Source organism: Mauremys mutica, chromosome 3 (genome assembly GCF_020497125.1).
Source record: "Mauremys mutica isolate MM-2020 ecotype Southern chromosome 3, ASM2049712v1, whole genome shotgun sequence".
In the NCBI taxonomy this organism is placed as follows: Eukaryota; Metazoa; Chordata; order Testudines; family Geoemydidae; genus Mauremys; species Mauremys mutica.
Genome location: NC_059074.1, coordinates 30,809,803 through 31,098,160, shown reverse-complemented (window position 1 = coordinate 31,098,160; position 288,358 = coordinate 30,809,803). Strand labels below are relative to the sequence as shown.

Genomic DNA, 288,358 nt, shown 5'->3' with positions numbered 1-288,358 from the left:
CTACTGAAACAATAATACCTAGTATGGGTTCCATTAATATGAATGTTGGACCATATGTTCCAAAGGCACCTGGGATGCTGTTCACTAATTAAGAGATTAAACAAAGGTGACCAAAAGCAGAAAGAAGAAACCCTGGAATAAGAGAATGAACAAATAAGGCCATGAAACCAAAAGGAAAAGATAAAGGGACTGAGGTATTCAGAACAATGATGGGTGAAAACTGATCACGTTTTCAATTTAACTTACATAGTTCAAGGCCAAAAGGAAAACTAAATTAAAAATATATGGTAAAATTGTAGAGCTGGATGGAAAATTCAATAACAAACATGAATACTTTTTCCTTTGAATATTTCTACAAATAGCAAATGCTACAAGCAGTGGAACCTGAACAAAAGGACCACAGTATTAAAAAACCCACAAAGGGGTGATCCTGCAGAAAAATACCTAACACAAAGGTAGCTCTGATAGGTTAAAGGCACAACCCAGTGTGCCCTTTGAAGCAGCAAACACTGTGCTGTTAGCTGGCTGTCCATAGGCATCCTTTCCTGTGATGGCAGACTTTGTACAAGATGCATATTCAGCTACATTCTACTACCCATCCTGAGAGTTTGGAGTGTATGGCTAGGATTTAGTCTCTATGAGCCCAATTCAAAGCACACAGAAGTCAATGAAGGACTCCTATTAGCCACATTATGACTGAGAAAGACTTACATTTTGGATATACAGAAGAAGCTGCCAACCTTGTACCTTCCCTTTGACTTCACTTATGTACTAGTGGGTCTCAGGTGAAAGGATTGAATACCTCACTGGCGAGCCAATGGTACCTTGAGGATCACAGATGCTTTTCTCTGGCATCTCTTCCCCTGAACCTAGTGCCCAGCTTCCTTCCAGCTTCTGCAGGGGTTAGCCTCTTTAAAAGAAAGATGCAAGACATTGAGTATGATGAAATAGTTGGAGGATCTATCATAAAAAGTACAGATCAGTTGGTTTATTTGGGTCAAATAGCTTTTGAGTTCTCCTGCTTCACTCCAATTGCTTCAGATGCTCCAGTTCAATGTCAGATGGAAGATTTGGAAGAGCGCTTTCACCCCTTGACAGCACAGCACAGTCATTAGGGACCAGATTTAAGACACAAACATTATTCATCACATTCTACTTAAGCCTTTATGATAGATATCTTTCCCCATCTTCTGAAGCTGTAAAGGTCACGGAGCCATTTCCAACACACCATCAGCCCAGAGATGCATTTCACTGGTGACACTTGTCACAAGAAGCCTAAGGAATCGGCTGAATATCCAGAATGATTTACGACTGACCTGTGTCGAAAGTCAAAGCACGTTTGCAAGAAGAGGCATCATACTCAGAGGACAAAAGAGGGGATGATCCATTCTTATCCTGGAGCTAGAAAACAAATGTGGTTGAACTTTTCAATTGCATTTAGTGATGGCCTCATCTATATTCAGTATTTGAAAGGGGGAGATTGGATTAGGAACACAAGAACTTTGCCAATAGATGCAGAAAGTCTGTTAAGTGTGACTGAAACTGGATGAAAATATTTCCGTCTCCATCATTCACTCTCTCAAGCATACTAGGATATCAGGTAGAATGTGACACAACACAAGAGGAACTGATACTGCCTGCTCTATTCCATCTCACCATCATGCCATTTCTCCTCTACCCAAGTTGCTGCATTACCAATATATTTCATGCCATCAGCACTTTCACCTTTGTGTATACCCAGGGTCAGTATATTAGCTTGGCTGAATTTGTATATTAAACTGGACAGGAAAGTGTTTAGAAAACTTTATTTCTGAATAACAAATTTAAGTTAAACTGAACTGAAGACGTATGGTTCAGGGAATGAAAAGAACGTAATGTGGTGTATTGAAAACTGTGCTAAAATTACAAGATAGCACTTTACGTGTAAGAGGTTTCCTGGTCCTATTTGCAGACAAGGGGGCTCTTTAGGAAAGCATGCAATCTGGTTGACTCTTCAGCAGTCAGTCTGCAAAGAGCCAGCCTAGAGCAACATAGGTTGAGCCTCTGTCTCTTAGGCCTGGTCTACACTAGGACTTTAAATCGAATTTAGCAGCGTTAATTCGAACTAACCGCTCAACCGTCCACACCAGGAAGCCATTTAATTCAAACTAGAGGGCTCTTTAGTTCGAATTTGGTACTCCACCCCGACAGGTGGAGTAACGCCAAATTCGACATGGCTAGCTCGAATTAGGCTAGGTGTGGATGCAAATCGAACTTACTAGCTCCGGGAGCTATCCCACAGTGCACCACTCTGTTGACGCTCTGGACAGCAGTCCGAGCTTCGATGCTCTGAGCAGCCACACAGGAAACGACCCGGGAAAATTTGAATTCCTTTTCCTTTCTGGACAGTTAGAATCTCATTTCGTGGTTGGACATCGGGGCGAGCTCAGCAGCACCGGCAGCAATGCAGAGCTCTCCAGCAGAGGAGTTCATGTAATCTCTGAATAGAAAGAGGGACCCGGCATAGACTGACCGGGAACTCTTGGATCTGATCGGTGTGTGGGGCGAGGAGTCTGTGCTTTCGGAGCTGCGCTCCAACAAACGGAATGCAAAGACCTACGAGAAGGTCTCCAAAGCCATGATCCAGACAGAGGATACAGCCGTCATGCAACGCATCGCCGCGTGAAAACCAAGGACCCCAGACAAGGCTACCAAAAAATCAAAGCGGCAAACGGACGCTACGGAGCCTGCCACCACTGCCCCACCAGTGACCATGGACTCTGATGATGGGACAGTGTCGACGGACAGTTCCTCGACGATGTTCACGGACGGGGAAGATGAGGAAGTGTTTGTGGAGGACGAGGCAGGCGAGAGCGCTTACAACGCTGGTTTCCCCGACAGCCAGGATCTCTTCATCACCGTCACAGAGATCCCCTACCAACCCTCCCCGGCCATGAACCCGGATCCTGAATCAGGGGAAGGAGCAGTCGGTAAGTGCTTTAACCATGTTAACTTTTATTCTTAATATAACAGGAATCGGAAGTGTGTGAGAAGGAGGTCTCTCTATATATGGTGATAGAACAGAAATCCTCCTGGGAGATCTCCACGAAGCTCTCCTTCCGTTAATCGATAAGCATTATCAGGAGGTTCCTGGGGAGAGCTGCCTTATTGGGTGCTCCGTGATAGCACCCTTTTCCGCGCGAGGCTTTCATGCGGTATTCAGGGAGCATTGCCTACCCGAGCACGGCTGCATCAGTCCGTGGTTCGTGATAGATTTCACGCAGCATGCGCTCTCTATCTCCTTCAGTGCCCGTCCTCACGGTGATCTCGCTAGGAGACTCATGCATCTAAGTAGTGGAATTACTGTTATGGTGCGCCTGGTCCAAAGTATTTTTAATAAATCCACGGACAGACGGCATAGCACAGACTCAGCACGCAGCTGCGTGACGAGCGTAACGGAAAGCCAAAGAATATAATGGACGCTCATGGAGGGAGGGGGGAATGAGGACGCAAGGTATCCCACAGTTCCTGCTGTCTCCGAAAAGTATTTGCATTCTTGGATGAGCTCCAAATGCTTCTAGGGTCAAACACAGTGTCTGCGGTGGGTCAGGGCATAGTTCGGCAATTTGTGCACACACCCCACCCACCACCAGAAGTGAAAACAATCCTCTGTTGACTCTTTTACATGTCACCCTATCTTTACTGAATGCTGCAGATAGACGCGATGGTGCAGCACTCAACACCAACATCCTTGCTCCCCCCACGCTATGGATGGCTGATGGTACAAAACGACTGGTATCCGTCCTCATCATCAGCCTATTGGCACATGGGGCAGTGCAAAAGGACTGGTAACCATGCGTACTAGCATCTGTGAGGTCGATCAAGGGCGCCTGGCCCTAATTTTTCATGGTAGATGGTGCAGTATGGCTGGTAACCGTCCTCATCATTGCAACAGGGGGCTGAGCTCCATCAGCCCCCACCCTTCCTGTGTAAAGAAAAGATTGAATTGCCCCTGGACTAGCAGAGGGATGATGGGCTCCTTCATCCACAGTAATTAATGTCCTGCCTGGACTATCATTGCAGCTGGAGGCTTCCTTCCACTCATTTCTCACAAACAAGTCACTGTGTCTTATTCCTGCATTCTTTATTACTTCATCACACAAGTGGTGGGACAATGGTATGGTAGCCCAGGAAGGCTGTGGGAAGGCCGGAATGAACAGGTGGAGTTGTTGCAGGAGCACCCCCTGTGAATAGCATACAGCTCCAAATTTATGCAGGATCGCACACAGAGCAGCTGTGCTATCTGGTTCTATGATACAGTGGTTCTCTAGTACACTTGCCCATAATCTAGGCAGGACTGATTCTATTTTTAGATACCAAAAAGGAGGGATTGACTCAGGGAGTCATTCCCAATTTTTGCTTTTGCGCCCCTGGCTGCTCGGCCAGGGGCACTTATGACAGCACCAAATGGTGCAGTGCAAAAGGACAGGTAACCATGCCCATCTTATTACCATCTTATTACCAATTTATGGTATGGTAGATGGTACAATATGGCTGGTAACCATCTCTGCTGTCATGCAAAAGCAAAAGCATGCTGCTGTGTAGCGCTGCTGGACCGCCTCTGTCAGCGGCATCTAGTACACATACGGTGACATACACAAAAGGCAAAACAGTGTCCATGGTTGCCACGCTATGGCGTATGCCAGGGCAATTCTGGGAAAACGGGCTTGAAATGATTGTCTGCCGTTGCTTTCCCGGAGGAAGGAATGACTGGCGACATTTACCCAGAATCCACCGCGAAAATTATTTCTGCCCCAGCAGGCACAGGGGTCTCAACCCAGAATTCACAGAGACAGCCTAGACTCAGTTAATTGTTCGCAAAAATGTATCTTTGCAAGGAATTCACTCCCTGTTTCCCATCTCACAGCTTCCACTGTCTCCAGACCTGCCACAGCATCCCCCTCGCAGAGGCTGGCAAAGATTAGGCGGAGAAAGAAAAAGACAAGGGACAAGATGTTCGATGAACGTATGGGCTGCTACCTAGCTGAGGCGGACCAGCAGAGCCAGTGGAGGGAGACCGTCTCTCTGTACCAGCGCTCACACAGCGAACGGGAGGAGAGGTGGTGTGAGGAAGACAAGCAGGCGACTCAAACAATGTTTGGACTAGTGAGGGAGCAAACGGACACGCTCAGGCGCCTTGTGGATGTTCTGCAGGACCGCAGGAGGACAGAGCCCCCTGCAGTGTATCTGCAACCGCCCTCCCCCGCCACAAAGTCCCATACCCCCCTCACCCAAAATAACCAGAAGGAGGGGTGCCAGAGGCCGTGTAAACTGTCACTGCACCCCAGCAGAGTGCTCAAGTACCCAAAAGCTCTCATACCCTACATTTGCAGAAGTCATTCCCTTCCGGACTCACACAAGTCCCAATCCCAGTTCCATCCCCTAAGTGTCTACTTAAGTAATAAAAATACTTTCCTGTTAATTACTGTTTCCGTCATGTTTTTTCAAAGAAGACTGTGTTTGAATGGGGGGCGTGGGGAAGGGGGTTGTTAATTGCATAGGACAGTCACCTTTCCCAGGGTACAGACACGGGGGCAGGATCAGCAGCGGGTCACACACACAGTGCAGTCAGTAGGCACCATGGTCGGTATGGGAGGTGGTTTCCAGGTTCTGTGTGGGCGGGGGGGATGTGACTTTGTAGCGGGGGAGGGCGGTTACAGATCTTATACAGCGGTCCTTGTCCTGGACCGCTGAGTCACGCAGCAGAGGAATCTGTATCCGTACTCCTCCGCCACAAGGTCACATATCCCCCCCGCACACAGAATTCGAAAAAGAGGGATGGCAGGCTCCGTTGAAAGAAGCATTCCGGCACTGCGGACCGCTCTAGGAGCAGGAGCCTGTCATTCGTTGAGTTTAGAGGCGGTCTTTACATCACCGCACACCCTACCCAGCACAGTCTGCCTCCCAGTTTCAACCCTTTAACGCAAAGTCATGAATAAAGAAACCTTTCTTCAGTAACAATGGGACATGTATTTTATTTTTACACGTGTGTTGGAAGTGGGGGAAACGGGGTGAACGGGGTATGTAACCGAAGAGGAGAGTCAACAGTCAGTGGGTAAAGAAACAGGGGCAGGTTCAGCTTCTCTGTAAAGAAACTGAACAGTCACAGGTCACGCTGCTCGCTGGTATTTGAAGAGTTCCTTGTCGCTGTCCCAGGCGCCTGTATAGGGCTTCATGAGCAAGTGCATTAGCGGGCAGGCTGGGTCCCCGAGGATGACTTTAGGAATCTGCTCATCCACAACAGTTATTTCGTGGTCCGGGAAGAAACTACCTTCCTGCAGGCGTCTGAGCAGCCCACAGTTCCTGAAAACACACGCATCATGAACCTTGCCCGGCCACCCGACGTTGATGTTTGCAAAACGTCCCCTATGGTCCCCCAGTGCTTGCAGCACCATTGAAAAGTAGCCCAATTTCTCATCAGCGGACTGTGGAAGAGGTGGACGATAAAGTGCGAGGAGGAGAAAACGGTGATGATCGCAGCGGGCTCCATGCTTGCAGTGCTGTGGTGTCTGCGCTGTCACTGACCAGAAAAGTGCACGAACAGATTGCCCGCAGGCGTTTTCAAGGAGGGAGGGAGGTTGTGATTGACGGTTCAATGACGACACTTACCCAAAACCACCCTCGACACATTTCTCCCCCCAGCAGGCATTGGGGGCTCTACCCAGCATTCCAATGGGCAGCGGGGACTGCGGGAACTGTGGGATAGCTTCCCACAGTGCACCGCTTCCAAAGTCGACGCTGGCCCCGTGAATGTGGACTCAGAAATTCGAATTAGTGTATTTAGTATGGATACACAAATTCGACTTCATAAGGTCGAATCCACAAATTCAAATTAAGTTGATTCGAAATAGTCTTGTAGTGTAGACAAGGCCTTAGAGGAGCAGCCTGCTTACTCTCTTTGATTCTTGTATACTAGGGTTCTGGATTCTAAGGAAAATGTTCATGCATAAAAACATAAAATACTCCTCTGTGTGTATCTTTCTGGAAGGTTGCAACATAACACTTAGGAATGAATATAGAAAAGAAAAATAGTCTTTTATAATAAGCCCGTTAGAGCGGCACCACCATTAGTAATACACACACAGACATTTGGTAGCTTTTGCTTACTGCATTTCTTGGACGGATGCAGAACAGAGGCAAGCCAGGTTAATTGTGTGATCCACTACTCAGAGCAATCCCACTCTTTGCATAAAGTTTCACCAAAGAAAAAACAGAGATCTCAGAGCCAAGTTGGCACTTGTAACTTTGCAAAAATCAGAGACCATAGGACTGACAAACACTCCCTATTCAGCAGCCAGTCAGATTCAGTGCCTGACTTCTACCTCCAGCACTCAGTACTCCAGTTCACTACTAGAAGTTGCTGGGTGCTCAGCAGTTTTGAAAATAAGGCCACTTATTTAGACAGCTAATATTCAGCTCTTAAATCCATATTTAGGCATCTGACTAAATAAGCGGCCTCATTTTTAAGAAATCAGAGTACACCAAAGCTCTTAGCAGCCTCAGGGGGAGCTGTTGTGTGCTCAGAACTTTTGAAAATCAGGTTGCTTTTGGCCTGATCCTGAACCATCAAAGTCAATTGTAAACCTCAGACTGTGTTCAGTGGTGCAGGATCAGTCCCTGAATAGAGCTTTAGGAACTGAACTGTAGGAGCTCATTTCTGAAAATTGGTTTAGGGAATCTTAAGGGTGGCTGACAAAGGAGGGAAGAGGGAATATCAGGCCAAGAACAAGTCTATTGAGGGAGGGAGGCAGAAGGAAAAGTAATTCAGGCAGTGGGAATGTCCTTTGGGGTAGGGAGCTATGGGAGGGAGAAGTAAGTGCCTTTAAAATCTTTAGGCATTTCTCCCCGTGTGATAGGCTGCCTGGGGCTTCCCTCACCATCTTCTGAGAAACAGTTTTCACCCATGCAGGGAACATCAGCCATAAACAATACAGTCATGTGAAGGTACCAATTAAAAGAAAAAGCATGTCCCTTACCTTGCTTTAGTTGCTTGTGGAAGAGTGAACTCCCCATTGGAGTGCCCCCTTGCTGCTGGGTGGGCAAAGCAGCTGTCCCCTGAGTGCTGGATATGGTGTAACAGGCTCTCCTCATCTAGTGTCCCCCCTTGACAGCTGCTCTGGACCGGCAGTGATCTCCGTCCGTGACCCGGTGTGCCTGAGGCAGCCCTCACTGAAAAAGGCAGGGTAGGCTGCAAAAGGAGAGCAGATTCTCCCAAAACTGGTGGTTTACCTGAAGTTAGATTCTCCAACCAGTCACAAACTGTACTTTTGATCTCCTCACACTGATTATCAAGGAGTTAAACAAAGAAATCACAAAGCCCCCTTATTGCATCCCAGTCTCTGGCTCCCAGTTAGCACCTAGGTCCAGTCTAGCGAGCGGTTATTTAAAAAACTCTGCTCACTATACAAAATGTTCTTCTGACCCCCAAGGGCCAGCCACATGGCCAGGTCAATATTAGGTTGGATCTTGCCCAAATACCACGCTGCCAGCCAATCCTTTAGTGTCTAAAACTAAAGGTTTATTATAAAGAAAAAAGAAAGAACACGAAGAGAGTTGTTAAATGATAAAGCACCCAGATACATACAGATATTTCAAAGTTCATATATAAGGTTCTTAGCAGTATTGGTGAGTTTTCTGGCTTGAAAGTCCCTTTGGAACACATCCATAGCTTGGATGGGTCATTCAGTCCTTGGAGTAACTTTTCTACAAACTGAAACTCTGAACAGAGGTAAGAAGCAGGAATGAAGAGAAAATGGAGATGATGCAGCTTCCTTTTATATTCTTTTGCCATGTTGCTTGTACTTCCTGCGTTCCCAAACACAAGCTTTAGAGCACATGGCATGGAAAAGCCTTAGAGTTCTGTCCATAAGCATACCACGTGCCTTGATGACTCATAAGGTGTATCCCCTCATTCCTTTCAATTAGTTCATTGTACAGTTGGTGACCCTTGATGAGCCATTGAACAGGTTAGGCAGTGCCGATGCCAATCTGTCTGGGGGTGTCACCAGAAACACAGTACAAGTCTGGAATACAGCTATACCATACATATCTATAACTGTATAAGGTGATACAAACATATAACCAAGATCACACTTGGGAAATCATAACATTTTCACAGATACCTCACATGGCATATCTGGTCAGATTCCTTGCGATTTTATAATATTGGTATCAACAATATCACAAAGTGTCCCACATATTCCATATAATGTCACACCCTCTTCTCTTGACTCAACCCTCCAGCCAGGTCATGTTTAAGTCCACCCCTTTGGGGGTAACAGGAGGTCTTACAAATAAAAGTCCCAATTCTTACAAAAGGTCTGCGGCCCTGACTCTGGGCCCCATGGTCCTCCCACCCAGCTGAGGACTCCCAGTCATTCTTATCCCCTTGTCAGGGGTTTACCACACAATGGTGGGTTAGGAATCCCAGGCCCACCCACTACACTAAGTTCCAGTTCAGGGACCCTATAACCAGCAGCCCAGACAGAGGTGAAAGTAAGCTGGTACGGGCCGGTACGGAGGACCGGTAAGAAAAGGAGACTGACTGAGGGAGGAAGAGAGAAGCCTGCTCCCTGCATAAGAATAGTTTAAACTCAGCTGTTCCCTGATGGTTCAGCCCCCAGAGCTAGGTTTCTGGCATGCTTGTTAATTTCACTCACAGTAGCTGGGGGGAGGAGGTTATGGGGAGGGTGTGTTTGACCATAGCAGGGGCAGTCCTTTTCTGCCCCCGGGATGAGGGGATCTCTCCAATACTAATATACACAGCAAATACAAGCATTTGGCTGCACAGCTTAAATCCAGAGCTAATAAAAGCAGGTGAAAGGGGAAAACTCACTGTCACATTGGTTTCTCGGCTCCTCCCTCCCCCTCCTCCAGCCAGGCTGCAGACAAGGCTCTGCATTCCTCCCCCCTCCCACCCCCAGCAGGGGTTCTCCTCTAGGATCTAGCTTGCAGTAGGGACACTGGCTGAGATGCCTGCTGCTGCTGCCTGCAAAAGAACAGTTTAAACTCAGCTGTTCCCTGTGCAGTTCAGTGCCCAGAGTTAGGAGCCGTTTCTGGCATCCTTGTTAATTTCACTCCCAGTTGTTGTTGGGTGTGTGTGACCATGGCAGGAGCAGTTCTTTTCTGCCCCCGGGATGAGGGGATCTCCTAAACACAATCAAAATCAGGAACCATTTCCAAGTTCAAATTTATCCCATTCCCTCCCCAGCAGACGATCATGGTTGTGATGTCCAAACTGCTTGCAGATCCTCTTTGAAATGTTACTGTTTAAAAAGAAAAACACAAAAAACATGGAGAACATGATGGAAAGATGTGTCATGATGATTAAGGTTTATTTTGGGCAAAGCAATTTTGCTAAAGCAACTAAAGATTCACAGGGAAAGCAAATAGCCCCCAGAGACAAAACCACAAAGGGATTGGAGGGGAAAACTGAATATTCAGGGAAATTATTGTGCCTCCTTTGAAAGAAATAGTAGTTTTCATTCCAATCCACCCTCTTTCTGTATTGATTTAAACACCTGAAATGTCCTTAGGACATCGGGTGCAATCTCAGATCTCTTTTTGTTTTGTCCTGCCTGCAGAGTGCAGAGGCTGAAATTGACAAAACTTTCTCTAAATATCTTGTATATTTCATGAAGGCTATTCCAGTAGTCCTTCATTCACCCCTGACTTCCCCTCCCCCCCGCCCTCCGCTCCCTCCCTGGCTGGCTGGCTGTGGTTTTTGCCTTGGTTACTTACTCCTTGGTAGACCCAGCCCAGCGGCACCTGCCGGCTCTCTGCAGGCAGCAGCCCACAGGGGCCAGTTGCTGGGGTCGCTGCTGGTCGGTGGCAGGCTGCAGCTGCATTGTTTGTGACACATTCATACACATACACATACATACAGTCAGAGGTGAAAGCAAGCCGGTCCGATCCGGTACGGCGTACTGGCAAGAGCCAGTACGCCGTGCTGGACCGCATCGACTTCCACGGCGGGGATTGAAAGGGCTCTGGGCTGCCCGCAACTGCCAGAGCCCTTTAAATCCCGGCTGCGGCTCCGGCGGCTGGGCTGAGGCGGAGACTAAAGGGCTCAAAGCTCCCCGCGGCTGCGGGCAGCCCAGAGCCCTTTGAATCCCGGCCACGGCTCTGGCGGCCGGGCTGGGACCAGGGTTTAAAGGGCTCCGGGCTCCCCTCAGCGGCAGGAGCTCTGGGCCCTTTAAATCCCTGCCCCAGCCCCACAAAGCTCGGGGTTCCCCCTGGCGGCCAGAGCCCCGGGCCCTTTAATTTGCCTCTGAGCCCCGGGGGGCTCCCAGCCACCTCTGCAGCTGGGAGCCCCTGACTGATTTAAAGGCTCTGGGTCTCCCAGCCACAGCTGGTTCCCCAGGGCCTTTAAATCTTGAGAGGCCACGCCTCTTCCGGATGAGGCCACGCCCCCTCAGGACTCCGGCAGTACCGGTAAGTCCTGTAAATTACTTTCACCCCTGAGCCCAGATTGGTTCAGTCAAACTCCTTGTTGCTGCCTCCTTGGACTTTTTCCTACCACAGCCTGTCAGCTGGCCTCTCCCACAACCTCTTTAAATTCACCCTTCTCTCAGGGCCAGGACTGACAGGGCTCTCCCCTGGAACCACCCCAACAAAATCCCAAACCAAAAGTACAAATATAAATTCACTTCTGTCCTCCTGGGGCTCTCAGTTCCTCAGCGGAATGCGTCACAGGGCTCTGTCCCTGGAAGTCCAGATTCTGCCTTGTTATCAGGCAGAGCCTGTTCCATGCTGGTGGCTGCTTTGTTCATCTCCTGGCCTCCTGCCAGACTTTGCTATTTAGGAGAGGATCCCAGGGCCAACTCTCTACCCGAGTTCCTCCTTGACCACCCAGACTTGCCACTCGCCCTCACCAGAGAGTGACTACAGAGTTTTTTTCCTACAGCCCCCTTCTGCTCCAGACTTCCTCTCTCTAACCACCCAGCTCCTCTCCCTAAGTAAGTATCCACCCTTTATAGTAACAGAGCAACACTTGCAGGTACTGTAGTTGGTGTTGTATAATCATGAGCTTGCTTTGTTTTCTGTCTGTCACATAGTTTTCAATCCACATGACAGTATTCATATTCAAGTCAATTTGAATTAAATGTTTTAGCGAGACTGTCAAATGTTTTATTAACATCTAAATTCTGAACATTGTATCTACCACTTCTTTCAGCCACTAATTTTGATAGTGTAAAAAAAAATAGAACAATCACAATTGTCAAGCATAATATCTTTTGATCAGTCCAAACTGCTTACTGTTATCTTCGGAGGTGCAATTACTTGCACCTTTGTTCCATTGCATTCCTAGCACTAGAACTTCGAAGTTACACTTCTAAGGCAGTAACTGGCAGGACAGCACTCCTTTCCCATTTTGAAGACCACTACTATATTTGCTTTTCTTTAGTCATATCTTACTGCTTCATTTTCCTACGACTTTTCCAAAAATATATTTCAGTGTTACAGTAGGTTTATTTGCTATATTCCTCAATACTAGCTGGACCCACTGATTAGTAGATGAACTGTTTTCCATTTATCTCCCTTTTTATCCATACAACTTTTTTTTTTAATTTCAGTTCTTTTGAGAACGTTACAACCAGACCTCTCAACCTAGCAAATTCTAAATGTGAGCTGCAATGTGTGACTGGATGAGTGAGCTACCCCCCTGCACCCTCTTGTGGCCAGGATGCCTCTGCTCTGCCCTTTATTCTCCATCTTCCAGGCTGTTTTATAAGGACTCCAGACACTTGCTTGTCCAATTGCCATCCTTACAGGGATCTGGGTTTATTCAGCCAATAACTCAAAAGTAAAGCTCAGAGTCTCAAAAATCTGTTCCAAGGTATGACTCTAACCTCGGAGCCTGGGAGAGCGAAAGGGTTCCTTTGTCTAGTCCTTTTCCTTTTTTATGAGCTCTTAGGGGGTGATACACCTGGGGTTTGGCATGTGGTTGTCCTGCTGAGGGCTGACTCCCCTGTAGACTTCCCAGAATCAGCTCCCTCAAAACCTCTTTTAGCTCTTTTATCAGGAACCAGCTGCTTGCAGTTCCCTCACTGTGCCAGGTGTCTCTAGCTAGCTCATTAGCTCCCTCACTCCCTCTGCTCTCTCACAAAGATCCAAAATGAGAAACACGTTAATAAATATTCATGCAGGAAACTTAACATGCTGTGGAATTCCTTCCTTCAGTATAAACAACTCTTTCTAGAGCCTCAGTTTCATGATTCTTTATCTCTGATGTAAACAATTGTGAACAACAAAAGTGAGGAGACCCAAAATATGTGAGGAACAGAGTTCACTTTGGGACTAAAATGAGGGATGTCCATCCCTCAAGACGAGGGACAACTGAGAGGTATGGTTACAACTTTTACTGTCAGGTTGCTACTGGCTCTGCCTCCAGAACAGGATGTGCTGTTGCTAAGAATTTGGTTTCTGTAGCAGCCATAATCACATAAACACTTTGTGATTCTCTTTTCCTCACCTAGGTGATCTTTACAGGAGCTGAAGAAGTCTGGATAGAAGGAGCCCAAAATCTGATTTAGTTGTTTTTGTCGCAGATGGAATGTGAGCAAACCCCACGCTAAAGGATCTGTGAGCTCAGGCATTCTTGAACTTCAAGACACTATGGGGTACATAACAACCAGAAAAACAACTCATTATTTTGCAGCCACGAGCCCTTCTAATCATTCATACTAAGCTACAGTAATACTAGAACAAGGTAAATTTTCATCACATTGAATGTGCAAAATTCCCATTAGCAAGAGGAGCGTGAATTCCAGACTATTAATGACCTAGTAGTTTTAATTGATTTTAAAAAACAAACCATTTATGGGTTGCAAGTGGAAAGCAACTAATATAATAAATTGCTAAAGAAAAGCTACAGATACCTTGGCAAAAACAGCAGGCCAAGCAGGACTCAAAATCAGTTATGCCAAAACAGATATCCTTGAAGCTCAGACATCAAGCAGTAACATCATATTAGAAGGCAAAAACATCAAGAACGTAGAAAAGTTCATTTATCTGGGCAGCACCATATTAGCCAACAAAGACCTGGAGAAAGAAGTGTCCTCAAGGAAATATCATTAAACAATGTGTAAAAATCAAAGATACACAGCACCATAACAAAACTAAGAATTTTCAACTCAAAGATAAATCTCAGTGCTAACATGCATCTGTGAGAGCTGGCGATCGAAAACTAGACATGTTGGAATACAAGTACCTATGAAATATTTTAGGCATTGGATAGAGAGACTGTCACCAGTGAAGAGATCCAAGACATTACCAACCAGTGGCTCATCTCCACTAGAATCAGAAGTAAGCACTGGACATATCTGGGGCATGTACTCTGATGCCAACACACAGACTCCCACATGAAGCTGTCAAGTGGAAACCAACTGGTGTGAGGAAAGAGGGCACCCAAGAGAAACCTTAAAAAGGACCCTTCGCAGGTAGGTAGGGCAGAACAGTTGATCTCAACACCATGGAGCAGTTTGAAACAGCAGCTATCCCATTCAATTACATAACATGATGGCAAACAACTAAATATTGACAAATGTTATAAGTGCTTGTATACAAATGCCAGAAGTCTAAATACTAAGATGAGGAACTTGAGTGGCTGGTCTTAAATGAGGATACTGAAATACTAGGTATCACAGAAACTTGGTAGAACAATGCTAACCAATGGAACACGGTAATACCAGAATACAAAATATATAGGGATGACAGAGTAGATTGTGCTGGTGAGGGAGTGGCGCTATATGTAAAAGAAACCATAGAGTCAAATATAGCAGAAATCTTAAAGGGAGCAAACTGTACCATAGAATCTCTATGGACAGAAACTCCATGCTTGAATAATAAGAGGATAGCAGTGGTGGCGGTGATTGTGAAATGCTCAGGGAGATTAGAAAGGCTACAAAAATAGAAAACTCAATAATGATGGGGGATTTCAACTAACCCCATATTGACTGGGTACATGTCCCCTCAGGACGGGATGCAGAGATCAAATTTCTTCACATCGTTAATGACTGCTTCTTGGAGCAGCTAGTCCCACAAGGGGAGAGGCAATTCTTGTTTTAGTCCTAAGTGGAGCACAAAATCTGATCCGAGAGGTGAATATAGCTGAACCATTCAGCAATAGCAACCATAATGTAATTAAATTTAACATCCTTGGGGTGCGGGGGAAAGATACCAAAGAAACCCCCCACAATAGCATTTAACTTCAAAAGTGGGGAACTAAATAAAAATGAGGAAGTTAGCTAAAAGGAAATTAAAGAGAACTGTCACAAGAATGAAATGCCTGCAACCCACATGGAAGCTGTTTAATAACATCATAACAGAGGCTCAAACTAAATGTATACAGTAAATTAAATAAAAAACAGTAAGAGACCCAAAAAATGCCATCATGGCTAAACAATAGAATAAAAGAGGCAGTTAGAGGCCAAAGGCATCCTTTAAAAATTGGAAGTCAAATCCTACTGAGGGAAATAGAAGTATAAACTCTGGCAAGTCAAGTGTAAATGCATAATTATGCAGGCCAAAAAAGAATTTGAAGGGCAACTAGCAAAAGACACAAAAATGATCAGCAAAAAAAATGTTTAAGTACTGTACCTCACAAGCAGAAAGCCTGCCAAAGAATCAGTAGGGCCGCTGGACAATCAAGGTGCCAAAGAATCACTCAAGAAAGTCAAGGCCATTGTGGAGAAGCTAAGTAAATTCTTTGTACTGATCTTCACTGCAGAGGATGTGAGGGAGATTCCCACACCTGAACCATTCTTTTTAGATCTGACAAATCTGAGGAACAGTTCCAGAGTGAGGGATCAGTAGAGGAGATTTCGGAACAAACTGATAAATTAGACAGTAATAAGTCACCAGGACCATATGGTATTCGCCCAAGAGTTCTGAAGGAATATGAAATTACAGAAGTACTAACTGTGGTATGTAGTCACTGTACCAGATAATGTAATGCCGAAAAAAGGCTCCAGAGGTGATCCTGGCAATTATAGGCCAGTAAGCCTTCAGTACCAGGCAAATTGGTTGAAACTATAATAAAGAACAAAGCCTTTGATAATGTCCCACACCAAAAGTTCTTAAGCAAAACAAGCAGTCATGGGGTCAGAGGAAAGGATTTCCCATGGATCAGTACATGATTAAAAGATAGGAAACAAAGGGTAGGAATAAATTATTGGCTTTCACAAAGGAGAGGATCTGTACTGGGATCTCTGCTGTTCATCATATTCATAAATGATCTGGAAAAGGCTGTGGACAGTGAGGTGTCAAAATTTGAAGACAATACAAAATTATTCAAGAAAGTGAATTCCAAAGCTGACTGGGAAGAGTTACAAAGCAATCTTACAAAATTGGGTGACCAGGCAAGAAAATTAAAGACAAGTGGGTGAGGTAATATCTTTTATTGGACCAACTTCTGTTGGTGAGAGAGAGAAGCTTTCAAGCTTATGCAGAGCTCTTCTTCAGATCAGTTCTGTGTAAGCTCAAAAACTGTCTCTCTCACAAACTGAAGTTGGTCCAATAAAAGATATTACCTCACCCACCTTGTCTCTCTAATATCGTTAGACCAACAACAACACTGCATGGGCAAGAAAATGGCTGATTAAATTCAGTGTTGATAAGTGCAAAGTAATGCACATTGGAAAACATAATCCCAACTATATATACAAAATGATGGGGTCTAAATTAACTATTACCCCTCAAGAAAGAAATTGCGGAGTCATCATGGACAGTCTTCTGGAAACAGCCACTCAATGTGCAGCAGCAGTCAAACACCTAACAGAATGTTAGGAACCATTAAGAAAGGGATCGATAACAAGACTGAAAATGTCATATATAAATCTATGGTGAACCCATGCCTGGAATACTGTGTGCAGTTCTGGTCACCCTATCTCAAAAAAAAGATATATTAAAATTGAATAAGATATAGAGAAGGGCAACAAAAATTATTAGAGGTATGGAACAGCTTCCGTATGAGGAGAGATTAAAAAGACTGGGACTGTTCAGTCTGGAAAAGAGACGACTAAGGCAGGATATGATAGAGTGTTTCTTCACACTGTGCATTGTGTGAAGAAACATAAGGAAGTATTTCTTCACACAATGCATAGTCAACCTGTGGAACTCATTGCCAGGGGATGTTGTGAAGGCCAAAAGTATAACTGGGTTCAAAAAAGAATTAGGCCTGGTCTACACTAGGACTTTAATTCGAATTTAGCAGCGTTAATTCGAAATAACCGTGCACCCGTCCACACCAGGAAGCCATTTAGTTCGACCTAGAGGGCTCTTTAGTTCGAATTCGGTACTCCACCCCGACGAGGGGAGTAGCGCTAAATTCGACATGGCTATGTTGAATTAGGCTAGGTGTGGATGCAAATCGAACTTACTAGCTCCGGGAGCTATCCCACACTGCACCACTCTGTTGACGCTCTGGACAGCAGTCCGAGCTCGGATGCTCTGACCAGCCACACCGGAAAAGTCCCGGGAAAATTTGAATTCCTTTTCCTGTCTGGACAGTTAGAATCTCATTTCGTGGTTGGACATCGGGGCGAGCTCAGCAGCACCGGCAGCGATGCAGAGCTCTCCAGCAGAGGAGTTCATGTAATCTCTGAATAGAAAGAGGGACCCAGCATAGACTGACCGGGAACTCTTGGATCTGATCGGAGTGAGGGGCGAGGAGTCTCTGCTTTCGGAGCTGCGCTCCAAAACACGGAATGCAAAGACCTATGAGAAGGTCTCCAAAGCCATGAGAGACAGAGGATACAGCCGGGATGCCACGCAGCGCCGCGTGAAAATCAAGGACCCCAGACAAGGCTACCAAAAAAACAAAGCGGCAAACGGACGCTACGGAGCCTGCCACCACTGCCCCACCAGTGACCATGGACTCTGACGATGGGACAGTGTCGACGGACAGTTCCTCGGCGATGTTCACGGACGGGGAAGATGAAGAAGAGTTTCTGGAGGACGAGGCAGGCGACAGCGCTTACAACGCTGGTTTCCCCGACAGCCAGGATCTCTTCATTACCGTCACGGAGAACCCTTCCAACCCTCCCCGGCCATGAACCCGGATCCTGAATCAGGGGAAGGAGCAGTCGGTAAGTGCTTTAACCATGTAAACTTTTATTCTTAATATAACAGGAATCTGAAGTATGTGAAAAGGAGGTCTCTCTATATATGGTGATAGAACAGAAATCCTCCTGGGAGATCTCCACGAACCTCTCCTGGAGGTAATCGAAAAGCCTCCGCAGGAGGTTCCTGGGGAGAGCTGCCTTATTGGGTGCTCCGTGGTAGCACACTTTTCCGCGCGAGGCTTTCATGAGGTACTCAGGGAGCATTGCCTCCCCGAGCATGGCTGCGTAGGGCCCTGGTTTGTGCTGGCTTTCACGCAGCATGCGCTCTCTATCTCCTTCAGTGACCGTCCTCAGGGTGATCTCGCTCGGAGACTCCTGCATGTAATTAGGGGAATTACTGTAATGTTACGCCTGGTCCAAAGTATTTTTAAAAAATCTCCGGACAGTCGGCATAGCAGAGACTCAGCACGCTGCTGCGTGACGAGCGTAACAGAAAGCCAAAGAATCAAATGGACGCTCATGGAGGGAGGGGGGACTGAGGACGCAAGGTATCCCACAGTTCCTGCAGTCTCCGAAAAGGATTTGCATTCTTGGCTGAGCTCCAAATGCTTCTAGGGTCAAAAACAGTGTCCGCGGTGGGTCAGGGCATAGCTCGGCAATTTACGCAGCCCCACAACCACCCCCAGAAGTGAAAGGGAAAACAATCCTCTCTTGACTCTTTTACATGTCACCCTATCTTTACTGAATGCTGCAGATAAACGCGATGGTGCAGCACTCAACACCAACATCCTTGCTCCCCCCACGCTATGGATGGCTGATGGTACAAAATGACTGGTATCCGTCCTCATCATCAGCCTGTTGGCACATGGGGCAGTGCAAAAGGACTGGTAACCATGCCGACTAGCATCGGTAAGGTCAATCAAGGGCGCCTGGTCCTAATTTTTCGTGGTAGATGGTACAGTATGGCTGATAACCATCGTCATCATAGCAACAGGGGCTGAGCTTCATCAGCCCCCAACCCTTCATGTGTAAAGAAAAGATTCAATTGCCCCTGGACTAGCAGCAGGATGCTGGGTTCCTCTCCTCCACACTCCTTAATGTCCTATCTGGACTATCATAGCAGCTGGAGGCTGCCTTCCACTCATTTTTCACTAACAAGTCACTGTGTCTTATTCCTGCATTCTTTATTACTTCAACATACAAGTGGGGGGACAATGCTATGGTAGCCCAGGAAGGCTGGGGAAGAATGGAATGAACAGGTGGGGTTGTTGCAGGAGCACCCCCTGTGAATAGCATACAGCTCATAATCTATGCAGGATCTGACACAGAGCAGCTGTGCTCTCTGGTTCTCTGATACAGTGGTTCTCTAGTAAACTTGCCCATATGCTAGGCAGGACTGATTCTATTTTTAGATACCAAAAAGGAGGGATTGACTCAGGGAGTCATTCCCAATTTTTGCTTTTGCGCCCCTGGCTAAGAGCAGCCAGGGGCACTTATGACAGCAGCAAATGGTGCAGTGCAAAAGGACTGCTAACCATGCCCATCTTATTACCAAGTTATGGTGTGGTAGATGGTACAATATGGCTGGTAACCATCTCTGCTGTCATGCAAAAGCAAAAGCATGCTGCTGTGTAGCGCTGCTGAACCGCCTCTGTCAGCGGCATCTAGTACAAAACGGTGACAGGCACAAAAGGCAAAACAGTGTCCATGGTTGCCATGCTGTGGCGTCTGCCAGGGCAATCCAGGGAAAACGGGCTTGAAATGATTGTCTGCTGTAGCTTTCCCGGAGGAAGGGATGACTGACGACATTTACCCAGAACCACCGCGAAAATGGTTTTTGCCCCATCAGGCACTGGGATCTCAACCCAGAATTCACAGAGACAGATTAGACTGTGTTCATTCTTCGCAAAAATTTATCTTGGCAAGGAATTCACTCCCTTTTTCCCATCACACAGCTTGGACTGTCTCCAGACCCGCCACAGCATCGCCCTCACAGAGGCTGGCAAAGATTAGGCGGCGAAATAAAAAGACACGGGACGAGATGTTCGCTGAACTTATGGGGTGCTCCCGAGACGACGCGGACCAGCAGAGCCAGTGGAGGGAGACCCTCTCTCTGTACCAGCGCTCAATCAGCGAACGGGAGGAGAGGTGGCGTGAGGAAGACAAGCAGGCGACTCAAACGCTGCTTGGACTAATGAGAGAGCAAACGGATATGCTCCTGAGCCTTGTGCATGTTCTGCAGGACCTCCGGCAGGAGGACAGAGCCCCCCTGCAGTGTATCTGCAACCGCCCTCCCCCGCCACAAAGTCCCATACCCCCCTCACCCAAAATAACCAAAGGAGGGGCGCCAGAGGCCGTGTAAACTGTCACTGCACCCCAGCAGAGTGCTCAAGTACCCAAAAGCTCTCATAGCCTACATTTTGAAAAGTCCTTTCCTTCCCGCCTCACCCAAGCCCCCATTCCAGTTTCATCCCCTAACTGTCTAGTTGATAATAAAAAATACTTTTCTGTTAATTACTGTTTCCGTCATGTTCTTTTAGAGGAGACTGTGTTTGAAGGGGGGAAGGGGGTTGGTAATTTGACAGGACAATCACCTTTACCAGGGTACAGACATGGGGGCAGGATCAGCAGCAGGTCACACACACACTGCAGTCAGTACGCACCCTGGTCGGTATGGGAGGTGGTTTGCAGGTTCTGTGTGGGTGGGGGGGTACATGACTTTGTAGCGGGGGAGGGGGGTTACAGATCTCATGCAACGGTCCCTGTCCTGGACCACAGAGCCACGCAGCAGAGGAATCTGTATCCGTCCTCCCCCGCCAAAAGGCCACATAGCCCCCGCACACAGAGTCCCAAAAAGGAGGGATGGCAGGCTCCGTTGAAACATCCAGTCCGGCACTGCAGACCGCTCTGGGAGCAGGAGCCTGTCATTCCTCGAGTTTACAGGCGGTCTTTACATCACTGCACACCCTACCCAGCACAGTCCCTGTCCCAGTTTCAACCCTGTAACGCAAAGTCATCAATAAAGAAACCTTTGTAAAGTTACAGTGGAACATGTATTTTATTTTTAAACGTGTGTTGGAAGTTGGGGAAGCGGGGTGGGCGGGGTATGTAACTGCAGATGCTAGTCAACAGTAGCTTGGTAAAGAAACAGGGGCAGGTTCAGCTTCTCTGTAAAGAAACTGAACAGTCACAGGTCACGCTGCTCACTGCTCGCTGGTACTTGAAGAGTTCCTTGTCGCTGTGCAAGGCGCCTGCACAGAGCTTCACGAGCCAGGGCATTAGCGGGTAGGCTGGGTCCCCAACGATCATTATAGGCATCTGCACATCCCCAAGACTTATTTTGTGGTCCGGGAAGAAACTACCTTCCTGCAGGCGTCTAAACAGACCAGAGTTCCTGAAAACAAGCACGTCATGAACTTTGCCTGGCCACCCGACGTTGATGTTGGTAAAACGTCCCCCATGGTCCACCAGTGCTCGCAGCACCATTGAAAAGTAGCCCTATTTCTCAGCAGCTGACTGTGGAAGAGGTGGTGGATAAGGTGCGAGGAGTTGACAACGGCCATAACTGCAGCGGGATCCGTGCTCAAAGTGCTGTGGCGCCCGCGCTGTCACTGAGCAGAAAAGTGCACGAACAGATTGCCCGCAGGCGCTTTCAGGGAGGGAGGGAGGGCGTGATTGACGGTTCAATGATGACAGTTACCCAAAACCACCCTCGACACATTTTTTCCCCCAGCAGGCATTGGGGGCTCTACCCAGCATTCCAATGGGCAGCAGGGAGTGCGGGAACTGTGGGATAGCTTCCCACAGTGCACCGCTTCCAAAGTCGACGCTGGCCCCGTTACTGTGGACTCAGACAGTCGAATTAGTGTATTTAGTGTGGATACACAAATTTGACTTCATAAGGTCGATTCCACAAATTCGAATTAAGTAGATTCGAAATAGTCTTGTAGTGTAGACGTACCCTTAGATAAGTTCATGGAGGATAGGTCCATCAATGGCTATTAGCCAAGATGGATAGGAATGCAACCCCATGCTCCAGATGTCTTTTAGCCTTTAAATGCCTGAAGCTGGGACTGGATAACAGGGGGTGGATCACTCATTAATTGCCCTGTTCTGTTCATTCCCACCGAAGCATCCAGCTCTGGCTACTGGGGGAGAACAAGACACTGAGCTAGATGGAACACTGGTCTGACCCAATATGGCCATTCTTATGTTCTTCAACACTGTCGGGGATGGTCTAGGTTTACTCTGTCCTGCCTCAGTGCAGGGGGCTGGATTAAATGACCTCTCAAGTCAAGGTCTGCTTTGGCCTAATTCTAAAGCCTGACCCAAACCCAACTTGACCACAGCCAGTCTAAACCCAACCTGAGCAGACTGAGTTCTTTTCCTACCTGGCCTGAATCCAACACTTGTAGTTGCGTCCCATTGGGTTCAGGTCCTGTTGCAAGGATCTGCTCTCCAGGTCCCTCCCAGCCCTACATTTCTATGATTCTATGAGGGAGTTACACTGGCTTATAACTCTTTACAGAAATTAATATTAATGGGAGTTCCAAACCTAATCCAACCTGCACAAAAATTAAAAAGCCCTAATGTTTCACACTTCAGCCCTGAGTATATCACATTTCTAGTAGGCTGTTGTAGTTCATCAAAGTTCCCAAACTAGAATTCCAGGCTCGAGAGGGTGGGCAAGCTGCAGATTTCAGTTCTAGATTTCAAATTGCACTAAGTTCTGAGGCATTTGGATCTAGGGGTTAAGTTCATGCCCATCTCCACTATTAATAACTAAAAGTTGCACAGTGTTCTTGCCAGACAGGGTGGATGTGGTGTTTCATTTACAGACAACTCATAAAAAAAGGCGTTACCATTTAAACACTGACATTGAGTTTATTTTCAACATATCTTTGTGAAAATCCTATTCTTTTTACTAAAACTATTAGTTTAATTTATTTGTCTAGAAAACCCCTCATAACATAAATAAATATGTTTTCTATCAATAGAAACTTATTTGAACCGTAAACAGAAGCTGAGGGTTGCTATGGTGTGTTCTTTTGCTCAAAGACTATTTAGTTCATTGAGTGAACAACAATACCTACAGTGGAGGTCATAAAACACAGAGCACAGGAGTAAAACAACTGTCCTCAGCATGGCTCTGCAAAGTCCGTATTTCAAGAAAACCAATGTGATATCACAAGATCAACAGCAAAGGTATGTACAAGCAGGAAGTTGGATTGATCAGTTTCATTGTAGGTGGGGTTACTTTAACCGATATTTTGTGATATCAAGATATAAGGCAGCTCTCAAAGTTTGTTTGTTTTTGTGGTTTTTACAAGCTCAAATACCAAAAGTTATAGGCTGCCTTTAGTTAAAATACACATTCTAAATGAATATTTACCATATATTAGGCTAAAGGGACATTTAAGAGACTCCAAAAGGCGTGTGGGCTGCTGCAGAATGGGAGTACAGAGTGCCCAAGGACATGATGCAGCTTTATTTATTTATACCACTCCCCGTACTCTCAAACATGCCTCTCAGCATTTGATGCAAACAGTATATGGCAGTTGAGATTGAGTTCAGTTCAGTCTGAAAACTTCACACACACACACACACACACACACACACACACACACACACACACACACACACACACAGTGGTCTCACAAGCTGAACGTTTAGCTGAGTCACTCAAGGTTTCAAGGTTCAAAATGAAATTTTTTCACAAGACTATTGAATCCCATTAAGTGTGGAGTTGCTGAGGCATCTCTAAAATGAATCCTTCTGTTAGGCCCGGTGTACACCTAAAAATTAGATCAACCTAGCTATGTTGCTCAGGGCTATGATAAATTTCACGCCATGAGCACCTTAGTTAAGTTGACCTAAGATCTAGTATAGACACAGCTAAGTCAATGGAAGAATCTCTTCTCATGGAAATGGATCAACTACGTTGACAGAAAAAACCCTTCCATCACTGTAAGAAGCGTCTCTACCCTACAGCGGCAGAGCTGCTGTGCCACTGCAGCAGCTATGGTGTAGACATGGCCTTAATTAGAAGATAACATCATAACTTAGAGTTTTTAAACTGTGTCTATGCTGTAGCTAGAAGTATAAGAAAGCTGCTGCTATTTACTTATGCTAACTAACTGATCAGAGAGTACACGTTTGACTAAAATCAGAAATACAGTAATATAGGTAAAAGCTTCCATATGAATTCTGCATAAAATTTTACTTTTAGTCTCAAATGTCCAGCTTTTCTGAATAGTCCTATAAGGTTGTTAGAAGGAAAGGTTGATGCTTTTAAAAAATTAATAAGGAAGCCAATTTTAATGGGAAATAATGGTTTGGCTCACGTGGGAGTAATTAACTACAATAGGAGCTACACTTGTAATAAGTCAGGCAAAGAATTGAATATTTCACCCCTCATTAGTCAAAGGCGGCAATATGTGAAGCAGGAGCTCTGTTCATTTATTATTGTAACCCCTTTGGGGTTTAGAGAGCATGGCCCCTTTTTCCTAAGAGCCCAGGGGGAGCAGGGAGAGAAAGGAGGGAAACTCCGGGGTGTGGCTTTGGAGCTCCAGGGAGAGAACAGCTGCAGCCTGCAAGTCCTTACAAAGTAAAGCAGCAGAGAACCTGCCTGAAGCCTGGGAACAGGGCTGTCCCTAGCTATTCTGGGGCCCTACGCAGCCCCCTCCGCCCCCGCCCCCCCCCCCCGCAGGGGATGTGTGGGGCCCCAAGCCTCCACGGGGGGTGGGGGAGGGGGCTGGCATGGGGGGCAGGGAGGAACCACCCCCAAGCACTCACTGGTGGCGTGGCTGAGGCCGGGTCCCTGCACTTCCCGCCACCAATGAGTGCAGGCCCGGCCCTGCTCCAGTCCTCAGGGGTGGGGAGAGATGGGGCTGGGGCGGAGCAGGGGCGGGGTGGAGGCGGAGCAGGGTGGGGGCTGGGACAGGAGGCCATGGGGAAGAGGTGAGGAAGGGGCTGGAGCAGCACGCAGATGCGAAGGGCACCAGGAAATTTTGTGCCCTAAGTTTCCTGGTGCCCTTTGCAGCTGCGTACTTTGCATATGGGTAAGGACGGCCCTGCCTGGGAAGGACAGGGTGGCCAACCAGGGACACCCCAGGACAGGAGCCAGGAGGAGCACTGTGCCAGGGAGGAATCGCCCGAGAAGGACAGGCCGGAGCTGGACCCAGTATCACGGCTGCCCAGAGCTGCGTGGGGCTGTGAGTACTGGGGCTTGTGACTGCATTGGGAACAAGGAGGGAGGCTGTAGCTAGTTAAGTGGGGAGGTGGTCGCTCTGTGGGGCTTTGCAAAGAGCGGCAGAAGAGGGCACCAAAGGGGTTTGTTGGGAAAAGTTCACTGGCACCAAAGATGACCAGGAGCACTCAAGACTCACCACTGGACTGGAACTTTGCCCAGGATTCCTGAACTCTGTGTGCAGACACATTGCTCAGTGTCTGCCAATTCAAACTGTGCTACTACTGGGCCTGTGGGGCCTTGGTTTGGATGCAGCCCTGCTTTACCACTCCCCCTATATTTCCCCTTGTTGTTTTTCTCCTCTCATCCCTCTATAAATAAACATTTCCCTTTCTTATATCCATTGTACTTTTCCTGTGGGTGTGTGTGTTCACTCTGGGGGGTTTAGAACAGGTGCCCCTGGGGTGGAAGGGATTTTTCCTGCTGCCTTCCTGCCTGCGCTCTCTCTTGGCCAGAGCTGCCTGCAGAGCAGACTCCATCATGGCTACGAGGGTGCTACAATTACATTATTAGTAATAGAACATAATGACATATCAGTTTGTTGAGTAGCCATTCCTCCAAGACAGAGATGGGATTAATTGCAGTTAACTCACGTGATTAACTCAAAAAAATTAATCGTGATTAATCGCACTGTTAAGCAATAGACTACCAATTGAAATTTATTAAATATTTTTGGATGTTTTTCTACATTTTCAAATATATTGATTCAAATTACCACACAGAATACAAAGTGTACACTTTTTATTATTATTTTTATTACAAATATTTGCACTGTAAAAATGATAAAAAATAGTATTTTTCAATTCATCTCATACAAGTACTGTAGTGCAATCTCTTTATTGTGAAAGTGCAACTTGCAAATGTAGATTTTTTTACATAACTCCACTCAAAACCAAAACAATGTAAAACTTTAGCACCTACAAGTCCACTCAGTCCTACTTCTTATTCAGCCAATCTCTAAGACAAACAAGTTTGTTTACATTTATGGGAGATAAGAAGCTCACCGCTTCTTATTTACAATGTCATCTGAATGTGAGAACAGGCGTTCGCATGGCACTTTTGTAGCCGGCATTGCAAGGTATTTACGTGCAAGATATGTTAAACATTTGTATGCCTCTTCATGCTTCAGCCACCGTTCCAGAGGACATACTTCCATGCTGATGATGCTCGTTAAAAAAAAATGCATTAATTAAATTTTGACTGAACTCCTTGGGGGAGAATTCTATGTCTCCTGCTCTGTTTTACCCACATTCTCCCATATATTTCATATTATAGCAGTCTCAGATGATGACCCAGCACATGTTGTTCGTTTTAAGAACACTTTCACTGCAGATTTGACAAAATGCAAAGAAGATACCAATGTGAGATTTCCAAAGATAGCTACAGCACTCGATCCAAGGTTTAAGAATCTGAAGGGCCTTCCAAACTCTGAGAGGGACGAGGTGTGGAGCATGCTTTCAGAAGTCTTAAAAGAGCAACACTCCAATGCAGAAATTACAGAACCTGAACCACCAAAAAAGAAAATCAACCTTCTGATGGTTGCCTCTGACTCAGATGATGAAAGTGAACATGCGTCGGTCCACACTGCTTTGGATTGTTATCGAGCAGAACCTGTCATTATCATGGATACATGTCCTCTGGAATGGTGGCCGAAGCACAAAGGGACATATGAATCTTTAGCGCATCTGGCACGTAAATATATTGCGATGCCGGCTGCAACATTGCCATGAGAACGTCTGTTCTAACTTTCAGATGACATTGTAAACAAGAAGCAGGCAGCATTATCTCCTGCAAATGTAAACAAACTTGTTTGCTTGAGTGACTGGCTGAACAAGAAATACAACTGAATGGACTTGTAGGCTCTAAAGTTTTACATTGTTTTATTTTTGAACGCAGTTATTTTTATACATAATTCCACATTTGTAAGTTCAACTTTCATGATAAAGAGACTGCACTACAGTACTTGTATGAGGTGAATTGAAAAATACCATTTTTTTTTTATAGCACAAATATTTGTAATAAAAAATAAATATAAGCTGAGCACTGTACACTTTGTATTCTGTATGTAATAGAAATCAATATATTTAAAAAGGTAGAAAACATCCAAAAATATTTTAAAAAGTGGTATTCTGTTATTGTTTAACAGTGCGATTAATCACAATTAATTTTTTTAATCACTAGACAGCCCGAATAAAAATGCTTAAAACCCATAATTTCAAGCAACTGTGAAAATGTATACCAATAATTATACCAATGAGAAAAGGTTTTAAAATAAACATTGATATTCTGTCAAAATTGTTTTAAAAAATTGAATTCTACTATGCCTATTTTTAAATATGAAGGCCTTTTTAAGTAGCTGCAAAACTAGGAGTAGGATATTAAAAAGAGCCAGAGACATTTAGACACCCGAATCCCCGTTGGGCCCCTTTGAACATCCCAACCTATGTGAACAAAATAACACACATAATTGCATCCTGGTTTTTTGCTTGTGGCCCATAAGACCCACTTCTCTAAAAATCTGGCCCCAGATGAGGTGAAGATGTGGGGAAAGTGGTGTTCTAGGCCATTAGTATTTAGATGATTTAAACAGTCTATACAACAGTTGTATTGCAGTTGTTCAAATTATGGCATACACACAGCGTATGTCTGCACTTTGAGCTGGGGTTGTTGTTCCCAACTCCAGGAGACATACCTGCACTAGCTTTGAGAGATCTAGGATGCTAAAAATAGAGTATACCCACAGCAGCGTGAGTAGCGGGATGAGCTGGCCACTCCCAAGTACCGTATTGTCCCGAGTATAGGCCGTACTTTTTTCCCCTAATTTAAGTCTTTAAACTAGGGGTGCGGCCTATAAGCGGGATCTTGCCAAAAAAAAACCAATAAAAATACTTTCAATCCCAGCCGCGGCGGGGAATCTGTGCGCTCGGGGCTGCCCGCGGTGGCGGGCAGCCCGGAGCCCTCTGATTACCCGCCGCGGCTTGGATTTAAAGAGCTCTGGGCTCCCCGCCGCAGCGGGCAGCCTAGAGCCCTCTGAGTCCCGGCCGCGGCTGGGATTGAAAGCGCTCTGGGCTCCCCGCCGCGGCGGGCAGCCCAGAGCGCTCTGATTAACCCCCGCGGCGGGGATTTAAAGAGCTCAGGGCGCCCTGCCGCAGCGGGCAGCCCAGAGCGCTCTGATTCCCCGCCGCGGCTGGGATTTAAAGGGCTCTGGGCTCCCCGCCGCGGTGGGCAGCCCGGAGCCCTCTGATTCCCCGCCGCGGCTGGGATTGAAAGCGCTCTGGGCATCCCCCCGCGGCGGGCAGCCCCGAGCCCTCTGATTCCCCGCCGCGGCGCGGATTGAAAGCGCTCTGGGCTTCCCGCCGCGGCAGACAGCCCAGAGCGCTCTGATTCCCCGCCGCGGCTGGGATTTAAAGGGCTCTGGGCTCCCCGCCGCGGCAGACAGCCCAGAGCGCTCTGAGTCCCGGCCGCGGCTGAGATTTAAAGGGCTCTGGGCTCCCCGCCGCGGCAGACAGCCCAGAGCCCTCTGAGTCCCAGCCGCGGCTGAGATTTTCTTTAAGTTAAAAAAAGTTAAAAATTTAATTTTTTTAAAATAGCACCAAACTTTAAGGGTGCGGCTTATAATCAGGAGCGGCCTATACTCGGAACAATACGGTAAGTACTCGGGGCAGCTAGCCCCTCCTGTTACTTGAGCTGGTTTAATCAGAGCTACCATGGGTACGTTTCCTTGATCCGGGAATCACACGCCCAGCTCCAAGTGTAGATAGACTATTGCGGCTTACAGCCTCTCCCTTCTGACATATGGAGGCATAGGAACTGTCCTACCAGAAAAGACTAGTGGGCCATCTAGTCCAGTACCCTGTATCTGACAGTGGCCAATGTCAGATATTCAGAAGAAGGTGTAAAATCCCTCTAATGCACCTACCTAATAGTGCAATATTGCCCCATCTAGTGATCAGCTGTAGGAGCTTGTGTAATTTTATCTTAGTAATGCAACTCCGTTATTATTCCTATAACAACTGTCTACTGCTTATTAAACTGGCCTCAGCATTCCAGAGAGTCCATTCACATCTGACCTGAGCATTCTAAGGCAGAGCCTCCTGAACCCAGAGCCCCCTTGCCTGGGAGCTGGAGTACTGCCCATCATTGCAGACAAGCTTTGAATCAGTGTCTTCAGTAAAACTATAAAAAGATATTTACAAAGATATTTACAAAGCCATCTGTCACAAGCAGAGTCCAGTCTGATACATTTTAAATGCTAACAAATGCTGCTGATCCAATTTTGTTTGACAGCGGCTGCCACATGTCTTGGGATTCATGAGGATCTCATCTTTTTTTCTTTCATTTTTGTATTGCTACCTGAAGCATGGGGATTTAGTAATAGAGTTTCTATTTTTAAAAGGTAAATGATGTCTAAGCCAGGTAAGCAGACAACTACAATTAAAGCATTAAAAATGTTTTACTACAACAAGTAAAACTTGTGATCAAAATTTTCAAACCTGGGTGCCTAATTTTAGGCCCTTAGATCCATATTTGGGAGCCTCGAGAGAAGTAGCTTGATTTTCAGTCAGTGGAAACTGCAAGTGCTGAACACCTTTGAAAATCAGGCCACTTTTATTTAGGTGCCTAAATATGCACTTAGGTGATGAACTTTGGGCACTCAAGTTTGTAAACTCTGACCTTATTTTATTTAAGATGAGCTACAGTAGAGTGCCCAGATAGCAAGTATGAAAAATAGGGACAGAGGATGGGAGGTAATAGGCATCTATATAAGAAAAAGCCCCAAATATTGGGACATCTGGTCACCCTAAGCTACAGTGACTCTATTAGGCAACCAACCACTCAAACAGATGCAGAAAAGCAATAATGAGAAGAAAGCAAAGCTGCTCTCCCTCTCTGAATATGGCGAGGAGATGGCAAATGGAAACCTTAGGTGCTGTTCAAGGAAAATGCTCTTGGATACTTTAGATTACAAATAACTAATGGATAACAGTTATAATAATAATAATAATAATAATTAATAATAATTAATGGAGATATACCTATCTCCTAGAACTGGAAGGGACCCCGAAGGGTCGTCGAGTCCAGCCCCCTGCCTTCACTAGGCAGGACCAAGTACTGATTTTGCCCCCAATCCCTAAGTGGCCCCCTCCAGGATTGAACTCACAACCCTGGGTTTAGCAGGCCAATGCTCAAACCAGTTGGAAAGAGAGTGAAGCGGCATCTTGAAAATTAAAATAGGCTCTGAAAAATCATAATCCACAATGCAACATACTCCTACGAAAACTATCCTATACCTGAGTTGAATACTATCCAACTGAGACAGAATGAGAGCATTGGTGTGAATGGTGACAAGACAATTTAGATGCTCTTTGGTACACCTGAAGAAGATCTCCTCAGCAGGGGCGGCTGTAGACATTTCGCCGCCCCAAGCACGGCGTCATGCCGCGGGGGGCGCTCTACCGCTCGCCGGTCCCGCGGCTCTGGTGGACCTCCCGCAGGCTTCGGTGGAGCCGCGGGACCAGCGGACTCTCCACAGGCATGCCACCGAAGGCACCCTGCCTGCCGCCCTCCCAGCGACCGGCAGAGCGCCCCCCGCGGCATGCCGCCCCAAGCACGCGCTTGGCATGCTGGGGCCTGGAGCTGCCCCTGCTCCTCAGCTGGTGTAATTAAAAGACCTGCCTGCTAATAATGACTCCTTGTGTTTGTGGGTATAGATGAGATTGCTGCCTTACTCTAGATTCCTATTACACTGATATCAAGCATAGTCCTTTCATAAATAATTGGTCATGTTATCCCAGTAACTAATGAAGTTCTCTTGGAATTATTTAGACCAATTGCGCAGGGGGAAATGGAAAGATAAAAAAAGATAAAGCAATGTTGTTCTCTTATCTAAGTGCTAAAGCTCCCTCTAGTGATGAGAATGTTCCTTAATCATAGAACCATAGAATATCAGGGTTGGAAGGGACCTCAGGAGGTCATCTAGTCCAACCCCCTGCTCAAAGCAGGACCAAACCCAACTAAATCATCCCAGCCAGGGCTTTGTCAAGCCTGACCTTAAAAACCTCTAAGGAAGGAGATTCCACTACCTCCCTAGGTAACCCATTCCAGTGCTTCACCACTCTCTGAGTGAAAAAGTTTTTCCTAATATCCAACCTAAACCTCCCCCACTGCAACTTGAGACCATTACTCCTTGTTCTGTCTTAAGCAATTATAAACATCAAATACAAAATAATAAAGGCCTAGTATGGCTGTTTATTCACACTCTATACCTTCCTGGCTCTTGGCTGGATTATTGCAATGTGCTTTATCTGGGACTCTAACTGAAAACTATTCATAAATTTCAGCCACGGAAGAACACAGCAGCACAACTGCTCTAGGGCCTTTGTCTACAAGAACAACGAGGAGTCCGGTGGCACCTTAAAGACTAACAGATTTATTTGGGCATAAGCTTTCGTGGGTAAAAACTCACTTCTTCAGATGATAAAGAAATGGGTTTTTTACCCATGAAAGCTTATGCCCAAATAAATCAGTTAGTCTTTAAAGTGCCACTGGACTCCCCGTTGTTTTTGTGGATACAGACTAACACGGCTACCCCTCTGATACTTTGTCTACAAGGGTTTATGAGGTCAGTATGTTGCAAACTGCACCTGCTGCCTGTTATCTCACAAGTATACTTCAAGATTTTATATATAATCTCTTTTAGTAACATGGGACCTAATCAACTGCATCTTAATTTATACTCCAATATGGTAATTAAGAGCAGTGATGACCGAAGGCCTAGTGTCCCCAGATATAATCTCAAAATAGTGGTAGGATGGATGGTTTTCTCCTTCAAGTGCCACAACTCTACTCTGTAATGCTCTCTCCTCAAACTCTCTGGCCTGTGTTATACAGGAGGCCAGAGGAGATGATCATAATGATCCCTTCTGGCCTTAAATTCTTTGAAGCTCAACCTAAACCATGGAATATCTATGGCAATCTTCCTGGCAAGTTGACAAACACTTTAAATGGCCTTTTTGTAGTTTTCTCACCTATAATTTTAATGATAGTTTGGGCAGAGTGCTATATACAATATAAAAGGCAAAGAAAGGTTACATGACATGCTTGACCATGGCTACATTGCAATTCAGCAACAGGCCCAAGAATGGAAGAACCCAGACTGCTTCCCCCATTCTAGGGTGGCCAATGCTGACTGATCCTATTAAAATCTCCCGGATTGCTTTCAATAGTCACCGGGAGATAGGTGCTGATTCCGGGAGATTGCAGGCCAATCCTGGAGGGTTGGCAACCCTACCCAACTCCTCTGCTCTCACCTTCACAAAACACCACAGCAAACATGTGACAATCCTGAGAGTTTAGAAGAACGCATATTTAATGCAATATAAAAAAAGTCTCTATTTATACAGGGGAAAAAATCCCAACACATTAGTGAGTTGGGGGAGAGGAAAATAACACTGCATGTTACTGTAACATTCTGCAATGTATGGAAACATAAATATAAAAGAGACTTCTGAAAAATAAACACATTGGAAAGAATTCCAGACCCTTAATTCTGAAACCAAATCCCATGGGCAGAACCAGAGTACCTTAGACTGGAAGGAAACTCAGATATTTTCTGCCATGTGCCAATACACACTGACTTTTCTACCATGTTGACTTCATCACAGTCTTCCCTCCTTCCCCACCTCCAAAGACAAAATTCTCTGCTGATAGATGAAAATGCATTCTCTGAATTTTCCAAATCATTTCCATGAAACAATAAAACCACAATATAGTGTTTAAGGATAAGACTCGTAATCCCGATCCTTCAATGAGAACAACACAGGGTCACCCCTGCGCCTCATGGAGCTCATTATGGGATTGGGATGGGAGTTCTAGCAACAAATTTACCAACTAAAATAATTTCCACCAAAGGCAAAGCAGAAGTTGGTTCCAGATAAGAAAAAATACAGTTGATATTGATTTACACAGTCTGATTTTTCTAACTATTGTATAGTTTAAATAGTTTAGATCTTGGAGAAATTACGTAGCTTAAAATAATGTTTTTTTAAAAAGCAGTGCATGTTATCCTCAGCCATCCAGTCAAGCTTTGCATAGCTTAAACTACAACCTCTTCCTGTGGTCAAGTGACATTAATATCTAAACATCTGAGATTTTTTTCCCCACAGAAAAACATCTTAAAACATTATTTTCTTAGGGAGGAAAAAAAAAGCAAATTATACATGTGTAGAAAAGAATGAAATGATATGATTTTTTTCAAATAAAAGTTTACAGTTCGTATCACCATTTACTGTTCAGCCCCCGCTGGATGTGTTTAGTGAGTCTGTCACAGTGCACCCAGGAGCTTGTAGCAGATGGTCAGCTCCTTGTCTAGAGAGCAGTAAGCAATTCAAGGTCTCTCCTTTTGAACCAATTTTTGATTTTTCAGGCCTGCAGGAGTTTTCAATGGGAGTTTTCTTAGTCAGGCCTGAAATTAAGAGGCTTTCAAAGTGTGAAACTAACATTGATCCCTGGAAAGACCTTATTCTAAACAAACAGAAATTCCCTCCTGATAAGAGTTCAAAGCCAAGTCCCCAGCAGCTGTCTGCATTGGTTTCCACTCCCTCTGGGATCAATATTCATGAGCCAGCCTGGTTTCCAATGGAGACAGTAAACACACTGGGGAAGCCAGCAACTATCAGGGGGTTCTGTTTCAGTTGTACACACAGACTAAAACTAACCCTGGCAAACTCGGCAACACACTTCACACCAGGCTTTGCTACAAACACAGCCGCTGTCCTAGGGACTTTGAGATCAACGTCAAGTGGTCTTGCCTGCACAGAGCAGCAGCTGGTGTCTCAGAAGCTGAGAATTAGGACTTGCTGGCTGCAGCTGGTATCTTTAGCCTTTGGTAAGGATTGTTCTTTTTAAGATTATTATTATAGTGAAGCGTCTCTTAGCAATCACCCAATGGGGCAACACAAACCAGCTGCCTAGTAAAAGTGGGTTATTAAGTAAAGGGGAAACAAAATAGCACATAGGTCGCCTGTTGGAGGTTGGGTTCTTAGTGCAGATTCCTTGCTAAATCCTGAAAGAAAGTGCTGGGAGAGAAAGGGATGCAGGAGAGAGAGCTGTGGAATTGGAGGGTCTTGGAGAGCATCTCCTCTTAGCCTTCCTAGTGGTGACAACATATCGCGTCACAGGGGAGACACAGATGGGAAGCAGATCAACTGGATTCAGGAGAACCACTTCCGCTGGATACCAGTTACCAGCAGCCAGACCTTTGGTGGAACTCGCCTCATCCTCGTCTCCTTCTCTCAGCACCACCCAGCATGGGAAAGCTCTGCCTGCCAATCGGGTCTTAGCACAACAGGCAGCCCGGGCCCGGGAGGAGGAGCAGGCAGCACTGCAGAGGGACCCAGTTCGACAGGACAAGATCTGGAGGGAGTTTATGGATGCTGAGTGGAGGGGAAGAAAATATTGGTAAGTACCCCAATTCCAATTTCACGTCCACATCGTAACACTGCCACTGCTCAGAGATTTAGGATATATCTACACTCTAGCTGGAAGGGGTAATTTCCAGCTCAAGTAGATATGCCTGCACTAGCTCTGATCAAACTAGCATGATAAAGACAGAAGTGTTGCTGTGGTGGTATGAGTGGCAGGATGGGCTAGCCATGCCAGTATGTACCTAGGGTCTCAGATGGGATCACACTCAGGGTAGCTAGCCCAGCCTGACGTTTGCACTGCTGTGGCTACACTCTGTATTTAGTGCACTTACTCTGATTGAGCTACTGTGGGTATGTCGACTTGAGCTGGAAATCACACCTACGCTCAGTGCGGACATACCCTGAGGGCCTGATCCAAAACCCATTAAGTCAATGGAAAGACTTCCACTAAATGGACTTTGGATCAGGCCCTAATCCTGCAACTGCTGAGAGTAAACACTATCTCTGTTCTCCTCTTTTTTGCAATACTCTATTGGAGCGGATCTCCTGGCAAGTCATGCTTGAGCAGAAACAGAGACACTAAAGAACCCCAGGCTTAATACTGCTCAGCTGTATATGTCCACACTGTGAGGATACAAATGTGACAGCATCTATAATTGATTGCACAGATGCTGATATTATTGCCTGTTCTCAAATTCTTGGAAGTGGCTGAAGTAGAGATTGGACAGAGTGTTCTGCCAAAAAATTATTTGTACTTCAACCCTGCAAATCTCTTGAGTGCCCCTAACCCTGCACATATAGACACACACACACACACACACAGGGAAAATCCCATTGTTACTAATATATCAGCAGAGTGTACAGCAGGGGTCGGCAACCTTTCAGAAGTGGTGTGCCGAGTCTTCATTCATTCACTCTAATTTAAGGTTTTGCATGCCGGTAATACATTTTAACGTTCTTAGAAGGTCTCTTTCTATAAGTCTATAATATATAACTAAATTATTGTTGTAAGTAAAGTAAATAAGGTTTTTTAAATGTTTAAGAAGCTTCATTTAAAATTAAATAAAATGCAGAGCCCCCCCGACCAATGGCCAGGACCCAGGCAGTGTGAGTGCCACTGAAAATTAGCTCACGTGCCGCCTTCGGCACCCGTGCCATAGGTTGCCTACCCCTGGTGTACAGCATGCCCAAGGCATAAATTATGCTTTGACTGGGTATATACAGAGCTGATCTGATGGAACCAGGCATTAAGATCTCTCAATCTCTCTCTCACACACACACACTCTCTCTCTCTCTCTATTTGTGGTCATTCTCCAATTTACAACATAAACATGCCCACTAGAAGAATATCTTTGGTAAAAGCAAGGTTAGCTTGAGTTCTGATTGTATGCCAGCCTCATCCAGCCAGACACCAGGGAAGCAAGGTAATAAGTAGGCGATCAGCTACCATGACCTCTCCTTGGATTCAGTGGGAAGGAGGGAAGAGAAGATCTTTTGGTAGCTCCTCTTCTCCCTCCTGCAGGTGGCACCAACCCTAGCAGTGATTGCTTCTTTCCTCCGGGACACATTTTTAACTTCTGTCTTTGCCTCTTTAACTCAGCCTCCAGGTGAGAGGAACAAAGCTCCGCAGCAGCCCCACATCCCCTCACAGAGCTTGGGATGGGAGAAGTCCTCTCCAGTCTGGTAGCCTAGGAATGAAAGAGGGTGTGAGGAAATGGGACCAGTGGGCGGATTTTCATATGATGAAGCCAGGCATTCCCTGATTATTTGTATTCTGAAGTACTAGTATAGTATTATCCAGATAGGATATGTTTGTACAGCGCCTAGCACAATGGGACCCTGATCTTGGCTGGGGCCTCTAGACACTACTGAGATATGAAAATATATAATAATAAATACAATGCCAATTTATCATTATTATATGCTAAGCTGCACTGCAGGACTTTCACACCACAGTAGCAGTGTCCACATGGTGAGTTACAGCACAGCAAGCTAGTGAGCTGTAGATTTACACCGTGGTTTGCCATGTAGTAACTCACCAGGAAGGCAAGCCCTTAGATAGCACCTTCTCTCCACAGATACCAAAGCACTTTACAAAGATGGCTATACTGTCATTAGCCCCATTTTACAGATGGGGAAAGTGAAGGGATTTGCCCAGACTCAGCAAATTAGTGGCAGAGCCAGGAATAGGACTCAGGTTTCCTGACTCATAATCCTGCGATCATGCCACAGCTTCCAGTTTGTCCATTTGCACAAAACACTGTAGCAGGTGGCTGCTCCCATACCTGCAAATAAAGCTTAGCATGACAACAAAGAAAGCCATTGCAGGAAGGAGGTGTTAAGCACAGAGAGCTTTATGACTGTAAGAAACTGTTCTCCTATTAAACTGGTCTGAGCAGCACGAAATGGATGGATTGTAAATGTTGGATTTGGAACTTAAATAAACTCTCAAATGGCAGACACAATAGTGGCAAGTCAGCAAACAAACTTCTCTTTATTGAGTTACTTTTCTAAGGAAAGCGCATACTTCAGGTGCTTCTGCTTGCCTGTTATTTTTAAAGTAGATAATAGCCTGTAAGGCTGTGAAAATCAAAGAGAATATCGCTATGTTTGTTCTTGTTAGGAGGAATTTCTTTCCATTAACATGGCTATTAACTAGAAAAATGAAGGTAGAATACCTAGAATTCTGGCTAAGCCTGGGGATTACTCTGTCAAAGTTTGGGTATTGTTAGTAATAACTTTTAATTGACACTAGCGGATCTCTGGGTTGTGGGTTGCTGGAAACGGAATTTTCATTGCGAGAAAAAGCATGCAAAGACAGACATCAGAGCAGCATCTATTATTGGCATGATAGGAGAGATTGCTGGCAAGCCAGCAACCATAACGCAGACGTCTTTGAAACACAAGAGCTCATCCACATGTTTTGGAGCTGACACTCTTGAACTTTTAGACAATTCGGTAAATGGAGATGTTTGCAACTCCTGCTAAGAGCAGATCAACATGTCTGCACCACGTGAAACCGTTCTGTTTATCCACTGTGTGTGTGTGATTCTAATTGTTCAGATGCCACAGCGATGAGCATGATATAAGAACATGAATTAACAACTTGTGGCCCAGTTGTGTTCAAATTCAGAGCTGGATTCATTCTGAGAAGAATGTACAGCTTGGTTCTAAAATAAAGTCTGACTGTACCAAGATATTCTAGTCACACAAGTGAGGTAAAAATTATCTGGAGAGAGAGAGAGAGAGAGAGATCGGTACAGTAGCGACCCACAAAACCCTGATCTATATTAAAAGGCAAAATCACTATTGTAATTATCTGACTACTTCTGTTGAGAGGAAAGAGTTTGTCCTGAGAAAATGTGAGTGAAAACCTTTAATTTATTATTTGTTACTGGGACTATCTTACTATGTGTTTGTATACTGCCTAGCATAGTGTGATCCCAATTGTGATGGGGGTCTTCCATTAATACCCACTTCTGCTCAAAGGGACATCTATAGTCATTGCAAATATTTATGCATTTAAAATAGGTCAAAATAATCTCTTAATCAGGGGCTGAGCCTGCTCATTTTCTCTTTTAAAAAGAAAAGAAACCTAAAATTAACTGATCACTTGGAATCACTATTCTTGACTTTTGAAGCTTTATTCTGTGATAGCAAATCAGGTTTATTTTAAATCATAGAAAACTTATTAAACTAAAGTACAGAATAGGAATGAGTCATTTAAGTTAAAAACTTTTTCTTTTCTTTTCCAAGGTACCAGAATTGGGGCTTCATGAAGGACTATGATCCAATGGTGGGTTACACATAAATTTACTAACTGTAATCCAGGCTCTTTTTGGTTTACAACAGGATTTCTAGTAGGCTAATATTCTAAATTGAGCCATCCTTGAAAGTAATTTGTCAAATTGTTTAAGATTAAAAACTGCAGGAAAATATGCCCAAGGAATCTGAAGTGCCACTCATCTGCTATTCTCATTCTAAGCAGATGGAATGCACTGTGTGAGTATTTCACCTCAGTTTTTATTAAAGTACAAATGCCATAAAAGGACTGACATTTTTAAAGGTTGCTTGAAGAATCAGCCTAGGAAGGAATTTAAGAAATATTGTCAGCACAATAGAATCTGAGTCATTTATTTAAAAAAAAAAACCATCATCATCTTGCTCAACAAGTTTATAAATGGGATTATATGATGTGGTTGCCTATAATAGCAGGATACTGGACTTGATGACTTGGGGAGCGGGGGGGGGATATCTTCCATTTTATGTTCTTGCCATCACCAACCACCACAGTTGGTCCTGACTGACAGCCCATGTAATGCTGTTGAAGTCAACGGGTTTGCATGGGAAGTCATGCTCCCAATGATAAATTTCACATTCACTGCAAATGGGAGCAGTATCAGGTCATTGCTTGAAGCAGAATTTCCCCTCCAGATACCTATATTCTAAGAAGGGGAGTGTTATCTTATCACAAGAATGTACACCGATGACTTTGAATCCAATCCTGCAGCTCGTACTCAGGTAAAACTCCTCCTTGGAGTAACTGGACATTTGCCTGTGTAAGGACACAGGACCAAACCATTTATATTTTAAAATACCAAATGACTGCAAAAAATTTTTAAAATGTATGATTCAACCAGCCAATCTGAAACCACTTTATCCTGATGAAAGTTGGTGCATTAAATTACCATGTGCTCAGACTGTTCTTTGATTGGCTCAGAGAGCTAAGTTCTTGGATGCCATTTCTTTAAAGACTGCTGACCCTTGGTGAATAAGATGGTATACCACTTTTCAACAGCAAATTAAGCTGTGTCTTCTTGGAAGCTGATGGGGTGTCACCAATTTCAGTTAGCTTAATAAATGATTAAGTTTACTGTCTCTACAGAGCATTTTCACATAAATTCAATATATAAAACGTCAGGTAAAATTTTTCAAAACATCTGAGTGACTTCGGATCTTAGGTCTCATTGACTTTCATTTTCTTTTTTGAAAATGGGAATTAGAGGCTGTTGAAAATTTACCCATAATCTTAAGCAAGGGTCTTTCCATTTATTTTTTCCAGGGTAAGAAAAAGGAGCAGGAGCAACTGCCCGAGTATATGCCTGTGTTCTCAGACAAAATTCCCAACACCACCAACCAGACTATCGGCAGTAGAATGAACACTGAAATTGGCAAAACTCTAGTAAACATGGATTACTTCCTCAGCTGTGGAAGACAAAAGAAGAAACTTGAGCATGAGTTCCAGCCCTCCTAGTGTTAGAAAGAAAATATCCCTAACAAGATATGTGGCAGGATTCAAGCTAACAATCTTTTTAGAGTCTCACAGTAATGAAGTTACAAAGCATCAAATCCTTTCTTGATATCACTGTCTTGCATGGCATTTTTTCATGAGCAAAGGTGGACCTTGTGCTTAAAAATCTTCTGGGGAGATCCTCTTAATATTTGGAGTGATCAGATTAGAGTGGATATAAACATGTGTTGTTTAGATCACAGGGTCCAATCATGCTCCAATCAAAGAAAATGGCATTAACTTCAGAGGGAACAGGGTCACCACCAGAAAAGAAACCCTAACTTATCTAAGATTGGTCACAAGATCTTGCCAGATGCAAGATATTATAATATTTTAATTTCAAAGTAATCAGTGCACTAGATAGCAGCAGTCCCTTGTGTTCCGTTTATCTAACTAGGGTTTTTAAATCACACTCCCCATCACCTCAATGTCTAACCTCATCACTAAAAGTAAAAACCAAGATGATGAAAACCTCTGTTCTAATTTTTCTCCCTACTTCTGTGGAAATGGATGCAGTTTTCCATGTTTTTAATTTGCTTTTTCCCTTTTCCTTCCTTTTACTACTACTACTTCCTTCCTCTTTCTCTTCTCCTCTCTGTCTGATTTAGTTGTGTCTGGGGGAACACTAACACAAAGAAGAGGGTTTTACACTCTGCTCTGGAGGCACTGGTAGTCATTCTGATCTCCTTCAGTGATAAGTTCCAAGGTTCTGTTGCCCAGAAAACCTGGTCTCCCATTCTTATAAGCTTCACCCTTGAGTTTAACAGATGCATAGCTCCTGAAGAATGTAGTTGCCCAGGAAGATCATCATCATGGTGAGAGAGGGAGCGTTCTTTAAGATATCTAGAATCAATTCTATGGAGGGGCTTGAAGGCAAGGATGAAGACTTTGGTTTGACCAGGGAATGAGAGTACAACGCAGAGCACTGAGACAATGCGAAAAGGATGGCTGTTTTCTGAACTAATTTTAGCTGTTTAAGGTTGGAGTGCTCAGACCAAGGTAAAGAGGGCTTTAGCAATCCAGCCTGCAGATCCTGAAAGTATGGATCACTGTAGCAAAGTTACCACCCAAATACAACAGGGCACAATGCTCTAGTCAGACATCAGTGGAAAGGCATTTTTCTGTAGTTGCAGCTATTTCAGACTCCAGCAGCAGAGGGCAGCCCAAACGCACTCAAAAGGTGGGGACCAATTTGACAACTGAGAGCTAGCCACCCTCAATAGGAGGTGAGGTGATGGGATTTCAGCAAGGCAAAGGGACAGTTTGAAGCTGGTGCTCTCTGTGCTGAGGAGTAAAGGAGATGTAGAGGTAGGTGCCACCTGCTACCATTTAAGACCATGGCAACACACAGTTCCCCTAATGGTTTCACCTATGTTTTAAAGGCTGGGGAGAGAATTGATCCTTGTAGGCTGCAACAGCTGAGCTCTCTGGAGATGGAGGAACACCACAATCTGCGAGCAGCCTGAAAGGAGGACTGGCTCCATTTCAGTGCTTTCCTGTTGACCCTAGAGGAGATGCAGGAGTCTTCTATAGTAAATGGTCTCAAAACAACTGTATAGAGTTGCACAAAGCAGGGGTGACATAGCCATCATCCTGACAGTCCATTCTCTCTCCTGGGGCCGAGGACTGCTTCCCCTTCCTCCCCCACCACAGCATCTAAAAGAGGTAGAGAAGAGACCAGGTGTTCCCCCATCTCTACACTGATCAGCGGAGCTTGCTGGCTACAAAGGGGAGTGAATGCTACCCCACCTAAGCACACAGAGATGTGCTCACTCTGTGTGCTAGAAAGTCCAGCACCGCATCCAAGACTAGCCTGTGCAGCTTGCAATTTACATTATCTCCTGGGAAATTAACATTCCGTTCTGGGCTGTAATTAGATTCCTGATCCTGAGAGATACCGTGCAGCCCCAACTCCCATTGTGGTAGGAGTTACATGCTGAGTTGCAGGTGGTCAGTACCTCTCAGGACAAGCTCTTATCCAGCATCATGTAAGAGCAGCTCATTTATAACTGGGGCCCTACCAAATTCACGGCCACGAAAAATGCGTCACAGACCGTGAAATCTGGTCTCCCCCACCATGAAATCTGGTCTCTCGTGTGCTTTTACTCTACACTATACAGCTTTCACAAAGACCAGCATTTCTCCAGTTGGGGGTCCTGACCCAAAAGGAGGTTGCGGGGGAGGGGGTCGCAAGGTTATTTTAGGGGCATTGCAGTATTGCCACCCTTACTTCTGCGCTGCCTTCAGAGCTGGGAGGCCGGAGAGTGGCTGCTGTTGGCCAGATGCCCAGTTGTGAAGGCAGCACCCGGCCAGCAGCAGTGCAGAAGTAAGGCTGGCAATACCATACCATGCCACCCTTGCTTCTGCGCTGCTGCCTTTGGAGCTGGGAGGCTGGAGAGTGGCGGCTGCTGACTGAGGGCCCAGCTCTGCAGGCAGCAGTGCAGAACTAAGGGTGGCAATATCATACCAGGTCAACCTTACTTCTGCGCTGCTGCTGGCAGCGGCTCTGCCTTCAGAGATGGGCTCCCACCCAGCAGCTGCCACTCTCCAGCTGCCCAGCTCTGAAGGCAGCGCCACTGCCAGCAGCAGCACAGAAGTAAGAGCTGCAGTACTGCAACTGCCCCCCAATAACCTTGTGACGCCCCCCCCCACAACTCCTTTTCAGGTCAGGACCCCTACAATTACAACACCATGAAATTTCAGATTTAAATAACTGAAATCATGAAATTTACTATTTTTAAAATCCTATGATCATGAAATTGACCAAAAATGGACTGTGAATTTGGTAGGGCCCTATTTATAACTCATTCAGCAAAGAACATTGAAAGCACATGAGGTTACATGCCTAGCAACCGGCAGGTGGCACTCCAGGCCAAACAATCCCTTGGAAAGAGAACTAAGGGAAAGCAATGTTACGCAATTATTTTAAAAATTAACATTCCTATTGGCAGCATGCCAGATTCCCAGCGTGGTTACCCCTGTGTAAATCCAGAGTAACTCCACTGAAGAATTACTCCAGATTTACACTGGGGTAGCTGAGTACATTCTCTCTCTTTTTTAAAGTGGATTAAAAGCATCAAGCAAAATAATGCTACAGTAATTTCAGGGGGGGGGGGATGTGAGGAGGTTCCAGTGAAATGTCATACTGGTTTGTCTTTTTAATTAAAATGTCTTGGCTTTAACTGATGAAAAAATCATTTATTTTGCGCAACTATTTTGATTTATTGCTGGAATGAGTTGCTGTGCATCATCAGTGTTAAATCAGGCTATTCTGTGCAGAGGTTTTGCCATGATGGAAATGAGAGAAGGAACATTTCACATCTTTGCTACTTGGCAATGGAAGTTCTTTGGGTCAAGTAACGGAAATGGCTTCGTTTCAGAACTGTGTAGTGTCCATGAGGATGTGGAATTTGGGTAGAAATTAGATTTTAACTCTAAGGGCCTGATTCTGCCTTAGGGTATATGTCTACACTGCAGTTGGGGGTGTGATTGTAGCTCAGGTAGGCATACCTGCTCTAACTTTAATCTAGCTAGCATGGCTAAAAAAATACGCTGGCACAGGCTGTACAAACCCATCTGAAATCAGCCTGTCAAGCTCGCTAGTTTAAAGGTAGCAAGAATATACCTACCTGAGCACCAATATTGCCTCTGCTTGCAAAGCAGATGTCCTCTTAGGGCAGGTCTACACTAAGGGCGGGGGTCGAACTAGGGTACGCAAGTTCAGCTACGTGAATAGCGTAGCTGAATTCGAAGTACCCTAGTTCGAACTACTCACCCGTCCAGACGCCGCGGAATCGAAGTCCGCGGCTCCAAGGTCGACTTCGCCACCGCCTTTTGCAGTGGTGGAGTACCGGAGTCGACCGCGGCGCTTCTGGAGTTCGAACTATCGTGTCCAGATTAGACGCGATAGTTCGAACTCCGAGAAGTTGAACTCACCGCGTCGACCCGGCTGGTAAGTGTAGACTAGCCCTTAGATACACTGTTGCAACTCTCATTGAAATTCTGTGCACAAGCACACAGAAATTAGATCTATGTGTCTAAGGGAAGACTGGTGCATAGGAGATTTATACTTGAGGGGGTTGAAATTAGAGCTGGTCAAAAAAATGCTGTAAACTTGTATTGCTGGGTTTAGATTAGTTGACATTTTTTGAATATTTGAAATGTTGATAATTTCAAGTTAAATAATTGATAATTTAAATAAAATATCCACATTTTTTCTGCATGGATTTTATCCCTAAAATATCTTTTCTACATATTATCATCTCCATATTTTTTTGAAATTATATTTTTAAGCCTATCTAGTTGTAAATGTAACAAAAGTTTTTCTAAGAGCTTGATTATGTTACACTTATTCATACAGTCCCCTTGAGGTCAATAACTACATCCTTATTCAGAGAAGTTTGTGCCAATGTCCTCTCAGCAGCTGAGACTAACAAGAAATAAAAATACTTTGAAATTTCACACTTATGCCTTCATGTCATAGGTATGCTCACAAATCACTGAAATCCTCTTTCAGCATATTTTACAATGGTTTTGCTAACAAATAGTGATCCTAATTCTGCAGTCTTTACACAGGCAAGGCTCCCATTGAACTGCCAGATGGGGTCTTCTACTAAGTACTTGTACTGATTGAAGCATGTTTATGCAGTACAAAGCAAGGTCCTAATCCTGCAAACATTTATGTACAGAATTCTATTGTGCATAGGCCTATTGATTTCAATGGGGCTACTTAACCTTACGCGCATGAAGTACATCAGTAAGCGTTAGCAGGACCAGGGCCGTCACTATGTTACCATTGCAAAAAACCCTGGGTAAAAGCAACAGCAGTTTTACAGAAAATCTTTGTAACCATATCTGGGATTGTGCCAAAGCATACAGGGATTTTCAACTTAATCATGAAAGTGCACAGCTTTAGAATTAACAGTGCCATGCACTGTTGCCAGATTACAATATTCCAGAACTTTGTTGCCCAGATTCGATGTGTGATTATGTTAATACCTTGACTTTCTGATTAATTGAAAAGGGGATTGAAAATGGCTTTAAAATGCTGGTAAGTGGCAATTAAATATTAATAGCTTATTTCTTCCCCAAAGGTACTGAGCACTCACAATTCCTGTTGAAATCAATGCAGGCTACAAGCACTCAGCATCTTTGAAAAATCAGGTCATAAACCCATTTCACTAACAAATGTCTGCAAGGGGAAATTGATTGCTTAGAAAATAAAACAAATAAAGGACAGTACGGCCTTGATAATCTGAGTGATGCATGGACATTTTGAATAGATCTGGATAATCAAAACTCTAGAAAATTACCAACCAGTAAATAAAAATCAGAGTCAAACAATATCCTACCTCACCCACATATTATCAGCCCTCATCACATCCTTCCTTTTGCAAAAGCCTGGTAAGATAAGATGGGTTTTGCAGCTGTTTTCTGTTGGATCACAGAAATCCTCTTGGGAGCTACCACCCGATGTGCCAAGACTACTTCTGCCCCCTGCTTTCCCTGCCAGCTTGGGACCTCAGCACCCTGTCTTGCTGAGCCAGACACTCCCGTCTGCTCCAACAAAGACCCAGGGTCTGAATTACTTGCCCCAAAACTGCAGGTTTACCTGAAAGCAGCTAACAGAAGTGTGCTTGTCTTTAACACTCAGATGCCCAACTCTCAATGGGGTCTAAACCCAAATAAATCCGTTTTACCCTGTATAAAGCTTATACAGGGTAACTCATAAATTGTTCGCCATCTATAACACTGATAGAGAGATCTGCACAGTTGTTTGCTCCCCCAAGTATTAATACATACTCTGAGTTAATTAATAAGTAAGAAGTGATTAAAAACAGAAAGTAGGATTTAAGTGGTTCCAAGTAGTAACAGACAGAACAAAGTAAGTCACCAAGCAAAATGAAATAAAATGTGCAAATCTATGTCTAATCAAACTGAATACAGATAATCTCACCCTCAGAGATGCTTCAGTAAGTTTTTTCCTCAGACTGGACACCGTCCAGGCCTGGGCACAATTCTTTCCCCCGGTACAGCTCTTGTTCCAGCTCAGGTGGCAGTTAGGGGATTCTTCATGATGGCTCCTCTCCTCCCTTTGTTCTGTTCCACCCCGTTATACATCTTTTGCATAAGGCGGGAATCCTTTTGTCCCTCTCTGGCTTCCACCCCCGCCCCCTTCTCAATGGAAAGACACCCGGTTAAAGATGGATTCCAGTTCAGGTGACATGATCACACGGCACTGCAAGACTTCAAACCTTCATTCCTCCCAGCCTGACTCACAGGAAGGCTGCCTGCAAACAGAGCCATGAGGTCAATTGCCCTGGTTAATGGGAGTCATCAAGATTCCAAACCACCATTAATGACCCACACTTTGCATAATTACAATTGGCCCTCAGAGTTATATTTCATATTTCTAGTTTCAGATACAAGAGTGTTACAGTTATATAAATAGGATGATCACACTCAGTAGATTATAAGCTTTGTAATGATACCTTACAAGAGACCTTTCGCATGAAGCATATTCCCATTACATTATATTCACTCATTAGCATATTTTTATAAAATCATATAGGCTGTAATGTCACAGCAGCTTAGCCCACGTCTGCTGACGTTTCAGAGTATTTCAGGCCATCTGGGACTCCAGATTCTAAAGCTGAGAGCCCCTTGCAGAGAATCCCCTGCCAGCAGCCCCCTCTTCTTCAATGTGAGGATGCTCCTGAGTTGAGCCCCTATGCTGAGCTCAATGGCAACAATATCACAAAGGAAGAGTGGTGCTCTCTAAGGTAGGCAGGTGCTAAGTCATAAATCCTAAAATCAAAGCTAGCACCTAAGGCTAGCCAAAAGGCAGCCAGAGCTAATCAAGGAGCTCTTGTGCAACATGTCCGCAGTGAGATGTCTTTATCAAGAAGGCTTAATCAAGAAGGCTGTCGCATTCTATACCAGTTTCAGTGTTCAAATGTATCTGAGGCATAGTTCCACATATTCTGCAGTGGTTCAGTCTAAAGGTGACAAAAGCATGGATGATGGATCCACACACTAGAGAAATGATTGCAACCGCCAAGCTAGATGAAGAAAAGCAGTCTTGGCTCCTGCTGCTATCTGGTCATCTTAGGGTATGTCTACACCAGAAATTAAGGTATATTTGGAATGTGGTAGACATACCAATGCTAGCTTTAATCTAGCTAGTGGGGTAACTATAGCAGTGAAGACATGGTGCCTAGGACCCCGGCATCAACCAGCAATCTGAGTATATACCCAGAGTCCCTGGTGGGCTTGTAGTGGGGCAGCTAATCCATGAGGTCACATCATTATTACCACTGTTACCTGAGCCAGCTAGATTAAAACTAATGCAGGTATGCACTTGCAGTGTAGATGTATGCTAAGAGTAGCTGGGGATCTAACCAAAACTGCAGACTGAGTTAACGACTAAGAAAAGACAGACACAAACTCTCATCACAAGGGCAGATATAACCCTCACCCTATCCACCATTTGCTTCCCTGAATCCAAAAGCATCATTTCTGTCACATCTCAAGTAAACATTATACTCCTAGGAAAATTCTGTGCCAAAATTTTTTTTTTAATTCTGCACGCAATATTTTAAATTTTGCATATTTTATTTGTCAAAATAAGTCAATATAATCATGCCAGTTTCAATTATTTTGGTAATTTATTTCAAAATACCCGTCAGCAAGTATGTCTGTAACAATATAGACAAAAAAAAAGATTCCGGGGATTATATTTTTTTTGGACAAATAGATTCCTTACTAGGCATATTAATACAAAACTCTGAGTAATAACTCATTGAAACTACAATACAGAAACATATTTTCCACACACCTCTAAAGCAGTACAAAGGCTTGGGGGAGTCAGGAGAAATGGAGGAGCCGAGGGAGAGGGAAGGAGCCTAGGAGTGAACCTGGAAGGTTGTTGGGAGTGGGTGGGAGAAGTATAGAACAGATTTTTTTATGGGGGAGGGAAAAGATTGTTAGGGAGTTGGGGAGTCTCCCCCATGCAGACCCTGGCACATCTACCCCTGTTCCTGTGTGTCTCTGCACCCCCCATCTGCTGTCCCCAGGTGTCCGTGAACCCCGCTTCCTCCATCCCCGTGTTGCCCGGCAACACTCCTCCCAGTCAGCCCCTAGCTCAGTGCTGTCAGCCCACTAGCTCCTGAGACTGTGCTCCAGTTTGTACCCCCAATAGCCCTTCTGAACCCCAGTTTGTGACCACCCCCACCACCCCGGCCCCAGAAGCCCTGTGGTGTGTCCCACTCTGTCTGTCCTAACCTGGCTTGGTGGGCAGGGCAGGGTGTTGTGATGAAGGCAGCCTGCTGCTGGCTGTTCTGGCGCCACAGTGGCCTCTGGTGGATGAAAGGTAGAACTGCAGCACTTCTCAGGCAGAATGTATTTTCTGTGGGGAAAAAATTCTGCCCCAGACATGAATTCTGCGCATGCACAAGGGCCACACAATTCCCCCAAGAGTAACTTTAGCTGGCTAGCCCTCATTCATAGTAATGGAGACTGCTATATATTGAAGATCAGACTAGATCATCATAACGCCCCTTCTGGCCTTAAAACGTATACATAATCAATAGAAATTCAATGTGATTAATAGATCTTGAAGAAATGACACTGATGGAGATAAATGAGATTTGAATATTAGATGCCAAATTGTATTGTAAATTTTTGTAAGTGTTCTTATGGTATATAGTTATGTTCTTCAGTTTTATAAGCTTTGCTGTATTTGTTGCCAGATCCAAAACAAGAGATTAAACATGTTAAGACAATTCATTTTTCATATTTCCTACAGTTAGAGAACATGTACCAGTAAGAATATTACTCTCATTCTTCAGCTTGATAAAGTGTTTTCCCTGGTGGATTTTGGAGCACTTTAACATTAGTGCTAACTGAATGCACTCGGTAGATTCTAATGCTCCAAAAATTACATATTTTGTGTGTTCTCATTTGAAGCCCTGCTCATAAAATGTAAAGAAAACATCAATGTGAAATCTACAGTATTTATACAGCAAAACACCAAAGGTATTTGGTATTATCACTTTGATAAAGTCAGGAATATAATTCTCAAAGGAGTTTTGTTAATTTTTTTAAAACACTAAAAAGATTTAGTTTGTGGGGTTTATCTTCCATATAGTTCAAAATATAGTGAAACTGATGATGACATAAATCCAATCATGTAGCTTAGAAATGCCTACATTTAAATTCCACATTTTCTGCCTTTTAAACATATTATAAAATAAAACTTCGTTGTGTAGAAGTCATTTCAGTAGGTCAATAAGGGCACCAGTCCTGCATGAACAATAAAAAGGTAATAAGATTCCTGAAATAAAAAACACACACAAAAGTTACATATGAACAATTAGATGCCGATCTATAATAGAACTGGGCTGGGCTTTATATATAGATAGCTATTCTGGTTTGCCTCCCACTTATATACAGTAATGTGTATACAGCATAAAGATCTGAATCAACAATCACCCTCAGTCAGGCACACTAACTCAAATAGTCATGCCAAGACCAATACATGTTTTTAAATTAGTGGTAATTTGCCATAACCTCTTAAGAGGTGGCCGGCCCAAACATCCTGGTTCCACCCAGATCCAAGCAGTACAACTTTCCTAAGGGTTTCTAACATAAAAGCTCTATTGACTCCTTAAAGAGACGTGAACAGTAACTCTTGCTCTTATGAAATGTACGTGGATCAGCTGGCTGAATTCCTTGAATCCTGACTTTCTTTCAAGGATCTCACAAGCTCTGCATCTGCAACTGTGGAATTGTATAGTTCTGTAAATCACAGCTCTCTCTTTCCCAGAGAAAACAAATGGCAGACACGCTTCATCTGACTTTTATCTTAACTCTCAAAATCTCTCAGGAAAGTTATAAGCATCCACAAAACCACCCACAGAAGTTGTGTATGAAAGTTACGTAAAAATTGGGGTGAGATCCTTGCTTCAATACAGCCCCTTTGCGCTACTTTAGTGATGCAAAATGGTTGCAGAGTTCACTTCCTCAGCTTCCAGGAGAATGCTCTCGAGTAGGGGAATCCCCCAGGTGGCATAAATGGATTGATACATAACATTAAAATGTAGTGTGTGAACCCAAAGAAAAAAATATTAAACCAATTATCCTAGGAGACAGCTTAATTCAGCAGAGGAGGTACAGAATCAGGACACCTGGGTTCTCTTCCTGGGTTTGCTACTGAACTCCTATGTGACCTTGGGCAAGTCACTGAAACTCTCCCTGCCTCTGGTTTCCCATCTATCGACTCCCTGATTATCTGCCTATGTAATACAACTACTTTGTCAGGTCTATGAATTTAAAGGTGCTGCTATATAAGTAATATAGGTAATAATTACTGATGTAATTGAGAAACAAAGACAATCCAACCCAACAATTTATTTTACGAACATCAGCGACTGTTATAATGTTTATTAATAGCTATAAGATGGTTATTTTTCTTAGAATCTACATGAAGTGAAAATGTTGACAAGAATCCCCGTGAAGCAAAATTGCTGTATTACACAATGCCTTGGCACTAGCAGTATTCTACCAGTTAGAGACAAGCCAGCCACAGAACCACAGACCCAAACACCCTTAGTTGGATTCAAACCCAACTTCTGTAGCAGGCTTTTGCTATTCAGTTTTGCGAGAGAGTTCTCCAGGTGAAGGAGAAGCAATTACGTGACCCTTGGGGTAAGTTTGTTGGCTGTAGTGTGTTTGTGGTGTGATTGCTGCTTGACTGAAATACACTGTGTGGTCTGTTTGTTTAGGGGACCGGGTGCTGAGCCTAGCGGCCTGCTAGGCAAGGCTCAGAGCTTCTGTCAAGGCTGATTCCCCACTCTGGCACTTCAAGTGCAGAAGGTGGGGGCCTGCAAGGATTCTACAAATTAATACTGGCCACTCCAGGCTTGTGTTAAACTCCCAAGATTACAGTTTTTCTTTGACCTTGGCTTGGTAGATGCTGCCAACACCCAAGTGCAGAACCCCTTTGAGAGCCCAGGAAGGCACACTTGGGAATTCCTTCCTGTGGGGTACCCTCGAGCCCTTTCAGCCCCCCTCCAGAGAAGAGCTGAGAAAGAAAAAGGAAATCAGCTGTTGGCCCCAGCTAATTAAACAACATGTGCACAAACCTCTTAAGACACAAAAATCCAATTCTGTTCTTAAAAAAGGTAATTTTTATTACTAAAAAAAAAATACATCTGAGAACTCAAGCTGTGCTGTTGAGGAGGATGAAAGTCCCAGGGAAGGGAGAAACATCCAACTAGAACAGGTGCAACTGATCCCATTATTGGGACCCTCCTTCCAGATGTCATCACGGTATCCTATCGCACTGAGGATACCTCTCTGGGGGAGGGAACTCCAGTAATTAGAAAGAGACAGATATTAGTAATGGGCAATTCAATCATTAGAAACATAGATAGCTGGGTTTGTGATGACCAGGAGAACTGAATGGTGACTTGCCTCCCTGGTGAGAAAGTTGCAGATCTCTCAAGACATCTAGATAGACTTATGTGTATTGCTGGGGAGCAGCCGGTGGTCATGGTACATGTAGGTATTAATGATATAGGAAAGAATAATAGAGAGGTCCTGGAGGCCAAATTTAGGCTGCTAAGTAAGAGACTGAAGTCCAGGATCTCCATAGTAGCATTCTATGAAATGCTTCCAGTTCCATATGCAGGGCCACTTAGACAGGCAGAACTACACGGTCTCAATGCGTGGATGAGACAATGGTGTAGGGAGGAGCAGTTTAGATTTATTAGGAACTGGGGAAACTTTTGGGAAAGGGGAGTCTATACAGGAAGGATGGGCTCCACCTAAACCAAAATGGAACCAGATTGCTGGCACTAAACATTAAAAAGCTTGTTGAGCAGTTTTTAAACTAAGAGCTGGGGGAAAGCCGACAGGTGTGGAGAAGCACATGGTTCGGACAGAGACATCCCTTAGGGGAGGATCTATTAATGGAGATTCTCTATGTCCTAGTAAGGAGGAGAGGATGGAAGATGATAAAACAGGGGTAGGATCTGATGAGAAACAATCAAATGAAAAAGAGTCCCATTCAATTACATGATGTAATCGCAGACAGCTAAAAAGTGAAAAGTTTTTAAAGTGCTTATATACAAATGCTAGAAGTCTAAATAATAAGATGGATAAACTCGAGTGCATCATATTAAATGAGGATATTGATACAATAGGCATCACAGAAACTTGGTGGAATGAGGATAATCAATGGGACACAGTAATAGCAGGGTACAAAATATATCGGAGGACAGAACAGATCGTGCTGGTGGGGGAGTGGCACTATATGTGAAAGAAAGCATAGAATCAAATGAAGTAAACATCTTAAATGAATCAAACTGTACCACAGAATCACTATGGTCTAATTCCATGTGCTAATAATAAGAATATAGCAGTAGGGATAGATTACCGACCACCTGACCAGAATGGTGATAGTGACTGTGTAATGTTTAGGGAGATTAGACAGGCTATAAAAATAAAAAAAACTCAATAATAAGGGGGGATTTCAACTATCCCCATATTGACTGGATACATATCACCTCAGGATGGGATGCAGAAATAAAGTTTCTTGACACCTTAAATGACTGCTTCTTGGAGTAGCTAGTCCTGGAACACACAAGAGGAGGGGCAATTCTTGATTTAGTCCTAAGTGGAGAACAGGATCTAGTCGAAGAGGTGAATATAGTTGGACCGCTTGATAATAGTGACCATATAATTACACTTAACATCCCTGTGGCAGGGAAAACACCACAGCAGCCCAACACTGTAATATTTAATTTCAGAAAGGGGAACTACACAAAAACAAGGAAGTTAAACTGAAATTAAAAGCTACAGCCCAAAAAGTGAAATTCCTGCAAGCTGCATGGAAACCTTTTAAAGACACCATAATAGAGGCTCAACTTAAATGTATACTCCAAATTAAAAAACATAGTAAGAGAACCAAAAAAGTGCCACCCTGGCTAAACAACAAAGTAAAGGAAGCAGTAAGAGACAAAAAGGCATCCTTTAAAAAGTGGAAGTTTAATCCTAGTCAGGAAAATGGAAAGGTACATAAACTCTGGCAAATAACGTGTAAAAATATAGTTAGGAAGGCCAAAAAAGAATTTTAAGAACAGCTAGCCAAAGATTCAAAAAGGAATAGCAAAAAAATGTTTTTAAGTGCATCAGAAGCAGGAAGCCTGCTAAACAACCAGTGAGGCCACTGGACAATTGAGACGCTAAAGGAGCACTCCAGCATGATAAGGCCATTGCAGAGAAACTAAATGAATTCTTTGCATTGGTCTTCATGGCTGAGGATGTGAGGGAGATTCCCAAACCTGAGCCATTCTTTTTAGGTGACAAATCTGAGGAACTGTCCCAAATTGAGGTGTCATTAGAGGAGGTTTTGGAACAAATGGATAAACTAAGCAGTAATAAGTCACCAGGACCAGATAGTATTCACCCAAGAGTTCTGAAGGAACTCAAATGTGAAATTGCAGAACTACTAACCTTAGTTTGTAACCTATAATTTAAATCTGCTTCTGTACCAAATGACTGGAGGATAGCTAATGTAATGCCAATTTTGAAAAAGGACTCCAGATGTGATCCCAGCAATTTCAGGCTGGGACACCTAACTTCAGTACCAAACAAATTGGTTGAAACTATAGCAATGAACAGACTTATCAAGATACATAGTTGAACATTATTTGTTGGTGAAGAGTCAACATTTTTTTTGTAAAGGGAAATCATGCCTCACCAATCTACTAGAATTCATTGAGGGAGGTCAACAAGCATGTGCACAAGGGGGATCCAGTGGATATAGTGTACTTAGATTTTCAGAAAGCCTTTGACAAGGTCCCTCACCAAAAGCTCTTAAGAAAAGTAAGCTGTCATAGGGAAGAGGGAAGGTCCTCTCATGGATTGGTAACTAGCTAAAAGATAGAAACAAAGGGTAGGAATAAATGGTCAGTTTTCAGAATGGAGAGAGGTAAATAGTGGTGTCCCCCAGGGGTCTGTACTGGGCCCAGTCCTATACAACATATTCATAAATGATCTCGAAAAAAGGGTAAACAGTGAGGTGGCAAAATTTGCAGATGATACAAAACTACTCAATATAGTAAAGTCCCAATCAGACTGCAAAGAAGGATCTCACAAAACTGGGTGACTGGGCAACAAAATAGCAGATTAAATTCAATGTTGATAAATGCAAAGTAATACACACTGGAAAACATAATCCCAACTATACATATAAAATGATGGGGTCTAAATTAGCTGTTACCCCTCAAGAAAGAGATCTTGAATGATTGTGGATAGTTCTCTGAAAACATCCACTCAATGTGCAGTGGCAGTCAAAAAAGTGAACAGAATGTTGGGAATCATTAAGAAAGGGATAGATGGTAAGACAGAAAAAATATCATATTGCCTCTATATAATCCACATCTTGAATACTGTGTGCAGATGTGGTCGCTCCATTTCAGAGAAAATATATAGGAATTGGAATTGATTCAGAAAATGGCAACAAAAATGATTAGGGGGATGGAATGGCTGCCATATGAGGAAAGATTAATAAAATGGGGACTTTTCAGCTTGGAAAAGAGACAACTAGGGGGGAATATGATGGAGGTCTATAAAATCATGACTGTGCAGAGAAAGTAAATAAGGGAGTGTTATTTACTCCTTCTCATAACACAAGAACTAGGGGTCTCCAAATGAAATTAATAGGCAGTAGGTTTAAAACAAACAAAAGGAAGTATTTTTTCACACAACGCACAGTCAACTTGTGGAACTCCTTACCAGAGGATGTTGCGAAGGCCAAGACTATAACAGGGTTCAAAAAAGAACTAGATAAGTTATTGGAGGATAGCGGAACCAATGGCTATTAGCCAGAATGGGCAGGGATGGTGCCCCTAGCCTCTGTTTGCCAGAAGCTGGGAATGGGAGACAGGGGATGGATCACTTGACGATTACCTGTTCTGGTCATTCCCTCTGGGACACCTGGCATTGGTCACTGTCGGAAGACAGGATACTGGGCTAGATAGAACTTTGGTCTGACCCAAAATGGCTGTTTTTATGAATGGCAAATGAACTTTCTACATAAAAGGGACAATGTCCTAATTTAATATAAAAACCCATTTAAAGGGATTCAGTGCAAACTACTCACCTTATGTGTCTTATCTCTATTTTTTAATCCTGTGATGTTTTTCTATGTTAGGATCTTAATAACCTACTTCTTAGCTAGCTCAGCTAACCATATTATTTTAAATAACATGCCAATCCCCAGAGTGGCTTACAGACGCCAATACAACTGCTCTGCTGAAACTGAATAAGCTAGTTCACAAAGCAAATACTGAGTCAACAAGTTGTATTTTTGCTTACAGTACTTCCATTCAAAATTCTGTGAAGCTTCTATTCAGCCTAACATTCAGCAGGCCTTTTGTAAGCACAGCAATATTCTCGTTCTGCCTCTAAAAACTATACGGCACATAGTACACGTAAAACCACTTAACTGGCATGCAGCCATCGACATTTTTCTTTCACCGTATCATCTACATATGGAACAAATAGGAATCTGCAGGACAAGCCACCAAATGCAAAGGATACCAAGTAAAAAAGCATTTGGCTGAATTGCAAACAAGCTGAGAAGACTATTAAAAAGTGGAGAACTAAAATAAATCATGTGCCCAAGACTCCTGGTTTTCCAGGAATGTCTCGTTTTAGGTGTTCTGACTTTCCAGTAGGGAGAGCAAAAAATGTTCGTTTTGTTTTGTTTTGCAGTTTTTGCTAAACCCTAGCTGACCTGAGATAATGGTTATTTGCCTGCCCGGCCTGCCCACTTCCCCTGCCTCCTCTAGCTCTGCTGTCACACAGCTGCACTCCCAGTGACTGCAGTGCAGCTTCTGCCCTCTGCCAAGGGTTGTCAGCAGGCAGGGAGTGAATAGCAGCTGCCCTGTCAGATCTGCTTCTCCCCACCCCCAACTAAAGGCCAATCCTTCAAAAGGTATGTGTTTAGGGCCCCAGAGCTCATCTGATCCTGTTATGCTGAGAGATGCTTGGCTCACAAACCTCTGTGAGATTGGGTCAGTGTGAACATTCACTTCAATTAACATAAAACTGTCAGACTGAGTTAATCAGAAGCCCCCCACAAATAAGACAAATATGGGGGTTGTGACCTCACCCAGGAGCTTGGACTGAGTGGTTGTGTTGAGTATTGTTCTCTGTTTATGTGCTTGAGGGGAGGCAAAAGATTAGAGAAGACAGAACACACAACAGAGAACAGACAAGAACAGAAAGAGAGAGAGAGGTGCAGAGGCAAAAAGCAAGAAAGCCAAGCAGCAGCCTGTCAGTACTGCATTACCTTGGGAAAAGCCAAAGAAAGAGAAAGAGAAAGAGAGAGAGAGAGAGAGAGAGAGAGATTGGGCCTGGCCTCCGGTACTGGCTAAACAGGCTTGAGGCTGTAAGCCAGGGGTAGGCAACCTATGGCACGTGTGCCTAAGGCGGCACATGAGCTTATTTTCAGTGGCACTTAAACTGCCTAGGTTCTGGCCACTGGTCCGGGGAGCTCTGCATTTTAATTTAATTTTAAATGAAGCTTCTTAAACATTTTAAAAACCTTATTTACTTTACATACAACAATAGTTTAGTTATATATTATAGACTTATAGAAAGAGACCTTCTAAAAATGTTAAAATGTATTACTGGCACGCAAAACCTTAAATCAGAGTGAATAAATGAAGACTCGGCACAGCACTTCTGAAAGGTTGGCAACCCCTGCTGTAAGCTAAGAAACTGCTCCTTTTTTCTTGTTTTTTCCTGCATTTGGAGAAGCAGTACTTTGTACATTCCTTGTAGGTAAACAAGAATGCATCAATTTCCACTTCCAACTGGCACATCACCAAGGTCCTGAAATTTGACTAGCTGCTTGGGTTGAAAAGGGGACAATACCATCAGTAGGAGATCATCATTCACATGCTTGGAGGCAGTATTGCCATACCCAAGCACTTAAAAAGGCAGACTCCCAAAAAGCATGAGATTGGCTTTAAAAATGGTTTTTTTTTTAAATAATAAATTTTATATTTGCTTCTAGCTTTTGAGACATAGCATGCTTGTTTTCAAACTTTTCTCCACAACCATGAGGGGTAGAATGTTACTCTTGTTTTAAAATGAAAGTTGAGAGTCTCACATACTGACACAGCTCTACATGCTTCAAGAACCACCAAATATTGAGAGAGTTACCAGCACTGCAACAGGGAATAGACTGTTACCACAAAGCCATCTGCTCCACAAGACGGGCAGAGACAGCAGCAGCAACTTCACCCACAGCTGCTAGAGTGGAGGAGTGAAGAAACTGCCCTGCCCAGACCAAATACCTCCACATTGCCCTGCCATATAACACTACCAGCCTGTTGCCGGCACAGAGGGCTGAGGACAGCAACAGTGGGGGTTCGTTGCCCGGTGTGCGCCGCACTAATTAACACACCAGGGTGGAGAAGCAAAACCAGGTTTATTTGAGCCCAAATAAGGTGCAAGGGAGACATAGCAATCTCAAATCCTGCACACAGATACAAACAGCTCTCTCTCTTTATACATGATTTCAGCTAAGCATTTCCATTCCCCCCACACTCCTCATCCCCCTTTACCCCCCTTCTTGCCCCTCCCATCTATTCCCATGTACCAAATACACTTTGCAATAGCAATTACACTAAACAGGTTAAATCATACTTGGCAAAAACCACTTTAGCTCATTAGTAACTCTTCTGTGAACAGTTATCTTGTTTTACTCCCTCTTTGAGCAAGCAGGCTCATTATAGCAGGCCTTGTTATTACCTTCTGGTACAGGTTTTGTAACTGATAACCATTCTTTGTTGCCGGCCTGTTAGGTCAATTAAAGTTCAAACATAAACATGGAAGCACTTTGGTCAGACATGGAGTGACTTTAGTTCATTCAGGCCTACTACAAAAGGCTTTATTGACACTTATGGTTTTCCACCCTCCTGAGTTACCTAGAGTCATGCCTAGTGACACCAACAAGCCCTGTCCCAACTAGCTCAATTTACACTGGAAGAGCAAATTGGCCAAACCACCACAACCAGGTGGAGCTGGGATAAGGGGCCTCTTATCTATTGTGCCTTTCCTCTTCAGGTAGCTGGTGTATTTGTGGATGGGACTGATAGGGCCTCCTCTGCTCAGCCTGCTATACAGTGCTTTATTTGTAATGAAAGAGGTGCCAGGGCTGAAGCAATTTTTTTTTTACTTTCATAACAGATGCAGCAAGCCCAGAGGTGCCAGAGGTACTCAGCTACACGTAAGCAGGAGAACGGTCCTGCTACTGGGGGGAAACTTTCCTGGCTTCTCCACTACCCTGGTGAAATGGGCTAGAGAAAGGATCTGAGTCCTCGCTTCCACTTCCTTTACCCAGAGGCCTCCCTGCCCTTGAGGACTCTCCTGTCTGGCAGAGTCCTCGTAACCCCAACAAGGCTGGGCCCAAGATTCCTGGGGGGCTCAACTCCCAACCCTACTGTGGTCACCTAGGACAGGGGCTAGGGTGTCCCCACTCTGGGGTACTCTCTCTGCACTGGCCTCCTCCCTGACCCACTGATCATTTCATACAATTTAAAGCAAATACAAATTGTTTAACAATTAATTTTTAAAAAGAATAAGGAAAAATGGGAAAGGTTAAAAGAAAACATCACCCTGCTCTGTGGCAGGGAATATTACAAACAGTGTCTCTGGACATTAGGCACTTCACACTCTGTTCCTTGTAAGTCCCAGGTCTCCTTCTCAGGGCCTGGCAGTGCTGAAGGGATGCTGCGGGTTGGACACTTGGCCACACACCTCTGGGTTTTGCACCGTCGGGTTAAGATCCCCCTTGGCTGGGGGTATCTTTCTGCGCTGGGCCCTTTGCCCAAGGTCCCCCCTTGGCTGGTCCCAGTTGCTCACCACACCTGGCTCTGTGGCTGTAGCTCTGCTCCCAGCACAGGATCTGCTCTCCCTGGGCTGTCTCTGGGTCTGTGGCTGCAGCCCTGCTCCCAGCACAGGATCTGCTTTCCCTGGGCTGTCTCTGGGTCTGTGGCTGCAGCTCTGCTCCCAGCACAGGATCTGCTCTCCCTGGGCTGTGTCTCTGGCCCCTCTGGATCTGGCACAGCTCTGCTCCCCAGCTCAGCTTGGGCCCCTGCTTTCACCGTAGTTCAGCCCCACTCTGTCTGACCCAGGCAATTCCAGCACATATGGAGGCCAGGACCGCTCCCTCCCCGCCCCCGGCCTCCTGACTCCCTATTAGACTGCCCACCCTGTCAATCAGGCACCAAGGCTGACCTGGAGAATTGGCCTTTCCCCATTCTTTTAGTACTGGGAGCTAGACAACCAAAGCCCCCTTACTAACATTCAGTGGGGGTGTAACAGTCCCCTTACATACAGATTGTCTTGGATTTTTCCTCTTTTGGGTAGCAGATGTATGGGCTGGGGGCCACCTGACCACCACAGCTGCTCCCGATGGACCATGTGTTTGGACAGCAGGAAAGGAGGGAGCTTCCAGCTGCTACTGTTGCTCCTGCTGCAGCAGGCAGGCTGGGATTTCTTCCACTGCTAGTATTGCTCTCTGGCAAGCTGAGGTGGAGGGTTAGACTGGTGCTGTTCCTGCTCTTTGGGACACACCCCAGCCCGTGGTGCAGAGGGCCCGGTGTGTGGGAGAAGGATCTCCTGGCACCCCAGCAGATAGTCCTGCTTACTTGACACCATATCGGCAGAGGGCTCTCTGAGGTGGGCTTGGTGAGGCATCACTCACAGAATCCTGTGAGGAATGGCAGAGTCTGAGGCTTCCCTTCTCCCAGGCTAGAGACCCGCCAACCTGAAGAAAGGAGAGGAGGCTGAGGAGGAAAGAAGCCCCGCCACCCTAAAGACCACCAGTGCATGACCCCTGCCTGCCACCCCAGCAATAGATGGGTCTTGGGTGGGAGTTTCCAACACCATCCCCTCAGGCAGAGGACACTATGTTTGAAGGAGGTGCTTCTTTCTCTGTTATCCCAGCAAACTCCCCTGCTAGGATAACAGGAGCCCCTCTCCCCCAAGTCCTCAGCTCTCACTGAACTCAATGCCTTCCAAGGTGCACTCATCACTGCACAGGATAGGGGTCTGCAGTGGAGATTCATTACACTAGTGATGAATCTGTACCACTTTGCAACAGGAAGTTGTGCAGCTGAAGCTCATTCACCCCTGTCTCTGACAGGCTTCAGGTGGGAATTCTAGGCCAGTACTACTCCCTACTGAAGTCAGTGGCAAAACTTCCATTTGACTTCCATTGAAGTATGATCAGGCCCTTGTACCTTAAAACGTTATGCCTCGGGACAAGTGAAGCTGCTTACATGAAAACGGTGCACTCAAAGGGCCAGCAGAGCCTGGGTCAGAAACTATTGGCACATGACAGCAAACCAGGGAAAAGTCCTGACTCTCTATAGACACAGTCACATGAGAGGCAACTACTGCTCTCTGGTGCATGTGTGGCTTCTATTTAAACACCCGGGGGAACCAGATACAAGCATTCAGTGACAGAATGTGGCTCTGAATTTGTAGTTTGAATAAGGTAATAACTATATATTTTGCACAGATTTCAGGCCAATTTTCTTTATTTTCACCCACTTGCAAAATTAAAGGCTGTTTTTTAAAATTGGAGCCCTCTCTGTTACCATGCTAGGTTAAGAGAACAAATGGAAATAAAAAGCAGGTTTGAGTTCCTGGTGAAAAAAAATTGTGACTCAGATCATCATTCTGGTTTAGGATACACTAAAGATAATTCTAGGCCATTATCAGAAAAATGGTTTGCTATTGAAAGCTTATTTTCTTTTTTCTATTTATTTTTAAGATCGCAATCAGCATTGAAGAATGCTCTTGGCATTCTTATTTCTAGTGCAGTAGTGTTTAACCCTGGGCCATCTGCTACAAAACAGGCAATCTGCCCACTGAAGATTAGAAAAATGTAAAGACTTGAAACATAAATTGTAATTTAAAGGGATACTCTCCTTTTCTGCAAAGAATTGATTGGGAGAATCCTATATTTGGTACAAAGTAGAACAATTTGGCCAGAATGGCAGGCAATCCAGAGTCAACGACATGAACAAAAAGTCATTGTCATATTAGAATTTGAATTAAAAATGTTTTGTCCTACAGTAGAGCAGTCTGGTTTTGTGATGTGTGGTGTTCTTCTAAGCTGTGCTGGGAGCTTAGATAAAGTGACCTGCAAACAGATGCAAAGCAATGTCATTATATAAACAGGACAAGGAAAGGCAGTAAATCATTGTACTTGTTTGATTTCCTGTCCTGGAAGACAAGGTATATTTTTAAAAAATCTGCAGAACTGACACATTAATCTGTTTTAAAGGTAAATGGATACAAGAACTCATATAATAGATTCAAATAAAAATATGCTGGTGAAGGTGTATATATAATTTAATGAGTTCAATTCACATCCTTGATCACTTTATGTTTGGTAGACTTCACAGCAGCATTGGATAGTATCAGTCATGGTATTCTTTGACATGATATTTTTGAGACCAGAAGCTGCATTTTTAGGGTGAGGCAGATGATACCTTAAATGTCTTCCTGCCATCCTCAGAATATCTGAAACGCCACAGACATGGCACTATGGGCCTGGTTTTCAAAACTGCTGAGAGGACTTCAGCTGAAGCTGTGGGTGTTCTGAAAATCAGATCTATAATAAACATTACCACCAGGTTGAGACTTCAACAAGAAATATCTGGAATAATTGATTAATAGTTTTCATTTATTTCAAGGTTTGACTTCTTAAATTCTTTATTTGCTCCTGATTAATTTCTGTCCTCAACAAAGTAGCATGTATTCATACAGACAAGAAGTTCCAACCCATTACCTTTTTCAAGATCTCCAAATTCACTTCTCAGAATGCTCTGTAATTAAAGAGTTTTCTTTCTTATTTTTTATGCATTTATAGTTTACACCCTTACAAAAAGTTATCTGTACAGATTTATATTTTTTCCACGTTTAATGACCATTTTACTTAGGCAGAGCTGTGACATCCTGGCCCAAATAGAGTGTGCTTCTCTTTTTTACCACCGACCTACGAGTGTGGTTGGGTGATTTACATGTTAAGTTCTTGGAATGTTGTTGCTTTACATCATCAACACCATACAAGTGAAGGTAACTGGGATGGATGCAAGAAATCTGTCTGTCCATCCTATTTCAGGGCCAATTGAAAAACCCTTGTGAAACACACAAAATACCCAAGTAAATTGGTAAGCTCTTTGGGACAGGGAGCATCTTGTTGTTCTGTGTTTACACAGCACCTAGCACAATCAGGTCCTGGCACATGACGGGGGTGTGACGAAGTGGGGGGTTTTCTTGGGTTTTCTGTGTTTTCCAGTGGGTTGCATGCAGAGGGAGGGGGACTCAGTGTCCCTGGGTGTTACTGGTTTAACGAGGTGAGGGGAGAGGGAGTTTGTTACAGAGGACCGGAGAGGAAACTTGGGACCCTGGCCGATGGGCTGGAGGATAGCGACCCCAGCGACTGGTGACCCGGAGACCCAGCTCAGGAGTCACATCTGGTTCTGGCCAGTGGGAGGACAATGGGCTGTGGAGAGAGGACCTCGGTGACCTGACCAGCCGGTTCCAGCCAGAGGGGCCAGAGGAGGGCTGAGAGGAGAGGAGACCCAGGCCTTCCTGTTTACAACCCTGTTTACCTGGAGAGAAGACAATAGACAGAGGGGGGGCTTGGGGCCGGGGATATCGGAGGCCCAGCTGGGAAGCAGGGGGGCTCTGGGCTGGAAATGGGGAGCAGGCAGAGCCCACCTGGATGCAGGGAGACTGGGATATGCTGTGCTGAGGGAGGCCAGGCCTGAGGCCCTGAAAGTTTCCTGTGCTGTGTTCAACTCTCAATAAATCCTCCTGTTTTATGCTGGCTGAGAGTCGCTCCAGTCTAGAGAACAGGGTTGCATCAACCCCTTCGGGGGTGAGGAGGCCCGGGGGGTCCAGAGCACGTGGACTCCCTGAGGGGGTCCACGGCAGAGACGGATGTGCTAAGGCTCAGAGAGGTGCGGCTCCAGGAGGTGGAGGGGCCTGACCCCGAGAGTGGACCCCCGAGAAGGGCTGTCTCACTGAAAGGGGAACCCCCCACGGACCGCAGGTGGCCATGAGTGAACACTATCTGTGAGTCTGTGACAGGGGGCTCCTAGTCCTATGCTAATATAAATAATAATAATAATAATAATAATGCTAAACAAATGTGAATAGGTTTTGGCAACAAGATAAAAAGGAAATGTTACTTATGCAGATAGATCCTCACTACCAAGGGAACATTCTCCAACAAAATCTGGTTTAGTGGGACCAATCTGACACTTTGGTAATTTAGGACACGTGCAGTGATCAGAGAAAAAGGACCCTATATCTAACTGGGTAATTACAGTAGGTGCACAACCTCTGGCGGGTCACTCTAGCTGTAACAAGTTGAGAGAGACAGGAGGACTTAAAAAAAGATGCACTTTTTAACACTGGGGTAACTAACACAAGCAAGCGATCCTGAGGCAAAAACCATGAAGAGCAGGCACTGCAATTTTACAAGATAAACTCACTGAGGCTAGCCCTCTATCCCTTCTTGGGGTCGACCATGGCAAGTTTACCTCATGATAAAATTTAAGTGCCCTGAGGTAAAACAAAACAAACCCACAAACCCCACATTTTTAGCAGTGAAGACAATCCTCCAACGGTAACAGCTCAACAACTCTAGGAGTTGAGGTTTAACTTTTTGAACTTCCTTTCTACCTGTTCCAAAGTGATACTAATGTCAAGCTTGACATTAGTGATATCGTCACTGCAAAAGGTTTGTTTTTACATTGAGCTAGCTACTTTAATGTAAAATCCCAGTGAAGCAAGGCTGTGTACTCGTCACCTTTAGGTAGCTAGTTAAGATCAATCTTATAGCTCATCCACACACACTCCTGGTGTTTACCCCATAACTACCACAGTGCCTTGTCTCGGCTGGATTTTACAGCAAGACGGATACCTGGTGTATTACTTAAACCAATTTACACCAATATAACTGCCAATGTTTATTGTTCCCAAAGTCACCTATCCTGGCTTCCCCAGGATCATCCCTTTTTTTAAAGCAGCTGTCTCTGGAAATATGGAAGGGTGCTCAGTACACACTGCCAGCTGTCCAGTTTTCTGGGCTCAAGATCACCCCAGATGGCCCGATTTTATTGTACCTTAGAGGTGGCAACCCTATCTTGTGCGCAGAGACCTCACGACAGGCACATTGCATACAGTGAACCTATAACAGAGTCTCGTAGGCAGGACATGCTATTGGGCTAGGCAGACTGACCTCAGGCAAACAGAACCAACCTGGGCTGTTACCGCCTGCTGCCCTGGGTTTGCCTCCTTCATTCTCCTAAGAACAATCTGAATCTCTCCCAGCATAGCTTCAGGGGCTCCATGGTGCTGAGTTGTAGCCCCAAGGCTGGCCTTGCCCTGTTTGTGTGCTCAGGGCTTGCCGTGCTCACTGCTTACAGCCTCCCCCAGCTTCTAAACAGGAGTTTGGTGCCAGCTGCTTTTTTGCTGTTGGAACAGTCAGAGGCTGGAAGGAGCCACACAGAAGCACAAACTACTCTCCCTCCAGTGCATTACCCACCCCTATCCGTGCTGGAGCTGAGTGTCAGGGCAGCCAGTGCAACATCTCCCTCTCCCGCAATCTGTGGTAGGAGCCAGGGCTCTCTAGTGCAAACTCCCCGCCCCCTCACCTCACCATTTGTGCTGGGGCTTCAAGCCAGGGCTCTCCAGTGCACCATCCTCCCCCTCCCCATCCATGCTGGGGCTGGGACTAGGGTGACCAGGTGTCCAGTTTTCAACCAGAACATCCGGTTGAAAAGGGATCCTGGCAGCTCTGGTCAGCACTGCTGACCAGGCCGTTGACTGCGGCTAGGGTGACCAGATGACAAGAACAAAATATCGGGATGCATGGGAGGGGGGCCGCCGCTGAAGCAACACAAAAAAACCCCAAAAACAGAGTGCAAAATATCAGGACAAATGGCGTCCCAACCATACATCGGTCGGGACATGGGACAAACAACTAAATATTGGGACAGTCTCAATTTTATCAGGACATCTGGTCACCCTAACTGTGGCATTGGCAGGCTCCCTGCTAGCCTCTGCTCCACACAGCTCCCGGGAAGCAGTGGCCAATGGGAGCTGTGGAGGAGGCGCCTACAGACGGGTCAGCATAACATAAGAACATAAGAAAGGCCGTACCGGGTCAGACCAAAGGTCCATCTAGCCCAGTATCTGTCTACCGACAGTGGCCAATGTCAGGTGCCCCAGAGGGAGTGAATCTAACAGGCAATGATCAAGTGATCTCTCTCCTGCCATCCATCTCCATCCTCTGACGAACAGAGGCTAGGGACACCATTCTTACCCATTCTGGCTAATAGCCATTTATGGACTTAGCCACCATGAATTTATCCAGTCCCCTTTTAAACATTGTTATAGTCCTAGCCTTCACAACCTCCTCAGGTAAGGAGTTCCACAAGTTGACTGTGCGCTGCATGAAGAACTTCCTTTTATTTGTTTTAAACCTGCTGCCTATTAATTTCATTTGGTGACCCCTAGTTCTTGTATTATGGGAATAAGTAAATAACTTTTCCTTATCCACTTTCTCAACATCACTCATGATTTTATATACCTCTATCATGTCCCCCCTTAGTCTTCTCTTTTCCAAGCTGAAGAGTCCTAGCCTCTTTAATCTTTCCTCGTATGGGACCCTCTCTAAACCCCTAATCATTTTAGTTGCCCTTTTCTGAACCTTTTCTAGTGCTAGAATATCTTTTTTGAGGTGAGACCACATCTGTACACAGTATTCGAGATGTGGGCGTACCATGGATTTATATAAGGGCAATAATATATTCTCAGTCTTATTCTCTATCCTCTTTTTAATGATTCCCAACATCCTGTTTGCTTTTTTGACCGCCTCTGCACACTGCATGGACATCTTCAGAGAACTATCCACGATGACGCCAAGATCTTTTTCCTGACTCATTGTAGCTAAATTAGCCCCCATCATGTTGTATGTATAGTTGGGGTTATTTTTTCCAATGTGCATTACTTTACATTTATCCACATTAAATTTCATTTGCCATTTTGTTGCCCAATCACTTAGTTTTGTGAGATCTTTTTGAAGTTCTTCACAATCTGCTTTGGTCTTAACTATCTTGAGAAATTTAGTATCATCTGCAAACTTGGCCACCTCACTGTTTACCCCTTTCTCCAGATCATTTATGAATAAATTGAATAGGATTGGTCCTAGGACTGACCCTTGGGGAACACCACTAGTTACCCCTCTCCATTCTGAGAATTTACCATTAATTCCTACCCTTTGTTCCCTGTCCTTTAACCAGTTCTCAATCCATGAAAGGACCTTCCCTTTTATCCCATGGCAGCTTAATTTACGTAAGAGCCTTTGGTGAGGGATCTTGTCAAAGGCTTTCTGGAAATCCAAGTACACTATGTCCACCGGATCCCCCTTGTCCACATGTTTGTTGACCCCTTCAAAGAATTCTAATAGATTAGTAAGACACGATTTCCCTTTACAGAAACCATGTTGACTATTGCTCAAGAGTTTATGTTTTTCTATGTGTCTGACAATTTTATTCTTTACTATTGTTTCAACTAATTTGCCCGGTACCGATGTTAGACTTACAGGTCTGTAATTGCCGGGATCACCCCTAGAGCCCTTTTTAAATATTGGTGTTACATTACCTAACTTCCAGTCATTGGGTACCGAAGCCGATTTAAAGGACAGGTTACAAACCTTAGTTAATAGTTCTGCAACTTCACATTTGAGTTCTTTCAGAACTCTTGGGTGAATGCCATCTGGTCCCGGTGACTTGTTAATTTTGAGTTTATCAATTAATTCCAAAACCTCCTCTAGTGACACTTCAATCTGTGACAGTTCCTCAGATTTGTCACCTACAAAAGCCAGCTCAGGTTTGGGAATCTCCCTAACATCCTCAGCCGTGAAGACTGAAGCAAAGAATCCATTTAGTTTCTCCGCAATGACTTTATCGTCTTTGAGCGCTCCTTTTGTATTTTGATCATCAAGGGGCCCCACTGCTTGTTTAGCAGGCTTCCTGCTTCTGATGTACTTAAAAAACATTTTGTTATTACCTTTGGAGTTTTTGGCTAGCCGTTCTTCAAACTCCTCTTTGGCTTTTCTTATTACACTCTTGCACTTAAGTTGGCAGTGTTTGTGCTCCTTTCTATTTGCCTCACTAGGATTTGACTTCCACTTTTTAAAGGAAGTCTTTTTATCTCTCACTGCTTCTTTTACATGGTTGTTAAGCCACGGTGGCTCTTTTTTAGTTCTTTTACTGTTTTTCTTAATTTGGGGTATACATTGAAGTTGGGCCTCTATTATGGTGTCTTTAAAAAGGGCCCATGCAACTTGCAGGGATTTCACTTTAGTCACTGTACCTTTTAACTTTTGTCTAACTAACCCCCTCATTTTGTATAGTTCCCCCTTTTGAAATTAAATGCCACAGTGTTGGGCAGTTGTGTTCTTCCCACCACAGGGATGTTGAATGCTACTGTATTATGGTCACTATTTCCAAGCGGTCCTGCTATAGTTATCTCTTGGACCAGCTCTTGCGCTCCACTCAGGATTAAATCTAGAGTTGCCTCTCCCCTTGTGGGTTCCCGTACCAGCTGCTCCATGAAGCAGTCATTTAAAGTATCGAGAAATTTTATCTCTGCATTTCATCCTGAAGTGAAATGTTCCCGGTCAATATGGGGATAATTGAAATCCCCCACTATTATTGTGTTCTTAATTTTGATAGCATTTCATCATCACTATTACTGTCCTGGTCAGGTGGTCGATAATAGATCCCTAATGTTATATTTTTACTAGAGATGAAATTTCTATCCATAGAGACTCTATGGAACATGTGGATTCGCTTAAGATTTTTACTTCATTTGAATCTACACTTTCTTTCACATATAGTGCCACTCCTCCCCCTGCACGACCTGGTCTGTCCTTCCGATATATTTTGTACCCCGGAATGATTGTGTCCCATTGGTTGCTCTCAGTCCACCAGGCTTCTGTGATGCCTATTATATCTATATCCTCCTTTATCACAAGGCACTCTAGTTCACCCATCTTATTATTTAGACTTCTGGCATTTGTGTACAAGCACTTTAAAAACTTGTCCCTGTTTATTAGCCTGCCTTTTTCTGATGTGCCAGATTCTTTTTTATGTGACTGTTTATCATCTGATCCGGCCCTTACATTATACTTCTCATTCCTCTGCTCCTGACTATAACCTGGAGATTCTCTATCATCAGACTCTCCCCTAAGAGAAGTCGGTGTCCGATCCACACGCTCCTCTGCAGCAGTCGGCTTTCCCCCATCTCCTAGTTTAAAAACTGCTCTACAACCTTTTTAATGTTTAGTGCCAGCAGTCTGATTCCACTTTGGTTTTAGCATGCAGAGCCACCTGGTCACGCCTCTGCCTAGGAGCCAGAGGAAGGACATGTCACTACTTCTGGGAGCTGTTTGAGATAAGCACCACCCGGAGCCTGCACCCCTAACTCCCCCCGCCCTCCAAACCCCTCATCCCTGGCCCCACATCAGAGCCCCCCCCCACACCCTAATCCCTCCTCCAGCCCAGAGCCACCTCCTACACTCTGAACCCCGCATTTCTGTCCCCACCCTAGAACCCACACTCCAACCCCCTGCCTCAGCCCAGAGCCCCCTCCTATACGCCGAACCCTTCAGCTGCACCCCTCAGCCCGGAGCCTCCTCTTGCACCCCAAACCCTTCATCCCTGGTCTCACCCAGGAGCCCATACCCCCAGCCAGAGCCCTCATCCTCTCTCCTATCCCAACCCCCTGCCCTATCCCGGAGCCCCCTCCCACACTGAACGCCTCATTTCTGACCCCACCCCAGAGCCTGCACCCCTAGCTGGAGCCCTCATCCGCTCCCAGTGAAAGAGAGCGATGGGGGTGGAGAATGAGCAACAAAGGTGGGGGGTGGCGGGAGGGGGGCCTCGGAGAGGGGGCAGGGCTGGGGTGTTCCCTTTGTGCAAGGAAAGTTGGCAACCCTAGGTGGGAGGGGAGCCCTCAGGGCCCTCCAGTGCAACCTCCTCACCCGCATCTGTCCCAGAGAGCTCCCCTGTGCCACAGCCCCTCCCACCCAGTCCGTGCCAGGGCTGGGGTTCCCCAGTCCCACAGCCCCCCCCCAGGCATTGCCGTCCCCCCCCCAGTCCCACAGCCCCTCCCACCCAGTCCGTGCCAGGGCTGGGGCTCCCCCCCCCCAGGCATTGCCGTCCCCCACCCCAGTCCCACAGGCCCCCCCCCAGGCATTGCCGTCCCTCCCCAGTCCCACAGCCCCCCCCCCCCGGGAGTGCCGGGGCCCCTCTCCACTCTGGGCCCTGCTGCTGCTCCCCGCTCCCGTTCCGGATTTGCGGCGTGGCTCCCCGCCCCGGCTGGCCCCGGCCCCGCGGCGCCTGCCAGCGGAAGGGACGGGACGGGGCGGAACGGGAGGCGCCCCGGGGACCGAGCGCGGCGCGGCGCGATGGAGGCGCTGCTGGGCCTGGCCAACTGGAGCACGCTGCTCGTGTGCATGGTGATCAAGCTGCCGCAGCTGGTGGCCGTGCTGGCTGCCCGCTCCGCGCGCGGCGTCAGCCTGGAGAGCCTGGTGCTGGAGCTGAGCGGGTAAGACGGAGCCGGGGGAGGGCAGGCCCTGCCTTTGCTGCCGGCCTGGGCCCGAGGAGCTCGCCCGCCCGCTCCCCTGGGGCCCGGCCGGCTTCACACGCCTGCCCAGGCCTGAGGACGGGTTGCTCCCCAGGCTGAAGTTTACTGAGGGCGGGTCCTGGCTGTGAGCACAAGGAGGGATGCGCGCCCAGCTCATGAACCCTTGTGGAAAAGGCGGCGCCTTCCCGTAGCCCACCGAGAACTAGCATCGCCCGCCCCCAGCTTCAACGTGCAGCAACTTCCCCGCCCTGGCGGAGAAACGCTGCACCTTCACCACCAGGATCACCGCAGCAGCGAGCCCTGGGCTTCAGGCCAACAGAACGGGCTGGTACCTCGTGTACTTTCAGCAAATGTTTTAGAAGTTTCCATTCGCCAGAAAGCATGTTTTAAGTGACATGGGATAGTCCTTGACCTTGGTTTCATTCTTAAAATAGGCCCCAGCACAGGAGGCTGGCTGCACTAAGCTTGCCCGACTTCAATTGGAAATGGAATGCTGCTTTCTCAAATTAAAAATCCTTACTTGTAGGAAGACAAGAATATTCAAACAATTAACCTCTTATGAAATACACTATTTGCTATAACAAAGATCCAATAGACGTTGTATGTGTGTGCTTAAAAGTAAACCCATTTTGGCCCAGGCTCATATGACTTACCTTAAATGTTAGTCAACAGTGCTCAGGGCTAGCAGTTTTGAACTTCTGGTAATGCCAAGATTCCCCCAGGGAATGGTAATCAATCAAGGTTATTGATTCATCCTTGCAGGCTTATTTTAAAAAGCTATGTATTTATGGAGTTACTCTATGTAACTTGACCTTCCTACTGTTGTCCCCTTTATCCACTATCCCCCACTCACTCAATTATCTTTCTCCAGCAGCTGTTGCATCCTGTCTTAATTTAGACTGTAAACTCTTTGGAGCAGAAACTGTCTTTTTTATTTGTGTTTACACAGCACAATGAGGCCCCCAATCCTGACTGGGACCTCTGGGTGCTACTGTCTTACAAATAATAAGCAGAGAATTGTATGCTCCCTTTTTGCAATAAGTTTGCTCAATTTTGTAAAGTGCATGCAGCTGCTCTAGTGCTATTCTCATCACAAGCACTTGCAAGAAGTAATAATGATTTCCAAGCTGACAGACTCAGTCATACAGGTGCTGCTGCTCTTTACTGGCAGTGCTTTATATAGAAGGAGCTCATGCACTGATGTTCAGATCTGCTGAACTAGAGTCACAACTTTTGGATTATGTTTGAGAGTAGTCATTGGTAAACGGCAGCCTACATAAAGATCTCTGAACCAAGCCTCCACCTTCAATCCAATCATTCTTAGAAACTCACTTCTGCTATGAAACCTACAAGAATAAAATATATTAATTATTATTATTATTAAAGTTCAGAGTAGGACTGGAGTGTTAAGCAACTCTTAAAGAGGAATCTTAAAAAAGCTGATCTTATATATGTAACCCTGCCCAACTACACCCTATTCTACCCTCTCAGCTGTTCTCATCCTCATTTGTGTGGTGTCTGAACTCTGGATTGCAAACTCCTTGTGACAGGATCTGTCTCTATCTCTTGTGAGAGGCATCAGCCACTGCTTCAGTTGCACTACAAATAATAAAGGACATTGTTTGCCTCCTTTGCAATTTAGACCTGTCTACACTAGCCTCAGTTGTCTCCCGAATTGGCCACTTCATATGTCTTGGATGGCACCAATTTGCAGCATCTGTCCCTAAGTGGCTAGCTGAGAATTCCATAATAGAATAACTGTTATTTGGATGTAAATCATAAAGACAGCATTCAGTAAAATATTTACCAGCATGTTGTAGGCTTGAATGGAAGAATGGTGCTGTTATTAAGACAGAAGGCTTGGTGTCACAAGACCACAGTTCAGTTCATTGCTCTCTCTCTGGCTTCACCTGTAGCTTTGTGCAACCTGATTTCTCTCCTCAGTTTTCTTATCTAGAATGGGGATAAAATTCCTTACCTATCTCACAGGAGCATTTAAAGAGTATTGTGTAGAAGGAGCTGTGGGAATGCAAAGTATTATGCAGTTGCAGCTATTAAAACAAATTATAGTTAAAAAATAAAAACCTATTTTAAATATGTTGAATAAAAAGGAACCAACTAACATTTCAAATATTCAAAACACGGGTTTGTACAATACACTCTTTTAGAACTGACAGTGGTATAGTATCCTATCTTGTGGTTGGTTATAACTGAATGCACCCAAGTTATTTTTAATCAGATGCACCAAATTAGCATGCTGAATTGTATTTTGTGCATTACAGGATGAGTGTTGTTGCATTGCTTGAATTAATGACTGTTCACTCACCTGCTACCATTTCTTCCTACCCAAAGGAATTAAGAAGAGGCATTGTTTGACTTGAGCTGTATACTGGGTCATTATATAAATAGTATTATCTGCTTGCTGTGTCATAAGTAACTATACTACTTAAACAGGCTTCTCCCCACCCCAGAGGTGTCATATTTAGCCCTCTTAAAGAAAAACACAATGCCTATCAAAGAAACAGTTCAACTGTTAAGCTCTAGTAACAGTGCAGTAAATTAATCCTTACTTGTTAGGAACCCCTCCTATAAATAGGTTTGTTTCTAACCAAAACAAAATTGTGTGTGTTCCTGCATGTCAGTGCATGGTAGAGAGAAAATCTATGAGTGACTTTCATTTGCAAAGTATGACGTGTTCCCCTTGTGTGAAGTTGCTAGGAACAGCTGACTGCATATACATTGCCAACTCTCCCAACTTTGCTAGAAATGTAGTTTTAGTTTGAAGAGTAACTATATAAAAATGGCATCTTTTCTCTTCACACATCTTGGTCTGTTCAGGGTCACAGCTGCTGACTGGTCCAGTTTTGCAAAGCTGTAAGCACGCATGTAACTTTATGCACTTGCACAATCCTTGTTGACTTCATGCTACACACTCACTTCAGTATCCCCAGGATCAGGGTCTTTCTGGAGGAGTAAGCACTGCTTTTTACTCATTAGCTCTGCAGATCTAATATAGCTAAGAACAAGTAAGTTAATTACATACCAATTGCAGGATCAAATTTATGTCCTCTCACCCCTTTCTCCTAGCATATGACTAAGAGATTGTTTGACCTACAGAATTATTACTGGTACTGATGCATGAATTATATGGAAACAGCCTATCTAGCTAGCCCTGGGTGAGTAAGCAGGACTGGCAATTAGAAAATATCATTTATTTGTGAACTGAGCAGATATGATCAGCAAGTCAGAAACACACACAAAGCTACACAATGCCATCTCACAGCATTACTTTTCAGAATAGAACCTTGCATTAGGTGTCAATACCAATGAGACGGTGGTGCCAAAATTTAAAACTTTATGTGTACAAGGAATACATGCTGTTGTGTGGTATTAAGGTTTTATGGGCAACATTTGGGATTGGCCTGGAGAAGCCACACATGCAAGTGAGTTCAAACAAATGCCAATACATTTTATACCACATACCACCACAACATAGATTCTGCTCCTTCCATGTGTTTTACAGGAAAATTATTTTGGGAGTGTTTTAAACAGTTTTTTATTTTGAAAGTTCATTGGCACTGTTTCTTGTGTCCTTCTATCTATAAAGTCACCTGATTTAATTACCTTGACTCTAGTTGTACTGAACTCACCTCAGTACTAGAATACTCTAGCTTAGCAGTTCTCAAACTTTAGCAACCCAAGGACCCCCATTTTAATTTAAAAATTTGTGCAGACCCCCCAAACCTCCCCTGCTCAGCCCCAGGCCCTGCCCCCTCCCAGCACCTCCTGCATGCCCCTGAACAGCTGTTCTGTGGCATGCAGGAGGCACTGAGAGGGAGGAGGAGGAGATGATCAGCAGGGCCACCGGCCCTGGACATAATTCCGTCCCCTCCCGAGCACATCCCATCCCTGCTCCTCCCTCTCCCTCCCAGTGCCTCCTGTACATCAGGGAACAGCTGTTCCCCCAGTGTGCAGGAGGCACTGGGAGGGAGGGGGAGGAGTTGATCAGCAGGGCCCACAGACCCCCTGGAGTACCCTTGCAGACCCCCAGGGGTCCACAGACTCCAGTTTGAGATACGCTGCTCTGGCTGTATGTGGGGCCCCTCCGTATGCCCGACTCTCTGAATGCCGTTATCATGCAAGAGTATATGACACAAATACTCCAGAAAGTTGCCCTAGAGCAGGGGTCGGCAACCTTTCAGAAGTGGTGTGCCGAGTCTTCATTTATTCACTATGATTAAAGGTTTCATGTGCCAGTAATACATTTTAACATTTTTAGGTCTCTTTCTATAAGTCTATAATATATAAGTAAACTATTGTTGTATGTAAAGTAAATAAGGTTTTTAAAATGCTTAAGAAGCTTCATTTAAAATTAAATTAAAATGCAGAGCCCCCCAGAGCGGTGGCCAGGACCTGGGCAGTGTGAGTGCCACTGAAAATCAGCTCACGTGCCACCTTTGGCACGCATGCCATAGGTTGCCTACGCCTGCCCTAGTGTCTAATAAACTTTCAGCTGGAGTTCAGGTGTTAGTGTTAAGTCTTAAATGGTTTAGTATCCAGTTACCCAGGGAACTGCCTCTCTCCCTGCTCCATACTGCTACATTTGAGATCAGTAGGTACTGAAGCTGGAGCTCTGTCCTACAGTACCTCTCCTTGACTATGGCATTTGATTTCTTCTTGGTGGGCCAGAGTTTAGATTTTTACAGGAGGCCGGGGAGTTAATATGATATTTTTTTGTGAAAGTTTAACCTGGAGTCAGGGAAAACTTTCTGACAAAGATCTGTTATGGTATGGTGTAGTCTCATAAGGGACTACAGGGGGGAGGGATAGCTCAGTGGTTTGAGCATTGGCCTGCTAAACCCAGGCTTGTGAGTTCAATCCTTGAGGAGGCCACTTAGGGATCTGGGACAAAAATTGGTCCTGCTAGTGAAGGCAGGGGGCTGGACTCAATGACCTTGGTCCCTTCCAGTTCTAGGAGATTGGTATGTCTCCAATTATTACCTTAAGTACCATTGCTTGGAACTTTTAAAACTAGATTTTTTACCACACTCATAAAGATCCAGTAGGAAATGAAATGCACAATCCTGCACTGACAGTGAGACACTCTGGATGGTTTAGTATATATTTTCCACTTCAAGGTACTAGGATTCTGCAGTTATTCAGCTTTTTTAAACAATTTTTATTACCTCTTTTTTAATTTGGAACATCATAGGTAGGATTATTATAATAAATTGAGAAATCAGAATTATTCCAAAGGCAGGGCAAGGAAGATTTCTCATAGATTGGGGTTTAAAGACCTGAAAACTTCTTTTCCTTCTCTTGTAAATAGCAACTGTTTGAACAAAACTTTTCAGACAAGGTCATTGAGACCTTTGTGCGAAAGCGTTGGCCAATCTGTACATGTTGTCAGTTCACATATATATTGAAATAGACTGCAAGATCTTCAGGCCTAGGACTTTGTCTTCCTGAATGTACAGTTTGCACAATGGGACCTGGATTCTGCTTGTGGCATTTGGGCATTCCCACAACAGACAGGTTTTTAAAATGAAATTGTCAATGAACCTATCTTGTTATAGTCTCTGTGGGCAAACAAACTGTTCAATTTTGTTCTCTTTTAGCTTCCTTGTGTTTCTAAGATACCAGAGTTACTACAGTTACCCCCTAGAGACTTATCTGGAATACCCCATCCTAATTGCACAAGGTAATACTTTTGTCTTGTTTTATATTCTACCTTGTCCCTGACTTCCTAGCTGTAATGACTGAACTTTTCTTTCAGATGTCATTCTCCTGCTCTTTGTTCTGCATTACAGTGGCAACATGAAGCAAGCTTTGCCTTACATAGTCATGTATCCTTTGATGTCTACTTGTTTCTGTTTACACAGCACTTCTGGCAGTTCTTAGACAGAAGACTAAGCATTTTATCTCCTAGTGCCATTGAAAACCATATTCAGCCACCTTTTAACGTGCATTTCTTATTTGCATGCAACTTTCTTAGATCCCAGTAAAACCCTTTATCCAGCAAAAACTACATTGGTAACTGATTTTACTGGCCCCACAACTGAGGAGGAATGAGTCTAATTCATAATTTACATTTGTGTCAGATACGTACAATGGAAAATATGAAGCTTCTTGTAACTCTTTTACACACATTACGTCAACAGTGACTTTTAGAAGCTCCTTTGAAAAGATGTACAGCTTTGGGTTTACATTTGGCACTGGACGCTTTGGAGCAGGGCTTGAGAAAATTATCAGACAGCCACCACAGATAATGTGAAAAATGAGGGTGGGGGAACCACCGGCAGTAGTGACTGCTGAGAAGGTGACTACCCTGCCATTCCTGCTGCTGCAGAAGGGGAGAGGGCTGGGATTTACACCAGCACACTGTCTTTGGGCTCCATCTTTCCTAACAGCTTCAGTCTGCAGGTATGTGTTAAATGTGAAACTCCACCTGCTCTATTTTCTGGAGGGCAGAAAGAGAGGTGGTTTGGTCCTGGGTTTTTATTATCTTATCTTCCCCGCCAAGAGCTCCAAGTCTTCTGGCTGTTGCTGTTAGGGAAGCTCTGTAGTGCTCCTCCCTCAGAGTCTCCTGGCAGGATCCTGCAGGGCAGCGGATGGGTGGGTTTCTTCTACCCTGCACCTCCCATTTTTGTTGTTGTTTGGCTCCTCCTCACACGTGGGTAACCAGTGCTGCCACTTGCTGCTGCTTTAAGGATGGACATTATTCTTGACAATTTCACTACTATTCCTAGGGTTTTGAATAGCAGCAGTAAAACAGTATTGTTAATTTCATCCTGCTGCTACCTGCAGACTTGTGCTATTGCAACATTAGATTAAAATTTGTAATAAATAAATTACAACACAGTGGATTTTTAAGATGCTGCTACTGATAGAGCAACTTATTTGAATTTTACAAAACTGCTATAAAATATTGAAAATTATGGTCCTGAACCTTAACCAGGTACACCTCTACCCCGATATAACGTGACCCAATATAACACGAATTCGGATATAATGCGGTAAAGCAGCGCTCTGGGGGGAGGGGGAGCTGCGCGCTCCAGCAGATCAAAGCAAGTTCGATATAACACGGTAAGATTTTTTGGCTCCCGAGGACAGCGTTATATCGAGGTAGAGGTGTATGTGACTTTATTCACATGAATAGCCTGATTGATTTCAACAGGACTACCAATGTGTTTAAAGTTAAGCATGTGCCTTAATGTTTGCAGGATCAAAGTTCCAGGTTTGTGACTGAAGTAATTATTCCAGAAGAGTGACTTTTATTCCAGAGTAATGTCCACACAGGGAGCTATTCTACAATTGCTATTACAGACTAGTTTATTCTTAAATAGCTATTCCAGTCAATTTCCTAGAGTTGACAAGGCGTTGGTGAAAATCCAGCCCTCAGTTCCAACATCCCCCAGGGAAGGGGAGTGTATGAGGACCGCTCTGTTGTCCCCAGGACCCTGCCACAAGGGCTCCATCTTTCGAATTAGCCTCTGGGATGTACAGTGATTGCTAGTGAAGTGCTGACATGCTTCACACCTCTGCTTACTTCTAGAGCTATCCTGGGACCACTGCTGATCTGATTAACTTTGTTTTACTCAAAACTGTTTTACAACATTATATTTTCTCTATAGAACCTGTTTCAGCAAGAGTATCTTCTATTTTCAGTGAGATTAGGAAAACATAGCTAATATCCTGACCTACAGATTCTTAAGTGTTCAGGTGCCCACATAACTCTAAGCATTATGAAACTTAACCCAAGGTAAGATTTGTGGGAGGATGGTACTTTCTAACTTTGCAGAAATGGATAATAGACCTGGCCATGGTAAGTAGTAGCTCTTAAGTTGCAAGTGTCCCCATATATATGTCATCCCTTTCATAGCTCCATTTATCAGTGAAAAACAATTTTAATTCTTTTTATATACAGTAGAATCCCATTTATCTGAGCTGCCTTTATCCGGCTCTCTGTATAACCACCAGCACACGCAGAGGAATATGGGAAATTGATGCTTCAGCCCGGCTGGCAGGGCTCAGGCTGACAGCTTGTTAAAAACTCATGTTAGTTTTCTTGTTAATAAATGAACGAAACATTGTTTACAAGAAATAAGGGTTTATGTATTTTGTAAGTAGATAAGATGCTTTTCCCAGAGGGCTCAGCTAGTTTAAAAGCAACTCTGCATCTTAAAATAATGGATAGAAAGCTCTTTGCCCATTCTCCTGTTTATCTGAATTTTTGATTATCCGATCTGGCCCTGGTCCTAGTTAGATCAGGTAAACAGGGTTCCACTGTATTTTATAATTTATTCTGGAAGGTGTTTTGAAAATGAACTCTTATGAGCTGTGAATGAGCAGTTTCCAAGTACTGCTTTGTCTCTCATCTCTATTAATAGTTTGAGAACATTCCACTACCCCACGGAGCACACTTAGTTTAAAAGTAACTTTTGTTTTAAGTTGCAGTCACCAAATGCAGTAATTGTTACAGTTCATGTTTTATATTTCTCTTAGAGCCTGTACCACAAAACTAGACCAATTGGTTTCTGGTCAGTTTCACTTTGTTTCATAGTTTCTTAGTAAGATTCTGTAATGTTTGGGATGCAACCAATGAAGGCATTTTTTTTAAATGTCAAAAGTATTTCTACTTTAAAAAAAAAAAAGAAAAAAGTAAAGTATACATTTTAGGCCTAAGCTAAATACTTTCTTATTAGATGGAACTAGAAACAGCTGTACTTTTCTTTTTTTTGGTATCCTTTTCTGCAGAATTTGTGTACGTTAATCAGTGCAGCAAGTAAATTTGCTCAGCTGCGGTGTCTGTGGCAGACAAGAGATTCCGGACAAGTGAGTGCCCTGACCTGGAGTATGTCTGCATACACATGTGCAAGTAAGCAACATGAATTGGGTTTTGTATAATAAAGTGACTGCCGCAAAGCCATTACTGTTCCTAACGTATCTGTATCTGCAGCAAGAGGCCTTGTCAAACCCATAGTAAATCTGAATCTTCCCCAGGGTAGCTTTCTATATTACACCGGACCCTCGCTAGAACATGCGTCTATATAGCGCAAATTCGCATATAATGTGGTTGCGGCCATGGATCCCAAATTTAATTACACCTCTACCTCGATATAACACTGTCCTTGGGAGCCAAAAAATCTTACCGCGTTATAGGTGAAACCATGTTATATTGAACTTGCTTTGATCCACCGGAGTGTGCAGCCCCGCCCCCCAGAGCGCTGCTTTACCGCTTTATATCCAAATTCATGTCATATTGGGTGGCGTTATATCGAGGTAGTGGTGTATTTTAATTGCAATTCATTTTAATGTGGTCCCTGCTTTAATGTGGTACCGTGCATGGATCCCAAATCCTGCGTTCTAGCGAGGGTCCAGTGTATTGTCTAAAAGTAAGGATGAAATCCTGACCCTATTGAAACCAATGGGAGTTTTGCCATTGACTTCAACCTAGTCAGGATATTGCCCTACGTTTAATTGTTTGACCAGATTTGAATGTTATCTTTCTTTAAGAGAACAGGTTCTTTTATGCATGATATTTCATCTCTGTTACTTTTATGCAGAAAGGGTCTCAGTCCTTAAAAATATTGAAAATCCAGGCTCGAAAAATATCAAATTTGTAGCTGATGTGCATTGCAATTGTCTTCTTATTTTGTCCTCACAACTTAACATCCTAGTACTTTCCATTAGTTAATTATTGTAATACCAGATAATTGACAGTATTGGAACATCACTGATCAAACATGACATGGAGCCAAAAATCACACTTTTTTCTTCATTTAAATAAATGATTTACATATAATTCTGTATTTCATTAGAAAAAAAGCTCTCGTCTTAAAGGATCAAATGAAAGGATCTCAAGCCATTTTCCACCAATAATCTTAAACACATAGCACTAATTCAGGAAAACATTTAGAAACATTTGCTAAACATTAAGTCATGTCATGTCATGAACAGGAATGAACTTAAGCATGTTCCTAAATCCAGGCAATAACTTCTATAGAGTTCTGGTGTGTAGGGTAGTTATTCTAGCCAACTCCTGGTAGCAGTTTATACAAAAGGGCCTGCTACAACTGTTAATTAGAATTGTCTTTTGCAATTATGTCTTGTATTTAACTCTTTTAGAAAATTACTGCTATAACTTCTGATCTTTACTCAATTTGTTTTTAACTTATTAAAATATTTTATAATAGAGATAGTGTCAGATCACTCCCATTGTGAGACATGATATTGATCAAAAGATTGAGGCCAGAAGAGACCATTAAGATCATCTAGTCTGACCTCAAGCATTATACAGGCCCATGGAATTTCACTCAAATTCCTGCAGTGGAGGGAATTAATCTTGCGTATAGCGTAAGTGAGACATGGACAGAGACATATGGGCATATATAAATTCTCCAATACTGTAAACTGGTGAAATTTTGCTCTAGTTTTTAACTGGCAATTTGATATAGAAATTCATAGCCAGCTGACAGACTGAGATCAGCCACCAAAAGAGAGAAGAAAATGGTAAATAAGAAGTAAGAGAAGCAATAAGCTTTTGCCACGGCTTACTTGGTGGCAACATTTTTCCATTTGAAAATTTAGAAAAGTTCCAACTATATCATCATTTTGTTTTATTACTTTCAAATGAACTCTTAAAAAGAAAAGAAAAAGCGAGCTCAGGGTTGGGGCTTCATTGTTGAGGCTAAAGTAAGTGGGGGGTACGTTTAAGATGTGGATATTTGTATGGTATTTTTTTGCTTGATTTTTCTCTTAACTGCAAAGCAGAGGTTTCATTGTTTTTAGTAGTTAGATGCATCAGCAGATCTTCCCTGGCATATTAACCACAATTCCTTTAATTTACAGCAAGAATAGTTACAACTGTAATGACCACAAATGATCTTATGGGTGAGTAATATATGAAATTGTCTTCATTTCTTCACTGCCTCGCTATCCAAAGATAACAGCAGCCTGTCCTGTTTTGTGAGCAGTTATCCGGTTCTCAGTAGAATAAACTATGTAGCTGAGTGGTTTATTCCAGCAAGGGAACTGGATTACTGCTGAGAAAACAGCACAGGGCTATTATTACGGCTAGGAATTTAACACCCATGGGGAAGACGATGGGAAGAAAAATCGATATGTGTTCATCATAGAGAATGTTGGCAGTTTAAAAGGCAGCTTCTCAGAGAAAAAAATAGATTAAAAATTTTGCTTAATTATGGAAATGCCTGCGTAAAGGAAAAACAAAAATCCCTTTTCTGTTGGAACACATGGTAATTGAGTAGTGACTTTTCCCAAATGGATAAGATATCAGAAACAGCTGCTTCTCTCTCACTGGTAGACTTGTGTATTTAAAAAAACCCACCCTTATTCAAGAACTGTAAAACTATTTAAATTATTTGTACTAGTTTAAAATTTGAAGGAAGTACATGAATAATGAAACTTACATTTGGCTGAAAGTAATGTAGATTGCTGTCATGCTGTCACCAACAAGTGCAGTCAAGAGATTGGCTGACAACACATGGAATTCAGATACCATGTGATGGGCACGTTAGACAGAATAAATTCATTATAAAAAAGGGATGTTTAAAATCAGCCTTTTACCGTGGAGGGAGGGGGAGACGGACACGACAAAAAACAGTGCATTTGGGAAAGTGACCCTGCCTGTTGTTGGCATTTCAACTGCTCAAAGTAGTACAATCCAAAATGTCAGTGGAAAATGACTAAATTTTCACATGGTAGAAAGCAGTTTTAGACAATGGAAATGAGTAAGTCAGTATTTTCAATGTTTTACCAGAATGAGCTAAGGAAAACTGCTCCATCCTATTAACCAGAGTGAATTTTAAAAGGACATTAGTACCCATAAACTGCACCAAAATGTAGCACAATGAAAAACAGATGGGAGCAGTGACATTTGGACTTAAAACAAAAATGTGGCCTGTCAACTGTTTGAGGGTTGAAAGCTCACACTGTTTTTGTTCTTGGTTACTCCATATTTAGTGGCATGCGGTATAGTGTATTTATAAATAGCACCAGCTCTTAGAAAAGTTTTTTTTTCTATATTTCCGGATATTGTTTAATTTCCTAAAATGGAACAAATGGGATAGATACACATGTGCAGTGTTGGGTGAACAAAGAAACTGCTTCTTTGATTTTTCAAATAGTTTTTGTAGCCTTACTTAAAAAAAAAAATCTTAAGGTAATCAAGACATTGAGAAAATCTCATTGTTTCTTTCAAGTTTGTGTCAGATTTTTGCCTATTAAACTCTGTCAATTACCAATAAATGTTTACTGTTAGAAAAAAAATACCTCACAAGCCTGAACTTAATAGACAGTTATTTAAATAGAATATTACATATGTTTATATGCTCCTGTTAGATGCAGGTAATGAAAAAAAAATAGATATACATTGTGTGAATTTAAACCAGATTTATTAAGCTTGCCATACAGGGCAAGTTCATTTTTAATATCAAAGTGATTCAAAGAAGCAGATTTACATTAAGGAATATAGATGTATTTATTTTTTAAATAATTCTGGGTATTACTTAACAAATCACCATTCAGCAGGTGAGGATACAGCTGCCAAATTCATTTCCCCTCTCTCCTCCCCCCCCCCAACAAAACACAAACCTAGAAATTATTTTCAGAATTTTTGATGTCTGACAAACAGGTTCCTTAACACAGTATTTTGAGGCAGTCCATTAAGGAGTTGTGGAAGGTAAACTGTTCAGATTGTACATTAGTAAAACTTTGTGAACAAGTTATTGTATCCTGTGGAAATGGCAGCAGTTAATGTTAGCATTCATGCTTATGACATTTTATTAATTGAATTTTTTCTCCTTCTTAGTTCTAGTCCGTTTCATAATCATGCTGGTTCTTAATATATGGGTCACAGCCACAATATTGCGTTACCGGAAGACTGAAAAGACTGATTAGATGACAGCTTCTCTCCAGCTGCAACATATGTCAAACACTTTGGACCAAAAAATACAGTAGAACCTGAACAAGAAACCTCCATGTCCAGGCAGCCTTCTGTATGCCACCTGCCTCATATTATCCCTTAAAAGATTAAGTACAACGTTGCTTATGTTTTATTACAATTACTACTACTTAACAAAGCATATTTTATTAGAAGTAAATTTTATTGGTCATTTAAGACAGGTTTCAGTGGTACCTGATATTTTCTCTGGGCTTTTTTCTTCTTCTTCTTCCATATTTTGTACTATGTAGATTCCTCTGGTTTTTATTCCTGGCGGAATTCTGTGCCTAAAAATTCTGTGCACAATATTTTAAAATTCTGCATATTTTATTTGTTAAAACAACATTATATAATCACGCCGGTTTCAATTATTTTGGTAATTTATTTCAAAATACCTGTCAGCAACTATGTCGGTACCAATACAGATGACAAAAAAGATTCCCCCAGGAGTAGAGAGTTAAAAAACCCCTATGACAACCCAGTTTCTGTTTCTCTGCCCCCTCCACCCCTGAGCCCAGCCACAGGGCCAGACACCCCCACACAACTCCCCCCAGCCCAGACATCTGCACTCCTCCCCACCAGAGCCCAGTGGGGGCACCCACCAACCCAGACACCATACCCCCCACCCCCAAGAGCCAGAAACCCACACCGCCTCCCCACCAGGGCGAGGGCACCACCCTGGTCCAGACACCTGCACTCCCTATCCCCCCAGGGCCCAGCTGCAGGGCCAGACACGCACGCCCCAGACACTCACATCTCTCCCCCCAGAGTCCAGTCGCAGGGCCCCCAATCCAGACACCCACACTCCCTACCCTCCAGAGATCCAGAGGGAGAAACTGCTTGATGCTGGGTTCCAGACTCATACAAGAAACTCCATACACCACCTCCTTCCTTCAGGGCATGCTGGGAACTGCAGCTGCTGAGAACCCTCCAGCTCCATTCCCGTCCCCCCAGCAGTGGCTTAATGAAAGTGCAAGATAACTAAGGACCACCCATCCTGGGCTTAAATTCTGAGTCCAACCCTGGGTTCTCCCCCAGCTCAGGATTAGTCCCTTGACCCTTCCTCCCCACCAAACTCAAAGAGTCAGCAAGCAAACTTACTTCCACTGCTCTCCTGGCCCAGAGCTTTCCCAGCTCCTTGACTGGAACACTGGCCTGTCTGGATTTACCTTCTCGCTTGGCTCAAACTCAGTGGGTAATTTTTTTCTGTTGCTCTCTGGCCCTGAGCTTTTTCCAGCTCTCTTCCTTCATCAGCTCTTCACTACTGCTTCCTTGGGGAACTGTAGCAGCTCACTCTCACTGTAGGGACCTTCTACCAGATCCCAGCTGCCCCTTATTGTCTCCTTTTCCAAACTTCTGCCAGACCCATTTTATAGACCAGGTGTCTCCTCTCCAGTCCCATTAGAAGGCAGTTATCCAGGCACAAGTGGATTAGGCCTGCTCCTTTTTAAAGGGCCAGTACTCCAGCTCAAGGAGCCCGCTACAGTCTTAGCGAACATACAGCTCAGGCACTAGAGGCTTCTGCTTTAAGATCCCAATGATGCCAGGTTCGATCTCCACTGCTGATGACTCACCTCGGTGCAGGACATTACACCACCACAGGCAAACTGTCTCTCATATGGGCTCACCTACTTTCTAATAGAATCTGACGTAACTCCTTCTGTTATGTGGTTCTGCAAGTTTTCTGGGTTGTAAGATGCAAATGATGTACTTGAGGTTTTACTTTTACATTCCACTCATAACGTGCTTTGGAGCAAAATATCAGGTTTATTAAAAGAGAGATGTTTGCGTAATTATTAGCATTGACTTGTGACATTTGTCTGTTGGGAATTAATACTACAATGTTTCCAACCAGCAATTGTTATATATTATTCTGACATGTAGCTTGCCTTCTTTTCTCCCAAAATTACGTTCTTCAGGTAAAAAAAGCATCCTCTTTTCAAAAGAGCTTCTACACCGTTATTGATTTAGTCTATTGATCACTAGGGGATGAAGGCCTGGTCCCATGGCAAAACTTCCATTTAATTCAACAAGATCAGGATTTCACCCCAGTGTGTGAAATCATAGGCATTAATCCAGCAATTAGATCCACAGAAGTAGACCCATGTACCTTCAATGTGAGCCTGAGGGTCTGCTTCCATAGATCAGATTGCAGGATCAGGACCCCCAGTTCCATAAATTACAGTAACTTCATAATATTAAAGTATTTTTTGCCAACCCTACAGGTATTTTTAATGCCTTTCATTATATTTCAAAATCAATTACTTGGCATTGACTTAATGGAGCAAATGCAAAGGTAGATTTTTAGCTTTAAACAGTCTGTACAAATTTTCAAAAGTTTCTCTGGTGGCTGTGCAAAGTGTGACTATTTAAAAAAGCATTTAAAAAATCTTTTCCTACTAAGTAAAAACTGCATAAAACCCACTTAAATGTGTAAAGAATTTACACATTTTTTCTGTTCTATAGTAGCACATGAAAAATGTCATTTTCAGCTATTTTTGTTAATATTAGATATCTTACACTGGATTTTTAATATGTCCCATTTTTGCAATAAAAAAAGCAACTTTTATGACATTTGTCTTGATCTTGCCATCATACACACAGGGAAAACTGAACATTTATTATACATACATATTTATCTACATGTTTAACACCTCAGTGTTGGAAGCATCATGCTGTGTCTTTTTTCCTTCAACAGCGGTGCATTAGAGAGCTCCCACAATCAGATGTCTTGGAACTTCCACCACTAGCTCACTATGATATGGGATGATTTGGGGATTAGTAATGGATTATTTGTAGAGGCATGTGTTTTTCTGGGGAACAACTTCCTCCACCTCCATAATGAAGAGAAGTATCTCCTAGTTCAGTGTGGGTCATGGGTCCCCCTTAGGGAGCTACAAAGGGTTCATGGGGGAGCCATGAGTGTTTGGAAGGAAAAATTGAATCAATGTGCCTGTTTTTGTTTTTTTTAAATAATTTTTCTAAGTAAGAGACTACACTAGTCCGTCCCTTCAGACATTTTAATCAGGCCCTCCAGCTCCTCCCGGGAAGAGGGGTCAGGGGCTTGCCCCGCTCCATGCAGCTCCCATTGGTTGGCAACCACGGCCAATGGGAGCTGCAGGGGCAGCGCACCACGCTGCCTGGCCTCACCTCTGCGTAGGAGCTGGAGGGTGGACATGCCGCTGGTTCCGGGAGCTACTTGAGGTAAACGCCACCCAGAGCCTGCACCTCAATCCCTTCCCACACCCCAACACCCTGCCCCAGCTCTGATCCCCGTCCCACCCTCTGAACCCCTCAGTCCCAGCCCGGAGCCACCTCCTGCACCCCAGAGCCCGCACCCCCAGCTGGAGCCCTCACCTCCCCCACATACCTCAACCCCCTGCCGCAGCCCAGAGCCCCCTCCCACACCCTGAACTCCTCATTTCTGGCCCCACCCCAGAGCCCATACCCCCAGCCAGAGCCCTCACCCCCTCCTGCACCCTAACCCCAAATTTTTGTGAGCATTCATTGCACACCATACAATTTCTATACCCAGATGTGGCCCTCGGGCCAAAAGTTTGCCCACCCCTGAAATATAAATATACTAAATATGAAAGAGAAAAACAGGGTGGGGATTCATTAAACTTTGTCTTTGGAGATGCCACATTGATCAACATGTTATTAATGACCAAATATTAACAAATTTGTCTGGATTGTATTCCCTGCAGTTGAACATGAATCTCCAGCTACCAATTAAATTCAAAACCCATTCTTGGGAATAACTGACTCTGTTCCAAATAAATATCTCAGCTCAAGAAAATCTCTTAGAGTTGTGAAGTCATCACATGCTGAAAGCCAAGTTTGCAAATCTACCCAACCAGAAGTTCTGTTTCTGTTAAAGAAGTGTATGAAGAAAACAGGCCCATTCTGCTTACAAAAATCTTAGGCCATGTCCAAACAAGACAAAGAATCCGTATTTTCAAATTATAGTCTTAAAAACCCAATTTAGATTGGATTATATAATCACACAAACTATGTAGATGAATAAGGTCACAAAACCATCCAAACTCTAATGTCCTGAGTCAGTTAAAAAAAAACCCAAACAAACCTGTATTTGACTGTGGAAGCCTCCAAGTTTTAAAATATCTGTAAGGGAGTTACAGACTATTCTCCTTGAGCCACACAATGTCCCAAGATATCTTCTCCTTCCCTGACCACTGTGGCAATAGTGACTGCTGAGTACTGAGACTCTTTTCCAAGCAGGGAGATGAGCTCTAAAGAAGATAGAAAAAAGCATTCCCACAGGACAGAACAGGCTTTCTGCAGGATATCACAGATTCAAATTCGAGGAATTTCGTCTGATAAAACTTACTTAGCAAGGAATTTCACCTGATAAAACTTACTTATCCACTGTTAAGATCAACTCCTAGGTTCTTTGATACATCACAATCAGTCCAAGATTTGAAAAAGTTCCAGAGCTGGATGCGACTGCAAGTTGAGAGGAGCCTCCATTTAACTAGTCCTCTGCACAAGGCATGATTGCTATCCCCTTTTTCAGAAGGAACATTACTATCCAGTCATCCTTCCTGCCAATGCATATGGAGCTAAAGAAAAAAAATGTATTGAAGATTTGGAGCCACTAGACTGAATGTCACTTACTTCTTGTGAAGGACCATGAAGATATGGAAGTCAGTGGAAGCGAGGTAGTCTTCCAGCTCCACCATTATGCTTGCTATGCTGGTAACTACCATTTTAATTATTTTCTTTGTTATATGCTGTTCCATCTCCTCCCAGCTTCTTGAGAGCTACATGTAACAACAGATTCCTGTAAATCTAAGCAGGTAAACTGGAATTTGCTGCTTTAATCTCTAAGAGCTTATCTACATGTTGTGGCAGAGTACGCCTGAGGGGTGTTTTTTGTAGAGTACACAAATGTGTTGCCCCAATTACCCAGTGTAGACCCAATTATGTTAATGTGAACTAGGTATCTGTTAGAGCACACCAGTAGTATTTACATGGGGGACTTAGAGCACTCTACCTATCACACTCCTCTACAGCACTTTGCTGTACTATGTAGATAAACTTTAGCAGGTGACACATGGTGTTAATAATCCCCCCACTTTTGTCCCCAGGGACACTGGACTTTAGAATGCAAAGAGGTAGCTCCAAATATATGAAGCACCTCCATAAATTGGAGGTATTGAGAGTTCGCCAAGATAATCAGTGTGACAGGCTGACATTCCTGCAATATCCTGAATAAACCTTACTGAATTGAGTTGCACTTTATATAACAAGCTTTAATACTTTTGGGGTTCATTGTATTAAAAATGCAATTGCATATGTGTTATTGTGGAATTATATATATTTAAATTCTGTAGGAGACTGACTAATGCAATCTCTGGCAAGTATTAGGAACTTCCAAGGGCTTTTTGAAATAATACATGTGAAGCAGATTTCCTAGGAAATACCTGAGTGTAAGGGAATGCAAATGACCCACTTTGAATCCCCCCTTTTGAAACTGTGCCCTGAGGATGAAAATTAATTACCTGGTCCTGGAAACTCCAGATCAAAAGTCCCCTGAACAGAATAAAGGGTGAACAAAACTTATGAGTGTGCTTGTTCTGAGCTGAAGCTGTGATGAACTTGTGATCACAAAAGAAACCCCTTAGGTGAGGTTTGGAAGGACTGCTCCAGCAAGAGCCCATGTTAGGGTAGAGCTGATCTCTGGTAAGATTAGTAGCATGTCTGTAGGTTCTTTTACTGTTTACTCAGTAGTGGTTTTACCTTAAAGAATCAAATAAAAGTTATTGTGTGGTAATTTATAATTGCTGACACTCTCGCATCAGTCTCTCAAGAGAAAGCAAACAGGTGCACTTGGGCAGCCTGCTGGGATTAATACAGTGAAAGCCAGGAACACTGCAGCCTTGAAATACCCCAGTCAGAAGAGAGACAAGCAGGTCTCCACCCAAGAGGGGCAATGACCGGGGTGTTAGGAGCCTGAAAGTGGGTGCGCTTGCTTGACCATTGAGGGGAGTTACACGTGCTGTTGTCCTGAATTGTGACAATCAAGATTCCCTGTAATCTGTAGACTGCTGGCTGCCAGTATTTACCCAAGGCCAAAAGAAACATTTCCAGAAAACCTGCCAATTACTTGCCTCTACTCAAATCAGGAAGAAGAATAGCCAGCCACTGGAGCTCACACAGGGAATCTGAGGGTACATCTAGACTGCAGTTACTAGGCATGATCGCCGCTTGAGGCAACATACCTGAGCTAGCTGTAATCTAACTAACCCAGGTCCTAGAGCAGCGCAGCCATGGCAGTACAAGCTTCAGTGTGGGCTAGCCCTATGAGAAATTACCAGGGTTATAAATGGGTTTAAGCACCCTGCACGGACTTCGCTCTTCTGGGACCCAAACTAGCTAGATTAACATTAGTGCGGGTATGTTGGCTGGAGCTGCAGTCAGACCTGTGATTACAGTACAGACATACCCTCAGTGGGACTGGTCTTTAATTTCACAGACTACCCAGGTCCTTTTATTCCCAACAATGTTCTTGAGAGCCTGATGTAGGAGTTCACCAGAAAGAATTTAAACAATGGCAAAACAAACTTTCCAAACAAATATTGTGAACAAATATAACCTACCATAGCTCCACTTTACATTATGCCAATGGCAGTAGCCTTTATTAAATAAATAAGCGACTGCTGTATGTTGTGTCTTAATCACTTAATCTTGTTCATAGAGAAATGCTTTTAAAAGAAAATCAAGTTTGCAACGACTGTCAGAATTAGTAGAACAAACAACATGGTCTTGGCAAATACTTCTGAAACTAACTAAAGGATGAGCTTTCCCAATTCTGAATAAAACAGATGCTACATGGGCTATGGAGAAGTGTGATTGTGAACAGAATGTACAAAGCAAGCTTCCAAAGGAAAAGGAAGCTGATATGCAAGTACGTCTACAGTGATTGTAATTAAAATCTTTATAATTTTGCATGTCAGTTTACATTTTTAGCAGGCATCCTAGTTTTCCATGATAAAAAACAAAATTCTCCAATAAAAAAACCCCAAATCTATTTTTTTTGCAATTAAAATGAAATACTGAACTTCAGTTTCCCTAGCCACAATACATATAGGTAGCAGTTGAACACAATGTTTTACTGATATACAGTAGAACCCTGTTTATCCAAACCTCCACTACCCAGCTGTCCGTATTAACCAAACCATCAGCTGCCTGATGTTGTCAGCCCCTGGTGGTTCTGTTAATACAGAGAGCTGGATAATGGAGACTTAGATAAATGGAGTTCACTCTATGTTTTTATTTTTTCACAAAATGTAAAAACTAAAGAGTCTTTGTAAAAATGTAAATACCACATTTTTCCATGGCAAACGGATTTCTAAGATCCCTGATAATTAGTGTTATTCCTTAGTACAGGGAATAATTTGGGAGTTCCACAGTAACATCAGTTACTTGCAAGGGCAAAACTAAGTACAATTTACTGTCTATGTAACAAGCAACTATTGTGTACTGTACATGCAAACACATACACATCTCAAAGATGAGACTGGTAATCACAGTATATTCTCTCTTTGGAGGATGGATATTTCACAAATGATTTTTAAGGTTAAACTATAAAAATACTAGCTCTCAGAGGCCATATTATCCCCTCCTATATGAAAAGCCACATGAAGTAACTTCTTAGGAGGAAATCCCCAGGATGATTTCTTTGTGGAGATTCCCTGTAACAGGATGCTTGGAGTGGGGTATTGTTCCTTCCACAGAAAAGCCACTCCAAACTTGGCAGATCCCTAGGGATTCTTGGGAGGCTGGGGCCATCCACGTGGAGACACTGCAGTGGCTGTGGCCTCAAGCAGCTCCTAGGCCTTGCTTACCATGTTGTCATGGGAGCTGTGCTGCCAGGGACCTCCTTCTGGTCTTAGATAGATTTCTTTACACTTTCCCCTTAAATGACAGATTTCATTTTCACACGATCATGACAATTGCTGCCTTTTATGTATAAATATTACAATTAATTACCAGCTTTGTCAACATCAGGAACTATTTTACCTTACTCAGATAGTTTATTTTTTATATATATATATATTCTCCAATTCAGAACAGGATAGAACTTCCCACAATGTAACAAAATCTTTTATATAAAATATTTATGCTTTCAGTGAATGGAAACAGTTTTATTGTATACATTTTAAATTTTTTGTTTTGTATGCAAATATGCATTACCTAAAATATGCTTTATTTCAGTAAATCACAACAAGCAGGGAAAGGATACACAGCTTTTACTGTGCATTGGGCTAATACTTTAACTAAAATGATATACACATTTTAGTTTTAAGTTTAAGAATGCACAAACATTTTAGGTTGAGAATGCATAAATATAAAACTGAATGCAGACTGGGTCAGTTACATTTTATTATCGCTAATACAATGTAGCTATATTCATTTTCAATACTTCTGTGGTTCTAAGTCCACTCTTCATGATAGTGTTATACAAGTCATGGTCCTATCCTTTGAACATCTCAACACTGTTCCCAAAGAAAAGATCAAGTGAAATGTCTTCCTTCCTTGAAATGTTAGATCATATTTTTAATTATCACACTACCACACAATATATAAATATATATATATATATAAAAAAAAAAAGAGACCAAGTAGGAGGCTAAATATTTTTTTTGTTTGTTTTACTGTCAATATGTTTAACATAGCATCCTGTAGTTGTATAAAACATGCATTTTCTGGGATAATTATGAACACAGCATGAACAAGCCCACATAAATTATAATTTTGTACAAGTCCAAGATAAAAAAAAATCAGATTAAGTGCCTCTGAGGCCCTTTATTCCCAGCTATAAGTTCTCAAAACACACTACTGAAATATTTTTCTATGCCTAGGCTATGTGCTAGAGAACTGGATTCAAAAATTTAAAATACATCTACAGTCTGTTTTAGTTTTCTTTAAAGTTTGTGACAGTCCTTGGATATTGTACTGTGAAAATGTAAAAATAGTCTCAGACTTTTTTTTCCAGAAATAAAAACACATCTAGGAGAGTACGCAAAACAAGGCAAAATGAAGTTTCATAGCACTTAATAAGGGTAATATAAAGTCAATGACTAATATTGAGGTTTGTAAAAAGGACTGGATGAAAAGTTACATGTACACATGAAAGTTATATTAGTTTCAATACTATCAGTTATTGTTTCTGTAACCAATACTCCCTCCCACCCCAAAACCAATCAATATACATTCAAAATAGGCTGACATTGATATAATTGTGTGTAAAAATAGTGCACTATTTTTTCTGCCACAAAGCAAATTTGTATCCTAAGAGCTGGTAAACATTCTTTTTTCCTTAAATACAGAGAATGGGCATAGACCTTGAAAAAATTAAATTAAGGCATTCAGATAGGTAAAATAGGACTGCCCATTATGAAATAATTGAAATGAGTATGTACTTCAAACATCTCATTATACTAGCTGCTCAACAATGACATGCAGCTTTTGATAAACATGTATGAAAGATATTAACTTCAACATTATGGCTTTACACAAGTGCATAGTTGCAACTGCAGTAAGTAATGGTATCTGATTAATATGCATAAAAAAATAAAGTGGAAAGTTTTTTTAAAACCCTTTTGCAGTATTACAGTACAATATATATACACAGTATAATGGTCACTTCTTAAAGATGCAGTCTATACCACTGTGGTGGATCTTTCCCGCCTTCTTTTCCGGCAAACATGCTGGTGGCATCTCTCTATCAAAGTTGAAAGATGGATTTCTTCAGTTTTAATTTTCACTCTTCTTAGTTCTTTTGTGAAATGTAGTGTGTGTGTCTTGCCAAGATAAACTTTTTTGGAACAAGACTCTAAAAGGTTACCTAAAGTATCCTTATACTATTACCAACAGTCCTCATTTGATCAGTTACCCCAAGAGATTATAAAAAACCCCTCAGAGATTAGTAATTTATATTGCAGCAAAAAATTGTAAACCTCTGATATATATAGCACAGTCTCTCAGGAAAATATATATATTTTAATAAATTTTGGGATATCATGTTTCAGTCTTGTTTTAATGAGAAGAAAATTATCACCTTGAATAGTGACTGCATTCACAGAAGGCAGTTAGCTGAAAAAGAAGAAAGGTTTGGTCAGTAAAGGCAATGGACCTTCCTCTTCTGAAAAGAGAAATTTGCTCCAAATTTTTATTTTAAATATGCACTTCTGCACACTTGCAACAAATGCTATTTATTTGCACTAAATAGCATTATGTTATTTAAAACCACTGTATCCTATGCACTACAATTTCAAACTTATTCTGAGATTAAGACAATTACATTTTACTGATACTAATAATTTAGTTAGTTGAGCATTCTCCTGAGGGAATTCTGCACCAAAAAATACAAATTCTGTGCAAAATATTTTAAAATTCTGCTTATGTTATTTGTCAATAAATAATTGTGGATGCTTCAGCATGGCAGCTGAGAGCACAGGCCACAGGCTGCATGGAAGAAGGAGGCCACCCTGCAGCTCCCCTCCCCCGCCAGGACACATACTCAGCGGAGAGGCTGCACCTGACCATGACACAGCGCAAGGGCTGGACCTGCTCCAGAAACACCTTGGAGCCCTGCCCCGCCAGGCCTGGCACACTGGGTGTGGGCAGGCAGGCTCAGACCAGCAGGATCCAAGTGTGGAGGGGCTTAGTGTGGGGGGATCCAAGCCTGGGGTTGAGAGGATTCTGTGTGGGGCAATCTGGGTGAACATGTCTCAATGGTGGGGTCCAGGTCCCTGAATATACAGGGGCTCATTGGGGAGAGGGGTTCCGAGTGCAGGGACAATGGGACTCTGCAGGAGGGGTCCAGATGAAGGTAGCTGGGGCTCGGCAGAGGGAGTCTGGCACTCATGGGGGGGAAGGGGTCTGAGTGTAGGGGGCTCATCGGGGGTCCGGATGTTGAGGGAGTGGAGCTTGGTGGGGTGGGGGTCTGGATGGTTCATTGGGATGGTCCAGGTGCACAGGGAGTGGGGCTCATTGGGGTGGAGTTTCAAGTGTGTAGGGCTCAGCAGGGAGTGGTCTGGATGCGGGGGCCTGGGACTTGGTGTGGAGTCCAGGTGTGTGTGGGGGAGGATGTGAGGTTCAGAAGGGGGTCTGGGTATGGGGGGCGGGAGTCCAGACACATGGGAGTTGGGTGGATGGGAGAGCAGCTCGGCATACAGTGACCCCGCCCCCCATAGTTAAGAAGCAATGGGGGCAGGAAGCAGGGCAGAGGGGTTTGGGGCTGGGGGAGGTTTGCAAACTAATTAGATCATTTTCAGTTAAACTAGTTTTACTTAATTATAAATAGAACTGCTTTATATTTACAATAGCATTCAAGGAATTCAGCTCGGTGCATTAGCAATGCAATTTTACTTAGAATTTTTTCAAGTGCATTGTTAGAAACCCAAAAAGCACAACACTACAGAGCAAAGCCAAGTCATAAATCTGTATTTCATTGCACTAGTAGGAAATACACAATGCAAAGCTCTTGTTTCAAGTCTGCTAGACATAGACAAGTCACTTTACACTTTAAAAAGGCATTTTTACTGCAAACTGACATATCTTCAGTGTGTCAAAGATTAAAATGTGACAATTATTTTTACATCTCAAAAATGGTTTGTTTGTAGAGGTTAGCAGTACTACCACTCCTATAAGTATATTCTCTGACAGTAGCAGTTATCTCTTTTTCCACTCAACTGGGGCAGATAGACATGATTTCTGAACAGAAAACTATAATTAAACTCACGTATGTAAAAGGCAAATACACATTTTTAGTTAAAGTGACTCCTCTGAAAATTGATCTTTTCCAAACTGAATGAAATCTCATTTTTGAATGCATAATATTAAAAATGAGATCTCTCATACTTTTTCTGCTTTGAAAAACAAAACCCAACTAGCATGCTCTATTCAAAAGGCAAACAATGCATTCCTCACTACTTTGATTTACCCTTTTACATCTTCAGAAATCAAAAACATCGTCATCACCATCAACATCATCAACATCATCAAATGACCAATCCCAGTCTTTAAATGCCAAATCAAGCAATCTGCAATAGGAGGTTTTGATGTTTAAAATGGACTACTGTTTATTAAAATATTCTAAAGTCCAATGTTATTAAAATTATCACTATCTATTACAATACTGCCTTGTGTACACAGTCTTCTGATTTAACATTTCATGACGTGGCATAACAAAAAGTGGGTTATAAATGAGGATTAATCTTTAGACAAGAGTTTTCATTTCTCTATACATAGTCCATGGCCATGCTAAATGTGTGTCTGTGTGTGTAATCTGTTTTAATCAACTAGATCAATTTAGTGCTCATGTAGATCATGAAATGGTTTGCTTTCTTTTAAATTGTTAAAAAGAACAGCTGTATATTTTACACACTGGAAATTTAACACATAAATCACTAGATTCCATTTTACTAATTCATATGACTCTTTCAGACTAAAGTCAGGAACCCTTATTTTTGTAACATTTCATAGAGTTGTTTTAAAAAAAAACCTAAAGCTTCATAAGGGCTAACTGCCATCTTGTCTTGATGTTGCAGTTCTTGACTGAGCTGCAATTTTATGCTCATCTGCTAAACCTTCCATGAAACAATATGTGAGCCACTAACAATTGTTTCAGCTCATCTAAAGAGCTGATATTTTATGCAAATCAAGTTTAATTAATACTAAAGCACTAAAGGGATTGGTCTGTCTGGATTTGCAAACAAATTAATGTAGATTTTTACCATCCAGCATTTAGGACTTCATCGAAAGCCCAATAAAGTCAATAGGGGTCTTTCCATTGACTTCAATGGATATTGCATCAGGCCTTTAAACATGACAAAGTGAGGATGGAGGAAAAATACTGACCTAAATAAGTGCGTAAATGAATCCCCTCTGGCATAGTGTTTAAAATAAAGCACGTATTTATTCTAATTCGTTTACGTGTAATAAATATGATGGGTTTTCAGTTTTGTTTTTAATTTCTTTAACTTTCAAAATATGATGACTCACTGAAGTTTTGATATTTATTTATTCTATGAGCTGTAAGTGCTGTCATTCCTGATATAAGAACAGGAGTACTTGTGGCACCTTACTTATAGCAAATATTAGATATCAAGAAGAAAATAAGTTGTCATTTATGTGGGGAAGCTAAGGTTAATCTTCCTTGCCACGATTCAGTGTCTCAATGAAACTGATAATCAGAAACTACACGTAGTGTATGTGGAAATGGTTTGCTTTCTTTTAAATTGTTAAAAAGAACAGCTGTGAGAAACTTAAAGAAACTATCTGGACATTCAAGTCTTATGAGGGAAGAATCCTCATTCTTAATGAAGAATACAAAAGAAAAATATACATTCCATATTGTAAACTCTTGCAGTAAGAACCTTTACAGAAACACACGTCAAACACAAACTGGCCAAAGCATTCACACTAATTCACAAAAAAATGTGTTGACTATCTGATAAAACACACCAAAAATAAATCTGAACTGAATTGATTTGACAAAGAAGCACGCAATAGTAAGATGGATGTGATGACCTCTCAGGCCTTTTCCATCTATAACTCCCATGATTTCACAACATAATTCAATACTAAATACATTAACAAAAAGCCATAATCTGGACAGTGCAGTTGCAGGAATAAAATGTATAAAAGAAAAAAAAAGATACGCAGAATACATTTTTTTGTTGTTACTCTGACATACTTCAGATTTCCCACAGTATATTTAATTATGATATCCTGGCCAAATTCATCCCTGGTGCAGCTCTGCTGAAGTCAGAGTTGCACCAGGGATTAATTTGAGCAATTATGCAGTTACCTTAGGTGAAAATAGCACCAGACTTAATTTTTTTAAAAAACCACATCTGTATTAGGATACAGAAACACTGTATACAGGTTATGAAGGAGAAAGATTTAAAACAGCAATACACAAGCAATATATAAAATCCAAAAATGACAAATATGTTTAACATATGTGCCTGTCATTCAGAAAATACATATACTTATATAAATTCTTTTTTTCAAAAACTAGATTACCAAATGTGATTGATTGATATACATAAATATATAACTTTCAAAATATTGTCATTTACAGATTTTAAGTGAATTCTCATGGTTAGTATGGTCAGCATGCTCACAGGATGAGACACAGGTCCCTATTACTTACTGTTGCTATGGGAAAATACACAGTATAGAAAAAAATCAGTGAAGAATGATTCGAAGGACAGGGCCAGAGCTAAAAAAAATTAGTAATAAAATGTAGAAGTAAATATTATTACATGTACTGTGTTACATGAAGATTTTGTTAAAAAAATCATGACGATGAAAGTAGACTGTTACATACAACGTGAAAATCTTAACTGAAAATTGATGTTGACAAGTCAAAGTCTATGGTTTGCTTCTTTAGAGCTCAGTAATACAGCCTGGAATAAAAAACAGTTACCTACCTTTTGTTATTGTTGTTCTTCGAGATGTGTTGATCATGTCAATTCCAAATAGGTGTGTGTGCGCCGCATGCATGATCACTGGAAGGTTTTCTCCTAGCGGTACCCATCAGGTTGGCTGTGGAGCCCACTGGAGTGGCACCCTTATGCCAGTGAATATAGGTCCCTGCTGACCCGCTGCCTCTTCAGTTCCTTCTTGCCAGATACTCCGACAGAGGAGAGGCGGGTGGACCTTGGAATGGACATGAGCAACACATCTCGAAGAACAGTTATGAAAGGTAGGTAACTATTTTTTCTTCGAGTGATTGCTCATGTCAATTCCAAGTAGGTGACTCCCAAGCAGTACCCCAGAGGAGGGGTCGGAGTTCACCAAGCTGCCGATTGTAGCATGGCTCTACCAAACACAGCTTCATCTCTAGCCTGCTGAGTGATGGTGTAGTGCGATATAAAGGGGTGAACAGACAACCATGTCTCCGCCCTGCAGATGTCCTGAATGGGGACTTGCACCAGGAATGCTGCAGATGAAGCCTGTGCTCTTGTGGAGTGTGCTGTCAATGCTGGGGCTGGAATCTTTGCTAGGTCATAGTACGTTCTGATGTAGGCCATGACAGAAGAAGAGCTTCTCTGAGACAAAACAGGGAGACCTTTAATTCTTTCGGCAATAGCCATGAAGAGTTGCGCCGACTCCCTAAATGGCTTTGTTTGCTCGATGTAAAAGGCTAAGCCTGTCAACATCCAGGGAATGGAGCATGCATTCCCTGTAGTTGGTGTGTGGCTTAGGATAGAACACTGGCAGAAAGATGTCCTGATTCATGTAAAATTGCAAAACTACCTTTGGGAGGAAAGCTGGGTGCGGCTGCAATTGTACCTTGTCCTAATAAATCATGGTATAAGGGGGCTCGGACATCAAAGCCTTGAGCTCAGACACCCCCCTGGCTGATGTTATAGTCACTAGGAATGCCACTTTCCAAGACAGGTAGAGCAACAAGCACGTTGCTAGGGGCTCAAATGGAGGGCACATGAGCCTTGAGAGCACCAGGTTAAGACCCCATGGAGGGATTAGTTGTTTTACTTGGGGGTACAGTCCGTCCAGCCCCTTGAGGAAACGGCCCACCACAGGGTTAGCAAACACTGAGCGTCCCGTTGAGCTCTGATGGAAAGCCGAGATTGCTGCCACATGCATCTTTACTGACGAAACTGCCAGCCCCTGTTGCTTCAGGTAAAGCAAGTAGTCCAAGATAAAGGGAATCGAGGACTGCAACCTTTATGGAGGGACCAAATGGAAAATCTCTTACACTTTGCCAGATAAGTGGCATGAGTGGAAAGCTTCCTGCTGCTGTGGAGACCCTCCCTAACCAAATCTGAGCAGGTAAGTTCTGGCGGAGTCAGCCATGGAGTTTCCATGCTGTGCGATGGAGAGACTCTAGGTTGGGGTGCTGGAGGCGGCGGCCATGGCCCTGTGTGATCAAGTCTGGAACCAAGGGCAAAGTCATGGACGTATCCAATGACAGGTCCAGCAGCGTGGTGAACCAGTGCTGACATGGCCATGCTGGTACGAGGCCTCCAACTGTATCAAGTGCACAGCTTGAGGGCTTCCTGGCACAGGGTAGAGGAGCGAGCACCACCCTGTCTGTTTATATAAAACATCGCTGTGGTATTTTCTGTCAGTACAGATACACATCTGCCCTGTAGATGGGTTTGAAACATCTGGCAAGAGAGGCGAACCGCTCACAGCTCCCTAATGTTGATGTGCAGTGAAAGTTCTGCCTGGGACCAGAGGCCTTGTGTCCTGTATTCACCCAGGTGTGCCCCCCCCATCCCATCGCTGACGCATCTGTGACTGGAGACAGTGACAGCTGAGGCGTGGAGAAGGGCATTCCTGCACATACTGCTTGTGGGTTGAGCCACCATTGGAGAGATTCAAGAACCCTAGGAGTAAAAGGGACCAGTCTGTCTATGTGGTCTTGGTTTGGCCTGTAAACTCGGGCTAGCCATGCCTGAAGAGGATATAGTCACAACCTGGCACACTGTACCACATCCATGCAGGCAGTCAAATCCCCGAGCAACTTCAGACAAGTTTGTGGCGTCATAGTGGGGAAATCTCTCAAGAGCCTCTATGACAGCGCTCACGGTGAGGAAACGAGCTTCCGGGAGGAAAAACCTTGGCCTGAGTCGAGTCCAGGAGGGCTCCGATGAACTCTATTCCTCTGTGTAGGGTTTATAGTAGACTTTTCCAGTAGTAGAAAAGGTAGAATGAGACCGAGCCTGAGGAATGTCATGTGCACCAGGGTTACATGGTACTCCATTCCTACCCCGTCTCCTGTTATAGTCTTGCCTCAGCTGAGAGGGGTAGAAGCAAGGCGGGGGCTGAGGCTTAAAATGCTTTCTTTGTGGGGCTGGCATATGAAGCCCCAAAGACTTTAAGGTCGCTCTAGAGTCCTTGAAACTATGGAGCCTAGAGTTCGTCTGCTCAGCGAAAAGACCCGCACCATTGAATGGCAGGTCCTGGATAGTCTGTTGGACCACCGGGGGGAGGCCCAAGACCTGTAGCTACAAGCTGTACCACATGACAATGGCCGTGGACATTGTACAGGTGGCCGAGTCTGCAGAGTCTAATGCAGCCTGCAAGGAAGTCCTTGCAATAGTCCTGCCTTCCTCCAGAGCCGCCCCAAAGTCAGAGTGGGAGTCAGGTGGAAGTAGCTCCTTAAAGTTGGACAGGGAATTCCAAGAGTTAAAACTGTAGCAGCTAAGAATTGCCTCCGGTGGAATAGACCCTCCGGTGGAATAGACCTTACGTCCAAAGAGGTCCAGCTTCTTTGCCTCTTTAAAGTTTGGACTGGGGCCCTGGTGACCCTGCCTTTCTTTTGCATTGGCTGCATACACGACCAGCAGGCCCAGCTGAGGGTGGGTGAAAAGGTATTCAACCCCCCTTAGAAGGTACAAAGTACTTCCTTTCCACCCCTTTAGCCGCGGGGAAAAATGGAAGCAGGAGTGTGCCAGAGGGTCTTGGTAGTAGTGTGGATGGTCTTGATCAATGGCAAGGCCACGCTGGAAAGACCTTCTCGCGTCAGAATGTCCACCATAGGGTCCATTTCTTCTGACACCTCCTCTGTTTGCAGGCCCAGATTTTGAGCTACTCTTCTGAGCAGCTCCTGGTGGGCTCTATTGTCCAAAGCTGGTAAGGAGGCAGATGAGCTCACTAGTGCCTCGTCCAGGGAGGAGGATGAAGAAGCCCTCATAGGCATGGGGTCCTCCTGACCTTCCAACTCACGGAGGTCCTCCCATGCAGGAGCTTCCTGTGCAGTGGCAGGTGCGGTGCTGGATGCGAATTTGGTGCTAGGTCCAGTGCCGGCCCAGGTGCTGGGCTCGGAACCCCTTGGAGGTTCCCTCACTATGGAAACAGATGGAGGTCCCCATCTGTCCAAGGCGACTGAACGGGACCTGGGGCTTGATGATATGCCCATGGGGTTCAAAACGGTCACTGAGCAGGTGCCTTCCACTATGGTGTCCAGGGCATCATCGGAAGTTGCTGCATCTCATTATGCCTGGAGTGACGAGACTGGTGCCGGCAGCATCTGGAAACATCTGACTCCAGCTCCGACTCTGAGGACGAGTCTGATCTCGGTCTCCACAGCGGTGCCATGAGGGATGGTGCTGGTGATCGGTGCCAAGGTGAGGACGACTGGTGCTGTAGCATGGCCCGTTTGCCCTTGGATAGTCTAGGCCCCCCTGCAACATGCTGGAGCTGCCAGTATTTTGGCTCTGCCAGCTCCGGGGAGTGCTCTCTCTGAGGTCCCTGGCAGTCTCGAACATGTCAGGAGTGGACAGCATGTCCAATTCCCCAATTTGGCTCTCCCGTCATGGAGAGTTCAACGGGACTGGACTCAACAGTTCCCCCTGGGCAGCCGGAATCAATGGTACCGGCTGTCCCTGAGCAGAAGCTGAGTGTCCCGACGTGGGACGCACTTTGCAGGCACCCTCATGTTCCACAGCTCAGACAGTTGGCGAACGTTCCTTTTTGGCTCTTCTCTGCTTCTTATGTGGCACTTGCGAGTGAGATCGGTGCCAAGTAGTCGCCAAACTTGTCTTCAGTGCCAGAGAGTGTTGGTGCTGCGGGTTTCTGGATCCAGAGTTCTTACTGGCACCACAGCCTCCCTTACTGAGGCCAGAGTGCTCTGCACTGAAGTGCTGGGCTTGGATCCCGATGTGGTCTGAGCTGGCTGGGGACAGACAGCCAACTCCATAAGGAGGAGCTTAAGTCTAAAGTCTCTCTCCTTATTAGCCCTTGGGCAGAAGCTCCTGCAGATTTTGCACTTGTTGGTCTGGTGGGCTTCTCTCAAGCACTTTAAACATGAGTCATGAAGATCTCCTCCAGGCACAGGCTTCTGGCAAGACCGGCAGGGTTTGAAGCCTTGAGACCGAGGCATGCCCCGGTCCCCAGAGGGGAGTAAGAAAATGGGGAGTGGGGGGGGGAGAACCCCCAACAGAAACTTATCTGCTAACTAACTAACTAAAACACTAGAAAACCTACACTAAGTAGAACTATATACAATACAAGAACAAGTGTTCGTTGGAGAAGAGCTTGCCAGAGGCAAGAGAACAAAGTAGCTCCGACGACCGTCACTGGTGGTAAGAAGGAACTGAAGAGGCAGCGGGTCAGCAGAGACCTATATTCACCACCATAAGGGCGCCACTCCAGGGGGCTCCACAGCCAACCCGATGGGTACCGCTAGGGGAAAACTTTCTGATGATTGTGCACGTGGCGCGCACACACCTACTTGGAATTGACTTAACATTCTTCTGCAAATGATTGCTCAACTAGACTACAATTAATATGCACATAAGTCATCCTGCTTTGCTCCTGAACAGTCAGAAGACAGTACTGACAGGATTCATGATTCAATCTGATTACAAACTTCTGCTTCCTGATTGGTTCAGGATTATTATTATTTTTTTACTTCTAACTTTGTCTACCATTTAGAATGTAAATCTAAATACCATGGAATTTATTTCATGACTACAATGGAAAGCATTCTAGGTATTCTGAAAGTATGCCAGAATGTAACGAAGTCTTCCTGGGATGAACATCAAGATTTATTGCCACTCAAGTTATATATTGTTTTAAGCTTCACCTGTGTCAATATTTACTTCTCACGTCAATAAAGCTTGATGTTCACTTCAACATAATCAATATCAGTTTAATAAATTGGGCAAATATGGACTAGACATGACCATCAGAAGGCTACTAAAATGTTCAGGTTTAGTGAAGGGTTTTTGGGGCATAGTTTTCTAACTGTTAGCTTTAAGGACTTGGGAGGAAAATTCATTTACAAACATGTTTTACTAGGGATACTCAACTAATTATAAATACATGAAAATCCTACCGACATCAACTATGGAAAAGCTAGTGCTTTAGCAAAGGATATTCTTCCATGGACTTTTCTCTATTAGAATAATTCCTTAGTGGATGGTTCGCAACTGACGTACTCTATGTATTTTGCTGATATACTCATACAGTTTGACTGGCTTTGCAATAATAATACAAATTTAACTCTGAAATAGGACTACTGGAGCTTACCTTTTGTATCATCACTGATGGGTCTAAAAGTAAATTATTTACAAGTTGTTACCATGGTTATGATTTTGTTGTTTTGGGGTGCAAGAATGGTCCTGGCACCACACTCAGCCAAAGCACTGAAAAGCAAGTCAGTGACCATTCATTTGAAAGAAACAAGTTGGTTAAGAGTGGGGGAACTCAGTTACTGCAAAAGCAGGCAAGGTTTAATCCTCTGATAGCTATTACCGTAAAAGTTTTTTGGGGACTATAAGACTTAACAAATGTTGTCCCTTCTCTTTTTACAAGTATCAATGTCTCTGTAACAAATCCACTTGTTGTATATGGGCATAAATCATGATTTTTTTCTCCCCTGTTATACAAGTAAAATTTAATGTGAACTTTTCCTATAAATAATGGACAGCAGAGAGAATCCCATACAATAGGGCTACAAGATGTTACACATAGTTATCTAGGATTGTAAAATAAAATTGTGTTTCAGAAATACAATGTGATCTATATATAAAGATCAGTGAGGTGCATACACAAAAAAGGGTAGAGTTAAGAGTTAACATTCAACTGTAACTTTTATATTTCCTGACTTTACTGTTTTATTTTAAACCGTCAACGTTCTATTCAATCTTAATGTTCTATTAACACAGGGGTTTCTTGTACAGTATTATATACAAGTAAGTTCCAGAAGCTTTTTCTCAGAATATAATTTGCATATCAGTAACGTAAAGCTGAAGAGAATGAATATGGGTGTATAACCCAATCAGATAGGGCAGCTCTCATTCCACTACCTCCTATCAGAGGACAGTCTGTGTTAATGGGAGTTGTGGTTTTCAGAGAAACAAACACCTTTGTTAGTACAGGTTGAAAATACATCAGAATTATTCAACTGTGATGACCCAGAGAGCCACACAGTGACTTGCCTGTCTGGAGAGATCTGCAACCTTCACACGAGACATCTAGATAGGCTTATATGTGGTGCTGGGCAGGAGCCAATGGTCATGGTACATGTAGGTACCAATGACATAGGGAAGGATAGGAGAGAGGTCCTAGAGGCCAAATTTAGGCTGCTAGGTAAGAGACTGAAGTCCATGACCTCCATGGTAACATTTTCTGAAATGCTTCCAGTTCCACGCGCATGGCCAGTTAGACAGGCAGAACTGGAGGGTCTCAATGCATGGATGAGACGATGGTGTAGGGAGGAGGGGTACAGATTTATTAGAAACTGGGGAAACGTTTGGGAAAAGGGGAGCCTATACAGGAAGGATTGGCTCCACCTAAACCAAAATGGAACCAGATTGCTGGCACTTAACATTAAAAAGGTCATAAAGCAGTTTTTAAACTAAGGGCTGGGGGAAAGCCGACAGGTGCAGAGGAGCACGTGGTTCGGACATCCTTTAGGGGAGGATCTATAAATGGAGATCCCCTGTGTCCTAATAAGGAGAGAGAATGGAAAATGATAAAATACAGGTAAGATCTGATGAGAAACATCAAATGAAAAAAAGTCCCATTCAATTACATCATCTAATGGCAGGAAGCTAAACAGTCACAAGTGCTTATATACCAATGCTAGAAGTCTAAATAATAAGATTGGTGCCTCATATTAAATGAGGATATTGACATAATAGGTATCACAGAAACTTGGTTGAATGAGGATAATCAATGGGACACAGTAATACCCTCTGAAAAGTAATACCAGGGTATAAAGTACATTGGAAGGACAGAACAGGTCGTGCTGGTGGGGGAGTGGCACTATATGTGAAAGAAAGAGTAGAATCAAATGAAGTAAAAATCCTAAATGAACCAAACTGTACCACAGAATCTCTATGGATAGTAATTCCATGCTTGAATAATAAGTATATAGCAGTAGAGATATATTACAGACCACCTGACCAGGATGGTGCTAGTGACTATGAAACACTCAGGGAGATTAGAGAGGCTATTAAAATAAAAAACTCAATAATAAGAGGGGGATTTCAACTATCCCCATATTGAGTGGGTACATATCACGTCAGGACGGGATGCAGAGATAAAGTTTCTTGACACCTTAAATGACTGCTTCTTGGAGTAGCTAGTCCTGGAACACACAAGAGGAGAGGAATAAATCAAGAATTGCCTAAGTGCAGAACAGGATCAGGTCCAAGAGGTGAATATAGCTGGACCGCTTGGTAATAGTGACAATAATATAATTAAATTTAACATCCCTGTGGCAGTGACAACATCACAACGGCCCTACATTGTATCATTTAATTTCAGAAAGGGACACTACATAAAAATGAGGAGGTTAGTTACACTGAAATTAAAAGGTACAGCACCAAAAGTGAAATTCCTGCAAGCTGCATGGAAACTTTTTAAAGACACTATAATAGAGGCTCAACTTAAATGTATACCCCACATTAAAAAACATAGTAAGAGAACCAAAAGCAGTGAGAGGCAAAAAGGCATCCTTTAAAAAGTGGAAGTTAAATCCTAATGAGAAAAATAGAAAGGGGCATAAACTCTGGCAAATGAAGGATAAAAATGTAATTAGGAAGGCCAAAAAAGAATCTGAAGAACAGCTAGCCAAAGACTCAAAAAGCAGTAGCAAAAAATTTTTTTAAGTACATCAGAAGCAGTGGGGCAACTGGATGATCGAGATGATAAAGGAGCACTCAAGGACAATAAGGCACTGAGGAGAAACTAAATGAATTATTTGCATCCGTCTTCATGGTTGAGGATGTGAGGGAGATTCCCAAACCCAAGCCATTATTTTTAGGTGACAAATCTGAGGAATTGTCCCAGATTGAGATGTCATTGGAGGATAGCTAATGTGATGCCAATTTTTAAAAAGGGCTCCAGAGGAAACCCTGGCAATTACAGGCCAGGAAGCCTGACTTCAGTACCAGGCAAACTGGTTGAAACTATAGTAAAGAACAAAATTGTTGGACACATAGATGAACATAATTTGTTGGGGGAATAGTCAACATTGTTTTTGTAAAGGGAAATGATGCCTCACCAATCTACTAGAATTCTTTGAAGCGGTCAACAAGCATGTGGACAAAGGGGATCCAGTGGATGTAGTGTATTTAGATTTTCAGAAAGCCTTTGACAAGGTCCCTCACCAAAGGCTCTTAAGCAAAGTAAGCAGTCATGGGATGAGAAGGAAGGTTCTCTCATGGATTGGTAACTGATTAAATGTAGGAAACAAAGGGTAGGAATAAATGGTCAGTTTTCAGAATGGACAGAGATAAATAGTGGTGTCCCCTAGGGGTCTGTACTGGGCCTAGTCCTATTTCACATATTCATAAATGATCTGGAAAAAGGGGTAAACTGTGAGGTGGCAAAATTCGCAGATGATACAAAACTACTCAAGATAGTTAAGTCCCAGGCAGACTGAGAAGAGCGATAAAAGGATCTTTCAAAACCAGGTGAATGGGCAAAAAATTGGCAGATGAAATTCAATGTTGATAAATGCAAAGTAATGCACACGGGAAAACAATCCCAACTATACATATAAAATGATGGGGTCTAAATTAGCTGTTACCCCTCAAGGAAGATCTTGGAATCATTGTGGATAGTTCTCTGAAAACATCCACTCAATGTGCAGCGGCGGTCAAAAAAGCGAACAGAATATTGGGAATCATTAAGAAAGGGATAGCTAATAAGACAGGAAATATCATATTGCCTCTATTTAAATCCATGGTATGCCCACATCTTGAATACTGCGTGCAGATGTGGTCGCCCCATCTCAAAAAAGATATATTGGACTTGGAAAAGGTTCAGAAAAGGGAAACAAAAATTATTAGGGGTATGGAACAGCTGCTGTATGAGGAGAGATTAATAAAATGGGGACTTTTCAGCTTGGAAAAGAGCTGACTAAGGGGGATATGATAGAGGTCTATAAAATCATGACTGGTGTGGAGAAAGTAAATAAGGAAGTGTTATTTATTCCTTCTCATAGCAGAAGAACTAGGGGCCACCAAATGAAATTAATAGGCAGCAGATTTAAAACAAATAAAAGGAAGTATTTTTTCACAGAACGCAGAGTCAGCCTGTGGAACTCCTTGCCAGAGGATGTTGTGAAGGCCAAGACTATAACAGGGTTCAAAAAATAACTAGATAAATTCATGGAGGATAGATCCATCAATGGCTATTAGCCAGGATGGGCAGGGATGGTGTCCCTAGACACTGTTTGCCAGAAGCTGGGAATGGAAAACAGAGAGTTGGATCACTTGATGATTACCTGTACTGTTCATTCTCTCTGAGGCACCTGACATTGGCCACTGTCGGAAGAAAGGATATTGGTCTAGATGGACCTTTGGTCTGACCCAGCATGGCTGTTCTTATGCTAGTGAAAAACTGCATTAAAATTTAATTGTATTAAAATTAACGTATAATCTGATTAGGTCTGAAATCTGAGATAATTTAAAACTGGTATATCACAGAGGGAAAATCAGTCTGTGGCTGATTTAATTAATTAATTTAGATCTACCATTCCAGTCCTAAAATTCAAAGGGTTAAATTAAACAATTATACTGTGTTGTCTCATCACATTCCAAAATACTACGGGGCCAATTTTAGCTATATATTCACGTATCACTACCTATCTTCTTAAGACAGATTCTTGCAGTTCTGTATGCTTGCTCAGCTGCTGATTTTACAAGTTACATAGATGATAACACACATCTGAGATAAGGAAAGGGCCCAATCTGAACAGTTCAGGCCTTCCTTAGTGTGCTGTAGCATTTGCTAACAAGCAAAGAGGATTATGGACATTAGAAGTATAATAAGTGTATTGTTATTGCATGGCATCACTAAAGGGTAGAGAAGTTAAGGTGGTTTGTGCGCCTGAACTATGTATTTCCGTACTTTAAAATACCCGGATTCCTTTTAAGTGTAACCTTGACTCTGAATTTTGCATGTGTAATGCTTGGTTTTGTGATAATTGCAACATCTCTCTAATGTTTTTCACTCTTAAATTACTCTATATCACCTCAAACTTTAACTCAATTTTAAACATTTTTTTTTAACTGGGAATATATGTAGGGCCTGACCCAAATCCCAGTGAAGTAAATGGAAAGATACCAATCATAGAATATCAGGGTTGGAAGGGATCTCAGGAGCTCATCTAGTCCAACCCCTGCTCAAAGCAGGACCAATCCCCAGACAGATTTTTGCCCCAGATTTTTGCCCCTAAATGGCCCCAAGGATTGAACTCACAACCCTGGGTTTAGCAGGCCAACGCTCAAACCACTGAGCTATCCCTTCTCTCCAGGAATAGCTTCTCTTAAACATGTAACATGTAACTTACCTCCATTTTCCTGCAGCCCAGCTGAACACACACAAAATGTTAAGTGTAAGAACTGGGTTTTCAGCAGAAATACCAGACAGGCAGTAAGTTGCCTGCACTTTCCCACTAAGGCCTTCAATATTTTGGTATAGCTGAAGTTCTAAATCACACAATATAAATATATGAAGTTCCATTTCTAGAAGGTTGGGGTGGAGTGGAATCTTCAAAAAAGTAACTGTACTGCTGGAGCATTTTTAGTCCAGGAAAATTGCTAATTAGACTGTGATTCTAATAAGCTATTGGATAGCAAAGTAGTAAGTACCTTTAGAACTAACCTAAAAGGATATTAAAAATGAGATCAGTTTATTGTTTTGCTTTTGGAGTAAATTTATCTTTAGTGCATTCAGCATTAAAAACTAAGAGAGAGAGAAGGAAATATGGCTTTTCCTGCCTCTACACTGGATTTCAGCAGGTAGCTCCCATGATCTGAAACTAACAGACTTCTCCATCTCCCTCAAAGATAGATGGGGTAGAGAGAGAAATCATGTGTACATGATTAATCTGTGTGCCTGTGACAGAAATAAGAAGACCAACAGAAAGAGGCTAGAACCATCAGTGAAAGAAAAATTAGTACAGTGACTCCACACTTAAAGTCGTCCCGGTAAACGTTGTTTCGTTGCTGATCAACTAAAGAACATGCTCGTTTAAAGTTGCGCAATGCTCTCTTATAACATTGTGTGGCAGCCGCCTGCTTTGTCCACTGCTTGGATGTTGAAGTGCTGTCTGCCTTTCAGTTTACACATTGGAACCAATACCAGAACTGACGTATCCGTGCTCCTCTGCACCACTTCCTCCTGCTGAGGTGGTTTACTTGGGTCTAAATCTTCAGAACCCATGCACAAAGACTCTCCCAACTTTGAAGAATGCAGACAGAGAAGGATCTCTTGTCTTCAGGGAAGCTTTCGGAAAAGATTTGTTTCTATGCTTGTGAGAAGCCCCTTGCACTCATGAGAAGCCTTCCCCTTAGGCTTGGAAATCTTAGCTTTGACTCCTGAGCTTGTGCTGAGAGGAGCACTTCTTGTTGACTGGGGCCAATGTACTTCGGGGGGAGAGGGGAGGCATGGTGTGCATTTCCATGGCCCAGATCTGATCGGGGTCTCATGGTCTTCTCCATCAGATATTTTCTAAACCTTAGCTCTCAACTTTCATGAGTTCTGAGAGGGAAGAAGAGGCCAATATTGCACTTAGATGAGATGTGAACCCCACCTAGGCAGTAAAGGCAGCGTTGGTGTTCGTCACCCATTGAAAAGGAGTGGCAGCAGAAAATGCAATTCTTGAACCCTGGGACTCTGGGCATAATCCTAACTTCCCTGGGAGGATTTCCAGGAGGCAGGGAAAAATAACTAACTACACTAGTAGTTAACACTAAAAGAATAAAATACCAAAACTATTTACAATATATTTATAGACCAAAGGAGTCAAGGGAAGAAGCTGTGGACACAGAAGATTCTAACTTAGGCCATGCAGCGGTAAGAAGGAACTAGAGAGGTGCCAGTCTGCCCTGCCCCTTATGCCCTCGGTTCAGAATATGAAAAGAACTGTGCATGTGCAGCCCAATGGACACAGTTTAATAAAAATCTCCAGACTGAGGTGCATGATGCACATCTGTATCCACATCTGAAATATACATAGGGACCATTCATTTGAAGAAACAGTAATGGGTCTTGGAATGTAATTATAAATGGAGAATCATCATCGAGCAGGTGTGTTTCTAGTGCAGTCCCACAAGGATCTCCTTCTTGGCCCTATGCCATTTAACATTTTATCAGTGATCTGGAAAAAAACAAAATCCTCACTGATGAAGTTTGCAGATAACACAAAAATTGGAGAAGTGGTAAATAATAAAGAGGAGAGATCACTGATACACAGCAATCTGGATCACTTGGTAAACTGGGTACACGAAAACATATGAGTTTTAATATGCCTAAATATAAATGTATACATCTAGGAACAAAGAATGTAGGCTACACTTACAGACAAGGGGGACTCTATCCTAGGAAGCAGACTCTGAAAAAGATTTTAGGCTGGAGGATAGTTACCTGAACATGAGCTCCCAGTACATTACCACAGCCAAAAGGGCTAATGCAATTCTTGGACGCATAAACAGGGGAATCTAGAGTAGGCATAGAGAGGTTATTTTACTTCTGTAATTGGCACTGGTGCAACTGCTGCTGGACCACTGTGTCCAGTTCTGGTGTCCTCAATTCAGACGGATGTTGATAAACTGAAGATGGTTCAGAGAAGAGCCACGAGAACATGTAAACAATTAGAAAACGTATCTTATAGTGACAGACTCTAGGAGTTCAATCTATTTAGCTTAACAAAGAGAAGGTTAAGGAGTGACCTGATCAGTCTATAAGTACCTACATGGGGAACAAATATTTAATAATGGGCTCTTCAGTGTAGCAGAGAAAGGTATAACACGATCCAGTGTTTGGAAGTTGAAGCTAGACAAATTGAGATTGGAAATAATGCTTAAGAATTATTTTGGGGAAGTTCTATGGCCCTGTGTTATCCAGGAGGTCAGAGTAGATGATCACAATGGTCCCTTCTGGCCTATCAATCTATGAGCAGTCTTCAAATATATTAAGGCTATTATAAAGAGAATGATGATCAATTGTTTTCTATGTCCACTGAAGATAGGACAAATAGTAATCAGCTTAATCTCCAGCAAAGGAGATTTAGGTTAGATATTAGGAGAAAAATCTCTAATTATAAGGATAGTTAAGCACTTGAATATGCTTCTGTGAGAGGTTGTGGAATTCCTGTCACTGGAGGTTTTTAAGAAGAGGTTAGACCAACACCTGTCAGGGATGGTCTAGGTATACTTGATTCCTGCCTCAGCACGGAGGGTTGTACTAGATGACCACTTAAGGTCCATTTCAGCCTTATAGCTCTATAAGTCTACAAGACATTAGTGACTTCCTGGCATCTGTGTTCTACCATCACTATGCTGCTTAGCAGGGTCTTTTATTCTGAAAAGCTCATTTGTTGAAAACACCTCTTTGTTATCTATGATGGTTATCAATTGATAAAAAAAAGGATGGGGAGTCCTGCTGCTCTTTATCAGAAACTTCTCTTTGTTCCCACAAAGAACTCTGAGAACTTGGCTGAGTTCTGTGCTCTTTGAGTCAGAAGAATCTTTTATATTTATATCAGCCCTTGTGTTCTGGAGAAGGACAATAAAAGAAAGTACAGTCCCTATTGAGGAGTATGTACTCTTGTTCTCTGGAAGGAACACTTCTGAAGTGTCAAGACTCCAAGTTTTTCAGCAATTAGATGCTAGAGATGAAAGACCATCCCTTTAAGTGGGATTCCTTTCTCAGGGCACTGAAGATGCAGGAGACTGGCTCTTGCAGTGCTATATCTGGAGGAGAGGGAACTGTGGTGGGAAACAGCTTGACAACTCCATTTATTCTGCACTAAGAGTGATATAAAGAGTAAGGGATATAGAAATTTTTCCATGCAACTGTCCAATGGACGGGCTGACATAGTTGGTGGGAAATGGACCAACTACCACCCTTGAATCCTAAAGATTCACTGCCCCCAAACTGGCAAAACTTTAGGATGGCTGGGGGTGAGTGGGTAAATAATAGTACTTGTGCCTGGAAACACAGGATGAAAAGTAGCCTAAAGAGAAATATCTTCTGTGTCTTTTAGGAAGTTATGTAAGATTGACACTGAGGGTTCTGAGGACAGGAACAGTCCTGATGCCAATTCTTCCTCACATGTAGATGGACAATAGAGAAGGTAAAAGTAGCCTATTTACTTAAACACTGGGTGAGCTTTAACAGGAATACCCAGCACTTAGCACTTTACATGTTCAAAGGGCTCTTGTAACAGTATATACACATTACTTGCACACACACAGACACAGACACACACACACACACCATTGTTAAGGTTGAAAAGTCAAGCACTCAAAAGTTAGGCAATTCCAGAATTAAGGTTGCCTTAATTCAGCCCTCTTGTGAACTGGCATTATTATAGGGACTTGAATTACACAAATACATGCTCTTTTTTCTCCACAAAACTCCTGCCTCATTCAGTGCACAGACAATGAATCAGTGTTGTGTAATGAATGAGGTTGTTGTCTGTCAGATCCTTACTTCATTTTTTTGCAGAAGTTGGAATGTGTGGGTGAATGAGGCAGACGACTCCAAGAAGAGAAAGGATGGTTTCATGGTGAAGGCAGCTGAACCCTGCCCTGGAGAAAATGGATTCTATCCTTGCCTCTGCCACAAACTTCCTATGTGATGACGGGCAAGTCACTTATACCAAACTTTTCACAGATGATCATTAATTGTGTGTTCCTCATTTTCTGGCTTCCCAACCTGAAACCTTGAGGTATGGTTTGAAGAAGTGCGGACATTGCAACTTTTAAAGTAAGTGTGTCTGTGTGTCTACTGTCCTAGATTTTTCAAAAAAGCAAACTGAAAAAACACAAATTCCATCCGGTGGAATCACACTGACACCCACAATGGTAATTAGCAGGGTTGGAACCTTTAGATCCACTGCACAGATCTCTGTCATTTGACCTAACAGAGCAACTGATAAGAGTCGTATGTTGTCATCCTCTAGAACTAGAGTAGAGGGCGGAGAGAGACTTTTGCCGGTGGGTTTTCACAGATATTTGTAGACAGCACAGGAATGGAGAGATTCTGGAATCTCGGATTCCATTACCCCTTGCCCCAATCTCCTCATTTAGCCAGCCTCAGTCTTTACAGCCCTGGATTGCTCAAGCCAATCCCTGTCTCCTTACCCAGCCAGTCCTAAACTCACCCTCCAGGCTCCATATCCAAGTCCCAGTCTCCCCCTCCCCACCATGACTCCCAGTCTCTCAGCTCAACCAGTCCCATCTCACATCCTGTGGCTCACTGTCACTGTCTCATTGTCCAACTAGTCCCAGTCTCCCCTCCTACTGTGCACTGGCATCCCTGTCCCTAACTCTGTTTCCATCCTGGCTCCCAGTCTCCTTCCCTGGCCAATACCAGTCTTCTCCACCAGTCTGCCAGTTCATTTCCAGCCCCAACTATCCCCCAGCCTCTCCTTCCCACATAGCTCCTTGCCCCAATCTACTCCTTCTACTCCCCCACCTCTCCTCTGAGGTCTGGCTCTTGTCTCCTCTGCATTCAAGTCAGACTGCTCCTCCCCTACACTAACTAGTTTCTGGGTGCCTCCACAGAAGCAATGAGAACACAGAAGAACCACAATGGCCTATAGGAGCACCTGCAGAGAAAATCTTACTCAGCATCTGCAGCCCTGAGATGCAGCATAGTCAGTGCACACAGAATCTTTAGAGAATTTAGATGCCAAACTCTAACAAGTCTCTACTGAGCATGTGTAAACTAAGAATTTTCAAAGGCTTGTAAATTCGCCAAATTTAGGTCTCCCCCAGAACAGCAAAAAGCACGTTCCTGACACAAAGGCAACCAACATTGACAGATTTAAATTCCCTGCTCCAAAGCATGGAGGCACTATTACCTCTTAATGAAATACCTGTAAGAACTTTTTTAACATGAGCAAAACAACATATTTTCCCCCAATCTCACTCTCTGAAACAGATGAACTATTTTTGCTTCAATGTTCCCAAGACACTTGGCATAGGAAATTTCAGCCCAAATGGTTAAAGTTTCACAAAGTTAAAAGCAACTGAAAACAGGATCTTATAATGTGAAGCGTCAAACAACCTTACACGTAGGTGACTGCTACCAGTTCTGCCTATTATATAACACATACAGTAGATTTAATTCAGAGATAGGCTCATTTAAATAAGGAAATGAAACATGCTTTTTCACACAGCTTTCTTAATATTTTGTATACTGGAATTCACAAAAGATGACAAGATGGTCTCACATTTCATTAGTCATAGTATAAATACAAAAGGAAACAAAACAAACAAACAAACAAAAGATATCTTTGTGAATTGCCCATAACACTTATATAATACAATGTATCACAGTGGGAAACTGTTTAAAATCATAATTCTTTAATAGCAATTTTTGTGTTACCTCGGTTTGTTTGGAGGAAGCTGTCGGCTTGGCCGTCTCATAGACTGATTTGGCTGTACCTTCATGGAAGTTCTAGGAGAAGATCGAGCAAAGGGGTCGGGTGCTGGAGGCTTTTTTGGAATTTTTTTCACCAATCGGCTCACCCATTTCTGTTGTTCCTCTGTAGAATTAGCTAACAGTAGTAGATTCTTTGCAGTTGAAATATCATAATATACTGTAAGATAAATTTAAAAACAAAATCTCATTATTAAATTTTTTACATGAGCTCACCTTAAAAACTAATGACCAGATCCTTGGGTTCTCATAAATTGCACAGAGTAGAAGTCAAGTGGTGCTATACAAACCCACTATAAAGCTAACACTTGGGCTGTCATGATCACAATGCTACTTTGGGTATAGATTATGCCACAGCACCTTTAACATTCCCGCCAGAGGAGCCTTTCCAATCTCCCTTCTTATTTCTTCCATTTGGAGGATAAGGGGATGATTATTCTCCATGTTACTAAGGAAGCAGGTATACAGGGAAACAAACATATCCTGTTACAGCCATTTCATATGCCCATAAGAGATATTGAGCATAGAGAACTGTGGAACTCAGCCCAGAGGGAGTAACTTTTCTGAGTGTCATAATCTGTATTGCCACATACACTGACTTCTCTATCCCATACCGAAATGCAACACAATCCACTGAGTAAGTAGCTGTTTTGGATAGCCCTTCCCTATGATGTTGACAGCACTGAAAGTATGTGGCATACATGTCCCTGTGCTGGCTGAATGTCACTGTATTTCAGTGAGCTGGTCTTCCCTAACAGAATCCTGATATGCACCCAAGGATCTGTCATTCCAGCAGTTGCTACCTTTTACCTTGAGCTCATCTGAGATCACATCATTATGAGAAACCTGTATCTGAATTATTCCCTGTAGTTAATTGGCAACCATACATTTATTCAATTTTCACTACTTACCTTTGCAAGGTGCTATAATCTCTTCCTTTTTATCCATGTGATCTTTGTGACATTTGATATGGCAGCGGCGGCACTCTAGAGCAGGAGGAGGTTTAAACATGTGCCACAGTGGCTTCATACAAGCCTCACAGTTGGTTGGAAAATGATACAGAGTGGGTATAAATTCATGTCCCTTGTGGCAAATGTAATTTGATTTCTCCCCCATAGGCTCCACAGGAAATTCTGGTTCCTTCTTGCTTTCTCCTTCATTAGCATACAGAATCTAGAGTTAAAGCAAAATAACCACAACATTCATACACAACGGGTGTAGGTAAAGGGCAATTATTTAGTTAGCAAAAATTCAGAAATACAAATTAGAGTAGGTTAGAATAGATTTTCTGACAATTTATATGATTTTCTCACTTGTACTTGTCTTCTTTAATAAAAAAATTAAAATATTTTGAAGCATCTTGCATTTATTTGCATAAAGAATTTTACCAGTTTGTTTTTCTAAAAATACTAATTTATAACTACATACCTGGAATATCCTAGGAATCTCTTTGGAATCTGCTCTGTACACATCGGTCTGTGTGACTGGCCGGACGTGGAACAATTTGCTGTAGAAGCAGATTTCAAAGAAATAAAATAATAATAATAAAAATTTGATATTAGAGTATTATCTAATTATTAAATGTACTGATTTAATGTATACAATTAATTACGGAATTGTATTGTATTGTACCTTAGTTAATAAGGTACATCAGTGTGATGTAAAGATTGCCAGCAAACAAAATTCGAAATCCACTTTATTCAACTCCTATTCCCAACTCTACATATCAATCCCCAACCCTTATCAATCCCCAACCACATAGCAACAAGAGCCGAATTAAATCTGAATAGCTGCATTCTGCACTTGTTAAGCAGAATGTTAGGAACCACTAAAAAGGATTAGATAATAGGACTGAAAAAGTCATATTGCCTCTGTATACATTGACGGTACACCCACACCTAGAATACTGTGCAGTTCTGGTCACTGATCTCAAAACGATGTATTAGAATGGGAAAAGATAGAGAGAAGGGCAACAAAAATGATTAGGGGTATGGAACAGCTTCCATATGAGGAGAGATTAAAAAGACTGGGATTTTTCAGCTTGGAAAGAGGCGATATGATAGAGGTCTATAAAATCTTGACTGGCATGGAGAAAGTGACTAACGAAGTGTTATTTACTCCTTCACATAACACAAGAACCAGGGGTCACACAATGAAATTAATAGGCAGCAGGTTTAAAACAAACAAAAGGAGTATTTCTTCACATAATGGACAGTCAATCTGTGGAACTCGTTGCCAGGGGAGGCGGTGAAGGCCAAAAATATAATGAGGTTCAAAAAAGAAATAGGTAAGTTCATGGAACATAGGTCCATCAATGGCTATTAGCCAAGATGATCAAGTATGTAACCCTATGCTCTGAGTGTTGCTTGCTTCTGTCTGTCAGAAGCTGGGAATGGACAACAGGGGATGAATCAATCAATGATTGCCTGTTCTCTTCATTCCTTATGAAGGATCTGGCATTGGCCATTGTTGGAAGATAGGATACTGGGCTAGATGGACCATTGGTCTGACCCAGTATGGCCATCCTTATGTTTATGTACTGCACTTGTAACCACAGCTGAGTGTGTGATAGTTTCCCCACTCTGTGCCAAACTGTAGAGGACATGAGTTGTTACAGCCCCCAGCTATAAAGTTTTGGCTCTTTAGTTCAAGCTATAGCTCCTCAAGCTCTTAGTTCTGGAGGTCTCTAGATCAGTGCCCAGTGTGTCAGCCAAGAGGGCAGTGAGGCACACTGAGTGACCTCAAACTGTAGTTTAAATAACATATGACAGCAGAGTCATTATCAGCTCTCAAAAATATTTTCTAAAGTTGTTTTCTTTTCAAGCCATCTGCTAATGTTAACCTGAAAGTTAACCAAGTAATGTATACCATAATCTCCTGTACTAATACTTACTCAATATCTAACACCATGTAGGGGTTAGAATGTTCTTTATCTTGTTCACTATCATAGAACAGAATCTTCTTACTGCTTACAATTACATACTATTAAAAAAGATACACAGGTATTAACATAGTTCTTAAAATACAGGCTTTATCTCAAGTATTTATTTCTGTCAAGTCAAATACTTCCATAACATTATTTCATAATTTTATTATTAATAGTCAATAACAGCATGGTAGTTTGGGTCTACACTTTGAGCACAAAGTAAGTCATACTTTACATCACAATGACATAAAATTGTGATATTTGGTAACAAATAACCTTTATATTTTTAAACACCTATTTTAAAAAGATGAAAGGAATGGAACACAATAGAACTGCTAACAGGATACAAAGCCTTTGGTTTCTATGTTAATAGCTTAATTTTGACTCCGATTGGTTCTGTACACAGTGAACAGGTGTCCTCTTCACAAAAATCACCACAGTTAGCACATTTGTTGGTAGTCTCAATAAAGGAGCCAAAGACTGAGTAGATAAGAGAAAACCTCCCACCCAAAAAGTTGTCCAGAATAGGCACGTAGGTAAAGTAGGCAGAAAGAGCTGACACCACCATCACCTATGCTATAAAAGTTCTGTGTTTTAAAAAAAGACATCATGGAAGCTTGAAATACACCACAGGCTGAAACAGGGAAGACATCCAGTTCTTTATCTCCTACCTATCCTAGTGTGTTTTTGGGATCAGCACCTAGATCAGGGGTCAGCAACCTTTCAGAAGTGGTGTGCCGAGTCTTCATTTATTCACTCTAATTTAAGGTTTCGTGTGCCAGTAATATATTTTAACCTTGTTAGAAGGTCTCTTTCTATAATTCTATAATACATAACTAAAACTATTGTTGTATGTAAAATAAATAAGGTTTCAAAATGTTTAAGAAGCTTAATTTAAAATTAAATTAAAATGCAGAACCCCCTGGACCGGTGGTCAGGACCCGGGCAGTGTGAGTGCCACAACAATCAGCTCGCGTGCTGCTGGTAAGAAGAGGGAAGCACCTGAACTCACCTCTTCCTCCCTTATCAAGGGTATCTGCCCTTGGATTATGTCAGTTCATAGATTTAGGATCCTGTTCAGACTCCTCACTGCTAGATAACCAAACAGTAAGCCGCAGATGTGTAAAAAATATCTACTCCCACCTGTACCCTGACCTAACAGACTCAGACTTATCAGTAGTGATCTGTGCATGTACTATCTACAAGACTGATTAGAGAACATATATGTAGAAAAGAAGTCACACATCTTTAAAAAGATGCAACTAATACAAAATCCGCAAATCTGTTAAGTAGAGGTCAACGATTTATATTTCTCACCTTTTTCACCCATCCAAATTTCTTAGTGTTATTTCGGACAGGTAGTGATAACCAACCCTCTAATCTCGATTCTGCAAATAAATATTAAGTAAGTATTTAAACAACACACATTCATCTGAGACCATCCGGCATATAAAATAGCCCTTTTTTAAAAAGAATAAGGCAGACATACAAATACCATAACCTGATAAGCAAAATGCCTTGCAACAATTATTACAGCAGATTTTTCAGGGACAAAAAGCTGTATTGCACAGCCAATACTAGCAAATAATGCCACTCAAAAACTAGTAATTCAGACTAAAAAAAAGAGCCAATGTCTCACTATAAAAGTATACTATCACACATACATTCTCTTTAGTAAAAATAAGACAAAGACATTTATGATTTTTAATGCCTATAATTATTTAACTATCAGCTTCCAGCCACTAAAATTGCTTGTGTGAAGACATTAGTACACAATACACAACACTCAGTTTTAGGGGAAAAAAAACTTCTAAATATGAATACACATAGGCAAATACATATTTTAAAGCCTGTATATTAAAGTTTGTATTTAATACACACTACATATATACTTTTATTATACAAGTTTAATATTTGAGGAAATGTATTGATTTTCTGTGGGAGTTGTAGTGGGTTATAAATAAAATTAACAATTTTCCTGAGTAACAGCAATAGCTAAATCACAAGAGTTTTGACGTTATAATTAGAACTTCTTGCTCTACATCTTTCCTCAGAACCTGGGTAAATCACTACAGCTTTCTCACCAGTAACAAGAAGTCAGCCTTTGGCTAACCCTTTTGCCTTTACTGCATTCAGTATATTCTCATTTGAGCCGCTTAATAAGAAATAACTTTTGCTGCTAGTTTCACACAATAGGAATATTTTAAACCACCTTTTCTCTGAAGATTTCAAAGTGGCTTTACATACATTAAGCCTCAACATCTCAACTGTAATTTAATATTTGTTTTGTGGTAAAAAGCCAAAGATCAATCAGGATCATGCTCCCACTGTGCTAGGCACTGTATCAACACACAAGATCCCCCTGCCCCTGCTTACAAACTAGTTGAAGATAAGAATTTGTCTTATTTGGGAGGTAAGTAGTATTAAGCAGAACTGCTTACCTGCAATAATTGCTTTCTGATTATCTATATCAGAAGAGATCATCATACTCGTAGATCTCTGCCTCTGCACAGGAACTCTACATTCAGAGTTCTAACGCATTTGATTTTAACAGGGGCATCTTATTCCAGCAGCCTATGCATGGAATGTAAAATCCCCTGGCCCTGTAACCACCAGTTCCTTTTAAGCAGGTGGTGAAATCATTCCTATGTGTACAAATGGGAACTGAATAACAAAGAGATAAACTTTACAGAACCCTCAACATCGTGGAGAGAAAGGTGGGAGAGAGGTTATCTAGTGTGATGTATACATTATCATCAGAGTATATTGGTTTGTTTGCTGGTACTCTTAATGAGGATGCATATTTTAATACACACACCAAGTACATGGGAAGCACTGCACATATATTTTGCCCCATATGTCTGGCTTGTTAGGTAGCAATGAAACAATTTAAATCTTCAGCAATCAGCTTAGTGATGGACAACTCATGCCTCTAGCACAGGGGTCAGCAACCTTTCGGAAGTGGTGTGCCGAGTTTTCATTTATTCATTCTAATTTAAGGTTCCGCGTGCCGGTAATACATTTTAATGTTTTTAGAAGGTCTCTTTCTATAAGTTTATAATATATAAACTGAACTATTGTTGTATGTAAAGTAAATAAGGTTTTTAAAATGTTTAAGAAGCTTCATTTAAAATTAAATTAAAATGCAGAGCCCCCTGGACTGATGGTCAAGACCCGGGCAATGTGAGTGCCACTGAAAATCAGCTCACGTGCCGCCTTCGGCACCCGTGCCATAGGTTGCCTACCCCTGCTCTAGCATCAGATGTGGCTCTTCACGGCCCTATATATGACTTTTAATAGTCTCAGTGGGTTTGCCTGGAGCTACTCTCACTCTGCCTGATATCAGACAGAGCAAGCAGAATGCTACTGAAAAGAATACTCCACCGTATGAAAAGAACGTATTCACTAAGAAGAAACATTCACATACTACTCTCCGACCTCTAAGAATTCAGCTAGAGGCGGGGGGGAGGGGGAGGTGATTCCTCCCATTTTACTGCTTCTGGGGGTTATTCTCTACTAAGAGAACAGAAGAAGTGACATGCAGTTGTCCCTTACCCACTGTCAGTGCAGCTGCATAGTTTAAATACTCTTCATTGGATTTGCTGCTAAAACTGGCTCCACCCCAATAATGGCTAAATGCTCTCCCTCCATAAGTTTTTCCACATACAGGGACAGGAGAAAAGCTGCTGCTGAAAAATATTCAGCCACCTCCAAGGAAAGGAATTGGGAAGAGAAGCTGGGTTTGGCTAGGTCCCAACAAGAACTGCTCAAGGTGTTTAAAAAATCTCTGTCAGTGGAGCTGCATAAGCATTCACCTGCTTCTGTTGTTGTGTATCCCTATAGCATGTTTCCCAGTAGCAGAAATATGAGAATCTAGTCTCTTTCCCCTCAAACTGCATCCTTTGTCTGGGGGCAGGGACAAGAGAGAAGAGAACATATTTCCTAGGAAATCCTCCTGCTGGCAGCTTAGATTTGCCTGTATACTCAATGGACATGAACCATGTTTTATCTCAACAGGGAAATGTCCCAGCTCTGCCTTCTTATCAGAAAGGCAACAGATGTGATTTACTGAAGTCAGTAAGTAATTAAACTTTTCTTAAAACCGCCTAATTTGGCCTGAACTCTGAAAGCCCTACTGATCTGACATGGGTCCCAGGATAAAAGTATAGTGATTATAACAGCAGCTAGAAAGAGACCAAAATCTAGTTTGTGTTTCTTTTATAAGGAGCACCAGAACATAAAGAATCTACTTTCGTCCTTACCTTAGTGTGCTGACAATATTCCAAACTAATATTTATCCTATGTTGAGAGTTAATCAAATAAACAGCTCCATAATCAAATAAATCTTTAGTCAAATATTAGATGTCACTATGGTAAAAAAAACCCTCACTTTAGTACTAGAGCGCTGATCCATAGAGTATGAGTATATTCACGTACAATTAGTTCAAAATACATAATATGTTTATAAAAAGAGCTATCTTTCACCAAAGCTGTAAATAATTATTTTCTTCTTGCTGCTGGAAAAGTAAATTTTGATAACTTGCTACTGCCTTTTATGCTGACAAGGATCCATAATGAACACACAAATCTTATGTATTAGGGACCAATTTTTCAAAAACAGCCTCCAAGTTTTTTGTGTCTTAGTCATGTGACATCCAACTTTACGCAAAGAATTTGGGCAGGCCAAAATTGGATTTGCACAGGCAAGTAGTATCTGTATTCACAAAGTGAATGGCTAGATACTCAATTATTTAACTGAAGTAGTTAACTGCTCAACCGGAACAAATAGATAAGGCTTTGGATACCCAAAAACTTTGAGGTGCATAAAGTTAAGCACAGACACTGGATAGAGACTACTTTGGACATAGGGCAATAAAATCACCTTACAAAATATTTCTACAAAATGATTGTTTTTAAACTATAAGTCTGATTTGGTTGCAAACATTGAACATTTAGAAAAAAACAGGCCAACTCTTTGTTCATGCAACATTCTCTTTAGTATGTTCTGGATTACAACTTGTACTTCCAGTGCTTTTGACAAAATTATATTAATGGCGTTAGTTATAAAAAAAGGCCAAAAGGACAAAGTTAAAACAAAACGTAAGTGCACCAAATGGTTTCAGGGATGTCACCTGTGCTATCAGGTTCTGAAGGGATGTGTACACAAGACAATGGTTCTTCCTCTGAGTCAGAATCAGAGTCGAGAAGCATGTGAGAACTGGAAGGCTTAGTGGCAATACTGACAGAGGTAGAAGAATGCTGGTAGGTAAGAGACATGGACTCCATAGTGTGGGATTGAGTGATATGGACTAAACACCCAGCACAAAGGAGGAAAAAGGACAGAAGAGTTAAAACAGAATCACTAAAAACAGAATATTAGTTTTTACATTTTATCATTTAATACAGTATTTACAAAATGAACATATCAATTAAGAGAAAAAAATAGTTCGAATGAGAAACAAAATGTAATCTTTTAATTCTTAAACAATTGAAATGAACTTTTTAAAAACAATTTAAGAAGAAAGAACTAAGTGTAGTCAAAATAAATATAGTGTATCAGTTAGTGCATGGATATTAAATGCTATCAGATTACTGAAAAGGTACAAGGAATTACAGAAAAAGCAAGGAAGTCACGGAAGCATAAGAATGCCGTTTAATACTTTGATTTCTATGAAAAAAACCCCAACACTATGAAACTGATAAAGACAGGAATATTAATAAAAAAAAAATCATACCAGGGAATCCATCATCTGCCTCAGCATCCCCAGGTCCACTGCCTATGCTGCTGCAGTCTAGGCCAATATGTATTGACTGGAGCTGTGAGCGAAGTTGTTCAATGTCGCTATCCTTGCTGTCAAGTGTCATCTGCAGTTCGATTCGTATCTGGCTCTCCTCTGCTATTTGCTGTGAAAATAATTTGAAAAGGTTTGCCTTTTAGTATTACTGTTGTACTCTATAATTTCTTATTTATAGTATTTTCTTGGTGGAATGAGGACTTTACAACCAATCTTGAAATACACAACTATTTAATTTCTTTAGCTGCGTCATCCCTAAGATATGGAAAATGTATGCATAATAAATATGACATCTGGGAATAATTTGAAACTCTGTTTCAATTGCTTAAACAAACTGAAGAACATTTTTACTGCTATTTATTGCTGCAAATTCACTTCTTACTGCCTGCATTTCATTGATCTCCTTCTGATATTTAATCATCATCTGAGTTAACTTTTCACGTTCAGATTTCAGTTCCATATGCAGTTTCCTATTCTCCTTTTCTTTCCTCCGCACATCAGTGTCAGCTCCACGTTTGACTGGATCTTTCCGATTCATGATCTCAGCCAACTTGTTTACCGCCTTAAAACAAAACAAAACACAGAACACATAATAAAGCCCCCACAGGTAAACAACAGGTACAAATACTGTCCTCTCTCCAACCCATGATTAGCCTCTATTAAAATACTTTACCCATGAATACAAACATATTTGTGCATTTCCATCTAAATAAAATAACAATTTAATTCTGTGGATGAATCAAGTATTGTAAAAATGATAATGACATTTCACTCTGGAACAAAGTACTTTAGTTCTTTTACATACTTTCTTTAGATAGCCCAGTTAGTTAGAAGCCAAATACAACTCTGAATTGGAATGTCTAATATGCCTCTAGGATGCCTAGAGCACAATGCAGGAGCATAAAATCTGACACAAAGTCTAGTATCCAAACTTTGGCAAAGTTTATTACCAGATGCTTCAGGGAAAGATGAAAAACACAGAGGAAGGTAATTCAGAGTTGCTAACAATATAATTTCAATCAAACTAAGTCATAAGCAAAGTACATGTCAAAACTAGCTCCTCTGAATCAAACTAAAGGATTTATCAGGATTAGGGATTTATACTGGGCTAAATCACAGTTGGACAAACCGTTTTATTCAAGCACCATGTATCTACATTACAGGTCTGCACCCAAGATGTGCAAGTTTCCCTAAAGTAATCTGGTTTAGCAAAAAACTCTGAGGATATAAAAATTGCATCCAGGCTTCAATGAGTGCATACAGCTGGTTTATAACTGAAAGCAATCATTCCATTTAAAAATCCACTGCATGAACTGTATATTATTCCAATTATCATGATCATCTGCTCATTCTTTTATACTTACCTGGGTTTTCAGTGTTCTCTCATTCAACAACTGCTTCTCAAACTGAGTTTTAATAATAATTGTATTTGTTTCTTCCTCTTTTAGCCTTGCAATTTCTGCAACAAGGTAATAAGAAATCTGTAATGGCTAATTAGAGAATTAAGTGGTACACTTTTTGAGAACGGAAGCATTTTCAAATTAAATTCAAGTTGTGCAGCGAACACTCACGTTCTTGGACTTCTTTCAGTTTATTATTCAGTTCCTCTTTCTCATTAGCAAGATTAGCCACATCACTAGTTAGTGTCCTATTGGCTTCCTCCAGCTTAAAAAAAAATTAAGTATATGTTACCACACAACAAAAAGTAATGTAACAGATTTATTTGATTACTTAAAAGGAAAATACATCAGAATGAGACCATGGTAAAAGAATAGAGGATTTGGCGTAGGAAGAGAAATGGGAGGCACAGAGGAGAGAGTGACCAAGCAAAGGTATGTGAGCGATCGGGGGCGTGGAGGAGAGAGAGAGGAGCTAAATGAAAAATGTTGTAAAGATTGGGAGATATGTAAAAAAAGAACAGGAAGAGTCTGCCATCAAAATCAAGACACTAACAAGCTCAGGACTTGGCAGAATACATGAAAAATTACAGCCATCTGGAGGCGGGAGACTTCTAAAGAGAGAATGTGCAGGTTTAAGCGCTATATGGAGTTGAGAAACTTGGGACTGAAGAGGGAGAAAGGAGCTCACTGCAGCAAATATTTAGAATGAAAAGGAACTAAAGAAGAGTCTGCTGAAAGGGAGAGCAGGAATATAAGCCGAGTCAGAGAAGCACGAGCACAGAGCTGAAGATAATCATATACCGACGTGTATTTCTTGCAAGACAGAGCAGGCATTCCATAGACAATTGAAGGAGAGGGTTAAGTTTAAGGGTACGTCTACACTACGGGATTATTCCAAATTTACATAAACCGGTTTAGCAAAACAGATTGTATAAAATCGAGTGTGCGCGGCCACACTAAACACATTAAATCGGTGGTGTGCGTCCACGGTCCGAGGCTAGCGTCGATTTCTGGAGCGTTGCACTGTGGGTAGCTATTCCGTAGCTATCCCATAGTTCCTGCAGCGTCCCCCGCCCCTTGGAATTTCCGGGTTGAGATCCCAGTGCCTGATGGGGCAAAAATCATTGTCGCGGGTGGTTCTGGGTAAATGTCGTCAGTCACTCCTTCCTCTGGGAAAGCAACGGCAGATAAGCATTTCGTGCCTTTTTTCCCTGGATTGCCCTGGCAGACGCCATAGCATGGCAATCATGGAGCCTGTTTTGCCTTTTGTGACTGTCACCGTATGTGTACTAGATGCCGCTGACAGAGGCGATTCAGCAGCGCTACACAGCAGCATGCTTTTGCATGACAGCAGAGATGGTTATCAGCCATACTGTACCATCTACCATGCCATAAATTGGCAATAAGATGATCATGGTTACCAGTCCTTTTGCACTGCACCATCTGCTGCTATTATAAGTGCCCCTGGCTGAGATCAGCCGGGGACGCAAAAGCCAAAACTGGGAATGACTCCCTGAGTCAATCCCTCCTTTTTGGTATCTAAAAACAGAATCAGTCCTGCCTAGAATATGGGCAAGTGTACTAGAGAACCAGTGTATCATAGAACCAGAGAGCACAGCTGCTCTGTGTCAGATCCCGCAGAAATTATGAGCTGTATGCTATTCACAGGGGGTCCTCCTGCAACAACCCCACCTGTTGATTCCGTTCTCCCCCAGCCTTCCTGGGCTACCGTAGCAGTGTCCCCCCACTTGTGTGATGAAGTAATAAAGAATGCAGGAATAAGACACAGTGACTTGTTAGTGAGAAATGAGTGGAAGGCAGCCTCCAGCTGCTATGATAGTCCAGACAGGACATTAAGCAGTGTGGGGGAGAGGAGCCCAGCATCCCACTGCTAGTCCAGGGACAATTGAATCTTTTCTTTACACATGAAGGGCAGGGGCTGATGGAGCTCAGCCCCCTGTTGCTATGATGAAGACGGTTACCAGCCATACTGCACCATCTACCAGAAAAAATCAGGAGTTTTTTACACAGGCGCCCATGGTCGACCTCACTGGATGCTAGTCGGCATGGTTACCAGTCCTTTTGCACTGCCCCATGTGCCAAAAGGCTGATGATGACGATGGATATCAGCCATATTGCACCATCAGCCACCCATGGCGGGGGGGGAGTGAGGATGTTGGTGTTGACTGCTGCAGCATCACGTCTATCTGCAGCATTCAGTAAAGATAGGGTGACATGTAAAAGAGTCAAGAGAGGACTGTTTTCCCTTTCACTTTTGGGGCATAAATTGCCGAGCTATGCCCTGAACCACCGCGGACACTGTGTTTGACCCTAGAAGCATTTGGAGCTCAGCCAGGAATGCAAATGCTTTTCGGAGACTGCAGGAACTGTGGGATTGCTTGAGTCCTCCAGTCCTCGCTCCCTCCCTCCCTCCATGAGCGTCCATTTGATTCTTTGGCTTTCCATTACGCTTGTCACGCAGCAGTGCGCTGAGTCCCTGCTATGGCGTCTGTGTGGAGAATTTTTAAAAATGATTTTGAATTTCGTCTTCTGTAACGGAGCGCTGATAGAACACATTTGCCTGCCCTTACAGTGATCACATCCGCATGGTCCATGCTGGAGCTCTTTTTTTATTTTTATTTTTAACTGCATCGCCACACGTGCTGATCGGAGCTCCACGCTGGGCAAACAGGAAATATTCAAAAGTTTGCGGGGCTTTACCTGTCTACCTGGCCACTGCATCCGAGTTCAGATTGCTGTCCAGAGCGGTCAGTGGTGCACTGTGGGATACCACCCGGAGGCCAATACCGTCGATCTGCGGCCACACTAACCCTAATCCGATATGGTAATTCCGATACTAGCGCTACTCCTCTCGTTAGGGAGGAGTACAGAAATCGATTTAAAGAGCCCTTAAACCGGTTTAAACGCGTAGTGTAGACCAGGCCTAAGATTGGTAGGGACAGAAGAGCATATAATCAGGGTTAATTCAGATTTCAGAGATGTGGAGGAGGAGGCAGATTTTAGATAATGATCTGTGAGAGCTGGAGAGAGGTGATGGAACTGAAGTACAGAAGGTTTGTGTAATATGAAGGGCAGGTGAGGGGAAAGGAGAGACCCATGTGAGGGACACAGTGGAGGTGAAGATCCAGAAGATATGTGTGGAAGCCCAGGTGTTGAAACTGAAGAAACATTTCAAGGAAGGAAAAGAGGTAGTTATCAAGTTTATTCCATCCAGTTAATGATGGAATAAACAGCAGTTGATGGAAAATGCAGACCAAATGCCTACTGATTAACAGAGATTAAGTGGGTCATAGCTCCACATTTTGGGATGGGACTAAGAATTAATGTGACACTTCAAGAAAGCCAGTTCTTAATTGAGAGTGCTGGCAGCTCCAGCTGCTTCTTGCTTTCTAGAGGGCCCGAAGGGCAGAGAGGGTGACCTATACCTATATGTTTAGCACATTAGGATCAGAAGATATAGAATTGGCAGGCCTGGATCTTTTCTCTGGAACTAGCTAATAGATCTGAATTCTTCCTAGGTTTTAGCCTACGTTTTAGTCACTGGTATTTTTAGTAAAAGTCATGGACAGGTCACAGACAGTAAACAAAAATTAACGGCCTGCGACCTGTCCATGACTTGTACTATATACCCCTAAAAAAAACTTGGGCCAGGGGGCTGTAGGTGCTCGGGGGGTGGGTGGGGGGGGGGGGAGAGAGAAGCAGCCCAGGGGCGCCACGGGTGCTGGGTGGGAGGGTTGGTGGGGCTGGCAGGCTCCTTGCATGGCTCCAATGATAACTGCATGAGCAGTGCCTGCAGGCAGGGGCAGCGCACAGAGCCCTCTGACCTCTCCGCCTAGGAGCTGCAGGGACATGCTGGCTGCTTCCGCGGAGCCCTGCCAAGGTAAGCACCGCCCCGCATCCCAACCCCCTGCCACAGCCCTGAGCCCCTCCCAAACCCAAACTACTGTTGCTGTAGGGGATGGGGACATGGTGACCCGAGAGTGCCCGAGCAGCGGCCAGTGTGGCTGGCCAAGAGGCTGCCCAAGCTGCTCGGGCAGCCCTGGAGCCAACCGCTGCAGAAACCGTCCAGCCACAAACCCCTCCAAGCCAAAGGAACCATCTCCTAGGACGTCATGTTTCAGAACGACTACGAATTTTTATGGCTGAACTACACACATCTGAAAAAGTATGATTTAGAATGGAAAATGTGACATAATCTTGATTATAGCAACATAAACTGTACCATCATGCACAGATTTTTATATACAACTGAATATACATACATTCTCAGTTTTGTTTCGATAGGTCCAAAGTATGGAAATAACTATTTTTTCATCCAGATGTGAAAAAATATGTAAACGGAAAATGTTTCTCAGTATTTGTAATGATTTCTAAATTTCAACTAAACAATATTAACCATGTAATGGCTTTTAAAAAAAGAAATTCATGATTTCATACTGCTTTCCTCTAGTCCACTTTAATAAAAATCCAAAAATCTTTCAAGCTGCGTATTTCTGTAAGCCTCCAAATGTATCTTTGTTATAATGATTAAAGAACTTTTAGCATGCACAAAAATATACCACAGGAATTATGATGCAGATTACTCACAGATCCTATGGTAGCATCTTTCTCAGTAAGTTCTTGCTTATGCCTAGCCATCATCTCTTTAATCTCCAATTCTTTCATGATCTTCTCTTTTTCCAAATCAGAGTACTGTTCTTCAGCAATGGAGCGAGCAAGTTGCTCTGAATCAGCTTTTGTCAAAGTTATCTCAAGTTGTGCAGCCAAGGAGTCTCTGCAAATTATTGAAAAATAATTAGTTCAGAAACTAAATGAAAACCTTTTCCAACTGAAGTAAATATCCTGATTTTCTGTCCGTATACAAATAAGTGGCAAACCCTCACCTCTCATCTTGTAACTCCTGTATCTTTTGCTGCATTTCTTTACAAAGTTTGGTCTTTTCTTCACATTCCTCTTTAAGCTCACGAACTTGGGTCTTGTACAAAGTCTAGAATTTTAAACAAAGAAAAGGAAAGAAAAAGGACTTGCATATTCTAGCTTATGGGGTATCTGAATGAATGAGACAAGACCATGTTAAATCAAAAATCCTTTAATACAGCAAGAGCCAAGCACAGCAGTGTCTTGTCTCTCCTAGACCTGACTTAAGGCAGCAATACTTCCCAAAACCGTTTCTTTCACCTTCAATGCATGCACCCTCTCAAAGAACCTCCATCATCGTCACCCTCCTGAAACCCAGCTAGTGGGGAAAAGCGAAACCATTGAAATCCCCCCCAGCCACCAATACATTCCTCCATAAATGTGGTGTGCTGTCCTTACACAATGATTAGAAGTTCAAAAGTATGTATGCATGTACAATTTATAAACTCACATACATACGTACATGCTTTTTCAAAGTGTTTTTTTGTATTGCAACATAACTCATTAAATATAGTTTAGAAATTTGTTTTTAGAGAGGTTTTGAAAAAGCACTCCTTCCAAATCTATAACTATTAAGACAATTCTGCATAAGCTATCATGTCCATTTGATGGAAACATAACTAACAATCAAGAATTATTTATTTGTTCACATACAAAGTTGATCCTTTTCTTTCTGTTTATGCATTGTTGTGACAGATCCTACTTTTCCACAAGTATCTGCAGGGTAGTTTATGTGAACAAATTTCAGACTACATGAATGTTTGCAGACTGTTCATTAAAAAGTATTTGCTAGTCACTATCTGAGATGCAACTGTTCATCTAACTTAGATGGTACTGTTTCTGCTCCTTAAAGACTGGATTGGTAAAACAAAAACTAAAATACATACTGAGAAATATTGTTCAGCTTCAAGCTGGTCTTGTAGCTCTTTCATTTGTCCATCTGCATCCTGACGTTCTCTGTAAAGTCATAAAACAGTGCTCGTAAGCAAAATTTGTGAAGATATTCCAAACAACTACATAAGCACAGAAGGCTGTGTGCATGCACACACATCTGTAAAACTCTCTTATATCTTAGTGTCCCCTGATCAAAGTATGGTCTTCTATACCAAATCCTGAGGGATCCTCAGTCCCCCAAGGTCTCTCTTGTTCCCCTATTCTGCCTGGACAGCTATGAATACTATGCTCTCTTCCGAGCTGGAAAGGTTAGTGAAAAGCCGTTTAAACTGACAATACCGTTACATGGGCTAGCCAACAAGAGACATTACTAAAGCAAATAGTCATTGGCCTTTTCTCTCATCTCCATGCAGGACATCAATAAAGTGACAATCCGAGCTCCAGAACCTCAGGCAGTCTGAGTCACAAGATAGACCTTGAACCTTAATTTATTGCTCTTCATAGTGTAGACTTTTTTAAACACACCCATTATTAAAGCAACTCATTCAATCACTTGTCAGCAAATATGAATGATAATAGTAATACTTTGCACTTCTTCCATCAGAGGACCTCAAGAGTGCTTTACCAATGGTAGTGAATTAGACCAAAAGAGCCTCCACGTAACTGTCATTTTACAGATGGAACAAAAATGAGATCTTTCTAACACCTATATTAGTCTTGCCTTTTCGGCCACAAGACCATTCTTGCTCCAGAAAACATGAATTGATAATTACAGAGAACAACAAATCTCATATGAAACAAATTCCCCTTCCCATTTTTTTTTAGTATAATAAAATATTTCTTTGAATTAGTGGTAACTGATTAGTGTTTGTAAGTCACACTGAAGATGAAGTTACTAAGTGCTAAGACTATCGTCTCATTTTTAGCTGAAAATGTACAGGTGTGCTATAATTTTAGTCTGATTCCAATGTAGACTCTCAGGGAAAGCTAATTCTAATCAGCTTTTAATTTATATCAAATCCTAACATGTTCCTTTATGCCTTCACACAATCTATTTTTTGGAAAACAGCATTTCAGAGTAGCTTTCTATTGAATCTACAGGTGTAACTCATGTGGTCAGGATTTTCTTTTTTTTTGTAAGGTCTTTGGGGAAGCAACCATCTCTTAGTATGTGTTTGTACAGAGCTTATTACAATAAGGCCCCAATCTCTGCCAGGACCATTAGATACTACTACAGTATAAACAACAGCAAACAACAATCAGGAGTGTCTATGATATGGTTGATTTTGTATAGTCAGGATTTTATATACACATGGCTCTCAAATTTTGCATAAGATAGATAAAAATGCAATTGAATTTTAAAAATTAAATAATTAAATAAATCTGTGATGCTGCTCTACTTACTTGCGGAGTTCATTATTTTGCTTTTCCAAGCTCAGTTTGATTTCCAGGAGATGGTTATTCTCTTGTTTTAGCTGTTTCTCTGACATTTTCAATGTGTTGACTTGTTGTGTTTGCATCTTCAGGTCATTCTGCGTGAGGCAGCGCTTTTGTGTTTCCTGTTCTATTTTTAATGTCAAGTTTTTAACCTGAAAAATAAATAAATGTCTCTCTCGCTCTCTTTTTTTTTTTGGGGGGGGGGGGTTAAATCAGAGGAATTTTACAGACACGTACAGTAAGAACAATATTTACACTTTCACTGATTCTCTATTGTTTTTATTGTCAAGTATCAGAGGGGTAGCCGTGTTAGTCTGGATCTGTAAAAGCAGCAAAGAATCCTATGGCACCTTATAGACTAACAGACGTTTTGCAGCATGAGCTTTCGTGGGTGAATACCCACTTCACCCACGAAAGCTCATGCTGCAAAACGTCTGTTAGTCTATAAGGTGCCACAGGATTCTTTGCTGTTTTTATTGTATTAACTATGAACTACTGTATAGCACAAACATGTCTTTTTTGGATGTAAAGATTATTCTATAGTTAAAATTATCTCTAAGTAGAATAAGCAAGTTTTTCACCCTAATATTAGAGAATTTTACATTCCACATATCAAATTTTTCTGTTTGTCACAATGTTGAAAAACTTCAGAAAATGAAACTTTACACTGTAAGGAAGCCTTCCTGCAACCTACAGAAGTGAGTGAGGAGCTATACTTACTATTATTTTCATTTGTAAAGATTTACAGATACTGCCTATAATGGGGAAGGGGGGAGATAGCTCAGTGGTTTGAGCATTGGCCTGCTAAACCCAGGGTTGTGAGTTCAATCCTTGAGGAAGCCATTTAGGGATCTGGGGCAAAAATCTGTCAGAGGATTAGTCCTGCTTTGAGCAGGGGATTGGACTAGATGACCTCCTGAGGTCCCTTCCAACCCTTGATATTCTATGATTCTATGAATACTTTTAAAACTGGAACAAATTTTACAATATCCAAAAGATTCCAATTCAGACTACTTATATAATTGCTACTTACATCTTCATTTAGTTTATCCTTTTGTTTAAGCAACTCATTTATTTTCTGTTGAGACTGTTTGAGATCACAGTCCAACATAGAACACCGCTTTTCAATTTCTAACAAGCCGTTTTCTACTTTTTGCTTTGAAGCTCTCTCCTCCAACAGCTTCTTTTCCATTTCTGTGAAATAACAGAATTTAAATGTGAAGTCAGTAAGAGTTGTAGGTGCTCAGCCCTACTGAAAATAAGGACACTTATTTAGGTGCCTAGCTATGGCCAAAATTTTAAACTTGGGTGCCTAGAATTTAACATACTTTGGATTCCTGTGGGATGAAAGGTACTAGATGGCATGACTGAAACGGATGATAAAATTATGACACACACAAAGGACCAACTTCTGTTGGTGAGAGAGATACGCTTTTGCGCTTATATAGAGCTCTTCTTCAGGTCTGGGCCACACAGGCAGTGCCCCTGACAATTTCAAATCACAGTTCAAAAGCATGGAGGTACTAGAGCTGTTCAAAAAAACACTCACTAGACTATTTTTAACATGAGCAGTAAGCACAATGGTGAGTCAATAATACCAGGTGGTTCAGCTGGTGCATCAGCTGGCTGAACAACTTGAACTTTTGCCATCCTATTCTACGTGCCATTCCTGTGAAAATCTACCCAAATTTGGCCACATAATAAACCTTTGAAAAATCACAGCTCATATATACTCAGTAGAGACTTCAATTTTGGCAGCTAAAATCTCCAAAAGAGTCCATCCTGAATGAGTGTGCTTGAGCATCTCACAGTTCCTAATATAAATCAGACTGCATATGCTCCATCCCCACAGAGCAACTGAGCATGCTCCAGCTCAGGACTACAAAGGAGATGCCAGACTTCCCTGGAATGGCTTTTCCCAGCTACTCTGGTCCAGGTTGGGGCTGGACACTGGAACTGAGATCAGGGAGCCTGTCTCTCCTGAACTCTCAGTCATAGGTGCTGAAAAAAAATAGTGGGTGCTCAGCACTCACCAGCCACAGCTGTTTGCCACCCCCCGCTCATCAGCTGATGGGGGGGGGCAGTGCTGCTGCCAAATAGCTGATGGAGGCAGGTGTCACCATCAAACAGCTGTTTGGCAGCTCAGGGAGGGGCTTGGGGGAGGGTGGAGAGTGGACGGGGCCCTTGGGGAGGGGGCCGAGTGGGGGATGGGAAGAGGCAGAGTGAGGACAGGGACTCGGGGGAGAGGGCAGAGCAACAGCAGGAAGAGGCAGAGTGAGGACAGGGACTCGGGGGAGAGGGCAGAGCAACAGCAGGAAGAGGCAGAGTGAAGGCAGGGCATGGGGGAAGGGACAGAGGAGGCAGGGCCACAGGGTGGAGCAGGATGGAGCACCCCTGGGGAAAAGGAAAAGTCAGCGCCTGTGCCCTCAGTTATTCCCCTGCTGGTACCCAGGCAGCATGGAGGAGGAAAATGATCAATTTGAATGCAAAAGGGACAAAAGCCAGATGCCAATGCTCTGGTGGAAGAGTCTAAAACATCAACCACCACCCTGAGAGCATGCTTTGCCACATTTTGTCCCTCAGTCAAAATAGCATTTGCCAGCCTTCTTTTTATCATCTGGCAAATCTTGAACATACAGAATCATCTTCTCCCATAAATGGAACTGATAATAGGCCATCATCACATGGCAATGAACCACCTTAATAACAAGGGAAGACGGAAAAAAACACCTCTCCCCCAAAGGTATCAATCTTTTCCCCTCCCTGTCAGCTAGACTGGAGAGGACCTAAGTCTGTTTTTGGTAGCAGCCACAACCAGCAAACTGGGCACAGGATCGATGAAAAGAAGAAAACCCCTAATGAGGGATCCAATACAATTTGCCAGCTTTTTTGGAAACAGGCTGACAGGAAGCAGGAGCTGACCAAACAATCTTAGCAAGCTGTAAAAGACCATCCAGAATTGACAGCGATAACCTATTCCTGGAGGTAGTCCCAAGTATGTTGAATACTGGATGGGAGGTTTCCTCCACAGCCACAGAAGGTAGGTTCAGTGTGGACTCCATGCAGTGCACCAGGTCATGAAACTGCAAAGCATTCTCAGAAGGGGAAGAAGCAAAACTCACATCTACCTCAGGTGACAAATCAAGATCAAAGTCATTTGCTCTTGTTCAAAAACAGGCACTATCTCTTCAGCCTCTTGTTCAGCCAGAGCTGCCAGATCAAAGGACTGCTGAGCCACTGCATCCTTATCAGAAGAAAAATCACTTATCCATCCAAAAGGAGGATGATTCAAAAAATTCTGTAGTGGAACCCAATTGGGCAATGGAAACAAGAACTGCCCATAGGAGGAGGAGCAAAGGAGATAGGGAACACAGGCTGAAGAGGCATGAACTGGAATGATTCAGGTTTCTTAATTCTTCCTTTATCCTCCTCTAAATGAGGACCTGATCTTGGATCACTAAGGAACACTTCTGAGAGAACAATGGAACTGGAAAGTGGAGAGAGATAAAAGGTGAGAAAGATCTGCTAGGGGATCCTGTAGACTTAGGAGAGGAAGCAGAGATGTATACTGAGAAATACTCTCTTCTGCTCTTCTCTTTTTTCAAGTGAAGACGATACAGACTGCACAACTGATGATGCATGTCTCTTCCTCACTGCCATCTTTCAGGTATCTAAAAGGGTGTCATAAGGAGGAGGGAGAAAACTTGTTCACCTTAGCCTCTAAGGATAGAACAAGAAGCAATGGGCTTAAACTGCAGCAAGGGTGGTTTAGGTTGGACATTAAGAAAAAGTTCCTAACTGTCAGGGTGGTTAAACGCTGGAATAAATTGCCTAGGGAGGTTGTGGAATCTCCATCTCTGGAGATATTTAAGAGTAGGTTAGATGAATGTCTATCAGGGATGGTCTAGACAGTATTTGGTCCTGCCATGAGGGCAGGGGACTGGACTCGATGACCTCTCGAGGTCCCTTCCAGTCCGAGAATCTATGAATCTGGCTCGCTCAGATCCAAGGAATGCTAAGACAAGGGAAGGTGCATACCAGTCACCACTGTAGAAGTCCTTTTCGGATCACAGACTCTTTGAAGCCTGTCCCACAGACCTAGGAAGTACCATATCCAGATAAATACTCAACTCTGCAGCTCTGGTCTTCAAAGTTGAACCCAGAACTGCCCTGGATTTTAGAGTTGGAACCACAGAGGCCATATCAGAGTCAGACCGATCCAATAAGTCTAATGTACAGGATCTGGCACCGCTAACAGTGACCATCTTCTTCACCTTCTTTCTTGGAACTGATGGAGCCAAAGCCAAGGGTCTAGGATCCTTGGAAAGCAGACAGCCATTTTCCTACCAACAATGCTTCAAAGCCTTGACAACTTTAACAGAAGGATCTGGAGTTAGAATTGATGAAGAGCCCGACATCCTGGAACTTTTAGGCAGCTTGCTTACTGGAGAAAGCCACAGGCACCAAACCTAGTCTCTTAGGCTTCACATCTGATGACCACCCAAGAACCAGAGGGTTTAGCAGCTAGAAGGTACTTAAAGGAAGTACTTGCATCTATTCTGCCCCTCTTTGAACGCTCTGGGCACGAACGTCCAGCAAATGAAACACACAGAAGGAGAATGACCTTCCCCCAAGGACTTCAGGCACCTAATATGGTTGCCCGACACTGGGAAGACCCATGAGCATCAAGCATGTCTTTTAAATCCCATTTCTTTTTCTTTGGTTCTGCCATAACACGGAACCAAACCTACCAACTCTACAAAAGCATCTACACTTATTACTATACTTAAATTACACTACACACTAAAAACACCACCACAAAAACTATCAAATGTAGTATCAATGGAGAAAAAACCCTGGATCTGAATGGATCAGAGCAGTTAATTTCCATTTAGCATAGCAGTTGAAAGAAACTGAGGTGGTAGAGGACCCCCAGCACTCCCTTATATGGCCTCATGCTCAGAATGTTCAAAAACATTGAGGGGAAGTATAGAAGAGGGCGCACAACTGCTCCAATGAATACTGCTTGGAGAAGGTTCTAACGTTAGGCACCACCAGGCAGTGAAATACCCATAAGTGGGAATACACAGAGCCATTCGAAGAGGTTAATGTACATGACACGCAGTGACTGCCTGGACTAAAATCCTTTTATTTATCTCCAGAATAGCTACCAATAGGGCAGTGCAAGAATCCTTAAATCAGGCCTGCACAACATACAGCCCGCAGGCCGCATGTGGCCCTTGGAGGCTCACTGTGCGGTCCGCGGGGGGATTCTAAATCCTGCGCACAGGGCGCTCTGTGGGCAGCCCAGAGCCCTTTGAATCCCGGCCGCGGCTGGGATATAAAGGGCTCAGGGCTCCCCGCAGCTGCGGGCAGCCCAGAGCCCTTTGAATCCTGGCCGCAGCTGAGATTTAAAGGGCTCAGGGCTCCCGCGGCTGCGGGCAGCCCAGAGCCCTTTGAATCCCGGCCGTGGCTCCGGCAGCCGGGCTGAGGCTGGGATTTAAAGTGCTTGGGCTCCCCTCAGCGGCAGGAGCTCTGGGCCCTTTAATTTGCCCCTGAGGGCTCCCAGCCACCTCTTCAGCTGGGAGCCCCTGGCTGATTTAAAATAAAGTATCACCTCCCCACCTCCAACCTTCTTTTTTGGCCCACAGCTGTTTTGGTGGGGCGGCGCTGGGGAAGGAGGATTTGTTTCCGCAGGGCTGGGCGGCACTGGGGTGGGGTGTTTCCACGGGGCCAGTAGGTGCTGGGGGGGGGCTGTTTCTGCGGGTCCGGGGGGTTTCGGCCCTCAGCTGTTTTCTTTGGAGTAATGTGGCCCTCGCCGCTTTACGAGTTGTGCAGGCCTGCCTTAAATTATTCCACCAATGTACCTTAACCCTAACATGCAGGAGAGGATCATTCAAACAGCATCCACATTCAAACCTTGGCCACTCTTGGAATGGTCAACGTAGGGGAAAAACTGTGCCAAATGTGATTACTTTACGTGATCTGAACAACTCTAGAATTTTTAATGTATATACAAAACTCCTGAATCAGCTTCCTAATGTGATTCAGAAGTGTATAATCTTATAAATTTCAACTTCACAATTAGCATTATAAAACTTATATTATCTAGGTTACATAGTTTTAAAATTAAGATTGTATGCATACCTTTCATGGCTTCAGACTTGGCTTCTTCAATAGATTCATAGATTTTATTTTTGTCTGCTAATCGTGCTTTTGTGGCTTTATGTTCAGCTTCTTCTTGTTCCAGGTTCTGCTGCATAACCTTGAGTTTATATGTCATGTCTATTTCCATGTTGCTCTTCTCCTGTTGAAGTTAGAGGAAAAAGGAAATTGACTTCCTTGACAAAACAATTATTCTTGACTGCAAACTAAGGCTAAAATAGTTATGAATAGTAGTACTATGGAGCATGGACTAAAAGGCAATACACTGACAGAAGAAGACATAATCCATGTTCCAAGGAGCTTACAAATTAAGACATCTGTCCTGCAATTGATTTAGTGTGGGCAGAAAGAGACACTGCATGGCTGCAATGGTACTCCTGTGTGTAGAAAATTATTGGATTGAGGCCTAAAAAGGGAGTACTATGTCAAGTTAAATATGGTTCAAAATTTAGAATTTGTGAAAGCAAGGTTTTATAAAACTTAATATCAATAGAAAAGTTTTCATAGATTTGATTAAATGCTATGAATAAGTTTAATATAGTAAAAATAAATTTGTACAGAACTGTAGCTTTACATGGTACTTTACAGAGAAAGAAAATAACATGGTTCCTGACTAGCAGACTTTATAATCTAAGTGAGAAAAACATAGAACATACAAATAGAGAAAATGCGGCAAATGTTAAAGCAAATTGCATTCTAGAATGCAGCAAGTAAAAAAGCTCTACACTTCAGCAAGTTCTGATTTTTAATGGGGACTAAAACAACCTTGTGCACAATACAGCCTACACAATAGAGCATCCCTATAACATCTAATCTGCTATGGGCAATCTTTTAATATGTTGCACAGGGAGCTTTCTAAGCAATCTGTGTAACACACCAAGAATGAATTCCTCTAATACATTGGGGTCCACAGACTCCATCTAAGATTTCCGAAGGGGTCCACACCTCCATTCAAAAATTTGTAGGGGGTCACAAATGAAAAAAGACTGAAAACCACTAGTCTAAGATATTCCTCTATCTTAAAAATACATTTATGCATTTCCTACACATGCTGAAAATTATTTAAAGAGAAAATTTAGGGAAAAAAAAGTTACCAATTCAAGTAAGTACCATGGAGCTTCAATCTGACTCAAGTTTAGTTTCCATTAATACTATCATTTTATATTCTACCTTTTATACTGCAAACCAAGTGTACATTCTACTTTAACATGTGTAGTTACCTTTTCCAAATCTGTGAACTTCTCTTGTAATTGTCTCTTCTCCACTTCTGCTTTGGCTAATGTACTCTTTCCATTTTTTACTTCTTCTTCTAGGCTAGATATTCGACCTAAAAATGTCCAAAATATCAACCAGTCAGAAAAAAAGTTAGCTACAAAAGTTAGAACAAATACCTTCACATTTAACAGGTGATTCAGACGTGTTAGCAACATTTTACATCTACTGATAAAATTTTATTAAGGAAAGATACAATTGACTTGGCCAATGTATTAAAATTAGTTACAATTCCCAGATCAAATAATTACACTATACTCTTTTGTATTTCTGAAACATGAATCAATGTAGACATATTTACTGTAATACCTTGTAGATCGCTGATAATCTCTGACCCATGACTTCGATCTCTTCTTTCAGATTCTAGGGCTGACTGAAGATTGATGAAGTCCTTCTCAAGTTTGAGTTTAGCATTCTCCAGCATGCAGTTTTTATCTTGTAATTCTCGATTATTAGCTTCCAACTGCTGGATTTGCTTTGTACTTTCGGTCTGGTTCTTCCTTAACCTGGCTGCAGTATCAGACTCTGTGCGTAGTAAAGCATTGGCTTCATCCAGCTATTGATTAATAAATGCAGATTTTAAACAACTAAAATGCAAAATGACCATCTCCATTACAAATTAATCAACAATTTATGGACTGAAGGAAAAAGAAAAGTATGGAAATGTTTTCTAACATTACATTAGTAAACCAACACTTCATATTAAAAAGCAACTTCTGTAACTACTTGCAATTTTCTTCTGCTAAGTAGGAAGCCTGAACTTCAATAGCCCATTATAACAATGACTTTACATTAACACACACACACACACACAGAAATACAACTTGCCTGTCTTTGTAGCTGATTGATTTTCTCATTTGATATCTGAGAGTTCTGATTTCTCCTTTTTAAATCTTCAAGCTGGTCTTTCAAACTGTTAACTATAATAAAATAATCATATGTTACCTCCATCACACACTGATTCACAATTTTTAAACAGATCTTACCAACAAAACAACAGTTCTGTTATCTTATGTTAAAATCCCCGTGTACCACGTTTAAGGTTCTGTTCCACATACCATCATTTTCCAAATTGCGTTTTTTATCTGCTTCATGTTCTGCTTTCCGCTGGTATTCTGCATTCTTGTGCTGAAGAAGAGCCTTCTCTCTTTCTAATTGCCTTAATGCAGATTCTACATTCTTCCTTGATGTTACCTGGAGATAATTATAGTTAAGTTCAAATAAAATACACAGAACCATGGTATTACTTTAAAGATATAAAGGATAACTCAAGGATTCCAATTAACTTACAAATACACAAAAATGTATTCCATCTGCTTGCTGTATACACACACCGTAATACTTAACAGCTGTGTTTGTATATAACTGCAGAACAATACACAATTGGCAAATAACTGTACAGTCATAAAATTCTATTTCTAAGGAATCTGGATAGTCAGGAGATCAGCAATGGACGTAAGGCCGGTTCAAATCCACTCCAGACTGGCAGTGCCTGAAAGCTGTTATCATATGAAGGCTCTGTTGATGGTCTAAGTTAAATGACTGTGGGGGCTTATGAACAAGCAGCATCAGCAAAACTGGCAGACTCATCAGCAAAACCAATGATTAAATGGGCATGACAACTAAGCTATATTCATCCCCTCCAGAGGTGGTTCCTGAACATAAGGGTTGAGGCACAAGGATGGGGCAGTAGAGAGATGCTTGAACTGCCACTACCTGTTATCTGCTCTATGGAGGGAGTATTTCAGCCTTCAACACTATCAACCCTGCATCTTTAACTGGAATTCAATTCACACATATTTTATTTAAATGCTATTTCTCTACAAATTATTAACTAAGGCACAGGACATAGTAAACATGATTCTGGAATCAAGTAAATAATGTAAGAATCACTCTACCCTCCTCTTGCCAAGATATTGCAATAGTGGCAGCACATTTATGCTAAGGTATACTGTGAGAACATAAACTCATGTTCTTGTGCCATAGTTCCATTATTACTTAAAAGTTGGTGTATCCTGAGAAAAGTAAACACACCTAACACATATAAGAACACAAGCTATAAGTACAACAGAAAATACACTGATTTACCTCTTCATCTAGTTCTTTCACGGTCTTCTCTAAACGAGCATTAACAGACCTGAAAAATATGAAAAAAAATATTAGAAAAAAGGCAAACATTGGTTATAATGAAAATCAGAATAATGCGGATGTGTCTTGTGAATCCTGCTTTAAGCAACCACACAAGCACTGAGAAAAAAAATAATTTGTCCAGTAGAGGTGGTCTTCTCTAAAGATGAAACAAAATGGTGGTCAGGGATGCAACTCCATGCTCTGGGTATCCCTAAACCTCCGACTGCCAGAAGCTGGGACTGGACTACATGGGATGGATCACTCAGTAATTGCCCTGTTTTGCTCATTCCATCTCATGCATATGTCACTGACCACTGTCGGAAGACAGGCTACTGGGTTAGATGGACCATTGGTCTGACCCAGCATGGCCACTGTTATCTTCTAAAGGTAGTGGTAATCATATGGGGCTAACAAATTGGCTGTATAAAATGGGATCTCCTTAGAGGAACTGGGGTCCCTTAAGTATACTTTTAATTGTATTTTAAGTTTTTAAAATGGAAAATTAAAAAAGGTTTGGCATAAATATACCAAATATAAACCGCTATCTCTTACCTGCACTTCTGTTCTAGTTCATCTTTGGCTTGTATTTCATTACTGAGTTGTTCTTCTAACTTGCTCAGTTTTTTCTGAAACTGTGCAAACTGTCAGAAAAAGTATGGTCCACATATAAAATACTAGCACATAAAAATGCGTGTAGTTCAGTTAAATAGCCAAGACAGATGAGCGATGAAAATCAATATAATCTTTCAATTTAATCTTTCAAAATTATTTCTCAGCCAGTCACCACCACTGGATTATTGGGAATTAAAGTTACATCTCTGCAAGATATTAATGCTCATGAAGATTCTTCATGAAGATATCCATAGAAACAAAACTTGTTGCATACAGTAGTAAAATAAATCTAGCCATCACAGTATTATGTGCTGCATATGGTGAGCCACAAAAGCTCCACAGGAATAGAATGTTGTTTCTGGCCCTCTCCTTTATTCTCTCTAAACCCAACCCTCGAGAGCAGATTCTTTGGATTAGTCGCTCAAAATAAATAAATAAATACAATAAATAAATCTATCAGGCATATGACCAAAATGGATGACATTTTAAGAATGCCTCTAAGCATGCTCAGGTAGAACACATCATGAAAGAAGGTAAGAATTTCTTAGTCTAACACTTGCACAGAACCTAACTTGTCTCCATTACATTTTGGAAAAACACCATATTGCCAATTCCCAACATTCTAAAACCGTAAGTCAATACACAAAAATTCATGAGACTGGGTTAAAAATCATAAATTTGGGAGTTTTTAATTGCCTTCTGGGCTTCTGAGTCTATAGGGTTCATGTTTTCAAACTTTTTTCTGCAACCATGAGGGGCAAAAACATTTTAAAAAAACCAAAATTTGAGATGGCAACAATTATATGACTCGAGGAGCTGGGGCATTAAGAAAAACATGAAATATTGTGAGATTCGTGATAAAAATTACAAGAGTTGGCAACACAAATATAGCATTTTATCAGTCCTTTGTATTTTACAAATCAGAAATATAGAAAATAAAAGATTTGCTATTGAAACGTACAATTGAAGTTACTATGTCACATAGGGTCAGTCCTGAGGCCAGTTTTGTTCAACATCTTTATTAATGATCTGGATGATGGGATGGATTACAGCCTTAGCAAGTCTGCAGATGACACTAAGATGTGGGGAGAGATAGATAAACTGGAGGGCAGGGATAGGGTCCAGAGTGACTTAGACAAATTGGAGGATTGGGCCAAAAGAAATTTGATGAGGTTCAACAAGGACAAGTGCAGAGTCCTGCACTTAGGACGGAAGAATCCCATGCACCGCTACAGGCTGGGGACCAACTGGCTAACCAGCAGTTCTGCAGAAAAGGACCTAGGGATTACAGTGGATGAGAAGCTGGATGAGTCAGCAGTGTGCCCTTGTTGCCAAGAAGGCTAATAGCATTAGTAGGAGCATTGCCAGCAGAACGAGGGAAGTGATTATTCCCCTCTATTCGGCACTGGTGAGGCCACATCTGGAGTATTGCATCCAGTTCTGGGACCCCACTATAGAAAAGATGGGGACAAATTGGAGATAGTCCAGCGGAGGGCAACAAAAATGATCAGGGGGCTGGGGCACGTGACTTACGAGGAGAAGCTGAGGGAATTGGGCTTTTTAGTCTGCAGAAGAGAAGAGTGAGGAGGGATTTGATAGCAGCCTGAAGGGGGGTTCCAAAGAGGATGGAGCTAGGCTGTTCTCATTGTTGGCAGAAGACAGAACAAGGAGCAATGGTCTCAAGTTGCAGGGGGGATGGTCTAGGCTGGATATTAGGAAACATTGTTTCACTAGGAGGGTGGTCAAACACTGGAATGGGTTATCTAGGGAGGTGGTGGAATCTCCATCCTTAGAAGTTTTTAAGGCCCGCCTTGACAAAGCTCTGGCTGGGATGATTTAGCTGGTGTTGGTCCTGCTTTGAGCAGGGGGTTGGACTAAATGACCTCCTGAGGTCACTTCCAACCCTGATATTCTATGATTCTATGCTTGGCTCTAAAACCACTGGAAGAATTCAGCAGATACTGCATGCAATTTTAAATGGCAATAGCTTCCTTTTAAAGAACACTAGAAACTCCTAAGCTGCACAGTATGATGGAAAGGAAGTACAGAAGCACAGGATGTATTTATTTTCATGTTTGCATGAGCTTTTTCCTCAGCTGTTTTTAAAGGTTTAAAAATTAGCAAAACCCGCACAATTTTTAATTAATGGCACAATCCCCTTGATTTACTAAGAGAGGGCTAAGATCAATAGTGGTTAATATATTTATTTATTTTGATATACACAAAAATCCTATCAGACTTTCTGCCATCTTAGTGCATGAACTCAGTTGGCAATCCACAAATACTGAATAAACCTTCCTGCTTCAAACACTCACTCCCCTACTGAGGGTCAGTTTTATGCTTATAACCATTCCTTCACCAGTACTGTGTGAAAATTTACTTTTCCAGCCCTGGACAAATTAGCGATGAATCACTTAGATGTGGAGCCAAAATCTACAACGTTCCCTGGAGCAAAATCTTTTGTGGTGAATAAAGCCTTACACATTTATTTGCAAAATAAATTCTGGTTGCCAAATAGGAATTAAAGGTAACTATAGTATAAATCTGAATTAATATTAACCTCATTTTACTGATAACTAACTGTAGGCTCTCTTCTTAAAAGCAATTTACAAGTTCTTTTATTCATAAACAAATTAATCTATTGTTAACAGTTTACTGGGATAAACCTTTAAGATATTACTTAATGCTGACAAAAAACCCAACTATCTTAATTTCTTTCATGATTCAAAATAATGCACCTACCTCTTTGCTGTCCTATAAAAAGAAGAAAACATTTTTTTAATTGTGAGCATTAAAAAGGAAAAGTACAGGAAACATTTCCTACAAATTTTTTTTTAAATGGTCTCACCATGCTTACTAAAATTTCAGACTTAGAATATTTTATACTTTGAAGGTTATCATGGAATCTAATCATGTTTTAATTACAAAATGTTAAAGAATTTACAAATATTTGTTTTATTACATTTTCAATGGTTGCAAAAATTTATACAAATGTTAATAGAACTTTTTTTTCATTTCTAAATGAAACTAATACTATATAAACACAATCCTTTCATCTAAAATTTATACTGCACAATTTCATGTAGTAGTTTGACATTTTCATGTTTACAGATGGAATCTCTGTCAGTAATTATACAGAAATATTCTAACATTAAGTAATACAAACTAGCTATTCATAACTGGATATTGTTTAAATCCACTGTGCAAGTCTTAACAGACATAGCAAAATAATGTAAACATACATTAATGTTTATTTTTAAAAAGTACTTACCTCATTTTTCCTGGATTGCATGGATTCATTTTCTCTGCAAGACTGAGGAGAGTCACTTAGCAACCTGTAGGAAAAAACCCAACTCTTATTCAAGTTTTCAACAACTCTAGCAACCATGCCAATCAACTCATTTTAATCAATTCTCTCAAGTCTTAATCTCTCTAGGCTATTCTCTGAATGAAGCTATTTTTATTCAGTACGAGTTTTCATTTGAATGTTCTCTTGGCCAAAGTGAATGTTCTGACTTTTTCAGTTCAATACAAGTTTCTAATGTTTAAATGAATACTTACAACAGTTCTGTAATTATTTAGATACAATACACATGACTAATAATGCAAATTCAACATAAATAGTAATGAAAAGAAACAGCCTTAACACAATGTATGCCCTAGTTGTACACTTTTTTCTAAAATTAGCTAACCCAAAAATCCAGTATATATGCTAGAGCACAACAGCAATTTTATAAGTTACTACATAAAAATTAGAAACATCCAAAAAATGGCATATTTTGATAAATCCAACTTAAACTCCACATTTCAAATATTCAACAAGAGACAGAACTGTGCCAAGTGTAAAATTAGATGTGTGTTTAATGCAAAAGGAGAGGAATGTAATAAAATATTTTTCAACTATATTTGACAAGATGCACATTAAAATACATCACATACAGATTCTCTCGATAGTAGGTAAATCCTATAAAAGGCAGCTGGTTTCCCACAAAGGCTTTAGGGATTGGAAAGGTTTCCACATCTCCTTTGTCATCCTCAACGTCATCAAAATTACTGCTGTCTATGTCACTGCTAAGCTCAGGTACAACAGGAGCAGCAGCTACAAGGGAAAAAATAGTCAGCTTCACGGTAAGAGTCAATATCCTGTGATGGATATATCAACACACTATATAATGAAAGGTAGATATGGCATACAGTAATTTCATGATTTAATTTATATTATTTATCACATAGCAGATCCATTAATATCTCTAGATTAATAAAATAATTTTCTTTCTATACCCACATCTGACAAAGTAAATATTTTGAAATGATCTGTTACCATGCAATACAAAATAATAAAAAAATCAGTTTGCTGAGGCAGACAGTTTTTACTGCACAAAACATATATTTTCTAAAGCATCCGGATTTAGGTCAGATATTTAATCCCAATTTTATCTTAACTATATTAAGAAGCTTCAATAAGTGCATCTGATTACAGAAGTTTTGACCAAATGGTAAACTGAAAGAAGCTACATTTTTGCCAGGGGCAATCAAGTTCTATGAACTTAAACTATTCTAAGTGGTAGGTTAGATTGTACTCATACAAACTTATACAACTTCAGGAGGTAAGTAAGTTAGGAAAGTACAACTGACTATGTAGTCATTTGTTAAAATAAAATCATCAAACTCTGTTGTTCAAACAAATGCTCTCTCTATATATTTACAGCATGGCAAAAAGAGAAAAAGGGGTATTTATGAACCCATATTGACATATATTTTACTATAAACAAAAAAATAGTAAGAAAAACAGTTTGAGACACAAGACCCCTTGAGAGAGAAAAAAATTACTTCACTTAACAGTTTTGTACAGTAAGCAATATTTTAAGTGTTTTACATTTTTCATTTCAGACAATCAACAGTAGCTATTTATGCAAATATTGAACACGTTAAAAATATAAACTACAGTTCACTTACTCTCTCGAATGTTATCCCAGTTCCATTGATCGCTCTTAAAGAAAGGGTGCTGTTTAATTTCTTCTACCCCACTTCTCCCAAGTCGCACCTCCCTAAACATAGCAATTAACCCAATTTCACATTAGAAAAATCAGTACTCCATTTTTGTTAAGTAACTTGTGACTTGCACTTAAGTGCACAAAGACTTTAAACAAAATTAAGGTTCAAAGAGATGTGGGCAGTCAATGTAATTCAGGCTAACTTTGATTAAAATCAACTCATCTGTCGTTTCTCATATTAAAAATGCTCCCAGTTTCTTAGCAGGCACTCTCTCTGCACGTACTAAAATGGCTAGAATTCTGAATCTGCCACGTGTGGAGTAAAACATTTTTCCATCTAGATTTTGTGTAGAAAGGGAGCACACAGGCACAAGTTTTAAATAAAAAAAATTAACTGCAAACTTAGAAAGTCTGCCAAACCACATGACAAACCTTAGGACGCAAATGAAGGGAAGTCTGGCTTAGTACACAGAACGGTTATTCAAAATCCCAGTGAAATAAATATTTCAAAACTTCTATCCTCCTCCCCTAAAAAATAACCCTTACATGCCTTTTGCTTACATTTGCAACGAAGTCACCAGGTGGCAAGTTTTAGAAGGGACAACAACCTTATTCTTTATATAAGACTATCTTTTAAGATAGCTCTCAGAACATAAAAACAACTTATGGACTTGAACAAATAAGTCACATGATAGATGCTCATTCCTTCTTGTCACTTTAAGTGCTTCAGTAGTGATCATGTATACAGAAAGAGGGCATCTGTTTTAAATAAATCCCCCAAGCACATATTTAATATAAACAGGAAGATGTACACACGCGGGGGGAAGTACTCCTGGACACTTTTATATTATTAAACTCTTCTCATATATCTCCTCTCCACCTTGTAGTCATCCTAGGTCTTGAACAAGACAAATCCCTACTAAAGCAGCTCTTTCATGAATGGTATTTCTTTAGCTGCATGCAATCTTGCTCAACAGACCACACAGTCCCTCTTTGAAACACAGAACTAGTATATACCACCGGATACATATTTCTTTATTTAGGTGTTGTTTTTTAAATCAATCATTCTACACGGTCAGTTACTGGGCTAGATTCTCCACTGTGACCAAGTTCTGTTCAGCACTAGGGAGTATGAGGGCACCAGGGAATTAGTTATCCTTCTGATTCTGTATTGTGTAGCTCTTGTGGTCATTACAGCATCTCCTAGACTGTCCTAGTACATGGCACTGGAGGATGAGCATAACAAAGCATAGGTGAGAGGGAGGTGGAGGTGGCTGGGGAGCAAGAACAAGCTACATCAGCTTAATACCAATGAGGAGTTCTACTACACAAGAGGAAATCTCATCTAGCAGTTTACATCCAGAATCATTCCCCTTTCTGGGGAATTAGCTATACTTGTAAATTGTTACCTCAAAATGGATTTTTAAAAAAGCATATGAATCTCTTCTAAGAAAACTGGAATAACTCTCTGCATAAAATTCTCTATTTGTGATAATGTATTTGTTTTTATTATTATTTACTGAACGCTAACGACATGCTCAGTGCTTAATGAATGCAAGACAAGTTGGTCCCTGCCTCAAGGAACTTACAATGTATTTCAAACATTGTTACTGTATTTTGGATCTTGTTTGCATGGCACTAGGGAAAATTTTCTTTGCGGTAATTTTGAATTCTTAGGAAGAGTGTGGACAATGTAGTTGTTGTTACAGAAGTACTCGTAAAAACACTAGTTTTAGTTAAACATAACATAGAGCTTGCAAAACAGCCAGCCACTAGAAAGCAGGAGATAATGTTAATTTCTCACAAAATGAGAATGATTTAGATAGCACAATTAAGGGAAAGGAATCCATTGTTCTAGGATACCGTGTGTTTGCACCCACTATAAGAGAGATTGTACAAATGTAGTAGACGCACCTACCTGTCAGTTAAAAAGTCACAGATGAGGTTCTTTGCATGCTTAGAGATTTCCACATCATCTGGGAAACTTAATGAATTCTTGTGATCCATGATTTTACTATACGTTCCTACCAAGGAGTCTGCATAAAATGGAGTGTCCCCTAAAATAAAACATGCATAAATGTTAAGATTTTAAATTTAAAATTTAAGTATTTTAAGATAAACAGAGAAAGAGGAAAGCAGACCTATAAATTATAAAGTTCAGGCTTATTCTGAAAAGTGGCTCTATAAAAATGGGATTCGTTGATCCATGTTCACTGTATCTCTTTTTTTTTTTAAATCACATGTTAACAACAAAAACTTTTTTCACCCTAAATACCCGCACTACAAACTAAGCCTATGCCCAGGGGAATCAAGCTAGGATATTTCTACCATCATTACTGAAGTTTCTGCACACCAAAACAGATCTGTCATACTCATACAGTGTCTTTCAATTATGCCATCAGTGACACCTTTGTAAAACCACTAATTTCAAGGGACTTGGATAGGAGTAATTGATTGGAACCATTAAAACACTTCGGTTGATGCATATTATGGAATAGAATTCACAATTAATTCTTAGTGGGGTCAGTTCTTCACTTCTAACAAGAACAAACAGCACTCAAAATGTATTTGTCACCAAAGTGATCAGCTAACACTCTGAATATGCGAAAAGAACAGATCCATTGACCAAGAAGTGGCCATTTTTACATAATTCTCTTTCAGAGTTGAAACACACTTTAATGAAAAAGAAACCTGAGGAATATGTTTAGTGACCAAGTTACCTATTTTGTCCATCAGCAGAAAAACATTCAGCAGAAAAAAAAGCATTCTGATTTAACAGACTCAATAAATTATCAGCAATTAGAATATTTTCACCAGGTGGAAAGTGTATTAGTCTTCACAAACTAATACACAGAAGCCATTTTGCTCTTGAGGAGGATATAAAAGAGAAAAACTAACACAAGTAGGCTTCAAGAAAGAGAACAAGTTAATTGACACTAATGTACATGCTAAACTCTCAGACTCTGCTGTGACCTCCCAACTAGTCCTCGTTTGGTTCCTACAGAAATCAGATGCACAGATTCCATGGTCTACCAATGCTCCCTCCTCCTTCACTCTAAAAGGGTCTTCTCTCCTCTTTTCTCTTCAGCACCATCATAAAAGGCTCCTATCAAGGCCATTCATCACCACCCTAGTATCCCCTCAACTAAGGCAATCCCTCTCTTGGCAGCCCAATTTTCTGCTTTCCAACTAGTACTTCAGCTTTGCATCTAATGTACAATAAAATGTAATACAATTTCATTTGGTGTAGCACCTTTCATATAAACTGTAACCCAAAATGCTCTACAGCCTTATTTTAAATATAAATTAAAATTGATGAACTCAGAAGCAGAACTATTAAGAAATAAAGCCAAGAGAGAACAGATATTTTCAGTTGAAATTTGAAATAAGGAAATCAACAAGGCCAGGAGATTCAATAGCTGTTCCTGACTGCAAGAGCTGCAAAGGATTTTTTTTTTTTAAACACAAAGTGTCCAGAGTTATATTAGCAGAAGGAATGGAGGGCAATAGAAAGAAGGATTGTTTGACAAACTAAAGAAAGTCTGCTGCAGTGTTCCCTCTAATTTTTCCTTACCCACTTGCAGAATGAATTTTGTTATGTGCACCAATATGGAGGTGATGTGTGACATGTCACCTTCATATTGGGGCACATAACAAAATTCTTGTGGTGGGGGTGGGGCCGAGGGGTTCAGCGTGTGGGAGGGGGCTCAGGGCTGGGTCCGGGGATAAGGGGCTCAGGGCTGGGGTGCAGGCTCTGGGGTGGGGCTGGGGATGAAGGGTTTGGGGTGCAAGAGAGTGCTCCGGGGCTATGGCAGGGAGAGAGGACTCCCCGCAGTTCTCTCTCCTCATAGCATCTGCGGGGGTGGGGGTGCAGCAGGTTGGGGGCTAGGTGAGAGGCACCTCTTCCCTAGCCGCAGCAGGTCCAGGGCTGGGTTGGGGCTGAGGGAGGGGCACCCCTCCCCTTGCTGTGGCAGGTCCCGGCTGGGCAGGTTCCCGGAGCGCCTGCGCAGCACTAAATAGGCTGCTGCACTGCCGCACAGTTTACAGATAACTTAGGTCTACTGAGGTATTTAAAACGGAAAAGGTAATTTTGAACTGGATCCTAAAATTAATGAGGTAGCACTGGAGTGGTTTTAAGATGGGGATGATATAAGCTGAACTTTGTGTGCGTGAGAAGGCAAGCAGCTATAGTCTGCATATCCTTGACGGGACTTGGTGGTGAAAAGAAGCAATCTGCAATAGTCCAAGTAAGAAGAGAGGAAAGCATGGATGCGGACTTCAGTGAAGTTGGACTTTAGTCAGTATTGTACATGGGTAATGTTGCTGAAATGTTGAGAAGAACATTTACAAATATAGATGCAGGAGGAGTAAATTAGAGAGAAGCAAGATGTCAATTATATGTATTATCGGGTTCAAGTCAAAGAGGCAGATTGATGATGCTCTTATTTAAGAGAAAACACTTATATGTGTAAACATTTAGTTGAATGAAGTTGAGCCACAACTCAGTATAAGGAGAGAACATGCACAAGCAGGAGTCATTGAAAGGTATCAAAAGGTAGACGTAGTTGAGTATCATGACTGTAAAGCAGTTAAAGGCTGAAATAAGATGTCTGAGGAGAAAGTAGATGGAAAAAGCAAACTGACAACCAAACTATGGTGAGATACAAAGGAGCAGGAACGATGGTGTAGAGAGATGGAGCAGTCATCAGCAACCAAAAAAGACTGGTTATACAAACAACAGTGGATCCAGGACAGGAGGGGGAAAGGGAGGCTCATGTAACTACCATATGAAGGTAAGGCTGGGAGACAAAATGATCCACACTATCAAAGCCTTAACTAAGGTCATGAAGAATGAACAGAGAAAAGGAAATATCAGCAGTAAGGGAGGAGGAACTATAACCAGGTTAAAACCTAAACAGAAACAGTTATCTCATTCCCAGGAGAGGAGATGGGAGAACAGGAAAAATCTAAGGGGAAAAAGGAGTTCAGAAGAGCTGGCAGTTTATCAAGGAGACAATACTGAAGGAAGAACTGCAAACTATCCTGATATGAAGGAAAGATATTATGCAGTATAGCTGCATCAGGAGCTCTTCAAAAGGGAATCCTACAAGAAACAGAAACATGGACACATTGCCAAGGATGATCACAAAAGAATAGCACAAGCATGTAGGGACAAAATACAGAAAGGCTAAGGCACAAAATGAGTTACACCTAACAAGGGACATGTAAGGCAATAAAAGAGAAAAATAAAAGAAAGTGAAGGTCTACTACATAGCAGGGAAGAAGAAATAATAATGGACACCATCAAGAAGGCTGAGACATTTAATGCCTATTTTGTTTCAGTCTTCTCTAAGAAAGAGAATTGTATCCAGATGCTTAATACAATTAATATTAACAAAGGGTGGGGAGGGGCACAAACCATAGGGAAATGAAAAGTTAAAGAATATTTAGGTAAGTCAGATATATTCAAGTGGGCAGACTTTAATAAAATTCACACTAAGAGGTTCAAGCCTTAAGGTAATAGCTGAAGCAATCCCGGAACCATTAGTGATTGCCTTGGAGTGCACATAGGGTATGTCTACACTGCAATTAGACACTTGCAGCTGGCCCTTGTCAGTTGACTCGGGCTCCCGGGACTTGGGCTGTGGGGCAGTTTAATTGTGGTGTAGACGTTCTGGCTTGAGCTGCAGCCCGAGCTCTGGGACCCTCCGACCCTTCAAGGCCCTGGACTCTGGGTTCCAGCCCAAGCCCAGATGTCTACACCGAAATTAAACAGCCCCACAAGCCAGAGTGAGCTGGCATGGGCCAGGTGCAGGTTTTCAATTGCAGTGGAGACATAACCATAGAGGAAGGGTGAGGTCCCAGAGGACTGGAGAAGGACAAACATAGTACCTATCTTCAAAAAGGAGAAGAGGACCCAGGTAATAATAGACCAGTCAGACTAACTCTGATACCTGGAAAGATACTGGAGCAAATTATTAAACAATTTATAAGCACCTAGAGCAGTGGTCCCCAACCTTTTTGTCTGGTGGGCACCAGACAAAGGACCGTGGCGGCGGTGGAGCACCCGCCGAAATGCCGCCGAATTTCTGCGGCATTTCGGCGGCGACGCCTCTCGATGACGTCACTTGTCGGCAACAAGCGGCATCATCGAGAGGTATTGCCGCCAAAATGCCGCCGAAATTCGGGGGCGACGCCTCTCGACGACGACGCTTGTTGCCAGCAAGCGGCGTCATCGAGAGGCGTCGCCGCCAAAATGCCACAGAAATTTGGCGGCATTTCGGCGGGTGCTCCACTGCCAGCCAGGACGCGGGCGCATTTAGATGCACCCACGGGTGCCATGGCGCCCGCGGGCACCACGTTGGGGATCCCTGACCTAGAGAATAATAAGGTGATAAGTAATAGCCAACATGGATTGGTCAAGAACAAATCATACCAACCCAACCTAGTTTCCTTCTTTGATAGGGCTAGTGGATGGATGGGATTTTAGTAAAGCTTTTGACACCATCCCATATTACAGTCTTATAAGCAACTAAAATGATTAGGGGTTTGGAGAGGGTCCCATATGAGGAAAGATTAAAGAGGCTAGGATTATTCAGCTTGGAAAAGAGGAGACTAAGGGGGGATATGATAGAGGTATATAAATCATGAGTGATGTGGAGAAAGTGGATATGGAAAAGTTATTTACTTATTCCCATAATACAAGAACTAGGGGTCACCAAATGAAATTAACAGGCAGCAGGTTTAAAACAAATAAAAGGAAGTTCTTCTTCACGCAGTGCACAGTCAACTTGTGGAACTCTTTACCTGAGGAGGTTGTGAAGGCTAGGACTATAACAGCGTTTAAAAGAGAACTGGATAAATTCATGATGGTTAAGTCCATAAATGGCTATTAGCCAGGACGGGTAAGGAATGGTGTCCCTAGCCTCTGTTTGTCAGAGGATGGAGATGGATGGTAGAAGAGAGATCACTTGATCATTGCCTGTTAGGTTCACTCCCTCTGGGGCACCTGGCATTGGCCGCTGTCGGTAGACAGGATACTGGGCTCGATGGACCTTTGGTCTGACCCGGTACGGCCGTTCTTATGTTCTTAGGTTCTAAGCAAACTAGGGAAATGTGGTCTAGATCAAATTGTTGAAACGTGGGTGCACAACAGGTTGAAAGACCAAGATATCAGTGGTTTCCTGTCACACTGGGAGGACTTATCTAGTGGGATCCTACAGGGTGTATTCTGGTCTAGTACTATTCAATAGTTTCATTAATGAATTGGAGAAAGGAGTGAAGAGGATGCTTATAAATCTGCAGAAGACACCATGCTAGGAAGGGTTGCAAGCACTTTTGAATTCTAATCCTGTCCTCCAAACAACCTGGATAAATTGGATAATTGGTCTGAAACCAACAAGATGAAATTCAATAAAGACAATTCGAAGTACTACACTTAGGAAGGAATAATCAAATGCACAAATACAAAATGGGAAATAATTGGCTAGGCAGTTGTACTGCAGAAAAGGATCTCAGGGAACTGAATACAAGTCAACAACGTGATGCAGCTATGAAAAAAAGGCTAATATTCTTGGATGCATTAACAGGAGTGTCATACAGAAGACATGGGAGGCAACTCTCCTGCTCTACTTAGTGCAGATAAGGCCTCAGACGACTACTGTGTCCAGTTTTGGGTGCCACACTTAAAGAAGGATTTGGACAAATTCGAGAGTGTCCAGAGGAGAGCAGCAAAAATGATAAAAGGTTTATAAAACCTGACTTATGAGGAAAGGGTAAAAAAAAACTGGCATGTTTTCTTCTTCAGAAAATAAGCCTTTGAGGAATCTGATAACAGTCTTCAAATACGTTATGGGCCGTTATATAAAGGATGGTGATCAATTGTTCTCCATGTCCACTGAAGGTAGGACAAGAAGTAATCAGCTTAATCTGCAGCAAGGGAGATTTAGGTTAGATATTAGGAAAAACTCTCTCACTATCAGGGTGGTTAAGTACTAGAATTGGTTACCAAGGGATGTTGTTGAAACTCAGCCATTAGAGGATTTTAATAACAGGTTAGACAAATGCCTGTCATGGATGGTCTAGGTATACTTGGTCCTGCCTCTGTGTAGGGAGAATCTCGAGGTCCCTTTCAACCCTATATTTCTATGGTTCCAAAAGACACACTGAAACAAACAGGAAAGAAGCAAAGAAGAGAATAGCATGCAGAAGAGAAGGAAATGAGGTGTGTGTGTGTGTGGGGGGGGAATTAATAGAGATGGAGAAATGTGGTAATTAGAAGCATCACACACAAGATGGGCCATAGGAGAGGAAAATATATACAAAGCATGAAGTATCATTAATTCTCCCAAATGAAACCCCACATTATAGAAAAAAATGAGCTAGTGAGCCCCTCAACGATAAAAACTCAGACTGTCAAAATACTGGTGTTCCCCACATTTCATTTGATAGTGTACTGGAGGAGAGAAAAGAGGTCCCAACCACAAAATAGAAATGAAAAGGACGTTCTATCATGGCACTACAGGACAGACTTAACACATTAACTATTAAAGTACATTGATTAAATTGTTCCTGGGATGCAACTTACTAATTAGCCTTCATTAGTCAAATTCTCTTCATCCTCAGAGGAACTAACATTTCAATGACTGCAGACTTGGGAGGAGCTTTCCTGCCCCCAGAACCTTAGAAACATATTTGTTCCTGCAGTGTTCCCAGAACATGCTGGTATGGATAGTGAGTAATCATGCTCAGTTCCAGACTCCTCACCAGTGCTCTGATACTAGACTACAAGGCTGGTTTACAACCTGGGATGGCTAGGGTCCTCTATAATGGTTCTAATATTCAAATACATTACATGTCCTAATGGTCCAGTGCTTTACAATGGAAAACCCTGACTGGAGAGTACAAGAATTGCCTGAACTGTCTTGATGCACCCATATGTCTTACTTGTTGCTATATAAGGATAACTGAATCATAAAAGCTCTTGAATAGAAGTTTCCAGAAAGGGGGGGAATTAATTAATTAAATTATTACTCACCAACAAGCATCTCAAAGAGAAAAACTCCTACAGACCACCAATCGCACTCCCGTCCATAGCAGCCATCACCTCCTTGTGACTTCAAGACTTCAGGCGATATGTAGTCAGGTGTTCCAACAGCTGTATCACAGCGCACCATACCAGTCTATGTAATTGCAAAAAATTGCAAGTAATAATCCATTTAATTGAAACAATACAATAAACAGAGTACTTCACCAAAATTAAAATTAACCCATTTATGTTATTTTGAGAAAAACATGTCCCAAAGTAAGTAGTTTGGGAAACATTTAAGGCCTCCAAAAGTTCCTATTCCAGAAGTGGTTTCTGACAAAATGACTATTCTTGGTAACTCCTATTATTTTTTAAAGCATATCTTTCAAGATTGAAAAAAAAATTAAAAAGGAAATGTGACTTAACCTAGGTTCCACCAGTATTAACAAAGCTGAGCATGCATACTATGGACCTGATGCAAAGGCCACTGAAGTCAATGATTCAAATGACTTCAATGGGTTTTGGATTAGGCCCTAAAAGAGCAGACCGATACAGACAACTTTTTTTTGGTTAGGCACTAAGTCCAGTTGGGGTCTGAGTTTTTTTGTCTTGTTTTGTTTGTATTTTAATGCTTGAGACCAATATAAATTAAAGGAAAAGCTATTTTGGAAGAATGGGACGGTTAAACGCTACAAGAAAATACATTTTTTAAAGCCAAGCACAGGTTTTATCCCTAAAAACACCTGCTAGTACCTCATTAATTTAGCAACATAAAGGCCCTGACTATCCATACTCCTTGCTCCTAGATGAACAATCAATAAAAGTAGAGTCAATGTCAGGTCTGCTAGTACACTGGTTCAAAGTGATACGAGTTCAACTTCCCTAAATTCAAGCTTCAACTAGGTTTATTCCAGTGAGTCCAGATTTGCTGTGGCCTGCCAAGCTCCCCGCGCCCTTCCTGCCCCCCTCCCCGGAGTTATTTTCTTCTTCGAGTGCTTGTTCATGTCGATTCCAGCCAGATGACTTCCAAGCTCTACTCCGGAGGTGGAGTCGGAGTTAAGGAATTGCTGATTGGAGCACCACTCTGCTGAAAGCTGCATCATCTCTAGGGTGCTGTGTGATGGCATAGTGAGAGGTGAACGTATGCACTGAGGACCAAGTAGCTGCCCTACAGATTTCCTGTATCGGGACCTGGGCCAGGGACGCAGCTGATGAGGCTTGTGCCCTTGTGGAATGAGCCTCCACTCCAGACGTCTATGCCACTCATCCTGGAGTACCTTCTGCACCTCAACCAACAAGGCCTGGCAGCAGCATCCAGCAAGGTACACCTGGCTGCTATCTCGGCCTTCCGTCCGGGCATGTTTGGATGCTCCAAATTCACTACCCCTATAGTAGGATGTTTCCTTAAGGGACTGTTATGGATATATCCTCGGGTTAGACAGTCTCTTCCAGCATGGGAACTTGATCCTCTCCAGATTAATAACAGATTTCAGAGTAGCAGCCGTGTTAGTCTGTATCAGCAAAAAGAACAGGAGTACTTGTGGCACCTTAGAGACTAAGGAATTTATTTGAGCATAAGCTTTCGTGGGCTACAGCCCACTTCATCGGACACATAGAATGGAACATATAGTGAGGAGATATATATACATACAGAGAACATGAAAAGGCGAGAGTTGCCCAACCAACTTAGCCTCATTCTATGCATCTGATGAAGTGGGCTGTAGCCCACAAAAGCTTATGCTCAAATAAATTTGTTAGTCTCTAAGGTGCCACAAGTACTCCTGTTCTTTTTCCAGATTAATGGGATCCCCAATTCGAACCGCTGGTGACTTGCTCCCTTCTCTACTTCTCATGGAAGGTAGCCTTCCTGGTCACCATCACATCAGCCAGGAGAGTATCAGAGTTAAAGGCCTTTACCTCCGATACATCCTACATGGTCTTCCACAAGGACAAGGTGCAACTCAGACCTCACACGGCCTTTCTCCCTAAGGTAGTGTCACAATTCCATAGTAGCCAAGACATTTTTCTATCTGTCTTCTATCCCAAGCCCCACAACAGTACCCAAGAGCAAAGGCTGCAGTCATTGGATGTTTGGTGGATTTTAGCATTCTACATCAAGTGCACAAAGCTGTTCAGGAGGTCGAACCAGCTGTTCATGGCAGTGGCAGACCGAATGAAAGGACTCCTGGTCTCATCTCAAAGATTAATCTTCCTGGATCATGGCCTGTATCTGCATGTTATGAGTGGCTAAGGTCCCAGCCCCTCCTCTTAAGGCTCATTCCACAAGGGCACAGGCTTCATCAGCTGCATTCCTGGCCCAGGTCCTGATACAGGAAATCCGTAGGGCAGCATGCACACCCGACTGGAATCGATGTGAACAAGCATTCAAAGAAGAACAGTAAGATTCCTCCTTTCCATCCCCCACAAATCCATGCTGCTATTTTTCTGGGCTCTTTACATAAATGAACTGTTAATACACACTACTGGTAAAGAAACTCAAAGCTAGAAAAGAAAAATAGGTGCTAGGGAGGCATGTTTTACAGAAGTCATCCTGCCAACATCAATATATTTTTACAACTGGGACATCCCCAGGATTTGGAGACATTCCAGAACTATGTCCCTGTGTCTGATTCTACAGCTTCTTATATAAAATATTTCCTCCATTCCATTCAGCCTGAGACCATCTAAGCCTATAAAGACTTAAACTTTAAAGTATTTAAAAAAAAAACACCCTAACTTCTAGGGGTCAGATAGTAGTTCAGTCTTGATTCCCAATCCAATCCTGGAGTTTCTGCTACAATTACTTACACGAATGCAAACACTTCAGACTTTAGAAAGGAATTAAAAGTCTTATTATAGTTCAATTTCCTTAGTAGAAAAACATATGAGTAATCTTATGGTTACTATTTTTGTACCCCCCAAAGAAATTACTGATAGGTCCCCTCAACTTTGTGGGTCAGTATAATTTCATACATATTACTGTTTTATTATTAGCTCTGATTAACAATAGAGCTTTACAATGCTCTCAGCAGTCTTTGTTCACCAATCCTTTAAAATATACTACTGAACTAGTATTCTTTTGGTTCAAAATCAGGAGCCCTTTAAAAATAAACATAGCATAAAAAATGGTTACTGACCTTCCATAACTGTTGCTCTTCAAGATGTGATGCTCACGTCCATTCCACATTAGGTGTGTGCACGCTGCGTGCACCATTGCTGGAGATTTTTCCCTCAGTGGTATCCATCGGGTCGGCTCCAGTGCCTTCTGTTGCCCCACACTTATGCGCCAGTATAAGGGGCGCCGCCAACCCCGCACTGTCTCAGTTTCTTCTTGCCAGTTAACTCTGACAGAGGGGCAGGAGGGTGGATGATGGAATGAATATGAGCAATACATCTCAAAGAACAATAGTTACAGAAGGTCAGTAACCGTTTTCTCTTCTTTGAGTGCCTGCTCACATCCATTCCACATTTGGTGACTCACGAGCAGTACCCAAAGCAGTGGGCTCAGAGTTCATACAGAAGAGGACTGCAATTCTGCTCTCCTGAACCTCACGTCATCACGAGACTATTGGGTGATGGAGTTGTGGGATGAGAAGGTATGCATTGATGACCAGGTTGCAGCCCTGCAGATGTCTTAGATTGGATTGCTTTCAGCAATTCCAAATACAGGAGGTTATCCAGGATGATATTCTCTGGGCTGAAACTGGTAGGCCTTTCATCCTCTCTGCGATTGCCACAAAAGAGTTGTGTAAATCTGTGGAACGGTTTAGTCTTCTCAAGGTAGAAGGCAAGGAGATGCCTAACATCCAATGAGTGAAGCCACTGATCTTCTGAATTCTTGTGAGGCTTCGCAAAGAAGACTGGCAGTAAAATGGCCTGGTTGCTATGGAACAGCAAAACTTTGGCAGGAAGGCTGCATGGGGGTGCAGCTGGACCTTCTTCTTGAAGAACAAGGTGTACGGTGGTTCTGACGTCAGGGCCCTGATTTCAGAGACCCATCTGGCTGAGGTACACACTACCAGGAAGGTGACCTTCCAGGAGAGAAGCAACAGAGAGCACAATGCTAGCGGCTCAAAGGGAGGGCCCATGAGTTTTGATTGGATAAGTCTAGCAGTGTGCCAAATCAGTGTTGGTGCGGCCATGCCAGGGCTATAAGAATAACTCTCACCTTGTCTCGCTTGATTTTCAGAAGCGCCTTGTGAACCAGAGGAACTGGTAGAAATGCGTAGAATAAGAGCTCTGTCCATGGAAGCAGGAAGGCATGGGAGTCCAGGCTGTGCCCAATGCAGCGAGCAAAACTGATGGCATTTCCAGTTCTGCTTGGCTGCAAACTGGTCAACCTAGAGAGATTCCCCACCTTTGAAAGATGAACCTGATGACCTCTGGGTGAAGGGACCACTCATGGTCAGAGGAGAAATATCTGCTGAGGTAGTCTGCCAGGGCATTCCAGGCTTCCAGAAGATGAGAAGCATTGAGGTGGATGGAGTCCTTCATGCAGAAGTCCCATAGACAGATGGCCTCCTGACAGAAGGCGGAGGAGCATGCTCCTTCCTGCTTACTGATGGACAACATGGCTATGGTGCTGTCAGTACCTGCATTAAAAAATTAAAAAAAAAAAAACCTACCTTGCCTACGATCTGGGGAAGGAACACTTGGCAAGCCAAGCAGGCTCTGAGCTTCCAGACATTTATGTGCAAGGAGAGTTCTTCCTGGGACCACAGGCCCTGAGTTAATCAAGGTGGGCTCCCCAACGTAGGTCTGAAGCATCCAAAACTAAGGACACTGATGGCTGGAGGGTAACAAAGGGAACGTCCGCCATTACCATCCAGGGGTCCTTCCACCAGTCAAGGGAGGCAAGGACTGGGGCTTGAACAGCAAGCACAGAGTCCAAGTAGTGACTGTTCAGAGAGTACATTGAAGCTAACCACATCTGCAGAGGCCTGAGGCACAGCCTTGCGTGCCATAGCATGTAAGTGCACGTGGCCATGTGTCCCAGTAGCTTGAGGAAAACCCAAGATGTTGTGATCAGTTAAGCCATAACCTTGGATATCAGGTCTGACAAAGTCTGGAATCGCACCCTTGGAAGGAAGGCTCTGGCCTGAGTTGAGTCAAGCACTGCCATGATAAACTCTATTCTCTGTACTGTAATGAGTCGACTTCTGTTTGTTTACTAACAGGCCCAGTGCTTGGAAGGTGGCTTGGACCAGGCTTGGACCAGGCCTCTGAATGACCCTCGATCAGCCAGTTGTTAAGATATGGGTAGACTTGAGCGCCTCGCCTTCTGAGAAAGGCAGCTACCACCACCATGCCTGTTGTAAAAACCCAGGAGGCTGAGGACTGGCCAAAAGGGAAAATGGTGAATTGGTAAGGAGTCTGGTTTATAATAAATCTGACAAATCTTCTGTGGCCATGGAAGATAGAAATGTGAAAATAAGCGTCCTTCAAGTTGAGGGCCCCTGGATCCAGGGAGGGAATGACTGAGGCCAGGGAGACCGTGCGGAACCTTAGTTTCTTGAGATAATTATTGAGGCGATGCAGGTCTAGGATGGGGAAAAAGCCCCCCTGGGCCTTTGGGATTAGGAAATATTGGGAGTAAAACTTTTTCCCACTCAATTTTCGAGGTAGCCCTTCCATAGCCCCCACTGGTAAGAGGATCTGCAGCTCCTGGAGTAGGAGTTGCTTGTGAGAAGGATCACTAAAGAGGGACAGGGATGAGGGGTGGGAGAGAGGAGTGGATGAAAACTGCAGAGTATAACCATACACCACTGTACTTAGCACCCAGTGGCCTGATGTGATGTGGGACCATGCCAAACTGAAGTGACAGTCAGTCCAAAAACACAGGAGGGGCAAGGATCCGAGGTGGAAACTGGTATAGCGCCCTCAGGCACACCTTCTAAAAGCCTGCTTGGGTCCAACAGAGTAGCTATGCGACCCGGCAGCGAGGTTGAGGTGGATGGGAGCAACTGATGGCGCTTGTAACCTCTGCCCTTTCTTTTGTACAGGTCCTGTCTCAGTGGTGGAGCCAAGCAATGGGCTGGCTGTTGAAGCCATACCTCTCCAAAGTGGGAGAGAGAAAAGACGAGGTCTGTCACAGGGCTCTGACCAGACTCATTACCACCTTGTTAATGGGTAGGGCCGCCTTAAATGGTGCTGCTGCATCTAGAATGTCAATGAGGCTGGGAGAAAATTCCGAGAGCTCCTCAGTCTCTAGCCCCAGATTAGCTGCTACCCACTTCAGAAACTCCTGATGGGCTCTAAAGTCACCTTGCGGCAGTGAGCCACTCGGTCCCAATATGTCCTTGTCTGGGGGGTGGGAGGAGGAAGAAGAGGCCTCTACTGGAAGGCGAGGGCTTTTTTCTCATCTTCAGTTTTAATTACCTCCATGTGGCCCACGTCTTGTATATCAGTACTGGGAGTCGGTGTCCAGTGCCAAGCAGAGTGAAGCGGGATCCCACCCCTCAGAAGCAGCCGAGTATGACAGGTGAGAAGACGGACACGGTACTGAGGGAAACCCCCATGGGTTCCTGAATGGCCACTGCATAGGCCAATGTTTCCCAAACTGGGGTTGTCGCTTGTGTAGGGAAAACCCCTGGTGGGCTGGGATGGTTTGCTTACCTGCCGCGTCCGCAGGTCCGGCTGATTGCAGCTCCCACTGGCCGCGATTCGCCGCTCCAGGCCAATGGGGGCTGTGGGAAGCGGTGGCCAGCATATCCCTCGGCCTGCACTGCTTCCCACAGCCCCCATTGGCCTGGAGCTGCGAACCACGGCCAGTGGGAGCCACGATTGGCTGGATCTGAGGACGTGGCAGGTAAACAAACCGACCCGGCCCGCCAGGGGCTTTCCCTACACAAGCGGCGTCCCAAGTTTGGGAAACACTGGCATAGGCCATGGTCCATCTGGCCAGGTGCTGGTGGGGGGACCTGCACTGAGGTCCAGCAGCACATAGGGCAGGTACCAGTGGTGGCTCTTGCGCTGGGTGTAGGGTTCCACCTAACACTCAGACAACGAGTCCTCTGGAGGTGACCAAGGGGAATGGATCTCCTCACTTCCGCCATCTGGTGCAGAAGGTCCGGAGACCAGTGGCTGAGGCAAGAGGAGTTAGTCCAGCAACCATCAGGGGCGGTAAAAAGAAACTGAGTGGGTGTGGGGCCAGTGGCGCTCCGTATACCGGAGCTGGAGTCAACACGATGGATACCACTGAGGGAAAAATCTCCAGCAATAGTCCATGCTGTGCGCATGCACCTAACATGGTATGGGTCTGAGCAAGCACTTGAAGGAGAAAAAGAAGTTAAGGGTTCATATTAAGCAGATCAAATACTATTTTTACCTTATTTCAATTAAAAGTAAAACGAGGCCCATTATCACATTAAGGTTAGTCTCAGACGACTAAACAAATTTGGCTTACTGAAAGCAAAGTGTCAGTCAGGGTTCTGAATATCTATACAGGGAAAGGATCAGAGAATCTGTTCAGAGAATGGGAACCTGGAAAGCCTTATAGAATTTGTACAATGAAAGATGCAAAGCCTGAAGGCATAAGCCACCTAATATGTAGCCTAATAATATCAGTACAGATAGGATGGTCCAATCGGACATTTACAGCTACAAGGTTCCATTATATTTTATTTATTTATTTGGATTTAACATTTAAAAGAACACTTATTCAAAAGCACCCTGAAAATAATTAGACTTACAGTAACAACCTGGCAACATATATAACTAATATAAAAATAAATTAACTCTGCCAGTCAGCAGCCTTACATAATCAAATTAAGTGTACATAAGCTATGCCGGTCCCAGGATATTAGAGAGATGAGGTGGGTGAGGTAATATCTTTTAGTGGACCAACTGCTGAAGTTGGTCCACTAAAAGATATTACCTCAGTCATCTTGTCTCCCAAATAATCAAATTAAGATAGACAACCCATCTACCTGTGGAATAGAATCACTGTGGCATTAACAAAATGAAGTAACTAAATGATGCTAGATATGAAGACTATTATATTTCTCAATAAGCTTATAAAATACCATATGAGGAAAAAAGACACCAGGATTTCAGAGTACATTTGCAGTTACTATAAAAGGGTATTACTCAAAAATATATTTAAAAAAATACTGGAGAAAAGAAGTTAAATAGGTTGCAAAGGAAGTAGAACATATTTTGTATGTATACACAAATTGTATATGCAAATATACGCAAATTCTAGCACAACATAGCAGAAGAAAGCAGTAAAGTAGTATCCTTCAGGCCAAAATAAACTTCTGTTAAGTCAAAGCTGATAAAACAAAGGAACACCAATATTAAAATATTAGAGAGACATTTTAAAACGAAGGGTAATGAACATAACACTTGTGCATTCACACAAAGTTCATGACAACTTACGGTACCTTTGTAGAGTAAAACACAACGGGAGGAGGGGAAATATGTGTAATTACAGAGTAATTTCACGGTTTACTTTTTACGCTTCACTTAACAAGAACAAAGTGTAAACTGAAAAATACAGAAGATTTTAAAAGTCTGCTTTAAAATGTTATTAGTAGTCCAAATAAGGCTTTTTTATAGCCATATGAGTTTATCTTGAAACTATCACATTAAAGAATGTGGTCCATTAGGCAGTACATTTTAACATGTGGGCAATGAAAAAATAGAATATTTTGAATACTAGCAATAAGCAGTCGCAATCAGTGCATCACACTTCATTATTCACTTTACTTTAATCTAAATTTTTAAGTTGAATACCACTAGGGGGTGCTGTCGGAGCAATTGTATATAGTAATGAATATATGGGACTATGTAAATTGTTACCCCATCAGTAACAATTTCATTTATACCAAAGTGTCAGTTTATAAACTGCTCCAAGATTACTAATGTTGAAATTAGGAGTCGTCTCATGAGCAGTTCAAACATTTGGCTAAAGGATGAACACAGAGAAATTCATAAACATACATGCTCCCAGAAATAACAAAAAGTAGGTCTCTTTCCTTTGTCGCCATCCCAGAATAGTTTATTATGAGCCAATGTTACAAAACACAGAATGTCCCTCCCTCTACTTAAAATTAGATAGCAAAGAATATTCTGCCAATCAAGAAGCTCAATTAGCTGAACATTCCTTTATTCCTTACATCCCTGAGTAATTTACAGTAAAATAAAACCTGAACATTCTCTATCTTTGTGGTAGATAAAATATTTAATTTGCATACTTACTTCATCCATTTTCATACAGGTGCCAAAATCTGCCAACTTTAGATGCCCATGTTTATCCAAAAGCATATTATCAGGCTTCACATCTCTGTGTATCAAGCCCATGGAGTGAATTGCATCCAGAGCAAGGACAACTTCAGCTGTGTAAAATTTGGCCCATTTTTCAGGCACATCATAATTGCTCATAAGGTTTACAAGATCTCCACCCGGCATATATTCCATTACCATGTACAAGTATCGGTCATCTTGAAAGGCACAAAAGAGCTAAAGCAGAAAAGAAGGAAAATTACTCGAGGGATGTTTGAAAAAGCAACTATTTTTTTATTATGGTTTCATGAAACTCTGTTCTTAGATAATCAGAGATTTTCAAGATTGTTGTAAGGCAAGTTTTAAAAAAATTGAAGTTTCTAATAAAGACTTTGCTTAATTTAACAGTAATCTAACATCTGCTAAACCTTAAAACTGCCTTATCTCACAATCTTAAAAAACTACTAATTTCTTATTTATTCCATTTATTAAGTGCATCTCATTCTGTTTCTCAGCATGAAACCCAGTGTAATGAGGCATCACTGAAATGTCAGCTCCCTCTGAAATACAAGTACAATTCAGAGTACTGGAAATAGCTAAACAGAGGCTGGTGTCTCTAAAATTGCTTTGAAATTTCATTTCTGTATTATGTTATAGCTCCTAAATATTTACATAATTATTATTTGGAACTCATTACTGCTGTTTTCCTCTAACATCACCAAGCAAAAGTAGAAATGATAAATGCAGGTTAATGTGTCTGTGAAGCGGAGATGCATGAAGTGATTAACTTTACTAATAATTAAATATAGCTTGGTATATATTACAGTTAATATTTTAGGTTACTAGTGTATTGAAAGTAAGTTTATTTTAGAGGGTTTCACTGAATGCACTCTAGGACTTTCACCTCTAGATCCCACCCATTTGAAAACAGCCCAAGTAAGGCCATGCCATTATTATGTAATTGGTCAGTGGCCAGTATCAAAATGAGATGGCTGTATTTACCTTTTACATACAGAGAATCACATCTACACACTTGAAAATGTTTTAAATTATAACTATTTAATTCTTAAATTAAAAGTGCCAAGAATTTTTTCCTGCATTTAGGTTTTCATTGTTACAGATTATTGAGGTACACGGGTGCATAAATAGATACTTTATACTTAAATCCACTTTCCTCCTCCCTAATATATTACATAATGACACAATGCAATGTTTGTGACCTCATGATTGAGCCACATTACAAACACTAATAAAATTAATCTGGCAGAATAGATTAGTAGAAAAAATTTCAGTTCGCTCACATATTTTTGTAACTGCAATCTGACTCACAATTTTCCCTTTACACAAAAATTATTACAATTTCAAGTAGAGTACACATTTGAGGCTGCTTGAAAATTCAAATTCATTTTATACTGCAGCTGAAGTGATCAAGCTAAAAGTTAACCTATCAATATGGACAAATATAAACTAAAAAAAAATCACTGATCCTGATTCTCAACTCAGTTGCACTGGTGTGATTTCTAAATTGAGATCAGAATCTGACCCATTATTTGAATTTATATGCATATTCAAAACTGACCTCCAAATTAAATACATTTAACTTAAATTTAAAAACTACAGAAAAACACTCCTTACTTGAACCACCCAGGGACTGTTGGCAAAGGCCATGATATCTCTTTCTTCCCAGAAAAAGGCTGAATCCGATCTTTTTATCATTTCAAATTTACTAAGAAGCTTCATTGCATAAACCTTCTGTGACGTTTTATGGCGAACCTGTTGGTTAAAAATGAGAGAAAAAATTGTGTTTTTAAAAACAGAACTTTAAAAAAACCAAAGTAAAGCTAATTTCTTACCTGCTAATTGTTTTCTCTGATGGTGGCAAGTCCCCTACATCAGGTGGTCACTAATCCAGATTTCTATGTCTGCAATTTCTAGGCAGTCAGGAAATCTGTAACTAGTTGAGAACTTCCAAAGCCAGAGGAAAAAACCTTATACTTACTTCTAGCCATTCTGCCAGAGTCTGTTAATCAAATAGGGTAATTTAGAGGGTGTCTATACTGGAGAAATATGAAAGAAACAAACAGGCAAGAGTAATTTGTTCTTCACTGATATGCTGCCACCTTTATAAACAATGGGTTGGCACGGCAGTGACCTGACCTTACTCAAGAGAGACACTGCCTTTAATGAGACATGCACCAAGCTTGATATTCAACTGGGAGGTTGGTACTGAGAGAGATTTCTTTTGAAACTGCTCCTTGAGTACAGAACATCCAAATAGTCTAGAGCTCTTAATAAGAATGGAGATAAGATCGAAGTTAGCTGAAATGCTCCTCCCTCCCAAAAGACTCACTGGTTTAAGACAGACAACCCCAGGAAGCCAGCATCTAGTCAGATGGATTCCTATGTCAACTGATTGAGACTATTACTGCAACAAAGCACTTGGAGAGAGGTTCCTGAAATTAGTCTTAGAACTTTGGAATTTCCCAAAATTCAACCGGAACAGTCTATCTACTCCAGCAAGAATGACTGCTAGCAGGAAAAGGGCATGAAAATGACTGACAGATGACAGAGATATAACCATATACTAGTGACAGCCACATCCTCGAATTAGCACTGCTCAGATCAAACTTCACAAAGCTTTTTGAAAAGGTATCCAGATCTAGAACAGGCTAAAAATAAGATGTAATTACTGAAATATACTTTTACTGCAAATTCACACATGTAAATGGTGACACTGAAATCTAGCAATCATTGACGAGTCATTTTCATCCACCCATTTAGAACACACATGGCCCACACTGAGACAACAAAATAAACCAATACCTGAAAGCCATCAGGGCATGTGGAACAAGGGTAGAGGAAAAACATATTTTTACATCTTAAAGAATAATGGTTGCAATCCCTCGTACATTTTTATTCTAACAAGTTTAATTGCAGATTTTAATATTCACAAATGTCTCTTTTTTAATACTATTGAGCTTTTTGTTTCAATAGTACTTGGGGCAGTGAGTTCAAAGCTTAATTATACATTGTTCAAAATATATTGCCTTTCATTTTAAAATGTGTTGATTTTTAACTTTATAAGATATCATCTTGTTGTTCTATTACAATAAAAGGTAAATAAGAACACCTGAATGACCTTTTCTATAGATCTCATTATTTTATATATCCTTATGTCACAGCTTATATAAACTGTCTCAATATTTCCATGTCTGTAATCATTTTACTTGCCCTTCTCTAGACCTCTTCTAATTCTGTTATATTCTTTTTGAAATGGAACAGCAAGAACTGCATTCAAACATCTCATCTATCAATAATAGTATGGTAACATTACAGTGTTATTCTCTATCCCAGTGATCTCCAAACTTTTTTGATTGCGCACCCCTATCAGTAAAAAAATTGAGCACGCACTCCCTGCTGCGCCGGCTCTACCATTTTTGCCAAAGCAACAAAAAACAAAAACAAAAAAACACAAAAAAAAACCACACTCCTCCTGCTGCGCACCACCAAGGATCCTCTTGCGCACCCCCTGGGGTGCACCCACCCCACTTTGGAGACCGCTGCTCTATCCTATTCCTAAAGCAAGCTAACATTTGGGGGGGTTTGGGGTTTTTTTTAAGCCAATGCTGAGGAAATGCTTTCATTGAACTATTCACAGTTATACCCTAAACATTTTCCTGAGTTATTGCAATTAATTTAGAACCCAATATTCTAAATTATTCCTTCCAGCGTGTTACTTTACATTTGTCTACATTTAATTTCACCTGCTTGTCTTGCCCAATTGTCTAACTTTGTTAGGCTCTTCGGAAGTTCCTCATAACATTAGTCTTGAGTAGCCTAAATTGTGTCATTTGAAATTTTACCGCCCCAATGTTCACCCTCTTTTCCAGTTCATTAAAGTATTAAAACAACGTCTCACTACAAATCCTTCGGGCAATCCACTTTAGTCTCCTTCAATTGACCATTTATTCTAAATATCCAATTATCCAATATTCTAAATTATTCCTTCCAGCGTGTTACTTTACATTTGTCTACATTTAATTTCACCTGCTTGTCTTGCCCAATTGTCTAACTTTGTTAGGCTCTTCGGAAGTTCCTCATAACATTAGTCTTGAGTAGCCTAAATTGTGTCATTTGAAATTTTACCGCCCCAATGTTCACCCTCTTTTCCAGTTCATTAAAGTATTAAAACAACGTCTCACTACAAATCCTTCGGGCAATCCACTTTAGTCTCCTTCAATTGACCATTTATTCCTATTTGTGCTCCTAATCAGTTCCTCAATCCATTAAGGTTCAAACTGAATAAATGGTCTAAAACTTGAATTACAGTCTAAATGAGAACTTGTATCACAAAATCTGGAATAGTTCTGGAAAACTCTACAGTAGGCAGAGTTTGGACACACAACCTGTGGAGATATCTGATAATCCCTGTGACATAAAAGAGACTAACTGGCACTTTAAGGACCCACTAAAGGCTTTTAGTGTTCTTAAAGGGATGGATTCAGACATTATGACACAATATAGTATTGAAGTGAAACAAATATTCAAAGGACAGATGTCTGAATTCTCCTAAAGCTTCTTTTGATGACTAAAACAGATATCTGAATCATACAGAATACAAATGTATTGCATCTTAGATATATGCATGCATCTCCCTTTTTGGTTTTACAAAAGGGATTCAGCTTTCTTTTACATAGTAAATAACCTAAATTGGTAAAACCAGTATCAGAAGGTTAGAGATTTGATTGGTGTATTCCAGGACAGACTATTTAGTAAAATCAACTAGAAAACTATTGATCAGCTAGTGACCAATTAAGTTATGAAATTAAACATTGTTTATTTTAAGGATGCATCGATTTGCATAACAGCATATATCTTATGGTCCTATTGATCTCATAATAAAGTCTTTAAAATGTGCACAGCCTCTTGCCTCGTCTGTAACCATGGAAACCTCAAACAACCACCTCATTCTGAGCAGAAAAATAATCAAGACACAAGACACTCTGGAAAGCAGCCAAAACATGTCTAGAAACATCATTAGGTATGTATACACTATGTTCTTGAATACATGAGCTTTGTGCTGCCTAGACAGGTATGCACATTTTAGGGATCAGCCTCTTAAACAGCCTGTTACTAGGCAACAATTTTCTAGATGGTTAGCCCATGGGAACGGTAGATTTAAAGAAATTACCCATATGCTGCAATACCTCTGAAGTATATACAATTTAAGGCATTAAAGAAATGTCCTCACATAAGATTACTTGGAGAACTAATTCTTTTCCCATTCCAAATATCAACATCATGCATAGAACTGCTGAATGCACTGAAAGCTGTATTACATACACCAGAGCTTCCATAAATCCTTTTGCTCAATTGCAGAAGAAATATTGGCACAGAGGCCCTCAGAGAAAAACCTACTCATCAAAGGAACTGGGACAAAGCTTCCTAGGGTCAGCCCTAAGTCATGCCACCAGTTTATGATCCCTAAGGCCTGGTCTACACTAGGACTTTAATTCGAATTTAGCAGCGTTAATTCGAACTAACCGCTCAACCGTCCACACCAGGAAGCCATTTAATTCGAACTAGAGGGCTCTTTAGTTCGAATTTGGTACTCCACCCCGGCAGGTGGAGTAACGCTAAATTCGACATGGCTAGTTCGAATTAGGCTAGGTGTGGATGGAAATCGAACTTAGTAGCTCCGGGAGCTATCCCACACTGCACCACTCTGTTGACGCTCTGGACAGCAGCCCGAGCTTGGATTCTCTGCCCAGCCACACAGGAAATGACCCGCGAAAATTTGAATTCATTTTCCTGTCTGGGCGGTTTGAATCTGACGTTCTGGTTGCACATCGGGGCGAGCTCCGCAGCACCGGCAGCAATGCAGAGCTCTCCAGCAGAGGAGTTCATGTAATCTCTGAATAGAAAGAGGGACCCGGCATAGACTGACCGGGAACTCTTGGATCTGATCGGTGTGTGGGGCGAGGAGTCTGTGCTTTCGGAGCTGCGCTCCAACGAACGGAATGCAAAGACCTACGAGAAGGTCTCCAAAGCCATGATACAGACTGAGGATACAGCCGTCATGCAACGCAGCGCCGCGTGAAAATCAAGGACCCCAGACAAGGCTACCAAAAAATCAAAGCGGCCAACGGACGCTACGGAGCCTGCCACCACTGCCCCACCAGTGACCATGGACTCTGATGATGGGACAGTGTCGACGGACAGTTCCTCGACGATGTTCACGGACGGGGAAGATGAGGAAGGGTTTGTGGAGGACGAGGCAGGCGACAGCGCTTACAACGCTGGTTTCCCCGACAGCCAGGATCTCTTCATCACCCTCACGGAGATCCCCTACCAACCCTCCCCGGCCAGGAACCCGGATCCTGAATCAGGGGTAGGAGCAGTCGGTAAGTGCTTTAACCATGTTAACTTTTATTCTTAATATAACAGGAATCTGAAGTGTGTGAAAAGGAGGTCTCTGTATATATGGTGATAGAACAGAAATCCTCCTGGGAGAACGCCACGAAGCTCTCCTGCCGTTAATCGATAAGCATCAGCAGGAGGTTCCTGGGGAGAGCTGCCTTATTGGGTGCTCCGTGATAGCACACTTTTCCGCGCGAGGCTTTCATGCGGTATTCAGGGAGCACTGCCTCCCAGAGCACGGCTGCATAGGTCCGTGGTTCGTGCTAGATTTCACGCAGCATGCGCTCTCTATCTCCTTCAGTGCCTGTCCTCATGGTGATCTCGCTCGGAGACTCCTGCATCTAAGTAGGGGAAGAAATGTTACGTTACGCCTGGTCCAAAGTATTTTTAATAAATAAACGGACAGACGGCATAGCACAGACTCAGCACGCAGCTGCGTGACGAGCGTAACGGAAAGCCAAAGAATCAAATGGATGCTCATGGAGGGAGGGGGGAACGAGGACGCAAGATATCCCACAGTTCCTGCTGTCTCCGAAAAGCATTTGCATTCTTGGCTGATCTCCAAATGCTTCTAGGGTCAAACACAGTGTCCGCGGTGGGACGGGGCATAGCTCGGCAATTTACGCACCCCCCCGACCCCCAGAAGTTAAAGGGAAAACAATCCTCTGTTGACTCTTTTACATGTCACCGTATCTGTACTGAATGCTGCAGATAGACGCGATGGTGCAGCACTCAACACCAACATCCTTGCTCCCCCCACGCTATGGATGGCTGATGGTACAAAACGATGGAAATCCATCCTCATCATCAGCCTATTGGCACATGGGGCAGTGCAAAAGGGCTGGTAACCATGACAACCGTACCAACTTGCTTGGGACCGGTCGGTCAAGGCCGCCTGTTGCTAATTTTTCATGGTAGATGGTGCAGTATGGCTGGTAACCGTCCTCATCATTGCAACAGGGGGCTGAGATCCATCAGCCCCCACCCTTCATTGTAAAGAAAAGATTCAATTGCCCCTGGACTAGCAGAGGGATGAGTGGCTCCCTCCTCCACACCCCTTAATGTCATCTCTGGACTATCATTGCAGCTGGAGGCTTCCTTCCACTCATTTCTCACAAACGACTACCTGTGTCTATATGCATTCTATATTACTTCATCACACAAGTGGGGGGACAATGGTACTGGAACCCAGGAAGGCTGGGGGAAGAACGGAATGAACAGCTGGGGTTGTTTCAGGAGCACACCCTGTGAATAGCGTTCAGCTCAAAATTTATGCAGGATTGGACAGAGAGCAGCTGTGGTCTCTGGTTGTATGATACAGTGGTTCTCTAGTACACTTGCACATAATCTAGGCAGGACTGATTCTATTTTTAGATACCCAAAAAGGAGGGATTGACTCGGGGAGTCATTCCCAAATTTTGCTTTTGCGCCCCTGGCTGATCGACCAGGGGCACTTATGACAGCACCAAATGGCGCAGTGCAAAAGGACAGGTAACCATGACCATCTTATTACCGTCTTCTTACCAGTTCATGGTATGGTAGACGGTGCAGTATGCCTGGTAACCATCGCTGCTGTCATGCAAAAGCATAAGCATGCTGCTGTGTAGCGCTGCTGGTCCGCCTCTATCAGCGGCATACAGTACACATACGGTGACATACACAAAAGGCAAAATAGGGTCCATTGTTGCCACGCTATGGCGTGTGCCAGGGCATTTCATGGAAAACGTGATCGAAATGATTGTCTGCCCTTGCTTTCCCGGAGGAAGGAATGACTGGCGACATTTACCCAGAATCCACCGCGCAAATGATTTGTGCAACAGCAGGCACAGGGGTCTCAACAAAAAATTCACAGAGACAGCCTAGACTCAGTTAATTGTTCGCAAAAAAGTATCATTGCAAGGAATTAACTAACTGTTTCCCATCTCACAGCTTCCACTGTCTCCAGACCTTCCACAGCATCCACCTCGCAGAGGCTGGCGAAGATTAGGCGGCGAAAGAAAAAGACAAGGGACACGATTTTCGATGAATGTGTGGGCTGCTACCTAGCCGAGGCGGACCAGCAGAGGCAGTGGAGGGAGAAAGTCTCTCTGTACCAGCGCTCACACAGCGAATGGGAGGAGAGGTGGCGTGAGGAACACAAGCAGGCGACTCAAGCAATGCTTGTACTACTGAGGGAGCAAACGGACACGCTCCGGCGACTTGTGTATGTTCTGCAGGTCCGCTGCAGGACAGAGCCCCCGGCAGTATCTCTGCAACCGCCCTCCCCCGCCACAAAGTCACATACCCCCCTCACCCTAAATAACCAGGAGGATGCCCGCCCTGGGCCATGAATACTGTCACTGCACCCCAGCAGAGTGCTCAAGTAACCAAAAGCTCTCATACCCTACGTTTGCATAAGTCCTTCCCTTCCGGACTCAAACAAGTCCCAATCCCAGTCCCATCCCATAACTGTGTACTTAAGTAATAAAAATACTTTGCTGTTAAGTACTGTTTCCGTCATGTTTCCTCACTGAAGACTGTGTTTGAATGGGGTGCGTGGGGAAGTGCGTTGCTAATTGCATAGGACAGGCACCTTTCGCAGGGTACAGACACGGGGGCCGGATCAGCAGCGGGTAACACACACAGTGCAGTCAGCAGGCACCGTGGTCGGTATGGGAGGTGGTTTCCAGGTTCTGTGTGGGCGGTGGGGATGTGACTTTTTAGCAGGGGAGGTCGGGTACAGATCTTATACAGCGGTCCTTGTTGTGGACCGCTGAGTCACGCAGCAGAGGAATCTGTATCCGTCCTCCTCCGCCACAAGGCCACATAGCCGCCCGCACACAGAATCCCAAAAAGGAGGGATGGCAGGCTCCGTTGAAACAAGCAGTCCGGCAATGCGGACCGCTGTAGGAGCAGGAGCCTGTCATTCCTTAAGTTTAGAGGCGGTCTTTACATCAGCGCACACCCTACCCACCGCAGTCTGCGTTCCAGTTTCGACCCTTTAACGAAAAGTCATGAATAAAGAAACCTCTCCTCAGTAACAGTGTGACATGTATTTTATTTTTACACGTGTCTTGGAAGTGGAGGAAACGGGGAGAACGGGGTATTTAACCGAAGAGGAGAGTCAACAGTAACTGGGTAAAGAAACAGGGGCAGGTTCAGCTTCTCTGTAAAGAAACTGAACAGTCACAGGTCACGCTGCTCGCTGCTCGCTGGTATTTGAAGAGTTCCTTGTCGCTGTCCCAGGCGCCTGTATAGGGCTTCATGAGCAAGTGCATTAGCGGGCAGGCTGGGTCACCGAGGATCACTATAGGCAAATGCACATCCACAACAGTTATTTCGTGGTACGGGAAGAAACTACCTTCCAGCAGGCGTCTGAGCAGCCCACAGTTCCTGAGAACACATGCATCAGGAACCTTGCCCGGCCATCCGACGTTCATGTTGGTAAAACGTCCCCTATGGTCCCCCAGTGCTTGCAGAACCATTGAAAAGTAGCCCAATTTCTCAGCAGCTGAATGTGGAAGAGGTGGACGATAAAGTGTGAGGAGGAGAAAACGGCGAGGATCGCAGCGGGCTCCATGCTTGCAGTGCTGTGGCGTCCACGCTTTCACTGACCAGAAAAGTGCACGAACAGATTGCCCGCAGGCGCTTTCAGGGAGGGAGGGAGTGAGGGCGTGATTGACGGTTCAATGACGACAGTTACCCAAAACCACCCTCGACACATTTTTTCCCCCAGCATGCATTGGGGGGAAATCCCAGAATTCAAATGGGCAGCGGGGACTGCGGGAACTGTGGGATAGCTTCCCACAGTGCACCGCTTCGAAAGTCGACGCCGGCCCCGTGAATGTGGACTCAGAAGTTCGAATTAGTGTATTTAGTATGGATACACAAATTCGACTTCATAAGGTCGAATCCACAAATTCGAATTAAGTAGATTCGAAATAGTCCTGTAGTGTAGACAAGGCCTAAGCGATCACTCACTACTGGGGAATCAGAGTAGCAGTTCTGCGGTTGGTGTGGCATGCACAGCTGACTTTATGCCAAAGGAAAGTTTCCTGCCACTAGAGAAATTCTCCACTGGCCAGTTACAGGCAGAAACCAAATCCTACGTAGCATATGTGGAGTGCAAAGCAGTGCCAATGGAGACAAGAATCTGTGTCACTGACTGGGCTGGGGGTGTCAAATTATCAGGTGGCTAAAAACATTTCCTGAGAAAACTGCAGAATACATCCATTATCTTGGTCAGCACTGAGGAACAGAAGTACCTCAAGACAATGAATAACTGTGGCAATGACATATCCATAGATTTGCTGTGTCCTGAGCAGGCCACATGTGTGAAAGGACCTAGGGGAGATCTTTCTTGTAGTATCAATATGGCCATCAGTGAAGCAACTAATTTACAGGCATCTAAGATGAAGAATTATCAAGCCATTTAATCAAAGCAGTGTGTATGTGTGAGCATGTATATATGTATGTTCACTGCGGTGCTAACGTTTGTCTAGGCACCCGTGAAATTGTCTTATGCTGTAAACTGCATCCAACTGCACTGAAATGAGATGCCAAAGTTGAAAGGAAACTTATATCAAAAAGCTGTCAAATTTCCTTCATGTTGCCACCATGCACTAAAGCTAGTTTGATTCATGTATGCTTTCTTAAAGCATCACAATTACTCTATAGCCTGGTCCCTGCTTCATTAATGAAATGTAAAACAAATTAATGGTGTTTTAAAAGACAAGTCTCCCCAAGACACATTCTGCCACCACATAAGAGGTGCACTGAAGACCCTCCCAATCACTATATCAAAAGGCAATCTGCATATTGAGGAAATGTTGCAGCTGTTCTAAATAGCTTTCTCCTTGCATCAAATCTAGTACTGATAATGGTGCCAAGTCTTGTCATGGAGAGATAAACTTAAAATCCTAGGGTGCAGAAAGGTTTTGAAAGTAACCTAAAATTAGGGTGACCAGACAGCAAATGTAAAAAATCGGGATGGTGGTGAGGGGTAATAGGAGCCTATATAAGAAAAAGACCCGAAAATTGAGACTGTCCCTATAAAATCGGGACATCTGGTCACCCTACCTAAAATATCACAAGATGTGCTGCTGATGCAATAAAGAGGTAAACTTAGTTAAAGCTGCTACAAAGATGGAGCCAGAGTTAGTCTCCTAATGGAGGATGTTTCAGCTCGTAGAGACAAAAGACACATCTGCTCCTTTTATCTAGGCTAGCATTGAAGGATGCACCCTGCCAGCAGGCAGAGCAGATGCTATAGACAATGCACTACATGTTTAATGATAACAATTAAGTGGTAGCCCATTTACACACATCTTGACCAGTGTGGTCTTCAGGAACTCCATAAGACTGCAGAGATTTAACAGTGAAATTGTATAAAACAGATCTGCTATCCAGAGACACTGACTACCCGAAGGTATGGTAAATGGACTTAACATACTCTGCAACTAGGGGTAGGCCTTTCCCTACTGTGTACGCAGGGAGCTCTTACGGTAAAGGATTATACCAGTCAGCAATATTGCTGGACCATAATCCAGTACTTTGTGATAAGGCACAAGAAAAGAAACACAGGAAACCACTTATATTTGAATTTCAATCAATAAGATGTTCCCCCAAGAGAAAACAATATGCAAAACACATACTGAATACACATTACCCTCCTTCGTATAAACTATTGGCCATAATCTAAACATACAATACAGTCACTACTCCTCACTCAATGCGTAATAAAAAAACCTGGCAGTTGAAGATACATGCATCCTATTCACCCTCCCATCATCTGACTTCTACATTCTGAGCTTGCTCATCAGCTATTGGTCTCTCTACACCCAAAGCTAGAATCCAAGAGTGGAGTTTTATTACTTTTGGAGTATCAGAAAATTGTTTTTCCACCAAAGTCAGAGACGGAGACCAATTGGCTCTGGGCTCACTCTGAAGGGCTGACATCTGAGTACAGGAGAAGGGTATTTGTTAATCTATGCACAAGACTAAATGCCACAAAATGTGTTGTCCCCAGCTGAGTAGGCAGAACATGGAAATTGGGGAAACTAATCCCCATTAGCTCTCCTTTCTTGGGGAGCTTTCACATAGGAGCTGCAAATTTGGGGGGAATTGGCTTTCACTGCAGGATGACCCTTCTGCTAGACAGGTTAATGTGCCATCTTTTTGGCTTGCTTTAGTACAGAAATATTTATGATGCAGAACGGTATGCACTGTTCAGAGAAAATGTAAATGTTTTGGCTTTTGTTGATTTAATTCAGATCTTCAATCTTATTTTACTCATGGTGGAGAAATTAAAAACACTCTCACTATTCAACTTGGAAAAGAGATGGCAGAGGGGGAATGAGATAGAGATCTACAAAATCCAGAATGATGTGGAGACAGTGAATAAAGAAGTGTTTACCCTTTCACATAATACAAGAATCAGAAGTCACCCAATGAAATTAATAGGCAACAAGTTTAAAAACAAACAAACGTAATTCTTCACACAACTCACAGAAAACCTGTGAAACTCATTGCCAAGAGATGTTGTGAAGGCCAAAAGTATAACTGAGTTCAAAAAAAGAATTAGGTAAGTTCATGGAGGACAGGTCCATCAATGGCTATTAGCAAAGATGCTCAGGGATGCAACCCCATGTTCTGGGTGTCCCTAAACCTCTGACTGCTAAACGCTGGGACTGGATGACGGAACGGATCACTGGATAAAATGCCCTGCTCTGTTCATTCCCTCTGAAGCATCTGGCATAGGCTACTGACACAAGACAAGATACTAGACTAGATGAACCACTGGTCTGACCTAATGTGGCCATTCTTATGTTATTATGGTGCCCTCTGTTTTTAGAGCCTGCCAAAGCAAATTCCTATCTTGGTTGTAAACTGAACTACACGTTTTAATTATTGCAAATCATCATCCATGACTGTTTGAAAAGACTTATGATAATATTCTGAATGCAACAGAAAGTGATGGGGCTTAGAGTTCAACAATTTCAACTTGTATTGAATCTTCTGAAGTCAAAATGTCTATGTATGCCCTCATCATGACTAATGTTAGCACAGAGCCACGAATAGTATTTTTCAGTTCATTGCTATTCTAGATTCAGCAATAGGAGCACAGAACATTATGGTTTTTATAGATTATACAAGGCTAATAACTACAAAATTGAGTGATTTTTAAAAAATTAGATATATAGCATTCATAGACTTTTTGGCAGTTTATAAACACCCTTATAGTAGAGCAAATACAAAGTCTAAATTATATAATTTAAAAATAATGACTTGAGATGTATTATTTTAACTTAGAATGAAATTATAAAAAGATCTATGTAAATCTGAGTGTGTCAAAATTCCCTCCCTTCACCTTCAAACAATTATTTTAGGCCTTCTTCTGGTGCGTTTGCTGAAACCATATGTGGTCAAAAATACATGTATTTTTATCTGAACATATGAATATTAACACAGATTATAACATTCATTTCCCTCTTCCTCCTGTCTGATGGAGGAAGGACTGTACTCCACACTAGCCCATTTGCACTCTGGCTTTCTCTGCTAGCCCATGAACCAAGTACATATCTACAGCACCTCTCCTAAGCACTTCCCGTTTCTACGGTCAAGCAAAACAAAAAGATCTCTATTAGAAGTATTGCAAAATAACACTTGATATGGGAATCGGTAGTGGAAGACAGACTGAATGGAGGCCTACTGGGAGAGTTTCCTCCTTATAAAATTATTTGCAGCAGCTCCTCTTCTGTCAAGTGGGCCTTAAGATGTAGTTTCTCTCCTTCTACCACTGAGCGCAGACAGATTACTCAATACCTATAGTGCATCTTTAAAGATCTGATGATAGTCATCCCTGCAATGCCTATATTTTGTGGGCTCTCCGTTAACTCTGCTGAATCCAAGCAGAGCTCACCTAGAGGTAGAGTGTGTAAGAGCTGCACTCTCACATTGTCACATAGGGATGACCTGGCCAAAAAATCATTGCTTTTTCCACACTGCTCACATGAATCACGTCCAAACTTGCAAGTTACCCATTAGTAAGGCTGCAATTTAGTCACAGAGGTCCTGGAAGTCACGGAATCCATGACTTCCAGCAGCCTCCATTACTTCAGCTTGCAGTGGGCAGGAGCTGCAAGGTCCCCTTGCTGCCCGCTGGGGCAGCAAGCAACCCCCATCTCCCTGCCACCAGGGGCATCGTGCAGAGGAACCCCAAGTTCCCAGCGGGTGGCAGCAAGAGAACCCCTGAGCTCCCGGCCGCCAGAGGTGGCAGGGAACCCCCGAGCTCCTGACCACAAGAGGTGGCAAACAGTTCTGGGCTGCTGCAGAGGAACCCAAGCTCCTGGCCCCCATGGGTGAGCTCCCAGCCCCTGCGGGCAGCAGGGGATGCCCAGAGCTGCAGGCAACAAGGGTACCCCGCAGCCCCCAGCTGCTAGAGGCAGCTCCTAGTCCCTGCAGCTGCCCTGCTTGAAGTAGTGTGGGGATCCGCAGATCCCCATTTTGTCATGGATATTTTTAGTAAAAGTTAGAGACAGGTCACTGGCTCCGTGAATTTTTCTGTTTTGCCCGTGACCTGTCCATGACTTTTACTAAAAATATCCGTGACAAAATCTTAGCCTTACCCAGGAGTCATACAAATGTTGTTACAGTTGCTATTTTCTCTCTCCCATTTATCTTCCAAACTATTATTTCACTTTGGAAAGCATTTTTGGCATATTCTGCATGTAAGACATTATCCAAAAAACTTTATTCTATTTAAACTGCGACACAATTTTTTTTAGTTACAATAATTTTAATGAGGAATCCAGTATCTAATTAAGACAGCAATACATGTATTACTAAGTATAGAGATAGGGGATGAAAACTTTTTCTAATTATTTTAACCAGGCCAAATGTGTATTTACTGGTCAAGACATATCAATCTACAATATTTCTCTTTGAAAATTAACCCAGCTTGCTGCAGGGGAAACCAGCAATACAAATAACAAAAGTTGTCACGAACCTTATGTGTGTGCCCTGTTTTTTCTTCAACATTCTGTTTGTTAAAATACTCTGGATAGTTTTCTTGGCTCTGTTTTTATTATTTCACCAGCCTTGGGAACTGCTAGCATTTATAAATGGACTGTAAGTGTCTAATTTCATTGCAGCTTCTCTAAGTATTTCTACATCCTTTCTTGAAGTGTTATTTTGTAACTACTTACAGCAATGCTTCTTGGCAAAGAGCAAACATTCTTTTTTTCCCCTCTTCTTCATAGGAAAAAAAAAACAACTATCACAAAGCTGTGAAATGTATAGGCACTTTCAACACAGATCCCAGCTGTTCCTACATCTATTATATTTACAACAAATTTTTAAAATGAGAAGTCTGTGAAAACATATGTATAAAATTTAAAGTAGGTATTTTATATATATTTTACACACAGACACACACACACACCCACACACACCTACTTTTAATTTTAAAATTGTTGATTTATCCTACAACTGCACTTGGCAGCCTTGGCCACATCAAAATCAATTGCAAAGGAAACTATCGATGACCCAAATCAGCAGATGGAGTGTTCTGTAATCTAATCTTTACGTAAATTCCTAAATAGGTATTTACATTGGGTAATATACCTTGAAAACAAACTATTTGGATTTTTAAATTGGAAACAAAAATTAATAATAGAAATTTGGACTAAAAACCGTGTATGTAAATAATATTAATTGAATGCATTATAAAACTGTTGTCCCACGTACCAAGAGCAAGAGAGAACTGTGGGGAAAGCCTTCTTGTTGCACTATTGACAGTTTACCAACAAAGGAGGTTTCCTGATACTATTACACGATAGTTACCATTTGTGGCCAAGAAAAAACATACTTGGCACAAGCTAAATACTTTGAAGCTGCCCTAGGTAAGGGAAACAGCTTTTCAATTCTTTCCCTTGCAACGCACAATTATGGTTAACTATTTTAGAGGTCTCATTTTATGATCTTCAGTACACTACTAAGCTTCAGCACAAGAAAGAGTGTTAAGGATATATTGTGAACATTGAATTCCCTTGGATTTCTTTATGCCACAAAGTTTATATTTAACAAGGAATTTGATACTAAATTACAACAAGCAAAGAATTAAAAAAACTATATCCATGTTTGAAAATGTGCATACTTTCTATTAAAAGTGTGGCACTAACAGAGTATCTAGTTGGTGCAATAAATCTAGCTGACAAGTAGTAATCAGATGATGAGTAGACATTCTTACCAACTGTACTTCTCCAAAAGCACCTCTTCCAATCACCTTAACAACATCATAGTCTTCAGCTTTCATTTGTAAAGCTCGAATTTTTTCCACAATTTTCTCATCTAAAACAAGTTTAAAGAATGATGTCATAAAGACAGATCTGTAGCAGTGTGCGAATAGCTCTGGTAATATTTGTCATCCAGACAATAAAAACAAGCCATTTAAAAACAAATGTTAAAATTTTCAACTAACTTCTACATTGTCTTTAAACCATTTGCTCAGAATTAAAAGCCATAATTGCAGTCTTTTTGTATTTCTTCGTAAGAGATGATAATTCAACTGTTTATCTGTGAAAATTAGTACTATTCTGATTTCAGTTGTATTTTACCTAATGCCTTAAAAACATACACTTTTCAAGCCTCCAGAAACATTTTTGCAGTTAAAGACCCAATATGACAATCTTAAACCTTTCAAACTTTCACTCCTTTGCCACCTGCTGTGCTGCCACCATCCACTAACATTTTTTGATAAGGGTGGAATATTAAAGTACACCTCTACCTCGATATAATGCGACCTAATATAACACTAATTTGGATATAACGCGGTAAAGCAGTACTCGGGGCGGGGGGGGGGCAGCTGTGCACTCCGGTGGATCAAAGCAAGTTCAATATAACGCGGTTTCACCTATAATGCGGTAAGATTTTTTAGCTCCCGAGGACAGCGTTATATTGAGGTAGAGGTATCTAGCACATTCAGCAGCATAGCAGGTACAATCTGCTAGGATGTACCTGTGAGGTTCAATAGCCATCAAGTGGTTAAGCATACTACTGAATATGTTTCTTTCACAACAGGACCAGAGAACAGTCTCTGGTCCAGGAACCCTTTGTGGTTCTTTCTTGGGGTTGCCCCTTTCCCGTCCTTCCTTAAGCAGGAATCCCCAGCTCTTCTTTTTAGAATGGGGCTGTACTACTTTCTCCCTACCCAGGAGTCTCCCCAGCTCTCCTCCATGGAGCTGGGTTCTGTTAGTCAGATTTTTCTAGGAGCTCTCAGGTCTCCTCTCTGGAAATGAGTTCTATATTAGGCAACTGGGGGGCCTTTACCAGCTTCTGCCCCAGCTAGTCCCTTTTTCTTAATTAGCATTCATGTTGCTCCGCAAGCCAGCCTTTCATTGCTAGTATCTCCTGGCATCTGTTCTGCCGTGAGAGAGGAGGCCACCTTTATGCTAGTCCCTTTCTCCCAGGTCATTCTTAATTGGTTGTGTGAGAGGGGAGCCTTGCTCCACCCTCTATGCAAAGCTCCGAGCCATAAGTCCTTAAAGAAACAGTAATGTGATTTCCTCCTGAATGCTTCTTACCCCCAGGACTGCTTCCTCTCTCCAAGTGTCTCCCAGATCCTTGTATATATAATCAGATCTTTCAATCTCTTAAAGGGCCAGGCCACATAATGGGGTAGGCAGACCATTAGACCATACTACCCTTAAGGGACAGATAACCAAAGGAATTTTTGCTCCCCAGACCGGAGTTATGGTTCCTCCTTTTATTCCCTGGCTTATGCATGCTTTTACAGGACACTTTAACATTTGAAAGGAGTGGGTATCCCCTGATTAGTTGCAAATTCCCTCCCCCACCACCAAACAAGCTTGAGTTCTAGTTTAGAAATCAGTTTTAACTAAGCTAGTTATAAAAACTGCATCAGCTAGCACAGCTTTGTCTATACAGCAGCTCCAATTGGTTTTAAAACAAGACTGAATTTTGGGGAAAATTTTCCTTGCATAGACAACAGCTATGTTTTGACATGGCTTAACAGAGTCGTATTAAATTTGTTATTTACATGGCAAATATGCACCTAAAACAAACATTGCAACTAAACGACCATACTTTAAAATCCATTTAAGATGTGGTAGAAGGACTTTTCTGAATTAAAAGTATAGTTTTATTAAAAATTTACATGACAGTGTATGCCATTTTGAGTAATTACATACTTATTTTCTGCAGATTACAATAGAACCTCACTAACAACTGCAAGACTTGTGAATTACTGAATTTTGAAATTGGTACTTAAGCAAAAGATAAAATAAAGTAAGGATAATGGATCATAAAAATACTCATTTGACTAGTATTGTTTTAATTATTGATAATATTTTAGTATTGATCAGTATACTAATAAATACTTTGCAATACATTTGTAAGAGTAATTAAATTTTAGTAATGAAACATCACAACAGCAATGTGCTCTCAAGTATCTGGGAATGCTGTTTTTAGAGTGCAGGCTCTGTTTTGTGGTGATTAGCAAAGTGCACATAAGTAATGTATAGTATTTCTTCACATTCAGCTTCCAAGACTGTTATAGTGCAATCATGACAACAAACATGGTTAAGTGCAACTTACATCTATTTAAGAAATTATCTATGTTCTTGTTTTTCCTCAGTGCTGGAAAATCCAGATCAAGGACCAAAGAATTCAGGCCATCCTGTAAAGAAATAAAAATAACTTAATTGTAAACATGCTTCTAGAATTTCAAAATTAACCTCTGTCTTAAAACTATTGTAATAAGTATGGTTCTATATTACTCAAGCACAGACTACAATTCCATTATGCAAATAGTTATCTTAATGAACACAAAAGGATTGCACAGGTACAAGGCAGCAGCATGTGTTTTAGAATTCTCCCTCACTGAAGATACCATTTCACTGGATTTCTGATCTTGAATCCGGACTCCCTAGGACAAGACAAGCCAGAACTTCCCTACATCTTAAAACGTTTTCGTTCTTTGAGGCACAGTAAGGCAATCCTCATTCTGATATCAATTGCCAATGCCTCTGTACAGTATGCCTCTGTTTCAGTAACTTTTATGAATGGGAAGCAAAGAGATCCCCAAAATCGAAGTATAATAGAAGTCCAAAGAATATTTATAGAACAGAAAGAGGCTATTAAAAAAAGTTTAGTTGTTGAAAATATTACTTTCCCTTATCAACACAGACGGGAAGTAGGACAGGTGATTGAGAATCTAGTCCAATGACATCTTCAGAGAAGGAAAAATGAAAAATTTATCCTCTAAATAAACCATATTAACTGGATTCCTCCTCGTAAGCCTGGTCTACACTACGCGTTTAAACCGGTTTTAGGAGCGTAAAACCGATTTAACGCCACACCCATCCACACTAAGAGGCCCTTTATATCGGTATAAAGGGCTCTTTAAACCGGTTTCTGTACTCCTCCCTAACGAGAGGAGTAGCGCTAATATCGGTATTACCATATCGGATTGGGGTTAGTGTGGCCGCAGATCGACGGTATTGGCCTCCGGGCGGTATCCCACAGTGCACCACTGACCGCTCTGGACAGCAATCTGAACTCGGATGCAGTGGCCAGGTAGACAGGAAAAGCCCCGCGAACTTTTGAATATTTCCCGTTTGCCCAGCGTGGCGCTCCGATCAGCAAGGGTGGTGATGCAGTTAAAAATCAAAATAAAGAAAGAGCTCCCGCATGGACGATGCGGACATGATCGCTGTAAGGGCAGGCAAATCTGTTCTATCAGCACTCCGTTACAGAAGACGAAATTCAAAATCATTTTTTAAATATCTCCAGACAGATGCCATAGCAGGGACTCAGCGCACTGCTGCGTGACAAGCGTAACGGAAAGCCAAAGAATCAAATGGACGCTCATGGACTGGAGGACTCAAGCTATCCCACAGTTCCTGAAGTCTCTGAAAAGCATTTGCATTCTTGGCTGAGCTCGAAATGCTTCTAGGGTCAAAAACAGTGTCCGCGGTGGGTCAGGGCATAGCTAGGCAATTTACGCACCCCCCCACCCACCCCCAGAAGTGAAAGGGAAAACAATCCTCTCTTGACTCTTTTACATGTCACCCTATCTTTACTGAATGCTGCAGATAGACGCGATGGTGCAGCACTCAACACCAACATCCTTGCTCCCCCCACGCTATGGATGGCTGATGGTACAATACGACTGGTATCCATCCTCATCATCAGCCTATTGGCACATGGGGCAGTGCAAAAGGACTGGTAACCATGCTGACTAGCATCTGTTAGGTCGATCAAGGGCGCCTGGTCCTAATTTTTCCTGGTAGATGGTACAGTATGGCTGATAACCATCGTCATCATAGCAACAGGGGGCTGAGCTCCATCAGCCCCCACCCTTCATGTGTAAAGAAAAGATTCAATTGCCCCTGAACTAGCAGAGGGATGCTGGGCTCCTCTCCTACACACTCCTTACTGTCCTGTCTGGACTATCATAGCAGCTGGAGGCTGCCTTCCACTCATATCTCACTAACAAGTCACTGTGTCTTATTCCTGCATTCTTTATTACTTCATCACACAAGTGGGGGGACAATGCTACGGTACCCCAGGAAGGCTGAGGGAAGAACGGAATCAACGTTCAGGTGGGGTTGTTGCAGGAGCACCCCCTGTGAATAGAATACAGCTCATAATTTCTGCAGGATCTGACACAGAGCAGCTGTGCTCTCTGGTTCTCTGATACAGTGGTTCTCTAGTACACTTGCCCATATTCTAGGCAGGACTGATTCTATTTTTAGATACCAAAAAGGAGGGATTGACTCAGGGGGTCATTCCCAATTTTGGCTTTTGCGCCCCTGGCTAAGAGCAGCCAGGGGCACTTATGACAGCAGCAAATGGAACAGTGCAAAAGGACTGGTAGCCACGATCATCTTATTACCAATTTATGGTATGGTAGATGGTACAATATGGCTGATAACCATCTCTGCTATCATGCAAAAGCAAAAACATGCTGCTGTGTAGCGCTGCTGAATCGCCTCTGTGAGCGGCATCTAGTACACATACGGTGACAGTCACAAAAGGCGAAACAGGCTCCATGATTGCCATGCTATGGCATCTTCCAGGGCAATCCAGGGAAAAAAGGCATGAAATGCTTGTCTGCCGTTGCTTTCCCAGCGGAAGGAGTGACTGACGACATTTACCAGAACCACCCGCGACAATGATTTTTGCCGCATCGGGCACTGGGATCTCAAATTCAAAGGGGCAGGGGAGGCTGCGGGAACTATGGGATAGGTACGGAATAGCTACCCACAGTGCAATGCTCCAGAAATCGACGCTAGCCTCGGACCGTGGACGCACACCACCGATTTAATGTGTTTAGTGTGGCCGCGCACACTCGATTTTATACAATCTGTTTTGTTAAACCGGTTTATGTAAATTCGGAATAATCCCGTAGTGTAGACGTACCCTTAGAAACCAAAGCTCAAAAGGCTGTCTCTCAAAATACATAAATTGTCCAATCATGAAGAAACAAAGAAACCGCTAAAGGAAGTTTCATGTATTCAGAAGAATCAGAGGTCATCCAAATCCCCCATCTACAGAAGCAGGCAGGAGAGCTGAGGGGAAATGCTTATCAGGTGGGAAACAGCCAAAAGGTCGAACCAATATGGTCCTCAAGATAAGCATAATGAAAGATTTGTGCTACAACATAGATACATATAAAAAAGAACACATATTCCTTCTCATTAGCATAAATTCAAGAGTTAGGCCAGATTTTTGGTCCAGAAAATGTGATTATTAGGGCTGTCCAGTGATTAAAAAAATTAATCGTACGATTAATTGTGCTGTTAAAAAATACGAGAATACCATTTTATTTAAATATTTTGGATGTTTTCTACATTTTCTAATACATTGATTTCAATTACAACACAGAATACAAAGTGCACAGTGCTCACTTTATATTTATTTTTATTACAAATATTTGCACTGTAAAACATAAAAAAAAATAGTATTTTTCAATTCACCTAATACTAGTACTATAATGCAATGACTTTATCATGAAAAAAATTATGTACACTCCAGAGCAGTGGTGGGCAACCTTTGGGCCATGAGACTGTTTATATTGACCGTCTGCAGGCACGGCCGCCTGCAGTTCCCAATGGCAGCAGTTCGCCGCCCACCACTGCTCTGGAGAATACCAGCACCAGAACCACTATCTTGTGTTTAAATGTACTGACAACAAACTTGTTAAATTCCAAAATTTTACCAAACTGGTATTTCTTCAAGGAAAAAGGAGTTTGTACAAAACTGACCTGCTATGTCAAAAGAACATAGGGGAAATTAAGCTACAATACCCATCTGGTAAAGTGAAGAAACAGACTGACAGAGTCAGAAGGGTACCCAGAAGTCACCTACTATAAGACAGGCTCAACAAAGAGAGTAACAGAACGCCACTAGCCATCACCTACAGCGCTCAACTAAAACCTCTCCAGTGCATCATCAAAGATCTACAACCTATCCTGAAGGACAACCACTCACTCTCAAAGACCTTGCGGGAGAGGCCAGTCCTCGCTTACAGACAGCCCCCACAACCTGAAGCAAATACTCACCAGCAACTACACACCACACAATAAAAACACCAACCCCGGAACAAACGCTGCAACAAACCCCGGTGCCAACTCTGTCCACTTATCTATTCAAGGGACACCATCATAGGACCTAATCACATCAGCCACCCCATCAGGGGCTCATTCAACTGCACATCTATCAATGTAATATATGCCATCATGTGCCAGCAATGCCCCTCTGCCACATACATTTGCCAAACCGGACAGTCTCTGCGCAAAAGAATAAATGGACACAAATCTGATAGTAGGAATCATAACATTAAAAAACCAGTAGGAGAACACTTCAATCTCCCTGGTCACTCAATAACAGACCTAAAAGTGGCAATTCTTCAACAAAAAAACTTCAAAAACAGACTCCAACGTGAAACTGCAGAACTGGAATTAATTTGCAAACTGGACACCTTCAGATTAGGCCTGAATAAAGACAGAGTGGTTGGGTCATTACAAAATCTAAACCTAGTTTCCCCCTACTGTTACTCACACCTTCTTGCCAACTGTCTGAAATGGGCCACTCTCATTACCACTTCAAAAGTTATTTTTCCTCCCTTGGTATCCTGCTGTCAACTGAATTGTCTCGTTAGACTAACCTCACACTGGGTAAGGCAATTCACATCTTTTCATGTATTTATACCTGCTCCTGTATTTTCTACTCCATGCATCTGATGAAGTGGGGTTCTAGCCCACAAAAGTTTGTGCCCAAATAAATTTGTTAGTCTCTAAGATGCCACAAGGACTCCTCGTTGTTTTTGCTAATACAGACTATCATGGCTACCACTCTGAAACAAACTACGTTTAACATACTAAATAGGTTAGATATGAATTAGCAAATTCTCACCCTGAGTGACAAATAGGTTGGCAGATTCTTAAAGCACAAGCTGCCTTTCCTTTGCAGCTTGGATTTCCCAGGTTTTCATACACAGGCTAGAAATCCCTTTAGTCTGGGATCATCACTTCCCCCAGTTCAGTCTTTGTTCCTCAGGTGTTTCCAGGTGTTGTTGTTGTAGGGAGAGTGAGGTACCATCATGATGTCATTTCCCCCTTTTATATCTTCTCACTTGCTGGAAAGCTCTTTTGCTGTGACCTGGGTCAAACAGTTCCCATTGTGTAGTGCTACCTCTGAGAGGTTTCTATCATACACAATTCCTTGTGCTTGTGTGCATTTCTTCAATAAGCCATTAAACATTGTTTGGCCTTTTTACTGTTATACCTGAAAGGCTGCTTGTGCGTGTTTTCACATGTTTCAGTAACACATACATGGTCAAACTTCATAACAATGACAGCACACACAATCCAATGAGATATTAATGTTTAGCAGTTCAAGACTTTTAGACTGATACCTCACAACACATACTTTGTACAAAATCTATCCTAATTATATGACAGTGGTGAATAAAGGGGAGCCAGGGTGTCACACCAGTTTCCCCAAAGGAAGAGGAGAGAACTCCTGATCCGTTTGCTTGCTCCTAACACACTGTTAAAAGCTGTCACCGCTATCTTCCAGAAGTCTGACACCATGATGTATTTTTTGAAGGAACTGCAGACACAACTGAAGCCATACTCTTAGATGTAGTCTCCTTGTGAAAAACTTATGAGAAGCCTTAACTGACCATAAATATATAATATACCACCACAAACATGCAGATTTCAATTCTGTAATTTCTACCTTTATAAATTTACTATCATAGGAATTGCTATACCAGATCATACCCTTAATACATCCAGTCTAGCATTCTATCTCCAATAGTGGCCAGCATCAGATGGTTAAGAGGAAGGCACAAGAACCCCTGTAGTTGGCAGCATGTGGTATGTTCACTAAAAATTTAGATAATCCACTTACGTAAGTTTTTCCGAACATTACTCACAAACACCTCACAGACACTATTTGTAATCTGGCACAATAACTCACTTACTTATACGAATCAACATTAACCATGTACAGAACTATCCGCAATGTAGTTTATAAAACAAACCACCTTAAACTACTCAGCAAAACAAAAACAACCAATACACAGTCAGATTTAAGGCTGTTCAGAATGCATAATGTGAAAGGGAGACAGGTGAGGTTAAGAAGTGGAACTGATGATCTAAGTGCAGGTGGGGGACTGTCACTACCATTTTGTAAAACCCAGCACAATGGGGTTCCAACTGCAATTGTGTACCACAGTGATTGGCTACTAAGGACTACCAACAATACAAATAATAGGGCTACAATTCCATAAGGAGGTTCTGATGCTGTAAACCTCAACCATCATCTGATTTTGTCATCCCTCAGAACCCCTCAGTTGACTACAGATCCATAATTGAGCCTGAATTTATCTTAGATACAGATCAGGGATGTTAGTTACTATATGTACCTGCATAGACTCAACAGTAAAACCGGTTCTTTTCCCAAACACCAACAGTCCTCCTAACTCCACTGCTCCCTGTATGGACCCATATCTCCTACTTGCTCTCCATTTATTGTCACTGTCCCAGTTCACGGTAACTGCACCTGTATTTCCCTTCAGTGGTCCACCAAAGGCACCCACTCGCAGGTTTCCAACTCCCCAGTCATTGCCTCTCCTTCGTGGAGATTGGCATCTCACTCTCATTTGACTGGGGTATTTGTAGCCTACACTGTTCCCTGGCTTCACTGTGTTATTCCCAGCAGAGACAGGCTGGGTTGCTCAAGCATACCTGCTTGCTTTCTCTTCAGGAGACAATTAAAAGGCTGAATTGCTACAATTATAAGTTACCCACAAAGCACTTCTTATACAAGCAGGGGCGGCTCTAGACATTTCTCCGCCCCAAGCAGGGCGGCATGCCCCGGGGGGCACTCGGCCGGTCGCCAGGAGGGTGGCAGGCAGCTCTGGTGGACCTCCCGCAGGCGTGCCTGCGGAGGGTCCGTTGGTCCCGCCGTCTGCTGGTCCCGTGGCTTTCGTGGACCTCCCGCAGTCCACCGGAGTCGCCTGCCGCCCTACCGGCGACCGACAGAGCGCCCCCCGCGGCATGCCACCCCAAGCACGCGCTTGGCATGCTGGTGCCTGGAGCCGCCCCTGTATACAAGCCTATTTTATCCTTAAGGTAAAAGCATGACAGAGAAAACATATCAAAAACAATAAAAGAACCTACACTCATGCTAATAAGCTTACCAGAGAACATCCCAACTCTACCATGGGCTCTGGCAGAAGCAGTCCTTCAAAACCTCACCCAAGGATTTTCCTTTGTGATCACAAGTTCATCACAGCTCCAGCTCAGAACAAGCACACAGTCTTATGGGGCTTCAGTAGCCCGTCTTTCCATCCTACCCTAAGGATTGGGGCCTTCCATGGACCAGAGGTCCTATCCGTTTGCTGGATCAGGAAGAAGGCCCTGAGACACATTAAAACCAGGCTATTTATCCAAAAATCCTCTCTTTGTCTGTTGGTTCCTGGAGAATCGAGTTTGCACTAGCATATGCATACCCCTCTGGGGGTTGGCTTCAAAGGGCTGATAACAGAGAAAGTATATTAGCAACCCTCTCCAACTAGAGAAGGTACATTTAATTCCATAACACCACATACACAATTAAATTTTTAATACAATGGGCCCCCAAAGATATTAACCCTTATTCAATAAGGTTTAACTTAAGAAGTTTCTCTTAATTCTATAAGGTTTAACCAGGATATTGTCAGTCTGTCACAGTCACTGTAATTTGTTGGTTTTTTTTAAACTACTACTCCAGAATCTGTACAAGTTGGAAGAGAACTGAAAATTACTTCTGGCTATTTACGAACTGCAAGGTCTTTTTGCATTATATTTTTTTTTAAATGAATGGATTAGTATGTTTAATCTATATCCTATTTATAGATACGGGGGGAAAAAGGCATCAAATGATACATTTTAGTGACACTGTACCAGAAGGTCCACACAATTATAACAGTTAAATGTAAGTTATCAACATCACATTGTGACATTTTAACAATGTCTTACGGTGATGGGGTGTACCAGGCCCTTTCAGGTCCTCCAGACAGCCCTGCGCTCCTACAACACTCCACCCCAGAAAAAAGGCAGTAGAGTGGGGTCCTCCTCGCGACCTAAAGAGGCTCAAGGAAGGACCCTGTTCCTGAGTGACTGAGGAAACTGCAGCAGCTGGACAGAGCAGTAGCTGGCTGGGACACAGGAGGAGTGGAAGGTACAGACACTGCTGAGAAACCCTGCCTTAGCAGAGGTAGACTCTGAAGCTCTCCAGGCACAGAGGCCTGGGAGAAAGAACCCCGACAAGAGCGAGAAACTTGTTATAAGCTCACCAAGTAAAGGAGCCTGTGAGAAAGAACCCTGAGAGAAGAGGGCAGAGATTATTACTGAATCTCTAGGCAAGGAGGCCTGGGAGAGACGCTGCTTAAATGAAGAACAGGCAGAGGACCCAAGAAGCTGATGAGACAGAGTGGGAAGCAACCCAGGCAATGCAGCAATAGACAAAAGTGAAGGAAGCACCAGGTGGCTGCTAGTTGTAGGGTCCTTGGGTTGGGACCCAGAGTAATGAGCGGGCCTGGGTCCCCCAACAGGCAGAGTGGCCAAGGAGACAAGTTTTGGTTGGCAATCAAGAAGGGGGCAAGTGCTTAAACAGGCCCAGAGACAGGACTCAGGACTTCGGGAAGGGGCCAACCTTTTGTTGGACTATGCTACCCTGGAAGAGGTTTGTTTTCCATTTGTTTCACAAACAGACTGCTTGTGACTCGGCTTTAGGGCTGAGTCACTGAAAACCCATCTAAAAAGAGAAACTGCCAGCAGAGGGCACCAAAAAAACAGGCATGCACCTGGCCAGCAAGAGGCGCTCGTGAGTGGCCACACCTTTACACTTATGTCAAGGAGCCTTCTCTTCAACCCACCAATTCCTATATTTTATGAAGATTGTAAAATTGTATCGCTTTAATTATGGCAAATGTACAATGATTAGCTCTTTCTTCTCCCAGCTTTCCACAAATTCTGTTCATAAAAATTTAAACAGCTTTTACATGTAGCTGCCAATGAACAGTCATAGAAATTGAGATGAAAATTATGCCACCTAGGTCCATCCTAGATCACTAGAAATCTTACTAATTTCTGATGTCTATCATCCACAAAGTGCAACAACAAAATCAGGCCTGGTGAAAACAAGCAGCATTTCAAAGTCTAAAGTTTATCTTTGAAGTTGCATGTTTGTTTTAGGTGATATTTATAATTTTTTTTTTAATAAAAGTAGAAGCTAAAAACAAACCCAAAGGCCAATATTTCTGTGTGTTTGCTTTATTCCTGGGAGAAGTGGTGGAAAGAGTCTTGTAAAAGTTCTTTCAAAGGAAGCAAATATTAAGGTTCACAAAAACATTAAACAAATATGAGGCATTTCAAATACATGTTTTATTGTATGAAAGACCTCTCTATATTTTAATACTTGACCAACAGATGTTTTAAGCTCTAAACTGTTGCTGAAAGGCATCTTTCACCTAAGAGCATTAAATTTGTATTACATTTATGAACATTGATGAACATGCCTGGGTCAAAAGATTATACAGTAAAACAGACCATCCAAACTGAAGATAAGTAATCCAGGAAATGACATCCTCTGTCTAGGCCTCATAGATAAGTCATTCCTACCAGGAAATATGTTATTAAAGTGATTTCACTGTTCACTTCCTCTTTCTGTTATTACAAAAGGTTTAAAGCCATCAGAACTAAAAATAGCAGGAACCAAATACACACATTGTTGGCAAAAGCAAAGGCAAGCCCAGTCCTATCAAAAAAGATCTACTTGTGTAAATTCGCTTAAACACTCTTTATATTGCATTTCTCCAGCAGACAAATCTAAATTAAAAGGTTTTTTCAGCATTCTCCTGTATCAGAAGAGAGGATTTCCCAGAACAGATAGCCCCTAGGAATCCACTTTGAAAGCAGCCCTCAATTTTGCCTTCTAAGCAGGCATCTTGTACAGTCTGAAGACCTAAATAAATGGAGGAAAAACTAAGTAAGGGAAAGCCTTGGAAACAAAAGAAAGAGCTAAATATATGTGTTGTTCACTCTGACAAAGACAACTGGGGAGAAAACAGAAGCCACAAAACAGCCAGTCAAATTCTCTGCTACTGTATATTTCAAGTAATCTCATTGAAATCAGCATAGAATCTGGCCCCACCTGTGTTGGCACTTAATTCTAAAATTATAATGGCTGGTTGAGCCTGTTTGGGGTTTATGCCTACATCAACCCTGTTCAGCTGAATGGCCTGGCCTACTCAGATTTAGGCCCCGCCATACTATGAGCAATAATGTCCCTCCAAAAAAACAAAACAAACAAACAAACACACACACACTATTTGGGCAAACATCAAACTCAGCGGAGACAGATTAAATACATATTAGCAGGTGAATGTAGATTGGCTTCAATTTAAACTGGTTGAATTTATACTGCATAAGAAAAATAGGGTAAACAAAAACAGATTCCATACTCCCACATCCCTAACTTGAATTGTGGACACGACAGAAAACAATACCAGGAACCAGAAAAGGTTGGGGAAAAAAATAGAACTGTAAAGAAATTGTTAGTGAGAAATGACATCTTTTATATATTTTTGCCTTTGTTTGTGGAAAACAATTTTAAACCAAGAATTAGACTTCTGCATTATTTTCACCATAATGAATCTAACTTTATGAACAAAGAATTTTGTCTGTTAAGTGGTATACTGCCCCAAGGGGAAAAAAAATCATATAATAGTTTACCTGATTAAACCAGAACAAGAGTTGGCGGATGCCAAAACATCTTTTCATAGTATCAGAGGGGTAGCCGTGTTAGTCTGGTTCTGTAGAAGCAGCAAAGAGTCCTGTGGCACCTTATAGACTAACAGACTTTTGCAGCATGAGCTTTCGTGGGTGAATACCCACTTCTTCAGATGCAAGAAGTGGGTATTCTTGCATCTGAAGAAGTGGGTATTCACCCACGAAAGCTCATGCTGCAAAACGTCTGTTAGTCTATAAGGTGCCACAGGACTCTTTGCTGCATCTTTTCATAGTGCCATCATGTACAATACCAATTACATTTTTAGTGTTTTCAATTCATAACTAATCTAGAAAACAAAATCATCTAGGTGACTTAGAAGCACAACTACTGAAATTATAAATTCCTAAAAATAGAATATGCATTTTTTAAATGTATGTATACTTGAACTAACAATCCAATGGCTTTTTAACTGATTAAAACCTTATAATAGTTCCCGGTATGGATTTATACATGAGACCATAACATACCCAACAGACTTTTCAATGGTTTTGGACCTGCTGGAGTGATTTCTTCTCTCCATGTTGTGGCAACTACTATTAGAAAGCAGGCTAACAGCCATATAGCAGCAACAGGACAGGAAAGGTGGTCGAGTATTTATGTGGGACCCTGAGCTCTAGAATTAATTTCACAACTTGGCTCACCAAAACCTGATTTTAAATTACTATCAGGACACTTTGGAAGACTCATTTGTTCTTCTAGGACAGGGGTGGGCTCTGGGGCCCCCATCTGGCCCTAAAGATATTTTAATCAGGCCCTCAAGCTCCTGCTGGGGAGCGGGGTCAGGGGCTTGCCCCGCCACGCGGCTCCCACAACTCCCATTGGCTGGCAACTGCGGCCAATGGGAACTGCAGGGGCGGCGCCTGCAGATGAGGCAGCGCGCCATGCCTCTGAGTAGGAGGTGGAGGGGCATGTGCTGCTGCTTCTGGAAGCTACTTGAGGTAAGTGCCACCCAGAGCCTGCACCCCTGACCCCTTTCTCATGCCCCAATCCCCTGCCCCAGCCCTGATCCTCATCCCATGGTCCAAACCCCTCGATCCCAGCCCGGAGCCTCCTCCTGCACCCCAAAGCCCACACCCCAGTCGGAGCCCTCATCCCCTCCTACACCCCAACCCCCAATTTCGGGAGCATTCATGGCCCACCACACAATTTCCATATTCAGATGTGGACCTCGAGCCAAAAAGTTTGCCCACCCCTGTTTTAGGATGTTCCTGAAGCAAAATAGTAAGTAGAGGTACATGAAGGAAATGATGGAGGGGGCTCTAATTCCAGCAACATGTACTGTTGGGAGGTTTTATTGTTTTGGAAGACTATTTGAAATGTTAATAATTGTTTACAGATTACATTATTTGAATTTTAACTGTATGGAATCTGGTAGTTTAGACTTGTGACTAAAAATAAATGTATTTAAATATATCTGAATGTAGTCATCATCTACAAGTAAATATATATTTAGACATTTAAACCATGTAATGTAGATACACCTCTTCCCCGATATAACGCAGTCCTTGGGAGCCAAAAAAATCTCACTGCCTTATAGGTGAGACTGTGTTATATCGGATACAGGAAGGTACGCTGTGCCGGACTGGACCGGCTTCCCCAGTGGTAATTTAAAGGGCCCGGTGCTCCAGTCGCTGCGAGGAGCCCCGGGCCCTTTAAATCACCACCAGAGCTCCAGCAGCGGGACTCAGGCAGCGCTTTAAAGGGCCCGGGGCTCCCTGCAGTGGCCAGAGCCTCTGGCCCTTTAAATCCCTGCCTGAGCCCAGCTGCCGGAGCCGGCAGCTGGGCTCGGTCGGGGACTTAAAGGGCCCGGTGCCCCACATGAATTCGGATATAACACGGTAAAGCAGCGGGGCTCGGGCCGCACTTTAAAGAGCCCGGGGCTCCCCGCTGCTTTACCATGTTATATCCAAATTTGTATTATATCGGGTCGCGTTATATCGTGGCGTTATATATGGTTCTTCTCACAGATTTTGCAATTGGACAATATTTAGAACATTTTTTCAGGGATTTGTATGTATTTATTTGACTATTGGGGAAAAACATCTTGATTACCATTTATAGGGGGAGGGATAGCTCAGTGGTTTGAGCATTGGCCTGCTAAACCCAGGGTTGTGAGTTCAATCCTTGAGGGGGCCACTTAGGGATCTGGGGTAAAAATTGGTCCTGCTAGTGAAGGCAGGGGGCTGGACTTGATGACCTTTCAAGGTCTCTTCCAGTTCTAGGAGATTGGTATATCTCCAGTTATTACCTTTATAGTACAGTAGAACATACGGTCACCACTCAGGGATTAGCATCCTCTTAGGCAGTGTAGACATAGAGAGATACAGCCTCTGCCCTAAAGAGCTTACAACTTAGTTTAAAATGGAATTTAACAGGTGAACAAAGTAAACAAACTGGAGGAGAGGGGCGAGAAGAAAGAGAAGCAACAGTAGATTCATAACTTACTTGTTGAACACAGTTTTTATAGATAATTCATATTTCCCATATTACAGTGTTAGTTAGCAATAAAGACTCTAAAAAATTAGATACGTACTTTAGCCAGAAATACTTCTATTAAATATTATTTCCAATTCTATTAAATGTCACCATTTGTCTCCTCCCACAGCTCATCTGCTGCCATTTTTGTCCTCAGACTCCAGTAATATATAACAAATTCTATGTCTACTTTTGCTGTGACAGTGCAATCACAGAAGATCCAGTCATCTAGTATAACCTGTCCTGAGCCAAATGTCACTATATTTATAAATTCCTTAGTTGGTTTTAATTTTTGATTTGACATTGCCTTCAAAAGAGTAGACAAGCATAAAGATGCACTCAGTCCTAAATTAAAATCTTAAATAAATAAGTAAACAGTATTAAGGGTAATTTCTTTCCTGTTAATTTGGTTTCTCCAAGGTTTCCAATAGCATATCATACAACAGACTTCAGCAGATGGACACAGGAAAGCAGATTATTACTCTCCCACATAGGTAACTGGCTGTATTAACTCTGTTGAAGGCTTCCCAAACAACCAAACTGAATTTACTAAGTAGACAAAAAAATAAATTAATTAAAACAAATTAAAAAAATCAAAACTAGAAGTAGAGTTGGAAAAAGAGAAACTAATGTTCAGGTTTCAAGTTGTACAAAGTATTCCTTTCCAATGCTGACAAGTCAGAAGATATTGATAATTTTTTTTAAATTTTAACTGATCCACCAGTTTAGTAAAGCTTTCTGACAATGGTCCAGAATATAGCAAGTGAATACGGAAAGTTTCAGATTACAGACTACAATGCAATTTTAGTCCCTACTAATATTGGTAGAACAAGACTAGAGTTTTAATTGGAACGTTTCCCAGATAAACTGTAAACTTAAGTAAACCATTATGGTCTAAACAATTAGCTTAGAGTACTATGAATAAATACCCACCAATACATTTTACAAGAAGCAAAAGAGTGTAGTTTAAACAAAAGTATATGCCACTACCTGTTTTAAATTAGAAAATGAACAGATTAGCAGCAGCAGGAAATAAAAAACACATTTTATTTCTGCACTAACATGGAAGCATTATCAGCTAAGAAGCAGAAAATTCCTTTAATCCTCAGAACTTTACAATAATTATGACACATTTACCGATAGAAACATGTATAAGATTTTGTTTACAAGATTACAAGAAAGGAACTTGGTTTACAAAGTATGTTTTAACAATTCTATTTAAATGAATGTCTCACTTTTTTGAGTAACTGTATCAAAAGTAATTACACTTTTCATAAATATAAATCACACTTAATATTTCAAATTTTCCATTTAAAATAGAAACCACATATACCTTGCAAATGTCAAGTGTCATATTGTAAGAAAGTGTTTTTTGAAAAGACAAAAGTGCATTCACAAAGATTCTCATTTTATACTAAGCATCTACTACTATTAGTAATTTAAGGAAAATTAACTGGGACTACATTACATCCCTTGGTTCAACATGTTTTCAAGAAAGTATCAAACTTCCCTAGGAACCTTAGTCCTGCAGTTAGATTTACTGCTAACTTTCTCTCCCAAGCAGAAAAAGCATACGTTATTCAAGTACATGCTTGTGAATATATGTTTAACAATACATATTCCTATAAATACATATTCAGGCATTTAAAAAAGATATTTTCTCTTACTAGAGAAGTCCGACAGACATATTTTTTATGCCAAACTCCACACCGGGACTGCTCCAGTTGTAAGTGTAACAGAAACACTCCAGCATCTGAATCCTTCTGACACGTGCTGCAATGTAACATCCTAGGCCTAAGGAACAGAGGAGACCTTCTGCAGAATACTACTCCTGCTCCAGTACCAATGGACGGCACATTTTTGGGGACTGACAATACTGATCCCTGTTTCCTAAGTAAAAACCAGAAGGACTCCGCGAAGAGATAACCTCCAAGCAGGGCCGGCTTTAGGCTGATTCCCCCGTGCCTAAGAGGGCCCCGCGCCCAGTGGCCTTTTTAATTTTTAGTCACCCGGCGGCACCCCGGGTCTTCGGTGGCACTTCGACAGCTTGTCCTTCACTCGCTCCAGGTCTTCGGCGGCACGTGAAGGACCCACCGCCGAAGTGCCGCCGAAGACCCGGAGCAAGTGAAGGACCCACCGCCGAAGACTCGGAGTGCTGCCCAGTGAGTACAAGCCCCGCGAATTGGGCCCCGCACTTCCTAAAGCCGGCCCTGCCTCCAAGGAAGTCAAATTGGCATTTCCAACAGTCAATAGCTTCAGGCAAGGCAATTAAGAGGACATTGATCCTGACCTTCATCTTCGAGCCTACTGGAGTTAGAAAGGGAAGAGAACACATCACATCATATAACAATCCCACTAAAAAAAAGGGTTCACTTTTCCATGGCCTCCTTTCTGGAGCAAAAAAGATCCAACTTCCTCTTGTTGTGTGAAACAAATCAATCTGTGGAATCTCCCATTACTGGAACACTGCCTGAAAAGCTCTGCTGTTAAACTCCCACTCCTTCAGAGACAGGATCAGCTATTCATCTTGGACATTAAGTTACCTTCAATGAGGAAAGCACTGTTAGGGGCCAGTTTTCTACCTAATAAAGGATTCAAAAGGCTTATTCTCAGCTGTAAACTGTCCAGACACCCTGAGAGGAATTGCTCTCTCTTTCTTGTTAAATCTAGTAGAGGAGTAGAATCGACAAAAGAGCTGCTTGCCCTCTGTTAATTTCTGTAGGCTTAACTCCGACAACTAGATAAAGCCAGCAGCTTTTCTTTACCCCTTGCTTTGATTATTGCTTTATCCAGTGGCTAACCAAAACTTTTCCCTTTGCATTTGGACGAGTCCATTAGACGCATTGCCCAAAACAGCAGTCAAAGTTGTCTTGAAAATACGGATGTTCCCATACATTTAGCCACGAAGAACAGGGCATGTATGAGACACTGGAAACAAAAGCTGCAGGCAATGGAAGTTAAACATGGGGTAGATTTAAGGTCTTTAACTTTCCCTGAAGAGTCCTCCAATTAGAAGCCAGCCCATGCCAAAGTAGAAGAAACCACAGAGGTGCAGAGGGTCACAGAAGATCACTTCTTCTGTGGGAGGTTCCAATTCTTCTATTTGTGGTTGATATTATAGGGGTGGGTGACCTATTTGTTCACTAAAGAGCCCCAATTTGGAAGAGATTAGCAGTCTGCCTTTGACCTGACTACAGCATAAAACTTCTAGGGTTTGGGGGGGGAGGTGTTTTGTTTTGGGGAAGGGAGAATTATGTCTTTTTATAATTGCTGGGTTGCTCCCATTCTGAATTAATTCCATAATTGATCATGGGAGTGGAGAATTTCCTATATTGTCAGATGCATATTTTGCTCAAGATTATGAAGTTGCTGGAAGTAAAATAGACACACATTCTCAAATCTGCCTCAGGAGAGATTTAGATCCCAGCAGAATTTATACACCCAACATAACCACAGCAGTGTCAATAGCAAATTATACAGAAGGCACTAATGAGCATTGGTGGAAAGTTTCCTATGAAACACTCAAGAACTCCCAAAGAAGGGCAAGAACAGGAGTGCCAATTAAGGCTGCTTTAAAAAAAACAGACTAGAATTTCAAAACGCATCTACACACACACACACACACCCCTTTCCAATCATAAACTTGAGAGAATTATGTAACCTAGCAATAAAAAGTGTATTTGTTCATGCTAAACACATTTGAAACAGTGCTACCTATCCAGTCTGGCTTCTGGATAGCTGCTGCCTCAATTCTCCTCACACAGGTTGAATCTCCCAACATTTCAACCTGGTTTAGTTGCTACAGTGACTTCACCCCTCTTGCTAAATCATAAAAGAAAACTCCACTCTTTCCAGATAGACCCCAAGTCCAAAACACAAACAAAACAAATGAGTCTTGCACCCCAGTGTCAAACTGGGCACAGGCCTTCCCTCCATACTTGAACACACTGTGGCATTGGTGGGACTGCCTTTTCTGTGCTCCTGATGCTCCTTTTGTTGGTGCCCACAAAGTGGTGAGGAGGAGAAGGAAGCAGTCTGACTCAGGTGTAGAGGGAAACCAGGGACACAGGCAGGGGGTTAGACACAATAGCAGCAGGGGCGGGGGGAGGAGGAGGGAGAGGAGACAGAAGCAAAAGGGACAGGTTGTATGAGATGTACTACTAAGGGAGACGGGCAGAAGAAATGCTAGCCATTAGAGCATTCTTCCTTCCAGAATATGGTCTTGAATTTATGATTACCAAGTCTCAACATTTTTCTGTTAACTGTGAAATCTATTTGCATAGACTCTCTCTCTCTCAACACACAATAGGGGCTGATGTGAAGGATAACAGCCTACTACTGCTATAATTTACTCTGTTAGCTCTCGTTGCAGAGGTCAGTGCTGTGGATTTAAGAGTTCCAACGCTACTCATAACCCACGTGAGAGTCAATATCACTTTATATGGCAGAATGTGTGTTTTTTCAAAGGCTAGGGAAATACATTAAAAAATAGTTTAAAAGAACATTAAGATTTCAAAGTCAGGAACTCAACATTTAGGAAATGCCAGAATTAAGATTACCTGTGCAATTAAGGCTCCCTGTGCATAATGTTTTGTCATGCAGTCTTTAATTACATAATCAGAAACTATTCTTTTCACAGCACTCCAGCCTCATTCAGTGCACAGGATGGATAGTGCTCCTGAAATGAATCTGAACTGTATAGCAAAATGAAGCTGTTGTCTGTTGGACCCCTGCTTTATTTATTGCAGAAACTGAAAGATGCCGTCAATGAGGCAGTCTCATGATTATCTGGATTCTATCCCTGCCTCTGCCAAAGAGTTCTTATGTGACACTGGGCAAGTCACTTAAACCAAACTTTTTATGGGCCATTCTATGCGTGTTCCTCATTTCTAGATACCACACCAGGGCCTGATTTGAAGATGTGCTGAGCTCTCCCAACTGTAACTGAAGTCAATGGGAGTTATGCTTTCAACATCTGAAATGCTACATCATGCTAAGTACTTTGACAAAATTAAGCTTTAGAGACCCCAAGCTGGGCACCCAAAATTAACTAACACTCTTTACAGTTTTGGCCTTAACTCTGGGCGTCAGTTTCTCATCTGTAAAATGGGGGAAATACTACCATTTCACTTCTGAGGGGTGTTGTGAAATAATTTCATTAATGTTCATGACATATTCAGATACTATAGTGATAAACCCCATAGAAAAATCCATGAGGGAATTGATTTTTAGCATCTGATCCCACTTTAGGTTGCTATAAAATACTGTATGTTGCTGTCCTCTGATATAAAAGACCAGACGAAGATTGTAATATTTTACTATGTCAACTTACGTGAACTTTAGGTACCTTATTTTAAAATATTGGGGGGTATTTAGATCTACATTGTTATTATGGAAATAAAACTGCAAATCTACATTTGAACCTAGTTGGAGATAGATTTGTATTGTTCCTTTATGAAGAGCATGTCTAGCAAATGACTGTTAATTATGGGGGATCCTTCCACAATTATCCCCCATTTTTAAGTGTTAGGTAAACAAATATTTGGTGAACTACACTATTGTGACCAGCTCAACTTATCATACTATTGATTTTTTTCTTAAAATGATACACAGTTCAATGAAGTATTGTAAAAATAATCTCTGAAGAGGCAGAAATGAATAGGAATAAAGGCTTTGTGAGTAATGCTGCATTTTTAAGCCTACTGCAATGACTCCAACCTTTATAATGTTACACACACACACACAAACTTCATTAAAAGAACATTAAGACCGCATACTCAAAATTTAGGAAATGTCAGAATTACAGTTGCCTGTGAAATTTTATTTTGGCCCCCTTGTGCATATGTATTCTGACAGTCTTTAATTACATGATTGCAGACTATTTTTCCCCACAGGAATCCCCATCCTGTGCTCTGAATGAGGTAGGATGGATAATATCCACTGAAAAAGAGGTTACTTACTTGCATAGTAACTGAAGTTATTCAAGATGTGTTGTCTCTACATGTATATATATATATATATATATATGTATTCCACTGTGGATAAATATGCATTCACTCCATGTACCTGAGAATAGAAGATTTTTGCAAGCAGTGTCCATTGATCCACACCTGTGCTGCTCTTCTCCTGGTATAAAGGGTGGTGCAGACAGACTGCCTCTCCAGTTCCTTCTCTACCATGAATGATGAGTGAAGAATCCAAACCAGAGGAGGAGGAGGGCAGGGAGGGGAAGACAGATAGGGATCACACATCTTGAAGAACTCCAGTTATCATACAAGGTAAATAATGTCTCTTTCTTCTTCCTCCCTATGTGTACTCCACTGTGGGTGACTGAAAAGCTGTAATCATTGAAGAGGAGGATGTGAGGACCCATGCAGTACAGATGAATGAAGGACCACCAATCCAAAAGATGCATCAGTTGCAGAGGCTTGGACCCATGTGCAATGTTTTGTGAATGTACGTACAGAGCTCCATATTGTAGTTTCACAGATGTCAACTAGTGGCATTTCATAAATTGAGGCTGCTGAAGCTACCTTGGCTCCGGTAGAATGGTCCTTCACACCTTTCAGAGGAGGGTATCAGTTTACTAACAACAGAGGAGGATGCAACCTGAAATCCAAAAGTCTCTGAGCAGAGATTGCTTGTCCCTTCATCTGTTCTGCCAATGAAACGTACAGTCTGGGTCAGGGGTCCCCAACGCAGTGCCCGCGGGCGCCATGGTGCCCGCCGGGGCGTCTAAGTGCATCCGCATACTGGCTGGGGGAGAAGCATCCGCCGAAATGCCAGCAACAAGCAGCGTCATTCAGAGGCATCACCGCCAAGTACGCTGCTTGTCGGCGGTATTTCAGCGGCGATGCCTGCTGACGTTGCTGCTTGTTGGCGGCATTTCGGCGGATGCTCGTCCATCACCATGGTCCTCCGTGGCTCGTCATCTGGAGCCCGCCAGACGAAAAAGATTGGGGAGCACTAGTCTAGGTGATTTCCTAAATGACTGTTCTTTGTACGTAGAATGCCAACACTTGGTGAACATCCGGGGAATGGAGTCTCCTCTCCTCATTAGTGGTACAGGGCTTCAGAAAAAAGACAGGTAGGTATATTGTCTTGTTTAGGTGAAAGACAGATTATTTTGGGGGTGAATTTTTGATTTTCTCAACAAAACCTTATCCTTAAGGGAAAACTGTGTAGGATGGATCACCCATAAGGGCTCCCAGTTCTCCAACACTTCTAGCCAAAGTGATAGCCACTAGAAAGGTGACCTTCACAGATAAATGGAACAGCAAGCAGATCACTAACAGTTCAGTGGTGACTTGATTAACGCTGACAGCACCAAGTTAAGATCCTGTGTCAGAGCAGGTTTAGTTACTGGAGGGAAGATTCTAACTACACCCTTTAGGAAACATACAGTCACTGGATAGGAGATAATGGAATCATTGAATAATTGTCAACTGAAGGGTAGCAGGTGCTAATCACCTCAATGTGCACTTGTAGAGAGCCATAGGAAAGATCTGCAGTCTTCAAAGTGAGCACATAGTCTAGAACAGGGATGGGCAAACTATGGCCTGCGGGCCGGATCCGGCCCTTCAGGGCTTTGGATCCGGCCCGCGGGATTACCCCTGGTAGTGCTGCGGGCCCGGCGCTGCTCTCAGAAGTAGCCCCCGGGCCGGGAGGCAAAGGGCTCCATGTGCGCACGCAGAGCCCTCTCCCCCCCCCCCAGGGGCCGCAGCACTTCCTGGAGTGGCATGGGGACAGGGCAGGCATGCAGGGAGCCTGCCCTGGCCCTGGTGTGCGCCACTGCCACCCCGGAGCCACTTTAGGTAAGCGGCACCAGGCTGGAGCTCAAACCCCTCCTGCCCCCCGCCCCCCAACTTCCTGCCCTAAGCTCTCTGCCTGTACCTTGCACCCCTCCTGCACCCAACTCCCTGCCCTGAGCCCCTTTCTGCACTCCTGTGCATTCCAACCACCTGCCCTGAGCTCCCTGCTGCACCCTGCACCCCGTGCACCCCAACTCCCTGCCCTGAACCCCATCCTGCACTCCGTACCCCTCCTGTACCCCAGCCCCCTTCCCTGAGCCCCCTCTTACACTCTGCACCCCTTCTCTGCCCCAATCCCTTGTCCTGAGCCCCTTCCTCCACATCCCGCACTCCACCCCACCTGCCCCGGCCCTGCATACAATTTCCTCACCCAGATGTGGCCCTTGCCCCAAAAAGTTTGCCCACCCCTGGTCTAGAATATAGTGGTAATGTTTGATTTTTCTGGGGGCATCTGGAGATGTTGAGCTCAAATAGAAAATCTCTTCTGCTTAGCCAAAAAACACTTTGTGGTGGATTCCTTCCTACTATTGTTAAGGATGGCTTGAACTACCATTGAATGTCCACTTTAGATTTGATCCCCATTCAAATACCAAGCTGAGAGATGGAGGGAGTCCAAATTGGGATGTCTGATCTTGCCCTTTTCCTGTGTCGAGAGGTCTGAGAAAGACCAGAGATTGATGGATGGATGGGTTGACAGCTGAAGAAGGTGTTGTAAAATCAAAATTGTCTGGGCCACCTGGGAGCAATGAGGATGATCACCGCCCCATTCTGCTAGATCTTCCTGAGAACTGAAGGTAAGAAAGACATGGAGGCAGAAAGGCATACAATATTAAGGGTCCCTCCCACAAGATTAGGAGGGCATCCCCTTTGGAGTCCTAACCTTGCACTTCTCTGAAGCAGTATATTCTGGATTTCCTGTTTTCTTGTGACACAAACAGGTCTCAAGAGGGGAATGCACATTGCCTGTGTATGTTCTTTACCACAGAATCATTAAACTCTCGTTTGTGGTTGATCATGAAGTGTCTTAAGATTGTCCACTGATGTACTGTGTAATCCCAAAATGCGTACTGCTGATAAAGTGATCTGGTGATGAAAACACCAGTTCCACAGACTGACTGACGCGCTATTTAGAGGGATGTACATCTCATTCCCCTTTGCTTGTTAATGTAGAACACGGTTGTCATGTTGTCGGACATCACCTGAATATATTAGGATTGTATGAGCAGTAAGAATTACTTCCAGGCCTTTTGGACAGCTGTGGACTCTAGGAGGTTTATGTGCATCCTGGTCTCTTGGCCCTTAGGTAGTAAGTGCCCTGGACATGTAAAACACAAGTGATATTATATTTACACTAAAGTTATACATTTGTAAGTCAGCTATTTCAACACATAACCAATAGCCATTGACCTAGAGACTGTGTTAGCTATATCAACTGCAGCCTGTAGAGATGTTCTAGCCACCAATCTACCCTCCTCAATAAGGGTCTGAAATTGTGCTCTATCCTCTGGAGGGACAGCTCCTCTCTGAATTCTGAAATCCATATCAGATTCCTCGGAAGAGGAAAATGTGTACTCCAGTTCCAATCCCTCCTCCATATCAGATTCCTCTGAAGAGGAAAATGTGTACTCCAGTTCCAATGGTAGTGCCCTCAATGCTCTAACAAGTACATGGAATAGGGGATCGATCTCTCTCATAGTATGCATGCTCCAACACCGATAGGATCTCCCTTGTAAGGACTGGATCCAATAGAAGGGGGGGATTCTGGGTCCAGAAGGATGAAGATATCCTCCAGAGTGGTGTTTCTTTCAGTCCTCATTGGAATGAAGAGTTTTCTCCCTATGTACTTTCAGAGCTGGCGTGGAAACGCTCTTGAAAGCTGGTGTTTCCTTACGTGCTCATGTCGATACCAGCAGTGCATGGCATTTCCTGGTGTCTTCTGTCAGTACCGATAGTTGTCCCAGCCTTGCCTCATGTCGCTCTTTGCTTGGTACCAACAGCGCCGATGTGGGTTGGTATTGTGATCCCTATGGGCTCTTGAGCTTCCCAGAACCAGGCACGAATGGTCACCCAACTTTGGTGTTAGTGAAGATCTGTCCTCTTAGAGGTGGATTTCTCTTTAGGCTTTTGAAAGGACTTTCTATCCTCATGGGAAGAGAAGTCCTTAGCTCTACCTTTTTTTGCCCCGTATCAGAGGTAGCTGTGCTGGATGGTGTATTCTTTGACACCTCTGCCCAATATACAGGAGGGTCTGTCCAGCCTGGATAATACTGGGGCCTCATAACACTCTCCCATAAGACGTTTCCAAAGTTTCAATTCCCAAGTTCGCCGGTTTGGCTGGGGAAGGAGCAGTACATACTGCACTGATCAGAGACATGAGCTTCTTCAAGCAGGATAGGCACCTCTGAGTCATTGCTGACTGGCAGGAGAAAGTTCTTGAAGCCCAGTGTCCTGGGCATAATCTGAGTCCCATGGTGGGGGGGGGGGGAGGTGAGGGGTGTGTGTGTGTGAGAGAAGGGGGTTATCCCCAGACTACTAACTAAATGATATCTAAACACCTATAAAATTTTTATATTTACAAGTGTGCCAGTCTGTACCCTTATGTTCACCACTTTTCAAACTATCATAAATCTTATACAAAGTTTGCCTTGTGAGGTATCATTTGAAAACTCACAATCTGCTGAACATTATTGTCCTGGTAAAATGTGTGGTAATGTTGTATGTAAATTTATAAGATTCTACTGTTTGACTTTACTGAGATATGCTCCAAGCTTAGAAAAAGCAGACACAAGCCAGTTCCTCAGGACAAAAGGTATACTGACACCTCAGCCAGGCGTCAACAAAATCAAATTGACTATCAGCTACTTAAGCGGCCATGCTTTGGTAGAAAGAAAGATGAGAGCAAGAAATTTACGTCTTGGCAATGGAAGAGCTGGTAGTTCCCATGTAAACAGACTTGCTGTCACCCGAACCTCAGCTGGAGATGATTTTCAGAGGAGGAAGAGAGATAAAAATGAGTAACAAAGGCCCCAAATCACTTTTCTCCCCTCATTCTACTCACGACATCAACATTTGAAAGACAAATGAAGCATCATTGAACTGGGGGAGGGGTCCTGGCTGAAGAGAACCAGCCAGATTCCTGTAAGCATGTGGAAACCTTTTTGCTTTAAATTCACCTAGCTTGCTAAATTAAGTATTAGCTTCTGTTTTACCTTTTATTTCTTTGTAACTAATTCTGACTTTTATGCCTCATTACTAAAAAGTTAAGATTTTTTTCATGGGTATTGTTAGTAAAAGTCATGGACAGGTCGCAGGCAATAAACAAAAAATCATGGAAACCCACGACCTTTCTATGACTTTTATGAAAAAATACCTTAGGGGTAGGGGGGACAAGACTAACAGTGGGAGCCCGGCCAGGGACTGACTGCCGGCCCTGGGCTGCTGCTCCAGCCCCAGGCCGTTGCCCTTGCAAGCAAGGATTGACCACTCTGGCAGTGGGAGACACTGGTACGGCAGCCCTAGGCTGCTGACACCTGCTCCAGTCCTGCCACTGTGGCAGGCTGAAGCCAAAGAAGTCACAGACGTCTAGTAAAGTCACAATATCCATGACAGACTTGTAACCTTACTCATTACTTGTAATCACTTAATATCCATCTTTCTGTAGTTGTTAAACTTGTTTTATTGTTTTATCTAAACCAGTCTGTGTGTGTGTTTGGGAACCTTCATTTGGGATTATAAGATCTGTGTATATCATTTTCATTTAATAAAATGACACTTTCTATGAGCTTGTATTGTCCAGAAGGAAAGAGCTGGCCGGTGCAAGATGCAAATTTCTGAGGCTGGGAATTTGCCGGTGTCACTCTGCAATATAATTCAGGAGTGGCTAGCTAAGAGCATGCATATGCTTGAGGCTGTGTGAGAACAGGCCAAGAGTAGTGGTTCTCACAGTGAAGCAGTGTGAAAGGCACCCAGGTTGGAGAACTGAGGGGACACAGCTGTCCAACAGTCCACACTGTACCCTGGTTAATGTCACAACAATATTTACAGGTTGAAGTCAGAGGATCAGCTCTGTGGACACTGGAGGGTCTCAGACCATGTGGCAATAGAAAGTAACTGGAGAGGTGATTGATCTGCACCGCCTCTTATGCCCTTGGTCTGGGGCACAAGGCAAGGAAGAGAGCAGGTGCCAATCAATGGACATTGCTAGCAAAAATTATCTAGTCTCAGGAACATGGAGCGCATGCATACCCACATTAGCATACATGCTGGGATCAGCACTGAACGAAGAATGGTAGTAGCTATACCACATTATTTTTTATCTAAATTGTGTGTGGTGCCATGCCTCATTCACTGCAAACAATCCAAACCCTGCACTGAATACAGCATATACTTCTCTTTGGATATTTTGTGAAAGTAGTCCATTTCAGGTAACTCAATGTTCTTGAGCTGATTGAAATCACTATCACTGCACTCTCTCAAATACCATGACTAATCACCAATTTTACATCTGGTTAAACCATACTCTCGTTTAAAAAGCTATTTACTGTGATAATACTGTATATAGTAATTCTGAAGCAAAACTGGAATACTTGATGTGTCATTTGCATGAACAATACCCAGAATGCTCTTCCATCCTAATTATTTTTCAGCAGTGCTGGAGTCTGAGCTCTTGGAACAAATTAAACATTTGGGTGTACTTGTGTACGCACCAAAATATTCCCTGTATGTTTTTAAGCAATGATATTTAAAACAATAGTAGGATAACTGGAGCATTTAATGAAGGCTCAACATCAAAATAAAATTCCCAGCCTTTTACTACTCAGGTTGAAAACTGAATAATCTGTTTAACATATTGTTAAAAGAAAAAAATTCAGATATAAAATTTAAATACTTGTTTTTACATTTAAAAAGGGAAACTATGCACAATACACATTATTATTATTTTTAAGGTTAGTTACACAACTTTATCACCTTAGAACTAACTAGCACTGCTTTAAAAGTTTACTAATAAACTCAGATGCTAAATAAGATGGGTCTCTCATCACTTACACAACTTGGACTGTGTTGCTAACATTTATGAAAGCAGAAGTAGTGGGCTGATACCATATTTCTTGCTTCACAGTAAAAAACATGGTGAAATAGCCTCATACTCAAACCACATTCCAGAAGCCTTTCCTCCTCCCCCACCTCCCTATGTTGAAAGTGAACTGCAAAAAAAAAAAGGGGGGGGGGATTTTCTGTACACACACACACACACACACACACACTCTCTCTCTCTCCAGCTATAAGGGTTGCACTTCCATGTTAAAACCACTTAACTTTTTTCAACAAAAACACAAAAAAAGAGAGGTACCACTACAATTTCTGGATCAAACCTGATTTAAAAATATTTTCCCCCATTGTACTTTTGGGGAGAGTAGACATAAATTTCATCACTTCTTTATTGTCCCAGAAGAAAATCCCAGCTCCTTTATTGCTAACCACAAGCAGCAGACTCAGCAGGGGAAGGTTGCTGCAGAAAGCAGCATTCACTTCCCTCCCGTGACAAATCTGTGACTGAGGAAGTGATGGAGAAATGTTACAGTTTACCTCGAAAGTCACAAGTAAAATTTAGAAAACTATCACAGAGCCCACCATTTAAAGGTAAAAAGCTAACGTACTATATAGCCAATAAATATAAAGGAGTCATACCCTACTGTATGCAATAATTCATATTTTGTAAAACCTTTTTCTAGTTTCTGATATCACCTTGTCCTACAAACTAATGCAATTCTATATTTATGACCACATCTCTTCATTTAGAAAGCCATAACTCTCAGTGGAAATTCTTGTCACTAGACACTCAAAATAGGAGTCATAGAAACATTAATCCTTGCTTTAGCTGACTCACTATCTGAAAATACAATTCAAATTTCTTCTAAAGTATGCATCGATTTTTTATGCATGCTCAAACACTAGTGTTTCTTAAATCTGTAAAATTAAAAATCTTGATCAAATCAAGGGGTTATTTTTAGTAAAAATAATCAAAAATTGTGAACTGATTAAGAATAGTAAGGAATTGTACATATTTAAACTTCACTAACCAGAGTCAATCTAATCCCTTATTCTGCCTTCCTTGCAATAGATATTAATTTATAAACTATAGTACAATCATATTATGGTACTACTGTCATTTCCTCTGCTTCTTGAGAGAATGTATGATAAATGCTTCTTGAGAGAATTGTGATAAGCTGGGTATGATTTGAATAATAAAAGGTCTTTTAAAGAAAAAGTGTTAAAAATTATGAGAATGCATTACCATTTAGGATTACCGTATTTGAACATTCAAAAAAGAGGACACTTCATATAGCGGGGAGAGACGGGGCCTGTAACCTTCGCTTGTTGCAGCTGCCCTCTCGGACATTTTTAGATATTTAAATATGGTTACCATACATCCGCATTTTCCAAGGAGGAATTTTTAAATTTTGAACATTTCTCCCGGACGGTGATTTAAGAACCAAACAGTCTGAAATGTGCAGGAAAATATGGACGTATGGTAACCCTACCTAAAGTTCTTTTTTTAAAAGATGGGCCTGAACTAGAAATGAGCTCCGTTTCACATGTGTGGTCCCAGCTGCTTCCTGCCCCCCACATTGAAGCAGGTGTGCAGGGTTACTGCCCTGGGAACTGCAGGGCACCAATGGGGCAGGGCTAGCTGGAGGCAGGGGGTGCAGGGCTGGCTGGAGGTAGGGCAGGGAGTGCAGCAGGGGCTGGCTGGAGGCAGGGCCAGGGGTGCAGCAGAGGCTGGCTGGAGGCAGGGCCAGGGGTGCAGCAGAGGCTGGCTGGAGGCAGGGCCAGGGGTGCAGCAGAGGCTGGAGACAGAGCAGGAGATGTGGGGTTGGCTGGATGTGGGCAGGGAGTGCGGCAGGGCTGGAGACAGGGGCTGGCTGCAGGCAGGGTGGCAGGTACTCACGGGGAGAGCAGCTCGGGGCAGCAGCGCATGGAGCAGCCCACGCCGAGCAGCAGGACTCAGCCCAGGCCAGCAGAGCAGCCGGGGACCCACCAGGCAGCAGCGGGAACCCCAGGGCCAGGGGAGCAGCACAGGAACAGGGCATCGCGCTCCCAGCCAGGGTGGGGCTGGAAGAGGAATTACATCACTTCCTGGCCGACTGGAGCCCATCAAAGCCGCAGCGCCCCCTCGCACAGCAGGGGGAGGCGGGTTACGTGTTTAGCCGGGGCCGGGCGAGCATCTCAGACACACACCTCCTGCAGGTAACTCTAGGATTATCATGCCTCCCTATTATCCCGGACATGTTCGGCTTTTTGGAAATTCCTCCTGGACGGCGATTTGAGAACCAAAAAGCTGGACATGTCTGGGAAAATACGGACATATTGTAATCCTATTACCATTGCCTCTTTAACTAAGGGGGTGGGAAAAACAACCAACAAAACCCTGCTGCAAAAGAGTAAACAAAGGGCTATGGCTATACTTGCACTTCAAAGTGCTGCTGCGGCAGCACTTTGAAGCGCTAAGTGTAGTCAAAGCGCCAGTGCTGGGAGAGAGTTCTCCCAGCGCTGTCCGTACTCCATCTCCCTGTGGGGAATAACGTACAACGCTGGGAGAGGGTGTGTTTTCACACCCTGCTGCCGCGCTGCAAATTTGCAAGTGTAGCCATGGCCAAAGGGATTTGATTGCCTGAGAGGAACTACTACTAACCATTTACACAAAACTAAATGGCTGTAACATAGATAACTCTGAATTTCAACCAAAGATCTATGTGAGTCAAATACTAGCTGTTGACAGAGTAAAGCATTTTTGGAGAGTGAAGTTCCACAGCAAAGTGCCACCTAAGACTGGGATTTATAGTAGGTCACCAACAAAAACAACGCAAGAAGAGGAAATGAAAGCTGAACGGACAAAAGGAAAGACTAGGATCATGTGGGATAATGCCAAAGGCCACCCCAGAAATGATTTGAGAGAAACTATAATTTGTATTACTATAGTACCTAGGAGCCATAGTCAAAGACCAGGACTCTGGTGCTGTACAAAGACAGAACAAAAAGATGGTCCTTGCCCCAAATAATTTACCGTCTATGAATATTGTTAACATGGAGATAGATTTGGACTGAGAGATCGGGAGAAACAGAAGAAACTATCATTTTGATCTTGTATTTTGTGCATCTAACCAATAAATCTTGTCATCTGACCCTTAACTGCAATCTGAACAATTTCATGATAGAACTTAGCAATTTAAACTAACTTGTTAATCAAAATTTAGTATAAGGCTTTTGACACAGTTTCACATGACATTCTCATAAGCAAATTAGGAAAATGTGATCTACATTAAATTACTATAAGAGGGGTGCATAACTGGTTGAAAGATCAACACTCAGAGTAGTTATCAATAGTTCATTGTCAAGCTGGAAAGAAGTATCTAGTGGGGTCCCGCTGGCTCTGTCCTGGGTATGTCAATATTCAACACTTTCATTAATGACTTGGAGAACAGAGTGAAGAGTATGCTTATAAAATGTGCAGATGACACCAACCTAGGACAAACTGCAAGCACTTTGGAAGACAGGATTAGAATTCAAAATGACCTTGACAAATTAAAGAATTGGTCTGAAATCAACAAGATGAGATTAAATAAAGACAAGTTCACACTTGGGAAGCAAAAAGCAAATGTGTAACTACAAAATGGAGAATAACTGCTTAAGTGATAATACTGCTGAAAAGGATCTGGGAGTTAAAGTGGATTACAAACAGAATTTGAGCCAACAATGTGATGAAATTGCAAACAAGGCGAATATCCTGGGTAATGTCATATTCAAAACATGAGAGGTAACTTTCCCACTCTATGTGGCACTGGCAAGGCCTGAGTTCGAGTACCATATCCAATTCTGGCCACCACACTTTAGGAAAAATGTGGACTAACTGGAGAGTCAAGAGGAGAGCAACAAAAATGATTAAAGCAGGGCTTTGGAGCTGTGCTCCGGCTCCACTCCAGCTCCAGGCAAAAACCTGCAGCTCCACTGCTCTGGAGCTGCTCCGCGCTCCGCTCCAAAGCCCTGGATTAAAGGGTTTAGAAAACCTGACCTCTGAGGAAAGGTTAAAAGAATTGGGCATGTTTAGTCTGGAGAAAAGAAGACTGAGGGGGAATCTGATAACAGTCTTCAAATATATCATAGGAATAGAGCAGCGATTCTCAAACTGGGGTCCGCCAGTCATGTCTGGGACCGCCGGCCTCGCTGATCAACTCCTCCCACTACCTCCCAGTGCCTCCTGCATGCCACAGAACAGCTGTTCAGCAGCATGCAGGAGATGCTGGCAGGAGGGGGAGGAGTGGGGCTGGGGTGCGCTTGGGGGAGGGGCGAAAAGAGGTGGGGAAGAGGAGGGGCAGGAGTGGAGTGGGGGTTGGAAGAGGTGGGGCGGGAGTGGGGCCTTCGGGGAAGGGGTGGAGTGGGGGCAGGGCCTAGGCTTGGGCACCCCTGGGGAAAATTAGGGGTCCGTGAAAAATTTTTAATCAAAGGTGGGGTCCTCAGGTTGCTAAAGTTTGAGAACCACTGGAATAGAGTGATCTATTGTTCTCCATGACCACTGAAGATAGGACAAAGAAGTTATTGGCTTGATGGGCAGCAAAGGAGATTTAGGTTAGATATTTGGAAGTAGGGTAGTAACCTCGGGAATAGACTTCCAAGGGAGGCCGTGGAACCTCATCATTAGAGCTGTTTAAGAACAGGTTAGACAAACACCTATCCAGGATGATCTAGGTTTATTTGGTCCTGCCTCAGCACAGAGGGCTAGACTTGATGATCTCTTGAGGTCCCTTCCAACCCTACATGTCTATGATTTCTACCCTGTTTTAAAGTTACCTTAAAGCCCAAGCATTGTGGCAGCAAAGGAGAGTGGAAGAAACTAGAAGTCCTTATATGTTAATAGGAATCAACCTCACTTTAAGTTTTCAAACCAACAGAAACTACTGTTGAAGTCATTCCAGATTATTTTAGGACAATGACTGAGGGTTTTGCTTATTTGGAGCGGAGTCTGATCATCTTAGTTTAGAAATGTGAATTAATTTTCTGAAATTATTTATTTTTTCAGTTTATATATTCATTCAGTATAAAACAGTCTATCTTTTGCTCCAGGCATTCCTTGACATTTTAAAAATAGTTATACAAACAACTACTCATGGAGCATAAATCATAACTCAGCAACTAAATATCTATTTCCAATCCTTATGACCTAGCACCAGAGTCCTACTAGTCTCTCTCAAGTAGGGAAAAGCAAATGTGCCTTGCGGTGTGCTCCAAAAGTCAAAACAGTAGGACTATGTTATATCAGTGGGCTCAAGTTCCAAAGCTGAAAATCCAACAAACACCACACCCCACCCACCCTAAACCAACCTCGATATCCACCCAACTTAGCTGCCATAACCATTCAGTGGCCTTTGGTATACATAATTATTAAAAAACAAAACAAAACAAAAAAAAAAGATTTTACCAAATACAAGCACTGTCAACATGAAATTTTCTCAATCTTCCACTTGCTGTGTGGCAATGGGTGGAAGAGAAAAGAGAATCTATCCACCCCTAAGAACTATTGCTACAATAGTCTACTGTGCTGAATACGTGACTAGTTAAGAAAGCGAATTCCTTCACGGTTTTTCATTTCCTGATCATACTTAAACTGAAAAGAGTTGCATAAACAGTCTTCTTATTTTCAGCAGATTATCTGCATCATTCACCTAGTGAGAGACAAGAACTGCTTTAACATAGCAATTATTCTGCAGATATTATGCAAAGTAGAGTCCAATATACACAATGGAAATATTGCCGTTGTCCAGAACACTCAAATTACAAAATCAAAATCAATTTCTTTAACAGTGAGATGCCGGAGTATCACTGTATATATATTAAACTCTGTCACTCCCAAGACCTTTAGATGTGAAGATATGTCCTGTGGCTGTTGTTAAATTGCATTATTCTAAAATAAAATCACTTTCTGATCAACTCTGCATGCATTATAACACCTTGCAACTAACTGCAAGTGTATTCATCAAACTAGTAGTCAATCTAATGCAATCATCCAACTGTCTCAGGAAGATTCATTCTGTCACAGCACTATCCAAAGAGCAAACTACAGATCAAGAATGGTCAACCACATGGATTCAAAAAGACCCTTCAAATGGTTGATACATCATAAACTGTGTTATACAGCCACTTCAGAGTATGATATGAACTTGTGCTTCACTTACAGACCCATCCTCTTCACTGGATAGGGAGGTGGGCCAAAGCTGATACAATGGGGTTGGGAGGAAGGTGAAAGACAAAGTAGGATTTGTACGAAAGTACAATTCCCAGGACTGCTCAGGTCAAACAAGGAGTATCCCACTAGCTTATATGAAGGCCATGCTCCGTTATAAAAAGGACATTACCAAAATGTTTAAAGTCCACGTGGAAACTTAGCTGCTCCATTCTTTGTGCTTTGAGGACCTCTAGCTCAACCTCAATATTGAGGTTGCAACATTTTGTATACTTCATTTCAGTAATGGCTGCACAGCATGCAAAGGTCAACAGTGATTAATTTCCATAAACTAAAAGGAGGCAAAAGAATTAATCTATCATTTATCAAGCATTCAACTCTCTACTAGCTATGGGTTTCAGGCAATATGTAGAGAGCAGGTTACAAGATGGATGAGGAAGAGGCTTCACACCAGCAGACCTTTCACACCACAATTCAGAGCAATTAATCAGATGGGAGTATTTAAGAAAGTCAACAGAACTAAAAGTATCAGAAACAATCCAAAACATTCACAAGCCTTGGTTGAAATTTGTCAGCTCGGTCAGGAAGAAAAAGAAAGTTCCTATGTAGTCTCGATTCATTAGTGACCACAGAACAGAAAATGTCTAAATTTCTTATTTCATTAGTATTACATCTATTGCTATGGCAGCTCAGTACTTCATTTATAAAAATTAAGATATGGAAATTACATGCCATCTGCAATTGAGGACACACGTGGGGATGGAACGGGCAGCGGGGCAGGAAGTCTCTGGGGAAAAGTTGGGGGATGTTTGGGGGCTTGGCACAGCCCTGCATCGCTGGTGCACAGTGACCTGTGGAGCTGTTAGCAGAGCTTTGCAAATCCATGGATATCCACGAACAATTTTTGCGGATCGCAAATCGGACGCAGATACAAATTTTTGTATCCATGCAGTCTAGACATAACTAGAAAACAAAGGAGCCAGTTTCTCCTTAATCAGAAGCCATCTACAATGATTATCTCAACTTGATATGTCTCTGGTTTTTCTGGGTTACTGTAGCCAGGCCCCAGTTCCAGCCCACCCATTGCAAGCCACCAAAGACTCATCTTCAGCACACGAGGAAAACCTTTAATCTGCAACAGACTTCATTTATTTGGGTGAGATGTTTACCTACCTAAAACTAGATGAAGGAGAGACTGGCTGTGTTCTAGGGACCTCTTTCTGTGCCACCAACTAGACTGAGAAAACCTCTGACTTTTCAGATGACTGTAAAATCTGCTTTCATTTTTTAATGTGCTTTCAATAGCCAATCATTAAATATAGTAGAATGCAATTGACCTGAGGCAGACTGATATGAATACCTCTAAAGACTCCTCTCAGACAAATAATTTTTATAAAGCCTCATCAAATATACTCACTGAAAGACAGATTTGAGAAAGTCTTTCTAAAGGAGTAAAAGTCAGATTTTACATTATCTGAACTGAGATGAAAAATAGCATGACTAAGAATTTCAAAAGGAATGCATGTTATGTTTGTTATTTTGTGTGTCTATGTCAAGATGGAAAAGAAAATTAACTTTTTGCTTTAAAACTTTTTCCTCAGTAAACTGGGACCTGCAAAAGCAAAGCAAAGACATCTGTATTTCGGAATCTGAGCTATAAACCAATCCTGCTAACAACATTACCCCAAACTGAATAGTTTATAGGACTCAAACACAGTCATTACCATTGATCCAGATACAGAAAGAATGAGAAACATACACCATAGTTTGGTAAATGGGGAGTCCACAATGTCATTAAAATTATTAACCAATGAGGAACCACTACCCAAACTGCCTGCCAGGGCAACTCCAGTGTGGATTTCACCACTGTCCCAGGTTCTTCAAACCGGAGGGCAGGCATGAGGCAATACCCTCACTACAGTCTCAGGCCTGCCCAGGGACCCTGGCTGGAAGCCAGAGACCCAACCCATTCCACTCCTCCACACAGGAGAGATGAAATATGGGGAACTACATACTGCACAAAACAGGGAGGTGTACTCCTCCCCATGCCATATCATACTCAGGGCTCATGCCCAAGCAGGATGTGCAGGGACCTCACATTGGATCCTTTTTAACCCACCAACTACACTGAAATCCACCACCTTGAGACATGCAATTTAACGCCCCAAAACACGCCTCTGGGATGCCAGGTGGAAGGTGAATCCTCTCCCACCCCAGTAGTTTGCCAATTCTGGCATATGAGAAAAATCTCTTCCAGACCCCAAACCAAATTTGGCAATTAGCCTAGCCCGACATCATAAGAGATCCAGAATACAACATAGAGGTGGGAAAGGACAGAATTTGGAACAGAAACCAAAACAGTTACTCACTAGTAGCCAACACAAACACCACTCCCTTGCAGGTGACAGCCAACCATCCAGATGCCTGCTGTTCCATGGCAGCCAAAGTGGGCAGGATAGATGCCAGCACTGTATCTGGATGCCATGAGAGACAGCACGCCACACATACAGCATGGGAGGGGAGGAAGAGACAAGAAAGCAGCAGCTCCTTCCCCCTCTATCATACACACACACAGAGCAGGCCATTGGCAGAGGAAGGGGGAAACCTGGGGGAGTGTGCGTAACACTGTTTCAGCCACTCCCACTTGATATATTTCCCTCTCCCTGTTTTGGAGGGGAGAGGTGTCCCCACTGCTCCAAGATCCATCAAATCACACCCTGGCTAGAGAGGTGAACATTTCCTGAAGTACCTGGAAGTTCCTTGGAAATCTTTGTTTGCAAACTCTCCAGGCCTGGAACTATTTCATACGGTTTGAATGGTCCATATAAGGGAGTATTGTGAGGGAGGGCACAATACCCCTAAAGAAAATGGTTACATATCAGATTAATCACTGAATTAAGGGACATAATTAACTTTAACCTTGTCTCCCTTCGACACTGACACACACATGTGCACACACTCAGGAAACTTTGCCCACAGCCCTCAACACCTAAGATTACCTTAACTGAAAAGATAAACAGGGAAATTTATTTCTTGCTATATTTTTCAATTTTGACATACAGTACTTTGGCTGTAGTTAGTTTTCCTATTTTCCTCCTGCACAACTAGTAAGGCTCTGATTAGGAAGGTATCTGAGGCCTGGTCTACACTAGGACTTTAATTCGAATTTAGCAGCGTTAATTCGAACTAACCGCTCAACCGTCCACACCAGGAAGCCATTTAATTCGAACTAGAGGGCTCTTTAGTTCGAATTTGGTACTCCACCCCAGCAGGTGGAGTAACGCTAAATTCGACATGGCTAGTTCGAATTAGGCTAGGTGTGGATGGAAATCGAACTTAGTAGCTCCGGGAGCTATCCCACAGTGCACCACTCTGTTGACGCTCTGGACAGCAGCCCGAGCTTGGATTCTCTGCCCAGCCACAGAGGAAATGACCCGCGAAAATTTGAATTCATTTTCCTGTCTGGGCGGTTTGAATCTGACGTTCTGGTTGCACATCGGGGCGAGCTCCGCAGCACCGGCAGCAATGCAGAGCTCTCCAGCAGAGGAGTTCATGTAATCTCTGAATAGAAAGAGGGACCCGGCATAGACTGACCGGGAACTCTTCGATCTGATCGGTGTGTGGGGCGAGGAGTCTGTGCTTTCGGAGCTGCGCTCCAACGAACGGAATGCAAAGACCTACGAGAAGGTCTCCAAAGCCATGATCCAGACAGAGGATACAGCCGGGATGCAACGCAGCGCCGCGTGAAAATCAAGGACCCCAGACAAGCCTACCAAAAAATCAAAGCGGCCAACGGACGCTACGGAGCCTGCCACCACTGCCCCACCAGTGACCATGGACTCTGATGATGGGACAGTGTCGACGGACAGTTCCTCGACGATGTTCACGGACGGGGAAGATGAGGAAGGGTTTGTGGAGGACGAGGCAGGCGATAGCGCTTACAACGCTGGTTTTCCCCGACAGCCAGGATCTATTCATCACCGTCACGGAGATCCCTACCAACCCTCCCCGGCCAGGAACCCGGATCCTGAATCAGGGGTAGGATCTGTCGGTAAGTGCTTTAACCATGTTAACTTTTATTCTTAATATAACAGGAATCTGAAGTGAAAAGGAGGTCTCTGTATATATGGTGATAGAACAGAAATCCTCCTGGGAGAATGCCACGAAGCTCTCCTGCCGTTAATCGATAAGCATCAGCAGGAGGTTCCTGGGGAGAGCTGCCTTATTGGGTGCTCCGTGGTAGCACACTTTTCCGCGCGAGGCTTTCACGCGGTATTCAGGGAGCACTGCCTCCCAGAGCACGGCTGCATAGGTCCGTGGTTTGTGCTAGATTTCACGCAGCATGCGCTCTCTATCTCCTTCAGTGCCCGTCCTCACGGTGATCTCGCTCGGAGACTCCTGCATCTAAGTAGGGGAAGAAATGTTACGTTACGCCTGGTCCAAAGTATTTTTAATAAATAAACGGACAGACGGCATAGCACAGACTCAGCACGCAGCTGCGTGACGAGCGTAACGGAAAGCCAAAGAATCAAATGGACGCTCATGGAGGGAGGGGGGAACGAGGACGCAAGGTATCCCACAGTTCCTGCTGTCTCCGAAAAGCATTTGCATTCTTGGCTGATCTCCAAATGCTTCTAGGGTCAAACACAGTGTCCGCGGTGGGTCGGGGCATAGCTCGGCAATTTACGCAGCCCCCCGACCCCCAGAAGTTAAAGGGAAAACAATCCTCTGTTGACTCTTTTACATGTCACCGTATCTGTACTGAATGCTGCAGATAGACGCAATGGTGCAGCACTCAACACCAACATCCTTGCTCCCCCCACGCTATGGATGGCTGATGGTACAATAAGATGGAAATCCATCCTCATCATCAGCCTATTGGCACATGGGGCAGTGCAAAAGGACTGGTAACCATAACGACCGTACCAACTTGCTTGGAACAGGTTGGTCAAGGCCGCCTGTTGCTAATTTTTCATGGTAGATGGTGCAGTATGGCTGGTAACCGTCCTCATCATTGCAACAGGGGGCTGAGCTCCATCAGCCCCCACCCTTCATTGTAAAGAAAAGATTCAATTGCCCCTGGACTAGCAGAGGGATGAGTGGCTCCCTCCTCCACACCCCTTAATGTCATCTCTGGACTATCATTGCAGCTGGAGGCTTCCTTCCACTCATTTCTCACAAACGACTACCTGTGTCTTATTCATGCATTCTATATTACTTCATCACACAAGTGGGGGGACAATGGTATTGGAACCCAGGAAGGCTGGGGGAAGAACGGAATGAACAGCTGGGGTTGTTTCAGGAGCACACCCTGTGAATAGCGTTCAGCTCAAAATTTATGCAGGATTGGACAGAGAGCAGCTGTGGTCTCTGGTTGTATGATACAGTGGTTCTCTAGTACACTTGCCCATAATCTAGGCAGGACTGATTCTATTTTTAGATACCCAAAAAGGAGGGATTGACTCGGGGAGTCATTCCCAAATTTTGCTTTTGCGCCCCTGGCTGATCGACCAGGGGCACTTATGACAGCACCAAATGGCGCAGTGCAAAAGGACAGGTAACCATGACCATCTTATTACCGTCTTCTTACCAGTTCATGGTATGGTAGACGGTGCAGTATGCCTGGTAACCATCGCTGCTGTCATGCAAAAGCATAAGCATGCTGCTGTGTAGCGCTGCTGGTCCGCCTCTGTCAGCGGCATCCAGTACACATACGGTGACATATACAAAAGGCAAAATAGGGTCCATTGTTGCCACGCTATGGCGTGTGCCAGGGCATTTCATGGAAAACGTGCTCGAAATGATTGTCTGCCATTGCTTTCCCGGAGGAAGGAATGACTGGCGACATGTACCCAGAATCCACCGCGCAAATGATTTGTGCAACAGCAGGCACAGGGGTCTCAACAAAAAATTCACAGAGACAGCCTAGACTCAGTTAATTGTTCGCAAAAAAGTATCATTGCAAGGAATTAACTAACTGTTTCCCATCTCACAGCTTCCACTGTCTCCAGACCTGCCACAGCATCCACCTCGCAGAGGCTGGCGAAGATTAGGCGGCGAAAGAAAAAGACAAGGGACACGATTTTCGATGAATGTGTGGGCTGCTACCTAGCCGAGGCGGACCAGCAGAGGCAGTGGAGGAGAAAGTCTCTCTGTACCAGCGCTCACACAGCGAATGGGAGGAGAGGTGGCGTGAGGAACACAAGCAGGCGACTCAAGCAATGCTTGTACTACTGAGGGAGCAAACGGACACGCTCCGGCGACTTGTGTATGTTCTGCAGGACCGCTGCAGGACAGAGCCCCCGGCAGTATCTCTGCAACTGCCCTCCCCCGCCACAAAGTCACATTCCCCCCTCACCTCAAATAACCAGGAGGATGCCCGCCCTGGGCCGTGAATACTGTCACTGCACCCCAGCAGAGTGCTCAAGTAACCAAAAGCTCTCCTACCCTACATTTGCATAAGTCCTTCCCTTCCGGACTCAAACAAGTCCCAATCCCAGTCCCATCCCATAACTGTGTACTTAAGTAATAAAAATACTTTGCTGTTAAGTACTGTTTCCGTCATGTTTCTTCACTGAAGACTGTGTTTGAATGGGGTGCGTGGGGAAGTGCATTGCTAATTGCATAGGACAGGCACCTTTCGCAGGGTACAGACACGGGGGCCGGATCAGCAGCGGGTAACACACACAGTGCAGTCAGCAGGCACCGTGGTCGGTATGGGAGGTGGTTTCCAGGTTCTGTGTGGGCGGTGGGGATGTGACTTTTTAGCGGGGGAGGGCAGGTACAGATCTTATACAGCGGTCCTTGTCGTGGACCGCTGAGTCACGCAGCAGAGGAATCTGTATCCGTCCTCCTCCGCCACAAGGCCACATAGCCCCCCGCACACAGAATCCCAAAAAGGAGGGATGGCAGGCTCCGTTGAAACAAGCAGTCCGGCAATGCGGACCGCTGTATGAGCAGGAGCCTGTCATTCCTTGAGTTTAGAGGCGGTCTTTACATCAGCGCACACCCTACCCACCGCAGTCTGCGTTCCAGTTTCGACCCTTTAACGAAAAGTCATGAATAAAGAAACCTCTCCTCAGTAACAGTGTGACATGTATTTTATTTTTACACGTGTCTTGGAAGTGGAGGAAACGGGGAGAACGGGGTATTTAACCGAAGAGGAGAGTCAACAGTAACTGGGTAAAGAAACAGGGGCAGGTTCAGCTTCTCTGTAAAGAAACTGAACAGTCACAGGTCACGCTGCTCGCTGGTATTTAAAGAGTTCCTTGTCGCTGTCCCAGGCGCCTGTATAGGGCTTCATGAGCAAGTGCATTAGCGGGCAGGCTGGGTCACCGAGGATCACTATAGGCAAATGCACATCCACAACAGTTATTTCGTGGTACGGGAAGAAACTACCTTCCAGCAGGCGTCTGAGCAGCCCACAGTTCCTGAGAACACACGCATCAGGAACCTTGCCCGGCCATACGACGTTCATGTTGGTAAAACGTCCCCTATGGTCCCCCAGTGCTTGCAGAACCATTGAAAAGTAGCCCAATTTCTCAGCAGCTGAATGTGGAAGAGGTGGACGATAAAGTGCGAGGAGGAGAAAACGGCGAGGATCGCAGCGGGCTCCATGCTTGCAGTGCTGTGGCGTCCACGCTGTCACTGACCAGAAAAGTGCACGAACAGATTGCCGCAGGCGCTTTCAGGGAGGGAGGGAGTGAGGGCGTGATTGACGGTTCAATGACGACAGTTACCCAAAACCACCCTCGACACATTTTTTCCCCCAGCAGGCATTGGGGGCTCTACCCAGCATTCCAATGGGCAGCGGGGACTGCGGGAACTGTGGGATAGCTTCAAACAGTGCAGCGCTTCGAAAGTCGACGCCGGCCCCGTTAATGTGGACTCAGAAGTTCGAATTAGTGTATTTAGTATGGATACACAAATTCGACTTCATAAGGTCGAATCCACAAATTCGAATTAAGTAGATTCGAAATAGTCCTGTAGTGTAGACAAGGCCTGAGTAGTTCCACTGACTTCCATGAAACTATATGTATGCTTACAGTTATGTGCATATGTACTTCCTGAATCATTGCATAAGTCAATTTCTCCTGTTTGTGTTCCCTAATCTTTCAACAGAGGGAAGAAAACCTTTAAAAAAAAAAAGTCTCCCCGCAGCTCTCTCCTACAATACTTTCCCAGATCTTCCAACTTTTCCTCCATTCAAAAGAGGACTTGCATAGAAAGTTGCCTTTACCACATCAATAAAAGTCACAGATGCAGAATCCCTACTCTTCTAATATCAAGCACAGCCTTGATTTTGGGCTTTGAGAAGAACTGATTTTTCAGTTCCCTGGTAGTTCCAAAAAAAAGTAATTGGTTCAGGTTGAAACAAAATTGACATTTTTCGCTGAATGGAAAAGTCAGAATTTCATTCCATTTCAAATAAAACTCTTGGATATCAATCAGAAGACCCTACTGTATTCCTGTGAACTTGCTGTCATTTCAAACCATCTCAGTAGCTTAAAACAATGTTTAAATGGACAATATTAACATCAAGTGTTCGACTGCAAAGCTAGGTGAAATACATGACTGCAATGCCAAATCAGAACAGTACACCTCTACAAAATTTTAGCTACATTATATTAAGTTGACATGTTAACTTCATTCTATGGAGAGCATCAAATTACATTTTTAATTATCCATGGGTCAGGGTTACCATATTAAGACCATACACTATGCTTGATCCACATCAGATATCCCACTGGTTAACACTTCCCCAATCTTTTTTTTAAGAAGATCACTGGCCTTATTTAGCCAACTGAGCCAACACTCATTTTAGCTACCGTATTGTCCCGAGTATAGGCCGCACTTTTCCCCCCTAATTTAAGTCTTTAAACTAGGGGTGCGGCCTATAATCGGGATCTTGAAAAAAAAAATTACTTTAAATCCCAGCCGCGGCGGGGAATCAGAGCGCTCTGGGCTGCCCGCCGCGGCGGGGAATCAGAGGGCTCTGGGCTGCCCGCCGCGGCGGGGAGCCCAGAACCTTTTAAATCCCAGCCGCGGCGGGGAGTCAGAGGCCTCTGGGCTGCCCACCGCGGCGGGGAGCCCAGAGCCCTTTAAATCCCAGAGCGGCAAAGCAGGGGAAAAAAATAAAAAACACAGCGTGGCTAGAGGGCGGGGGAAGGGGGGACGACGATGAAACTGCAAAGCGGGGGAAAAAACAACAAAAAACTCGGTGCAGCGGGAGCAGTAAAGCGGCGGCAGCGGGGGGGAACAAAAACGGCGCAGCTGAAGCGGGAAAGCAGGTGTAAAAAAACAAACAAACTGGCAGCACGGCGGGAGCGGTAAAGCGGGGTGGGGGGGACAAAAAAACGGTGCGGCTGGAACGGCAAAGCAGGGGAGAAAAAAAACCTGCAGCACATCCGGAGCGGTAAAGCAGGGGGAAGAAAAAAAAACCACGGCTGGAGCGGCAAAGCGGGGGACGAGGGGGATAACAGCGCGGCTGGCAAAGCAGGGGGGGAAAAACAAAACAAAAAACCCTACAGGGCGGCCAGACCCAGGGTGCAGGGGGATTCCCTGTGCTACAGAGTGCACGCCTGGTCTAGTTGGGGGGAGGGAGAGGGAGGCGGCCAGGGGGAGCGGGGGGGGGGAAGTGAGAGAGAAGGGGGGCGGCCAGCGCTTCAGCGGGGAGCTCACCCCACGGCCCCAATTGCCGTGCTGTCTTCCGGGAGGGCTCCGCGCTGCTCCGGTCGGCAGGGAGGGAAGGACGTGGGCTGCCCTGTGGAATTTGCTGCAGGGCGCTCCCCTCCTCCGCACCCTATAGGGCAGCCAGAGCAGCAAACAAAACCAAAAAAAAAAGCAGCCGTGCCGCCCTAGGATTGAGCGGCATGCCGCCCCCTAGAATCTGCCGCCCCAAGCACCAGCTTGCTCAGCTGGTGCCTGGAGCCGGCCCTGGCTGGAGAAGCTCACAAGTTACCGGTATGATGTCCCTGTGAGGCATCCGTAGCTCCCCATGCTGACTTGGGAGCATTACGTCCCTGTGAGGTATCCATAGCTCTGCACGCAGACTTGGGAGTCGAGGGCGTTTGTTTACTTTTACCGGTATTATCTCGGGAGGATACGGTATATGGTGAGGAGGGGGTTGTGTGATGAAGAAGGGGGCTGAGGGGAGGTTGTTAATAGGGTGAGTAGTGGGCACTGTGTGAGGGAGAGGTAGGCTGAGAGAATAAGGAGGTGGCTAAGAGGGTAAGGAAGGGCCGTGTAAAGGAGAGGGGGCTAAGAGGTTGAGGGGGCTGAGAGTTGAGGATGAGGTTGGTTTTTTTTTTTGTACAGGGGCTAACTTAAAATACCAATATGGCTGATCATGTGGAGATTCGAAATTCAACCAGCCAAGGGAAAAGGCGAAGTTACGATTCAAACTTTAAGATAAAAGTCTTAAAATACGCTGAACAAACAAGCAATAGGGAAGCTGCCAGAAAATATGACGTAGATGAGAAAAATGTACGTAGATGGAAGCTGATGCAGAAGAAACTAGAAAACTCGGCTTCTACGAGGAAATCGTTCAGAGGGCCTAAGAAAGGCAGGTATTGTGAAGTTGATGCAGCAGTGCTTCCCTTCATTCAAGAGCAAAGAAAAAATGGAATGCCTGTCATCCGAAAAATCACACAATTGAAGGCATTAGAAATTGCCAGTGAATTAAAAATTCCCAGGCATGAATTTAAAGCAAGCCTTGGATGGTGCCGTAGATTTATGCTCAGAAATGGCCTCTCTCTAAGACGCAGGACAACACTTGCACAATGACTACCTGTTGACTTCAATGAAAAGCTGCTTGCATTCCAACGGTATGTTATAGAGCTCAGGAAAAAGCACAACTATCCATTGAGCCAAATTGGAAATGCCGATGAAACTCCCGTTTTCTTTGATATGCCAAGTAATACAACCGTGGATCAAAAAGGAGCAAAATCCATTCTTCTGAGAACCACAGGCAATGAAAAATTACGTATCACAGCAATGTTAGCTGTTACAGCTGATGGTCGTAAGCTGACACCTTATGTGATACTTAAAAGGAAAACTATGCCGAAGGAAAGTCTTCCAAGAGGCTTAATTGTCAGATGTCAGGAAAAGGGATGGAAGAGCAAGGAGCTGATGAATGATTGGCTATCAGTTGTTTGGAAGAGTAGGCCTGGTGCTCTTCTTGCAAAAAAAGCAATGCTGGTATTGGATGCATTTAAAGGACATTTAACACCTGATGTAAAAAGTAAGATTGCATCCCTGAAATCAGATCTGGTAGTAATACCAGGGGGTATGACATCCCAACTCCAAGTGCTTGATGTTGTTGTCAACAAGCCATTTAAAGACCATCTACGGCAGCAGTATTCTGAATGGCTTGTGCCTGGAGATCATGCCCTCACACCAAGCGGCAAAAATTAAGAAACCATCAGTGGCTTTGATGTGTCAGTGGATTATTTCTGCGTGGGCAATGATATCTTCAGAATCAATCATCAAAGGATTCAAAAAATGTTGCCTGTCAAATGCATTGGCTGGTAGTGAAGATGATGTATTATGGGAAGATCAGAAAGTGGATCAGGAGAATGATGAAGAAAACAGTGGGAGTGATGTAGAAAGCATTGGAAGTAGTGATGAAAACCTGAGCAGATACTGGTATTGATGGAGAGACAGGCAGTGAAAGTGACTAAAATTTCTCCAAGGGATGACTTAAGAACATTTGCTAATGTTGTTGATTGTTGTGTAGGGGAGAGGGTGAGAACTGTTCTGATCAGTCTCCTTGTTGTCCATTCCTTTTCCCTTCTTTATTTACAGTATAACTACAAAATAGTTTTCAATATTTCTGAGTATATAACATATGCCGTCAAAAGCAGGACTACCAAAAGTGTTAAAAGTGTTAAAAATACTGGTACATGTCCTCCTATTCATTAAATAAAATACTGTTTTACTGTTCTACTAATGTGTATATTTTCTTTGTTAAAAAAAGTTAAAAATTTAATTTTTTTAAAATAGCACCAAACTTTAAGGGTGCGGCTTATAATCAGGAGCGGCCTATACTCGGAACAATACGGTATTTTTCACTTTCTCCAATCAACAAAATGTCACAACTTTACTGTCTAAATCTGGCTTGAGGGGATGAGAGGGAGAATCATCCTTAAAATAAGCATCTTATTTACAGGTTAGGTGTCTCTGAAGGTTTTTTTTGTTTTTGTTTTTTTTAAATAGTTAAGTCTATTTAATGTCTTGGTAATATGACTGTAATTATTTTGACAAGGTGCATGATAAACTGGAGAGCCAAACTCTAAAGCAACTTCGTTAATTCTCACATAATGTGACAGATTTTAAAAATCCATTGCTTTGAATGATATTGCTACCTTATTTTGATTTGAAAATATCAAGCTTGTGACACTAATCTCATTTTCAGTAAGCTTTAAAGACATTTCTTGTTTCAGTAGCTGAAAAATGAAAAATTTCAAGTAAGCAGCACTACTGAGTGAAATTCAAAGCATAAACAACTTGCTGAGAGACTCAGTAAATGAATGCACATTTGACAGAAGTGTTATTGAGGACTGTCATAAGGCTCTGCACATTTGGGGAGCGGAGAGGGAAGGGTGCCCCCGGCAGCCCAGAGCAGGCTTGATACACCCTGTCACACAGTCCTCAAGACACTCAGCTAAGCCAGACAGTCAGGGACTCCAGCCCCCTAGGCAGAGCAGAGCAAACAAGCAGTCTATAGGTAGGGTCTCCAGCATGGGGTGGAAAGTAGGGGAATCTGGGCCCACACTACTCCACCAGATTCCGACCCAGGGACCTGTGAAGCCAGCAACCTCCTTGTCTGGGATTCAAGTATTGGCTCCCAATATATTCCCTTGGTCACCTCCAACCTTTAAGTTCCCTTCAGACCTGCCTTCTCTGGGCAGCAGCTTGGTGTCCCCACAGCCAGTGTTTGTTTTTTTTTTTTTTTTAATAATTGGAGATATACCTATCTCCTAGAACTGTAAGGGACCTTGAAAGGTCATCAAGTCCAGCCCCCTGCCTTCACTAGCAGGACCAAGTACTGATTTTTGCCCCAGATCCCTAAGTGGCCTCCTCAAGGACTGAACTCACAACCCTGGGTTTAGCAGGCCAATGCTCAAACCACTGAGCTATCCCTCCTCCCACTCTCCACAGTGTAATCAGGAATACCCACCTCAGTAGTCTGAAGGGCTGACAGTTCTTCAGCAGGAGCCAGCAGCACACATACATCCTCCTCCTCAGCCAGCTCAAACTGAGCTGACTCAGCTTCCTTTTATTTGCTCCCTGCCCCTGGAGCAGGTGCAGCAGTAACGAGGGGGTAGCGGGTCTCTTGGGCCCAACGTGACTGGTTAACTCCCATTTGCCTGGTGTGGGGTTGATAAAATATCCTTGAGATGGGTTGTATTAACTTTGCTAGATGCCTCTTGGTTAAAAGCTCTTTTACTCTGTTCTTCTTATGGAAACAATGGATATTTGGTGAGATGAATTGAGAGATGAGATTTTGGAACACTGACTCTTAACAGAAGGTGACTGAGCAGCCTTATGTTATATGCAGCTCATTGTGTATCACTGGTATTTACATGGTTTTGGAATTCAGTTCATACTGTTCTAGGGTTATTTGAATTATTTTTTGAAAGGTGGGAGGGGAGAGGAGAGAGCCGGGTGGGACTGGAATTTTATATTGAAAAAGTTTTATCTGTGCAACTTTGTTTCACCTCCTGTAGTTTTTATTCGATACTCAGCTCTATACTCAAGGTACCCAGTTATTTTCTTTTAACAAAAGCTTATTTAAAAGATGACATCAGTGACATTACTCCTCTGTTACTGCACTCTCTTTTATTGAGAGCTTCACACTCAAATACATTCCCCCATCCCTACCCACACCCAAAGAATATTTGGAGTGCCAACACAAACAATTCATAGCACATACTGCACATATTTCAGCTAGACGGGGGGATAAAATTTGATTTTTTTAAATAATTTCCTGATTTAAATTAAATACGTTTTCCTTTTAAAAATAAACCTGTTTAAGAACAAATGGATATCACCGGTCATCAACAAGTTTAGACAGTAGGCACAAAAAACCGGTTTCAAGACTGAAATTGGTATATTTATGGAGGAGATGATATGATGAGACTGCCTACAACGGCATGTAATCCATCTGTGACTGCTAGTAGCAAATATCCCCAAGGGCCGAAGATGCGACACTAGACAAGGAGGGCACTGAGTTACTACTGAAAATTCTTTCCCAGGTATCTGACTAGGAGGTCTTGCTGATATGCCCAGGGTCCAACTGATGGCCATATTTGGGATTAGGAAAGAATTTTCTCCCAGGTCAGATTAGCAGAGACCTAGGGGAGGCGGGGGCCAAGGTTGCTCTCCTCTGCAGCACGGGTCACTTGGAGGTTTAAACTAGAGTAAATGGAAGATTCCCTGTAACTTGAAGTCTTTAAATCATGATTTGAAAACTACAGTAACTCAGCCAGAGGAAAAAGAACGAGGAGTACTTGTGGCACCTTAGAGACTAACAAATTTATTTGGACATAAGGTTTCATGGGCTAAAACCCACTTTATCAGATGCATGCAGTGGAAAATACAGTAAGAAGATATATTTACACACAGAGAACACGAAAAAATGGGTGTTGCCATACCAGCTATAACGAGACTAATCAATTAAGGTGGGCTATTATCAGCAGGAGGAAAGAAAAAAAAACTTCTGTAGTGATAGTCAGGATGGCCCATTTCCAACAGTTGACAAGAAAGTGTAAGTAACAGTAGGGGGGGAATTATACAAAGTAAAACTATTTCCCCATGCTAATGACCATCCACTCCCAGTCTTTATTCAAGCCTAATTTAATGGTGTCCAGTTTGCAAATTAATTCCAATTCAGCAATTTTGCGTTGGAGTCTGTTTTTGAAGTTTGTTTTTTTGTTGAAGAATGGCTACTTTTAAATCTGTAATTGAGTGTCCAGGCAGGTTGAAGTGTTCTCTGACTGGTTTTTCCACGTTATAATTCTTGATGTCTGATTTGTGTCCATTTATTCTTTTGCATAGAGACTGTCCGGTTTGGCCAATGTACATGGCAGCGGGGCATTGCTGGCACATGATGGCATATATCACATTAGTAGATGTGCAGGTGAACAAGCCTCTGATGGTGTGGCTGATGTGATTAGGTCCAATGATAGTGTCCCTTGAATAGATATGTGGACAGAGTTAGCAACGGGCTTTGTTGCAAGGATAGGTTCCTGGGTTACTGTTTTTGTTGTGTGGTTGCTGGTATTTGCTTCAGGTTGGGGGGCTGTCTGTCAGTGAGGACTGGCCTGTCTCCCAAGATCTGTGAAAGTGATGGATCGTCCTTCAGGATAGGTTGTAGATCCTCATAGATGCTTGGGAGAGGTTTTAGCTGGGAACTGAAGGTGACTGCTACTGGCGTTCTGTTACTTTATTTGTTGGGCCGGTCCTGTAGTAGGTGGCTTCTGGGTACTCTTCTGGCTCTGTCAATCTGTTTCTTCACTTCAGCAGGTGGGTACTGTAGTTGTAAGAATGCTTGATAGAGATCTTGTAGGTGTTTGTCTGAGGGACTGGAGCAAATGCGGTTGTATCTTAGAGCTTGGCTGTAGACAATGGATCGTGTGATGTGGTCTGGAAGAAAGCTGGAAGCATGTAGGTAAGTATAGCGATCAGTAGGTTTCCAGGATTGGGTGGTGTTTATGTGACCATCGCTTATTAGCACTCTAGTGTCCAGGAAATGGATCTCTTGTGTGGACTGGTCCAGGCTGAGGTTGATGGTGGGATGGAAATTGTTGAAAGCATGGTGAAATTCCTCAAGGGCTTCTTTTCCATCAATCCAGATGATGAAGATGTCGTCAATGTAGTGCAAGTAGAGTAGGGGCATTAGGGGACGAGAGCTGAGGAAGCGTTGTTCTAAGTCAGCCATAAAAATGTTGGCATATTGTGGGGCCATGCAGGTACCCACAGCAGTGCTGCTGACTTGAAGGTATACATTGTCCCCAAATGTGAAATAGTTGTGGCCAGCAATGTGCACGAGGTCGACTAGATCAGTGGTCCCAAACTGTAACAACCTGTGAACTCCTTATTCAAAGTTACACAAGCTACGAAAGTGAGAGCTTGGAAGTGTGTTGCCGTTTTCATAATGTAATAAAAATCCTGTCGCGATAAATGATAATTAATAATAAATAATGTGTAATAAGTATGTTATAAAAACAACGTTTATGTTTCCAAGATCACTGCTTTTATAATTTATACCCAGGTCAAGGAGAATATCCCTGGAAATATTCATTTTTAGGAGGGGGTTCGCGAGACTTGACATTTTAGTGAAAGGGGTTCACAGGTTGTTAAAGTTTGGGAACCACTGCTCTGAGTAAACTGCCTTGTTGAGTAGATCAGCAAGTTGAAACAGCAGCTGCTCCCAAGAAGCTCCCTCCATCCATGAGCCCTGTTCTGGCATCCCTCTCACCATGGAGATGGGGTAAGTGGGGTATAGGACCAGGGGAGAGCAGGATACCCTGACATTAGCCTCCCTCTCTCCCCCAGCTGCACAGCAAGCAGGAGGCTCCCGGGAACAGCTCCAAGGCAGAGTGCAGGAGCAGCACATGGCAGTGGGGGGGTGGGACCTGCTGACAAAGCAGGCGACCGATGTTATAAGGGAGCATTGCACAACTTTAAATGAGCATGTTCCCTAATTGATCAGCAACTAACAATGAAACAACATTAACCGGGACAACTTTAAGTGAGGAGTTACTGCACTTCAGTAACAACCACTTTTCTTTAGTTTCAATTAAGAAAGGATGATCAAAACTAGTTCTCCCCCAACATAGCCACTGAATTCAGTGGCTGATTGTTTTGAGCTATTTATTCAAGACTGGCCTATCCTGATGACAATTTTTGTAGAAAATCCTGACAAAATAAATGCAATTATCATAGCCAAAGCAGTCAACATTGGACTGAGGAGAAACCATAATAAGTTGAAGGGTTAAAGGGTGAATCATTCAAGCAGGATATGTTTTTGCTGCTGAAGTTTTAAAAGAAAGTCAAACCATTGAAATGGGGGAAGTCCCTGATTAAGCTCCTGGAACAAGTTTTGACAGCAGAAGCCTCTTGTGCAGGTGGTAAGAAAATATTTTCTTTATTTGGACTAGTGTGACACCCTGACACCCCAATATTCAACACCATCATGTTATTAGGATATGTTTTGTACAAAGTATGCCTTGTGAGGTATCAGTCTAAAAGACTTGATCTGCTAGACATTAATATCTCATTGGACTGTGTTATCGTCGTATGTGAAATTATGAAGTTTGTATATATGTATGTGTTACTGAAACATGTTGCGAGGTTGAAAGCAACCACAAACCGCCTTTTAGGTGCATTCGTAAAAAGGCCAAACAATGCTAATGGCATATTGAGGAAATGCACACAAGGATTATCCCAGGAACTGTGTACAACAGAAACTTCTCAGAGATAACGCTACACAATGGGAACTGTTTGACCCAGATCACAGCAAAAGAGCTTTCCAGCAAGTGGGAAGAAGATATAAAAGGGGGACGTCACTCTCCCTGCAACAATACACCTGGAAACACCTGAGGGTGGGAAGTGATGGTCCCAGCCTGTGTATGAAAACCTGGGAAAGCCAAGGCAACTTGTGCCTTAAGAGACTGCCAGCCTGTTTATCACTCAAAGTGAGAACTTGCTAATTTATATCCTACCTATTTAGTGTATTAAGCTCAGTTTGCAGTTTTGTTTATTTTCTAAGGTAATCTGCTTTGATCTGTTGGCTATCCCTTATAATCACTTAAAATCTACCTCTTGTACTTAATAAACTTGTTTTTGTTTTAAATCCAGTTTGTGTAATTCATAACGGGGGGCGGGGGAAGCTCTGCATCTCTCTCCACAGTGAAGGAGAGGGCGAATTTCAATTAGCTCACACTCTACAGTTCTGGTGCAGAGCAAGACAATACAATTTTGGGTTTACTCTCCAGCAGGGGAGTGCACTTGAGTGCTGGGCAATTCCTTAGCTGAAAGCCTTCCCATGCAGTACTGATCTCAGTGTCTGTCTCTCTGCAGTTGGGTGTGTCCCTACCTGTGTGTGCACTAGAGGAGGTTTGAGAACCTGGCACAGCAGGACATGGTGAGGGAGCCCAGGCTGGTGGAACAGGTAGGCTCAGTGGGACCCCGGGTGGCACCCCAGGGAGGTGCGGGGGGGACACAACCCGACACAACTAGTTCATCCAAAGTTGAGAAACTGAGTGGGAGGAGAAACGGCAGAAAACTTTTTTTCCCCTCTTCTGATCTATGAAAAAAAGTGAAGTGGGAGAGGATGAAATCTGCTAGTTGTAGAAACTTGAAGAATATGATGGCCAGAAATAATCAGTTCAATTCATTAACTACAGTTAATAATTCCTCTCTTTTAGAATCTGAATAAATATATGTTAAACTACATAACTATTAAATGTGTGTGCATGTATGTAGAGTGTATCCTCTTTGTTAACAAGTACAGTTAAACCCTGTTATCTCGACGGCCTAGGGGTTTGCCAAAAGCCATCGAGATAACCAATGATCGAGATAAACCCCTATCCAACCCCCCACCCCTCCACGGACGGGCGGAGAAGCGGAGCCGGCGGGCGGGCGGCAGGCGAAGCCGGGACCAGGTATGTGGGGCGGGGACGGGCAGGCACCAGGCATGCGGGGCGGGCGGGTGGGCCGGGACAGGCAGGGACCGGGTATGGGGGGGCGGGAAGCGGGGACCGGCGGGCGGGGAAGCGGAGCCGGCGGGCGGGCGGCAGGAGAAGCCGGGACCAGGTATGTGGGGCGGGGACGGGCAGGGACCAGGTATGCGGGCCGGGCGGGCGGGGACAGGCAGGGACCGGGTATGCGGGGCGGGGAAGCGGGGACCGGCGGGCGGGGAAGCGGAGCCGGCGGCGGGCGGCAGGAGAAGCCGGGACCAGGTATGTGGGGCGGGGACGGGCGGGGACGGGCAGGGACCAGGTATGCGGGCCGGGCGGGCGGGCGGGCGGGGACAGGCAGGGACCGGGTATGCGGGGGCGGGGAAGCGGGGACCGGCGGGCGGGGAAGCGGAGCCGGCGGGCGGGCGGCAGGAGAAGCCGGGACCAGGTATGTGGGGCGGGGACGGGCAGGGACCACGTATGCGGGCCGGGCGGGCGGGGACCGGGTATGCGGGGGCGGGGAAGCGGGGACCGGCGGGCGGGGAAGCGGAGCCGGCGGGCGGGCGGCAGGAGAAGCCGGGACCAGGTATGTGGGGCGGGGACGGGCAGGGACCAGGTATGCGGGGCCAGGCGGGCGGGGACAGGCAGGGACCGGGTATGCGGGGGCGGGCGGGGAAGCGGAGCCGGGCGGACGGGCGGGCGGCGAAGCGGGAAACCGCGGGGCTGGGGAGCCGGGGAGCGGGCGGCTGGGGACACGGTGGGTCAGGGACGCGGGGAGCCGGGCGGCTGGGGACGCGGGAAGCGGGCGGCTGGGGAACCGCGCGGCTGGAGAGCCGGGGAGCCGGCGGCTGGGGACGCGGGAAGCGGGCGGCTGGGGACGCGGGAAGCGGGCGGCTGGGGAACCGCGCGGCTGGAGAGCCGGGGAGCCGGCGGCTGGGGACACGGTGGGTCGGGGACGGGCTCGAGATATTAGGGTTCGGCAAATCGACATAACGGATGAGAAACTCATAAGCCAAAGAGGGAGTCTGGCGGTTCCACTTGTAAACCGTCGACTTAACAGGATTGGCAAGTTAACCGAGGTCGACATAAATGGGTTCGACTGTACTATAAAATTTATCATGAAGGCTATATTTAGTTGCAAATCAAAATGTTTAAATGGTTATGCCAACTAATGAGTCTCTCTTCTGAAAGATAACTAAGTACAAATGCAAAACAAAATTAAAATGTATTTAAATAAGGTTTCCTTGCTGATTTAAATCAATCCACCCTGTAGCTTAAATAAAAGACGATGAGAGGACAGACGGTCTCATCCTTCAAAAAGAGAATGCATTTAACCTTGTCCTTTTGTGAAAAGTCAAAGTTTTTTTCTCCTCATGAGAGAATTTTATTTGGATTTAAATGAAGTAGCATAAAACGTTTCTCCCAGGCTCTGCCCACCCTTCCCTTCAATTAAAAAAAAGCCCTACAAAAGTCAGAACAGCAGCATATTTTGTCCTCTTCCTTCCTTCCCTCTCTCCCTCCCATCCTAGCAAATGATGACCTGGCCTGTCAGCTCTTGACTTGTCTACAGCAGTGCAGTGTACTTGGAAATGTAGCATTCAGCTCTTAGGAAACTCCAACTGGTACGGAATATTACAGCACATCTCCTCAGGAATACTAATTACTACTGCAAATACGTCATACTTGTCCTCCACTCCCTACAATGGCTTCTCATAGATTGAATATCAAATAAAGTTGAAGGCCTCAGTCCTTACTTCAAAGTGCAAAATGGTCCAAGTCTAGGAAATCTAGGAGATGGACTAAAGCTCCAGGATGAAGACAGGGTTTGACAACTTTGCTCCTCTGGCACAACAGAATTGTTTACATTAAAGGATACAACTCATCTATGCAGGAGACGGAGCTTTCTCAGGGACAGTCCAAGACTCTGGAATGAACTCCCACAGGAACTAAGGACCATCACAAACCTCATAATCTTTCACTTTGAATGTGATAGCTGGAGTCACATTGCTTAATGCACTACTCTGGAAGGCACCCAGACAACACAATGATGAGGACAGTATACGAATTTACATAGAACAGAATTCATTTCCCAATATAAAAGGGTGCATCTACCCTTCTGTGCCCCCTGCTGGCCAAACATGGCTCTGCAAAGGCCTGCCTTCGTTTCCCCTTCATTCAGGCTCCTCATTAACTTCACAATCACTTGCGTCGAATAACAACATCCCTTCTCGGGGGTCCGGCTTACTAACATGAAATCAACTAAAAAATAAAGTCTCTTCTGCCCTGTCTCCACTGGACGCAGCAACTTATCCATGAGGTCTACCTTTTTAAAATTCGTTTCACCCCAGTCCCAAGGGTCTGTCATCCTGTTCTCCCTGCACTTCTTAGAACAGAGTTTGGCCTTCTCAGTCTTCTCCGCAGGCTTCCTTCCCTGCTGGTATCTTCCCTCTGGCTGACTAAGAAGGCTCCTGCAGGGCCTTGATTCTCTGCGGTATTTGCAAAGCACCTGCCAACATGCAGCACCTTCCCTGACTGGGTCACCTGACTCAGTCACATGACTTTCATTTTCCCCACTTGGAGAGGTGAGTTAACTGTGTCGTAGGTGGACTGAGGCCCATCTCTTCTTAAGGGGCCAGTCATCCTGGGACACCAAAATTATGAGGTTAGTCCTACAGGTCTTGAGAATCTTGATTTCATGTTCTTTATTTATTTTGTGTTCAAGTTTTCCAGAACACTTACAGAATGTCAACAGGAGTTTGTTGCAATAGGTTACAAGAAGGCAACTCGTCCAGAGTTTCATCTCTGCTTGCCAGTCTCTTGAAATGACACCCATTTAGATTGAAGTTTAGTAAAAGGGGGGAAATTAGGAGATTAAAAATTGGTTTTAACTTCAAAATTGAGAAACTTTAGGCTTAGATTGCTCTTCAAGAACTAGGTTAACCAAAGTAAAGCAGATTGAAGCTGGCAAAATGTACACCAAGCTAATTAAAGTATTTTGCTTTCAACATTTGATTAAATAAAATGCATCAGGTGGAATATTTCTCAATCAATTAATAGTGTGTGCTAAATCTTGCTCAAAATTACTGACTGCATGAGAAAAGGGGTATGATGTCAGGAATACATATACATTACTCTCATTAAGCCTTATTAAATAAAAATAGGAATTACTGTTTTTTGGAAGTAAAGTATTAAAAATCAAGGATTAAATCAAAGGGACTGTATTAGTCAAGAGATTACTAATAGAGGTAAAAGACCATCTAATCTAAATCACCAGTTAGATTCTAATTGATGTCAGTAGTTACCAGAAGTTGTTACTACCAATTCCTCTTCAACAGCCACATACATAAAGCAAGTTTCTGATCAAAATTCAGTTTCCATTGTACAAAATATCCATTTTTTTTTAAAAAGCCCACAACTTTTATACCAGCAAACTCAGAAGAAAGATTAGCAATTAAATGGCATGGCATGGAGACTGACCTATCCCTCTGACTGCTGCAAGTGGTCTCCCAAGAACTGGGTTGATGCATACAGATGTGGAAGCTTCAATTATCTTTGCCTGCACTGTTCTGATTCTGTGGAAGAAAAGAGCACTTGTCTCCAATGCACACATTATTTTTTTTGTAAAGGGATTATATTTTTTAATGAATATACTATCCTGCACATATGTGGAGCTCTAATAAATTGATTTTTTTAATCCTAGAGTTACCACACTATTAGCACCACTGTAATATTCTAATTACATTCTAATTCTAACTTCACATACTGAGTCTGTAAGAATGTATACAGTACATGCTGGTTATCTGGTGCTGTTTCTGCTTGTCCATTACAGTCGCTGTATTCTAGAAAGCATAAAACGTGTCTAGTGTAGAACAACTGATTGACAGTTAGATTGTATAGTTGATTCTATTTGCTACTTTATATTTATTCTTCAATCAAAATAAACAGAAGACAATGTTTTCTGCTGAAAATAAAAGGAGAAGGAATCCTATTAGTAAGACTGGAGAATTTACATTTTCAGTGCAAGGGCATATAAAAACAAATGTTATTGCATGACAACATTTACAAAAAATGTGCTTGTTTTAGGAATAATTTTACATCTTAAATTAAAAATTATACAGCTTCTCAAAACAGACTCCTGTATTTGCACATTCCACAGTCCATTACATCCAAAGCAAAGTGTTCTAAATTTAAATGTTTGATTAGGAAATTCTGCTTTTGACCACTATAAACTGAGTCTATTTTAAGTACAGTGCACTGTAATGTATTTCATAAAAAAACAGAACAATCCATTCTGTACATGATTTTTCTTTTAGGTCCTTATGGTACCCTAATCTGATCCTTCCTTTTCTCCTCAATCTGCCATTGTCTACATCTCTTCTAGTCTTCCACCTTTTTGTCATTCCTTAACTCTCCCAATATCATGAAAAATATACTGAATCAGGAAGAAGAGCTTAAAGCAATTTGCCTGTTTCTGTTTCCATCTTTCCAGCCAACATACTTGTGCACTGTCAGAATATCCTCTCTCCATTCTCCAAATCTATCAACATGATAATTTGTGAGAGAAGAGATGCTGTCTAGATAGACACATGGTTAGTTGCATCACAGCACCAAAGATAGTGCAATACCTGAATGAAATACCAGAAAACCAGCTTCTATTACACCAGTGGTGAGCAACCTGCGGCCTGCATGCGGCCCATCAGGGTAATACACTGGCACGCCGCAAAACAGTTTGTTTACCGTTGGCTTTCAACACTGGTTCTCCACTTGTAAGGTAACTCCCTTCTCTTCCTGTGCCAATATATATTTATGCCTGTATCTGCAATTTTCACTACATGCATCTGAAGAAGTAGGTTTTTACCCACGAAAGCTTATGCCCAAATAAATCTGTTAGTCTTTAAAAAGTGCCACCAGACTTCTCATTGTTTTTGTGGATACAGACTAACATGGCTACCCCTCTAATACTTGGTACCATGCAAGGCACTGAATTTAGCTGTATGAAGTGGAAATCCATCAACTTCATGAAAAAACTTGCACAGATACAGACAGACTTCATCTTCCTTTCCAAGTGTAAACGGATGGATATCATACCAAATGGACTGAAGGTAAAAAATCCATTGCAATCGACATAATACACTGACTATGGTGAGACATGCCACACTCTCAAAAAACTGATGAACCACCTCATCAGCATCCTGTACAGCAAACAGGAGACTGTCATACAAAACCAATTTTCCACACAAACTTCCATGTGGCTGGACTTCACAAAAACAAGACAAACCATTTACAACACACACTTTACTTCCCTACAGAGGAAAAAGGACAGTAAACTATCTAAACTCCTACATGCCACAAGGGGCTATAACAGTGGTACACTTCACTCACCCAACAATATTGATAATCTATCCAACCACACACTTGGCCCGGCAGAAGAGTCTGTCCTATCTCGGGAACTCTCTTTCTGCCCCACCACCCTCACACACATGATATAGTTCTGCAGCGATCTGGAAGCCTACTTTTGCCGTCTCCAACTCAAGGAATATTTTCAACACACCACTGAACAGTGCACTGACCTACAGGAACCCTCCTACCAACACTACAAGAAGAAGAATTCTGTATGGACTCCTCCTGACAATCGGAATGACAGAACACAATGCCATCCACAGCCTCAGAAACAACTCTGACATTATAATCAAAAGGGCTGACAAACGAGGTGCTGTAGTCATTGTGAACAGGTTGGATTATGAACAAGAGGCTGCCAGACAAGTCTCCAACACCACATTCTACCGGCCACTATCCTCTGATCCCACTGAGGAGTACCAAAAGAAACTATACCATCTGCTCAAGAAACTCCCTGCTACCGCACGGGAACAAATCCACACAGACACACCCCTAGAGCCCCGACCAGGGGTATTCTAGCTATAAGATCCATAAACCTGGAAATCCTGGACACCCCACCATCTCAGGCACTGACACTCTTACAGCAGGATTATTTGGCTATTTGGACTCTCTCCTCAGACCCTACGCTACCAGCACTCCTAGCTATCTTCAAGACACCACCGATTTCCTGAGGAAACTACAATGCATTGGTGATCTTCCTGAAAACACCATTGTAGCGGAGTGGTTACCCGCTCCTGCCCTTCGGGGCTTAAAACAGCCCAGGAGAGGGCTGCGGCTGGGGCAAGAAGCCTGGACTGATTGGAAGAAAGCAGGCTCAGCTGTGGACAGGTCCCAATCAGGCCCAGCTGGCCCCTATAAAAGGCTGTGAGTCAGGAGCCCAAACAGTCTCTCTCTGGCTGTAGAGGGAGATGGGCCTGGCTGCAGGGAGCTAGACATAGGGTACCGGAGTGGAGCAGGGGTGGGGAAAGGCAGAGGAGCTGGAGAGCTCCTGCCTGGAAAGCCCCAGGCTGCGGCCTAGGGTAAGGCCAAGAGGTACTGGGGGTTGCAGGGGGCACCCCAGGGATAGGCAAAGGCAGCAGGTCCAAACCCCTTTGCCTAGGATGAGTGGCTGATACTGCAGTCTGCCCCAGTGAATGGGGGCTAGATGGAGACTGGGTAGTAGCCAAAACTGAGGCAAAGTGGGGCTAGTGGGTTGGGGGTTCCCCAGGGAGGGGATACCCAGATTGGTGGGGTACTGCCAGGGGGCAGCACCCCAGTTAAAAGGGCACTGGGGTCCAGGGAGGGACATGGGGGGCCTAGAGGACAGGCGGATCACTGGCCTGCAGAGGGCGCTCCTGGCTGGAAGTGAGCTAATTCCCGAGGACGACCAGCAGGAGGCGCCCGCAGGGGTGAGTCCGCTCCTCTACAACCATCCTGGCCACCATGGATGTAGAACCTCTTTACAACAATATTCCACACGAGGATGGACTACAACCTGTCAGGAACAGTATCCCTGATGAGGCCAGAGCACACCTGGTGGCTGAGCTTTATGACTTTGTCCTCATCCACAACCATTTCAGATTTGGGGACAACTTATACCTTCAAGTCAACGGAACTTCTATGGGTACCCGCATGGCCCCATAGTATGCCAACATTTTTATGGCTGACTTAAAACAACGCTTCCTCAGCTCTCGTCCCCTAGTGCCCCTCCTCTACTTACAGTACATTGATGACATATTCATCATATGGATCCACGGGAAGGAGGCCCTTGAAGAATTCCACCTGGATTTCAACAATTTCCACCCCACCATCAACCTCAGCCTGGACCAGTCCACACAAGAGATCCACTTCCTGGACACTACAGTGATGGTCACATAAACACCATCCTATACCGGAAACCTACTGACCGCTATACTTACCTACATGCCTTCAGCTTCCATCCAGGACACGTCACACAATCCATTGTCTACAGCCAAGCTCTATGATACAACTGCATTTGCCCCAATCCCTCAGACAGAGACAAACACCTACAAGATCTCTATCAAGCATTCTTACAACTACAATATCCACTTGGGGAAGTGAGGAAACTGATTGACAGAGTGAGACGGGTACGCAGAAGTCACCTACTACAGGACAGAGCCAACAAAGAAAACAACAGAACACCACTGGCCATCACGTACAATCCCTAGCTCAAACCTCTCCAACGCATCATAAACGATCTACAGACTATCCTGGAAAACGACTCCCACCCTCACCGGCCAATCCCCGCTTATAGACAGCCCCCCAAACTTGAAGCAAATACTCACCAGCAACTACACAGGAACCAATCCCCGTAACAATCCCCGTTGCCTTCTCTGTCCCCATATCTACTCTACCACCACCATCATAGGACCCAACACCAGCCATACCTGCACATCTACTATTGCTCATTCACCTGCACATCTACTAATGTGATATATGCCATCATGTGCCCCTCTGCCATGTACATTGGCCAAACCGGACAGTCTCTATGCAAAAGAATAAATGGACACAAATCAGACATCAAGAATTATAACGTTCAAAAACCAGTCGGAGAACACTTCAGTCTCCCTGGACACTCAATAACAGATTTAAAAGTAGCCATTCTTAAAAAAAACTTCAAAAACAGACTTCAAAGAGAAACTGAAGAGCTACAATTCATTTGCAAACTTAACACCATCAATTTGGACTTGAATAGGGACTAGGAGTTGCTGGCTCACTACAAAAGCAATTTTTCCTCTCTTGGTATTGATACCTTCTCCTCAATTATTGAGTGTGGACCACATCCACCCTGACTGCATTGGCCTTCAACATTGGTTCTCCACTTGTAAGTTAACTCCCTTCTCTTCCTGTGCCAATATATATATTTATGCCTGTATCTGTAATTTTCACTCCATGCATCTGAAGAAGTGAGGTGTTTTTTGTTTTTTTTTACCTACAAGAGCTTATGCCCAAATAAATCTGTTAGTCTTGAAAGTGCCACCGGACTCCTCATTGCTTTTGTGGATACAGACTAACAGAGCTACCCCTCTGATACTTTGTTTACCGTGACCATCCACAGGCACGGCCGCCTGCAGCAACCAGTGGCCACGGTTCGTTGTTTCCGGACAATGGGAGCTGCGGGCGGTCATGCCTGCAGATGGTCAGTGTAAACAAACTGTCTCATGGCCTGCCAGAGAACTACCCTGATGGGCCACAGGTAGCCCACCACTGTGTTACACCCTGGGTCCAGGACATCTGCTCCACCTTTAGTTTTCCCTCATATAGCATGACATAGATGTACTATATAGGGATGTAAAAGGTTAAACAGTTAATCGGTAAGCATAGGTTTACCGTTAACTGGACCTTAACCATTAACCCTGGCCAGGCCAGCCAGAGCAGCCCCGGCCACGTCAGGCTGGGCCGGCCAGAGGGACCCCAGAGCCCCTGGGTGGGCTGGAGTGGTCCCAGCCCCAGCAGTACCCCCAGCCCCTGCAGCCCCGCGCCAGCGTGCCGGAGGAACCCCAGCCCCAGCCGTGCCAGGCCAGTCAAGGGAACCGTGGTTAACGATTAACCATTTAAACAATTTTAATCATTTAACCAATTAACTGTTTTAACCGATATTTACATCCCTATACTATACTAATCTCAACTACAACCAAAGAACTGAGAAGCAAGGTGAGGAAATTCAGTGAAACAGCAAGAATGTAGTCCCAAGGTATAGAGAAGAAAAACTGTTTATTTCAAAATAGTGATAAGGAAGAGGAGGGATCCAAGACAACTGACTCTTACACAATTACATGAAAACAAAACGTCCAAACTTTAAGACCCAAACTTCAGGAAAACAATTAAAGCATACACTTTTATTGGATAATAGGTCTCAGTTGTTGCTTCTCAACTGTTGCTTAAATTACTCCTTCATGCTCTAAACAGTGGTAAGGAAGATTAAAAAAAACAGAAATTGTATAAAATATCTATTATAAAATGAATAGCTATTAGAAGTATCACACAAATCAAGAAGATGACATATACCAAAAGGTCACATCTTTGCATATAGTCAATTTTGCCATCGACTGCTGTCTAAATTCTCAATCCTGCAAACACACAGACAAGAATGTTCCTGACTTTAAATATATGAGTAGTCCCAATGAAGTAGACAGGACTACTTTCATGGTTAAAGTTAAGCATATTTGCAAGTGTCTGCAGGACTAGGGCTTAATAAGGATACTTAAACAGGAATTTGTAATGAGAAATACGGTAGAACCCACAGAGAAGCAATAGGAAGCGCCTGTATGACAGAATGAACCACCTCTCCCCTCTTTAATGTTTTTCAAGCTCATATTCTAAAGTGGATACAGAACGAAAGTTTAGGGAACACATAGAAAGTAGAATATTTTATATTTGTTCCCATTTTTACATTGATGTTTGTTTTTAAAAAGTAACATTTATTAAAAAGAATTTGTTAAACTCCTTGAATTTTCTTAGTATACATATTTCTGAGAATGACTATTTCCTTTGGTATGTCTGACCACAAGATCCTGTATCTATAGACAGTGAAGCTTTGTCATCGCATGAACTCTGATACAAAGACAAAATATTTTTGAAGTATTTTTATCTGTGTGTTTTTTTTATTAAAACAGTGCTCAGAATTGCTCAATGTTTAATGCCAAGCTACAAATAGGAAATAAATTAATGTAAAACAGATTGCGGTACAACTGAAAAAGCTCTCTAATTCCCTCTATACAACATACTTGACATACTTTGGAAAGATTATTAAAGTGAGGAATTGAGAGTACCAGTTCCACTTTAGCTTTAGTAAATGCTTCATTACATCTCCCACCACTGCTGCTTAAAAAGACAAAAGATATCACTGAGGTAACCAAAATGTTCCCTTAATAATTTAAATATTCTATCCACTCAAAATGAACTATTCTTTTACCATCCATAAAAAAGTAATCCAAACACCATATCTAAAAGTGAATTTTCAATAAGACTTTGGAAATAGTTATATCAGACTTGCGGTTTTTTGGTATGCGCATCCATCTTTCCCTTTAAGGGCCTAGAAATAGGCTCTCTCATTTGCGTCTTTGAATTCTAAATCAGTACTCACTATAACAGCATTCCTGTAGATGGTCCTGCACTGGCACGAAATGGAGCTAATACTGGTGCATCCTCATGCAGTAAAATACCAAAGCAAGCTGCAATGGAATTAGCCCCATTTTCTGCTAGTTCAATGTGCCTACATTAGGGGGTCTACACTGGTCTAACTGTATCAAAGTAACACCAGTGTGAATTTCCTTAAGGTAGACTGGACCTAAGGCTATGGCTACACTGGCGCTTTACAACATTGCAACTTTCTCGCTCGGGGGTGCGAAAAAACACCCCCGCGAGCACAGCAAGTTACAGAGCTGTAAAGCGCCAGTGTAAACAGTGCCCCAGTGCTGGGAGCCGTGCTCCCAGCGCTGTAAGCTAATCCCCTCGTGGAGGTGGAGTACCTGCAGCGCTGGGAGAGCTCTCTCCCAGCGCTGGCGCCACGACCACACTCGCACTTCAAAGCGCTGCTGCAGGAGCGCTCCCGTGGCAGCGCTTTGAAGTTTTGAGTGTAACCACGGCCTAAGATTAGACACAGCATATCATACATTGGGGTGGCATTTCAAATTATAATGCCAATGTTTCTACATTTACTATCATGTTCTTTAAATGTGCACAAGCATCTCTTTTCCATTTCAAATAGTCTCTTTACCTGAATCGACTCCATTATTTCCCATCCCACAAAGAAAGACAAATAGTAAGAAGGATGAGTGATGTAATTCCGCAAAAGTTGACTGAGGTCTTGGGCAGCAGTAGGGTTTTTTGGGAGATAATGCTGCCCGCTTCTTATTTACAATATCAATGAAAGTGAGAACAGGCTTTCACATGGCACTTTTGTAGCCAGTGTTGCAAGGTATTTACATGCCAGCTATACTAAATATTCATATGTCCCTTCATGCTTTAGCTACCATTCCAGAGGACATGCTTCCATGCTGATGATGCTTATTAAAAAAATGTGTTAATTATATTTGTGACTGAACTCCTTGGGGGAGAATTGTATGTCTCCTGTTCTGTGGTTTTACTTGCATGATGACCCAGGACATGTTGTCTGATTTAAGAACACCTTCATTATAGATTAGACCAGTGGGCACCAGACGAAGGACTGTGGCGGCCGTCGAGCATCCGCTGAAATGCCGCCGAATTTCGGCAGCGACACCTCTCGATGACGTCGCTTGTTGGCGGCAAGCGGCGTCATCGAGAGGCGTCGCCGCCGAAATGCCGCCGAATTTCGGTGGCATTTCAGCGGATGCTCAACCACCGGCCAGGACATGGGTGCATGGCACCCACGGGCACCGCGTTGGGGACCCCTGGATTAGACAAAAGGCAAAAAAGGTACTAATGTGATATTTCTAAATATAGCTATATCACTCAACCCAAGGTTTAAAGAATCTGAACTGCCTTCCAAAATCTGAGATGGACAAAGTGTGGAACATGCAGAAACTACATAACTCAAACCACCAAAAAAGAAAATCAACCTTCTGTTGGTGGCATCTGACTCAGATGATGAAAATGAACATGCATCAGTGTGCATTGAAGTATGTCCTCTGGAATGCTGGCCAAAGCATGAAGGGGCATATGAATGTTTAACATAGCTGGCATGTAAATATTTTACAATACTGGCTACAAAAGTGCCATGCGAACCCCTGTTCTCACTTTCACTGACATTGTAAATAAGAAGCGAGCAGCATTATCTCCCGTAAATGTAAACACACTTGTTTTTCTTAGCAATTGGCTGAACAAGAAGTAGGACTGAGTGGACTTGCAGGCTCTAAAGTTTTACATTGTTTTGGTTTTGAGTGTAGTTATATAAAAAAAATTCTACATTTGTAAGTTGTACTTTCACGATAAAGAGATTGCACTACAGCACTTGTATGAGGTGAATTGAAAACTATTGTTTCTTTTATCTTTTTACAGTACAAATATCTGTAATCAAAAATAATAAAGTGAGCATTGCACTTTGTATTCCGTGTTATAATTGAAATCAATTTATTTGAAAATGTAGAAAACATCCAAAAATATTTAAATAAATGGTATTCTATTATTAACAGTACAATTAAAACTGTAATTAATTGCAATTATTATTTTTAATCTCATGATTAATCATGATTAATTTTTAATCATTTGACAGCCTTAGTATATAGGCATCTTTAATATCCCTAAAATTTAGGTGCTACCTTTAACATTAGTAGTTTAAAAACCAGAACAGGAGAAACATTTAGAGTGATTTAACAAATATTTTTATAACAAGTCTGAGGATTTCCAAACTCAGTTTCATGCACATGCAATTTTGTAAAGGCTTTTTCAGAACTCCTCTGAAATACTAAACTTTTTTTTTTTAAAAAAACTTGAAAACCTTCTGGCTTCTCTGTAATAATTTATTAAACTTTTGCAACTTCTGTAATACTTTGAGAGGCAAGTACATTTTGTCAACGTTGTATGTATTTTTAATAAATTGGCTTTTATACCAAAAATGAAACACTCATCTTTACCAAAATATACTAGCCTCCCAAAAGAGATTCAGTAGAAGTTGGCAATGACTATTTATCAAGAATAATAAGAAGGGCTTCAATATATATTTTTTTTTAAGTCATGAACCTAACTGTTCTTTCTCTCCTAAATTTGTAAGGCATTAAACCACAAAGTAGCCAATCTGGTCCATTACAAAAATAAAAACTTACATATACATACGGTGGAGTTTTTGGTCTATATTCTTCTGCATTCATATACCTTGTCTGTTTTCGAGGGATGTGTGCTCATGACTATACGCCCAATCAGATTGACAGTTCCATTCACCATCTGGGTTCTATGCCTTTGATAGAATCTATGTAGGCTTGGAGATCTCACACACACCTTTTTTTGTGTATGACATAGCACATTTTCTGTCCTTGCGAGCATGTATTATTTTCTTTTAAGGTATTGGACATGTTTTAGGATTAGTCCAATTGCTCTCTGCTCCAACTAGTTTATACTGCTTCAGTATTCACTTCTGCTCCACTGTCCCAGAGTCATTTGACACAAGTAAGCTTCTGTCTGCAATTAATCATCCCTTTCTAGTTCTAGGAGTCATCTCTGCAAAAAAAGAGGGTTTTATATACTCCTCCACTCTAAGGATGATCTTAAATCTCATGCTAGTATTTTCATTCGTGTCTAGGAGCTGGGATAAACTGTTCCAGAAAGATAGCAGGAAATTCTGAAGGTTCTTTGTATGGCTCATATGAAAAGATTGTTATACAAGACAAGCAATTTCAGGAACTTCATAAGAAGTTCTACAGGTTTTTCATAGAATTCCAAGGCCACAAGGGACCATTCTGATTAACTAGTCCAGCGGTTCTGAACCCACGGCCCACGGGCTTCATGCAACCCAGTTAGCATATAGCTGCAGCCCAGCTATGTGTTAAAGGCTGCCAGGCCGCGGGGTTCAGCATGCCCAGCCCAAATGGGGTCTGGGGTTTGAGCTGCTGGCCAATTCCACAGGGTCTGGGGCTGCCGGCCAGCCCCATGTGGCGGGATTCCAGGGCTGCCAACCAGCCCCATGGGGTCAAGGTCCAGGCTGCCACCTGGCTGCACAACCAGATCCAGGGTCGGGGCTGCCAGCCCCCCACCCAGGGCTCTGCTCCTGGTCCCACTCTGTGGAGGGGTCTCTGGATGGGAGGCGCTGGGCATAGGGGTATGTGAGGGGCTGTGGTTCTCAACCTGCGGCCCAGGTAACACATTATGGGTCTACAATGACAAATAGGTTGAGAATCACTGATCTAGTCTGATCTATTGCATAGCACAGGCCATAGAACTTCACCAAAATAATTCCTAGAACATATATTTTAGAAAAACATCCAATCTTGATTTTAAAATGCCCAGTGATGGAGAATCCACCACAACCCTAGATAAGGTGTCCCAATGGTTAATTATCCTCACTGTTGAAAACTCACATCTTATTTCCAGACTGAATCTGTCTAGCTTCAACTTCCATCCACTGGAGCATTTTACAACTTTGTCTACTAGATTGAAGAGCCCATTATTAAATATTTTTACCCCATGTATGTATCTACAGACTGGGATCATCAACCCTTAAACCTCTTTATTAAGCTAAACAGATTGAGCTCCTTGGGAATGTCCACAATGCAAATTTAAAAAAAACAAAAAAAAAAACATGGCACTGAGTCTCAGAGACCAGATCAACTCGGGCTCAGGTTGCGGGGCTAAAAATTGTAGTGTAGACATTTGGGCTCCAAGGACCCATCCCCTCATGGGGTTTCAGAGCCCAGGCTCCAGCCCAAACCCAAACATCTATTCTGCAATTTTTAGCCCCACAACTTGAGCTAAAGTCAGCTGACCCAGGCCAGCTGCAGCCATGCCAGAGGTCTGTTATTGCAGTGTAGATATGTACTTTGAGTCTATCACTACAAGGCGTTTTCTTTAATCCTTTAATCATTTTCATGGCTGATCTCAGAACTTTCTCCAATTTATCAACATCCTTCTTGAATTGTGCTGGAATATTGTGTCCAGTTCTGGTGTCCACAATATTCCAGCACAAGTCCCACCAGTGCCAAATACAGAGGGAAAATAACTTTTCTCCTCCTACAGATTCCCCTGTTTATGCATTCAACAATCACATTAACCCTTTTGGCCACAGCATTACACAGGAAGCTCATGTTCAGCTGATTATCCACCACAACCTTCAAATCTTTTTTCAAAGTCACAGCTTCCCAGGATAAAGTCCCCGATCCTATAAGTATGGCCTACATTCTTTGTTCCTACATCATATACATTTAGCTGTATTAAAATGCATATTGTTTGCTTGCACTCAGTTTACCAAGTGATCCAGATCACTCTGTATCAGTGACCTGTCTGCTTCATTATTTATCACTCCCACAATTTTTGGGCCATCTGCAAATTCTATCAGCAATAATTTTATGTTTTCATAAAGTTCATTGATAAAAATGTTAAACAGTGTGGGGCCAAGAACCAATCCCTATGAGATCCCCTTAGAAACAGATCCACTCAGTGATGATTCCCTGAATACAATCACACATTGAGACCTATCAGTCAACCAACTTTTAATCCATTTACTATGACATGTTAATTGTATATTGTTCTGGGTTTTTTAATCAAAACTTCACGCAGTAACAAGTCAAATGCCTTATAGACATCTAACTAGATTACATTAACACAATTAACTTTATTAAACTTGTAATCTCATCAAAAAAGATATTAGACTGCTATAATTTAATGTATCTTCAATCATCTTTCTTGAGATAAAGATACAACAACGAAAGGCATTCTAGCACTGCAGGTTGTGAGCTGGGTGATGTGACTTTTCTTCCATTATAGAAACAGTTTTGAAGGTTTTAGTACTGGACTGAAGCAACTACCAACAAAAACTCATCTGAGTTATTAGATTATTCATAAAGGGACATGTATGCATGACTTTAACACAGTCAAGTTTTAAAAAAAAAACAAAGTCATACTTTTGTCTAAAATTTACTTTACTTATTGTTATAAGTAATTCCTAAGGTTATCATAACTAAAGGCAAATAAAGAAACATTTTTCATTTTGTTTACTCCCTTCATAGTCAATTTCGTCTGTTGATTTTGTGGGTTTTTTCCACAGGGAAACTGTGATATAAGGAATATGTATCTTTAAATGGAAAAAAATGTGATTGTAAAAGCAAAAAAATAGAAGGCAGGAATGGAGAGACAGATGTAGAATCTGAAACTACTTTAATTGACAAAAAAAAAGGTTTAGATGTCAAACTGTCCCTTTAAGTGCAAAATATTAGCATTCCCAAGGGAAAATACAATCACATCTAAACTTCTTTTTATTTTGGCCATAGATGCTCCCTAGTAGGCAAAGACTTATTAGCCTGTCCACAGGCAAGCACATCAGTTCCCAAAAAGGCACAGGAATCAATAATTTATTCAAGTGTGTGGTTGAGTACTAGAGCTCCTACATTTAAAGAGCAAACTTATTTGCATCGAGTACACTGTGGTTAGTCCATGTGCATCCAACTGGTTATTTAGGGGTATAAGAATGCAGACATATCTCCTGAAAGAGCACAGCTTAGTCTCCTATGGACCATCCTTCAGTTTATCCCAGTTTCTAGGTTTTTTCCCCCCTCAGTCTCCATTCAGGCTGAGCAACAGGCCAAATAAAGCATATCTGGAGCCTCTATGAAATCATCACTGCTACTATCCCCCTCACCCAATTCCAAGACTCAAAGATTCAGTATGCAACTATCTTTACTTCACCCACCTCAAAACTTCCCTGCCATGCCAGATGTGTGTGACCAAAACTGGAGTATTTCTGGAAGGAGTTATGGCATCAGTGAATGGAGATAACTGGGTTTCCTTTAAAACAGGAGTACACTCTGTTTGTACTCCATTTCCCCAGAACACTCAAAGTACTGATACAGAGTTTTCAATTAACTCAAAGGAGCTCACATGCCCCATTACAGAGCAATGGAATATGAGCAGTATGCTAGCATTTCAGGCTTTTCCTGGTGAAGTGATGCCCTCCTGAGCTGGGGCTCCCTGCAGCTGCATATTCAGCAGCACTGCCTAGCCACCATAGGTTCCCTGTAAATACCAAACAGCAATAGGCACCATACTACCTTTCATTGAGAATATATACATAATTAGCCAAGTGTACCTCATCATCCCAGGAAGTAGAATTGAGGAGGAATTTAGCAAATAAATAGGACAGGTACATAATCCTTCATCTTTTCCTGTCATTCAGTGATGTTTCCAAAGTAACTGATATAACAGGCCAGTTCTCGGTTTTGTTTTTGAGGCTATGGCTATACTAGAGACCTTAAAATGGTGCAGCTCCAATGCAGCCGCTCTAAGCCACTGGGAGAGAGCTCTCACATTGGTTTAACTACTCCAGCCCCCGTGAGCTACAGTAGCTATATCAGCGGGAGAACCTCTCCCGCCAACATAACACTGTCCACACCTGTGCTTATGTCGGTGTAACTTATGTTGCTCAGAAGGGTGCTTTATTCACACTCCTGAACAACATAAGTTATGTCAACATATGTTGTAGTGTAGACATAGCCTTAGCTTGCAGTGAGTCAGAATTTTAAATGCAAAATCAAATCAGCAATTTGACCTTGAGGTAAGGACAAAGAAACTAATTTCATATTTAACCAAAGTAATTATTTCTGGCAACCAATGAAATGGGGCCATTTTTTGTGAGTGGGGGGAGGGGGAAAGAGGGGTCAGATAATATAAGAGCCACACTTACATTTATTAGGAACTGGGCAAACTTTTGGGAAAGGGGGAGCCTATACAGGAAGGATGGGCTCCATCAAAACCAAAGTGGAACCGGTTTGCTGGCACATAAAATTAAGAAGGTCGTAGAGCAGTTTTTAAACTAAGGGCTAGGGAGGGGGAAAAGCCAACAGGTGCAGAGGAGCAAGTGGTTCAGATAGAGACATCCCTTAGGGGGAAGATCTATTAATGGAGATTCTCTATATTCTAATAAGGAAGAGAAGATGGAACATGATAAAATATGGGAAGGATCTGATGAGAAACAGTCAAATGAAAAGGAGTTCCATTCACATAACATTACATATGTTATTACATCACAGCAAACAGCTAAAGAGTGACAATTTTTTTAAGTGCTCATATACACAAATGCTAGAAGTCCAAATACTAAGATGGCTGAACTTGAATGCCTCTTATTAAATACGGATATTGATAATATAGGCATCACAGAAACTTGGTGGAATGAGGATAATCAATGGGACAGCAAATACCAGGGTACAAAATATATCAGAAGGACAGAATAGGTCATGCTGGTGAAAGAGTAGCACTATATGTGAAAGAAAGTGTAGAATCAAATGAAGTAAAAATCTTAAATGAACCAAACTGTACCACAGAATCTCTATGGATAGTAATGCCATACTTGAATACTAAGAATATAGCAGTAGGGATATACTACCGACCACCTGACTAGGATGGTGATAGTGACTGTGAAATGCTCAGGAAGATTAGAGAGGTTATACAAAAAACAAAAACAAACAAACAAACAAAAAAAAACCCTCAATAATAATGGAGGATTTCATCTACCCCCACATTGACTGGGTATGTGTCACCTCAGGACGGGATGCAGAGTTAAAGTTTCTTGACACCTTAAATGACTGCTTCTTGGAGCAGTCCCTGTAAGCTGCGCGACTACACAGCAGGGTCTCAAGGGCCGCGCAGGTGGGGAGAGGCGCCTCTGCTCTAGCCCCAGAGCTGCCGCGATCAGGGAGATGCGCCTCCCCGCCTGGCCCCAGAGCTTCCCCAGCAGGGAGAGGTACCTCTCCCCCAGCCCCAAGCTGCTGCAGTGGAAGAGGTCTGTGGGGGGAGTCCTCTCTCCCCACCGCAGTCCCTGGATGTTGTAAAGGCCAAGACTATAACAGGGTTAAAAAACGAACTAGATAAATTCATGGAGGATAGATCCACCAATGGCTATTAGCCAGGATGGGCAAGGATGCAGAACCATGCTCTGAAGTGTCCTTAGCCTCTGTTTGCCAGAAGCAGGGAATGGACAACACGTGATGGATCACTTGATGATTACCTGTTCTGTTTATGCCCTCTGAAGTACCTGGCATTGGCCACTGTCAGAAGACAGGATACTGGGCTAGATGTACCATTGGTCTGACCCTATATGGCCATTCTTATGTTCAAAATTCTTTAAATAAAAAGCTTCCTAATCTTCCTTTTCCGTATCAAAAACTTCTGTTGTCAGGAGATTTCCCTCTCTTTTTTTCTGCCTCTCTCAGCCAGTAAAAACCCAGAAAGTACCACAAGCTAGTTAACTCTTGTTGAAATCCTCTACACCAGCAGATTGTCAAACTGTGCCATACGTATCACAGTGGATTGTGACCTGGCTGAAAGCATAGTATCAGGAGAAGAATCCATCACAACTATGCTGATACGCCAACTAATTTTGAGTTTTAGACATGGTCCACTACGTCAAACTTTTAACAACCACTGCCCTAAACTGCAATACATATTTTTAAAACAAAATAATTAAACTCTGGTCCTGACAGCATATTAACATGCATACATATGCATGTTAAATCAGTAGAAATCCAGATAAAACAGGTCCCCTTCACTGGGATTTTAGGCAGCCTCTTCCTATCTTAAAAATAAGCCTCTGGTTCCTACCTCCCATATACTTGTCCACATTCTAACCCACAGCAAAGTCTGGCCTGTTCTGACAGAGCTGATACTAGCCTGATAATCTAGCAAAAACTGACCTAACAGATTGGAAATGTATTTTCAAAGCCCAACCCTCTGCTATACCCAAACTGCATTCTGTTTTTTATATTCTAAGAGACATCACTTTCCCCAATACTTGATATATAATCAACCATATTTTGAAGGGGGGGGGGAGGGGAGAAGTGATCCTCACTTGATCCCTCACATACTTCCAATGTCATTGCACCAGGTCCAGTAAAACAATCCCCACAGTATCAATATTGCTAATGCATTTTCCTCTTCTATGAAACAAATAATGTTAGGACAGAATCTCCCCAGTATTGTTCATCTCTAACAAAAAAATACAATAGTAAAAATAATCCTCATTTGATTCTGTACTACATAACATTCTCTGTTTTGTATTAAAACACTCCAAGGACAGCAGATTTCCCTTACTCCAAGAAAACAGAGGTGGGGAGAGAGCACTAATGCACATGAACTTTATTTCTGGATTTTTTTGCCCTAGGAATCAGGCTTGGCAGCAAGATAGAAAAAAAATTAGGTGTCACATCCTGGGGTAGAATGCACAAATAAGGCTTTCTGCTTCTCCAATCCTGCACCCCAGCACAGTACTTTATCTTGGAAAAAGTCCAATAGTTTGCATATAATGTAATCTTAAAAGTCAGCATCCGTTCTGTGCAACATGTTGACAGTCAGAAATATAAACTTTATTTGTACATTACTTAATTGGTAGGATGCTCACGTTTGGATGGGTTGTTTTTTTTTTTTTTTTTTGTTTGTTTTTTTAAGTACAGTGGGAACTCACTAATTTGCACTTGTGACGGAAGACTCATTGTGGATTATCTGATTTCATAAATGAGGAGGTTGGAGTGATTTAAATTGCTTATTTTAATCATAACTTAAATCAGCAAGCAGTAAACTTTAATTTAAATAATCTATTTAATATTATTTTGCATTTGTTCTTTTTAGTTATTTTCCTAAAGAAAGCTTGATTCTCATTGGTTGGTTACCATTAAAACATGTTAATTTGCAACTAAACATCTACTTTATACTATCTTTGGTTCTTCTTTTTACTAACCAGGGGGATATACACTATCTACATACATTTATTTAAATCATTATATAAAACTTAACAGACATTTATTCAGATTTTTATTTTCTACATTTTTGGTACAAAAATGGTAAATTATCGATTTTTTTTACATGTGATGGACACTGAAATTCAATTCAAAATGCACAAAAACAGTATTTTAAAATTGTTCTTTAATTAAATAAAAATGTTTTTCTTATGTATCCAGAACATTTCAAAATACGTCTTGCATTTAAAATTATCTGATTTATTAAACAAAAGAAATATTTATAGTATTGAACGGATTGTTTCTGGTCACCATGTCCTTCAAGTTCTTAGAACTAGTGTATTTCATTCTCTCCTACCTAGTTTTTATTTCTTTCATTCCTCTTTCAATGTAGGAGTTTAAATAGCAATATGAGTGAACCTGACTACCTAGTATTAAATAAGGATACTGATATAATAGACATCACAGAAACTTGGTGGAACAATGATAATCAATGGGACACGGTAATACCAGAGTACAAAATATACAGGAATGACAGAGTAGGTTGCACTGGTGGGGGAGTGGCACTATACGTGATAGAAATCATACCGTCAATTATAGTAAGTATCTTAAATAAATCAAACTATACCACACAATCTCTATGGACAGAAATTCCATGCTCGCAAAATAAAAGAGTACAGCAATGGGAATATACTACTGACCATCTGACCAAGATGGTGATGGTAATGGTGATTGTGAAATCCTCAGGAAGATTAAAAAGGCTACAACAACAGAAAACTCAATAATAATGAGGGATTTCAACTATCCCCATATTGACTGGGAACATTTCACCTCAGAACAGCATGCAGAGATAATTTCTATCATCATAAATGACTGATTTTTTGGAGCAACTAGTCCTGGAACCCACAACAGAAGAGGTAATTCTTGATGTCATTCTAAGTGGCGCACAGGTCCAAGAGGTGAATAAAGATGAACTGCTAGATAATAGCATCACAATGTAAATAAATTTAACATCCTTGCAGGCGGCAAACATACCAAAGAAACCCACCACAGTGGTCTTTAACTTCAAAAACGGGTAACTGCACAAAAATGAGGAGACTACTTAAATGGAAATTAAAAGGAACAGTCACCTGAGTGAAATGCCTGCAAACTGCATGGAAGCTATTTAAAACACCATAATAGACGCTCAAATTAAATGTATACCCTAAATTTAAAAATAAACAGTAATAGGACCCAAAAAATGCCACCACGGCTACTCTGGTGTTTAAAGGAGGCGGTTAGAGGCAAAAAAGCATCTTTTAAAAATTGGAAGTCAAATATAACAGAGGAAAATAGAGAAGAGCATAGATTCTGGCAAGTCAATTGTAAAAGTATAATTACGCAGGCCAAAAAAGCACTGGAAAAGCAATTAGCAAATGATTTTAAAAAATTGATGTTAATTTTTGTAAGTGCATCAGAAACAGGAAGCCTGAAAAACAATCAGTGGGGCCATTGGATGACTGAGATGCTAAAGGAGCCCTCCAAGAAGATAAGGCCATTGCAAAGAAGCTCAATGAATTCTTTGCACCAGTCTTCACGGATGAGGATGTGAGGGAGATTCCCACACTTAAGGCATTCTTTTCAGGTTATAATTCTGACGAACTGTCCCACAGTGAGGTGTCAATAGAGGAGCTTTTGGAGCAAAATGATGAATTCAACAGTAATAAGTCACCAGGACCAGATGGTATTCACCCAAGAGTTCTGAAGGAACTCAAATATGAAATTGCAAAATTGCTAACTGAAGCATGTAACCTATTAAGTCAGCCGCTGTACCAGATGACTGGAGGATAGCTAATGAAGCGCCAATTTTTTAAAAAGGCTCCAGAGGCAATGCTGGCAATTACAAGCCAGTAAATCTAACTTCTAAACAGACAAATTGGTTGAAACTATACTAAAGAATAGAATTATCAGCCACACAGATGAACATGATATGTTGGGGAAGAGTCAACATGGCTTTTTAAAAGGGAAATTATGCCTCACAATCTATTAGAATTCTTTCGAGTGAGGGCCTCCAACAAACATGGAGAAGGGTGATCAAGTGGATATAGCATACTTGGACTTTCAGAAAGCCTTTAACAAAAGCTATTAAGCAAATTAGAGAGATAAAGAGGGTGAGGTAATATCTTTTATTTGACCAACTTCTGATGGTGAGAGAGAGAAACTTTCAAACCACACAGAGTATCAGAGGGGTAGCCGTGTTAGTCTGGATCTGTAAAAGCAGCAAAGAGTCCTGTGGCACTTTATAGACCAACAGACGTATTGGAGCATGAGCTTTCGTGGGTGAATACCCACTTTGTCGGATGCATGTAGTGGAAATTTCCAGGGGCAGGTATATATATGCAAGCAAGAAGCAGGCTAGAGATAACGAGGTTAGTTCAAATCAGGGAGGATGAGGCCCTCTTCTAGCAGTTGAGGTGTGAAAACCAAGAGAGGAGAAACTGCTTTTGTAGTTGGCTAGCCATTCACAGTCTTTGTTTAATCCTCAGCTGATGGTGTCAAATTTGCAGATGAACTGAAGCTCAGCAGTTCCTCTTTGAAGTCTGGTCCTGAAGTTTTTTTGCTGCAGGATGGCTACCTTTAAATCTGCTATTGTGTGTCCAGGGAGGTTGAAGTGTTCTCCTACAGGTTTTTGTATATTGCCATTCCTAATATCTGATTTGTGTCCATTTATCCTTTTCCGTAGGGACTGTCCAGTTTGGCTGATGTACATAGCAGAGGGGCATTGCTGGCATATGATGGCGTATATTACATTGGTGGACGTGCAGGTGAATGAACCGGTGATGGTGTGGCTGATCTGGTTAGGTCCTGTGATGGTGTCGCTGGTGTAGATATGTGGGCAGAGTTGGCATCGAGATTTGTTGCATGGATTAGTTCCTGAGTTAGAGTTACTATGGTGCGGTGTGCAGTTACTGGTGAGAATATGCTTCAGGTTGGCAGGTTGTCTGTGGGCGAGGACTGGCCTGCCACCCAAGGCCTGTGAAAGTGAGGGATCATTGTCCAGGATGGGTTGTAGATCCCTGATGATGCGTTGGAGGGGTGTTAGCTGGGGACTGTATGTGATGGCCAGTGGAGTTCTGCTCCAATACGTCTGTTAGTCTATAAGGTGCCACAGGACTCTTTGAAACCACACAGAGTTCATCTTCAAGTCTGGGAAAGGAACTCCCAGTGTCAGAGCAAAATGCAAGGTGGAACACATTGTTTAGCATATTTTAAGCGACCATTCAAGCTACACCTCTACCTCTACTTCTTGGCTGTCCTCGGGAGCCAAGAAATCTTACCGCGTTATAGGTGAAACCGCGTTATATCAAACTTGCTTTGATCCACTGGAGTGCGCAGCCCAGCCCCCCTGGAGCACTGCTTTACCGCATTATATACAAATTTGTGTTATATCGGGTTGCGTTATATCGAGGTAGAGGTGTACAGTGGCTCATTAACATCTCTGAAGTCACAGGACAAAAAGAGAGGTTAATAAGTTAAAGATTATTGTAATAAACCATAAAATCCAGTATCTCTGTTCAGTCAATGATTTTGGTATCTAGCAGAATAATGAATTTAACTCCCACGCTTGACTTTTTAAAGTACTGTGCTGGTTTCCTTTAAGAATGAGGACCGATAGGGTGTTTTATCCAGGGCTTTGGAGCTGTGCTCCGGCTCCGCTCCAGCTCCAGGCAAAAACCTGCAGTTCCACTGCTCTGGAGCTGCTCTGCACTCCAGCTCTGGACTCCGCTCCAAAGCCCTGGTTTTATCTTTTATCAATTTCCTGTGTGAGTTCATTCGAGAGAGCAGTTTATTGTAGTCATCAACTGTGATGTTAACGAGACAAATCAACAATTCTCTGACACCACCTACTATAAAGAATTCAAAGAAGACCCCACATCACAATTTACCCAGTAACTTAAAGATATCATTATATCCTTCCCCAAACCACTCCAAGAGAAAGTCTACAAACTCATCCCCCATGAACTCATCCAAGGACCTTCTACATTCTTCATAAGATACATAAACAAGAAAACCCAGGCAGACACACCATACCTGGCCACAGCATTGTTAGTGAAGGAATACTGGGACTCACAGAAACCATCCTCAAACCACTCACCACACAAAGAGGCAGCTTCCTCCAGGACACAAATGACTTCCCTTCCACAAATATCTTTGAGGCAATGGACAACCCTCAGATATCTACTCAAAAAATATTGCCAAACTCATTAATTTCATCTTCACCCATAACAATTTTACATTCAACAACATACACTCTGTCCAAACATGGGAACAGGCCTGGGTATTAGGATGAAATAGGGAGGAACTGGTTGAGAATAGGAAAGTGGAAGGCAGTTTAGGTGAAAGAGATCATGAAATGATAATGTTCATGATTGGAAGGAACGGTAGGAGGGGAAAACAGCATAATGAAGATAATGGATTTCAAGAGGGCAGACTTCAGTAATTGGTAGGTAAGATCCCATGGGAAGCAAGGCTAAGGGGAAAAACAGTTCAAAACCACTGGCAGTTTTTCAAAGAGACATTATTAAGGACACAAGAGCAAACTGTCCCACTTCATGCCAAAGATAGGAAGTATGGCAAGAGACCACACAGGCTTAACCAGGAGATTTTCAATTATCTGAAGCACAAAAGAGTCCTACAAAAAAAGTGGAAACTAAGTTAAATTACAAAGAATGAATATAAACAAATAACGTAAGAATGTAGGGATAAAATCAGAAAGGCCAAGTCACAAAATAAGATTAAACTAGCTAGAGACATAATGGGTAACAAGAAAACATTCTACAAATACATTAGAAGCAAGAGAGAAGACTAAGGACAGGGTAGACCCGTTACTCAATGGCGCGGGGGGAAGAGAGACAATAACAGAAAATGTGGAAATAGCAGAGGTGCTTAATGACTTCCTTGTTTCGGTTTTCACCAAGAAGGTTGGTGATGATTGGACATCTAACATAGTGAATGCCAGTGAAAATGAGGTAGGATCAGAGGCTAAAATAGGAAAAGAACACAATAAAAATTACTTAGACAAATTAGATGTCTTCGAGTCACCAGGGCTGATGAAAAGCAACCTAGAATACTCAAGTAGCTCACTGAGGAGATATCTGAGCTATTAACGATTTTTTTTTAAAGCCATGGAAGACGGGAGTCCAGAAGACTGGAAAAGGGCAAATATAGTGCCAATTTATAAAAAGGGAAATAAGGACAACTTGGGGAATTACAGACCAGTCAGCTTAACTTCTGTACCCAGAAAGATAATGGAGCAAATAATTAAACAATCAATTTGCAAACATCTAGAAGATAATAAGGTGATAAGTAACAGTCAGCATGGATTTGTCACGAACAAATCATGTCAAACCAACCCAATAGCTTTCTTTGACAGGGTAACAAGCCTTGTGGATGCATAAGGTGGGTGCATAACTGGTTGGAAAACTGTTCCCAGAGAGTAGTTATCAGTGGTTCACAGTCATGTGGAAGGGCATAACGAGTGGGGTCCCGGAGGGATCAGTTCTGGGTCTGGTTCTGTTCAATATCTTTATCAATGATTTTGATTAAAATTCAGAATGACTTGGACAAACTGGAAAAATGGTCTGAAGTAAAGAGGATGAAATGCAATAAGGACAAATACAATGTACTCCACTTAGGAAGGATCAATCAGTTGCATACATACAAAATGGGAAATCACTGCATAGGAAGTAGTACTGCAGAAAGGGATTTGGGGGATCATAGTGGATCACAAGCTAAATAGAAGTCAACTGGTAACACTGTCGCAAAAAAAAAAAAAAAAAACACATTCTCCGATGTATTAACAAGAGTACTGTAACCAAGATACAAGAAGTAATTCTACTGGTCTACTCCGGGCTGATTAGGCCTCAACTGGAGTATTGTGTTCAGTTCTGGGCACCACATTTCAGGAAAGATGTGAATAAATTGGAGAAAGTCCAGAAAGGAGTAAACACAAAAAATTATAACGGTCTAGAAAACATGACATATGGGGGAAAATTGAAAAACCTGGGTTTGTTTAGTCTGGAGAAGAGAAGACAGAGGGGACCTGAAACAGTTTTCAAGTACAAAAAGGTTGTTACAAGGAGGAGGGAGAAAAATTGTTCTCCTTAACCTCTGAGGATAGGACAAGAAGCAATGGGCTTAAATTGCAGGAAAGGCAGTTTAGTCTGGACATTAGGAAAAACTTCCTAAATGTCTCGGTGGTTAAACACTGGACTAAATTGCCTAGGGAGGTAGTGGAATCTGCACCATTGGAGATTTTTAAGCACAAGTTAGACAAACACCTGTCACGGATGGTCTAAATAATACTTAGTCCTGCCATGAGGGCAGGGGACTAGATTAGATTCATAGATTTTAGGACTGGAAGGGACCTCGACAGGTCATCGAGTCCAGTCCCCCTACCCTCATGGCAGGGCCAAATACTGTCTAGACCAGGGGTCAGCAACCGGTGGCTCACGGCTCGCCAGGGTAAGCACCCTGGCGGGCCGGCCCGGTTTGTTTATCTGCCGCGTCGGCAAGTTCGGCCGATCGCGGCTCCCACTGGCCGCGATTCGCGGTCCCAGGCCAATGCGGGAGGCAGGAAGCGGCGCGAGCCGAGGGATGTTCTGGCCGTGGCTTCCTGCCTCCCGCATTGGCCTGGGACCGCGAACCGCGGCCAGTGGGAGCCGCGATCGGCCGAACTTGCCGACGCGGTAGATAAACAAACCGGGCCGACCCGCCAGGATGCTTACCCTGGCGAGCCGCGAGCCACCGGTTGCCGACCCCTGGTCTAGACCATCCTGGATAGACATTTATCTAACCTACTCTTAAATATCTCCAGAGATGGAGATTCCACAACCTCCCTAGGCAATTTATTCCTAATGTCCAACCTAAAGCTCCCTTGCTGCAGTTTAAGCCCATTGATTCTTGTTCTATCCTTATAGGCTAAGGTGAACAAGTTGTTTTCTCTCTCCTCCTTATGACACCCTTTTAGATACCTGAAAACTGCTATCATGTCCCCTCTCAGTCTTCTCTTTTCCAAACTAAACAAACCCAATTCTTTCACCCTTCCTTCATAGTCATGTTCTCAAGACTTTTAATCATTTTTGTTGCTCTTCTCTGGACCCTCTCCAATTTCTCCACGTCTTTCTTGAAATGCGATCCCCAGAACTAGACACAATACTCCAGTTGAGGCCTAACCAGTGCAGAGTAGAGCGAAAGAATGACTTCTAATGTCTTGCTCACAACACACCTGTTAATGCATCCCAGAATCATGTTTGCTTTTTTTTGCAACAGCATCACACTGTGACTCATATTTAGCTTGTGGTCCACTATAACCCCTAGATCCCTTTCTGCCGTACTCCTTCCTAGACAGTCTCTTCCCATTCTGTATGTGTAAAACTGATGGTTCCTTCCTAAGTGGAGCACTTTCATTTGTCTTTGTTAAACTTCATCCTGTTTACCTCAGAACATTTCTCCAATTTGCCCAGATCATTTTGAATTATGACCCTATCCTCCAAAGCAGTTGCAATCCCTCCCAGTTTGGTATCATCTGCAAACTTAATAAGTGTACTTTCTATGCCAATATCTAAGTTGTTGATGAAGATATTGAACAGACCCCGTCCCAAAACAGACCCCTTCGGAACCTCACTTGTTATACCTTTCCAGCAGGATTGGGAACCATTAATAACTACTCTCTGAGTATGGTTATCCAGCCAGTTATGCACCCACCTTATAGATGACCTCTCGGGGTCCTTTCCAGTCATATGATTCTATCATTCTATGGCTTCCCAATATGCCAATCTCTTCACAGGCTGACTTGAAGAAGAATGTCTGGACAAATGTACCACAAAACCAATGATATATCTGAGATACTTTGTCGATATTTTCATCCTCTGGACAGAGAGCTTAAACTCCCTCATAGATTTCCACAACCACCACCACCCCTCCACAGAACTCTCTCTGGAACACTCCCACACTAGCATCAACTTCCTGCTCACCACAATCACCTTAAACAATGGAACCTTAGAGACAGACAGCCATATACAAGAAACGCACAAAGATCCATTGACAACCCCAAACACACCAAGAAAGCTGTTATCTATAGCCTGGCACTCAGATACTACAGAATATGCTTCAAGGAGAAAGTCTGCGATATACACCTTAACATGCTTAAAACAATCTTCACCAAACAAGAACACCCTGCAAGAAGAGTAGATAACATTATGGAACAGGCCACCTAAATACCCTGAGAGAACCTGCTTCGATACAAAAATAAAAACCCCTCTAACACCTTTAGAACACATATGGGATATCATCAAACAACTACTACCCATATTTGATGGGGACCCCATCCTGAAAAAAATCTTCCCTGAACCCCCACTTCTGACCTTCAAACAACCCCCCAGTCTCTCCAAGCTCATCATCAGAAGCAAGCTCCCCATAGACCAGGCTATACCAACTCAAAGAGGCACCAGACCCTGCCAGAACAACACATACAAAACCCGCAGACATATCTCCACTGCTACAATGATCAACACCCTCCATAACATACCTTTTAACATCCATGGATCCTACACATGCCTACTACTAATGTGGTATATCTGATCCAGTACACTAAATGCCCCAATAACAACTATTTGGGTGAAACCAGACAATCACTACACCCTTGAATGAACTCACACAGGAAGATGATAAAAGACAAAAACACCCAATCACAAAGTGATCACTCTATATCTGACCTATTAGTCCTCAACCTCAAAGGAAACATGCACAACACTTTAAAAAGACGAGCCTGGGAGCTTAAATTCATTACTCTGCTAGACATCAAAAATCATGTACTGAACAGAGACACTGGATTTATGGCTTATTACAACAATCTGTAACCCATTAAACTCCCTCTTTTTGTCCTATGACTGCAGAAGTGTAACAGGCCACTCTACCTGGAAAGGTCCCTTACAATCCGTTCTAACTACTAATGCTAAACAATGTGATCCACCTTACATTTTCCCGTGACACTGGGAGTTCCTTTCTCAGACCTGAAGAAGCTTAAAAATTTGTCTCTCTCACCGACAGAAGGTGGTCTAATAAAACATTACCTCACCCACCTTTTCTTTCTAATATCCTGGGACCAACAAGACTACAACTACACTGCACTTAAGCAAGCTAAGCAGTCATGGGATAAGAGGAAAGGTCCTCTCACAGATCAGTAAGTGGTTAAAAGATAAGAAACAAAGGATAAAAATAAATGGTTAGTTTTCACAGTGGAGAGAGGTAAATAGGGGTCCCCCAAGGATCTGTACTGAGACCAGTGCTATTCAACATATTCATAAACAATCTGGAAAAAAGTGTGAACAGTGAGGTGGAAAAGTTTTCAGGCAACACAAAATTACTCAGGATAATTAAGTTCAAAGTACACTGCAAAGAGTTAGAAAGGAGTCTCACAAAACTGGGTGACTGGCAACAAAATGGCAGATGAATTTTAACGTTGATAAATACAATGTAATGCACACTGGAAAACATAATCCCAACTAGACATACAAAATGATGGGGTCTACATTAGCCTTCACCACTGAAGGAAGCTCTTGGAGTCATTGTGGATAGTTCTCTGAAAACACTGGCTCAATGTGGAGTGATAGTCAAAAAAACGTAACAGAACGTTAGGTACCATTATGAAAGAGATAGATAATAAAAAGAAAATACCATACTGCTGCTATATAAATCCATTGTATGCCCCAATCTTGAATACTGCATGCAGTTCTGGTCACCCCATCTCAAAAAAAGATGAATTGGATAAGATACAGAGAAAGGGAACAAAAATGGTTAGGGGTATGGAACACTTTCCATACAAGGAGATATTAAAAAGACAGGGATTGTTCAGCTTGGAAAAGAGACAACCAAGGAGAGATATTATAGATAGGGCCCTACCAAATATATGGCTGTGAAAAATGCATCATGGACCATGAAATCTGATCTCCCCTGTGAAATCTTGTCTCACCTGTGAAATCCAGCTAGTGGAGGGCCTGGGGGTTGTTACCATGCACCAGTCTCCAGATGTTAGTCCTGGCCAGGCTGAGGAGGGACAGGACTTTCTCTTCCCCTGCAGGGGCCCTCCCGGGGTGGGGTCAGACCCATTTCCGGGTACTTCAGGTAGCTCTGCGACTGCTGGTTGGGAGCCCAGCTCTGAAGGAAGCACCGCTGCCACCAGCAGCAGCACAAAAGTAAGGGTGGCAATACTGCGACCCCCACCCCCTACAGCCACCGTTTGGATTAGAACCCCCATGGTTACAACACCATGAAATTTCAGATTTAAATATCTGAAACCATGAAATTTATGATTTTTAAAATCCTATGACCATGAAATTGACCAAAATGGAGTGTGAATTTGTTAGGACCCTAATTATTGAGGTCTAAAAAATCATTAATGGTATGGAGAAGTAAGTATTATTTACTCCTTCACATAGCACACGAACCAGTGGTCACCCAATGAAATTAATAGGCAGCAGGTTTAAAATAAACATAAGGAATTTCTTCTTCATACAACGCACAGTCAACCTGTGAAACTCATTACCAGAGGATGCTGAAAACGCCAAAAGTATAACTGAGTTAAAAAAATTAGGTAAGTTCAGGTGGATAGGTCCATCAATGGCTATTGATTAAGATGGTCAGTGATGCAACCCATGCTCTGGATGTCCCTAAACCTCTGACTGCTAGAAGCTGGGACTGGATTACAGGGGTTGGGTCATGCAATAAACTACCCTGTTCTGTTCATTGCCTCTGAAGCATCTTGCCCCAGCCACTGTCAGAAGATAGGATACTGAGATAGATGGACCATTAGTCTGACCCAGTATCGCCCTCTCTTGTTCTTATGTTTAAAACAAGCTTTTCTGCGTTTTCAACTTGCAACTGGTTTGTTAAACTGAAATGAAGAAAATATGTTCTCTCTACACCTGCAGAAGAGGCCTACTGCTGTCCAAAACGGGTTTAGTACTTCAACAAACTCTGGTTCCAGGTGCTAAGCCTATGACTTCCACCAGTTCAGTGATTTGACTGTCTTTAAAATTCCAGCAGCAAACACATACTTCCTTTTGTGTTATTGTTATTTAACTTAAATGAATTGAATACATTATAGTACAACCAAAGGTCGTCAATTTCAAAAGAAAAATGTGTTTAATTTAAATACAAAAAAAAATCTGACAAACAAAAAATCTTTTTTAAAAAAATCATCTATTTTTATCCATGCTGTAGATCAGCAAAGAAATGTAATTAAAATAAACTGCATCCCCAAATGTACCTTAGGTAACATAGCTCTACTCAAGGCATGGCATATTCAACCAAAAGCTAGATCTAAATTCTTTAACAAGGCATCATGGATTCTGTGTTGTTCTGATATAGTAAACTAAGCCTGAGAGCAAATTAATGTACATTTTAAAAAAAATATTAGTTTATTGAATAAGAAAATGACATTACATTCATATAACATCAGTTTATTTTGCAGTCTCCATATTTTCAGTTTGTCGTGTTACAGGTTTTTAGTATTGATAATACATAACTGCACTGTTGGCTAGACACTTTGGCAGCTAAGTAGGAAATAACTGGAGCTCCTGCCACCCCAAAAAAACATGAAAAGCACACATGGGATAAGTACAGTAAGTGGATATTCTGCTAAAATGAATAGCAGTGAAATAGTTAATGCTGACATTTAAATTATCTTCTTTGGGTTTCAGAGATAACACATCATTAAGATGGACTAAGGGATTCACACCTCTCAAAGCTGTTGTTTCAGGCTACCAAAACACTCAGGCAGACAGTATTGCATAACTCAGTTTATATTTTGAAGATTTTCTTTGCAAACATAACAGCTAGAAACAAGCTTGAGTTCTGGAAGAAAATTCTGTATCAATGGGTGGTTTTTGCAGCAAGTTCAGGGAACAGAGAATACAAAGGCTTTGTGGTTTTAGTTCTTTAGGCTAATAATTCATAACATAAGTAAATTCAGTCCTGAAGTCTCCTCACAATAGCACATTGAACCGTTGCTAAGGAGTGGCATAGTAACTGTGGCTTTCTAGGAAAATATTATTGGGGTTTGCATATTTTCACTTTGCTAGACAGTAAAGTGCCATATTTTTGTATGGTAGAATTCTATTTCTAGTTCACCCCCTGGTCTGTTTCAAGTGACTATCACACTGATATGGGCGTCGCTCAAAAAAAATGTTCATAATGGTCTGAGGTTCTACGAGAAACTATTAACTAAAGAACAACAAAGAAGTAAACGTTGGTGACTATACTACAAGAATAAGCTGTCAGCATCACCTTGATACATGAGTAATTCAAGGAGGAGTTGTCTTCAGTCACAGAAGGAGAAAAGGGAGAGTCAGTAACCTACAGTCCAAATTTATACGTGCCTAAATAAATTACCAAGCCAAACTGACTTGGCACTTATTAAGATATTTAAGTTAAGGCCCTGATCCACATGGGTGAATCCATTGCAAGATCAGGACCCTAAAATTAGTGGGTTGTATGTATACAATATTCATTAAAATGCTCTCCTTATTTTCACTAAGCCAGCAGCTTTAAACATTTGATTACCTTTGATTCATTACACTGATTCATTTTTCTTAGCTATCACTTTTCACTGTCAATGTGAATGATTCCATCCCAAAGCACTTTCTTTACAAACTGAAGATATAGTCCACAAAAAAATTGCATTAAGTGAACATTAAAGTTCCACACTAAAGAATTCAAAAGTTTAGACTGTGTGTGCAACATTAATTCTGCTCCCTTGGACAGAACTGCTATGATAGGGTTGTATTACACAATCACACATTTCTCAGAAATTAGACTTTTTAAAAGCTCAAATTACAAGATTATTATTTAAGTTGAAAAGTTAAGCACTCAAAAGTTAGGAAAAAGGTAAAAATATATATATCGTGTACAACTATAACAACCTCATCATCATAGGAAGGCAGTGGGAATCCAGCTCTCTTTCTCCCCTGCCAAAGCAGTAGCAGGAGCTCCTTCCCCATGTGGTGCTCACAGAGATTGGGGAGAGAGGGTGTTGAGGGAAAAGAAGGACCACTAAGGCTATATGCTATATTTTGGGGGGGAGGGGTTGGGAGGAGCTTAGGTCAGCTATCCTCTCCCTTCCAGAGAGGATGTCCACTCCCAGGATTCCCATCCCAGTGCAGTGTCTAATGCTGCTGCAGTATGGGTCCAGGCTTATATCAGAATGTTCACGTTCAGTTATTATTCTGGCAACACTACAAGCAACAGAAGATAAATTACAATTTTCAGAAGTTTCTCTTTCAGCCAAACCCTGAACAAATTTCATGGGTGGGAGGGAGGTTGACTCAGGGTTTTCTCCCTGCCAAATTTCAAAGGATTGTTTCCCCCTCCCAAAAAAATGGAAATGGTAGAGAATCTCAAAAAAAAATTGCAAGAATTTTTCATATGGGAAAGCATTAGACAACCTAAATATAGTGGGAACTGGTATTAACCCCCTCCTCCTACCCCCCCAAGATGTTTATATTAATGTGCAGTAACTTGAAGATATTGCAATTCTCTGTTTTCCTGTTATGTTAACCAGAGATCATTACAGCATCAAAACAGCACTAAACTGTCAGTCACCAATTAAATAGGCATAAATCACCTACTCTCTCTCTCTCTCTCTCTCTCTATATATATATATGGTAAATTATGTTTTCTGTGTGAAAGAGACATGGAGTTCAATATAGTAATAGCAATAGCCAAGTCAAAACTGGAATGATTTTCGTTTTAGTTGCATGTCATTTTACGCAAAAATATTTTGAATATGTAAATTATTTCAGTAACTGTCACAACAGCACATGAACATAGAAAAAGAGAGTGTTAGAGCTGCTTCCAACAAACACCTGTAATTGAATAAGGCCTGCCTACACTAGAGAATTCTGTCCAAAATTTCTCAAAATAGCAACAATGTTGTTAGTAAAATTCCAGCCATGGCATAGATTGATTAGTGGCCACTGCCACCATTTTAAGCACTGTGTCACATAACCTTGCTCATGGCAGTTCTAATGAATATAGTGCTTGGAACAGGACAAGCAGCTGACATCCCATCTACACTAGGACTCCAAACAATGGTGGGATTTTTTTTTAACGTTTCCCTAGTGTAGGGAAGGCCTGACACACAGTACATGTGACTTAGGAACTAAGCACTAACTTCAGTGTTTTGTTTACACAGTTACAGACTAATTTAAAAGGTTTATTCCTTATAAAGGTTGCCAGATTAAACACAGTACTCTTGTTCTTAACTAAAGCTGTATGCCACTGAAAAAAGTATTTTAAATAAATCTGTTACTAAAAACATTTGGTGGTTTTTGATAACAGCTTAAGTAAAGTTTGAGTAAGAATATAAAATTTAATCCATTATTTTTTTTCTTTACCATGTAATCTATTTCTTAGGACTCAATCATTTACATTCTTAAAATATACACACAGCTTCTCCATGTAAGTGATATGGTCACAGTTACTTTCTACAGATGAAACACTGGCAAGCTCCAATATGTATTAAGAGAACAGTGGAGATAAGTCTTTTTTTTTTTTTAAATGTAACCAACGTTTTGAATTTAATAGACTGGAAACCTTCAGCTAACAATGAGACCAATTATTTATGATACAGATTGTATTTATAATAGGTTAGTAGCTAACAAAAGAATATTCCATTATTCAAAACATGAAGTTATATTTACTATAGACAGTTTTTTTATGAATACATACATTCATCCTCCACTTGGTGGGAGGAAGGTTAAGCATAAGCAAGACACCCTACATTTATTTCAATCTACATTTTTTAAATTAAAAAAAAAAAGTTAATTCACAAAACTGTATAGTTCATTTTCCCTTAAATCACTGCAGCTACGGATAAGAGAAAGGGTGCTAATTAAGGACCCAATTTTGTACACCGATTCATGCTGATCTTTACAGCAGACAGTCCCTATGCGGAAGTTAATGGGACTGCACAAGGGTCCACCCACATGGATGAGTTTGCAGCAACAAGACCTAAAGAAGTAGAACTTATTGGAACGTTTTTGCCAAAATGAAAAGTTTTGTTTCTGTTCCAATGCAGAACAGAAACAGATTTTCAAACCAAGAAATCTGCAATGAAACAGAATTGTCATCCTCCGGTCAGCTCTACTAGGAAGACTACCATTAAGACTGTTTGCAAATGATGAACAAGCAACAAAAGTCAAGCAGTTCTACTGCTATAAAAGCTCATATTTTCAGCTACTTTTGCTCCTTAATCAAACTTCTGGAATTATAAAGATTTAAAAAAGAAAAAAAAAAGCAGGTGGGGAGGGATTTTGAATCAATAAACCAGAATTATTTAGGAACCCTGATGTTGACTAAGGGCTAGTCTACAGTAGAAGTGCTACATTGGCACAGCTGCACTGCTGTAGCGCATCTGGTGAGACGCTCTATGTAATAATCCAACTCCACAAGAGGCAGTAGAGAGCTTCTCCTGGGGACATAGCACTGTCCACACTGGTGCTTAAGTCGGTGTAATTTACGCCACTCAGGGGGGTGGGCTTATTCACACACCAGAGTCATGTAAGTTATACTGAAGTAAGTGGTAGTGTAGACTTGGCCTAATTCTTGCAAGTTCTATTCACTTTCTTACCAAGAACTGCATGAAACAAATGGCCTCTCCACAGACAAGGATCATTTGGCCTTCCCACTAGTTTATTGCCCTAACTCTTCAGATCAGAACTAGTGGCATGTTGACTGAGCTCTTCCCGGTGTTTGACTGTGCAAATTAACAAATGATGGACTAATATTACTCATTCAAAATTATGTAGAGGTAAATTCATGCCAATCAAACAGCTTTTCTATTAGAAGAGAAAATGGGAATCGATTCTAAAGTTTTACTTATTAAAGACCCTCTCCTGCAAACTGATCCATGTGACAGACTCTTATGACAACATGAAGGCCCTAAATCAATGTGGCTCTGCTAATGCAGATCAGCTTTTGGAATTGGGGCCTGAATTAACACAGCTGGAATACAGTTGGTATTTATTTAATTGATGACAGTACTGAATATAGAATAGCTGGCATTCTTTTCCCTTACCTACTCTCAGAAAATATATGTCACATCTATGCTTGATATAGGTCCTAGGATTTACCAGAAAATATTTGTTTTGGGGTTGTCTCCCATCCCCCTATTCAATATATTTAAACAAATTTAAATATATGTTTATAAATAAACTTCATTTTAAGAAAGTGAATTTTAATTAAATAGGCAATTTGTTTTTAACTCTTTAAATTTTGAAAGTATGAATATACCAAGATATTTAACACTCAGCTACTACTATTACTGTTCTCTTAGCTTCTCATTTACACTGGATTTGTCTTTAGCATCTGTTAAAGTTTAGACTGTGTTGTTTAGGTGTTAGCTAATAAAGTCTACACTAAAATATTAGAATATTATCGAGTTGAGATAATCATTGTAGATGGCTTCTGATTAAGGAGAAACTGGCTCCTTTGTTTTCTAGTTATGTCTAGACTGCATGGATACAAAAATTTGTATCTGCGTCCGATTTGCGATCCGCAAAAATTGTTCGTGGATATCCATGGATTTGCAAAGCTCTACTAACAGCTCCACAGGTCACTGTGCACCAACGATGCAGGGCTGTGCCAAGCCCCCAAACATCCCCCAACTTCTCCCCAGAGACTTCCTGCCCCGCTGCCCGTTCCATCCCCACGTGTGTCCTCAATTGCAGATGACATGTAATTTCCATATCTTAATTTTTATAAATGAAGTACTGAGCTGCCATAGCAATAGATGTAATACTAATGAAATAAGAAATTTAGACATTTTCTGTTCTGTGGTCACTAATGAATCGAGACTACATAGGAACTTTCTTTTTCTTCCTGACCGAGCTGACAAATTTCAACCAAGGCTGGTGAATGTTTTGGATTGTTTCTGATACTTTTAGTTCTGTTGACTTTCTTAAATACTCCCATCTGATTAATTGCTCTGAATTGTGGTGTGAAAGGTCTGCTGGTGTGAAGCCTCTTCCTCATCCATCTTGTAACCTGCTCTCTACATATTGCCTGAAACCCATAACTAGTAGAGAGTTGAATGCTTGATAAATGATAGATTAATTCTTTTGCCTCCTTTTAGTTTATGGAAATTAATCACTGTTGACCTTTGCATGCTGTGCAGCCATTACTGAAATGAAGTATACAAAATGTTGCAACCTCAATATTGAGGTTGAGCTAGAGGTCCTCAAAGCACAAAGAATGGAGCAGCTAAGTTTCCACGTGGACTTTAAACATTTTGGTAATCTCCTTTTTATAACGGAGCATGGCCTTCATATAAGCTAGTGGGATACTCCTTGTTTGACCTCTGAGCAGTCCTGGGAATTGTACTTTCGTACAAATCCTACTTTGTCTTTCACCTTCCTCCCAACCCCATTGTATCAGCTTTGGCCCACCTCCCTATCCAGTGAAGAGGATGGGTCTGTAAGTGAAGCACAAGTTCATATCATACTCTGAAGTGGCTGTATAACACAGTTTATGATGTATCAACCATTTGAAGGGTCTTTTTGAACCCATGTGGTTGACCATTCTTGATCTGTAGTTTGCTCTTTGGACAGTGCTGTGACAGAATGAATCTTCCTGAGACAGTTGGATGATTGCATTAGATTGACTACTAGTTTGATGAATACACTTGCAGTTAGTTGCAAGGTGTTATAATGCATGCAGAGTTGATCAGAAAGTGATTTTATTTTAGAATAATGCAATTTAACAACAGCCACAGGACATATCTTCACATCTAAAGGTCTTGGGAGTGACAGAGTTTAATATATATACAGTGATACTCCGGCATCTCACTGTTAAAAAAACTGATTTTGATTTTGTAATTTGAGTGTTCTGGACAACTGCAATATTTCCGTTGTGTATATTGGACTCTACTTTGCATAATATCTGCAGAATAATTGCTATGTTAAAGCAGTTCTTGTCTCTCACTAGGTGAATGATGCAGATAATCTGCTGAAAATAAGAAGACTGTTTATGCAATTCTTTTCAGTTTAAGTATGATCAGGAAATGAAAAACCGTGAAGGAATTCGCTTTCTTAACTAGTCACGTATTCAGCACAGTAGACTATTGTAGCAATAGTTCTTAGGGGTGGACAGATTCTCTTTTCTCTTCCACCCATTGCCACACAGCAAGTGGAAGATTGAGAAAATTTCATGTTGACAGTGCTTGTATTTGGTAAAATCTTTTTTTGTTGGTTTTGTTTTGTTTTTTTGTTTTTTAATAATTATGTATACCAAAGGCCACTGAATGGTTATGGCAGCTAAGTTTGGGTGGATATCGAGGTTGGTTTAGGGTGGGTGGGGTGTGGTGTTTGTTGGATTTTCAGCTTTGCAACTTGAGCCCACTGATATAACATAGTCCTACTGTTTTGACTTTTGGAGCACACTGCAAGGCACATTTGCTTTTCCCTACTTGAGAGAGACTAGTAGGACTCTGGTGCTAGGTCATAAGGATTGGAAATAGATATTTAGTTGCTGAGTTATGATTTATGCTCCATGAGTAGTAGTTTGTATAACTATTTTTAAAATGTCAAGGAATGCCTGGAGCAAAAGATAGACTGTTTTATACTGAATGAATATATAAACTGAAAAAAATAAATAATTTCAGAAAATTAATTCACATTTCTAAACTAAGATGATCAGACTCCGCTCCAAATAAGCAAAACCCTCAGTCATTGTCCTAAAATAATCTGGAATGACTTCAACAGTAGTTTCTGTTGGTTTGAAAACTTAAAGTGAGGCTGATTCCTATTAACATATAAGGACTTCTAGTTTCTTCCACTCTCCTTTGCTGCCACAATGCTTGGGCTTTAAGGTAACTTTAAAACAGGGTAGAAATCATAGACATGTAGGGTTGGAAGGGACCTCAAGAGATCATCAAGTCTAGCTCTCTGTGCTGAGGCAGGACCAAATAAACCTAGATCATCCTGGATAGGTGTTTGTCTAACCTGTTCTTAAACAGCTCTAATGATGAGGTTCCACGGCCTCCCTTGGAAGTCTGTTCCCGAGGTTACTACCCTTGTTGTTAGAAAGTTTTTCCAAATATCTAACCTAAATCTCCTTTGCTGCCCATCAAGCCAATAACTTCTTTGTCCTATCTTCAGTGGTCATGGAGAACAATAGATCACTCTATTCCAGTGGTTCTCAAACTTTAGCAACCTGAGGACCCCACCTTTGATTAAAAATTTTTCACGGACCCCTAATTTTCCCCAGGGGTGCCCAAGCCTAGGCCCTGCCCCCATTCCACCCCCTCCCCCAAAGCCCCACTCCCGCCCCACCTCTTCCAACCCCCACTCCACTCCTGCCGCTCCTCTTCCCCACCTCTTTTCGCCCCTCCCCCAAGCGCACCCCAGCCCCACTCCTCCCCCTCCTGCCAGCATCTCCTGCATGCTGCTGAACAGCTGTTCTGTGGCGTGCAGGAGGCACTGGGAGGTAGTGGGAGGAGTTGATCAGCGAGGCCGGCGGTCCCAGACATGACTGGCGGACCCCAGTTTGAGAATCGCTGCTCTATTCCCATGATATATTTGAAGACTTATCAGATTCCCCCTCAGTCTTCTTTTCTCCAGACTAAACATGCCCAATTCTTTTAACCTTTCCTCAGAGGTCAGGTTTTATAAACCCTTTAATCCAGGGCTTTGGAGTGGAGCGCGGAGCTGAAGCGCGGAGCAGCTCCAGAGCAGTGGAGCTGCAGGTTTTTGCCTGGAGCTGGAGTGGAGCCGGAGCACAGCTCCAAAGCCCTGCTTTAATCATTTTTGTTGCTCTCCTCTTGACTCTCCAGTTAGTCCACATTGTTCCTAAAGTGTGGTGGCCAGAATTGGATATGGTACTCGAACTCAGGCCTTGCCAGTGCCACATAGAGTGGGAAAGTTACCTCTCATGTTTTGAATATGACATTACCCAGGATATTTGCCTTTTTTGCAATTTCATCACATTGTTGACTCAAATCCTGTTTGTGATCCACTATAACTCCCAGATCCTTTTCAGCAGTATTATCACCTAAACAGTTATTCTCCATTTTATAGTTACACATTTGCTTTTTGCTTCCCAAGTGTGAACTTGTCTTTATTTAATCTCATCTTGTTGATTTCAGACCAATTCTTTAATTTGTCAAGGTCATTTTGAATTCTAATCCTGTCTTCCAAAGTGCTTGCAGTTTGTCCTAGGTTGGTGTCATCTGCACATTTTATAAGCATACTCTTCACTCTGTTCTCCAAGTCATTAATGAAAGTGTTGAATATTGACATACCCAGGACAGAGCCAGCGGGACCCCACTAGATACTTCTTTCCAGCTTGACAATGAACTACTGATAACTACTCTGAGTGTTGATCTTTCAACCAGTTATGCACCCCTCTTATAGTAATTTAATGTAGATCACATTTTCCTAATTTGCTTATGAGAATGTCATGTGAAACTGTGTCAAAAGCCTTATACTAAATGTTGATTAACAAGTTAGTTTAAATTGCTAAGTCCTATCATGAAATTGTTCAGATTGCAGTTAAGGGTCAGATGACAAGATTTATTGGTTAGATGCACAAAATACAAGATCAAAATGATAGTTTCTTCTGTTTCTCCCGATCTCTCAGTCCAAATCTATCTCCATGTTAACAATATTCATAGACCATAAACTATTTGGGGCAAGGACCATCTTTTTGTTCTGTCTTTGTACAGCACCAGAGTCCTGGTCTTTGACTATGGCTCCTAGGTACTATAGTAATACAAATTATAGTTTCTCTCAAATCATTTCTGGGGTGACCTTTGGCATTATCCCACATGATCCTAGTCTTTCCTTTTGTCCGTTCAGCTTTCATTTCCTCTTCTTGCGTTGTTTTTGTTGGTGACCTACTATAAATCCCAGTCTTAGGTGGCACTTTGCTGTGGAACTTCACTCTCCAAAAATGCTTTACTCTGCCAACAGCTAGTATTTGACTCACATAGATCTTTGGTTGAAATTCAGAGTTATCTATGTTACAGCCATTTAGTTTTGTGTAAATGGTTAGTAGTAGTTCCTCTCAGGCAATCAAATCCCTTTGTTTACTCTTTTGCAGCAGGGTTTTGTTGGTTGTTTTTCCCACCCCCTTGGTTAAAGAGGCAATGGTTATAGGATTACCATATGTCCGTATTTTCCCAGACATGTCCAGCTTTTTGGTTCTCAAATCGCCGTCCAGGAGGAATTTCCAAAAAGCCGAACATGTCCGGGATAATAGGAAGGCATGATAAGCCTAGAGTTACCCGCAGGAGCTGCGTGTCTGAGATGCTCGCCCGGCCCCGCTAATGTGTGCTAAACTGAGAGAGCTGAATCAGGGGAGGAACCTAGCTTCAACCCTTCAGTCTACACTGCCTTGTCTGCACTAGACTTTTAGAACATGTTAAGTATTAGTAAACACTTATCAATATACTTTTAAATCCTAATGAAGACAAACCCATTGAGTGATACAACTGTTACATAAATGAAGTGTATAATACTGGTGTATAACGAAGCATGAGTTAAATGGACTAAGAACTATCTGACAGATGTAAAAACGCAGCTATCAATGGGGAATCGTCACTGAATAGGGGTATCTCTAGTAGAGTTCTAAATGGATCAGTACTACGCCTGACACTATTCAACATTTTTATCAATGATCTGGAAGTAAATATAAAATCACTTCCAAAAAATTTGAGAATGACATAGACTGACAGAATGGTAAACAATGAGGAGACCTACAGAGCAATCTGCATTGCTTAGTAAGCTGGGCCCATTCAAACAAAACATGTTTAATACACCCAAACATTAGGTCATACATCTAAAGGGGAAAAATGCAGGCCATACCTACAGAATAGATGACTATGTCCTGGAAAACAGTGATTCTGAAAAAGAATTAGGGGTCACAGTGGACAAGCAACTCAACATGAGCTCCCACTGAAGAGTGATGCTGTGGCAAAAAACTAATGCAATCTTTAGATATACAAGAGGAGTAGTAAGTAGGAATAGGAAAGTAATTTATGTCCGTCTATTATCAGAGGGGTAGCCGTGTTAGTCTGTATTCACAAAAATAATGAGGAGTCCAGTGGCACCATAAAGTTTAACAGATTTATTTCAGCATAAACTTTCATGGGTAAAAAACCCACTTCTTCAGATTCAGGTTTTTTTACCCATGAAAGCTTATGCCCAAATAAATCCACTAGCCTTTAAGGTGCCACTGAACTCCTTGGGGTTTTTATGCCTGTCTATGGCATCACTGAAACCAATACTAGAATACTGCATACATTTCTGGGGTGCATATTTTAAAAAGGACCTTGAAAAATTGGAGTGGGTGCAGACAAGAGGCACAGCAATAATTTGATGGCTGGAGAAAATGCCTTAAACATGAGACTTAAAGAGCTCAATGTATTCAGTTTACCACAAAGAAGACAAAGGTGAATTAATTGCAGTATGTAAGTATCTTCCCAGGGAAAAAATATGGGGTACTATAAGACTCTTCAGTATTGCCAAGAAAGGCATAACAAGAACCAACGGCTGGAAGCTAAAGCCAGACAAATTAGAAGTAAGGCACATTTAACAAACAAAAACAGTGAGGGTGATTAACCATTAGAACAAACTATTAGGGAAATGGTGAAATCTCCATCTCTTGATATTTTCAAATCAAAACTGGATGTCTTTGTGGAAGATATGCTACCATCAAACAAGATACTGAGCTCAATAAAAGGTAGCTGGTTTAAATGTAACGGCCTCTTATATACAGAAGGCCAGACTAGATGGCCTTAAACTCTATGCATCTGTGCACTGGGCTCCTTAGACTCTACCGATCAATATTTAGCCATGTTCCAGACTGCACAGAGCAAAAATCTCTTCATTTAGTAATTACTGAATAGTATAGCCAGTGCTAAGCAGTGGGACTGATATCCAGAGAAAGATAATTCTTACCTCATCTTTTCAATTCTTTCAAATTTGCACCATGTGATGCAGATTAAAACAATTATTTTTCCCTCTCTACAGCTTACCGAAAATAAAATACTCACACAAAATGCAGATCAGCAGCTGTTTTATGACTTATTAGATGTACTGTATTAGGAAACAGATTCCATTCTATAGTTTATGTTTTAAACTCTTCCTATTCAGACAATGATCAGTTACCATTTCATCAACCTAAAAATAATGCAACATTCTTTTTTGTAATGTAATTAGTCTTTTAAAGACTGTTTCCTCATCTCCAATATCTGCCACTGTATTTCCACTTTAAGTACATTTCTACTTTCAGCACAAATTGTCCTAACTTAGCTGTTTATAAAGAAACCTTCCTCTCTACTTAAACGTGAGGTTTCCATATGCAGTACATCATATTCAATCTAGGAGAAAAGAAGCATGGAACACCGGGCCAAACTTCACAAAGCTACACTATCAAGCTCTAAGAGTGGAAATATCTGTCGGAAAATTACTACAGCTTTCACATACAACAACAAAATTATTTAATAACTGATTATTTCAGATGTATGAAACTGAGATGATCAAATTTTACTGTTTTGTGTATAAGCCATTTCATCCATTGTTATTCATTCCAAACAATATTTAAGTTGTATCTATTCTAGAAAGAGGGTGTGTATGAGACAAAATTATGCCCTTTACTATAAAAATAAGCCCTAATAGTCTACTCAATAAACCTCTTACCTTGTTCTGGTGATGTCTCATTTATTGCATAAGCTGATCTAACTACATTATACTGGTGTAAGGTTACAAAATGTATAAACTAGCTAAACTATTATCAAGCAGACACTGGTCTTAATTTTGCATCATGCAATTTTTATTCAAGATCACATTAAGAACTGCACTTTTACAATATCTACACTCCCAAGTCCAAGGACAAAAAATAATGAGTTTAAAAGCTGAAAATAAAGTGTGAAGAAGAAAAAAAAAATCAGCCAGCATTAAGTATTAACCTGATGAGTTTTTCAGATCTGCTGTACTATTTTAAACTACTCTTTCTGGCCATAGGTCAAAGTTTTCCGAATGAAATACCGACATGAAAATGCTGGGAGTGAAGCCCAGAGGCAGCTCTCTTTGCTTTGGCCTAGGTTAAACCCTACCAGAGCCCAGCGAAATCAGTAGCACTATTTCCCACCCTCTCCACCAAGTATCATGGATGACAGTACACCGGCTCTGAGTATCCATGACAGGAATAGCACAACTAGAGGCATGAAAAGAACTTAATACACATTACAGGAGATCCCTCCATCCTCCCCCTCACCACCCCACAGCAAGACACACACACACACTGTTCACTCAGTTCCTGTACTTTCGCCAAACAGGACTGAGTCATTTTTTGCAAATGACTCCCATGGCCTCTCAGAATAAGTGCCTGCTATGAACAACTCTTGGAACAGGGAAGAAAAAAAAAATCCAAACCTTTCACTCAGGTTGCAGGCACTAGGACTTCTCTGCCTCAGAACACTGTTCTGACAGAGAAGATCTGATGCCTGGTAAAAGCACTGAGACTCCCCCTCACCATCTTTCTAGGGCTTACATGGTCAAATGGGGAGATCATACTCCCTTTCCACTCCTTCTTGGAGGCATGGGTTTCCCCGGAGAGGAAACAGCACTTCATACTCAAATAGGGAAAAAATTCTATATTACAAAAGGCAGAGAGACATTTATTCACCCTAACGGGAAATAAGTGTCCCTGTTATACCCCCAAGATACATTTCTTTCCTAGGCGTGTTCTTTTCCTGCACTGTTTCTACATCATGCTCCGGGCCGCAAGTCTCATCTTTAACTTCAGAGTAATTCAGTGTGGTTTAGTTTGGGGGCACCGAGGAGGAGGTAACACATACCTGGACACTACATAGGGGGGAAACGTATTTGCTTCCAAGTCTCAAAATAATCTTAAGAGTCCATGCTTAATACCAGATTGAGTAAATTAAGTGCAAATAAAGCTAATGGAAAAGAGCTCTCTGCCCCCATCCAAAGGCATTTCCCTCATCATCCAAGAAAGGAGCCCTCTCAGCCAACCCCCAGACAGTCAAGCAGGAAGCACTCCACAGCCTCTCCCCCCCCCCCCCAACACACATACACAAAGTTCACTGGGGGGGGGAGTAGTTCTCTACCATCCCATCCCGCTCCTGCCCAACGCCAGCCAGCCATCAAGAGCACATTTTCACCATCATGGCCTTCCCTCATGATCCCAAGGGGGGAATCGCACCAACACCCTCCCAAATTCATTCAAAGGGAGAACACTCACCATCCCTTTCAAAGACATCAAGTGATTGCTCCCCCCAACCCACCCATCGAGAATTACTCTCTCTCTCTTCCCATTCCCCCCCCCCAAACACACACACAACCCCTCAGCCAAGGGGGCTGTGAGTATGCACCCCGCTGAGAGGGGACATCTACCAAAAACCCGTCCACGTTTGAGTGAACCGTTGCCCTCCGAACAAGCCCAGGGGAGCGCTGTTTATCACCCCGCCCAGCCAGTCCGACCATCGATCCATCCATCCCTGGGAGGCGGAGGCTCCCGCGGCCCCTATTGTGCCTGGGGTGGGTCTAACTCACCAGCAAACTTTCCACATTGACTGGGGACCGAGGGTCTCGGATCATGGACTCCAGCTTCCTCTGGCGGCTCGTGGTCACCCCCTCCCCGGGCTGCAGGGGCGCAGGCGGGGGGGGAGCGGACATCTTCGCTGTCTGAAGCTGGCTCATCCTCCCCCTCCCCGCGGGGCTGGGCGAGCGGCCGGGCAGGAGGAGATCACGCTGAAGCCGGCCCCGGTATCCGCTCCGGGGCCTAGCGCTGCGGAGAAGCTGGGGGCTCCCGGCCGGGCCTGGGCCCTGTCTCAGGAACAGGGCGGGGAGCAGAGGGGACGCTCCCCGACTGGGCGCTGCTGAGGCTGCTCCGCCCCTGGGCACCTCTCAGCTGCAAAGGCATGAACGGCGCGGAGCAGCGGCCGGGGCGGGGGGAGAGAGATTCCCGCGGCGGCCCCGACTCCCCCACCCCGCTCAGGACGGCTCTGGGCGGGCACCGAGTCACTGCCGGGTCCCCGGCACCGGCCTGGCCATTGCACCAACCAAACACCCGCCGCGGCGGAGGGAAAGCGGCGGGCGGCGCTCGAGGCCGGCTCCCCTCCTCCGGCGGCGGCTGGGCGGGAGAAGCGGCTCCCGGCGGCGGCGTGAGGCTCGCTGCTGCCCCTCTCTCGCCGTGTCACTCAGTCCATGGGGCGGCCGCCGCCCGCAGCGAGTCACTGTCCCTGCCGCTGCCTCCCGCCGCCCCCATTCTCCGGCTCCCGCCCCTCAGCCTGACACCCAGCAGCCGGCCTCCCTTACCCACAAGCCTCCGCTCCGAGCGGCCGGACACGGCGCCCCGCGCAGAGGACACATAGCTCCGCGCTCGCTCATTGCCTAACTATACCCCTCAGCTCAGCTGGCGGGGCGGGGGGTGGCGCCGAGCGGCGGCCCGGGGACGGCGCTGGGTCACCCCCAAAAGCGGGCACTGAGCAGCTTGCCCGGCCGCCTCCGGCTGCCCTCAGCCCGGCCAAAATAGCAGGGTGACCCGCCCTGTCGTCATCGCCTCCTCCTGAGTCAGCGTGTGAGGAAGGCGGCGAACCCAGCACGTGGAGGGGTCGGTGAGGGGGGCACAAGCTTCCCGTCCTCAGTGGTGTGTATATGTATGTACCAGCTGGGCCTATAAAGCCCTACACGTGTTGTATGATAATTGGGTGGTGACTCCAAACCAACCCCCCCCCCACACACACACAAGGTGCAGCTCAAGAGCCCACTGTGCACCTGGTGCCATCCCTGCAAGGGGTTGACCTGGAGCTGACGGCTCCCAAACTTCATGGATGTTAAGAACCCAAGAGCAGATATAGTGGGTTGGACCAATGGTCAACCTAGCCCAGTATCCTGTTTTCCTACAGTGACCAGTATCAGATGCTTCAGAAGGAATGAACAGAACAGGTAATTATCAAGTGATCCATCCTCTGTCACCCACTTTCAGTTCCTAGCAAACAGGCTAATGACACTCAGAGCATGCGGTTACATCGCTGACCATCTTGACTAGTAACCATTGATGGACCTGTCTTCTGTGAACTTATCTAATTCTTTTTTTAACCCATACTTTTGGCCTTCACAATATCCCATCGTAGCAAGTTCCACAGGCTGACCATGTGTTGTGTGAAGAAGTACTTCCATTTGTTTGTTTTAAAGCTGTTGTCTATCAATATCACCAGGTAACCCTTAGTTCTTGTGTTATGTGAAGGGATAAATAACACTTCCCTATGAATTTGTTCATACCAGTCATGATTTTATAGACCTCTTTCATATCCCTTGTTAGTCATCTCTTTTCTAAAATGAACAGGCTCAATCTTTAATCTCTCCTCATATGGAAGTTCATCCCTAGTGTAGAACGAATCCTATGTTCAAGAAACTCCAACTAGTACAAAAGGCAGCAGTGCATATCCTCAGTAACGCGGGCTATTGTGAGTGCATCAAACCTGTCCTCTCTCTATGCTGGCTTCCCATCTAAATTTCAATCAAGTTTAAGGTTTCAGTCCTGATCTCCAAAGCACTGTGTGGCCTGGGCCTACAATATCTAAATGACTGTTAAAGCTCTGGGAGAGGCATGAGCAGGAATTTAAATATGAACACTTTTGGGGGGCACAGAAGCTCACTTTCTCCCTTTCCCCACCACCCTTCCCTCCCCCCAGCCCTGGCAGCCAAGCTCCCCTCACCCCCTGCCCTGCCGCTCCTCACCCCCCCGCTTCCCTGAGCGCACCGCGTCCCCACTCCTCCACTCATCCAGTGCTTCCCACCCAGCTGCTGCTGCCAAACAGCTGTTTGGCAGGGTTAGCACGCTGGGGGATGGGGGAGGAGCGGAAATATGGCGTGCTCAGGGGAGGAGGAGGGGTTGGGGTGGGGAATTGGGGAAGGAATTGGAATAGAGGCAGGGAGGGGGCGGGGACTTTGGGAAGGGGTTGGAATGGGGATGGGGGCCTCATGGAAGGGGTGGAGTGGGGGCGGGGCTGGGAGTAGAGGAGGGGGGTTGAGCACCCAGGGGAAAGAGGGGAAGTCAGTGCCTATGCAGGGGCCTGAGAAGTTCTGTGCCCCCAGTGATTACTGAGGGGAGATGCCTCTGCTTGCCCCCCTGGCACACGCCTCTGCTCTGGGACAAAGACCAGAGTTGATAACTTTGTTCATCTGGCACAGTGGAACTGTCAACAATATGGCCATGGCTACACTAGAGAGCTTACAGAGGCACAGTTTAACTAATGCAGCTGCACTGCTATAAACTCTGTGCAGCCGCTCTAAGCCGATGGGAGAGAGCTCTCCCGTCAGCTTAATTACTCCAGTTCTCGCAAGTGACAGTAGCTATGTCAGGCTATGGCTACACTTGCACTTCAAAGCGCTGCCATGGAAGCGCTTTGAAGCGCTAAGTGTAGTCAAAGCGCCAGCGCTGGGAGAGAGCTCTCCCAGCGCTGTCCGTACTCCACCTCCCTGTGGGGAATAACGTACAGCGCTGGGAACCGCGCTCCCAGCGCTGGGGCTTTGACCACACTGGCGCTTTGCAGCGCCGCAATTTGCAGCGCTGGAGAGGGTGTGTTTTCACACCCTGCTGCAGCACTGCAAATTTGCAAGTGTAGCCATGGCCTTAGCAGGAAAAGCTGCCCTGCCGACATAGTGCTGTCGGCACCAGTGCTTAAGTCAGCGTAAGTTCTGTCGCTCAGTGGGGTGACTAAGTCACACCCCTGAGCGCTATAATTTATCTCGACTTAAGCTGTAGTGTAGCTGTAGTGTAAATCTGTTCTATGTGAGAGACGGAACCTTCTCCAGAGTTAATCTGAGATTGTGGAATGAACTTCCTTAGGAACTAAGAACTATCACAACCCTCACCACTTTCCATTTCCATGTGCAAGACACATTTCTTTTACCTTGCCTTCTCTATTATAAACTCCTAGCAACAGGTATATGTAACCAAAACACACACAAAAAACTTATCAAAACAAAATACTCCTCTCCATACACTTCTTCCACAAGGGAAGGATAAGAGAACAAATGTGACAGATGTGTAATCATGTTGCTTAATGCAGTATTGGAAGGTTCTTAAATACTACAATAATGAGCATAGTATAAAAATCTAAAGAGAATAGAGTAGGCTGAGCCAGAATGTGCTGGGAACTGAACAACCACAAACTGGGGGGGAAGTTTGGGACAGCTGTTTATTTGTATTGTATTAGCATCTTGAGCAGGGGCGGCTCTATGTATTTTGCCGCCCCAAGCACGGCAGTCAGGCAACTTTAGGTCCGCCGGTAATGCAGATTCGGTGGCATGCCTGTGGGAGGTCCGCCAGGCCCGAGCCTGCAGCGTACCTGCTGCCAAAGCCACAGGACTGGCGGACCTCCCGCTGGCATGCCACCAAAGGCAGCCTGACTTCCGCCCTCACGGCAACCGGCAGGCTACCCCCCGCAGCTTGCCACCCCAGGCACACGCTGCGCTGGTGCCTGGAGCCGTCCCTGATCTTGAGGCCACCAATCGAGGATTGTCCCCATTGCACTAGGTAGGCACTGCATACACACAAAATGACAGCCCATGCCCCTCTCAATCTGTGTATAAGATGAGAGAAAACAAATAGAGAGGGGAGCACAAGATAACAGTAAGATGATTGTGATCAATCATATAAGCGGTGGTCACAGCAGACCAGGTGCCTAATCATCATGGCATAGGTGGGTTTTAAGAGTGGTTGTGGCCTTGCAGATTTTTACAGGGAGCTTCTCCCCATATATAAGAGTGAGTGTGGGAGAAAGCACGAAGGTGAAATTTGACAAATGGGCACTCCAGGCTGGCATCCTGGACATAGCAAAGGCAAGGGTTGTTGTTTCCATAGTGTGTTAGATAAGAGATTAAAGTAAGGGATGGAATAGTTGGTGAGGAGCCTTAAAATGGAAGACCAGTAGCTTGTGTTTGATGTACTATAAGGGGAAGCAATGGACGGGTACAAAGAGGGAGGTGATGTGGCAAGTCAGAAAGATGATTTTTTCAGCAGCATTTTGTATGAATTTAAGATGGCATTAGACGAGAAAAGTAAAGAAGAGGTTATAGTCAGGAAGCAAGATAATGAGGGCCTGGGAAAGAATTTTAGCTATGTGGGTAGAAAGGAAATATTGGATCTTACAGATGATGTGTAGGAAGAAGTGGTAAGATTTAGAGACAGCCTGGATGCATTAGACCTAGAGGAAGGGACAAAATAAAGACTAAGCTGATATTACTGTCATGATTGTCAGTGGTCACAGTGACTGAGAAAGGTCGAAGAACTTAGTGGGGAAAGATCAAGAGTCTAGTTTTGGTCATGCTGAGCTTGGTTGACAGCTGGGTATCCATGAAATGATGTCAGGAAGACAGGCTAATATTTTAATTTAGACAGAAGGAGACAGGCCCAGAATGGACAAGTAGATCTGTGAGTCACTTGCATGGTTTTGAATAAGATCACCCTATACAATATTCTAAGTCAGAGCCCTGGAGCCAAACAATCCCAGATTATGGGGAAGTTCAGATCTGAATTTCACAGATAGATTCTATAGTAATCTGATCCAAACCCTGAATCTCTCACACACAAAAACCTCTGAACTTTGTGGAAAATCCAAATCCAAATCTCATGGTTCAAGCCCGTATGTAATTGTAACACCTTTATAATATTGTGAAAGAGCTCCTTGACGAAATCCATGAAAAAATATTTATTGAAATTTATTATTATTTATTATTTAATAATATATTAGAGTAATGCCCACTCCACAATTAGGCTCCGGAGCCATTGTTCTGGGTACTGTTCAGATACACATGAGAAGATATAGTCTCTAGCTCAAAGAGCTTTAAATCTAATCTGAGACAAGACACAACAAGTAGGTGTGACAAGTAGGACTGAAGGGGTTGGAGGGATAATGGGGTAACAATAATAAGTTACCTAGGTTAGCTATTCAATAAATCATCTGAAAGATTTTTTAATAAATAAATCTGCCATTCCCAACTACTACCAGCCTAGTCATAATTGGTTGGCTGACTTCCTGTAGGCATCACATCAGAAATGTATTTTAAGAAGGGATTTAAAATTAGTTGAACAAAAGACTAAAAAATGTATTGTAGGGAACAAGTCTGTAATAGTTAGTCTAGAGCAGGAGTCGGCAACCTTTCAGAAGTGGTGTGCCAAGTCTTCATTTATTCACTCTAAAGTTTCGTGTGCCAGTAATACATTTTAACATTTCTAGAAGGTCTCTTTCTATAAGTCTATAATATATAACTTAAACTATTGTTGTATGTATAAATATTTAAGAAACTTAATTTAAAATTAAATTAAAATGCAGAACCCCCCGGACCGGTGGCCAGGACCCGGGCAGTGTGAGTGCCACTGAAAATAATCTTGTGTGCCGCCTTTGGCACAAGTGCCATAGGTTGCCTACCCCTGGTCTAGAGCATCAAAAGCCTGATCCAGAGCCCATTAAACTCAATGGGAATATTTCTATTGACTTCAATGGCCTTTGAATCATGCCCCAGACTGAGAGTCAAGAGCCTGGACTCTATTCTGAGCATTCACAGGGTATGTCTACACAGCAAGCTGCAGCCCACAGCAGTGAGTCTCAGAGCCTGGGTCTATAGACTCAGGTTGCAGAGCGCACCTTATGGCACTAAAAATAACTGTGTATCTGTTCAGGCTCAGGTTGGCTTTTGAAGCCCAACCCCCTCACTAGGCTTCAGGACCCAAGCCCAAATGTCTACACAGATATTTTTAGCCCCATAGTGTGAACCCAAATCTGTAGACCCAGGCTGTGAGACTCGCTGCCACAGGCTGCTGCTTGCTATGTAGACATACCCACCTTGACAAGTTGTATATCTGTGCCTCTGTTTCCTTAGACTTATTAATTTTTGTAAAGAACTTTGAGATCTACAGATGAAAAGCACTTTATAAATGCTAAGTCTTCTTATCACTTCCTCTAACTTTTATGATTCTGTAAAAAGCGACAGAGTCCTGTGGCACCTTATAGACTAACAGAAGTATTGGAGCATAAACTTTCATGGGTGAATAGCTTATAGGGTGACCAGACAGCAAATGTAAAAAATTGGGACAGGGGTGGGGGGTAATAGGAGCCTATATAAGAAAAAGACCCAAAAATCGGGACTGTCCCTATAAAATCAGGACATCTGGTCACCCTAATAGCTTATGCTCCAATACTTCTGTTAGTTTATAAGGTGCCACAAGACTCTCTGTCACTTTTTACAAACCCAGACTAACACGGCTACCCCTCTGATTTTATGATTCTGTGACATTTAAGGTAACATTTAAATTCATCATAACAAAGAAATTCTTAGCAAAGCGTGACAAAGCCCCTTTTGAATATAGTTTAGTTCTAGTCTGAAAAGTGACTGTGTAGAAACGGTACCTTCTTGAAGTTCTTACTCAATACATCTGTTCCATCTGCCTTCAGGTCATATCTGTTTACTGACAAAATAAAAATATAGCAATGGTAGAGTGATCTGAAATCTCTTCTGGCTC

At 42.8% G+C, this 288,358-nt stretch overlaps 3 protein-coding genes across 3 annotated transcripts; 2 read left to right on the top strand and 1 right to left on the bottom strand.

Moving 5' to 3' along the window:
* Positions 1-34,436: 34,436 nt before the first annotated feature.
* On the top strand, positions 34,437-40,775 carry C3H2orf50 (chromosome 3 C2orf50 homolog). Its single transcript, XM_045011422.1, has 3 exons — positions 34,437-34,812; positions 38,535-38,574; positions 39,841-40,775. The coding sequence occupies exons 1-3, from the start codon at positions 34,544-34,546 to the stop codon at positions 40,030-40,032; spliced, it is 501 nt and encodes a 166-aa protein (XP_044867357.1). The 5' UTR covers positions 34,437-34,543; the 3' UTR covers positions 40,033-40,775.
* Positions 40,776-69,550: 28,775 nt separating this feature from the next.
* Positions 69,551-85,649, top strand: SLC66A3 (solute carrier family 66 member 3). Its single transcript, XM_045011835.1, has 7 exons — positions 69,551-69,795; positions 75,453-75,535; positions 75,611-75,680; positions 77,602-77,659; positions 78,592-78,712; positions 80,686-80,727; positions 82,667-85,649. The coding sequence occupies exons 1-7, from the start codon at positions 69,656-69,658 to the stop codon at positions 82,753-82,755; spliced, it is 603 nt and encodes a 200-aa protein (XP_044867770.1). The 5' UTR covers positions 69,551-69,655; the 3' UTR covers positions 82,756-85,649.
* A 3,837-nt stretch (positions 85,650-89,486) lies between these two features.
* On the bottom strand, positions 89,487-282,039 carry ROCK2 (Rho associated coiled-coil containing protein kinase 2). The gene is made up of 33 exons (XM_045010437.1): positions 281,383-282,039; positions 184,057-184,138; positions 181,691-181,791; positions 166,678-166,815; positions 165,019-165,279; positions 155,827-155,971; positions 148,708-148,846; positions 146,752-146,843; positions 145,735-145,894; positions 145,067-145,130; positions 144,538-144,549; positions 141,736-141,824; positions 141,142-141,190; positions 140,112-140,247; positions 139,882-139,973; positions 139,363-139,609; positions 139,002-139,108; positions 137,764-137,923; positions 132,650-132,810; positions 131,584-131,768; positions 130,173-130,242; positions 129,252-129,355; positions 128,956-129,142; positions 124,519-124,612; positions 124,312-124,406; positions 123,330-123,509; positions 122,888-123,056; positions 118,470-118,540; positions 117,120-117,208; positions 115,655-115,733; positions 115,138-115,399; positions 114,173-114,386; positions 89,487-92,920 (listed from the first exon to the last, which is right to left on the bottom strand). The coding sequence occupies exons 1-33, from the start codon at positions 281,527-281,529 to the stop codon at positions 92,917-92,919; spliced, it is 4,185 nt and encodes a 1,394-aa protein (XP_044866372.1). The 5' UTR covers positions 281,530-282,039; the 3' UTR covers positions 89,487-92,916.
* Positions 282,040-288,358: the final 6,319 nt, after the last annotated feature.

Excerpts from the sequence above, each read along its gene's own strand:
- ROCK2 (XM_045010437.1), bottom strand. The coding sequence starts at position 281,529 with ATGAGCCAGCTTCAGACAGCGAAGATGTCCGCTCCCCCCCCGCCTGCG. Across the intron at positions 184,139-281,382 it reads TCAATGTGGAAAGTTTGCTG|GATGGCCTGAATTCTTTGGT; the intron begins GTGAGTTAGACC and ends ATTTCTTTACAG. Across the intron at positions 115,400-115,654 it reads AGATTCCTAGGATATTCCAG|ATTCTGTATGCTAATGAAGG; the intron begins GTATGTAGTTAT and ends CTTTAACTCTAG.
- SLC66A3 (XM_045011835.1), top strand. The coding sequence starts at position 69,656 with ATGGAGGCGCTGCTGGGCCTGGCCAACTGGAGCACGCTGCTCGTGTGC. Across the intron at positions 69,796-75,452 it reads CTGGTGCTGGAGCTGAGCGG|CTTCCTTGTGTTTCTAAGAT; the intron begins GTAAGACGGAGC and ends GTTCTCTTTTAG. Across the intron at positions 78,713-80,685 it reads GTCTGCATACACATGTGCAA|CAAGAATAGTTACAACTGTA; the intron begins GTAAGCAACATG and ends TTTAATTTACAG.
- C3H2orf50 (XM_045011422.1), top strand. The coding sequence starts at position 34,544 with ATGGGAAGCAGATCAACTGGATTCAGGAGAACCACTTCCGCTGGATAC. Across the intron at positions 34,813-38,534 it reads TGGAGGGGAAGAAAATATTG|GTACCAGAATTGGGGCTTCA; the intron begins GTAAGTACCCCA and ends TTCTTTTCCAAG. Across the intron at positions 38,575-39,840 it reads TGAAGGACTATGATCCAATG|GGTAAGAAAAAGGAGCAGGA; the intron begins GTGGGTTACACA and ends TATTTTTTCCAG.